Here is a 288,358-nt window from a genome sequence, read left to right as displayed (position 1 = left end):
CTCTAAAATTAGAGGTTAACATCATTTGATTGGCTTAAGCACACAGCATATTAGCAGTAGGTATTGCTAAGAAAACTCAGTTATGACCTACAGAAACCAATTACACAAGAGGGAACTAAAAGAAAATTTAAATTATGCAATCATAATGTTTTATAAGTGACATGTCTTTCTAACACAATAATATAAAAATATTGAAATACTATAGTGTGTTCTACCACAACCAGTTTACATCCATGTTATTGAGAACAAAGCACAGTCATAGTTTCTTAGGCAGGTTTAAAAAATGCCTAGTAATTTATCTGGACAGTTTGCCTGCATCTCTGAGTTAATAAGATATGCAGCATTTGAAAAACAATACAAACTTAGCATCCAGGCAAAATATACTTGCTCTAGCATTTTTTCAGATGATTTTACAAAGGGTTATTTCAGTGATATTGCTCTTGCTCTTACATTTGTGTCCAGGTAGGAGCATCAAGATCTGCAAGTGCAATGCAAAATATTTCCATTTATCTTCATAAGATATTTCCATTTCAGCTGAAAAAGACATTTAAAATGGGGTTTTGTATCTAAAGATTATAGATGTCAGTAAATGTTAAAGCACTGAATTGAGTAATTGCACAGAATTTTAAAGTGCTAATATTTGAAGTAAATGTGACCCCAAGTAAACACATTAGATGCAGACACCTGGTGAAAATGCAAGCTCAAGCTATCCTCCCTTGAAAGATAAAAAAGGGCAGGGGATCTCAGCATAGTCCCAAGCTTGTTATACATATACACACATGACTAGTTATAATCTGAACTTGAGACTTGAATTCTTTCTTATTGAACAAAAGCTTAATCCATCCAACTCCTTGGGGAAATACCCTTAAATAGGTGAAAATAAAATACAATTAACAAAGAAGTGAAAGGAGATGAGGAGCCCTTTGAGACTGTAATGAAAAAAAAAAAAGGGAAAACAAATTAAATTTTCCAACCTGAATAAATCTTTGTAGCAAACATTAAAACAAAAAAAGGATAAGAGGAAGAAATTAAATAGATCCAAAACTATGAGTGCAGTAGAAAACACAGAACAATAAACTTGAAATCAGCCTCTTGGGAAAAGATTAGAAATAATAATTGTAAACTATACAAGAAGTATTTTGTAGAAACTGCATCTTGTTCAAAAATAAAGCTATCTAACCTGTCTTTCCAGATGCAATTTTCTACAGTTTAATTTGGTAGGCTAAGTATTGGTTTTGAACTTTTAGCTGATTTCTGTCTAACTAGCTTTAATTGTTATGTTTACTTCTAATTGACATTCATCAATTCCATGAGTTATTCACTATGTGAAGAGGCTCAAAAATATCTTGAAGCCAGAGCAACCAACTCAAATGCTCTTCAAATTTTCTCAAAAATGTTAAAGAAGAAGTTCCATAATGGCTGCAAACTTTTACTATCAAAGGAGGAGTCCAGAATTACTTACAATCCACTCTTGTAGCTAATGGTTCCCAAACAAGAGAAGCAAAGCATCCCACCATGTCTCCAAAATTGTTTATGATTGAACTGTAGTTTTTAAGATAAGAGTATTTCCAAATATATGTCGTGATTAGGAATGTGCTTTTGTGCAGTGTGCAAAATTCACTTGTGTGTACAGCAATTGGTTTTAAAAAGCCAAGGGACAAAGAAGATACTGAACATTTCCAAAAAAAATATGGTGAAGGCTGACACACTAAGATTCTTTCCTATCTGATTCCCTAAGATTACAGTCTCCATAAGGGCAAATTCCTGTTTATAGGACAGAACTGGCAGAGTGTTGAAGCACTGGAATATCAAATCGTTTATCATTAATTTGGCAGCTAGAAATTAAGCCGAAGTCTCCAGTTTATACTTGAAATCAGAGAAAGAAATATCCATGGGTGTCTTTATTCTAGTTTCAGTGTGCACAGTAATGCAGCAATGGAGAGGCAGTCACAGACTGGCAGCCATGTACTTCAATCCTCAGTTTGAAATTTAGTTATTAGTGCCTGTGTTGTTGTATATGTAGATACAGAGATACAAGTATATTCATTTTATTCTTAGTGTGCTGCAATCACACCTACATTTTACTTTGTAGTTATACCTTCAGGGAATAGCTTTCAGGAATATTATGCTGGGAAACTTCCCAGGAAAATGTCATTAAATGTCTGCATCTTCTCTCCTATTCCTCTCTTCCTCCTGAAATTTTCTCCTTCACATCAAAAGTTTACTGTTACTTTGAAGTAATAGGAATCAAAGAAAAGGGAGAAAGCTGGCTCTATCAGAGCCAGTGTTGAAAAGTTCCTGAGGATGTGGGAGAGATGAAAGAAACTGGAATTGTTTCAATCAAAGATAAGAAGTTGGAGGTGGGAATGCAAGGATTTTTGGACAAGCCTGTGGAAAGATGGGGGGAGTCATACATATATTTACACACATATTTGAGGGGTGAAAGGAAGTAAGATAGCACAAAGTTTCTGAAATCTACTCTACTTCAATATGTTATTCATTAAATCCTTGTTTTGCCTCCTTTCAGTCAACTTCTTGGTACTATTTCAAAAATGAATCCAAGCTTAAATAAAAGAGTCATAGAGAATCTCTGCAAAGCCCTTCAAAATGAGTACAATAAATGACAACTTTCTGGAATGACAGAAAGACGATGTTGATATGTTTAAGCATCTCATCCATTTCAAACCTTTCTTCAAAAATATTTCAATCTTTATCAGTTCCTAGAGCTAAAAAGAGTGGACAAATAAATATAACTCTTTAGATTGCAACAGTTTTTAAGTATAAATGTAATTTAAAATATTCCTTTATTGCATATCAGATTTTAGTTAGTGGAAGTCAAAGACAGCAGACTCTGAAAGAAGTAACCAGTTTGGCTCTGAGAAGTTCAGGGCAACTGAGAGGCTCCTCTCAAAGACACAACATACAGACGTCCTGGAACTCACCTGAAAGAAATACTGTCCAATCTAATATGGATTTCTGCAGGTATAAATCCACTTTCTCTGCTTACCGTTTGCAAAACCCACTCATTAAAATTCTAAAATTATTCTATTAAATCAAAAGGAGGTGTCAGTGCTAATATCCAAGATGTCCCATTTTTGAAGAACCTCAGAAGAGAGACATTATTCCTTCTCTTCACTACAGGAAGAATTAACAAAGATGAAAAAGGACAGCAATAATAATAAAGCCTCGGTTGTGTCTCCAAACATATGCAAATGACTCCACACTCTAAATTCACTACCCCAGGCTTCATCCAGATATTAAAGCACCAAGACAGATCACATTTCATGGATAGGAACAGACAGAACTACAGATCTGCCATTCATCTCACCATCTGGGCTTGTATGAGGCAGGGAAATAAAGTCTAGAGCACAAAGTATTTTCCCTAGCCACAAAAGCAACCTCTTCTCTTGGACCCCACACACTGGTAAATACTAGGTACCTTTTAAACAAAACAAATGTATGCATCATAGCAAAGGAGAGGAAGTGGAACTTGTACCTTTATGTTAATCCTTCTCCAAATAACAGCAGCTCTGGTTTCTCTGAATCACTTAGTCCAGAAATGGATTGAAAAGAATATCAGCTGATGAATTATATCAATTGAAAGTGATTCTACCAGCTTCTCAGTAGACCAAGTATTGAATGTGCATATCTGTAAGGCAATATCAGCAACAACAGAATGAAACTCCAGTGTTTTGTTGAGGTATGACAGAAGGAATAGCTGTTGAGCAGCTATGTTGAGCAGGGGTAAGGAAAGCAGAGAGAGAGTTCAATCCATCCATATCATGTATGGATCCTACACATTTTTGCACCCTTCTTCTGATTCTATGGAATTTCATCTTTAGGGGGATTGAGGAGGGGAAGGCAAAAAAAGCACAGGACTACCCATCACAGTCACAAAGAAATCCTATGAGTCTGAATTATGTTCAAAATCATAGATGCAGGAATATCGGAGATATAAAGCTATGCTACTAATTACTGCTTCCATGAGCAACACCAACCTGAAAGTCAAGTTGCACTCTCTTTCCCTCATCACAGCCTGACACAGAATACCCAGTTAAAAACGAAACTGAGAAACCATACCATCAACAGATGAGATGTCTATTCTGCTTGGGGCCAAAAGGGGTAACAATCACTGACTCCCTTGAATTCTTCAATTCCAAACTCTCCTTCCATTGGATTCTCTTCACAAACTTCTGCTGACATCACTGCATAGATTATAGGGTCTCCTCTCATAACCTGGAAGGGAAGAAAAATCATGCCCAATGATTCAAGCCTAATCAAACTCATTCATATTACTGCCATTTGATATTTCATAAGAGAAATTATAATCATCTTCTGAACAAATATAGAGGCTGTTATATGAGGATTGCAGGGTAATTTGGCTTGGAAGGATCTCAGGATATTTCTAGTCCAACCTCCTGCTCAAAGCAGAGCCAACTCTGAGTACTGATTCCTGGAACCTGACTCCATCTCTTTCATGACCTCTCTGGCACTGGAAGCTGATATTAAGTGTCACCATAGCTACTGTGCCATCTCTTCTCCAAGTTCAACAAGCCCAGTTCCCTCAATCACTCCTCACAGGACAAGTGCTACAGCCCACCCCCCATCTTCAAGGTAATTGAATATTAAGAATAATATTCTAGAGGGAAATAGGACACATCAAAAATGCCTTCATTCATTCAGTAACAACTTATGGAAGAAATACTACAGAAAGGTTAGATAGGCAAGATGTAGCACTACACTCTATACTGGTGTAGTTAAGTCTCAACCTGCTTTATTGAAAATATTGCTATAGAATCTCTTATAATTCATAAAACTATAGGAAAAGTCGGGTTGGAAGATGATCTAGCCAACTTCTGCCCAAAAACAAGGTCAAATGTGAAGTCAAGGTTCTAATTCTTCAGTCATCTATTATCACGGGCAGCAGATGAAGAATTCAACCTTATTTTCAAAAATTCCATTTCTTGCTAACTCACATTTCATTATAGGATTCTAAAGAACAAAAATATTTCATTATGAACATGAAAATTGTAAGGCAAGAGGGAGGGGAAGCCATCTGTAGCAGAATACACTGCTCCTGTTTACATTCTCCCATCAGTTTGTTTACAGTGAACCCTCCTGAACCTCTCCTTGTTAGATAGGATGCCTTCCCTTTGTGTTAAGCAGGCTTATGCTTAAAGTCAGAATGAGCAGATGGAAAGAAAACTTTTAACAACAAGAGTGCTCCTCCATTGTACTTATGATAACAAAACAGTACAAAGTGTCAGCAGCAGGCAGAGTCTCCTGCCATCTACAATATTAGGTATATTTCTGGTTTTCTCCAATCCAGAGTAGGCTGTTTCTGAGCAACTTGAAACATGCAGAAAATTGTTTTAAAAAAAAACCTAGTCAACTGAGGACAAAATTCAAAGGATGTCTTTCATTCCATGTTCTATCCTTTTTGTGTATAATAAACACAAAAGAAGCAGTCACCCTACAGCCTTGGATCAGAGGTAGTGCACAAGTACAATTCATTTATGTCCCCACTTGCTGTTTTGCAGTCAGGGCGCCTGAGGCACAGGCAGGAAAAGAAACAAATGCCTCAAACAGGCAATTAGAACCTGCTTCTAGCCAACCCCTTCAGTGTTGAATTCAGACACAGCAGCTTGCACAGCAGTTTCTGGAGCCTGCTTCTGGATCTTCCTGAGCCCCTGGGATGGCTGGGGGACTGCTGGGTACTTTGAGGGGCACCAAGGTTCCTGCCACTGCCAGGTAAGGATAGCTACAGGGACTGAAGTCTCTAGCAAACTCTAGCAGCTTCTAGCAAGATCCCACAGCTGCTCTTGGTCAAAGGTTGTTCTAGTTCCAATCAGGATATTAGGAAGGGTCAAGCACCCTTTCAGTAGGAGCTACAGAGAGGAGTGGAGTACATTAGTTTGTGGAAAAGAGGTTAAAATTTTTTAATATATGCCTAGCCAGCTGTAATGACATGACACAGGACACGGTGAGCAAAGCAACTAATCCTGCTGTCCTCTGGTTGCTGAGGACTGCTTGGAAGAAACAGGATCCACTCAACAAGTGGAGCAAAAGCATCTTTACCAACAGGCTGGCCAGCCTGGAAAAGAAAGCTTCAAACCAGGAACAAGGGGCCAGGAAGATGGCAACAGCCATCTTGCAGAAAGGAAATGATGGGTGGGGTTGGCAAGTATGCAATGTGATGTGGACAGGAAACACCTCAATCTGACCTGAAGAGGATGCCTATACTATCTATGAAAACAAATGAAGTGCCAACAGGACAGCAGATTGCAGATGTTTTCTCTGAAATCAGTAAACTGGTGCTTATCTGAAGTGCCTGTACAGCAGTTTGCAGCATGGGGAACAGGCAGGAGTAATTAGATGTCTGTTACAGGGCTACAACCTCCTTTGGTTAGAGATGTGGGGCAGCTCACCCAAGTGCTGCAATGGGTGAACACAGACTTATTAGGAAACTTTATTAGCAATGGTGGATCCAGATGCACCCACCATTTGGATGGTCAGGATTGTGAGGAGGGAGAATTGCCCTTGATGTGAAAACAGCAGATGGGTGATGAGCCAGCTGACAGCTTGTAAGTCAGAACCATTGGGCAAACCAAAATCAGTAATATCATGAGGAAATACTGGATTTTGTGGCCTTCTTTAGACAGCTGTAGTAAGCCTCACATACACAGGCTCTCGTGCTCATGCACACTTCAACCATTTTTCAAGGATCATTTCACTCCAAACTCAAGAATGGTCCACCCCAATGCGCAGAAAGTCAAACAAAGGTAGCAGAGAGCTCCTGAAAATCTCAACTACAAAACAATAATAAGAGGTGGCAGAAGGGACATTTGGCTCAGGAGGAATACAGAGATACAGTACAGGTGTGGAATGATGGTGTTAGTTGCAACAAAACCCATCTGGAGCTGAATGTGACAGAAAATCTACAAGGTAATGGGCCTCACTTCAATCTCTGAGAAAGTAATGAAGAAAAAATTGGAAGTATTTTCCAAAAATATGAAAGAAAATGAGATAATAGGTGGTACGCATTTATAATGACATTTTTATATTGACTTTAGCAAGCATTTTGACACTTTCTCCCATAACTTTCTCATAGACATATTGATGAAATATGGAGTAGATTAGTGGATAGTAAGCAAGGTGAATTGAAAACTAGTTGAACTGGCAGGATCAAAGGGCTGTGATCTGCAGCACAGGGTCCAGGTGACACCAACCCCTAACTGTGTCCCCCTGGGGCTGATACTGGAGCCAGTGTTGGTTAACATGTTCATTAATTACCTGTAACATGGACCTGAGTGCACGTGAACAGGAGGAGTGGCTGGTACACCAGATGTTGCCATTTCAGAGCCACCACAACAGCCTGGACAAATGAGCCAACAGAAAGGCCATGAAGAGGGAAGAGCAGAAGTCCTGTATCTAGGAAGGAACAATCCCATCCATCAGCACAAGATGGAGTCTAGCTAGCTTGGAAGAAGCTCTGCAGAGACACTGCAAAGGAGGGAATGAACAACTTGACAATTAACCAGCAATGTGTCCTTGTGGCAAAGGCAGTCAGCAGTCACTGGTTTGTGTTAGGGAGAGTATTGTAGAAGGCTGAGAGAGCTGGTCCTTCTCCTTCACTCAGCGCTGGTGAAACCACTGAGTGCTGGGCGCAGTCCTGGAATCCCCAGTGCAGGAGAGACAGGGACACAGGTGGAGCAAGTCTGTTTACAGGCTGTGAGGATGATTAAGGGTCACATGAGGAAAAGCTAGGACTCTTCAACATAAAGAAACGAAGGCTCACGTCTGATCCTCTCAGTAAAGAAGATGGAAACAGACTCTCCTCAGTGGTACCAGCCATAAGTTAAAATACATTAAGTGATGAAGAAGGAGAAAGAAACCCCATATTTTCCCTGTGAGGGAGATTAAGAATTGGAACAGGTTTCCCAGAGAGGTTGTGGAGTCTTGGCCTTTGGAGATATTCAAGATCAGATTTAATATAGCCCTGAGCAACCTGCTCTAGCTATCCCTTTTGGGAGATAGGGGGCTGGACAATCTCCAGATATTCCTTTCTACTCAGACTCTTCTACCAGAGTCTGTGGTTCTGGGATCAGTTTGGTCACCTTCCCAAACACAAAACCAAAGTGCAGGGACCTTTCATTGTGTTACATGTAGACTTGTGTTCACTTGATGGGAACCCTCGTCTGTTTTAGCTACATTACAAGAATGCATTCACATCCATACCAGAAAAGGATCATGACCTACAAGCCCTGGAGTGCTGTAGGAACACGTGTCTGCCGCACTGCGCCGGAATCACTGGGAACTGCTGATGGAGGAGATTCTTCTAGTTAAAAAGCCTAAGCAGAGACATTTTAATTAGCTATGGACTCAAAGCTATACTTGCTGGCAGTGGAACTCCCAGAAAGAATTACTCTGATTTACAGTAATTTTCCACTGAGGATTTCAAACTTCACCAAAAAAAAAAATTTATAAGTTCATAATATAACAGCAGAGATGAGAAAACCCCCCAGGAAAGTTTTCTGTGCTGGGATGTTTTTGTAATATTTTCACATTTTTGCATCCTTTTATCCACTCTGATTACATACAAGACTGTATTTCCTAACAAAAGGATTAGGAAAACTGAAAAAATATTATCATACTCTCTAGAACCAGTGATGAAAAGAAATGGCTGTCCAGTTTTCCAGATATTTCTATTTATCAGATTTTTTTTATTAGCTTGCAGTTTTGAATCAGAAATGGGGAGGGCAAAAAAAAATAATAAAAAGAAAAAGAAAATACCACTAGAGTCTATCCTGTTGACTCGGGCACCTGCAAAGGAAAGTAGAGCTAGAGGTTCATTCTCCTGCTCTGAATTAAACAAAGAAGGGACTTGAATTTAAGTCTCCAGTTAATGCCCTATGCATTAATTTAGTGGACTATTTTGGTTAGGCAAAAAAACCCGAAAGTCTATAGGGCTAATATGACTTTACTATGCCTTTACAATATCAAGCACTAAAATAAATCAAAAACTGGCACAATTCAGCTTCCTAGCAGAAAATTACAATTGCATTTTTTAACATTTTACGGAAAAGAGAAAAACAAGCAAAAAAGAAGCTGAAACATGAAAGGAGGTATTTCTAGATGGGAGATTGTTTATTTCACCATGGAATCTTTTCTATCACCAAGCACATTGTACAGGATGATAACAGAGCTAGCAGAAGTCCCTTTTAGGGCAGCAAACCATTCTGTGGGATCAACTAGGATAATTTTAAGAACAAAAGAGAACAAGACAAAATAAGAAGTACCAACAACATCAAAAAGGTAGAACATATAATAGCTGTTCATATATCTTGCACCGCATGGTACAGTTATATGATATACATACACATATCTGCACATATGTACAGCCATGTCCTGCATCACTCCTATTCACACAGACACATCAAAACTAGCTTTAAGCTAACTACATAAATGTTGCTGTCAGCATAATCAACAGCATCTCAGTGCAGACTGGAATACCTACTGGGCAAATTTACTCAAGACCCATTGGTAATGTCTGCCAAGACCAACACTTCCAGAGCAATACTAATAACTATATTTGAAATAGAACATTTAGCTTCATCTATTGGCACAAGACATCCCTATTCAATACTACTGGAAGATATTCTTTAACACATAATTCATCATGGACAGACAAAGAAAAGGAGCAGATTATAAAGCTGACAAAGAGACAGCAACCTTGTAAATTTATACCACTTTTACCATCACCTATGAAACATCTATCTGCATCTTTGTTCAAAGGTTCCCAGAACAATATTTCAGAGCGGTCTCACCTGGCTAGGAAGCAGTCACAGCAGAGGTCAGGGAGCCTGTAAGAGTGAGACATTAATTTCAGACAACCAGACATCCTCCAGGATCCCTTCTTACTCAAACTGTCTGATCAGTCTCTGTCTCTCTCCCAAGCTACCCAAAGCCCCAGATGCATGAGGGGTCTCAGGACATAGCAAGAGCCATGAAATTCAAGCTCTTCAACCTAGCTTTCCCTCCAGAAAGGAGAGAGGTAAATGGATTGACATCTAATTGCTCCAAACACCGTGTTGTTTAATCACCAATTAGACCTCATTTCTCATCTGCTAAGTTCAACCTATTGATTTCCAGTCACACACTCTTCTTGTTTACTGTAAAGACAAAGGCATGCCCCTGTGTGCTCAGGGGAAGCAGGAGCTGTGGCCCCACGTGTACCCCAGCAGCCCCATCAGCGCACATCCCTGCCTGTGCCGTGCCCACATGCCCATGTCAGGAGCAGGGCAGGCAGTTTATTGCAGGCACAGCTGCACAACAACAAGTCTGAAAGCTCCAGGCTGGAGCTGGCTCGGAGCAAACATCTGACTAGGCAGATACTACAGTCGAAAGCTGCCCTGGGGTTGTGCCTGCAGAGCTCTCTGTTCGCATTAGTTTTCTGACTTTCTCAGACTTTTCTTAGAATAATTTTACATAACAGATTGGGATGACACTTGGAGTAGGTGCAGCTACATAACCCTTTATATAGAGGTCGTGTAGAGGCCTCTGTACAGCATAAGTACCAAACTAAAAGCAACACTCATCTTCAGTGCCTGGCTGTCAGCTGGTCTTGGATGAACATATTTTTAGCACTTGTCAGTATTCCTGATGCTCAGGCACCTTCCTCAGAAAGCTTTTTAATCATTGTTTCAACAAAGTATTTCAGTTTCAACAAAGTATTTCAGTTTCAACAAAATAGTAATTCCTGACAAAAAAAAAGAAAAAAAAATGTGCATTTATTAATGCAGAGCAGTTCTACCAGTTTCTTAAAATAAGCAAAAGTAACAGTATCAGAAGCAATGAACTGCAGTTATATGCATAGTAGAGGCAGGAAAAAAAGGCAAAAAGTGACAATGCTGCCAACAAACTCTAAAAAAGGTTTGCATTTATTGCCTGGCTATTTTACATGCTGACCGGTATAAACCTACTGTTTTTGCAAGACATTAATTCATTTCAGCTGCATACTGTACATTTTCTTGTTGCTGTGTTCTGAATGGGTCATTCTTATCTACCATTTCACAGTTTATACATCTTATTGATACTACAATATCAAATTCTTAGCAAAAGGATGGCCTGTCATTTTGTGGAAAGTAATCTATACAAAGCTGTGCTTCCGTTAGCTTATCTGTACCCATCAAATTAATCTGATTAGTTCTAAGCTTCCCTAAACTATTCTGAAGGAGAAAATTCTGTTAGAATTAGGAGTTATGATTTTTATGTCATTCTAATGTGCTTAACAAGATAAATCATTACAGAATTCAAACACTTTGGCAACACATATCCCTGGCAGGGGAATGGACATTAAAATGGCCGCAAAACCAGTTTCTCATGCTCAGGAGACACCCTAGAGGGCTGTCCTGGAACAGAACTACAGTTCTGCATGGGCTTAAGTCAGATAAAACCAGTTGAAGGAAATAAAATAGAATGTTGGAGAACAGACATTTCAGCAGTTCCTATGAAGAAATTAAAAAATTACAAACCTACCATCACAGATAGCTGTAGAGACACAGGCTGATTAACGAAAAAATATAGTACCTGATCCTGTGTTTGGCTAGATGCTGAAAAGCGAAGTCCATTTATTTAGAAGAACAAGACGACAAAGATACAATCTGTTTAGAACAAGAATGTAATTTTCAGTTGCATGTCCACTTTCAGCAAGTGCAGTTGCTGCGGGAAAAACAGAAATCGAATCACACTTGCTGCTAAATACATATTTAATTGCTTATGTTTTTTTTATATTTTGTTTTGCACCAGACTGTTTACTCTGCTCATGATGATGTGGAATTAGTGTTGCGAAGTTTTCTGCTTCCTTTAACCAGTCTTAAAGTGCCGCCTAGTGCACGTTTAAGGCAACAGCCTCGCCTAACACAGCAGTGCCAAGGGCTGAGCACGCACAATAATCCAGCAGATTTTATTTCATGTAAAAACATTTCATTATCTCCCTCCAGCCAATTTCATCAAATTTTGGGGGCTGAAGTGAATTCTGCATCTCTGGGAATGTGTATTAGTAGCAGTTAATCCAGTAAGACCCTGGATTGATGTAACATAAGAAGTGCTGTCTAGCCTTCCAACCTGCACAGCTGTGACAGAGGAGGGAGAGCTTGTCAGGGAGGTTGGAGCACTCTGGGACCAGCTCTCAGCACCAGCTCCCACCAGGATGCTTGCAGTAACATCAACCTAACCCAGCAGGCTGGGCCCTGCCCAGGGGCCATCAGCCCCACAGAGAGCACCCAGGCCCCAGACCCCTTCTGTCCTCTAATCAGCAAGAAATGATGAGCCCAATGGCTCTGTTTGGACTAAGAAAACAAACCTTAAGGAGTGGATTGATCTCTTCTGAGGCTTTGGAAGAGAGTGCCAGGGCATGATACCCTCCCTGGAGTTACAGCTGGCTGCATCAAACTCAGCAGTTACAGCAACAGACACTGCTGAAAACTGCAGTTATTTCACCACAGACAGACATAGCAGCGTACATCATCCCAACTGCTCGTGTTTTCCTTGGGAGTGAACAAAACACCAGTGCTCTGTGGCACAGTGAAGGAAAAGAGGAATTGTTCCTTTTATTTTTAATCACAAAGATAAAGAGCTGGGACTTACTTAGAAACTTGTCAAGCATTACATGAAAAAATCTGAAATTACCTGAGCTTTTAGCTACCTGACATTTGCTTGAACCACAGACTTCTTTCTCCCTTATAAACCATGTACACTCAAAACAAGCTCTGCTTTTCATTCACTAATTAATTTAACACTGCAGTGGTTAAAAGAGCTTGTTTCTCAAATGCTTAAATATTACTCTTGATGTATAGGGATCTACCTGTCTTTTGTGATATGTTGTGATAAGCTAATTTCTTCTGCAGAGCTTTCCTGCCAATAAATTGTAGTGCAGGAAATCATAGAATCACAGAATAAGCTGAGTTGGAAGGGACCCACAAGGATCCATAAATTCAACACCCAAGCCTTCACATCATCATCCCCAAGAGTCACACCATGTGCCCGAGAGCATCATCCAAACACTTCTTGAATTCTGTCAGGCTTGGTGCTGTGACTGCTTCCCTGGGGAGCCTGTTCCAGTGCCCAACCATTCTTTGAGTGAAGAACCTCTTCCTAATATCTGCCCTAAATCTCCCCTGACACAGCTTCAGGCCACTCCCTTGGGTCCTGTCACTGGGACCCCAGAGCAGAGATCAGAGCCTGTCCCCCCTGTTCCCCTCATGAGGAAGTTGTAACTGCAGTGAGGTCTCTCCTCAATCTCCTCTTCCCCAGGCTGAGCAAGCCAAGTGACCTCAGCCATTCTTCACACCCCTTCCCCTCAAGGCCCTTCACCATCTTTGTTTCCCTCCTTTGGACACTCTCTAAGAGTTTTCTATCTTTCTTATATTGCAGTGCCCAAAACTGCACACACAGCACTGGAGGTGAGGCTGCCCCAGTGTAGAGCAGAGCAGGACAATCCCCTCCCTTGCCCTGCTGGCCATGCTGTGCCTGGTGCCCCCCAGGACAGGGCTGGCCCTCCTGGCTGCCAGGGTGCTGCTGACTCATATTAACTTTCCATGGATCAGGACCCCCAGGTCTCTTTCTGTGGCACTGCTTTCCAGCATCTCATTCCCCAGTCTGAGCCTACATCCAGCATTGTCCCAGCCCAGGTACAGAATCCAGCACTTTTCCTTGTTGATCTTCATATTGTTGGTGATTGCACAGCTCTCTGATTTGTTGAGGTCTCTCTGCAGGCCTCCCTGCCTTTGAGGGACAACAGCTCCTCCCAGCTTTGCATCATCTGCAAATTTGCTCACTCCCGTGTCCAATGCATTTATGAAGGTGTTGAAGAGCACAGGGCCAAGGATGGAGCCCTGTGGAACCCCCCTAGTGACAGGGCACCACTCTGATGTCACCCCATTCACTGTAACCCTTTGCGCCTGACCTGTGAGCCAGCTCCTCTCACATCACCATGATGTGCTTATTCACCTATGTGGTGGAAATTTGGTAAACTGTTACGATATTTTCAGCTGGATAATTATAAAAAAATATTAAGACAGTCCTTTTGTCATCACTATCACAAATAAACCCAAAACCAATTGAGGATCAATAAATACATCCAGCTGGCAAATCTCAGTGACAAGATGTCCATATAATTAGAACAGCAGCATCTGCTTTCCCCATCCTGCCTCACAGAAATCACTTCGATCTTGCCTCTTTAGATATTTAGCATTTACACTGATGAGATGAATCTAAATTCCCAGGCAGAAGTCACTGTACATATACATCAAGAATATTTTAACTCTTCTTAGTTTTTTTCTCTTCTCTTTGGGATTAAATCAGAGTTCATAGTATGCCTCTGCCTTTTGTGGTTTTATTAATTTGTGCCTAATTACTTATAGAGCTATTTTGGTTTGACATTATTCCTACTTGGGCTCTGTTAAAAGATCTTCAACAGCTGTTCCAGATCAGTGTAAGCATTATTTCACATCCATTTTATCATCAGAATTAATGAAGAGAAAAAAAGCACCTGACTTACTGTGTAGTCCAGGGCAAGGGGTTTTTCTCTCTGCTTAGTTTTTACATCATTACCACCTTCAGAAAGACTTATCAAGAATCACTTTTTTTTCCATTCATACAGTACTAATCATGCTCAAAAAAAAAAACACCAAGAAAATAACCAGCACTCTTTTATGTGTATTTTAATGGTGTATTTAAAATTGGTGTAGAGCAGAATCCAGATATTTTGAAGTGTCATTGGACTACAGATAACAGGACCCAAAAGATCATTAGTCCATCTGGTCAAACCAAGACAATAAGACTTCATACTACAAGATTTAAAAACACCCAATAATGTCACAGCAAGAACTGCTATGCAGTAATGAATTAATTTATTTATACTTGCCACAAGCAGCTTGTTCTTTCATTCTCTTCCCTGTAACCAAATTACATATGCAAAGTAGGATCTGGTAAGATTGCTTTTCCCTGCATAAATATATACATGCTGCTGTGTGCCTATTTTAGAGAAGTCAAGGTCAAAAAAGTATACTTCCATTTGAAGCAGCAATTCCCACTGTGGCTCCTATAGAAGGTTATTTTAAAATCTTTGCTGAAATAAAACTTAATTGCCTGAAGAACCAAAGTGACAGTGTCTGAAGGCTTTCTTCTGAAACTTGTGCTTGGTGGAGTGCTGAATGGACCCAGCCTTTAAATGCCTTCAACCTCTTAGGGGGCCAAATTTGGTCAAGAAAACTGATAGCAATATCAGTGAAAGGTTGCTTGCAAGAAACCACTGAAGCTGTCCAGTCCACCCTCACCCTCCAAGCAGGATTATCAGCAGAACTGAGTCAGGTCATCAGTAGGAAACACCCCAAAGATAGTCACCTGGCTGGGTGCCTCACTGCACTCCTGGGAAGATGGGTTGGCTAACTTGACCCTCCCCATGCAGAATCATGATTGTTTCCTCCTGATACATCATCTGTACCTTCTGAGGAATTCTGGATCTCTGATTTTCATAACTCCCCATAGTGAATTAGTTATAAATACCTACTAGATCACTTCTTAGTCTCTACGTGACCGTGTACATGCCCAGCTCCCTCAAAGAGCACATATCCTGCAGTCCATCTTGGTGGCCCACTGACGGACTATCAAATAATTTATGTATTTACTTAATTGAAACATGGTTCTGTTCTGAATAACACTTCCTAAGCCACTGGGATTTATGTTTAAACCTGCTGTAATGCTGTAGACTCCAAAGCTGCATCATCTGCTGGGCAGGACAGCACAGAGAATGATAGAGGCTCTTTCAGATGCTATTATGCAAGAGCACACACAGAGAATTCATCCTCCCCACAGAGAAAACTGTACTGCAGCTGAAATTACTTCAACATACACCTCAGGTCTAAACTCTAGCATGTATCTTGTTAGCATTCCATATGGCTGTGGTTTGGCCACCATCCCCAGACCATTTTGATTGGAGTCATATCACCTTACACAATTGAACAATGCACTATTCCATGCATTAAATTGCTCATATCTTAGCTCAGCTCCTTCTAGGTACTGCCAGGTTGCATAATGTCACAGTCAACTACACCATCCCAATGGATCTTTGTAATGACTCCTGGTAAATTTTCAGTAGGTCTGGAAGAGGATTGACCTTCTTGAGAGGATGGAGGCATATGAAAGGTCAGTTAGCAGAAGCATGCTTCTCCTGATACTATTGTTTTTCTTGCACCAAATATTTAAAATTTCGGGATTTACAACTAAAATCTAAGGTGAACACATCAGCAGAATAACCACAGCCACGGTTTCATTAACAAACTGAACAGCTAGAAATTAGAATGTGGAATGTATTTTTAATATACAGTCCAGTGTTTAGCTCAGAGCAGGAGCAGCAGAGTCTAGCCTGCAAAATACCCCTCGAATACCACCTAATGCTTAGACCAACATAGGATCTACTTTTTACAGCTCTTGTGTCAGTCACTTTCTTTCCAGTCACTGGTCTAAAAATTGCCTTTTTATCCCTGAACATTTTGACTTCAGAAAACCACTTAAGTAGCTTTAGTTCAGGACTGTGTCAGCTCCACTCTAGCCTGAGCTACATCATATTTTCCTCAGTCAGACCTTTTTGATCCGATGCATCCAGTTCACTGGTTGTTTTGACATCTGCATCCTGAGAGCCATGCTATTCCAAAATGGCAACAAAACCAAACTAAAAAATCAAACAAACAAAAACACCACACAAAAACACAAACAGAAAAAACCCCACCCAACACAGACTCTGACAAATTAACATACTGCTAGATACAGAGAGAATCTGCAACAAGATTTATGATAGATGGCACATCTCAAAATTTCAACATTTAAGCATTGAGAAATGGAATTCTATTCATAGTTAGTATGGTCCAATTTCTAATTGCTGTTCGGTAATTTTGCACATGTACACAAACAAGTGAGAAAACATTATTTTACTTTTCTCTTCCAAAAGAAAAACATTTTAATCCTGGATCTAAAAGCACCAATGTACAAAGGCTGCTTAAAGGCAGTGATAAAAACCTAACACCTACCCTACCTGCCAATATCTGTGTGCAGATAACTCAGCTAGAATCACCAAGGGTTTGGCTTAGTTTTAATCTAGCAACTGTTTCAGAGGATTTCCACTACTTTTACACAACTGCAAATGTTTTCCATGCATCATTGCATACCAGCAACATTTTCCAATGCCTTTCTTCAATAAATTTTACAGAAGACCACAGCAGGAAATTCTGCATGCCCCATTGGGTTAGCAATCATTAAATATACAACATCCTAATGAAAGGCAGTTTAGAGTACCAGCAAAGAACTTTTCACACATAGACAACCAGTTTCTCAGCTTTTGAAAGCCTCATAAAAAGGCTTCCAGCTGCCATATAGTATTTGCAACCAAACAAAAACTAATCCTTGGCAAATGTCTTTGCAAAAAATAACTACAGAGAGTAATAAAGTGGTTAAAAATGGAGTCACACCAAGAGTGAAAACAAACACTAAACCAATCCTTTTTAGCCTTCACTCCTATTTTAAATTGATATTACTCACTCTTCCACATCATTCTCCCACCTGTGCAAACTTGGAGGCAATATACCAATTTTCAGTCCTACAGCACAGACAAATATGATGACAACTGTCCTGTCCTCAGCCAAATTTCACACATCTCGCATTCAATTCAGTACAGAACCCAAATTTAGTTCAGCTGAAGTCTAGTACAGACTGACACAGTAGTATTTTGACATTCAGCTATGTTTTTCATAAATTTATGATCAGTTCTTGAGTAAATCTCATTTCATAAACAAGACAAGGGAGGGCAGTTTCTCAAGGCTCTTGCCTTCCCTTTCCCCTTGGCTGCACAGGGACCTGTGACAGCCCTCAGGGCAGCAGGACCACCATTATGGTCTGGGCATCAGCACAAGAGAGCAGAAGCCTTTTACAGGGGCTTTCATTTCACTGTTTTTGGACTGCAGGAGCCAGTGAGCAAGGCACACAGCAGTGTTAACCCCTTCCAGCACAGAGAGAGGAGGGGATGAGACCTGCACCCAGAGGGGGAATGCCCAGGGGCAAGCAGGGCCAGGGAGGGTGGATGCAGAGCATTTGGGGTTGTTACGGGCTGGGCATCAGCAGGGCAGCTGGGGCCATGCCTGGCAATGCTCCAGTGTACAAATCCAGCCTGGCAGGAGTAACAAAAGAGTCAGATGATTTGGATCAGCATCAAGGGCCTTATCACCATGCCCTATCCAAATCCTACCCAAAAAGTCTCTTGGCATTTGGAAGGAAACTTCAGATGATGCTTGTGGAAAGAAGGCCTTGTGGCAGCTGGACTGCCATGCTGCACTCTCAGTAAAAATCAATCCTTCCCCCAGCCCCAGCCTGAATTCCCAGACACCAAGCTGCAACTTTCTCAGGGAAGACAGTGGATCTGCTGCTATGTGATATGACTCAATACACAGCCAGAGGCAATGGCTCATATCTGACCTATTTTGAACCACAAAATGTGGAAACAACTCTCAGCAAGAAAATATGTGCTTTACTTTCAAGAGCAGGGAGGCCCAAGTAGTTCAATTACCACCCAAGATGCTAAGGAGAAAAAAAAGTCTCTCACTTCCAGTGTTGTTACAGAATCTCAGAAATATTCATGTCTCTTATTACTTGATGATGTTCCTAATATTCTTCACTAATGTTCCCCTCTCATTTTTTTCCTGGTCACCAGCAAGCTCAAACTACAAGAATCTTGAACTACCCCTTTTACACAGGAATTTTTTTTCCTAGATTGTGTTACATTATTTTCTTATTTACTTTGGAAGTAATATATTATTTAAACATAAATTAGCTGGAATCAGAAAAATACAATATTAGAAATATTAGAAAGACAAATGTATGTTTAACTTTTAGCTGGTTTTTAATTTTGTAGTTCCACAAGAGAAAAACAGGCTTTTCCTCCTCCCTATAAAAACAAGAAAAATATCACTAATGTGGAAACAGTACATTGCAAATGTATAGAAGTTGTTTCTCTAATCCTTTTAGCCTACCCCCAAGAACTCCAAACAAACAAACAAAACAAGAGGAGAAACCCACTACTAGAGCCTTGTTTTAAGCATTTTTTACTTAAACCTTTTCCATTTTTCATTTTTAAGTATAAGGAAAATTTTAATGCGTGCATTTGTAAATTGCACTTTAAAAAAACCAATGGCTATGTATTTTTTCTTGTCTTTCTCCCTCTCTCTAAGGAACTTGTGTAAGAATCACCTTTTTAGCGTATCTGCTGAGCTTATTGGCCTGGTCATTAAAAAAAAAAGCGAAATAAAAGCACAAATGTCTGCCACTAGAACTACCTAAGTTAGCAAGAGTCAGCCAGGAGCCTGCCTCCAGTGACATCTATGAAGATGTCCTTTCAAAAAAAGGAAATGTTTGCCCCCTCTCATCACTGATTTTAATAAGATTCATTGGCTGAGACAGCTATTCATGCACAGCAGTTATGATCCCCTCAGACTTTCACTGACCTTCAGGGAATTATCTAAAAGAAGGAACCAATTTCCATCCCTGGAAAGGAGGAGGGAGAAAGGCAAGCCCCCTCTCAATGTGTAAAGGTAAATACTCCAGCAGAAAGAGCTCTGATGTTATCAAAGAATTCCTAACAGCAGGAAAGAAGGCATCAAATCAGCTGCTGTCATTTTAAATATTTCCTACAAAGGAGGAAATATGCTTTAGTGCAATGAGATATCCAGCAGTGGATTTTTATGTAGCATGCTCAAGAATTAATCTCCTTGCTCAACTCTGCACTACTACAGCTGAGTCAGCACCATTCTTTTAAATGACCTGATTCTGCAATCGCATTATTAATATCATGAAAATTACTTTCCTCTTTGCTGTTTTGTGCTATCAATGGAAAGCCACAGAAGCAAAATGCATTAGCTCTCCCAGGTCTCCTCTAGGATTATTTGCATCAATACAAACTGAATTAATCATGGAGACATTTGAATAATCACCAGTCGTGTGATAGTGCCAGAGCTGTGTCAGGAGCTGCGGTTCACTTCTGTAAAATGTTGCATTTCATTTGTGTTATTGTCATCTGAACCATGCATATTTTACCATTCTCTATCAGGATGATATCTTGCAATCTGCACTGTTATTCCTTTTTATTTCTTGGCATATTTTATATACACTGTCTGCTTTGCGTTTCCTAATGTTCAATCCTAAATTTTTAAGTGGCACAAACTTAAATTTATGAATCTGAAGAGGGGAATTCATGACAAGAAATATCAGTATAACAGAGACTCCCTTTGTTCTGAAAGACATTGACTTAACCTTTGATTTGTAATGTTTTGTATAATTCTAGGCTTTAACTGCAAAGAGGAGAACAACTGGAGAACCAGGGGATTGCTCTGATGGCCAGTAAAGTTTAGCTCTAATTTCTGAGCACTTCTATAATTCAGGCAGTCTGCAAATGTTAAGAGTAAAGTACTTTGGAAAAAACCACTCATGACAAAATTGATTGGTTCTAATCCTACTGGACTGGTAACCAGTGGGTTCAAGGCAATTTGTGGAGCCTGTTTAGCAACATAAATTCTAAAAACTTCAGCATTTCTAGCAATATATTAGTAAACATTTTAAATTTAAAAGAGGTTCAGATAGCTAAAGTCAGAATTCTGATAAAAGTGCTATGGGGTTTGTCAACATATTTAATCAGCAAAACAAATTTTAAAAGATACTTAATGAAACAAAAGCAACCAGATTTCTCATAAAACCATACTAGGAACTTATCAAACACTGTGATATACTGCTGGAAAAAATGCATCTCCCTCAAAAATAGTACATAAATACAAATGAAAGAGATCCAACAGGCGAGAGAGTGACAAGCAGTCTTACACACATACAAAAGCAGGAGTCAAACAAATTACTTGTACTGAAAATTATCACAGAAACATACATTTACATCCCTGTTAAACTTGGTTCAAGTGGGTTTTAAACTATGAAAGAAAAATATCTTTATCAAAGGGAATTCAGAATAACCAAAGTGCCACATGGATGTCACAGCTTTGGAAGAAGGACAGCCACAACCCCATCCATCTTGCCCACCACTTTTCTGAGTCCTTCCAGCTTTCAGGCCCCTGTTGCAGCGGTATGGCAACATAAACATGATTTCGCAGAGACACAAAACTTCATGATGCAAACACCCTCTAAGCAAAGCTATGGAAGTTGTATCACCATACCAACAATAATAAAGCTGGAACAGCAAAAAGCAGCAAAGTATTAAAAAGCATCCAATCAAAGCAAACATTGGAGCAAACATTCAGTGGAGTAAATATATTCATCTCTGCCCAAAAGGAGACAAGACCTGTCATTTGGGAGGGTAGAGGCATTTCATGAAAGTACCACAGCCAATTTATCCAAACATTCAACTGAGCTGTTTTTCATTAATTTTCCTCTGAAACGCTTTTTTCTTTCTTGTATGTGGAAAACAATGCTTCACAGAAGTCCACATGGGAGAAAAAATCAAGTATTTAATCCTACCCTGTTACTGTACAGCTCCAGTTACCATAACAACTTGCTGTAGCTCTTCTCATAATAGGCTTGGAGTAGCTTGTCCATAAAACCATTTTGTGACTGGAACTACTGCTAGTACACTATTCTGCATCCATGCAGTCCCTCCGTTGCCAAGAGTCAAATTTATTTCATTTTAAGTGTAAATATAGTTCACAGTATTTGAGATTTTATGGCTAGAAAAGCCAGACTATAGGAAAGATAGCAATCACATCACTTATCAGTGTGGCACTGCATTAATCATTAAATAAACCCCAAAACACAGCCTACTGCTGTTCATCAAGTGCTTCAATATTTCACTATGCTTATAACAGGAATAAAGTATTTTAAATACATGAGAATTTGTATCTGTATTTTCAGTTACATCACCAGTTCAATTACAACAAATCTGTAGTTCTTTCATTTCTAGATTTGAAAATTAAATGCTATTTAAGCCTGGACTATATATCAACTCTTTTTCAGGTATCTTTTATCTCTGTTTTTTGATAAAGTACTCCAGCTATGGAAAATGACTGTGAAACCTGCCAAAATTCTGTGGGTAAAGTTGGAAGTCTGGTACTAATGATTTTTTTCTCAATTTTATAACACAGATACCCTTTCATAACATTTATTGTTAAATATCAGCTTTCTTTTGGCATCATTTAGGTAGGAAGTGTTTGTACAAAGGCTAAGATGGAACTTGATGTCAAAGTACTAGGTTGAAAGATCCTCAAAATATCTTTTACCTGTTTTGAACACTAATAATTCTTTAATGAAATTACCCTATCTTTTAAAGATAGTTATTCACAGTGCTTTGGTGCAAAGAAAAATATGTACATCTGCTATTTGGTGCTCCCAGTTGAGTACATTGGCGTAAAGGTGCCAGGCAAGTGCACCTTTCAAATGTTAGGAGCCTTCTAGACACCCTCTACTGTCAGCAGGGTAAAAGACTAAATTTAAAGCTCCAGAATTTTTTCTCTTGAGGGAGAGAATAAACATTTTTCTCCAGATGACAAATTTAAATACAGACAGCTCCACATTTTTTGCTCTGCCTCAAAGCCTCCATTTAAGCAGGTCATAAATGGGAACTCCTAGGTTTGCCCCATAGCTGATGATCAGGATCCATCCACATCCCCAACAAAGCTTTCCTCCTCTGGCCCAGGCCCTTGGAGCAGGCTGCACTCTAATCCTGTATCTGGTTTTAGTGCAAGTCTAGCAAATTCTTACCAGTACCAGGAACCTGCCCATTAGATCCAGACCCAGAGGCAAAGCAGACAAGGAGTGGTGCCCTCTCTGATTCTACAGGATAACTTGCACAAGGACTGGGTGGAAGTCTCTGCTCTGGCTGCTGCCTACTCCCCGTGTGAGGGGACTCTCTCAAATTCATGTGCAGGTGGGAGCCAGGATGAAGGTGGGCAGTAGCCTTACTTACAGGTATGAAAAATCCTCACAGTTTCACTGGTTTTCCATGCAATTTTCTGTACTCTTCATAAGAATACATTCTTCATTTTCTGTACCTTGTCAACTGTTACAACAGCATTAGGGTCCATTTGCTGTTATTTTTAACTTCTCTGTTTCCTTTTTAAATGCATTTCCTATTTTAAATCCTCCCTAGCAAAAGTTTATTTCTATCCAAATCATTTGTATCTGCAAAGTTCTCTGAATTATTCATATTTGAGGTGTGCTATTTTAAGAAGTTTGAACTTTAAATCATTCCTAAATCAAAGCCAACAACGTGGCATATTTGGACTTAATTTGATGTGCAAAGACCATTATTATCTAGTTAGCAATCTCATCTCAATTTTAAGTATTTTAAAAAGATCACTAGGGGAAAAATTCTGCAGTGTTTCAGTCAATGCATACAAGTCATTAGCTAGCAGAATGCCTGACCTTGACTATGGATAGAATTTTGTCTGTTTAATTAACAAGTGATGAAGAATAGCCATAATTTTTGCATGTAAGCATCCTAAGTGGCTCTAGCCCAATTGATTTGTATTTCCTGAGCAGAAGTGGCAGGCTAGCAAACACCACTTTGCAGATGTCAGCTCAGTATCTGGCATCAGTAAAGTCTCTACTAAAAACTTATAAGGGACATCTAAGCACTATAAGAAGATCTTTATTTTGGACCCATTAAAATACTGGAAATTGCATTGTCAGTAAAAACAGCAAAATGGATATGAAAAGCAATTATTTCTACCCTTAAATAAAAGTGTACTTGAATCTTCCTTGGAAAAATAGCAGTATCAAATTCTTGGAAAATTACTAATCTGTTCAACATGGTCCAACTTAATACTGCAAATTCCTCAATATGTATGGCTGAACAGCCTTCTGTGGAGGGAAATTGAAAGTGAAAGACGAAGAAGAGGCCATGAAATAACATAGCACAACCTAAAGGTTACCAACTGCTTGACAATTATAGTAAACTGTGGTCAATTTAACAGGTTTTTATTGAATACAAATTAATGCCCTGTTCCTATTAAAAATGATCCATGCCAATCATTGGCCATTTCATTTAGATGAGGGAACAAATAAATATTCCTTTAGGAACACATTGTAAAATCCAAAACTGTTGTCCAAAGCACTGCTTTGTAAAACTCAGTGTGAGCACAACTTGCAGGTGGGCTGAGAATGAACTTCCAGAGAATTCTATGCAAATGCAGGATTTGGAAAAATGCATGGGAGCTGTGAGGTTCTAGCACAAGAAATGGTGGAAGCCCAAAAGAATTTGTCAGCAATAGCCTTAGAAGGCCTGGAATACACAAACACAGAAACTGCTTCCTGCCCAGTAAAGCCAGACTTTCATACAACTCCATACACCTGCCACGCACATGGACAGGACAGTGCCAGAGAAATGCTTGCCTCATCTCAACCCTCCTCTGAAGAACCTTCAGTGGGGACAATCACTAAAGAATGTCAGAGGCACTCCTATCCTGAGATGCTGTAGCAGTTGTATATCTACAAAAAACATTGAGAACGAGGTGCAAAGCCACGTCCAAGTGTACATGCAATGTCTGCTGTATTGTCATAGCATGACCAGTGAGTTTAGCCAAGTGAGCCCTTTATGCTCTTCTAAACTAAACACAGGCCTTTTGCTGTATCTCTTACCAAGCAGCTGGATGTTGCACCAATTCATAATACCCTGAGTATTACCCCTTGCAAATGACTTCCAAGGGAATGAGTACTCAGGAGTTTGTCGGAGACCTGATTAGATGGTGAAATGAATCAGTGTTAGAACCGCAGCAGACTTTGATCAGTTTAAAAATGGCTTGTTTGAACATCTGAAATCATTAGCGAGGTGTAAATGGGAGTGATTTAATATAGTGTTGAGAGCAATTAGATTGGAGTTCATTTTGTAGTGTCTATTGAGAACATTATTTTTATCTGGTTTAGAAACATTGTAATACTTGCATAATAGATGCGACACCCATTCTCCTTGAGCATTATTATAAATGTCTTTCCAGTAATATTCAGACATGTGAAAGCAGCAGTAAAAATAGTATTTGCTCTTGATCTTTTTCTGGGAGAAGGCTGAAGATTTCAGTGGATCAAATGCTTATTCTGCCTTCCAAGCTCTTTAGACATTTATCCAAAGATCTACTAAAGCAGTCAATGCAGATGGAAATGAAACTTTAAGACCTAGCTCTACAAGGTATTTATATTGAATTGCTTTAGCAAAATCCAACTACACATATTAAAAAAATGCACCTTCCTAACAAAATGCCATTAATCTGGAAGCTATGCCTCCAGTTTCTCCCAAAATTTATGGCATTACTTTTAAAATAAAGCCTAGCAAAATGAACAACCTCCAGAAAGATCCAGTTCAGAAAATATAGTGCTCAAAGTCCCAGACTTTTCCATTATTTATCAAATTGATTTCTGTGTGAAATTCTGTGGTCTCCTCTTCTCCTCTTCCCAACAGTTCTGCCTTTGTCTCCAATAACAGAAATTTAAAGCTCTTTCTTATATCATTTTGCAGTAAAAAACAGTTGGGAAATATAGCTTGTTTAATGGTAACCTGTAGAAAAAAATATATATTTTTATATAAATACATATTGACTGCAGTGTCTGAAAATCAAGAAATATAGCTCAAGAAGTGACCTACTGACAGACAACAGGGTTTTCAAAGTATCATTATTCCAGTTAGGTTTATATCTACTGGCATGAAAGTAGATCACATTAAAGGGCCTGAGCCAAACCAGTTCAAACTCAAGAAGTTATTGGAAAGCTTGGGAGTCTATACACATGGAATAAAAAGTGCCATTTAGAAACCACTAGTAGATGATCTGCCTCCTTGTGATTAATGTGCAAAAGCAGAATTGTGCAGAAATAGACTAGTAAATGGAGGGCTTTAGTTTTTCCTAGTGACTATGTTCACCATGAGTCATTTCTAACATAAAACACTTACTAATAAATGGATCACTTCAGGCTTTGAAGTTGTTTTCCTCATAGTACCTGCATGTGATGTATAGAACTAATTTTATCTTCATTTATAGACAAAAATTTAAGACCTAAAATATACTCATAAACAGAAATTCTATGACAGTAAAGGAAGCTACGATGCCAAAATATGAAATTCATATAACCAGCCTTTTCACTCCCATCTATTAAGTCTCTTGTTTACTCAGGCATTGCTGAGATATTTGTCTCTGTGCCATTCCTAAACAAAAAGCTACAGCTTCCTTCAGGGAAGCATCAGTAGTTCATATCAGTGGCATGAGCACATTCGACACTGGTTCTGGATGGGGATTCATCCCAAAGCAAAGGATAATTGTTTATTTCTCAAAGTCCTATTCCAGGTTCCACAAGTAAGTTTTGGGTTTTCTAGGACAGCATTGACATGGGAATCAGCTTTGGCACATTAATCTTCACTATTTAATGGTGTAAACACTCCTCATCTGCCAAATAATTTATGCCTTTTACTGATGCTAAATCCTTAGAACAAACATATTAACTATATACAGAATCAGTTTCAAATAAAATGATGATTTCTGCCCCAATGCCAAGTTTTCACTCGGGAGCTTAATTTTATTTTTTTGCTAGGCAAAGCAAAAACTGCTGTTCCCCTCATTAGCACTCCACAGTTATTGAATGATTACTTCTCCTTCAAACAGTCCCTAAAATCTCACCTTGCTGAAACATGTGAATATGGGGGACTAAGCTCATGATCTTTCACTAAGCTTCATTCATCCTGCATTTTCACTCAGGTATTTTACAGGAGCCATATAGCATAATCTTTGTCATCTGTTTTATAAAGCACAGAGTACACTAATATTCAATAAAAGGTTAAGAAACAGAGTAAAACTAATGAAGAAAAAAAAAAGAGGTTGTTCCAGTATCACAGGAATTTCCAATATTAATTCTTGTTGGTTTTCTCTCCTGCAGGCCATGATGACATGGAAGACAGAGCAAAGCAAGGCAATTCAGCTCATGAGTTACATCTAGTTCCCATGAGGAAGCTGGTAAGAACATGATTAAGTGGAGTCATCCAAAAGCATTTGAACTATGAGTTATTTTTCTGAAGCAAAATGTTTCACTGTGCCTGTGCAAAACACAGAAATTTATGCATTTTAAAAATTCTATAGAAAACTGACCTTCAAAAAGTAGCAAGAATCATATTCTTATTCTGCAAGTGGCCAGATGAAAATTAAACAAACAAGCTCTCAATGTAAGTTGTCCTCACTAAAGAGTTTCATTGTTTAGGGGAAGGAAAGGGTTGTGATATTATTTTCTTTTAAACAATCAATCCTTCAGAACATGAAGTCACTTAAAGAAGAACCATTAAAATAAAATTAAAAATAAACCAAACTAATTTCTGCCCTTGTTGTAAGATGGGTAATTACACAAAACCCAACAACAATGAAAGCAAGATCATTACTGAGAGAGTTAAATAGAGAGAAACTCCCAGAGGAGCACATAACGGATGTGGATGGTATATTACACCATTGTTATCAGGCAAAACTATTCTCTTTGCTTGTAAATTAAGTTAATGTGTTAGTATTAATACTTAGGGATTTGAAAAATAAGCTGGATTTCAATTATCATCACTTTTCTACACGTGGTGAGGATCATGTCCCTTGTGCCAGGATGCATCCTGCAGAGTATTAGCTACTTAGAAATGATTGCTCTGGATTTTTACCTCTGCTGTTTGCAGGACAACAGGGCAAGAGGGAGGGAGGGAGGAAGGAAGTGGCGGAAGGAAGGAAGGAAGGAAGGAAGGAAGTGGCGGAAGGAAGGAAGTGGCGGAAGGAAGTGGCGGAAGGAAGGAAGTGGCGGAAGGAAGTGGCGGAAGGAAGTGGCGGAAGGAAGTGGCGGAAGGAAGTGGCGGAAGGAAGTGGCGGAAGGAAGGAAGGAAGTGGCGGAAGGAAGTGGCGGAAGGAAGTGGCGGAAGGAAGTGGCGGAAGGAAGTGGCGGAAGGAAGTGGCGGAAGGAAGTGGCGGAAGGAAGGAAGTGGCGGAAGGAAGGAAGTGGCGGAAGGAAGGAAGTGGCGGAAGTGGCGGAAGTGGCGGAAGTGGCGGAAGTGGCGGAAGGAAGGAAGGAAGGAAGGAAGGAAGGAAGGAAGGAAGTGGCGGAAGGAAGGAAGTGGCGGAAGGAAGTGGCGGAAGGAAGGGGCGGAAGGAAGTGGCGGAAGGAAGTGGCGGAAGGAAGGAAGGAAGGAAGGAAGTGGCGGAAGGAAGGAAGGAAGTGGCGGAAGGAAGGAAGTGGCGGAAGGAAGTGGCGGAAGGAAGTGGCGGAAGGAAGGAAGGAAGTGGCGGAAGGAAGGAAGTGGCGGAAGGAAGTGGCGGAAGGAAGGAAGGAAGTGGCGGAAGGAAGGAAGGAAGTGGCGGAAGGAAGTGGCGGAAGGAAGTGGCGGAAGGAAGTGGCGGAAGGAAGTGGCGGAAGGAAGGAAGGAAGTGGCGGAAGGAAGGAAGGAAGGAAGGAAGGAAGGAAGGAAGGAAGGAAGGAAGGAAGGAAGGAAGGAAGGAAGGAAGGAAGGAAGGAAGGAAGGAAGGAAGGAAGGAAGTGGCGGAAGGAAGTGGCGGAAGGAAGGAAGTGGCGGAAGGAAGTGGCGGAAGGAAGTGGCGGAAGGAAGGAAGGAAGTGGCGGAAGGAAGGAAGGAAGTGGCGGAAGGAAGGAAGGAAGTGGCGGAAGGAAGGAAGTGGCGGAAGGAAGGAAGTGGCGGAAGGAAGTGGCGGAAGGAAGTGGCGGAAGGAAGTGGCGGAAGGAAGTGGCGGAAGGAAGTGGCGGAAGGAAGTGGCGGAAGGAAGTGGCGGAAGGAAGTGGCGGAAGGAAGTGGCGGAAGGAAGGAAGGAAGGAAGGAAGGAAGGAAGGAAGGAAGGAAGGAAGGAAGGAAGTGGCGGAAGGAAGTGGCGGAAGGAAGGAAGTGGCGGAAGGAAGGAAGTGGCGGAAGGAAGGAAGTGGCGGAAGGAAGGAAGGAAGTGGCGGAAGGAAGGAAGTGGCGGAAGGAAGGAAGTGGCGGAAGGAAGGAAGGAAGTGGCGGAAGGAAGGAAGGAAGTGGCGGAAGGAAGGAAGGAAGTGGAGGAAGGAAGGAAGGAAGTGGCGGAAGGAAGTGGCGGAAGGAAGGAAGTGGCGGAAGGAAGTGGCGGAAGGAAGTGGCGGAAGGAAGTGGCGGAAGGAAGGAAGTGGCGGAAGGAAGTGGCGGAAGGAAGTGGCGGAAGGAAGTGGCGGAAGGAAGTGGCGGAAGGAAGTGGCGGAAGGAAGTGGCGGAAGGAAGGAAGGAAGGAAGGAAGGAAGGAAGGAAGGAAGGAAGGAAGGAAGGAAGGAAGGAAGGAAGGAAGGAAGGAAGGAAGGAAGGAAGGAAGTGGCGGAAGGAAGGAAGGAAGTGGCGGAAGGAAGGAAGGAAGGAAGGAAGGAAGGAAGGAAGGAAGGAAGGAAGGAAGGAAGGAAGGAAGGAAGGAAGGAAGGAAGGAAGTGGCGGAAGGAAGGAAGGAAGTGGCGGAAGGAAGTGGCGGAAGGAAGTGGCGGAAGGAAGTGGCGGAAGGAAGTGGCGGAAGGAAGTGGCGGAAGGAAGGAAGTGGCGGAAGGAAGGAAGTGGCGGAAGGAAGGAAGTGGCGGAAGGAAGGAAGGAAGTGGCGGAAGGAAGGAAGTGGCGGAAGGAAGTGGCGGAAGGAAGTGGCGGAAGGAAGTGGCGGAAGGAAGTGGCGGAAGGAAGTGGCGGAAGGAAGTGGCGGAAGGAAGTGGCGGAAGGAAGTGGCGGAAGGAAGGAAGGAAGGAAGGAAGGAAGGAAGGAAGGAAGGAAGGAAGGAAGGAAGGAAGGAAGGAAGTGGCGGAAGGAAGTGGCGGAAGGAAGTGGCGGAAGGAAGTGGCGGAAGGAAGTGGCGGAAGGAAGTGGCGGAAGGAAGTGGCGGAAGGAAGTGGCGGAAGGAAGTGGCGGAAGGAAGTGGCGGAAGGAAGTGGCGGAAGGAAGGAAGGAAGGAAGGAAGGAAGGAAGGAAGGAAGGAAGGAAGGAAGGAAGGAAGGAAGGAAGGAAGGAAGGAAGGAAGGAAGGAAGGAAGGAAGGAAGGAAGGAAGTGGCGGAAGGAAGTGGCGGAAGGAAGTGGCGGAAGGAAGTGGCGGAAGGAAGTGGCGGAAGGAAGGAAGGAAGGAAGGAAGGAAGGAAGGAAGGAAGGAAGGAAGGAAGGAAGGAAGGAAGGAGCAAGCAACAAAAATTCTGGCTGGCCCCTCACTGAGACCCCACATAGGCTTCCAACACTGCCCATCCACCAACCCAACAGGGCTAAAGAAAAGCAGAATTAGGGCAGGCCTTAGAGCAGTCCATTCCAAATATCCCAGGGACTGATCTGAACAGACAGTGCAGAGCTAAGGGCTGTGCCGTGTGCCCGAGTAAGGAGAAGCAGCACCCAAGGGCCCCAAGTCTGACCCAGTCAAGAGAGAGGGGATAAAACATTTCCTCACCTCCCCCGCTGCAGCCTCACAGCTCATTTGCATTCTCCAGTTTGACCCTGCCATGGGCCTTGCCAGGGGAATCTCTTTGCATTTGAGCAAAGACCCTGAGCCTTTATCTCCATCTCTGCCTGCACAGCTTCAGAGAACTTCCCTGTGCCAGATCCAAGAGATACGAGCCAGTGCAGAAGGTTCCTCAGCAGTACAAGGAGCCCTCCTCCCACCTCTGGAGCAAGAAACAGGAAACTTGCATAATTAGTCAATTTAGACCCTGTAATGAGCATTGTTTTATGTTCTGACATTAAAGAATGTAGGAATCATTTAAAACCTGGAAGGCAAATTCACTGTTGGTGCAAACAGCTGACTCCAGTGACATTCAGCTTGTTTATGCAAGCAGCGAATTTGGCCTGCGTGTACTTTTTGCTCAATGCTTCTGTCAGACAATGCAGAACAAACAATATTTGGCTTCATCTCACTCTGGGCAGATCAACTATTTGCACCCAGGACTTTTTTCTTTGCCTGCCAGTTTGAATTTTCCCCCAGCCCAGGCTTTGATGTACCTTTATAACAGCTGCAAAACACATTTCATGCCAAGGAGCAATTTGCAGGCACAGCACTAGACATTTCAGAGCATTGCTAGTTATTCATACAGTATTTTTTTGGCAGCTTTTCGAAATATAATACCATAGAACTGTCGTCTCTCACAGTAACAAGTATTTTCATGCATTAGTCTTTTCTGTGAAAATAATTTATAATTTTTTACCACAACAGAGAACTCATCCTAGCAACATAGAAATTTTAAATCCAATAGTTTATTTTAGTAGTGCTAATTCTAAAGCAGTCTTAACAAAGGCTATGTTGACATATGTGTACAAAATATCTCAGGTAACAGAAAGGAGAGAAAAAAGAGGCAACCCCATAAAAAAGCACCTTGCATCCCCACTGCATGCTTTAGCTGACCTACCTTTCCCCAGGGGAAGAATGCAGTGCCTGGTAAATCACATACATGCTGTGAAAGCAAAGGCTCATTTCTCTGTTCCTGCTTTTTCTGTACAAAATGTACATAGAAATACTCTTAATTTGGATAATAGTTCCCCATAAGAAAAGATTTCTGTTAAGCAGACGTAAGTCTTATGTACCTCATTTACTTGAAACTCCTAAAACTAGGCTAGGAAGGCCTTGCACTCCATCTGAATTTATCAGTGATTACATAGCAAAGACATGGTAAATAATATTTGTTAAAAATAAAACCCAAATGTATCTTGTCCTCACAGTTTACTATCAGCACAAAATAAAGCTGCTCGTATTAGCTTTGCTCAATGAAAAGAGTTTCCATCACAGGCTAGATTCTAGAATATGAGAGGGTGACTTTTTCTTAGTTTAATTGCCTTTTAAGACGCAAATGTATCTCTTACAAAGTTTTCCAAGGACAGTTTCATCACAGAATTTAAATTCCATTGATATTCAACTGCTAGTAATCCACTCCTACAGGCCAACAGCCCCAGGGCACCATTTCTAGCCTTCTATCTTTCTCAGTTCAGCAGGCACATCACTGTTTTCTTACTTTGTGTTTCACATCACAGGCAGACTGAGCCATCACCCTGAGCTACATTTTCAATGTAGAAATCAGACATTCAAATCTCATACTCTGGAAGACATCCATCCCTGCTCACCAAACCTTCCCGTCTCATTCACCTTGTCAAGAAGTCATCCCATCAGACTTAAAGGCATCCTGATATTCTGGCTGTTAGGACAGTACTAATTCATCCCCAGGATGTGGGCTGAGGGCATTGCAGGGAGAAGCTCCAGAGAAGAGCCACCTGCAGCAAGTTCCAGCTCACCAGCACAGGTCCCCCTGTCCTGGAAGGCAGGCCAGCCCTGCTTCTGCAGAGGGAGAGTCTTTCTCCCACCTGCCCCAGGCCCAGAAGCTCTTGGTGACAGAGAGAAAAGGACAACCCGTGCCAATTCACCGCTCTGCTCCTGCCCCCTCACGCCCCCTCCCCAGCTGCCAGGCAATTTGATGTTCAGCTGGCAGAAGCATCTTGCTCTCTCACAGAAAGTAAACTAATTGCCTTCATTATTACTGCTGTTTCTCATCCCTCTTCTACTTTGTGCCACTTGCCTCTTTTGATCATTCTTCTTAAATATACACAGACTTCAATCCATTTAGATTTATCAGTGTTGTATTCTGCAGGTTATTACTCTCTCAGAAAGCAAGTTTTCTCATAATGTGGTAGCATTTGGATAAGTAAGGAGTCAGTGTCTCCCTTTGCACCTTATTTACTTTTCTCCTCCCTCCACATGTCAGTTAATAAAAAAATATGGATGGAAAGTATAAAAAAATCTTATGAGATAAGAGCTCCTGCACAAATATACAGAGAAGTTAAACATCATCACCTAGGAAATCAATAGCAAAGTCAGAAGAAGATCCAATCTCTTGATCCAAATCCAACAGTCTCAGAAAAGTACTTTATGTCTAACATCACATTGGTTTCATTTATGACATATTTCTCATTGCTGTTGTTTGAAATACTTTCAACAGGGAAAGAAAAAAATAAGTGATGAGCTCTCCTTTATTTTCCTGGTTTCATTTTAAATTAAAAAGAACCTTGCATCATCCCTAAATCCTATATTTAAAAATTTAAGTTTGCCTAAAGAAGAAAAGATTGAACGAACAGCAGAAATTGTGGAATTTTTTTTGTTTAAAAAGAGATTTTACTTTAAAAAGGAAGGAAAATATCTACAGGTATTTCTCAACTGTAACTTGTTAGACATAGATACAAAATACAAGTATTTTAGTCCAATTTAGTTGACAGAATATTAAGTACATAAGAAAATAAGTACATAAGAAAAATATTCAAACCCTAAAGACTGATTTTATAATATTTAAAACTTGACTTAAAAGCAATTTTGGCTGTTTGGTAGGTGAAGGAGATACACATATCCAAAATGATCAGAGCACATAGTGCAGCAACCAGGTTACTTTCAAGTTGTCATTTAAGGGACCCAGACAGCAAAATACACAGCCAGCAAGGCAGCTGGATGCACAATTTATTTCCAGTCCCTTTTCTCATAATAAAGAAACTACTTTTCTGTCATAGCAGCAGCATTCATTATACCCAAAGCAGTGAGACAATGAAAACATCATCACACTGTAATTGGCCTGAGGGATGCTGGCATGTCACTCCTTTCAGGCAGAGGAACATTGAGGCTCATTCCTCCAGTGATCCCCAGCCAGAGCAGCTCTGCAGCTGAGCTCCTGCCCCTTTGTCACAGCTACTGCGCTGTCCCATCAGGGCTAGATGTCCTAAAATGGAGCAAGCAAACTCAAAACTAACAATCAGTCATCCCTACAGGATTCCACTCTGGCTTGTCACAAATTGTGGGGTTTACAAGCAATTACAATTAAATCATTTTGTGATGAAACTGTTATTAAGAGACACGACAGAAACAAAAACAGCAGCATAATTCAATTTGTTTTCTCACAAAAGATACATCGTTGATCAGCATTTTTCCAATCAAGGCTTTCTGCTCCTGTGTCTTGTAAAAGACAGAGGACATTTCTCTAACCTCATTAAGTTCTCAACAAAGACCAGAAGGAATACTGGCTTCAGTTTTCAAAAGATGACATATGGTGTGTTCCACAGGATTGTCAGAACTAATCTCTGAAATCTTCACCTTAAATTGGCTGACAACTGTGCTAAGCTAAAGTTATTTTTGTATTAACCCTTAGGAATACAGATTGCCAGCAAATAGTAAAACTAGTCACCTTTGCAATTCCTTTTTGCTGTGTATCTGAAAGGCTCAAGGCATTATACATGTGCCAGCCTTCAAAACATCCAGTAGGAGGGATACTAAAGCCACTTTAAGGTAGAGGTATTGAGTAACAAATAAAATAAATAGATGGCAAGAGAAGTTTGCAACTCAAGGACAGATAATTTCTCAGTGCTAGCTCACAGCTGCAGACAGTCTTGTAATTAAGAGAAGTTATTTCCTAAATGTTTTCCAGATCCACTACAATATCAGCACTAGCCAGTTTAAAAACTTCTGAAGTCTAACATTTTTACATTCACAGAAAAACACACAGAAGGCGCTCACTCCAGTTTTGTTGACATTATGAAAGCTTTTCAGGTCAGGACTCAGAAAAATACTGATTCCAACACTTCCATTGATGGAAATCAAGAATTTGATGAAACCTGGGAGACCTCTGCCCAAACAGAGAATTAAATTGCTATTGTCCTGAGCAAGTACCTAAAGTGAGCTGCTCAAAAATAGTAACTCCCTCCACCACACACACACATCCCTCCCCTACAAATCTATAAAACATCATTCTGCTCTTCACAGATCCCATGGAGACAGCTGATTAAGCACTAACACAGTCAGCTATTACAGCCAGCAATCATGTAGGACAGGACTTTATTAAAAGAAAAGTTTTTTCCATAAAGTACAGAGTCACCGGGTACAACTTCTTCCATCATTTCAGATGGTCTCTTCTAGATTTGCTGAAGTCTGTTTCTTGCATTACTCTGTACAGCATGTGAGGCTTTCTAAAAAGATCAATAAGATCAGTGAACATTAGCAAAATCTGTTTTAACAACACATCCAGACTAATTTTTCTCAGAAACTAGACAATATAGGCATTCCTTATCTTGAAAGTAGAGAAAAGGAAAGCTCACATCTCTAGAAATCATTTTCCTTTGCTGATTTCTTGATCAGACACATGATCTTGCCTCAATTCCATCTAGAGGAGTTGCCTTAACCCTTCCTAGATTTCCTTCCACTGAGGCATATTGCAACATGCGACTGCTCCAAGGAGAGGGATTTTTCTCATAAAACATTTGACTAGAAGAAAAGCATTTTTGGAAGCAAGGAATATCTATTGTCCCCAAGACATTTTTGTGTTAGGTTCCTACATATTTTTATCTCTAAACCATGCTCCTCACAGCTTCTTCCTAGCTGTATTTCCATAAACAGCTACAAGCCATACTTATTTTTGATCTGCCTGTTCATTGTGCTTGACTGTAGTGTTAGAAATCACAGCCCATCTGGGTATGTCTTTTCTCTTTATCTGACTACTGTTTACAAGAATTTGCCTCTGCATATTCCCCAAGCTGTGAATGTGGTTATTCAATCATGATACATAAAGATCATTTCAGAGATAATCTCAGATTCAACAAAAACTATAGGCAAAAAGATAGGCCTTCCTTTCATGAGCAACAAGGAAAAAAAAATCTTCAGCTGGTTTTGTTCAGGCAGCAACATCAACTTACACACAGTCTTTGGGAGACATCACTTGGATTCTTGTGAAGAGAGAGTTATCAGAGCCAGAGACTCTCTGGCATGCACCAAACATTAAGCTTGCAAGCTCCTCTAGGCAGAGAGAAAGAAACAAAGAAAGCATTCAAGTCCCTTTTATGTCACATACACATAATACACAAGTGAAGGAGCAAAAATAACACCAGTATAAACTCTTCATCTAGCAGCTCATCACCTCCATGGGAACTGCTATAGCAGAGATTTCAGGTCAGCTTCATATTGATCAGATGAAAATCAGTTAACCATTTTCTCCTCACAAAGATCCTTTTCATGAAACTGCAAGCATCTTAGTGATATAGAGTTTCTTGCTTGATAACAGAAGAGAAGCTTTAACTTCAACAGTCCTGAAAATTAGGCCACCAACTGCATTGTGCTGCAGAGTATTTTCAAAACTCACTGCATTCAAAATAATTACAAATGCCTATCTATTGCTCAAAATTTTACCTGTTGATTTTATGAGGGGCTTTTTTTTGCAGCTGTACAGTCATGATAGCATAGGTATGCCTAGATTTTTGCAAACTTTATTTCAATTATTCCCTAAAAATTAATGATGATCTTTTGCAGTAGGCCAGTATAAGTTCAGAATCTTAGAGTCTCTTACAGAGCCCTGGGAAGCAGTCTCAAAAGAAATACAGACATTACTGCAATTCACATTATAGAACACATGAAGTATTATACCTGAGAATACCATAAGATTGTCAGATCAGTCACAGTTTTCCTATAATTAATAGCATTGCACTGACAAGCATATGCATGTGCATATATATTGAAATTTTTATATGCATAATACAGCTTTATCTTGGATAATATTCATTGCATATAAATTAATGCGTAATGTAAATAATTCCCTCCTGCAATGCTAATGATGGTCGTTTCCAGTTAGACCTCATATACAGTAAAAGCTTATGCCTTTGCCAAACCATGTATCAGAACATGCAACACTCTCTGTGAAGCATTGGCAGCCAGCAGGCTCTAGGTTTGCAAACATCTAGAAATCCAAGCCTGTTTTACACCAGTTTCATTGGCAAAAATGTTTTGCTTTTACACTGAAATCTTGGCCTTTCCAGGGCATCAACACTTTCTGCTCTGCATTGCCATCTCCAAATAGAGGCAGGAATAGTCCTTTCTGTAGTAGGTTTACAGGAAGGCATTCAGTGCATTTTTAAGTGAAATACAAACCTATTTTCCCAAGAAAAGCAGTGAAATTCCAGGGTCAGGGGAAATGGTTACTGCTGGCCTTCAGCAAGATGATGGCTGTTGTGTGAAGATACGTGGCTGGCCAGGATCTAAGTGCCCCAAGATGTGTTTGTGAGAGCCTCCAAAAACTGTGAAGAGTGTTAAGATACGGTTCCACCAGCACCTGCAGGTCCTGGCTCACACCACCTTTCCTCCTGGTTTCAGTGCTCAGATAGGTTTCTCTGTGCCAGATTTGTGGCCACACTCTGGTGGGCTCGGACTCCCCAGGTGTGCCCAGCCCTGTCTCTTCTGGTGGGGAAGCAGCTCTGGAGAACAACAGTGCACTCGTGTATGAACACACAACTGCCCTAAACGCAGAGAGCCCAGCACCAGGGCACACCCTCGCTCCCCCCTCACCACATTTCTACTCTTCAGTGTTTTATCCCAATGTTCATCTTCATGACCATAGCAGAATTAAAATTCTCCTAGCTGGCTGCAGAAGAGCAGGACCTGACACACATTTGCTGCCTTCTCTTGACTTTTGATTCAGCAAAACTTTAATAAACCCTATCATTTAAATAATCGTATTAACATGAGCAGTTGCCACCACTATGTTGCTTCCTCTCCTTGTACCTTCATCAGGTCTTTTTAACACATAGGATATCTGAGAGAAGGACTAATTATTGCTTTGTATTTGCACTCCAACATGATTGAGCCCTACTTACAAGCCTTTAAAATAATAATTGCATACTTTTATAAATTGCCACACAGACAATTCAAGCGCAACTATTTTTTCCTCAGTGCATGTAAAAAAAAAATCTCACTTTACAGTCATTTGGAAAATAAGATACTGCACTGGGGACAATACAAATTGGCTTGGCAATTTTAAAAAGATAGAGATAGATATACATTTAAATCCCTGTCTAAAAACTTCAAGACCTAGGATGAACTTTTCATGCCTAAGCCTGTTCCTACCTCAACCAACTCTCTAACAATTAAATAAAGCTCATGGAGGCATCCTTGAAATCTGACTTTAAATAATAAACATTGCATGGGATTTCTTTTCCACTATTTGGGGTTTAATTAGCTTAATGTTTGAAAGATATAACATCATTTAGTCTAAACAAGACACAACATCAGATCTGGCTTCAAGTACCATAGACACAACCAATTCCACAATGTTTTTGCAGGGAAGCAGATTTTTGCCTGTAAAACAAGTTAAAGTGTTAGTAGCTCCAGGTTCACCCAATACATCATATAAATGATGGCACACATTAATGTGACATGAGCTTTCCAATGAGTTCATGAGAGAAACATTTCCATGATCATGCATCAGAGTGTCAAATTCCTTTCTAGTTGTAGCAATAACATTCATTGTTCTCGCTGTCAGATTATGAAGAGTTGTGCCTGGTTAGTTTGAGTTTCTCATAAGCAAAGAACCTGATAGAAAGTGGATATTTTGATCTATGTAAATATTAAACTAAAGAAAATGATGATGAGACAGTTAAGGTGATACAGGTTATTACATTAACCTGCCTCAGCTACTCATGAGGAATGAAAGCTGAGCCATGAAACTCAGCTGTAATTGTGTAATGTTGGATGAAAACCAACAATTTAGAACTGATCACATAACTCACAGTTAGTGTGCAGTATTAATGCGTAATACCTATATGAGACAAAAAAGGAAAAAAAATCCATTTTTTGATCTAGCAATATTTTAGAGACATGGAATTTAAATCAGAATTTAGCATCTTAAAAATGCCAACTCAGAATGTGAATGGATTAACTTGTTATTGTGCTTAATACCCCAGCATTTTCCGGGAACAGGAGAATGTTTGCCTAATTTCCTGGGATGTTATTAAACATTAAAATTGCATGGGGAAGCATGGTCATGCCCACTTGTACACATTAATAACATCATCACGCAAAGATCTTGCACACACCACATACTCCTCTGCCAGCCTAATTTCCAGTTTATGAAACTTTTCATGGAATTTGGCTGACTCTGGGAATAAGTCCACAGTGAGTAGCACAAAGGTAGGCAAGAGGCAGCACAGGGAGCTGCACCGTGGGCCAGCCCTGCATCCCTGGCTCTGTGTGCCCGTGTGTGTTTGTGTGCCCCCAACAGCACTCACGGGCAGGGGAAGCTAAAAACCTGAATTTCAGCTGAAGGGAAGCACCAAGGTGCCTGCAGCACGTGACTCATTCAGCATCAGTGCCCCCAGGCCAGCAATGCTGGGGAGCATTGCCACAGGCAGGTTTAATGCCATCTTTAATATGCTTTGCATAAGCTGTTGGTTTTTTTAATTGGCTATACTGAGTGAATTTTTTTTTTAAATTAACAATAATGAAGCACAGTCTCCAGAACCCCAAAGGGTTTTTCCAAATAAAAAGTAGCTCTAATGACAGTCTCTGGGCTTTTTTAACACAGTGAAATAAGGCAACTCCAGTGTCATTTGAAAGTGACACTGGCTGCAGAATACTGCTCCATCTATCCCTCAGAAAGAACCTATGGAAAACCTTCAGGAAAATTTGTTCCCCATTCAGAGTCACATGACTAAACACCACCTAAATTAAGTCGAAACCAAAAGTTATTGATTCTCTCTGATTTTCAACAAGCAAATTTTGAAGTGTCACATGGCTAAAGAGACTACTCAAGATTCTGGTTGGGTACAGCACAGGAGTTGATTCCATTCCTTCCCACAAGTACTTTAAAAATATAGGATTTTCAATTTAGACAATATAGCTTAATTTCACAAAAATGTATGTCCAATAATAAGCAAAAGGAAAAAAAATCCAAAAGACCACATCAACAAATTTTAGGAAGATTTCAATGTGTAGATCAGAAAATAGATTTTTTTTGTTCCCTTCCTGTACCCACCACAGTATTAATACTCTTTACACCATGTGACAGGGCAGTACTTTAATAAGTAGGATAAAATTGCTTTAAAATATTTTTCAATACTGAATAGGTATGACTAGGATACAAACTCACCACAAGTGGTGGTATCCAAAAACTCCACAGGAGAAGGGAATCTTCACAGATGATTGCTTTTGTCAGAGGATAAAGAATATGTTAGACCCCTTTCCTACCCACATATTCTGCTCTCCCTATTATTCTTTGTTTGGTTATCATAACTGGTAAAAACAAAGAACTTCAGCCTAAGCAGCATTCCCAGTTATAGAAATAACATTGCACATATTGGGATTAAGGCAGTGAACACAAAGGCTTGTAGTCCCCAAAATTTTCAAAGATTTAACCTAGAAATCATGAGAATGGATGTGAGCAGATTCTCACATAGAGAGATATGCACACAAGAGAGTGAAGGTGATACCTATAACTCCACATCACTTTCAGAATTAAAAGGATTTGACCCTTGAAAGAAAGAAAAAAAATCTGGGGTATAAAAAAAAAAAGTGTGACAATGAAAATCTAATACCAAGCTACAACCACAGAGGCTGCTCTTGATAACTGTTATATTCTCTTCTCTGCAATATGACCTGTGGAGTCTCTCCAGAGACACTGAGGGGGTGTGAGCTGTTCCCCTGACTGAGCAGAGACCCCTGCTCTGCGTGACTGCCACGTGTGCTGCTTCAGGAGCTTCCTTTGGAACACAGAGCCAGAGAAAGCAGAGGTGGCTGTGCCAGGCGAGCTGCTCTGGGGGCTCACACCAGGCTGCTCTCCATCTCCCCTGCTTTTACCTTCCCCCTTCCAGCAATCTTCACACAGGGAAGAATGTAAAAGGAAAAAATCCCTGAAGCCTACAAAAGAAAATTAACAAAATAGCAAACCTATATCTGCAGTAAAGCAGGGAGATCCTCATTGCCAGAAAGGGAGCAGCCTGCGACAAGTTCAGCCTTTCTCAACATTGGGAAGGACAGGGGTTTTTTACTGTCTAAAATCCTTCCATTACAAGTACTATGAATAAATGTTGTAGTTTAAGAATCTGTTCAGATTAAGTGCATGGAAATTATTTTTCTAATCAGATTCTGAAATGTTTGGGCTATTTTTTCCACATTGATTCAAGAACTAATGGGGGCCTCTTCAAGTAGAACTTCAGGTATTCATATGTATTACTCAGCAGACATTAGAAAAGCAAAAAAACTACTAAAACACAAGTAAATTTTTATTGAGGTACATCAAGAGCCCTAAAAAACCTATTTCAGCATGAGATGGAGAGAGTTTTAGCATTTTGAACAAACTTTAAAATCCCATTCTTGTGCTGTTTGCAGAAAAAAACCCCGCAAACTATTCCCTGCAGCCAGAGAGTCTGCTCTGATAAGAGTTTTATGAGACTAAGCATAATTTTAAATTGAATAGGTTTTTTTCTCCATACAATTTGCCATTTCTCCCCGTTCTCTATCCCATAATTTTATTTTTTAGAAGTAGTTTTCCTTTGAATTGGATTTTAAATACACATCATTACAATTCTGGTAAGTAAGACTGCAAACACAAATGTTCCTCTCAGTCAGGAAAAATGTCTTGTGACAAGTAAAATTTTAAAGCTGCTTAGTTTTCAGGTAGCATCTTTGCTTAGGTTTAAAAAAAAATACCAAAAAAGTCCCCACCACTAAACAAAAATTCCATAACTCCTGAAAATCTAGCCCATAAATGGATGCATTTTGTTCAAGGATCTCCAATCCACTGTTGACACAATAATCTTTCATCATCCTTCACTTTCCAACATGTGCCACCTATCCAATCTCAACTTTGCCATTTCTAATCATTAATAATGTTTTAGTATTAATCGTTCCCTGGCAATAGATGAATGACACATCTGCATGGATTTTGAAGAAGAAGGTTGAATCTTTATTAGCTCCAAGATTACTTCTCCTCTTCCCTAACCCTGTCACCTTACTGTGCCTAGGCTGACTTAGATGACCTCTTTCAACAGGTAAGGAATCAGAGCTAGCACTACCAAACAAATCCCTTGGCATCTCTCCCTCTTATGAGGAAAAGAATAAATCAGCTGTCCCCTAAGACTCTTGTTCACTATTTGCCCCTGGAAGCTCATTTTCTCAGCATACCTTCCTTATAAAAGTTGTACATTGATAAGGTATAACCCAATCTGCACTTCCCTTTGAAACAAAACTGTTCCTTAAAATACATGTAATCACATAAGCTTGTCCCTTTTCTTCCAGATAGTGAAAAACACTTCAGGCCAAAAATACAGAAGGCAATCAGGCATTAGGGTCTGGGCAATCTCTTCACTGTTTAGGAGAAGGACAGGCAATGCCAGCAGAACAACTATCTCAGGAGTGCTCAAATGCAGAAAAGACTTGTCAGATTGCCAGTGGCTGCAGGAAAAAAAACCAGAACCCCACCTTCTTCAAAATGTAAGGAGAGTTATGGCTGATAAACAGCACATTTTAAGGGCAAGGATACAGGGCATGTCAGGTAGGGACACATTTTAGGTACTGCAAAAGTGATGAAATATTATGACTAATACTGAAACAATGTTCCAGCATGCATCAAACTCCATTGAAACACCTTTTAATTGCAAAACATTTATCTTTATTCTGATCAACCCCTATTAATGCAGGGAGTGGTCAGCACTTCCTTTTCAGCATTTACTGTGTTGCATTATTCCTTTTCAATAACAGGATTAGGGATGCAGTGTAGACTGTACATGTTCAGATAATATTTTGAAAACTACTCAACTTCAAATTATTTTTTCTGCCTGTGAGGGCTCTTTGTAGGTTGAAAATCATCAGACCTATAAATCATCATATTGCTTTGTTATGCAATCACAGATTTCTCACACCTCTCTTTTCTCTGCAGGACACACACATACAGTGTTACAACCATTCCCTAAAATGGCTTGCACTTCTGCTAAAATGTGTTTTCCACAAAGAAAAGCTCCAAATTGAGAATAATAAAAAAACCTTCTGAAAGCTGACTTCTGTCTTTTGATTAAAAGGCAAAATACTTGAGCAAATATTTACTACTAGGTTGTCTCCAGGTTTTCTCAGTGAAGCCACAGCAGCCCCACCAGGCAGCCAGCTTATCTGGTGGCAACACCCCTGCACAGGTTTTTCCCTGATGGGCTCTGCAGCAGCACAGCAGCTCACAGCACACTGGTTTCAAGAGGGCAGGCAAATCTTTTCCATCACTGTTTGAGTAGTAAAAGACTGAAATGATATTGCTGGGGGAAAATGAGGGGCACATTGATATAAAGGTCAAAGCGCACAAACTGACATCTCAGAGAGAAGCTAAGACACTTTTAGCTAATGCTATGTTAATAAGGGTGGAATAGACACCCTGTGTTGACACAATACTGTTTGCAGCTCACATAAATAAAATTGTGCATAGTACTTGGTAAAGTGGTGGGTTTTGAGGTTTCACTTGTATGAGAGCTTCATAAAACACAGTCAAAAATCCTTTGTACAATAGCTTCATAAAACACTGTAAAAATCCTTTTGTAAGATAGCTTCATTAACATTAAAAACATGTAAGAGTATGACATTCCTCTTGTACAGGGAACAGCTACAAAGGTAGTAACCCTCACCTCCTGAACATCAGTTTATGTTACTTGATAGCAAACCCTTGTGGAAAGCACATTAAAAAATATTAGCATAGAGCTTCCTGCTTCACAGAGAACAGAATCTCCTCACGGTGACTAGAGCAAGTAGAAGAAAAATGATGTCACAAAAGGTGACCTCTGAACAGTTTTATAGAGAGGTGATAATATAAACCTATTCTCCCAAAATAGAACAGCACAAGAATTGCAGTTACTAACTAAGGAGAATTAGTTCAATTCTCCTATAGCAAGGAGAAAGTATTTTGTTTAAATTTAAGAAACTAAAAATTAAGAAATATTATTAGATTGGAAAAATCCAGTTTTTTATGACCTTTTCCATTGACAACAAGGTATGAGTAATCTGTAGAAACACCAGTCTTGTCAAATCAAGCAGCGCAGAGCAGCATTAATGCTGAGGACCTTCAAGACTCCCTAATGACAAATGGTTGCATTGCAGCAGCACTAGTTAGCATGCTGAGTGCCAAAATCCCTCGAGAGTCAAAATATTCCCCAAAATATAGACCACAAATTTTGGGAAGTTTTGAAAAGTAAACACAACAGATTTCCTACAAACAAATTGAGCAATTGAAGACAGTCTTCAATTCTATTTGGTAATGGGGTTGATTTATTTTTTTAGAAGCAGTAAGAGAGCAAATTCATACAAGTTTTAGTCAATAAAATGCTGCTTTTATAGTCAATAGAAATGCTAAACTTATAAGCTTTGAGGATTTATACATAAATAAAGATGAAGCATGGAAATCGGCACAGCATTCTCTCATTCCTGTTTAAAAATATTTAGAAGCCTTTGAGCCAAGCTGAATGAGTTTTTTCATAAATTCAAGTATTGATATTTTCCTGAAACATCTACATTACAATTTTTAGTTATTTATACATACTTTTGCCTCTCGCAGTTAAAAAAAAAAAAAAAGGCAAGAAACCCCTCATGGGGATGGTTCTCCTAATTTCCCCTTTACCAAAAAAGCTTTGTTTAGGGGTGTTGGGAGCAAACAAAACTGATACAAACTCCAGCATCTCCAGGCCAGGACTCTGTCCTGGTCCCTGGGGCCCAGCCCAGTGCATGGGAGCTCCTGTCTGTGCTCAGCCCGAGGGATGTGGCTGCTGCTTTTCCACTTGCAGGTTCAGCCACTGGCAAAGCTGCACAGATATCCAGGAGCTGACAGGGCTGGTCACACAGGCTGCCACAGACAAGGTGCTGCCTTCAACACCTCCCCAGAACACAAACCAGACAGCCCAGTGCACACACACACACACACATTCGTGCATCCCCCAAGTGCCAGCAGAGCCCCTCTGCCCACACCCCTGCCCCTCCTGCCCCCTCAGGTCCCCTCCTGGGTGGCTGGAGCATGAGCACCCCCAGGCACAGCTGCTCTGGGCACACGCAGGCTCTGAGCCAGCCCCAGCCGTGGGCACTGAGCTCCTGTCACACCGGTGGGGACGAGGCCGCCCCGCACAGCCGAGGGTGGCACACAGATGCCACTGGCCCCAGCGAGGGACATCACAGGCCAAAGGAGCCCACACCCCCACACGGCTCCAGCTGCTCCAAATCCATTCACACAGCACCACAGCAGCTGGCCTCTGCAGCACCCCCACGCAGGGATTCTGCAGCAAATCTTTAAGGCAGGATCTGATCAGCAGATCAGACACACAGACTGTGATCAGTGTAGGGCTCAGTCAGTACTGACCAGTTTTGTTTACAAGTGAGCAACACCTTTTTAATATCCCTTTCTGTCCATATCCATGGTTTCCCTTTGACTCCCTTCCCATGCAGATTTCCCTGTCACAGACATCTGTTGTGAAAAATCCTTTCTTTAGGATTTTTCCTTCTGGGAAGCTGAGGCCCCAGAAAAAGAATGTAAACACTGGTTATCTGCTGCTGTGGCATGCAGCAGGTGCACCTGAGATTGGTCCATGTTGCATGTGTACAGTTAAGGGCCAATCAGAGACCGAGCTCTCTCTGGGACGGAATCAGAGAGAGCTCCTTTGTTTATTCATTCCTTTTCTATTCTTAGCATAGCAAGCTTCTGAAACTTTCTCTCTATTCCTATTAGTATAGTAATAATGTAATATATAGCATAAAATAATAAATCCAGCCTTCTGATCATGGAGTCAAGATTCTCGCCTCTCTGTTCACCCTGCAACCCTTGCAAGCCCGGCAACATTTCCCCGCCAGTGTGGGCAGAACCAACAACCCTTTGCAACATCCTGGACCCTCAGGATTACAACTTTAGCAGTTTTAAAGTGCCCATTTGTTAGCAAATCATTAATTCATTTTTCTTTGCTTCTTGTCTTTGTTCCGTTATGTTTGTCTGCCAGGTCTGTCGCTGTGTTTCAGTTATTGCTTCCCTTTTTCTCCTTTTTATCACATTTGACAAGGTCCTTGACCAGATAATCTTACAGAAAGAAGTGTTCCCATGTTCCCCACACAATCACTTTGACATACCTCTACATACACCCACACAGTCTCACAAACTGCTGACTAAAGTGAAATCAAGTAAAAAAATACACTTCAAAATATCCAGGGATAAATAGCCATGGGAGCCTTCCACCTTCTGTTCTTGCTGCTGGTGTGCTCAGGCAAGGACTGCATTCACACTCTTGTAAAGGACTTCTATTCCCTGCTTTTACAAAGCAGTGCCATTTCATTTCAATGAGTCCTCCAAGAAGGAAAGTTGTACTCAGCATGAGTAAAAGGTGCTTTCTACTCAAAACACACAGCAGACAATACTGCAACAAGCCAATAAGAGAAAAGAAAAAAAGTCGAGGTGGTCTACAAACCAAAGACAAGCATGTAGTCTACAATCCTATTTTCTATGAGAAGGAGGAAAGAAAATTCACTTTCTCCAGGTTCAAGGAGAGGCTTGCAAGCCAATGCTGTAATTGCTTTACTCTCTTTTTAAACCACTAAAAATATAGAAAGCTTTTGGTAAAATGCAGCATAACTTGGAAAAAAAGGATACTTTTTCTCTCCCTCATATTTCATAAATGTAAATAAATAATATTTACATTTATGTGTCCAGCTAACACTCCCCACCTTGCAAAGAAGGGGAACATCAGTCTTGGGAGCAGCACTACAAAATAGTGTTTTAACTCCCACAACACCAGCCCTGCTACAAAATCCAGAACAAATGGTAAGCACTGAGAAGATTTTTTCCTAAATAGTTTTCATTTAGGAGTAGCAATAACATACTCACCATGGGTGGAGAGGGAGCCCAACCATGTGGATGATCAAAACACGTACTAAACAGAGGAGTAGCATCACTAAAGCTGGGGAGGGAAGAACATGAACTTCCTTGGAATTCTCTACCCCCTCCACAGCTCCAGAAAGATTTCCTAGACTTGAAATGTCTGACTTTCTAATGAGTCTAATTGAAACGTCCCTCCGCCTGAAAGCTTTCACTGCCCCCTTTTTACCTTCTATAACCTAAAGTTCAGAAACAGTGCCAGAAGGACACAAGGAATTATGATTAAATATATTACACTGGCCAATAAAGAAATTATATCTAATGTTCCAAAAATCTTGGAATTAGAGGATGTAGGAGGGTGTTTACCTAGGTAACCATTAGAGGGGCTGAAGTGTTTACCTAGGTAACCATTAGAGGGGCTCAATCCTTCTGGGCTCTTACAGTGCACAGAGCAGTTTACACAAATGTATTCAGCCTGAGAGAACAGCTTCCTCACAAAGGTGTTCAAAGTGTCCCATCTCCCTCTTTAACATGCGTTTTGTGTTACAATTTAATCCCTTCATATGCACGGAATTTGACATAGCCCTGCTGGAAAGCTCAGCTCTTCCCCCAGCCTCAGCCCCTCCCAGGAATCTCCAGGCAGCTCCTGCACATCCCCTCAAAGCTGCTGCGAGTATCAGCACTTCCCAGCAATTGCACTTTACAAAAAATCCTGCAGCTTCTAATTGAGCCAGGCACTTCTTATATAGGAAAACACTATTATTTTTTCTCCTTTAAAAAAAAAAAAACACAGTTTATGAATTCTACCTGCTTACTGATACATTTGACACTATTGGAAAAATAAGGCAGCTGATTTAGGGAACAAGAATTATTCACACTAGGGAGATCTGTATCATTAACCATTTTTTGTTTCTTAATCTGTTCTTTGTGTGCTGCAGATAGAGCAATTCTGCCACCTAGAGTAAAATTTATGTCCAAGATAGAAAGATTTTGGTGAACATATACTGTCTGCTTGACTAATTTGAAATGGAAGAGATACTTTCTCTGGCAGATAATTAAATGCAAATATTATGGGTTTATTCATTTATTTTTTAAGGCATGCTACAAAATATTTAGTTGGCTGCTTGCTATCAAAATCAGCAGCATTGCCATAGAACCAGGTGAAATATATAATAAATACAGCTGAGATAATTTACATTTTTATTGGCCATTTCATTACACACTTCTCCAAATATTTCCAAGTCTTCACATAGAAGTTATATGTTTCCCCATATAAATGGAAGAGAATTCCCTTAGCAAGGTTTTTAAATCCAGAATTAGACTATTTGACCAAATCAGAAAATTAAGAAAATTATAATCCAACTGAACATAAAAATTGTTACAGTTCATTCATATATATGTACACGTGTGTGTATATATATATATGTTATATTTTTAAATATTTCTATTTTGGAGGCCAAAACCTGCTGCCAGTCGATACATTAAACACTGTCTGTTAGCTGGGAGGGGAAAAGTGAGGCAATAGCAAGACAAAGTAATTCCTTACATAGAGCTGATGATCTTTAATTTATATAAAAGCCAGGATTTTAACATCTCATTACTATGAACTAATGCCTCTACATCCAGTTGTCTTACTCACAAGAACAAAGAACTTATGTCTCCTCAGACAGGAATCTGTGGTTTTACAGATTCTGATAAATTTAAAGCAATAACATCCTTTTCTGGGGGCTGAAAGGACATATGCTGAGCTCTTCCATGAGCAGTCAAAGTACCAAATAACACATAATTTATACTCTAGTGACTCAAATACATTTGTCATCGATGTGGATGGAGATTTGCTTGCGACTGAAAAAAACTAAATATATTATTTTCTTCCTCTATTTTCTCTTTTTCAGTCAGGGAAGAACACCCTATAGAGGGTATGCAAGGTTAATCCCTTGGCTCACCGAGCATTGGCTGGAAAGGCAGGGACAAGAATTCCCTCCAGGTGCAAGTATTGGATGTAACCTTCAGATCACAAAGTCTTTAAAAATTTGTTTCCAGAAGCCAGGAGAGTTTGCCAGATAACGCCTCTGTCTTTTCTGCAGATCTGTTCCTTAAACACCTGCTACTCCTGAAGCTGAGATTGTGAGATAAGTGAACCTTGGCATGACCCTTCCTGGCCATCCTCATGGGGTTGTTCTGGTGACAAAAAAAAGCACCAAAGATCAGTTGTTGCTGGAATTAAAAATAGCCTCTGCTTATTGGCAATAATGTGTTGCACCGAATGCACATAGCACACTTCATCTGAGGATCTAAGTGTTTTGCAAACATTAATTAAGCTCTGCACTGCTATTATGATTCACAGAATGCCATTATCACACCCAAGGGATGCAGGAAAGAAAGCCATTGAAGCAAAGTATAGGGAAGCAAGCCCTTGAAAGCAAAATGATTCTGGTTCCATTTCAGATCACATCGACCTACATACATCCTAGGACAGAGAAAATAAAGTCAAGGATTACTCAGAACAGAGCAGTTGATTTTTATGTGATTTATGAAGCATAGATACTTTTTTAAAGTACTGGTTTCTTCTGACCTTTCTTTCTTTTCTTGTCATTTGCAGGATTATGTGTTATTAGCATTTCCCAGTCCTGCTATTATTTCTGTATATTCTGTTATCTTCCTAACCTTGAATACATTCACCTTTCTTTTCAAATCTGCTAGTCTCAACCTTCTTCCAATCATTTGACCTTTGAGTATCACATTTCTTCCAAACACCCTATGCCTCAAGTTCTTTCACTTGACATTTCCCTCCAGAAGTCAGAGAACATTTTTTCCTCTCTCAACCTTTAGCACATTTTTCAATACTGCACCAATCATTGCTGACTCCCTGGGGAGCAAAACATTTTCTATTCTAGGAACCAGGAGTAAACAGGCAGAGTGGATCCTGGGAGCCGAGAGCAGCAAGCATTCACTGTCCACCGCTACGTCCTTTCAGCTCATCTCCATCACAGCAGAAACACACCGAAGGACACGTTCTGAGGTTCAATAACTGGTGTGATAGGTCTTTGTGGCATCAGTCACGTTATCAACACGCAGCCAGGGTGACTGAGTGCCTCTCTGAAGCGCCAGTGCTCAATGGGCAGACACCAGGCCTTGGAGGCCTGCACACAACTGGCAGGGCTCAGATCTGCCTGGGACCATGGAACATGGTGGGGAACTCACACAGCTCCTGCAAGGGGTGGATGTGTATTGGGTTTTTGTGGCCTTCTTCAGGCAATTGTAGAAGTCCCCCATGCACTGGCCCTGCTCATGCAGGCTTTGAACACCCCAGTATTTGGGAGGGATAATAGAGCAGAGCACAAGTAACTGAAGTAAGTGAAGATGTTTCAGGAGTGCATTAATGATGACTTTCTGACACAAGTGATCCCCCAAAAGCCAGCCAAAAAGGGCAGATTCTCTGCTGGGCTTCATCCTTTCAAAGAAAGAACAACTAGCCAGGGGTGTTGTGATTTAAGCCCCACAAGCACCTCAGCCCCATACAGCTGCTCACTCACTGCCTTCTGCAGAGTGCTGAGGGAATGAATTAAAAGAGGAACAAAAGTGAGAAAAATTGCAGGTTGGGATAGGAGGGGGAAAGGAATGGTGAACAACAAAAAGTTTGCAAAAACAATTGTTTAGCACCAGCCAACTAATGCCCAACTAAAGTTCTGAGCAACAGCAACCCCTGGAAAACTGATTCCCAGTTCTATGGCTGAGAACAATGTTATGGAATCTCCTTTTGTTCAGTTGGAGTCAGCCTCATGTCCACCTCCAACCTCCTCGCTGCAGCAGAGTAAGAAACAGAGAAGGCCTTAATAGTGTGTTAGCACTGTTCAGCGGTAGTGAAAATATTGGTGTGTAATGAGCTTCACTTTGGTCATCAGTCCAAAACATGGCACTTAACAGGTATTTTCTGCACAGAAATTAACTCCATCCCAGTCAGAGTTAGTGCAGGGAGTGTGAAGGCTGGAGGCAATCATGAATTGTGGAGCTCAGGATGCAGAAAGGAGGGGAGAGGACAAATAGCAAGACCCTGCACTCCAGGAAAGTATTTTTGGTTTCCTCCCTTTGAGGAGCCATGTGGAGTACAGTCCTGGAGAAAAGAGTGGGGCAGCAGTTGGATTTTTGTTGAGTCACCTCCTCCAGTCTCAAGATTTGTCTCTCCCAATGTGCAGAAAGGACTCCTGCACAGATGAACAGGAAGTTCCTGACAAAACTCATCTATCAAAAGGAAAAATAAGAGATGACAGCAGGGACAAGTGACCCAGGAAGAACACAGAGATACTGCCCAAGTGAGTAGTAATGGAGTTAGATACATCAAAGCCCATCTGAAGCTGAACCCAGTGAGAGACACAAAAGGCAATATGAAAGGCTTCTGCAGGCATACCAGCAGCATAAGGAAGATTAGGGGCAGTGTGCTGCTGAATGGGCTCTATAGTAGCAGGCAACACTGATAAGGCTGAGGCACTCAGTGCCTCCCACACTGTGGTCCTTCCTAGCAAGATCTGCCTTTCAGAAATCTCAGGTTCTTGAAATCAGTGAAAATGTCTGGAGCAGGGAAATGCTGTCAGTAGAGAAGGGATGGATGCACACACAAGTACTGAGGGAGGCAGCCAATGTCATTGTAAGACCACCATCAATGATCTTTGAAAGGTCATAGGGGCTGAAGAAGGTTCCTGACAACTGGAAGACAGCAATTGTCATCTTCCAGGATAAGGAGGCAAATATGAGAAACTACAGGCCAGCTGGCCTCACTTCAAACCCTGGCAAGGTGGTGCACCAAATAATCCTGGAAGCTATTTCCAAGTGCCCTCAAAAGGTGATGAGTCAGCATAAACTTAGAGTTTATACTCATACCTGAACAGCCTCACAGCCTTCCACAACAAACCTATGAGCTCCGTGGGTGAGAAGAGAATCGTGGATGTGGTTTATCTTTGCTTCAGACTTTTGCCAGTCTCACATGACTTTCTTATAGATACACTGACTAAATACAGACTAGATAAGTGGACAATAAAGTAGATTGAAAACTGGTTGAACTGCCAGGCTCAGATGGTTGCTGTGATCAGCAGTACAAGGCCTGGCTGAAGGACAATCACTAATGTATCCCTGAGGTTGATACTGGGGCCAGTACTGTTTAACATCTTCATTAATGAACTGAAAGATGGAATGGAGCATGCCAACAGCAAGGTTGCAGATGATAAATTTTGGGGAGGAGTGGCTGATACACCAGATGGCTATGTTGCTTTGCTGCCATTCCAAGGGAACACAGCAGTGAAGGAGAAATAAGCAAACAGAAACCTCATGAAGTTCAGGGAAATCAAATTTAAAGTCATGCATTTGGGAAGAAATAAGGCCATGCACCAGCACAGGTGTTTGGGGCAAATGGAAGGAAAGCAGCTCTGGAGAGAAGGGCTGGGGGATCCTGGTGAACTTGAGTCACCCTGCACCCTTGAAACAATCCAGAAGCACTAGGCAGAGCCAAGCCAGCAGGCAGAGGGAAATCACAGAATCACGAGGTTGGAGGAAACCTTCAAGATCATCAAGTCCAACCCATCCCTAACACCTCAACTAAACCATGGCACTGAGTCCCACATCCAGTCTTTTTTAAACACATCCAGCGATGGTGACTCCACCACCTCCTCAGAGAGACCATTCCAGTACTTTATCACTCTTTCCATTAAAAGCTTTCTTCCTAATATCCAACCTAAACTTCCTTGGTGCAGCTTGAGACTGTGCCCTCTGGTTCTGTCAGTTGCTGCCTGGAGAAAGAGACCAACCCCACCTGACTGCAAACACCTTTCAGGGAGTTGTAGAGAGTGGTAAGGTCACCCCTGAGTCTCCTGTTCTCCAGGCTGAGCACCCCCAGCTCCCTCAGGGGTTCCTCACAGGGTTTGTGCTCCCAGCCCCTCTCCAGCCTCGCTGCCTCCTCTGGATGTGCTCAAGTGTCCCAAGGCCCTTCCCAAACTGAGGGGCCAGAGCTGGACACAGCACTCAGGGTGTGGCCTCACCAGTGCTGAGCACAGGGGCAGGATGACCTCCCTGCTCCTGCTGGCCACACTGCTCCTGGCACTGGCCAGGATGCCCTTGGCCTTCTTGGCCACCAGGGCTCCCTGCTGGCTCGTGTTCAGCCGGCTGTCACCAGCACCCCCAGGGCCCTTTCTGCCTGGGCACTGTCCAAACACACCATCCCCAGCCTGTAGTGCTGCAGGGGGTTTTGTGGCCAAAATGCAGGACTTGACACTTGGATTTATTAAACTTCATCCTGTTAGACTCTGCCCACCCATCCAACCATTCCAGGTGTCTCTGCAGAGCCCTCCTATCCTCCAACAGATCAACACACACTCCCAGCTTAGTGCCATCTGCAAATTTACAGTGAAAGACTCAGTCCCCTCATCCATGTCATCAATAAAGATAGTGAACAGATGATACTTCCAGTGGTGATACACAACATAGGTGCTGGGACCAGCCCTGCACTCCCCAGTACAGACACACAACAGAGATGAACTGGAGCAATCCCAGTACAAAAAATACTGTGGAATCTCCATTTGTGGAGATACACAATACCAAACTGAATGTAGTCCTGAACAACCTGCTGTAGGCAACCCTGCATTCAGCATGGGTGTTAGATTAGACAGTCCCCAGTGGTTCCTTCTGATTCTAAAGGTTCTGTGACACTGTGACCCGTGTTCTGGTGACTGAATAAGACCGAAATAATTATTTTTAAAAGAAAAAAAATAAACTGACTTTCCCCCAATATGTTTAAAACTCAACATACAGAAAGAAATCAGAGACTGTCAGACATTCTCATCTACTAACTGCAATCCACCAGCAGGTTAAACCTGCAAAAATTTCACCTACAGTAAGAGCTCAGAACACTTTTGAAAAACTAGGAGGGCTCACTGAGAGCATTGGATTCCAATTAAGACAAGCTGCAAGACTTTTTCCAGAATGGAAACACAAACTACAGAAACAGGGACTATGCTCTAGCAGAATACTAATGTTAATGTTGTCAGCTAATGAGTAGAAATGAAGGGATAAGCTTGAATATTCCTCTCTCCTATTTGTGTGCACTCCATTAACATATACAGGGTTTTCAAATAGCTAGAATACAGATGTGAAATACATTGAGAGCACTACTGAAAGTATTTTTGATATTTTCATACCACTTAGGTTTTACATTCTCAATACTTTTGTATCTTTTCCATTCCCCCATCATGTCACTTTATGAAAGTCCCTGTTTAAGATGAAAGAAGGTGAAACCTGCTTTTTATAATATACTCTTTCCAGGATTTTCATTTTACTTTTCATTCACTCCTCCCCACACCCCTCACCCTCTAAAACTTGAATAGGTTACAGTATCTTGAACGACAGAGGAGAGTTTAATGCAGCTTTGGAAAATCACCACTTTTCTTTGCAAGGAAAAAAATGCTTAGCTCTCAGAAGTTCTATCCCTTAATCTGGTATAGTACTTTTAATTAACAGAAGCTTAACCTTCATTCAACCCCTTGCAAGAAGCCAGTCACTATTGCCTTTATTTTACCAAACAATTGAACTGTCTAATTAAAAGTCACAAAATAAATAAGTGACAATGAGAACTAGATTTCAGCTTCTGTAGCTTAGCTAAATGCATTATGTTATCTATTTATATTCATTAGAGCAAAGATCTAAAGGCACATCTTTGCCAACACTCACCTTTGAAGGGCCAGAAGACAAAAGAAATTTCTCACTTCAAAGTGACAGTAGACAAAACAACTGAATTTTCCACTTGAAAGATTCATTGCTCTAAGGTATTAGTGGAAATTTATATAAATACTTAGCCATCTATTTATTGCTACATACATACATATGTATGTATATATGTATGTATATATATATGTGTATATATATAAATCCCACACACACACTAGCTGATGTTGAGCTTGAAGCAGACAATGTCAATTTTCTTTTAAGGAAACTTTTGGGGTTTGGGGTTTTTTCCCCCTGTCACACTAGTGTGAATATTGCCATGCTAGGCAGTAGCTATTTCATCTAGATAGAACCTGGCTGAGCTGCTCAGGGTTGAGTCTTATCAGGTACAGCCCTCAAATCACACAAAGCACAGCCAGCAGCAGCCAGGGCAGATCAAACACTAACCTGGGGTGCAGTGGGCACCCACAGCAGGGACTGCTTTATCTGTCTCCTGAAACAGAAAGAACAAAGTCCTACCAGTTCATTAAAAGCAGCTTTGAAAGTCCTGTAGTTTTCTCAGGTATTTCCAGAGCCACTTAAGATGAAGAGGGCTGTAAAAAGGTGTGTAAGGTTCATGAAGCAAACTTCTTCCCAGCTCAGAGCACGACATTACTGTTGTGTTATCAATAAAAAAACAGAAAAAAACACCACACCACTTCATTTTCACTAAACACAGGTAAACGACCTGCAATAGTGTAGAACGTAAGTTATATTAAATTATATTCTTCCACAGTGAGATTGTACCTTGTGTTTTCATACACAACAGACATTTTCTGTGTATTTCTACAACCCAGTTCTACAGTGTTGTGGAAAGAAAGTGCAACTAAAGAGTCTACAATTAAGTTTTTAGTTGCACTTCCAGCAGGACTTAGCAAGAAGCTGACCATATCATACAACCAGAGATGGGGGGCAGAACTGCAACAGAAGCATTAGTAATAACCTAATTGGAACACATTATTTGGAAGAAGCCCCCTAGCTAAGTTACATGAGCTGTAATATCAAGCTGGCAAGTTGATAGAACACTATTCAAGTGTTTCCAATTGATAGGATAATATTTTAAACCCACCTAAAATCCACAGGTGTTGATAAATCTTTCTGGTGTCCATACCAGTAAGCTATAAAATTCAAGGAGCAAGGAGGCTTCCAGCTATAGACCCACAATCCAACAGTATTTTCCTGAAAAGTAATACCAATGTGATCTTTGAATTCCTGCCATTTATATTATTCTCTGTCCCCCAAATTCTCCATTGCTTCAGTCACAACCTACAGTACAGTACTGATCAAAGCAGGTGTCCTTTACTGCTAAAATCCCCTCTTTTCTTATATATAGAAAAGCATCCCAGTAGGACACTCATATTTCCCCAAATCTTCAGTAGGAAAATTGTGAATGTGCTGTTTCATGGGCACACAGCACTAAAACAGTCATTCACCACTGCAAAACCCTCGAGAAAAAAGAGGAAACAGCCAATGTTTCAGCAGAGCTCAGGCTGCACCTAAAGTGAGAGAATTATCTGTTTAATTTCCAAGCCTTTCTGTTTAAATGAATGTTTGACTTCCCCCAGACAGGGAATACAGTAAAAAGTAAAAGGCTTTTTTCACAAAAAGCTAAGAAATGGAGTTGCCTGCCTAGTTTATGTAATTCTTTGCAGAGAAGTCATCCTCTAATGTGAATACTAATTTCCCTTGTGAAAAGGAGCAGCAGTAATAACCAACAAGTTGAATGTGAGCATATTTGCGACCTAACTGTCAAATGAAAACGTGTGAATTACAGTGCTGCTTTCTCCACTGATGTTTGAAATCTAACATATGCCAGTTTACACAGTGCTTGGAGATGGAGAGCATCTTTTAAAGACATGGATAACATCCACCCCCTTCTCTCTCTGGAACAAAAGAAAAAATTAATGTTTGGTTGTAATGCAACAAAAAAATCAATCACAGCTCTTTGATAAAGGTTTGTCGGAGATTCCCTGGAAAATAGGACACCTGAGAATTCTTAACTACAGCAGATACAAATCCAAAATAGTTACAGCAAATTAGTGCCAAGGAAGGCTGAATTATCTCCATGTAAATCTCAGAACAGCTTGGTTTGAACCAAGAGGCACCACCTTTACCTACAGATGTAAGTAAGTAGTATGGGGCAAACACTCTTCATAATTTTGGTTAAGAGCATATTTAAGATAATGTAGAGAAAGGAGTGAATATGTGTTATTGGAGACCTTACATTTGATTTCAATAGCTCTAAATGAAATGGTGAGCATGAGCAGCAGAACTGTATTTTCTGCTACACACTCAGGAACAAGGCATGGGGAAGTCTATAGCCTTTAACTGATAATGCCAGCTGGCATTTCTGCCTTTGTGGAGCTCCCTTTCACAGTACTCCTGCAGGACCTTTATCTTTAAAATACAGAATCTCAAAATAATTTTGAAATTATTACCATGCAGTTTTACTAATGAGGGTCTGAACAGCAGGAGTCTGGTCAGAAATGTGGAGGAGCCCCATTTGTGTTTTTCTTTAGATTCTTTAATGCTGAACAGTACATTACATCTCTCAATATGATGACTCAAAAAGAGCAAAGTTAGCTTTTACAAGAGAAATTATTACCACAGCAACTGATGATTACCTTGCACAACTGGCCACACTAAAAATGTCCTTATCAGTAGTACACATCCAATGTGCAAATTAGCACATTAGTTGTTGATTAGCAGCTCCATACCAGATCCTACATCAGGCTGCCAAGTCTCTTTCCTCACATCTAAACTACATCTAGAGCATTCTATAGGATAAATTAGTTGATATTAACAAAACTAATCATCTAATTGTTCTTGTACACTTTTTAGTGCACATCCTTAATGAAAACAAAGACTAAAAAATATAACAAGGTGCTTTCACTGTTCCTATCAAGTACCCAAACATATTACTCCTTTTAGTTTCTTAATTCCTGGCTGCTATGTCATGAGCACTGTCATAAAGGGTTTGAAGAACTCCGAGTAGAACTACCATGTTTCCTTTCATTCACACTACTTTGGGGTATTGAAGAATAAAATATTAACTCTTTTTTTTTTCAAGAAAATTACCTGATTCGAGACTGCAGTAACTAGAGCTCCTTGAAGGCTTTTCCTTAAATTTAGGTAGAAATTAGAGAATTTTCTCCACTGCCTGCAGAGCCTCAATTGGTATATTTGTATCTGGCTAATATTAGCAGCGGTACTGAGTAGCTACAGCAGCTCTCTCAGACACACCACTGATCACCAGCAATGCACAGTAGCTCTGGCCACACCTGCCTGCACTGCAGTATTCCAGGCAGAAAACTCCAATCAATAATAACAATAACAAAGCAAAACTCCAATAAAAAACCTTGAAAAAAAATTAAAAGCCTAAGGTTTGCCTGTAGGATGAGGAGATACATTGCTAACAAGAAAGCAGCAGAGGTGTCCCAGACCTGCTTTAGGAGGCTGCACAAGGCCATTGAAGAACACAGATTGCACTGCAGAAACTTTTCACTGCATTACAAAGACAAAAGTCAGATTCACTCCAAAACATAACTTCATATTGAAGGCAATGCTGCCACTGATGGGTTGAGCAGATGACTGAAAGAAATAAAAATCACCAAACCACAATTAATTGTTGTATTTAGTTAGCCTACACTGGAAAACTTGTCTTTAAAGGATGTATTCTTTTCTACGAGAAGTTTCTAAATTGAGGTTTTTGAAATTGATCTTTTTTAACTGTTACATATTAATTTTGGAATTTATACTGGTTACAAATCAGAAGTCATACATCAAAGCAGAAACTACAGACTTAAAGCACGCCTGTGGCCAAGCAATGTCTAGATGCAGGAATGCAAGGACTCTTCAAAGTGACAGGAACTTTATTAGGAAAAGTTCACATTCAGAAGCCCTTTGCTTGTTAGGTACTGGAGATACATTAAGTTTGCCAACTTTATCAAAACCCTGTGTGTGTTTCTTATGTCTCTTCTGAAATTAATCAAAATCTCTGACAATGTAAGCTGCAGTTATCCAGGCTGTTATATGCTCCAACTAGGCAACAGCAATCTGAAAAAAGAAAATACTTTTAACACAACATGGATGGGGTTTGGGGGAATTTGGAAGGTGGGGGCGGTTGGTTGGTTGGGAGTTTTTGTTGTAGATATTTAGGGTAGTTATCTGTCTTGCAGTCTTCCTAGTAGATGACGTGCCATCTCCAGAGGTGTATCAGATGTTATTTCTGATGTTTTATTTATCTTTCTCAAAGTATCTTATCTAAAATTGCTACAAAAAATTTACACACAGTAGAGACTGAGCAAAAAGCAGAACTTACCTTTTTTTTAACACAAAGCAGTATTTCCACTGACAATCCTCCTTAGGATCTTATATCTACACCTTAAAAAAGGGTGTATTTCTTAAGAGCAGGAGCAATTAGACAGTCTGTGTTTGAGCTTCCCTCATGCGTAACTTGTACATTCAATCATTATTCCAGACTCCTGCATTGCAGAGGACAAACAATCCATGGTATATCCCTTCTTCTCCTGTGCCCCTGCCCCCTGTCTCTTTCTTCATCCACACAATTATTCATGTGCCTGCACTCCCAGGCTGTAATTGTGACAACCCCTGGAATATTTCTCTATTGCTAAGCATCTTCTGTATAGAACTGATGAGAAAAACTGGAGAGTGGATGGTTTAGTAGTAAAGAGAACAACAGGAAATCCAGCATGAGGTTCAGAAACTGCTTCCAGGATATGATTAGCTATAGGCTGAAAGATAAGACCTCCTAGAATACAGACAAAACCTGGCATTTAGAACTTAAATAGTTAACTTCCTCTTTGAAACACAGAAGTGGAAGAGGAAGGATTGAAACAGACAAGTACTGCAGCATTAAGCACACAGGAATTCAACTAAACTTCTCTTTGAATACAAATAAATTCCTTGAATAAATAAATATTTCCCACTGTGTTGATGTATTTGTGGATACTTAGCACATCCTTACAAGGCACTCAAAGCAACAGGGAGTATATGATAGACCTTTCTGAAAATGTTCCAAAACAACCAGGAACACTCTAAGCCTAGGAACAGCTAAATGCTCAAAGACCTTACAGGAGATTACCTGTCCCATTTCAACCCTATTTCACATCCTCCACCTCACTTAGGGCAAGCAGGACACTACAGAATTTCACAAGTGATTCCACCACCAGTGAAATTGGAAAAACTGTGAGTTTAAAAGCTGAGTTTTGGCAGTGCAAGGCAATGGACTTTGATTCAATAGTAGTCAAATGCAGTTCATCAGAAAAAAAAATCAAACCCTGACTTCACTGACTGCATTCCAGCTTGCTGAAGCTGTTAATTAACCAAAACTCAGTAATGCCCTTTGGGATTAGAATGCTCTGTGTTCCACTTGCTTGGGTGCCAAGTCTTGCAGTAAAATAAGCCATTTCTTATAAGCTATGCTTAATAGCTCAATCAACATTTGCGGGAGAAATTAACAGCAGGTTCCCAATAATTTAGCTCTCTGAAGATGCTGATTTAGGCTTTGCCAGCCTATATGATTTCCCCACTGATAAACTGTTACCACTGTTTAATCAACAACACCAAGGGCAAATTGAAGTGAAACCAGTGACCAACTCACACACACACTCACTAAATTATTGCTTCTGAAGTGGGCTGTATTAGATAACTACAGTTGAACATAATTTATATACAGACTCAATTATCAATATCCATTTTTAAGGGATAAAACATGATTAATATTGAACCCATGGTTCACCTGTGTTGTCACTCACTGATTTACCCCACCACAATCTTGCCACCTCCACAGAAGTGGGATTTTTAGTTACAAGAGAAGCTGATTGGAAAAGCTCTTCTTGAGCTTCCTCCTTCTCTGAGCTACAAGTTAAAAGGAATATTAAACAACAAGGGTTGTTTTTTTGGTTTTTTTTCTGGTAGAGAGCCACAGGCTCTCAAACCAATCCTCATGCTCAAAATCACAAGGCTACGTATTATTCCAGCAGTCACTTGGAAAGGCTTTTCAGCTTGTTCAGAAGCGAAAAGAAAAGAAAGAGTGAAAAGAAAACAAAACCACACAAGCCCAAAATCCCAAATCTTCAAAATGTTAAACAACCTAAACTCAGAAAGGATTTTTCAAGCAAAAGCAGTAAGACTCTGCTTTTACAAACCTGAGTGTAGCACTCTAGTTGCAAACAAAATGGTCTCTACCTTTCCTTTCACAGTAATATTGCTGTCAAGCTTTAATAACAGCATGAAAAAAGAAATACTGGCCAGAACCCTAAGAAGAACCAAGAAAACTTATCTCAAGATAAAATTTAAAAAAAAAAAAAATAAAAGATTATATACTCAGGGAACAGGCTAAGATCAATTAAAATTACATAACATTTTCACTAACACAGTTTCACTTTTCAAAATGAAAGTCAGATTTATTCAACATTAAGTGCAACAACACATCAGAAATCAATAAAATCAATTTTCACTTATAAAGTAAAGCAAAGTAACATGAATAAACACAGGAAAATACTGTCTGAGACTCTCCAAGCAGGACATTTCTCATAAGACTCACAGAAAAGAAAGAAAAAAAAAGATTTTTATATGCAAACAGACTAAATTCCCCCAAATTCAGGGTTATTTTCCAGTTGTAAAGCAATATATAGCTAATGGGAGGTAAACTAGAAAAGGGGATGAAATGCATCATGCTGTACAACACCAAAGAAATACCCCAAATGCATTTGTGTACAGCATTAACAACATGCAATAGGTGAGGTTAAAAGCAAGTACAGTGTATATATTAGAGACAGAAACTAGTCAGTCTGAGGGCTTTCTTTCTTGTTTTAGTTCAACTAATGAAAACAAACAGAAGCCAAGAGCAGAGGAAGAGCAGAATCTGCATGGAGAACATCTCTTCCCAGAACAGTAAACATCTTAAGATTCAAATTTTGCACACATTTACTTGTCTTGGTCCTCTTCTTGCTATGTCATTAAAACATATCCAGATCCAATGGGCTTTATGCAAGTATCTACATTTTTATAAAGCAGTAATTAAACAAAACAATGCAAGTCATTCAAATTCTGCTAATCTTTTAAGTCAGGCATTAATATGCTGAACACTCACTACAACTCAACATTATTTAAATTAAAAATAAAAACAGGGCAAGACATCTCCCAAACAGCCTTGCTGAAGTCTAGGGTATTCTAATTATATTTGTTGCTTGGAGGAGAGCGATGTGAAAACAGACAATGTGCTACCCAATTCATTTCATTAAGAATTATTTAAACCATACTTTTAGACAACAGCTGGTCTCTTTGTTCATTCTATTCAGTTCACAGCCTGACAGATTTCTCTTGTCAGTCTTTTATTTTTTATAACAGCAATTTTTTAAGACAAACTCCCAAGATCTCCTATAGATTTTGTCAGCTATTGAAAAGCAAGCAAGCATAGCACACATGCAAGTTATTAGAATTAGAGAGCCAAATATAATTAACTACAAAGTTCCAAGCAGTAAGTACATCTACATTCCCCTGGGGAGACTCCATCTTACTGGGAGATGGATTTGAAAGCTGATAAAGAACACAGGTTACCTAGTTCACTTCAGAAGTTCTCTGCCTTCACCTGAAGACTTACCAGAATCCATTACCAACCAACAAGCTAACAAGCCAGTACAAATATTTAAGATTGTCATTCATTTCTGTAAGAATGGAGTGATGGCTGACAACTGAAGACCGACTTTTGTAGTGTTAGACATACTGACCTTAATTTTAAATGAATTCAAGTCTGAAAATAATTGTGCAGCATTAACTTAAGACACAAATAAACAATCAAAGGATAATTAAAGGATAATTTTACCACTCATACACAAATCACACCAGCCAATGCTCCACCTCATTCACCTGAAGTACAGTAGTGTTTTTACAATATCCAACTGTGACAAAGTTTTTAAAAGGCAACTATTTATCATTTATCTACTAGTAATTCCCAACTGAAAAAGGCCTGTAATGCTCTAAACTATAAACAACTACCAGTACCTGTTTATTTTTTAACAGGACAGGGTTCACAAATAACTGAGTTGAATTAAAATAAAAGGAATGTGAAGGACAAAGTTTTGATTCAGATGTCTTTAGCACATATTAAACCAAAACTGACATTAAGACATGCTACTTAATGTTCTCTGAAACTGCTCTGAGGTGGCAATCACCCCGGTTAGTACTGTAACTACTAAATTTAATGCTGGGTGAAAAACAGAATAGAAATCAGAAATAAGAAGGTACCCTGTCTTTACATGTACCCTAGAGAGTACATGTAAAGAAAAGAGTGGGATTTTTATGTTGGATAATAAGTTACTGATCTGAAAGTGTTGAGACTGAATGTACCTCTTATCTCCAGCAATCTAAATTGTGAGTGTTCCTTAGGAGATTAAATGCCACCAAACATTTTTCATCCTCTCCAATGAACAAGAGGCATTTCTTTTCACCCTGCTCAAATGTGTAATCCTGAACATCTAAGCAGAAATCGACCTTCCCACTTTCATTTCAGCAAAGCATTAAATACACAGAACACACACATAGAATTTGAAAAATTTGAGATTTAAAGTTGTAAAAAAAAACAAAAGATAACACAAATCTACTTTATTTCTGAATGCCTGAAGTAGATTGGTAAGTACTGACATCTGCTTCAGCAATGCCAGATGCAAGAGCACCCAGGAATAATAGTTTAACATTTGATATTGTTACCACTTTTATCAATTGGTGCATTCTGTTTATGTAACAGAAGACTAAGTGGAGAGTCAGAAAAACACCATCTGCACTGGGCTGGAAGCAAAAACTACCTGTTGAATACCTGAATGACACATTTGAACTGCTAATGAAGCCACAAAGAATGGTCACCTAAACATCTACACTGTCAGGCAGCCAAACTCTGCAGGCAATTTTTGGTTATTAGTTGTCCCAACATCTGTGCCATTAGCAGAAAATGTTAGCAGCACTTAGACTCAACCAGGCATAGGGGGCTTCACCATGAATTATGAAGATGCAGCATCCAGGTTAAAATGCCTACAAGCAATTTGGAGCAGTGATTCAAGCATGAGATATTAACACACCCCTACAGCAAGAGCAACTGGAAGAGATTAGAAAAATGTATTCATCCAACTTAACCTGTTGCACAAGGAGATAAGCAAATAGACAAGAGGTCCAAGAATTAGTAATTCCTGTATTTGGCTTTTTAAAAAAAATCATTTACATTCTTCATTGCTCAAAAATATGCTTGTAATTGAATGGGGAAAAAATATTTATGAAAATAAGGTAGCAATCCCTCTCCAGCAATGTATCATGGAAACAGAATGAAACTATCCTGAAACTCTAAAGGCTGGTGATACAAGTATTACTAATCAGCTCATCTCCCTCCTGTGCAAGCCATGTTCCCATATTTTGGGAAGCAAAAGGCAAAATCTTGAAAGCTTTAATTTCTAATTAGTGTTATCTTTTTAGGCTTTTAATCAGGTGTAAATTACTGCCTAACTCCAGCTGGCATGCATAAATATCGTAAGAAAACTGAAATCAAGTATTCTTGGCTTCATCATCTTCTAGGCTTCCAAACAAGGAACCACATTCTTACTCTAACATTACTACTTGGATGACAATTGAGAATTTTTCCTCTTTCAGCAAACTGCCCTTCAGGAAGCAGAGGGTAATCCACTACCTAGGTACCAGTGGGGGAAGAAAAGTTGACATATGCCTGGAACTGCCAATGAACAATTTTAAGTTCCATCACTGAGCTGTGGGGATGAGGGATGGAGGGGAACCAACCAAAATGAAAAACCAAAAAATGCAAATGCAATCAGCTGGTTTTATCTCTAAGCCCACCATAAGATGGTAAAAAGCATTCCCCATGGTAACCAAAATGCCTTTCCCAAAACTTTTATGCTAATCAAGTGTCACGTAGCTTTAGTAAGAATTGTGGAAAGGTTTGTATTTGTTTCATTTTGGAAGAACTGGGATTTTTTTCCTTCTTTATACAGAATCTTATATTTGACACTTCATTTTACAAGTGACTTAAACAGCAACCTTAAACAGGGAGAAGTCTTCTAGGCAATTTCCACAAAGAAGCTGCTGTCCTGGCAAAGTACTCTAACAAAACATTTAAATAGCAAAGAACCTCATCTTCTGAAATACCAGATAATTAAAAACAGAACATGGATTTTAGCTAAAAAAAGCAAAAAAGCACCCAAAACAAACAAACAAAATAAAACCCCACAAACCAATCTCTAGTGACACTAGCTGACTGTCTCAAGTGACTGATACACCCTTTGAATGCTGGGGGTTGGAATGCTGGCTGCACTCACTGACTGCCAGCAAGTTCAAGTCACACTGGCAGCAAATGGAACAGAGAACCTTCTGAGGCACATTGTCTCATTCTTAGATCTGGATGTGAGATTCAGTTTCCTGTTATTTCATAACAGATGTGTGCCAGGTACTTCAATGCTAAGACTGGATTTGATGACTGCCAGTGAAGATCTGCCTCAGAGCCAGTGCTCTCAGCACCCTTCAACAACATGACTCGAACCATTTAAAGATGGGGATTTCTGCAGGAGGAGCCATGGAGGCCACTTACATTGTGGACAAATTTAAATGGCAAGAAATGCAAGTGGCTATTAAAATAATAAAAAATAAACTCAATTAACATAGAATTCGTTTGTCCTCCAACATATAATATTCACCACTTCTGATTGTATTAATTTAAGCTTTTTGTTCTCTATTAAGAAGCAGCTATAAAGTTACAGCCAGTGATACACTGAGTTGAGAGTTGTCTGTGCTCCAAAGGTTTGCCATTTTGAAGCTAAAATCTACCACTATGATAATCTTATCTGATTTGTTTGCACAGTACAAAGAAGTATTTTTACCAGAAAATAGTTAAATTGTTTCTTTAAAAATATACTTAGCACTTTAACTCTCAGCCAATAAAGAGCTCAATACCTCCTCTATTTCACTTTTAGCTACACTTACTACAGAAAACTAAATTTGTCTGTTCTGGCTTCTCAACATTTGAGTTTGCCCAATTTTGATATCAGAATTAAGAAGTGCTGCCCTTCCACTACTCAGTACCAACTTTTTCTCCATGTGTAAATGCTTACTCTCCAGTACCAAAATGCCACTTCATCTTTTTTGGTAATGATAGAGACAGAGTTACTCAAACCTCACACCAAGATCTACTATCCAGCCCCAGATCTTATTTTAAACTCAATTATTGCTATGGCCTTCTCAAGTGCACCAAGGTTTTTCTGGTAGTAGTTTTCTCCATGTTGTTTGGGAGGCACAGGAAGTTCCCTACTTGCATAAAAGTAATTGTTCCCTTTGTAGATGTTCAAGTACTTCATCAGGGTTTAAGCTACAGCTCTGGAAGGCTCAGCACTGAGGTGGTTCTTCGGCACAAGTCTTTTTTCATCACTGCTTTTTGCTGTCTGCCATGTACAGAGTGCACAATCTTTGTTCAAAGAGACCATTGCTACCTTGCAATTGCTTTATTTTGAAGCTACAGCTGGTCAATCTGATGATTCAGAGAATATTGGAACAATACTATGTTCTCATTATTTTCTATTCCACTAATTTTTTCTTCACCAAACTTTATCAAATAATTGATTTGTCCCATGATTTTCTGCATAGATGGCCTACAATCAGTCTCTGTTAGACAACAGAACTCTGGATTATTTCTGTTCTCTTAAGGAATTAACCAAGGTACCAGGACATGTATAGTACTTGCAAATGCAAGGTCTCCACCCCATTTTATAACCCTTCTCTTTCAGCCATGTCACTAATCACAGTCAACCTGTTAAAATCACCACCACTTCTTGAGGAGAGAACAAACACATTGGGTATGTACAGTGAAACCTAAATAGAAAATGATAGAAAAGACACATATCATTTGATTTCAATTAGCTACAGGTTTTGAAGGCTCCTTACTAGAAAAAATGTAGGCAGTCTGTGAGTAATTCTGTCACACAGTACATCACATACATAGTGGCAAGAAGTGAGCCCCCAGTCACAAGTCCCTGGCGGTGGCACCTGCTACTGAGGCAATGAGAACACCCCTGTGGAAGATCTGAGACTGTTTAGTCATCACTGGCTAAATTGCTTCTGCTGACTAGAGCAGGAGGTATTTCCTTGGAATGTACCTCAAGAAATTCCTGCTCAGTATATTAATATTTTCAAACTGAATAAAAGGCACTGTTGCTTAAGCCATATATTTCTTGTCTCCAACTGTTTAAAAAAAAATAAAAATATGGTTTTGAACACCTAGCTACTGCTACCCTAAGAAGGCTTCCTTGTTATCTCACAGTAATTTCACCTCTCCCTAAAAAAGCTTCACAAAAATTTCTTTTATCTGAAGCAGTCATCTCACCTTTATATCTATCTTTATATCTAAAATTATGAGTTAGTATAACAGTATGCATTATAAAATTATACCATTTACTTCAGACATCTCTGAACAGCTAAATCTTCAAACTATACAAAAATAAAGTGTATGAAATCTTACAAAAGGAGGACATTAAGACAATAATAACTAATTCAAAAAATATAATAACTTATACACAGCAGTAAGCATAAGCAATGTAGTCTACGACAGCTTCCAATTAACAGGACCTCTGAAACATGTCTGAAACAAGCATCAGCTGGAATTGGAACATTCCCAAGCACAATAATGTTTCCAATTTATTATCTTTACCACAGTACAAACTTTCACAACCCAAATGTCCATTGTCTGTCAATCTGTAAACAAAAGCTACTATTCCCCCTCCTCATTTTGAGAGGTGAATTTTTTCAGTCTTCAGTGAAGTTTCACAACCATCTTGCATAAGGAATCAAGAGCCTGTTCTCTTGGTAATTTACTATTTTCTTTTTTTTTTCTTTTTTTCTTTTTTTTTTTTTGTTTGTTTCTCATACAGCCTGCAGTGAATTAAAATCACAGTGAAAGTCCTGGGAAAAAAATGATCTTTACAGCAGGACTTGAACCATTCTAATAATAAATGCATCTAACAAAGCTTCCCATAATAAAAGCATGACATTTCCATTTCCAGAAATCAAGTCAATTAGAAATGCTAAATTTTACTTAAAAACCCCAAAAGATCTAAAAGTGAAAAGATTCATCTTCTCAGTCAAATACAAGTCTTTCAGTTTCACTTGCAGAGACTGTTCCAGTCTGTAAAATAGTAGTGCAATTCATTTAGTTCTACTTCTTTTATTTTCCTTAAAGTCCAGGAGATAAATGTCCTATTTCTATGGAAAGATAGGAAGATGCTCCAGTAAACAAGAAACTTTGGCAAGCCCAGGAAGGCTTACTAGTCCATTAAAGCTTAGGAGTCCAGAGTGGCTTAAAAAGGGTTTATGAATAAACTTTAAAAAGCTCAACAAATCAAAGTAAAAAAAAAAAAGCTGAAAAAGACAACCTAAAAAAATAAAGAAATAAATAGGCAGAAATGAATGTAAACTGTCTGAACGTTTTAATGATTTGTCATTGACAGCTGGCACAACCGTTGACAGTACAGTCATTAAATATAGGTGACCTACAGAGTATTCCATTGGGGCATCCACTCTGGGATGCTCAAATGGAATTACATTCCTAAAGATTTAAAAAATGGAGTTCTCATAATATTACTATAGGTTCTCTTCTGCCCACCTCACTTACACTTCTTCTTAAAGAGGTTTTTTATTTTTGATGGCTTTTTATTTTTTTCACCATTCTGGTAGAGGTCCTGTGGGATGCTGCTTATCCTGGGGACAGAAGCAGCTTCATGGCTGGGTTTGCTGTCACTGCCAGTCGAGGAGCACGAGGTGTGACGAGGCTTTGGGACGGGGATCCCAGTTGAAAGTTGGTTCATGCTGCAAGACTTCTCCAGGATTCCATTATAAACTTTGCTTGCAGGACTAAAGATCATGCTCTTAGTTTCTGCCATGCCTACACAGTCAGGAGAGCCCCTAGAAACATCTGCAGTCAGAGAAGAGGAGTCTCCCGTAGATGATTCCTCCAGTGAGAATTCTTCTGGTGATACTTTCTGAGGAGAAATTGTCTGGTACATCTCAAGACTTGCTGGAGGAGACTGTTTTCTTCCAATGGATGAATTTAAGGAGTCACATTCCGAACCTGTTTCCTGTACTTCCCTGAGTCAGAGCAGAGAGAAAAGAAAACATAATGAAACTACAATTGTCTTCATAGAGTTAAAAAGGAAATTAATTCAGAATCAATAACATTAGTCTAAAAGCACCACCCACAGTTTTCCTTAGTAGTTAATTAAACAAAAAAAAAATTAAGTTAAACATTTTAAGTTACAACTTGCATTACATCATTTTATTATCTAAACTTAAGGGAATTAGTTTGTGCAATCTTGCTTTTGTGAGCAGCAGCATCCGCCCAGAAATAGTCATTTGTATTTCACTTCAAAGAACAAAGGCTATCTTTCTGGCACGTGAAGTCGGAAAAGTTATGAAATGAAAGAAGGAGATTTAAGCCTATCATATACAAAAAGTTTCTTCAGGACAAGTGTCCCTACCTTTCAACAAGCTCATTTGCTCCTTCCAAAAGGAATTTAACCTTTTCCTATGAGGCCATGTAACAAGAGTAGGTACACGCTCAACATGCTGTAAGAATTGTGTTACCATCCATCTCCTCTTCGCCCAGTAGCTGACATTGCTTTTGATCCTAGTTTCAGATGTAAGAGCCAGTAACATATTGTAATGGAGAATCAGGGTTAGTTCAGTGCACCCTGGATTGTAACATTACTTAACTGTACATGACATGCTAGCTATTTACATACACATACCAGACAAGAACTCTCTGCTCCGCGTAGACTATATTAATTTATATTATCCTACAGATTACTTTAACTTTTGGCTTGGTTTAACCTCTAATTCTAAACTGTTAGTCTCAATAATCCTATCAAGAGTTGCAAGTGCTGTTTGCTAATCTCCGTACCATTGTTTATCAGCAGAGAAGTAAATGGCTTCCTCCTCCTCTTCAGTTCGATAGAGAGCTGGGCAGCTCGACACAGAGAGGATGTCAGGGTCAGGGGAGTGCAGAGCGTGCTGCGACTGTGGAGATGATGGCACAACACTGCGTCTTGATCTACACAAGCTACTGCTTCTTGCCAGAGTGCTGGGAGCTTTTACAATGGACCCTGAGGCAGAGAAAAAGCAAACCAAAACCCTCCAAGTGACATTGATGTTAACAGTATCTACTCTGAAGACTAAGTAGCAGGTATCTGCTACGGTGACAGTGACTTTTAAACAACTTTGACATTGCTTGACAGTTTCAGAGGAACAAAGACTGACACACCTCATACGTTCTACAGTTAGATGAAGCAGCTAATCAAGATGCAACTGCAGAGATTTTGTGCCTGCCAAATACTACCCTGACCAAGTACACCAAAGCTCTGGCTCACTGTGCTCTCTTGAGAACAAAAAGAAAGATTCTACTGAAACTCCCAATCCTTCATAAACTAAAAACAGCGGTGCTGAAATTAGTATGTTACACAATGTCCTGTATTTTGTGTGGTGATTTGGAGGTTAGAAAATTGTAAAAGTTTTGCAATGTAGGTACGACTAACCAAACAGCCAACTGCTATACACTACACTACTTGAAAAATAGGCTAGATAGAGAAGACCAATTTCATTTACACAACTTGACAGAAAATACATAATTCAGCCTAACTTTAAGATCAAGAACTTTCTTTTAGATAACATTGTCTGTTGCCAGGCTAACTATGAATTTCTGGAAGTAAAAATACTAAGAATGGGTGGAGACGGCCACGCAAGACTTCATCAGCAAAGTACCCAACAGGAAGTGATAAACTCAAATGTTCCTAATCCAATTACTCCTTCAAAAGATTATTAGGCAGCAATACTTGTACAGAAAAAAAACTACAGACCTCTTTCCAGGCTAGCTGTTACAAGTCCCAGGATTTTCACACCCCTCCTCAAACTGTCCCATGGAATGCAACACTGCTTATGTAAGATACACCAGACCTTTACTGGTGTTCAAAATTGTTTAACAACCACAACACGCTAAAAATCCCTTCAATTTTTTCTGTAGACAAGGATGTCTAGCCTGACACAATACATTTTATTTTCTGCAATGCCAGTTTATCATCATATAAGCTACAGTTTCCCTTCCTAGAATCTCAGAAAAGGACAAGTAGTCCACTCTCTTTTAGTACAGGAAATCTAAACAGTACTTACTAAAAGGTGCAGTTACTTACTAAACTACTGACCATAAAAGCACGTTAGGAGCTCAAAAATCATCTTGTGTAATTACAAAAAAAAAATCCTCAAAGAGCAAATGTGAACTGAGATAAGAGAGTAAGAATCTCTTTAGGAAATCTTGCTACAGGTCCAGGTAAATCAGATACCATCCTACTTACTGGCATAAAAATAAAAAAAAAAAAAAAAAAAAAACAAACAAAAAAGCAAACCAAGACTGCACCATTGGTGAATTTTCAGAGAAGTAACAAGCATTTTGATCCTTTGTAGGTGTATATACACAGGGATATGAAGAATTCAGCTATGACAATTGAACATGTAGAATTTTCCAGAGCAAATGAAGCTCACTAAATCAACGAACCAGCTGAATCCTAATGAGTCAATGGAAAAATAGAAGTTTCACTACTACCTTCCAGCTGTAAGGACTTTTTTCCAGTGTCAGACACTATTTCTCAATCCATTTTTGTTCTTCAACTTGAGATTGACCAAACAGCTCTATTACTTGACACCATATAAGCCTATCAACGCAATTGCTCTGGCACAAAGAAGCCTGTCCAACAGACTTCAAATTTTGTCATTTCAAATTTTGTTTATGAGTCCAAAGGATGCTAGGGCCAGGCAATATCCCAGTCCTTTAGATCCAGTGATGGAAATAGCTCCTTTCTTAAGTGACCTCCTGCACAGGGCATTTTGCCTGAAGCCTCATGACCAAGACAAGCCATTATGCTTCTGTCCTTCCTCGGTGTATTTGTTATTTTTGTCTAAAGGATGGGAATAATTCAGTATTTACTGAACTAACCTACAATAATTTGACTCCTCAACACTAGTTTCAACAACAGATCATTTAGCATATTTTCCTCATACAGTAAAGTTTCAGCTAAGTATGCTCTTACAAACAGTACAGTCCTTTTCTAATCGTAATTCCTTTGAATCAACTGCACTTTCTTCTCTGGCTTCACTTCTAAGCAAGAGTTAAATGAGAAGAGTGACTAAAAAAACTCTCAAGTGTGAAGTTTTTTACACATATCCAAGTGTTGTCATTTTAGACCATCTGGAAAATCACGACAATAAATGGAGCTCTTCATTTTGAAATCAGACCACAGGCTTCTCAATACAGAACTGGATGCTTAACTCTAGGAATCCATATTTCGTTGGGTCTCCAATAAATTTGTTGCTAGGGTTTAAATCAAAGTATTTGCACTGAAGACAACTAGAGAAACAGTATTCCTTAAAAGTGATCAGAACTTGCAGTAAGTTGCAAGAGGATTAATGAACTTTTCACTGTGGTCTGCAGAAAAAAAGGTTGGTACATTAAGAAGAAAAACCAGTGTCCAAGGCATACTAAGTAAAGCCAGCAAAGTGGCGACCTTATGCTATTTTAAAATACAGTTTGAATTTCTTCTGAGAATCCCAGCCCTGGAAGAAAAATGTAGCCACATGACAGTTTTCCTTCCCACTCATTCCTCAGCTTCAAACAGCTTGTTTGAATAACTGCATGGGAGCTCATCTTTTCGATTTGCCTCTGGAATCCAGTTAATCACGAGCTCCATGAAGCAGGTTCTTGTTCTGACACAATGACTCATGATGCAAGGGTGGTCTGAATCCCCAGTGTATTTCTTCTGATCATAGTTTAACCAAAGCTGGACTTCTCTCCCTCCAGAACTCTGCCTCTCCGACAGACATTTAAACAACCAACCCACTGTATCCAAACACAAACATTCCGTCTGAAAGCCTCCCTTGAACAACAACAGGATTTTGTTCCAATCACTAAAGAATGTGCACAAGGCTATGTAGCATGCGGCCTCCCAAAGGATGTGATCTTTCTCATAGCTCAAGGAACCCTGGACTAACCTCATCCCTTCCATCTGAGCTAACAAACTCAGCATTATTCATTACAAACTTTTGTTTAAGTAGCAATCCAAGGTTGACAACCACTTTCAAAACCGTAGCTGAATTTGCCCCGCTCCCCCACTGAAACAAAAGAGAGGCTTTTTCTTCATGCTATCTTTACTGCAAAACTTTGCCATTTAAGTCTCACTGGAGCTAGTATCTGAAATCCTACAGAGAATTTTGGTCTTTTTGACTTTGATTTAATCCTGTTTGATTTCAGTACTCTTCTCCCACCTGACTTGAAAATCCCATGTCTCACAACTTTTCCCCTGTCTTTTTACTGAGCTCATCACTTACCATGAAACTGTGAAACTATTGGAGGAGTGTCTTCATCTAAGTCATCAACTCCCCCTGCAATTGGGTAGGGAGGAATGGAAACTCGAGGCATAACTACCCAGCTGTGATCAGAGTAGAGAGAGGAGGTCAAGCTTGGTAGCCCAGAATTGTGTGCGATTTGAAACCCACAAATCTTCTCAATCTGCTGCCATCGATAAAGACGCTCCCGCAAACACGTCGTCAACTCAGAGAGTGCTTTCCTGAAAAAAGGCACATATTAAAATTATATACACTGTACTTATTGATAAAGCAAAGCAACACATTCATTCCAGCATACCAGAAGAACCATTACAGCTGTTGAAATATTCACATTTTAGTATTTTTTAAATTGCTTTTGTAAAGTGCAAAACCACTAAGACACTCAATTCCGTAACTCTCCGGGAGTTCTGTTCCAGAAGCAAATAATCACAAAAGAATATGCATCCTGTCCCAGTAACCCTCTTACTTTGCTTCAAGAATTTTATGGTCCACTTCATCCAGGGAGGAGCTGTGAGCAACATGTAGTGTTCCAAATACAGTGCTTCTCTTCTTTTTTATCTTTTCTGCCTAAAAAGCAAAGTAAAGTGAAATGCATAAAACTAGTAATATACTTAACAGATGACAAAACATTAGCAATATTGACATGTAGCAAACAACAATTCAGAGAAAAAACACAAATGCTTATCTGCTTTGTGTTTACTATTTCATATCTCTAGCAACAAATCAGAAAAATTAAGTAGCTGAAGAATAATTTATTACCTCATCTTTAGCAATTGCTAATTGCATTTCTGCATGCTGTCTTTTGATATTGTAATATTGTACTTCAACTTCGTGTGTTAACTGAAGCCACTTCTGCAAAGCTTCAGGAACAGACCAATTACTTCTCAACTCAAACTCCTTCTCAGCCTTTTTTAAAGCCATACGAACCTAGCAATCAAGAAGAAATGAAAGTGTCACCAAAAGTATCATTAGAACTAACAGGTGAACTATAAGCACCTTTATAGCCCACAGCAAAATAGCAAAGCTTGACAGAGTTTTGGTGTGTGCTGGTTGTTGTCAGGTATGCAGATCTGGCAGCTCTGAAATCTAGCATATGACCTTCCATATTTTTTCCAATGTTATATAGTCCCTAATTCAAAGTTTAAATATTTTTGTAAGATGATAATTTTTTTAGTACAACAAATCCAAGTTTATTGCTGCTCAGATGAAACAAAGCTACTCTCTCTCTTCTAATAACAAGATAAAAAGAGCTTTTGTGTATTTTTTTTCTGTGAATCCCAAAATATTATGATAAGCTAATATACAAAGTTTACAGCTTCTAATATTTTCAGGATTATTTTACTAGATAATGGCATGACTGACAGACAATCATTAAGAACTCTTAGAATTTTTCCATTCAAATCCAGCATTTGGGGAATGCTGTTTTAAACACTACTGAGGATCTAATAAAACTAGGACCAATATAAAGTCAACACTACATTTATTAACAGCTGGCAGGTACCTGTACTAACTCTTCCTCTGCATATTTGAGCCTGCTGAGCTCACATTCAGCTCCCTCTCTCAATTCCCTGAGGCGATGAGCTTCACGTTTTGCATCATTGATCTCATCCATCATTTTGCGCTCCAGATTTTGCTTTTCAACAGCAACGTTTCTATTCTCTTCTTGTGCCTTCTCAAGCCTTCAGAATTGAACAAAAAATATGAGAAAATATACAGCATATTTGTTAAAAGTTGTAGTCCTCAGGATAACAAAATGCATCCAGCAACAGGGCAATGGGCACAAACCAAAGCACATGAAGTTCCATCTGAACATCAGGAAACACTTTCACCATGAGAGTGACTGAACACTGGCACAGGTTGCCCAGAGAGGTGGTAGAGTCTCCATCCTTGGACATATTCAGAAGCCACCTGCACATGGTCCTAGGCAACCTGTTCTAGATGGACCTGCTTGAGCAGGAGGGGCTGGACAAGATGAACTCCAGAAGTCTCTTCCAACCTCAACCACTCTGTGATAATAAAGACTCTGCAAGCTTCATGAATCAGCAGCAATTACATCACACAACGTGATATCCATGCCAGGCAAAATACCCAAACTTTTAAGTGAACTGTCATTAAAAGTGTAGTATCAAAATACAAATCTCTATAGACAACTGTGTTGCAGGTGCACCACAGACTATCAGCTTTCACACTGCTATATATGCAATAGAAACTAAACAGCTCAGGTCTGTTTCAATCTTGAAAGCTTAAAAAGAGAAAAGGTGTTCTCATTCCCATGTATGTAACTATTTAAAATAAACTGTAATTATATGAAAACAACAATACATACATGTAAATCTGTAGGAAAAACTCAGCCTCTATTCTCTACCTTCATCCACAAGTTTGTATTGCCTGCTAAAATATCCAGGAGCAATCTCTACCCAAGAAATCAGCACCACTGAAATCACAATTGCCATACAAAGGGAAGAACACAATCCAAAGGCAGTTAATGCAAAAAACTTAAGACTGTAAAGGATCTGCATTTATGTTTAACCTCAAAACAAAGGACAACTTTTTTTTTTTTCTTTTAGGTTTTATACCTTTCCTGCAAGTCAAGAAGACTTTGCTCTGCTGTTTGGAGACTTTCTAAGTCCTTCATCATTTTTGTGATATGTTCTCTTGAGGTTCTGTTCTGTGTATATGCAAACCAGCAGCCTCCAAAACCAATAACTATAGAAACTGTTAATATAAAATCCTTCATCCAGTTGTGAGGGGGACCTGTGCAGAGAACAACACCATCATTAACTAGTTCATTGATACAGACAACAGATTAAGGCCTTCCCCCCCCTCTCCCCAGCCTAAAAGGTGACAGAACCTAATGCTAAACAGAATTCTAGCTCATTTACGTCAAACCACTTTCAACAACTATCTTTCAAATGTATTCCACAGCATTTTCATACAACATAAGCAGGTCTGCTCTAATACAATTTACTTCATCTATACTAAAACATTCATTAGACTGAGAAAAGCTTACTAAACCCCTTCACAGTACATACTCAGTACCTTTATTTAGAGTTAAAATAGAGTTCCACAATTGCACTGCATCAGGCCAGTAGGAGGTGTAATTAGATTTGAGCAAGTTCTTTCCAGTCTGCACCCTCTTAAATACCCTATGCTGAGTTAAAAATGCACTTGGGAAAAATCAAAATGGTAACATCAGCACTTTTTAAAAGTTGGATTGTCAAATTATCAAATTCAAGATTCACATAATACATCTTTGTTAGTACAAATTTTAAAGTCACTTGCACCTCTGTAAAGACAGTTTCTGTGAGCATTAAAGGTCTAACACAAAGTGACTCCAGCTCAGATCTGGCCTGAGTAGTTCAGGAGCACCTGACATGCACAGCACCAGAGCAGAGCTGTAACTGTGTACAAGCAGGCGTGCAGAGCGCTGGTGATGAGCTATGGACATGGCTGCATATGGTAAAATGGGCCAGATGTGGAACTCCTGCATTAAATTTAACTGCACCTAAACTCAGGTATGCACAAAACACAGGTGTTGGATTTGCATCACCATCTCATTTTTTCTTTTTGGGGAAAGTCATCCCCTCTCATTTCGGCATCCCAGCTGTACTGTCCAAGCTAACTGAGAAATGCATGTAACCTTAGCCATAAATGCAATTTAAACAGTCAAAAATATTTAGAGGACACTTCTTGTGACACAAAAGCCAACACCCATCTGTCAAGTGGGCTTATACTAAAATTTCTACATGATCTTATGCACAGAAGTGAACCTTTGTTCTGCTCACAGCACCTAAATAACTTTTTTTAATTCATTGCAGAGTTCCACAACGCATGCCAAGCAATCCATCAGCACATCCACAAAACAGATAAGCTGTCCTATCTACACTATCAAGTGTCATGGAAAATATGCTCTGTTGAATTCCTACAATCAAGAGATAAGAAAAAAACTCCAAAAAGTTACTAACGAGTGAGAGGTCCAAACAAAACAACATCCAAGGCTTTAAGCTGAAGCTTCTGTCTGTGACTCCGGTCAATTATTTTCAAGTGAGAGATCATGAAAGCATGTTCATTTACTGCTATCCTGTTAATGACAAGACAAAATGTTACCTATTCCATAAACTATATTCAAAATCACTCTATGCAAAAAAGACATCAGTAGCATTTCCCACAGTTACACAGATTACAGCTATGCAATTAAGAGTGAGAAATACAATACAGCAGTAATGCTATAGAAATGCATATCAGCATATGGCAAAAAAAGAAAATAAAGTCATTTAACTATTCTTTTCTTTTTGGAAAAAAATCATTAAATAAACCCATTCTGCACAGTTAAAGGTATATTCACAGACTTGTGACACCAACTCCTAAATACATGCAATGCTCAGGTGTGGTATTTATGCTCCAGTAAAGGTATTTTAGAGTTCCATAGCACTATATACCCATACAATAAATCAGAAGATGTTCAAAAGGAAGTTTGCTACCACACAGAATTATGTGACCTTTGATAAGGCCCACAGAAAGAAATAAAACTTTTAGGGAAGTTGTATTTTGAAATATTCTGGCAGAAAAAAAACTGCAGCCACCTCTTCAACCCTGCAAGGACACTTCTCTTTTCCTGCATTTGACTGTACCTTGTTTGAGTTTAGGTTCACATAGTTGTTCCTACCATTTAAACTAATGTAGCAACTTATGGAGAATTATCTGAAACTAATCCAGAAGATATATTTACCTGGGAAGTGTTGTTCCATTGACATTGCTGTCTCTAAAATTCTTTTCATATTGGGGCAATTCAACAAAATCTGAGAGCCACTGAAGAGTGTCCTCTTGAGTCCAGTTATGAACTGAAAGAAGAATTCAATTACCTTAGGTTTTTACTAAAGAATCAACAGCTTAGAAGACAAGCAGTAGAAAAGCAGGTTACAATAACCAGAAGAGCTTAGGCAAATATAATTCCAGAAAAATTAGCATTACCAAGGTGTTTCTGGCATTTTACCTTTTTCATTACATGCTCCCCTGTGAAAGCCTAGGCAAACTAGAAATAAACAAGCATGGAACCAATAGAAGTATTTCTTTACTAAAACTTTCACAGAACAATTGAGTCTTTTGCTTTAGTTTCAATCAGGACAGCATCTTGTGACTTTCAACTCCTTACACTGATTCCACCCCCTTTGTCCTCACTACCCTTGCAGAACTAAACACACATCAGCTGGTGCTGTAACCATTTGAGGCAATGTACCAAGATCTTCCCCAGGATGATGCCTTAAGAACTTGTTTCTTAGAGGCTTATGCTTTCTAACCACAAAATGGAAGCTGACAAGAGAAGGAGAGAGGAGACTGAAAGAAAACACCAAAAGACAGAAGGAATGTAACAGGAAAACTATTAAATCTCTCTCAAACATGTCCAAGAAAAGTGGAATGATATGCAAAAATACTTTACGAAAAAATACTAAAAATGTAGAGAATAATTAACAATTTTCCTTAATAACAGCAACACTCTACATAAACAATCATAGCTACAGATGTGCTAAGAAAATACTACCCACAGATACTACCAAAAAAAAAAAAAAAAATCACATTTCTGTCCCTTACAGAGCAGCTGCTGCAGTTTGCAGCTTCACTGACAAAACTGAAGGGAAATTGTTCACTCCATTTATAGTCTGCAAAAGTCTGTCTGCATAGGAAAGAAACAGGGATGGTCTCTTTCTGGACAGACATGTATTCAAATGAAAAATTGAGGGTTTTTTGAACATTTCTCTATCTAGCACTACCTTCATGTGACCGTGCTAGGCACAGATGATAGGACACATTCTCAGTGGTGACTTTTGCCAATAATCCTTTAGGAAGCACTGCTGAAAGCTTGACAGGTAAAGCTGCATGCAATGGAAATTTTTATGAGTTCAAATTCATATTTCAGTTCACACTGTAAATGAAATAAGGACTTCTAGGTCTCTTGTCTACACTAGCACAGCTGCAAAATAAGCTTAAACATTTTAGGATTATTATCATTCCTGATAGGTGGAGACAGAACACATTTCACAGACTCACAGCTTCAAAAACAAACTCGGTACAAATCTCTTGTAATCTATCCATATGAATGGCTACACAACGTCCCCAGTCTGCTGTCCCATTTCCTTCTGTCCCTGTAAGCTACAGTCAGGTATTGATTTGACACACACTTGGTTTTGTCATATTACAATATTACAATTTACCACATTACTCTAAGATTTTATGCAAAATATCTGGGCTCCATTTATAAATAAGTAGTTTCCCAATTGCAAAAACTCTTAACACTGTTATGTGAATAATAAGCAATCCAATTTACAAATCATTCAAAGTCATTTGGCTGGTCATTACAAGTATCAAAAGAGTGGTAAAATCCTCCAGAAAGATATCACCTTAACTGCATTCTAGAAATATGTTCATGACTGATCCAAAGTAAAAGCATTGTTTTGTTGTGACATGAGAAAAAGCCACCTAAAACAGCCACTGCACACTACAGACTATCACTGACTCTACAGAACACTCCATTTCAGAAGTCACACAATTCACTGAGTTTGTAAATCATGGGCAAGGGTTAAAAATACCATTGAGACTTTTCACTTCTACTGATGAAAGAATTTTGTAGACACTCTGCCAAATTTTACATAAATTTATAGGTTTCTATAATCCAGTGGTAAGACTAAACATATTATCCTGAAAGAAATTAGCTACACATTTAAGTGGTTTACCATAGAGCAAATCACATCTGTTGCACTGCTTAGACTGGTGTGATGTTTTCTTCATAGACTATCCATGAAATTTTCCCAGACAGATCAGTTACACTCTGGAAAAAGCACTTTATTATTCATTATTGTCACTGTATCAGATACATCCATTAGTACAGAAACTGCAAAAAGAAGTAACCACAGTCTATCCTAAACTAGAACTGAAACTTGTACTCTCTGTACTCTTACACTGTTACTCATTTATTAAAAATAATATCAATTACTTCTTTATTTGTGTTGTGTCCTTTAACTGACCACTCAACCATTTAAGCTATGAATATATATTGTCATCTCTTACTCTGAGATGTCAACATCTGAATCTCTTTTCACATACATATTTTGCAAGAAATTTAGATTTATTATGTAAACTAATTCTTCATTCACAGAAGTCCAGTGTCAGTGCCCCCAGATCCCCAAATTTTGCAGGTGGACTCAGACTCTAAACTACACTGTTCTTACTTTCCTATGCTATCAATCAGTGAAAACATTCAGACTGCTTCTTTTTGTTGTTAACTTCCATACACCATGTGTTGGTCAGGAATATTACCTGACTTGTCTCCACTAAGACTTCATGACATACAGATATGTTTGTTCTGCAACAGCATAAAGTACTGAAAAGCAAACTGGCCCTTCTCCACAAGCAGCACTGAAACATGACACGAGGCAAGTGTGATATTCACCAGGACCAGGTGCACTGAAGGGCAAGCAAGGCAGCTGAAACTCATCTTGATCAGCACTGCCAATTAGAAGGTGCCAATTCACACCAATTAGCTGAGGCTGTAATTTTTACTTAATTTATCACCACAAAAGAAAGCAGTATACTTCAGACAGCAGAGTAACAATCCACAATTACTGTAAGTTAAATGCATTTAGCATTACAGAGTAATTATAACATTCTTCTCTCTCACAACTCTTTTTACAAAGAGATACCTTCAGAGAGAGGATGTCAGCAACATATTTTGGGCAGGCAGGTATAGAAGAGCAGTACTCAGTCTCTAGCCCTCCATCAGCTATTTTATTCAACCACAAGTTTGAGTTTTGGGGTTTTTTTTCTACTTCTTTTCAACTCTTCTACCATCATACCTGAAGGTGAAGACAGCAAAAGTAGCTTTAACTGGGCCTGTATGAAAGTTTCTCATTATTAACCCATAGTAATTAAAAGATCAGTCTATTTATCAGTTTCTTGTGTTACATTTATCATCATGTTAAATTTATCGTATCACACAAAAGGATTCAAAACTTAGTTTCTAGGACCTTCAGCAGTAACATCAGCAGTATGCAGCATTATGTAACTAACTCATCCTTAGCCAAGCCCTGCTTGCATTCATTTCCAACCTCCAGATATTTAAAACCTGAGACAGCAAATGATTAGAGAGCAAGGCAACCACAACATGTTTGTGGTATGCAGTTTATTCCCAGTTGCTGCAAGAACACTTGTGCAGTAGTACATCAGAATACAACAGGTGATCACACATCCAAATATAGAGCCATTTTTGTAGCTTTTTACCCTAACAAATAATGTACCAGACTTTAGTTCACCTCCTGTTTTCTACAAGAGGGAAAGAGAATTAAAAGGGAAAAAAGGTACACATAGAAGGCAAGAAGGTTTTTTTGTATTATAGGGCAGTCCATAGGAGATACTATACATTAAAGCTCAAATATGCCATAATGGTAAAAAAAAAACTTTTTTTTTTTAAGTTGTTTGTAGCAACTAGGTTTTGATAGGATTCAAATTAAGTCTGACAATAGCCAAGCATTTATGAACAGTTTTTACTTGGCTACAAAATCAAGTCCCAAGGGACAATTCTGCATCACTAAGGATGCAGCATCCAGCCCTACTCACTGAGACAGGTCAGAGAACCACCCAGCTGAAGGCTCTGGACTGATTTTACAGCCCTCTTGCTACTGAGACTAAATACCTACACCCTGCTCTTCAGAGAGCAAATTCACACAACCACAGCCCATTACAGGGGCAAAGAGAGACAGCAGGTGCCACTGAGTGAGAGAACCTCCAGAGATAATTGTACAAAGACTGCTATTCAGACATCAATAAATACTGATGAACAGATGAACAAATGTTCATCTGTCCCCTTTTCCACACTCAAAACTACTACCTCTTCAAGGCCTTTGCAGAAAAAATACTACACCTTTGATATTAACCTAACAGTAGCTATTAAGTTTGTTACTTGTGAATAGCTGAAAGACTCTGTAGTACATGTATAATACTGCTTATTTAGGAGACAAAGAATACCATCCAACAAGCACATACACAGGCATTTATATTGAAAGAAAAGTAACAGTAATAGAAGTCAGAAGACTCTCAGAGAGAAGTGTTTTCTACATTTTAAACAGCTATGATAGTTCATAGTCACTCCTCTAAACAGAGCAGTCTGTAGAATTAGATTTTAAAAAATTCAAAGGTCATAAAAAGCACATTCTAACTAAGCTAAATTAAATTATAGTCTTTTTTAGTACCAAAGGAGTCCTTTAAACTGAGTGGCAACACAGCAACAAGAGGCTAGATGCTGATTCAAGCTATGATATTACTCCTGCCATGCAGGTAAAACCTGTAACATCCTTGAACTTCCTTTAATTTGCACCAGCCTAGACTATGCCTTAAGGATTCTGCACCAGGCAGGGACATCAAAAACCTGCCCAGTGCCAGAAATACAAAAAAGCAGTATTTTGAAGCCCCTTGTTTTATTAGGCAATTTTTAGAGCTTTGAATGCAGCCAATCCTCAGTGTTACATTCAGTGTATAAAATCCTTTTCAATTATTTAAAAGCAACCTCTACTTTCCTTAGTCCTAAAAGGAGACATCAAACAGCAATGACATTTTTTTGCTTTCTTCCCTCACATCTTATCTGTCTTGCACCACCAATATGTTAAACAAAAACACCTCTGAGCTATTTGACAAATATTTAAGACAAACATCCACATAAAGCAAGCTTTATGGCAAAGAATAGGCAAATTCTACTCAGCATAAACTACGCAGCAGTAGACCCTGAAGATGTTTCTGTATATACTGTCAGGAGCAATAGAGTTAGCAATTCTCACACAGATAGCTCAGCAGATTGGTTAAAAGTCTCAAATTACTGATACTATCATTTACACTACCTTCCATCCTCTTATTTAATGTAGTCAAATTGCTGTAAACTAGTGGCACATAAAAACAAATAAATCAAAAATTCCTAAAACATATAAAGGAATGGCAACATATTCCATGTTACCTAAAATCAAATTAAAGTAGTTCATTTTCTGAGGGGCTTCATGCTTTCTAACAGTCATCAGACCACTGGTAACACTGCTCAGGAGTCTCATTCTAAAGGTCTCCCTCTGGTGCAATTTTAGTTCTCTCAGCAAGATATAAAAATAAAGCCACTATAAGCAGACACAATGGGATGAGACATTCCTCTCCAAGTCTTTTGAGTCTTACTCACTACATTCAAGAACACTGGAATAAAGATATACACAACAGATGAACTATACTTCTAGAATCACTGTAGCCTAAATTTTTAACACTTACTCGTGACTTACACCTACAGTTTTGAGGAAATAATTTTTTCGGATAATTTAGTTGCAATACTTTCAGGGAACAGGATCTTCAGTGAGTAAGTATTTAAGGAATATTTGAAGAGATAAGGCCAAAAGTTACTGGTTAAAACAGAAAATTTACAACATTCCAAACGCTCCATGCATTACCTCAGAGTGCAGTTAAGTGACTTCCTGCATTAGCAGAATGAACCAATGCCATATTCCTGGATTCATTCCCCTCCTGCTCTTACTTTCAGTTGTTTGACCCATACCAAGTTTTAGATCTCTCTATGCTCACCATTAGAGCAAGCTGTGGTTTAGGTATTCTCAAATTTAGCAGTCCTTTTACAAACGTGCAGTTTCCCCTCCCCCTCCAATTGGAGGCACAAAGGGTAAAGATCACAAATCGAGATAGGAACAATTTACTGGAAACAGCAATGAGATAAGAAAATGAACAATAAGAGCAACAATACAATAACAAAAGGTATAAGAAAACTAAACTACTCACATGGAAAGCCCCTGACAATAAACAAATACCAGATGGGTCCGTTGCCCATATTTATCCACCGGAATGAATCTCCTCTCCCCGGCACAGAGACACACTCCAGTTCCAGCTCCCAGCAGTGACGTGGGGTGCAGGTGTAGGATAACACCCTGGCCGCAGCCATGCCCCCTCCTGACTGCTGCTGAAAATTAATCCTGGCCTGGCCACAGCCAGGACAGCACACCACCTTTGGAATGAGGGCTGGGGTGGGGAAGGGGCTGAGGAAGTCAGGTATTTTTCTCCTAACAATTCTAACATTTCAGATCTCTTTTTTAATCACTATATCCTGGGACATATTTGGCAATGAACACTGTGCTGATCAAATACTGTCCTTTGATACTTGGAATAGTTGGCTCAACTTATTTCATTTAAATCAAAGTGAGGGAGGGCTGATGGTGTTGGGTTGTCAATGCATTTTACTGTATCCCATGTTAAAGAAGATTTTTCAAAAATTCTTTGGACTAAGAATTCTAGATCTTTGCAGCTCAAATAAAATCGAAATCAAAGTGCATTGAATTTTCCACTTAATACTATATTAAAAAAAATTAAATAGCTTGGGAGAAACTCTTCAGGTTTATTAAACCAAAAACATGCTAATCTGGAATTTAGCACTTGCACCATCACCTTGATAAATTACAACATCACGTAAACTATCTTAGTTTACTTAGTTTACAATACACAAAGCATATGAAGAGGAAATTACCTGTAGCTGAGTTCTTAATCAAATTTATGTGTGCCTATAAATAACAGTGTCAAAACAGACTGATGAAGATGCTTCAAGAGGTCATTCATTCACTACTCTATACTTGGTGGAAAAATTGTTGAATTATACCTATGCCATGCTCAGCTACGCTTCTTTACCTACCTTCAGATGTTTTCCAGCGTTTCCACAGATCCTCAATGGTGATATGCTTGTCTTCTCTGTGCAGGTGACTATGTTTATTTGAGGCATCCTTGTATTGCATATCTTCCCTTAGAAACTGAAGAAAAGAGAAAAACATAATCTTAAATGCCTAAACGATGATTTCTGAAGAGAAACTGCACAGAAATCAGGTAGTCTTTCCCAGTTCTTCCCCATGCAAGCAGCAGAGAATTGATCTGAGTTTTCTGCATCAAAGACTCAGAAGGTAAGATAAACCCTCTTACAAGATTTGTTTTTCACAATTGTTAAATCCTAGAAAAACTGACAATGCAGTTGCCACTGCACTGAGTTGAAAATCATTAGTATGCCTCAGATTTACGGTGATTACAGGAACACACCACACAGTCACACTGTACACTTCTTTATTCTGATGACATTTAACCAACTTCCCCTCCTTGAAAACAAGGCCATGTAAGATTTGAAAGTGTGCCAGTCATTTTTGGATGAGTAATGCCTGAATCCTGCCATACCAGTTAAATGCAACTGCCTGAGGGATGACAGTAAGCTGTTTACCAAGTAGTATTAAAGTCTTTTGATTAGACAACAAAACTTTGACTTCTATTCATCGAATTAAAAAACAGAAGTCATCTAAGGGCCAATTTTCTGCTTGCTAATCATTCCTCAGTGGTTACACTTCAAGCACAGAAGCATTACATAAAGCTGCTTCATTTTCAGTAATTAATAGGAAGCCTTTTAGCAAACATTATAAAAAGGAATATCATGCAATCATGACATACAGAGTGGGTGGTGAGGCACTGGCACATGTTGTGCAGAGAAGTTGTAAATGCCCCATCCCTGGCAGCATTCAAGGCCAGGCTGGATTGGGCTCTGAGCAATCTGAGCTAGTGCAAGATGTCCCTGCCTACAACAGGGAAGTTGGAATCAAATGATCTTTAAGGTCTCTTCCAACCCAAACCATTCCATGATTCTGTGATACAATTTTATGATGGCAGTGTCGTATCAGTATTCCACAAGTCACTACAAACAGTTCTCCAAATACATACCCAAATAAAGCCATGGAACTGCAAAATACATTCAATATTTTGATCTCACAAATGCCTAGAAAAGTTGGAACACTAGTTGGTAAATGACCTCCAACTAGTTAATAGTGGAAACCTTTCATAAGTATCAGTCCCTGAAAGCATTGCATGAACAGTCTCTGTGGGTGAAGACCTTAGGAGTAGTAATCAGAAAACAAGTATCTGGTTCTAACAGTACCAGAAAACCAAGTAACCTTCCACAGTAGACAGCTTGCTTTCCTCTGCTCATAAACTTTAATGATGCTGCTCCAACAAAACCAGCTACAGAGAGTCATGACAGCCAAGTCAAAAAACAGCCTTTTATACAGCTGATCATATGTCATCACCACTTCCAGAAGGGTGAGGAAGAAAGCCATGCTAGTGATGCACTGCAAAAGAACTCAATTCTTAAAATTCAGTCTGGGTAATAACTCTAGGGCAGAGCATCCCACAAAGGCTCCATTTCCAACAAACCTACAGAGTACACCATTCAGAAACTGCAGGAGACACTGAAAAGTAGCCAACACTAAATAACAATATTAACGCTTAATAAAAAGGAAGAGTATACAATAGCAGAAATACGCAAGAAAAGAAATATGCAATTCCCCCTAACTAAATATGCAAATTCTCCCTAACTAAAATATTTTTACTAGAATGTGAGGGAATCTCAAACTATGAATGGATTCAAGTTTCTCCCCTAACTGATGGATTTGGGACAACATACTAGTTTGCCCTCCTTAAGCAAACCACAGAGCCATAGTATCAAAACACTGATTGGATGTAAATCCTCTTACTTTTATCTATTACTTCAAAACTTTTTCTGATTGTCAGACATTAATTTTGTAAAGCCTTTTGACTCCTAGAATAGTTCCATTTAGCCCATACAAGCTGCATAAGCATTTTTAACTCCTTTTCCCCATGTGTCTAAGAATGGCATAAATCGAGATATATAAATATATATAAGCACACACATGCATATACATGAGAAATATATGAGAAACTTATGAAATATGTGAGAACTGAAAATAGCAGCCTGCTGGGGCAAAGGCAATTACAGATCTTCTGAAAAACCATGGATCAGCAACAGTAAAAAGGTTTAATAAGCACAGGACTGTATGCTGTAACTGTATGGAATTGTGAAAATATCTGTTGCACATTCCATCATCCAAGTGGGAACTCTGAATACTTCCCATATTGGCAATTCTACCATGAAGCTGCCAAATTCTACAACTGTCATGCAACGTGCAATGAAAGATGGATTGTCTTGTTCATTCCCACTCCATGTTTATTAAAGGCTAAACTGAAGAGCAGGAGCTAAAAAAAAGAAAACAAACAAAATAATTTTCTTATCCACTAATGTCCCTAAAGCTTTCCAGATTATAGTACAGTCTTACAGATGGAACAGCAGGAAAGAACTGATGCTTTCCCACCTTACCTTTTCCCTCCAGACTGCAAGTATCTGCTGTTAACTGACATCCCCAGAACATCCTTCAGGAACTTGCAAATAACATACTAAAAATACAGCAAAAACATGTCTTATATGTCCCTTTCTGTAAAGATTATCTCTTTTCACGTGAGGGTTAAGGTAAATGCTAGCGCTCACTCTTCAGCTTTCCAGTGACTGATGATGCACAGCCCTTGGGGACTCCAAATGTCAAGCAGGGACACTTTTTTTCCAAAACAAGTGTTGTAAGGCGATCAAGTTGCTGAAGAGGGACAGAATATATTGTATATCCACGCTTGGCCCAATTTTGAGTCTTCTCAGCTAAAACTCAGATCACTTTTGTTTGTACAAACTCGCTACCTTTACTGATAGTTGTCAGTAAAATTTGTAAAATATCGAAGGGTGACAACTTTTGTTCGGTTACAGGTGCTGTCAAGAAAAATCTGAATAGCTGTCAACAGTACTGCTCAATTGTTAGAAGTCAAGGGAAGGAAGATGTCAACTGAAAAATAAAGCTCCAAGGTGCGGCAGCTCTGCCCATCGCACCGGGCCAGGCCCAGGGACGAGCGCGGCTCCCTCCGCCTGCAGTTCCGCCGCGCCGCCCGCAGAGGGCGCCGCCCGCAGGCGCTCGGCAGCGGCTCCGCTGCGCGGGATCGCCAGGAGCGGGACGGGCCCAGCGGGACGGGCCCAGCGGGACGGGCCCAGCGGGACGGGCCCAGCGGGACGGGCCCAGCGGGACGGGCCCAGCGGGACGGGCCCCGCGCACCGGGACGGGCCCAGCGGGACGGGCCCAGCGGGACGGGCCCAGCGGGACGGGCCCCGCGCAGCGGGACGGGCCCCGCGCAGCGGGACGGGCCCCGCGCAGCGGGACGGGCCCCGCGCAGCGGGACGGGCCCCGCGTACCGGGACGGGCCCCGCGTACCGGGACGGGCCCCGCGCACCGGGACAGCCGCGGGAGGATTTAACTACCGCCCTCTTTAAAAGGGAGCGTCAACACAAAGTGGAAAGCAGTTTGCAGGTAGTAACCAGCACAGTTACTGCTCAGAGGCAGAGACAGTATATCTCTGAGATGTACTACTGAGTTCTGAGTGAGAACTTCTTCCAAGTGAAAAGCTCCTCTTCTCTCCTACCCATACTGCTCCCAGATCCCGAGAAAATAACCACGATGACTTCTCCTCAAAGAGATCTTCTGACACCACAAGGTCACAACGCTAAAGTGACAGTGCACGTATCTGGAAAGAGGTCACCGTGTTTCAAAGAGTAAGTGCATTCACTGAGGAAGAGGTACATAACAACATCAAACATCTTTCTTTTGTATCTTTGTTTCCAAAGTGGCCTAATATGGAAGTGTTTCTTTAAGAAAAAGAACTGGGACCTAAACTGAAGAAAGACAAAAACAGAACAACTCTAGTTAAAAAGAGGATTTTTCTATTCTTTGTCATGGCAGCTAATCTCTCTTTTGTTGCTGTGGTCATTAAGTATACAAAGAAAAGGTTAGAAAAATAACTCTAAACAGGGAGGTTAAAAGAATAAGCTCTAAGAAAAACATATCTAAGTATTATCTTAGCCAACATAATTACTCAGGAAGGAGAAGTCCTTTTAAGACTACAAAGTTGAAACCAAGAAAGCAGAAGATAAGTTGCCTAAAAACTCTGTATGAAACAAAAATAATCATTGGTTGAAGCAGTTACTCCAAAAACAAGTACAGAATTAAAAAAACACCACACCTGGACTTGAAACTACTTTTGATCCCAGAAGTACTATAACAGCACACACATATATGCTGTTAAAAAGAAAGAGGAAAAAAAAAAAGAAAATAAAAAAAAGAAAGAAAAGTAAGTTAAAATATCGATGCTGCAAGACTCAGGACAAACAAGCAATTGCATACTTTCAAGAATGCCACTGGAAAAGTAAAACTAACCACACTCACTAACAGCAGCAGGAACCACTCTCATGATGTTTATATTTTGTTCTGGGTGAAGGCTCAAGTTTATGATTTTCAGTTTCATCAGCTTAAAATAGACTCTAACTGACAAGTTTAAGAACAATTAGTAACATCTCCTGGCCAGGTATTACTCACACCCTTGAGCATCTATTCCTCAAACAGTGTTATTTCCTTCATATTTACACCTTCAAAGGAAAAATCAGCAAAAGTTCCAACTTCAGCCTTTTAGTGCATTTCCTCACATCTATTTGCTACAAGATTTGTTGCAGCTATTGCAGTGTCATACATACTGACTAAATTATGATGGCAGATGTGCTTTTAAATGGCAACATACCATGATTCAGCTATGACTGCCTCCCCTACAGAAATGGCTTCTAAAGATGCCATAAAGTAAAATAAAACATATTTAATAATATTAACAATAAAACATGACAAGAACAACGTAGGACACAGCCAGGAAAGTATTATCAAGTATATCTTAAATAACCTACACATTCTATCAAAAAAAGTTACTCCAGCTGAAAACAAAACTGCAGCTATCTACTGCAAAGTAAACTCTGCAAAGCCAAGACAGAACTTCCAAGGGATCACTTCATTGTAGCAGGACTAAATAAAGAGGTGCAGACAGCTTCGTGTTAGCTTCAGCACTTCCAAGGAGGCGAGGCGTGAGGCAGGTCTGCTCCAAGCCACGTTGGAAAGGTTTCCATGCAACCGTACCCAGGAGAACACGTGCTGCCTCTGCAAAGGGCTTCTCTGCACTGGCACAGCTGTCAACTAACACCATCCGTGTTTTCACACAAGACCTGGCTCCCTATCCTGCTCTGCAAAGACAAATTGTCGAGACACGTTCAGAGCTGCTTACAAAACTTCAGGAGACTAAAACACACTCTGCCTGGAGACAAATACATTAGCAGTTGAATGAAAAAAAAAATAAAAACCAATTCAAAAAAGACCTCTATTTATTCAAGACCTCTATTATTCCTCAAATTAAGGAATTCAAAGTAACCCAGTAGCTTTGGGGGCAAGGATTTGCTGCACTGGTTAGGAAGCTCAAAATCCTTGTTCCAAAGACCAATGTTTGTAACAGAATGTCTTGCACAGTGAGATGTAAATGCACTCAGGAGCCATCATGAAAAAAACAGTTATAATATCCTCCATTTCTAAACCACTGCAGCACATATTTTTCCACAGGCAGAATTTTGTCTAAAAAGCTGACACCAAAATATTAAGTTGTTTACAGAAATATTAACTCCAGTTTAAGGACTTTTATTACATAAATGACAATGACAAAATCAAAATACTAAGGGAATTTGAAAGGACATTTAACATCTTGCTAAGAGTATATTTCCAGAGAACAAAATGAAGCCTATGCCTGTCAAACTTACTGCAGTCCAAGTGCTATAACAGTATTATCATTCCAGGCCATGGTAGCTACTTCTCCTGCTTTAATCACTGTATAGAAGAGAATCATCTTCCCTGGTTTAGCCCACAAAAGTTGGATTCTATTTGATTCTTGCCTCCAGACAACATTTTTAAGCCAGTCACTTTGGCATATCATCTCTGAGGTCCCAACTGCTTTGACCATCCTGCTAAAAGCTATTCTCTGATGCTTTCAATGCTGCAGTCTCTTCTCCTTACTGTACTTTCTGTCTTTTTTAAAATTATTTTTGGGGAGAAGGGCATGGGTTAGGGTGTTGATGATTTTCTATGGGGTTTGTTCAGTTTGCACTTTTTTTATAAAGTGACAATTCCAGTTATCTCCTTAAAAAAACTTAAGCAAAATATGAAGTGATCTCTCCAGAGATCCCACGCACAACTGCACATTTGTGCCTTTAGCTTGGTGAGACATCAGACACACAGCAAGATACTAATACTTCAAAAACATCAACCTATTCTAACACTGCAGAGAGATTCCTTGAGGAAATTACTTTATGTAGGACCTGCTATGGGAAGTGAAGGAAACAGGAAAAACCTATGTAAATAGTGAACATATGATAAGTGTGTTTTATTGCTTGTGTCTCATCATTAAAACAAAACAAGTTCCCATGGTGCAACAGATGCTTCCTGAGGCAGATAGCCTCCCACAACACATGACTAAAACCTCAGTTAGTAACACCACGTTCTCCCTTTCACTTACCCCTTTACAGCCTACCTCCTGAAACCAGCTTCAACAATCACAATCCTTGACATATAAAGTAATAATACCAGCAAAGTCTGATAGAAAAATCCATACTAGTTTGCCCTCATAGAGGGCTTTTTTTTCTTCCTTTTTCTTTTTCTCTGCTGTACCACACCAAATAATAAGGAAAAAAGGAACTGTGGTGATAAGTAACTACTCCATGCTCAGACTAGAGCCCCTCTAACTTCCTAATAAGACTTCAACAAAATCCCTCATGTTTTGCTATTAAATCCCATGCTAAAAATTTAGATCAGGTTTCCTCACATCAACTTTATCAAAGTCAAATACAAGTTTCTTTCCAGTCCGTACAAAGTACGTCCAAAGGTCTTCTAGTATCAGATAGGTTTTGAGAAAATAGGAAATATCTTCGTTCAAATTTCTTAATATCCTAGAAAAATTCCTTCTTTACAGAATGGTTTCATTTGGTCCTTCATTTAGAGGAAAAACAAGCTACAACCTAAAACAGGGCATGAAAACATTAGGAAAAATACACTGCATGCAGATGAAATGTCTGGAATCACTGTAGGGAGTTAACTGTTGGAATTATCAAATTAAAACAGTTAAAATAAATAGTTCAACATCTTTAGCTCTTTTTACCTTCCTGTCTCAAAATAACTTATTTACAAGAACTTCCTTCCTTGGTGTAAATATATCCTTGCAACACTGTTGCAGTGCTGCTAAAACAGCAGAAAGTTATTCTACTTTGTCACATTCTTCCTGCCAAGTAAAAAGAGAACGAACACCTAATCCACATACTCAATATGCTGCTCTTCAGGAGTCTTGCAAGTAAAAACCATGCAGCATAAAACAGAAAATCCATTCCCTGCTGTTAAGTAAAATCCCTCTATTCCTTGTAAGCTTTACTTCTAATAAAGTGGGTTTTTTAATTATCAGTCCTCATTCTTAATCAGAATAAGCAGCATTACCCACTGTGACAAAACAAAAAAAAATCTTGTTCTGAAATATAAATAGGACATATTTAGTACATATTCAGACCTACTGTAATTAGGTAACTATGTAACTATGTTGTGTAAATGTAGATCTTTTAAGATAATGGTAAAGATTTAGTAAAAGCACTACAAGAAAAACAACTTACGAGCTGAACTTGCAATTAAACTGCATTTTTCATTAATTTCAGGTTTGCATTTAATGTCTTAGAAGAAAGCACTCTATGCAAATACATATTCATCACTGATTTGCATGGAAATTGTATGTAGAAAAGTGCTACTTTGCACAGAGCGGGTTATTAAATATTTCTTCAATAATTAAAAATGAACTAGCAGAAACAAGGGCTACAATTAAGTCATCTTATTTTATGCACAATGTGTAGTTTGAACATATAGTTTCACCCATCTCTAATTACCCCAGCTGAACAGCATGCCTCATCAACCATTATAATTTCAGCCATTTAAGCAGGTCTTTAGCATAGTTTCTCTTGTTTTCTCTGGAAGAGGAAGAAATTAAGGTCAGATAGAAAGATGGTCCACTGGAAACCAGGGCAAATCTTCTGAATACTAATAAAATGTTTCCAATGTATAAATGTTCCAGTATTTTCTTTCAGAAACTTCCTCAGCTTCAGTGTATAAGAAAATGCAGTACAAGAGAAACAATCAAAGTACTGGGAAGCTCCTCAGGAGGCTCACACTCCATCACTAATGTTTCAGCTTGCAGACTGAACTGTGCCTGCACCAAATATTCTGCAATAACAAAGGCAGACTATATGCCTTATTTTTGAAAACTCATGGTAGTCAGGTGAAGTCCCTGGTGATCAGGAAAAAGGAAACGTCACTCCTGCTGAAAAAGAGGAGAAACACAGACCTGAGAAAATAAAGACCATTGAGCCTCAAACCTCTGTGTTTTGGAAGACGATGGAGCAGATCCTCATGGAAGCAATGTTACAGCACAAACAATGAAGTGATCTGAGACAATCCAGCTTGGCTTCACTAAGGGCAGTGTCTGACTGATCTGGTGGCCTTCTATGGTGGGGTGACTGCACTGGTTGATGGGGGCAGACAAATGTCATGTACCTAGATCATTGAAAGGCCTTTGACACAGTGGCACAAAACATCCTCATCATCTCCAGACTGGAGAGAGACAGATTAGAAGGATGGATCATTTGATGGATAAGGAACTGCCTGAAGGGACACAGCTGTCAATCCTTCTCTGTCCAGGTGGAGGCCAGTGATCAGTAGTGCCCTTCAGGGCTGATGCCTTCATCAACAACACAGACAGAGCACCTCAGCAAGTCTGCAGATGACATGAAACTGAACAGCACAGCTGAACTAGAAGAAGAAAGAGATACCATCCAGAGGGATCTGGACAAACCTAAGGAGTGGGCCCATAAGAATCTCATGAAGTCCAAGGACAAGGCGTTGCACCGGCATTGGAGCAATGCAAGACATGAACACAGACTGGGAGAAGTCACTGAGAGCAACCCTACCAAGGACTTGGGGATGCCGGTGGATGAAAAGCTGAACATGAGCCAACAGTGTGCACTCACAGGCCAAAAAGCTGCATCCTCGGCTACATTGAAAGAGGAGTGGCCAGCAGGTCGAGGGAAATGATTCTGCCCCTCTGTTCTTCTGAGATCCCACCTGGAGTGCTGCCTCCAGCACGAGAAAGACACTGACCTGCTGAAACAAGTCTGGTCAGCAAAGATGATCAGAGCACTGGAGCACCTATCTTGAGACAGGCTGAGAGAGCTGGGCTGTTCAGCCTGGAGAAGGTTCCGGGAAGATCTTATTGCAACCTTCAGTACATATAGGAGGAGTATAAAATAGAGGGAGAACAGCTATTTACCCAGGCAGATAGCAACAGAACAAGGGTGAGTGGTTTTAAACTAAAACAGAAGAGATTTAGATGACATGTTAGGAACAAATTCTTTACTTAGAGGGTAAAGAGGCACTGGAACAGGCTGTGCAGAGATGCTGTGATGACCCCATCCCTGGAAGAGTTCAGAGTCAGGCTGGATGGGGCCTGTTGATGCTGTTTGCACATAGGCACTCAGAAAAGTAAGCAGCATCACATTAAATTTGACAATGATAATTCATAACTCATTCATGGAGTTAATAATAATCTTCCCCTAGATGTTATAAAAAAGGATGACAAAACGGGGCTAGATTCTTCTCCCATTCATCTACAGTAAGAATGGGTGTCAGAACCACATGACAATACCCTCATTTTTAGGGGACATCTTCACTCCCCTTGGTTGTCAAGCATGTGCCTAATAACGGCCAGAAAGCAAAATAAGCAAGCACAACAAACTACACAGACATTTGCATTCCTACTCAAGCAATTCTGAGAATCCCAATGGTAAAGTTGAGTAAATGCAAGGGCAAGTCCTTTGCCAGGACCACCAGGAGCACCTACCAAACTCATTCAAACACAGTCACAAAAACTTCCTTAGGTTGGAGGACTTAATTTACCATTAGTAAGGACAATGTCCTTAATACTTGTTTGTAAAATGTAAACCAAACCAGAAATCTTTCTTCTGGACTGCTCTCTGTAATAGGTATTGTTTTATAACATGAAGTGCCTGCAACAGATCTAAGGTAAATAAGATAAGCCAGTGATGCCTCAACCAAGAAAAGTGAGTGAAGAAACTGCAACACCAAGCAATGGATCACACCACTGTCTTACTGCAAGCTAAGTCACCTTTACCCACCTCTCACACCAATCACAAAAGTAGCACCTTTTATATATAGTCATGCAAAACTTTCCTTTAGGCTAGAACAATGGACAGTAATATCCCTCTTCAGACAAATACAGAAATTACTTTCCTTCCATATGTGTCTGAGGAAAGGGCTGAATTAAAGAAGAACAGCAACAACTACTCAAGTGCTGAAAGATAAAGAGCAGCTATACAAAACAAAAGGATAAAAAAAGACTTCACGTATGCACAAGTAAAATATTTTTACTCCTACCTCATCACTTTCATCTACCTCGATTCCACCATCTTTGTCATCATCCATCTGCTTATGGATCATGCGGAGCGCCTCCAGGCTGAACCGGTCCTCCTCAGTAAAGCACGGCGGGCTCAGGGAACTGCAGGGATCTAAAGTGAGGAGAACAAAAACAAACAACACAACAGAAATGTTATTTACTTTCACTTCAGAATACAAAGCTCCCAAGCAAAAGAAAGGGTTTAAAATTCTGCATTGCGTATGTGTACTTCGTTGCACATAATCACCAGGTCACAGATATCAAATTTAACCATAAAATAGTAATCGTACAAAAAAAAGTGAAAGGCTTGTGTGTGCAAATCAACTGGTTTTTTTATTCAAGAAGGAGTCCCAAAAACAGACTGGAATATTTTTGACTTCCATTTATTTCTTCCATCCCAATAACTTACTATCTCCATTTTTTCCTTTATCATCCACATTTAGTTTATGTCAGTGCAGAGGCAAATAAAGCTACTGCATTTCCCACCCTTCTTCTGAAAGTCTGAACAAAACAAAGAACGGTGGGGGAAAAGAGAAGGAATTGTCATATGGTACAATCGTAGTTTCATAAACAGATAAAGGAATAGTAATCACATTGCAGATCAAATTCTAAATAGGTGGTACTACTGAACACAAAATACTCAAGGACTGCAAGAGCAGAAAGCACACTACAAAGGGAATTCAGCTGATAGTCGTACACGATGTATTAGTCCTGTACACTCTGATCACAAACTGCAGTCACTGTAGAGCAGGATTCCAAGTCAAAAATAGAACTCTTTCGTTTGCATTCATTACTGAAGGCTCATGATTTGCACACATCTGATGGTTCAGCTTGCACCACATCAAACTGCTAAATCTGTGTTCTTTCCCTTCTACAAAGTACATGCCAAATGCTCCAAAATTCTACAACACATGATCAACCATCACCACAGCAGCTTTACACAGACCTTGGCATTCACTAATAGCAGCTATTACATTAATTCTGATGTACTGAACACCTGCAAAGAACAGAAGGTGGAGAAAGATACAGAAATAGTTTTTTTCAAAATTGAACTTAAATAAGGTAACAAATTCCCACTGTACTAGCCACTATAAAACTGCACTGACTAGTTCCATAAATTGTTACACTACACTTAAATCATATCAATGCAAGTAAAAATTGAGGGAGTATATAAGTAATTTTGCTCCTTCTAATCTATCAAAGAATTAAGCTTTCATGTTGCTACAGAATTTATTAAAAGGCTCACTTATATAAGTAAAGGAAGCACTTGTAGAAAAAGAGAGGAATCAAATGTCTTCAGAAAAAAATAAATTACTTCGTTTATGATTTCATACCAGCTGGATTAGCATGATTCTGCTTTCCTTTCTAAAACAAATTTTAAAATAATTAAAAATCAAAATAAAGGAATGTATAAGGTTACAAAAGCAGGAAGTGCAAAGATAACAAGCATGACATAGCTGGAATCTCAGACACATAATTAACAGGACTGGCTTCCACAGCTAGACATGAGTCAATGCATTCCTACTTCATACTTCAGTTTTACTACACAGGAGTTAAAGGAAACCTGTTATCTGTTCCCAGGCATCAATTAAAAAAACAAACAAACAAAACACAGCAGAAAAAACCTGAACACTTCACTGACACTGTCCAAGAACAGAGGTGTTGATTTTAGAACTACTTCATGTATTTCTAAAAGCAACACTTAATACAAAGACAGATTTCTATATTTATTAGCTACTGAATTATTAAGTATTAATAAATATTTAATTAATAAAATACTTATTATTATTATTGATTACTAAATATTAAACTGGACCAATCACAAACAATATAATTTTCAGCTTTGGAATGCAACTGATATTATATGAAGGGGAAAGGGTTAATTTTAAAATCTATTTTGAAACTAAAAAATTCTATTTTATTTGTCCATTTTTTATTTATTACAAAAGGTTTAATTTGCACAATACTCAGCATTTAGATTTTTGCCTTGCAATGAAAAAATTACGATCATTTGAGGGAGTGAAGGACCTATTCCTCCAGCTACAGGGTGCTCCATGTAGAAAGGTTTCCCTTGCAATAACAATGAACCACCTCAAAGTTCTAATTATTACGTTCCATGGCCATGAACAAAAAATATTATTTTACTAAAATATAATCATATCAGAAGAAAAATCTCTGTATTGCAAGTTATGATCTATACTGTATCTTAAGTTAGAAGAAAGTATAGTTGTCAAAACATAAACAGATCCCTCAAACAAACCCAACTTGTTTAATTTGTACTTAATTCTATTCTAACATGGAATAAAATTCCAGATATACATGTTCACAGTTTGCAAGCACTCATTCAAATGTGGTTTTTTTTCATTTTAATCAGCAGAGTTTTTCAAATCAAAAATGTTTTCTCAGAATAGATTTTCTCACAACTGAGGCTGATCAGTCCCCTTAATCAGAGTACTTATCTTAAATATGCCTTTTTAGGATATTTAAGCATGAAGGCACTTTAAAGAGCTATGGCTTTTCTTGAGAGAAGTAAACAGGCTGCTTGTGCTTCAAATGTCCCATGTGCTGGCTCCAAGAACACTTGATCTCTCTCTTAAGAGCCAATAGAGTGCCAATTGCTCTTTTTGGGACGGAGAAAAAGAGCAGGACCACATGTCAACTCTAATAAAAATTAACCCACTCTGAAGAGAATCCAGATTTATTTTCAAGCTTATTTTCATGTGGTAAAATTAAACCTTTAGACTGACAGACCGACAACACTGGTCATCCCTTTCCTCAGAGAACAATCTCAAACCAAACTACAAAGCCACAACCTAAAGAATATATGAAAAGCATTTCACAAGCATACCTATGGAGCCCTACCAAATCCAAAAAACAGCTGATGGAAATTTAATCATCTGCAGTTCAACAGAATATTTCTACAATGCAGTAGTTTGCCTCAGTTGCATGGCAAAACCAATTCAAATTAATATTAGATGGAGTACGATTAGTTACCTGGATGTCTGGGAAGTTTTTAAGACAAAAGCCAAGAGACAAAGCCTCAAGACACAGCAAACACCATAAATATAGCCCTGAAGCCCCACAACAAATCATAAGCCTAGCTGATAATTTTTCACTTTGAATTGACAATACTGAAGATGTTCTGGGATTCCAGACCTTCTCTTGGACCTCAAGGAAAAGCCTGAGTTAACGTCTAGACCGATTTCTCCATCCTAGTCTGGTGTGTTGTCATAAATACGCTTAGTCCAAAATCATCACCACAAGAAAGAACAGATGATAAATTCACTCAGGGAGTGAACCAACAGCATGGAATTTGAGTTTTCCTTTAATGAAAAGCACAGAAGAATTAGCAAAGGAAACAAAAGAGACAAGGTGGGCAAGAGGCATAAAGGCACAGCAGATATCACTCCAGGCACAAGTTATTTTATACTTCAGTTTTCCATGTTGCTCAGAAGCAAGGAAGTTTCAGAAATACTGGTCATAATACGGAAGGAATTTGTTCCTGAACTACTAAATGTCAGACTCGTGGCTCACAAAATTTGGCAGAGGATTTTTAAACAAGCCTTCCTCCCGCCTTAAGGCAGTAAGTGCCTCCCAGCTCTAAGGCAAGAGGGGAAGTCCTCACCAGTCCACAGGAGGCTCCCACAGGAGACAGTCTGATAATGAACCAAGCACAGTTATCCAACCCAAGATAAAGAAAACTTTATAAGTAAAGGGAAAATAACACTTCACACCCTTTCACCCCACCCCTCCTTCCCCCCCACTTTAATCTTCTTCAGTGAGACTAAAATAAGGTGAGACTACAAAAAGAATTTCAGTTTGAAATTCTCCTCAACTTTAGATTCACAGTTCTCTATTCCATTTCCTAAAGACAACAGAGGTTAAACTTAAAATGTGACATTGTCAATACAAGCCAGTAAGGAAAATTAAATATCCCTTTATCCTCAAGCACTCATCTCAACAAAGCCCCTGAACTTTATTTAGGACTACACCATCAGAAGGGTTTTGAAAGCAGAAAGGTATATGCACCTCATAGCCTTTCATGCACCTTGCATTTGCCTCTCCCTAAACAGCTGCAAATGTTCCAGACTTCAGAATAAAAGGGACTGACAGACCAACAGAGGGAACAAGCCTGCAGCTCTCTCACACACCTCCTTTTGCATACACACACTGGAGCACAACAGCTCTGGCTGGGCCAAGCTGACAGAATGACTCCAACCAGGTGTCCACAGCTCCAGTCTGGAACTTTTCAAAGTCTGAAAAAGCCTTCTTAAGAATACAGGGACACACAGAAGTTGCATGATTTTTCACAGATACCTGGAATCAGGTAGACACTTCCAAATCTAAAATTTAAATACCTTTAAATTTTTCCATTAGTTCACTGAGAGCAATGTAGCAGTTGGGAGTTATTTCAAGATCCTGACTACCACACATTGGTTTTGTTCTGTGAGGATGTTCAGCATTCACCAAGAAAGAAAAGCTTGTTTTTTATCATAACATATGGCAGTCCTATGGAAGCCTGCAGGGTTCCCATGCCTGTCTTTTGCTGATGAATTCAGAAGTGTACCGTGCTGTTCCCGGTTTCTGATTCCTCATTCCTAAAAAGCCATAGGGGATAAAGGGAAGCCTCACAGAAAAGGCAAGCACTATAAAGCATCAGCTTCCTAAGTACATACTGTCATCTTAAAATAACTGTGCTTCAGTATGCCATGACAGACATGGATTTCTTTGCATTTTCCAGACACAAAGGAGGTGTCCACAATATGTTCAACCCCCTGCCAAATGAATATTCACCTAACTGGGATTCCTATTCCCTGACATTTCTGTTTTACATGTACGGTAATGTGCTGCAGTTTCTTAATCAATTCAGTGACACCTTTCAAGGCAAAAAACCTTTACAAGAACAACAATTTTTGAAGACCTGAGTACAAATTGGAGTGTCAGACAGAACAGGGATTAATAAAAATACTGAAAAGCAAGTGTTTTCAAGAATTTTACCTGATGTTCAAAATAAATTTATTCACAGTAAAGGCAAACATGTTTTTATGTCAAATCCTTACATAATATATCCTGTCACTAAAATCTTCAAATGCTTGAGACAGCCTCAGAGTGAGCTTCTTTTAATCTTTCAATTAAAAGCTCCCAAAGCAAATCACTCCTACTCTTAATAATTAAACTCCTCCATATGGCAAGTAGGCTGAGCAGCATCTAGGAGTTAACTTGACAAAAGTAATTTGTGACATAATTTTTCATTCTAATTATTTAAATAAAAGTTCATCATTGCAGCACATTTTTCCAGTAAAAACATTAAAAAAAAAAAACAAACAGATAAAATTTTGACTAAAAGTATAGAATACCTTATCTTCTAACCACAACAGTGATGCTATTTAAATGAGCTTCCTGAAGAGGAAAATGCTTATTAATGACAGCAGGGCAAGGGCAAGGGGAAGAGGTGCAACAGGAAAGGAAATTTGGAACATTGTTGTCCCCAAAGATTTTAAAAATGTTTCACATTGGGCTTTTCCATTGCTCTGTATGAGAAATTCAAGTGACTTTATAAATTCATGCAACAGCAGTAATTAAATTCATATATTAAACTCCTGACTGCTAAGTCTGGTATCTGGAGCGCTTGCTTCTGAATACACATGTAATGTTTAGTGACTGGTAAAACTGCAGTTTAACAGGGAAAAAAAAATTCAACAAAAGCCCCAAACTACTTGCAGATAAGCTGGAAGAAAATTGCCATGATTTTTTCAAAATCCACTAAACACCTTCAATAAAAAAATGACATTTCAAACAGCCTTAAAAAAAATCATTACAGTTTCAATACGTAACAAACGATTTTCGCATGAGAGATTCAAATCTGATTTTGTCACTACTGAAAAGTGTCCATTTATTCTGCTACTTCAGTATCTTATCATATATACAGATCAATTAGATTCTTTCCCCCGCATAGAAACTTGATGAGGCAAGCAAGGCTTTGATTTTTTTTCTTAAATCATCACTAGCTCATCTCTGCTCTCTCCACACCCACAAAAAAGCTGTCTAATTCTGAACTTCATTCTCTAGGCACTGGGAAAAAAAAAAGAGTATCAGTGAGATCAGTTTATTTAAAGTAGAAATTCAGTCAAATAATATTATTAACAAAATTGTTAAGGCAGGTTTATTAAAGCTTTTCTAATCTTTCCAAGGTAAAATCTTCAAAAGAAGCAGCAAGCACTTAATTTTCTGGTCGCTCATTAAGACATCAAAACATCACACACTATCTCAGAAGAATGTTTAAGAACTTCATACCCAGATAAACAGTAACTCAAAGGAAAATATATGACAGGAATTCCCTAGAGAATAAGATTTGATGGCAAATTAATTTTACTTTAATGTAACTGCATTAAAAGCAACTATTCCAAATCAGTAATGCTTGTTTAAAAAGGAAGTTGCAAAAAGGGGGTTGAATATGTTAATCATGCCAAGGATCATTCTGTCAAGATGAAAGTATCAGTATAAATACTTCATTTAGACTGATAGGAAATTAATTATTAAAATTACAGTGCTGCTCTGTCTGACTACATAAAAATCAAGAAGATGAGTTCATGGCTTTTCCATCTCCTTCCCACACCCTCCCTGAGCAATTACACAGTTTGAAGGGAAGAGGAAGTTCGACAATTATTGTATACAATGGTCAAAGTAGACTGATTTAGAAGAGGAACTCCTGCCAACCCTAACAAAGCAGAACCAGAGGAAACTGGGAGATGCATCTTACGCAAGCCCCTAAAATCCTGGTTTTTCCTCCTTCTAACTTTACTTGTACTTCTATAATACCTACTATACAAACCTACAAACACATATGGATGGATATTCAGAGTAAAAAAAAGATGCCACATGCTTGATACTTGCTCTCAGCAACAGAAAAGTCTCTTTCACTTTACTTATATTTATTAGTAAAAGACCAAGAAGGGAAATACTTAAAGTAGTTTAAAGATTTAAGTTTTCATGATTTGGTAGTAAAGACTGTTTAAATGCATCTTCAGAAATGTATGATGTACTCTGCACATTACAGTGATTATCAACACTGTAAAATTACAATAGTTCCAAGAAAAAAAAACTTACAGACTTTTAAATATGACATGAATTCACCTGGAATAAACACATCCTTCACTCAAACAAAATTTAAAAGGACAATCTTATTTTCCCTATATGTTTAGAAGAAACGCATTTAGAGAAAAAGGATTTAGTGAATTTTGAGTTCATTTCTCAATACAATGTTCATCAATCTCATGAAAAAAATTACAGATTTGTATTCATATGTACTTGGTGACAAGGCATAACACACATCTAAGCACATATAACATCACGCTTCTATGTTTTCGTGTATTTCAGGTCTGATTAGTTCTTTACTGCTCTTTTCTAGCAGCAGGGAGCTGGAAAAGATGCAGTATATCCCTGGTTATATACTTTAATCTGCCCAAGAATTTGTCAGCTCTTAAGAAGGAGCAGCAGCATAGCATTTAAGCCACTTTCTTAATTTGGTCAGGAAATGAGAAAAGTGATATACACAGGTGACCTTCAAATATCTGATAACATGCCCATGTGATTCCAAAAGCAAATATGCTGGTAACCATTTTCTTACTAAAAACTCATTTTCTTGCTCAGAATTCCATCCTTATTAATACATTAACCTGGAAGTCTGATCTCCAGATACCTGGTGAAAGCCTATAATCAATATTGAGTGTATTCATTTCAATTCAAGTATGGCTCAAGACCTAGAAGGAGCATGAACCACTAAATTCCTTTTTGGAAGACAGTGTCTGCAAAATATAGCAACTGTGATAATATGGTTGATATTAAGAAGTCACACATTTTTTCATACTGAAAAGGTAGTTTACAGCTTCCAAGTGTGAAAAAGGTGAAGGGAGGAAAACACTGGAGAAAAGGATTTTGGCTCCTTATTTTTCTTTTTAAGCTTAATAAAAGGCTTAGAAAGTTTTACAGATGTGGGTTTAAAATTTAAAAAACATCTGATACTTTCAGACAAACAAATTGAAATTTTCTAAAGTTAGAGGAGTTTATTAAAGTCAAATTAATTATTTTCATATAAAATTAAATATATAGGTATACATCTTTAAACTTAAAGTTTGAATCACGTCAGTGTTTCCTCTGATATATTTGTTTTCACATGTGATTCATAATCATATCCCATATCCATGAATCAGGCATGTAAGCATGACATTGCTGGCATTACTGAATTACTTCACTCTTCTACACCATTTGATCTAGTACTCATATTATTAACTGTTCCAACCAAGGAATCAAATTTAATCCTCTGTGAGCACCATCTGTAGCATCATCAGTTCCCTCACAGTTCCTGTAACAACATGTTGTCAAGATGTATTTATACTTTAAGAGATCATATCAAAATTATAGAACTGAAACCTATATTGAAAAGATGTAACACAGTATTTACTATAAAAGAAGATTAAAATAAAGCACCTGGGCACTCTTTTTTTAATATATATAATCTGTTAGGATTTGAGTACTAAATTTGCCAGCCCATTTTTATACTTTCAGAAATACAAAGGCACTGAATGCATAGATTCACTTTATTTACTAACACCATAATGAAACACTTCCTTTTAGCTCCATTCAACAAACCAGTAATTTTAAGTATGTACAAATATAATTTTCTTTAAAGAGTCCTATTAGCCTTTGTGAAAATTCAGTAGTACAGATTGTTGGCTGGTTAAGGACTAGCCTACTTCCAGAAGCTTACGTGAACTGCTCTGCTGTTAGCACTCCAACTCCAGATTGCATAACTGGCAGTTTTGCTCCTACTAATATGCTGCTAAATATTTTTCTCATGATGAATTTCACCAAGTGATAAACCAGGCTGACAAATCTACTTATGGTGTCTCAGTTCACCTTGGCTTATTTGATGGAAATTAGACGTAAAGAGCCTTTAAAAAAACCCAATCCTATAAAGAAGAAAAAAAAATTAAAAAATTAAATAGTCATTGATCTTGGGAGATACCATATCAGCATTATGCTTTTGCTCAAACCAAACACAGCTAGTAAGATATACAATTATCAGGATGTTAGAATAAACCAGAGCTGCACATATCTTAGATACATCTTGTCTGATACCATTCTGGCAAATGTATTTCTGGGCCCAAAAAAACAGTAGGAAATGGTGTACTTTTCCAGCATGTATTTCATAGGTGTTAGAGTGGTGAATAAAACAGAAGGCAGCTCTTAGACAATGAGCACACACTGAGGATATACTCTGTGCATAAAGTCATGCAATGCAATCACTCAGAGTAGAAAAAGAAGAAATTCAGTAATTAAACAACTCCAAAATCTACAATAAGTTCTATCATGTTAAATTTAGTTCAGACTGATTGTTTAACAAAAAGTCCATGCTACAAACACATGGCTCTTGCTATCAAAATGAGTTAGATATAATTTGCACAAAAGTTTAAAGTAGTGCTATTCCACCTCTAGTCACTGCATACAGAACACCACAACAAGGGAAACTCTCCATTTGCTTGAACAGCACACTTTGTACAAACAGCACTTGTACAGCTTCTCCCCAACAGCATGAGCATATTTGGGATGCAAGGAAGAGCCAAGACAGTAATTCCACATATGCTCTACGGCAGAATAAGCCAAAGACTAATGCTAAAAGGATTTCTAATTGTTCCTGCCCCTGCTGTTCATTTCTGTCCCTGTACCATCTCCTTCCTGGTACCAACACAAGCACATTTGTACCATCCTGCTGCAGGAAGGTTCGGGAAACTGATCCCGTCTGAATCTGATCTCTGTGCACCTGCACAAACACTTCTGACAGCAAAGGTGAGGGGAGGAGGAGGAGGAGGAGACCTCGAGAGGCAGAGAGATGCCCTGCACAGCCCCAACCCCACGCTCCAGCTGAATCCGCCAGCAGCACGGCAGGGACCGAGCACTGAAAACACCGAATGGAACAACATCTACACTACTGGAGTGGAAAACTCCACCTCATTGTTTAGATCCTGGCTTTCACTACTAGGAGGTGCAGGACAAGGATGTGTCCTGGACAACTTGTTGCAATTAACAACTATCAGGTGTTTTTCGAGTGTATTTTGTAGCCTTACAAAACCTAAAACAGAACTTTGCAACACTACAGCAGGAGATGAAGTAATAGCGAACTCAAAAAGATCTCTCCACAACATCTCCCAGAACAGTTTCAAACACCAGTGCCAGCAAGCCAACAATTTGTCCTTTCTCCAAGCATGAGCCATGGGAAGCCCCATCTCCCAGCACAGCCCACTCGGGCAGCAGCCAGTCCTCGGCACAAACAGACACCACATCTCTACAAACACACACCAGCAAGCTCAAGGTGTCTGCTGAGTGCACATCTGCCCCAAACACTGCCCTAATTTATGCTGTGCCTTCATTTCAGCTCCATTTTTTTTGACCCTTTTCCAAAACCCTGGCGCCAGAACATGCATTAACAACTAAACACACAAGGCTATAAAAAAGCAGCATAACAGAATCTGTCCTAAAGCTGACAAACTCTGACATTTGGCTACACAAAACCAAATGGGTTTGTGTTTGGGACTGTTTTGCTCTTTAGGGACTTTTAAAAATTTTTATTATTGGCAGATGAGACGACAGCTTTCTGAAGAGAAGAAACAGACATACTTAAGGAAAGCTCAAAGGAAAGAAAGAAAGTAAAAAGACATTTTATAATTTAAGACTGTGAGAACTGAAATTATAACCAATTGCAAAAGAATATTGATATAAGATCCTTAAAGGTAACCAATGACATTAGGTGATATATAATCTACTCTTCAGGCCTCATTTAAACCCCTCTGTATGTTCCTGACACACACTGGGAAAAGTCAAGAAGAAATGAAGGGCAGTGTGCTTTTCCCAGACAATGACACTTTCACTTCTGAGATTCATTACACATACTTTATGGCATTTATACATATTATTTATTTAAACATGAAATTTAAGTGTATAGTTTTGTCACATAAGAATTCAAACACTAACACTGATTTGTGTCTATCATATTTGAAAATACTAATGCATGAAAAATAATATTCCAGGTTTTTCCAACTCTCCTGGACACATACTGCAAATGGAGCTGTATCCCTTGCACTGCATTACTGAAGGTGCTGTTTGCTCTCCCCACCAGACAGCAGCAGGAAAACAGGCACTGAGTCAAACTGCCACAGACAAGTGTTTCCACTACATTACCTCCTCTTAATGTATCAAGTATCAACACATACAGGCAGTCCATCATTTTCAATATCAAAAAGGAAGCAACTTCCTAGAGTTAAAAAAGCCATTTGCCCTTCATTAAACATAAACAAAAATAAACCAGAACCATGAAAGATTAATTCTACTTCAATACATTCAATTAGATTCCATTTTCAAAAACCACAGGAAGCTAATTTCACAAGAAATGTGATTCTGCTTCCCATAGAAATACATGCAAGTACAACATATAGAAAAAAAAAACAATTTTAATACATCAGAATTGTTTTCAAATATGCTGGGGTTTCTATCTTGTTTTGTTAGGTGTCCTATTGCTGGGCTATGGCTTTCACAGGCAATATGAAGCTGTTCATTCACATCTCTGAGAAACACATTTGGTAATACTATTCTGCCTTGTAATCTCACTTTGATTTAATCAAATGTAAGGAACATACATACTCCAGGCTTTATCTCTGTTCTCATGCCCTAAATGCAATACCCTAAAAGCTGACATCCAAAAAACAACTATTCCATGTCAGTCACATCTCTCAACCAGCACAAATGTTTTAATATTTTCTATACCAACACAGTGACTTGTAGGCTGTAAATCTTCGCTTTAATTTTTTTTCTGTCTGTAACAATTTTTAAGTATTTTTTATGCCGAGTCATCTGCTGGGAGCAGGCAGACAGCATTCTTCTGTTCTGTATTTCTGAAAAATACTGAGTACAACTGACATACAGCTGATACCAGAAAACAGGAGCATATTTATGCCATACTGCTCATAACAAAATGCTAAATTCTCTATTTGCTCTACTAAACAAAGAAAATATAACACATAAGGTAACACTTAGAAAAGTTTCCAGCTCCTATGAAAACAGACACACATAAAAAATCCTCTTCTGGCATTAAATATGTTTGCTGAAGTTCTCTTCATGCAAGTGAAATTTTACTACCAATATCAAACCAAGGCCATAACATTGCCTCTAAAATGTTTTTAAACTTACTCAGTTAACACTATCAAAAAAAAAATCAACACTTTTCAAACTAGGAGAATATACTCAGAAAAATTTCATTCCTATTCAAAAATTCTCTAGAGAAAACACATTGGAGACAAAAGAACAGCAGTACTTGCATACATGACAAAGATGAGGCTATCATGAAAAGAGAACTCAACTTTGAAAACCAAGGCTTTTCTAGTTTACTTCAAGTGGTATCACTGTAAATTGGGAGCTTAGTACACTCACCATATTGTAAGCAGATGCAGGTTTTCTCACTTCCTTTACCTATGATAACATTACACACAGCCTACACCAGACTATGCTACTGACCCACTTTCCTACTAGCTTAGTAATCATCAGTTAAGTTCTCAATTTGTCCTTATTTTCTTCTTTAACATTTAAATTTGGTATTCTTAAGATTTGTTTAAAGGAGAAGGTGTCAAGGCATTAAAGGAAAAGTCTTCCATCCAGGCATGTCAGAAATTCAATTTGAAATCTCTCTTTTAAGCAAGTCTATAAATTTACTTCTCCTCAGTGTTTAGGAGCTGGCCAAATTATGTGTTCTTATGCAATGGTGACATTCTACAAGTTTGTCAAAGCACAAGTTTGACATTCAGTGGTCCCTTTTCAATCAGCATCTATCATCTCTTTGCAAAGGCAAATCCCACAAAAACAACTGTGTCATCATCATTTCCTCCCCTACCCCCTGATACTGAGGCTGCAATTCACAAATGCAAATAAAAATGTCATCCTTATTTATGAAATACTGTGTCCTCACCCTATTTTCTCCTAGGAAGCACTCTGTACTAAGGAAGTTGCTGACACAGCACATTTACATCCCAAAGCATGAAGTAAATTAGAACAAGAAACAAGGTAAGGTGAAGAAACCCTTGGAAAGTCCTGATCAAATCCCAGAGAGGATTACCTGTGCACAAGTTCTGCTTCCTTTCAACATGTATCTTGTGTCAATAGTAAAGAATGTCTGTATTCATTCATGCATACAAATAAACTTCTCCTAAGCAATTCCTTGGCAAAATCCGTTTGTTTTTACCATCACACCAGTTAGGACCAATACACTGAATATAACGAAGAGAGACGAGTTTCAGTGGAACTTAAGGCATGCTAAGAGAACAGGGTGCCAAGAATTGGTATGCCTGTAGAAACCCAGAGCTTGAGAACAGGGCAATAACCATCCAGAAGAAAGAATTCATCTCAACAAGAACAGGCATGTTCATTCCAGAATGAGGATCTCTGTAAAGCTACACTGCTTTGTATACAATTGCTTTGTATCTTGCAGTTCCTAAAGAACTACTTTTTACACAAGGAGAAATTTGTATGCACAACCTTATAAAGGAAAAAAAACCCTAAAAATCTACCTGCATGGCCATGTGTAGCCCCAAATAAATGGCAACCCATACTTTTAAGTGAGATCTATTATGAAAGTCTACACATCTGTCCTATAGCTAGAGCAAAGAAACTCTCTGACACTGCCAGTCTTCTAAAGTTCCAGCAAAATTCCACATTGTTTTGGTAAGAAGCCTCACCGTTCCTTTCAGTGATTTAATAATAGAGACATCTGAGATTCTCTGGGAATTAATACATTCAAAAAAGTTTTATATGGCTTTATGGCATTTACCAAGTTTTAAAACATCTTGTGAAGAATTAGCAATTTTCATGTGCAGAAGGAGAATGGAAGAAAAGACAGGCTTTTTTGAAAATGTTTTTACAAGCCAAAAAAGTAATTAATGAAAATGTGTTACATAAGTTACTGCACTACAACTGCAGTCATGATCAAAAATAAGATGTGAGATGCTGTTAGCTAAGTCGCAGTCAAAAGCAGAGGGAAGGGAAAGAGAAGAGTATGGAAATAATAGAAAAAGAGACAAGATAGTAAACCATCAATTTCATTGATCTGTTTAAGAGCAGCGTAACAAAAGCATCTTACAAAAAACATTCAAATAATTGCAAAATTATTTGCAACCCTAGATAACCTTCAACTTTATCCATATTTTGGCTGGAAAGCTGTAGAAAATATTCCACATATGAAGTGAAATTAATATGCAGAATTAATGCAACCAATAACACCCTGAAAAACCCAAATCCATCTCAATAGAGTTCAGTTCTTAAATTCAAAGAAGTTCTACCTTAATATGAAAAATACTGAGCTCAGAGCTCATTTGTTTGTAGCTACCTACAGTAACATCTAACAGAAGGTGCAAACCCTGAAGCAAATTCAGGACTTACACAGAACACCCAAAAGAATTCCAACCTTTTCTGAACAGCATCAGCTGTTCCATGGAACTGCTCACTGAGCTGGGGCATTGCCTCAAGGTAGGACAGAATGCAATCAATCAATCAAAACCTTGTCTCTCACCCTGCCAGGAGTAGCTTACCCAGTGAGCAGAGTAAAATTATTAACATACTTAAGTAACAGTACTTAATCAGTCTCAAGTAACAAACAGAGAGAAATCAATGCAACAAACATTGCTTAAGTTTACTAAATGTACTGGTGTAAACAATTGCAAGATTCATTGGCTTTTAAATCTGCAGGTTTTGAGAATATAGAAGTCAGAAGACAATATAAATTATGACAGCAAAATTTAACAGCTTCTCTGTTCTTCTTTTTTTTCCCCAAGAACTGTAATTATTTCAACAGAAAAACAAACTTACATTTTGGGTACAACAAGTAAGTTACAACAAACAAACTTAAACACTTGCGTTCTTTAAATTCCCTTGTTTGATACAAGACCACATGGTTAATGATTTACTGATCCCTTACAAAGGTTTATGTGTTGTAGTAAAACCTGATATTTAGAATTCTTTTAGCTTGGCAATTGAAATAAATATTACACAACTATTAAAGGCAAAGACACAACTGCAAGAGCGCTAGACTGGGGTAAAAATTAAGTACATGCTAGTCCAAGTACAGATAACCAAAAATTTACAGAAACCATCAAACAAGTGAAAACACAAAACCCCACAACTTTAATTTAAAAAGTTGAGAGCTGAGTACAATTTTTCAAATTGCAACAAAATTTTGCAAATACAGGCAGAGATAATACAAAAATCTACTTTACTAAAAATGCAACCTATGATGCTACTAAAGCATTGCCTGTAAATTAATCATTCCTTTTGCCATCATTTGTGTGCGCCCTTCCAGGCCAAACAAGAAAAAGCGATTCCAAAAATGCAGACCAATGAGGTGACAAATGAAATAACTAGATCCATAACATGAATTTTCACAGCTTTTTATGCTAAAAGCTACTATTCCTTTATTCTAAAAACTAGTAACAACTAATTTCTAATTCCTGCCTACTCTCCAGCACATGCAACTTCATATACCCTTTAAAAAAATCTCCTTTAATAAACACAAGCACATGCTCTTCTTACCTGAAAGGGCTTTCTACCTGCAGACCTATTTGAAATGGCTCCAAAAAAGAGCAAGAGGGTAAGGACTTCCATAAAAGGAGATATTTTATATGCTTTAACATCCACTCGCACTTTTCAAATTAGACAGCATTTGTTAGAATTGTGTACTTCTATACATGCATAAAAAAAAGTACACACATGAGCACAAATAGGAGCTCATAAATAAAAGATATTTGAGGAAACAAAACACAAGCAGCTACAGAAAATTAAAATGAAGACAAGTAAGATTTTAGCCCCATTTTTCACACAGACATCTTGATACAAATGGGATCTGAAGATTTATATGTTCTCACAATATTTTATTTTTATTCCCATATGTATTGCTACATAATAAACCACATCAATATATGCCAAGTTCATACAACAATACCTGAGCACAGGCCCATTGACCTACATATGAAAAACACCTGCAGCAGCCTAGGAAGACCCAGAAGGGAGGAGGAGCTTTTGAGAACAGTTTTCTACCTTGTTGAAAATAAGCCAGATGGCAACTTAGAGGAAACTTGGCAACAGTTTCATGGTACATTTATCCTTCAAAAAATGTTAGAATTTGTTCAATGATCCCTATCATCTTGATCCAAACCTAAGAGTGCATCTGCATGCTGCTCTGCCTGCACACTGTACACGAGTCTGATTAATCTGTTTCTGCAGTGTAGCAAATTACCCACCCACATGAAGATGTGGCTGATAGAAGCCACACCTCAGAGAGGCTTCAAGCAGCAACAAGGAAATCAGGTCAAACATACAGCCATGTCTGCTGCCTCGTGTCTGCCTGTCACCTCTGAGCCTCCCAAGTAACTCAAGAACCTCTCTCTCCTCAGGAGCATCGTCCCAGCTCCGACCAGAGCTGCCCTGCCCAGCCACCCTGGCTCCCCTGCACAGGCACAAAGCACCAGAACAAACCGCAGCACAAGCTGAAGCTGCAGCCTTTGGTGCCCCATTAACTAATGAGGAAGATAACAGAAAGATGATTTCATAAGTCAGTTTTGAGTTCTTCTGTATGGGTGCAAATATTTAACTCAGCTTGCACATGCCTCAAGCAGGACTTACAAAGTGAACATAATCACCAGTCTGTGGTCTGGCACACTCAGTTCACCCCTTCTGTTAGGGGACAATAGAGAGACAAGAAATGTGTTGAAACTACAGGAAATAGAATCCCCACAATTCCATATTCAACTGGAGATACAGTAACTCACTAGAATCTAAGCAACGTTACCAAAGGTTTGTGCATAAATATGCATAATACATAAATAAAATGTTTCTTCTTAATAAGTGTTACCCCCCCCCCCCAAAAAATGTGGTATCATTCATCATTTGATATGTGAAATGTTTTAGCAGAAATCAGGAAAATTTTGCCTTGTTTGGATCCACAGGAATGCTTGGTCACACAGAGCCAACAGATTCCTGACACAACGTCCTCCAATTGTTTGCTATTTAACATCACGTGTTTACCAAAGATGAGAAAATTACCCCTCCCCATAAGGGGCCTTTTTAACTCAGCCTACCAGAGCACATTGGGTTTTCTCTTCCCTCATCAATACAATATTTCATAAATATGTTCTAGGAGAGAAACAGCTGCACTCAATTCTGTCTGAAAAATACTGACTTTGTTTCTTGAAGGTCTTTGTTTCTTAAAGCTAGTATTTTACTTGTAGACAAACTCAACAGCAGTAGATCATACAAAATCCTTTTCATAAGCTCTTGTGCTCAACAGAAGAGACATGTAAAACCAAACAAAAGACAATCTTCAGAGACAGGATACAAATGCATCAGAGAAATACTGAACACAATGTATGAAGCACTTCTTTTGTACTCAGAGGCTTACAACCACTTTATGCCTGAAACAAACACTAAACTTCCTTTTTTCCTGCTGGAGAGCTGCAAGTTCAGCTGCAGAAATGACACTGAGCATAACAATCTTCTTCCTTCCTACTGAATTCTGCTGTTGGCAAAGGAAAACATGTTAGCAGAAAGCACCACCTATGACAATCTGCAGAGAAATTCAGGTCTGAGCTGCAGAGGGAGACGTGGAGGGGAAGAGGCCGAGCAGCTGACCATTGCTGACTGGCACACTAAGTCACCTGAGGTAATTAAACATACTGGAATGCTTTTGAGAACTTCTTACCAGAAAGATTGCTAATTGGTGTTAACTCCATTAAATTGTTTGCTTAATAAGCAGCTATTAAAAGTTGCTAAACAGAGAAAAGCAGAGGTAATTAAACCTTCTTTGCTTGAGTTCTGCATACTGCTCTGCTCATCTCATCTCTAAACAGAATCAGCATAATTTCAAAGAAAGAAAGGGGAAGTCTTCATAAGCAAAAAAAAAAGAAAACAAGTCTTCATAAGCAAAAAAAAAAAAAAAGTTAAGAAAAACAAACCAAAAGCATACAAAGGATAACAAAGTGAAAGGAAACAAACCAAAAGCATACAACAGAAAATAAAGAAGAGTTATTCTCCAATTGACAGTATTTTGAAAAGCTACTAGATAAAAAAAGATACAAACTAGATACAAACTGTCTTTACAGAAATGCCTTGATACATAGCTACGATTATGAAATCTACTGATCATCATGTCCAAGACACCAATTTTCTTCCAAATGAGATCTACATGATGGAACATAAAGCCCTGTTTATATTGGGTAAGATAAAAATCAAGCAGTCCGGAATGTATCTTCACAGTTCAGGACACAAGGCAATTAGTAATTGTTTTTTGTAAGGAAGAATTATATTAAATTGCTGTGCACTAGACTTCTTGCAATACCCTTTCTCAAGCCCCAGGCAGATGGTTATTTCAAGATATTAGATAAGGTATTTATTTTCTGAATTTGTAAGGTAATGACTAGGCTGTTAAACAAGATTTTAATCAGTTACTCATGGACCAGTGCAGGAGGGAAATCACACAATAACATGCCTAAAATCCTATTTGTGAATAGCATCAGTTTTTGTCTGACAGAGCAGTCTCTGGAAAAAATACAACTCCCTAAAGAGCCACTGTGGATTTCTACATAACAGCAGCATGGATAATAAACATGGCTTTTTGCTTACAAAAGCACACACCAATGTTTTAGTTAAAGTTTATCCCACAGGAATTGAATTCTCTGTCATATCAGGAAGTGAAATTTTAGCAATATGCTTCTGAGTAAGAGATGACAGTGATAGATGCTCAGCAGAAATGCAAGTTAATTCTTTTATGAAAGCAGTAAAAATAGTGCCCAAGACCACTTTGTTCTGAATGCAGTATTTGGACAGTCTGTGAAGATCTACAGTTACATCCAAAATTTGATTCCATTAATTAATTTCTTTAAAATGGGTTAGGAAAAGAATATGATACATGCATTCTCCTTGTCTGTTATCCAAGTCTTTGGAAGAAAACAAATAATTGTAAGTAAGGCTAAATTATGTACAACAAAGTGAAAAACCTCTGGGATTTGTTGCAGCATATTTTCAGTGCTACTGACTTTTGGACAATCTGTTCTCATGCGTCCACTAAAACAAATTCTGCTAAACCAAGGTTTTTAAAAAAGTAAACCTACTCCAAACACAAAGGTGCTTTGTCAGTGAATTAGCTAAGAACTTCCAGGCACGTAACAAAAGTATGCAAGAATATGCCATGAGTGGAATAAAAAATACACAATGTAACCTGTCAGGCACCCTCAGAGTGGAACATTTCAAAATCACCATATTTCTCCTATAAAAATAAACAACATAATTAAAGATGTTTCTTAATTTAGCATGTCTGTTTTGCTTTGTAATTGTTTCTTCTACAGTTATAAAATTTATACAGCTAAAAAGTATCATTTACTTACATGAACAAATACACCAAAAAAATGGGAGACAAGGAATAATCAAAGCAACATTTCACAGCTTCCTGGCTTGTTTACTGCTGGGAACTGTGTATGCAAGCCCTCAACCCTACACAAAACCAATCTGTCACCTCTATGTCTTTGGGATAGTATGCCATTAATGGCCAGGGGTTTCTTTCCTAAAAAAATGCAAAAATAACTCAAATTTTTTTACAATGGAACAGCATGGACAATCTTTGCTACCCTACTGTTACAGAGTTTTCCCAACCCACCCTCACTCCACTGGCAGCTTTTACTGATTTGCTCTGCCCATGTTCAGTCAGTCCCTGTCTCCTGTGGAACATTCATTGGGCCAGACTGGCACTCCCTCCTTACTCTGTTCTTTCTACAACCTGGTCTGGCCCCAGTGACAGCAATTTGGGACATCACATACTGCAGCAAGCAGGAGCATGGAGACAATGGAAGAGTGAAAACTTTGACATAACTTTTGCTGAAAGCTGACTATGACACTTTTAATCATGGAGTATTTCATATCTATGGAACGTTCAGTTATTTACTAGCATCACTATACACAAGCAAGGTCCCAGTTCAGGGATATTACATTGTCACACTGCATAAAACAGTCTTTTTGCATATATTCAATGATACAGGCATTCAATAATTGGGCAGAAATTACAAAAAGTTAAAATAAATTCAGACAGTAATACAGCCTTAACTAATCTAAATGGCCGTGCATCATATTTATTAAGAACAGATTTCTCAAGTACTCTCCCTCACATCATTTATCTTCTATCTGAACCAAACTACTTTCTGAACAATATAAAAGGAAAATCTGCACAGAAATCTACTTCTGGAATTTTTTTAACCCATTGCTTAGCAAGTTCCACTGGACAGTCAACTGAGGAAAAGACCAAAAATGAAGGTAAAGAGGCATCAAATGCCAGAGTTTTCCCCAAACAAAAAGATATATATTTTAAAAATTACATGACAAAGTTAGTAATTCTATATTAGAAAAATCATTACTTCTAAAAATATTTAGTTATTAAAAAGATTTGCATATAAAGAGCTCCCCGGAAGATTTCTAGAAGCCCTAATTACATTAAAAACATTTGCTGTGCTCAGAATTACAGTGCAGAACTTAGGAATAAATGTTCATCTATTACAACTTGCATTAATCAGAGATAACAGACAGGAGCTCCTGCAGATTCCAACGTTAGTCCAAAAAAGTGAACAGCCACTCAGGAGAATCCTGTCAGATATTCCCAACAATTTCTGAAAGATCCTCAAACACAGGACAACTGTAGCCTCCTAACAAGCTGCAAATTATGTTACCAGAAATTCCTGAAGATTCTGGGTTTTCTGTGTCTCTGTGATATCTTTCAAAGACAAGTCTATGCCACCAGAAAAAAAGGCACTGCCCACAACTCTCATCCCTCTGACTGGAAAAAGAAATGAACGCTAATAAGCCACTCGGAGCATCTCCAGGGCTGTGGCAGCTTCACAGGCAGAGCAGGCAGCCCAGCACTGTGCCTGTGACTAAACCAACCACGGCTGCACGATGCTGAACGATTGTGGGCGAGCATATCACAATTTCTAATTCAGCACAACATTCTGCTGTGAAGCACAAAGCGTAACATTAAGCTCCCTGATGCAATTAATGCAGAGGTGGAATTGTTCTTCCTTTTTTCCATAGCTCTGCTTCAGTCTTATCTGCTAAGAGAACCATGTTGACTGATGGCAGTCTACTCCTTACTTCTGACATTCTTTATGAACACAGGCAGAAGCTTATGAAACCAGCTGTGCATCTTATATGCTCCCCCAAAAAAGATCCAGTAAAGCAGTGAAATTCTTTCTGGAATCTAGATGGCATTTCCAGTTATGTACTCTTGCATCCAGCATTTTACAAAACCTACACAACTCCTGCATCAAAAATTTAGCATTAGAGAAATGCTGTCTTTACCTTTTCAGTATTCCTGTTCCATTCTAAGCTTGGAGCAAAAAATAAGTGGGAAACCAAAGGAGTTGAGACAGTCTGTTACAGGTGCTTGAACATATAAAATATGTACAGAACATATAAAATATGCAGAACATATAAAATCTGTACAGGATTTGATGCTGGGGTGAAGAAAGCAAGGCAAGACACATGCAACAGATAAGACATTTTAAAAAAGAATTCACCAAATATTTTAGGAAACATTACATCCTAAAAATTTCTGTTACACTGCAAGTCAGATAAAGTTTGTAAAACAGTTCAAAAGCTGACGTGAATTCAAGCATTGATCTTCTCTAGTAAATAAACCATCTACTAGGAAAGCTCAAACCTCCTGAAAGTAATAAATTATTGCTAACAAGGCTATCAAAGATGAGGAGGAGGAGTTAATACCACTTCCCTTTCCTTGAGTAACATTAACTGTAGCTTCTGAAGTACTATTACTGATTGGCTGAAACCTTATCCTGCAACATTTTCAAACTAAATAACAGAGGAAACAAAACTTAAGTGCACTTAGTAAGCATTGCAAACATAAATATCAAATTAATTATTCGTTCTGTAGCATTCAAAAAACTTAAAGACATTAAAGAAATGTGGCAAAAATCCCTGACTCAAAAAACATTTCTGTTTACATATAAACATATATCCTTAAACAGAATAAAGCTTTTAGAACAGTTCTCACATAAAGCCAGATGAGCAATATTTTTTCACCCGTTTCTGACCTAAGAGTCATCTTCACACTCAACAGAAATCTGACACAGTGAGCAGACTTAGTGACAAGGTCCGTATGCCCAAACAGCATTTCCTATCTCACAACAAAACAATTTTAGTCTATTACAGAAGGAGCCCAAATGCTGACACCTCAAAAGACCTGAAATGAATCCTATGCCTAAAAATTCTGGTCAGTAACATTGTGGGTATGCACTTGAACATCTCTGGGCCCTACAAACTCAACGATGTTAAACAACAAATTAAAATAATATGACTAGGTGAAGCAGGAAACTGCATAGTAAATGCAAATATGCTTTTCCAACCACATCTTGAAGTTTGCATGGTATGAAACACCAGCTCCCAAATGATGTGGCATTCTCAAAGCCCAGGACAACAACAACAATAGCCTTGGCATGAGCAACAGCCACTCAGAAAAGCCAAGAAGGAAGCAGGCTCACTGCTGGATATCTCCAGTGTGAGAAGCAGCAGCTGCTACTGGTCTGGCTGCTTTCCTCTGCCCTGCACCCTGCACCCCACCAGTAACCACCACAAGGCTTCACCCAGCATTGCAAAAACAAAGCTTTCTGCCTGCCATGCCAAATGCAAATCATTATTTCCCTATTTCCTCTGAAAGGAACAACAACCAAGAGAGAACTGGAGGATGCCTGAAAGCCTCCCTTTGCATGATAACACAAGTATAAAAATAACAAAAATAAAGTATCATTTCTGATGGAAGTATTTAACCCATATTCAGATATTTAGGTATACCTATTGTCTTTAAAATCTTCTAGGTTAGGAATGAAATATTGAAGTTACTTTCATTACAATTAAACCTCATAACCATTTCAGTTGCTAACAGAAAAATACAATCTGTAAAATCAAGGGATTTTGCCTATTTAACAAACTAGCTTCAGCTTGTACTTTGAAGTATTCTCTGTTTAACAGCAGTTTGAGATAGGCCAAAGAAGTAGCAAGTTTCAAAATATCCAAGACTATCAGCTGAGGCTACTTCATAAAGTAGGTGAACACATCAAAGACAATGGCTCATTAGTCATGCAAATATTACAGGCTACTTAAAACTCTCTATAAGAACAGCATTTACCTTGCCCCAGCACTGCAATACACTGAGAACTTCATTATTGATGTTGGCATCTGTACCCGACAGCAGCATCAATGTCATAACTCACCCTTTACTATGTCTCTAACTTACACCCAGCTCACACACCAACACTAAGAAAAGACTCAGAACTATCCTCTCCATGAGGTATCAAACAACCTGGGGTTAAGCAGAATACTTTAGGCAAATTCCTTATATGCTTTAGCTCCACACAATACAAACTGTTCTGTGGTCAGGTGCTGAGGTCAAATTCACTACCTAGCCAAACAAAAGGAGCTTTGAAACACCCAATCAGGAGTATAAATGGCAGCCTCTGAGCTGATCCTAGGACATAACATGTTGCTTTCCATAATGGTTTACCACTGATTTTTCCAATTCTCATTTGTGTGCAAAAGGCAACAAAGAATTTCATATTTAAGTCAGTCTTCCTCAACATTCTGAATGCAAAACTCGCCAAGGTCTGTCTTGATAGTTAAATACTCGCTCCTTTCCAGCTTCTAACCAGTCTCTTACTACATTTTCAATTAACTTAAAAGAATTAAGCTTATCCTTTATGATTATTCTAACTACAGCACAGACCTGGAAAAGCAAACACAATTTTCCCTCTTTTAAACATCATATTTCCCTTAATTTTTACGTGCAACAAGTCTTCGTTACCAGCAGAGTGTTCCACTTTTCATTTTAGTTGCGTACATCAACAAAATTTTGAAGAAGGCAAACTGAACTAGACATAATTCATGAAACATTTCTACAGTCAGCTTCCAGAGCACACACAAGACCAGACAGTTTCACTTCAAGTATCCACAATCATATAAGAAGCAGTGAAACAATTCTTCTCTTTCCAATAACCTTCATAAACCTTTGGGGGCAGGGCACATGGTGGACTGAATAAAAAAAATACAAGAGGCCACAAAGTCTGAGAAGTTAGTTATGTTCCCTCAGTATCCTACAAATAAGAATGCCCTGGTAGTAACTACAGAGCAAATGCTCATTTTCTGAACTAATTTGGATGAATAATCTTCAAAAATTAGTTGACTAACCTGCAAAATCGTCACTATCACCTAAAACCTTACAGCTGCCTAAAATCGCCACTCACAGTCAGACCTGAAGGCCAAAGACCAAAGACAGCAAGCCACAATATGTGGTCTTTAAGCAGTGACACTATTACTGAACTCTGAAAACTCTGTATATTCAGTTGGTATGCTTATTCTCTGCCTGAAGTCTTCTCAAACACTTCACAGAACCTAAAAACACAGTAGCAAACAACAAATTATCAGAAGAAGCACTTCTTAAGACATTTCTACTAAAGCATAAAGAACATCTATTCAAATGAACAATCAACTATTACATTCCTATTAAAAGAATAAAAACAATAATTTGGACAACAAGGCAATGCTGTCTTGTTCTTTGGCTTCTATACAAATGTTAATGTGCTGCTGACAGCCTTTTGAGTACAGAAAACTAAGTATGAACTAAGTAAGAAAATCAAAACCAAAAAAGTCATTGTGATTTTGCTAACTTCTGCCAGGAAAGAAATTTCAGTGTTAGGAGACTGCGAACCAATACAAATCAACAGCAGAAACACAGTTCAGTAAAATCAATTTTAAAAGTCAATGCCAGCAAAAATTTTGCTGGTCCTCAAACTGAAAAGACCAAATTAGTTACACCTCCCAAAACCTAAGCAACTAAATTATGATGCAGCTTACTGCAACATTATGACATTCTCCTCTAAGTACTCTACCCTTATTCTTTCTACTTTAGCAATCACTTTAAACATTTGCACAAAAAGAAAAATCATGGAAATGGCAACTATACTGTCAAATTGTTTTGTCTCAAACAACACAATCATACCTGTAATTTCACAGAAGATTAGCAAAAACATATGAAATAGCCACTCTTACTCCAAGGTGTCCACCCAACTCAATCTTGTCAAGAACTATCTAGCAGCAAATGATGCAGTACAGAGGGTGATAGCAACAACAATTTTTCCCCCCAAATAACACATTTTTCTTTAACAAAACAGTCCACTGTAATGAGCTAGCTCAACTGTACCTGTTCATACAGACATGTTCTCCCATTTCACCCTGGAAACTGGGAAGCAGGGCAGGGATATTTCTATTTTCAAACATTCTGCTGATTTTACAATTAATGCCTCCGGGTCTCACAGCATGAAAATATGTACCTGTTTTCTTACAGCTGCCTGCTTTATAGTGCTCATTATTTCAAAAAAGGCCCACCACACCCTTGCTACCTCCCTCCTAAGACTTGAAACCCATTTGACCATCACAGTGCTTTTCCATCCATCCCTCCCTCCACCTTCTTGGCCTTCCTTGCTTCCAGCCCAGTGTTCATCCAACCTTTGCTTAGCTAATTGCAGTGTATTATTCCAGCAACAATTGAACTGCTCAGCATGAGGAAGAAGACATGCTGAAGGCCTCAATTGCAGCTGCCTTTAGCTTCTGAGGAACAATGGCCACAGGGCAGGTCTTTTAACACCAAGGAGTCTACTAGATTATCTTACACAAAAATATGTATATAAAAGCACTGGCAAGCTTGATTCAAGTATCTTAGCTCAGCTGGTTAGAGCATGGCTCTAGTCACACCAAGGACGTGGGTTTAGTCACAGTATGGGTCATTTACTTAGGGGCAGGGACTCTATGATCCCTCCAGATCCCTTCTAACTCAGAATATTCTCTGCGTTTCTGTGTATTTTCTAGTTTAACATATCCTTTCAAGAGACAATTATTAGTATTCCATTTCTCAGTATTCATAATTTGTAGTATTTCTTCCTGACCAACACCCAGGCTTTTTCCAAAGAACAATCCACAATTACTCCCAAAAATCTCAAGTAAAACAGCTAATCAGAGATCCATTTAATCAGTTAAATCAACTCTAAGAATACACTGAATGGTACAAAAGCACTCATTAAAGTCAGCTCCCTCCTCTTTTCCCTCCCTGCACCCCTCCGTTGCATGTCAGCACTACCATGTCACACAGCATCATGAAATACTTTCAGAGACCTGTGCAAGCAACAGCAGCTTAGATTGAGTCCCAGTTCATCACCCCACTACACTCCAAACTCCCAGCCATTTCTGATGCTCCGTTTGTAACCGTCTAGTACTGTGAAGATGCATCCTTTTCTTTTCCAGTAGGACAACACAGCACCTGGGATTGTTCACAGCTGTTTTGTGATTTCTGAAACCTGATCACAGAGCAGGCTGCACACAGAGCTCCCACTCTGCTGGAATAAGGAACTCTTACCACTTGTCAACATCAAGAGAAGTTAAAGCCTTGACTACTGTTCATGGGATACTATAAACAGACATGAGGCAATATAAAACAAACTTCCGAGTGCTTCAGAGACAAAAGAATAACACATCACAGATGCACAGTTTCTTAGGATGTTTACTTAATAAACAAAACAAACTAGTTTTACTTGGATTCTTTTATAAAAGTAAAGTAGTCAACTGGATGCATTTAGAGTTCTGATAGGTGGGGATTTTAGCTTACAAACATCTACAGCCAAATCAGAATGGGACATGTTCTTATTATCCTGTATTAGTAAAATCTCATTTCATCAGTTTCACTTAATAGAAGTAAATAATTATCCCTGCCAAGCCATTTTAATTTTGAGATACAAACTCTCTTACAATAACTCAACAGGCACAAAACAAATTAACTCCCAAAACAAAAGTTTCATTCCAAACCATCCATTTTTCTGCAAGCAAAGTTACTATCATCTACAATAACTGATCTCTTTAAGGAGCCCTACTAAAATCACAGCTCTACTGCTAATCTAAAAGCCTCCCCACATACTATGGAAAGCCAAAGTACTTCCTTATCAATTTTGAATGACACTTTCCAGATCCACAGTTGGTAACATCTGGGTAAAATGTTGTTTTTTTATAAGTTCAGTTTCCCTTACCCACCTTTCTCAATTGCTATTTACTTGGCATGTGCAGGCTTCCACTAAAATGGCTAATAATAACTTCCCCCAACACTTTCATCTCCTCACAAGATGCTGTTGTGCAGCTGTGCACTGAACTGAAGCAAGGACCTGATCCTGATGAGAAACCCCAGCTTTGAGCTCAATCGATTCCCCCAAGCAGACACCTGCAGACAGGACAAGTGAGCAGTGAGAACACCCAGAACAGGCAGGGAGGGAGAGAAAGCAGCGAGCACACAGGAGGAGCAGCCCCTCCTGCAGAAAGAGCCCATTTCTAGGGCAAGGTAAAGCAGTCACACGGCCAACCAACATCCCCTACAGCAGCACAGCTCCAGGCCCCCAGCACGGCCACTCTGAAACCAGTCGGCAGCAGTGGAGCTTCACAGGACCAAAACCAAAACATCTCTTTTACTTTAAATGCAGTCTTGGAGTGCAATCCCAATGAATACACTCATACACTCAAGTCAATGGAATCCTTTTCAGCGGCTCTTATCTGTGTTTTAGACTGACATTTTGGTGTGCTGCTTCCAAAGTAACTAGAATACCTTCTACAGCACAGATAGTTTCAGTAAATATATTCAGGGAACATGAACCAGGTATCAATAAGAGACTGAGGCAGCCAGGTTCCACAAAAATACTGGCAAAGTTAAGCTTTTCAAATAAAAACTAAAAATACACTCTGGGAAAAACAGAACTGTCTCTATACATTTCATTTGCAACTAAGATCTACCAGTAGGAAAGGATATATTTTTCCTTCCTGACACTTAACAATATAAATTTTGGAACTATATGATATTATATAATCTAAATTTCATATTTAGCAAAACAGTGAAAAGTACTTGGCAGTAAAAAAAAGGCAATTTCATTTTCACTTCAAAACAATTTTTAATACTTCAAGCAATGAAAACAACTGAAGCCAGCAGTATTTTCATATAGACATACAATGTTACAGCAAGAAGTTACCTTGCAACCTTCTATATATAGCAATCTAGAATTAAAACTATGCTAGAAGGGAGACTCCTACTCAGAATAACTACCTTTCATATCTGCTTAAAAATCATCACAGAACACCTGATTTGCATAGGATTTTTATTTGTTAACAGTATAGTACTTCTTATTTGTTGTCCTTCAAATGAAAATACTGTGTAACACTTCAAAATGAGGAAAAACTAATCAAGCTTGTCATTTCCAGACAACTACAGAGAAAATATTCTTTTTGTATGCTTTAGATCTAAGCACAAAAATAGAAGACTCATCTACTTAATGCATCTAGTGAGGGCAGGAGGGAGGAATGCATTTCAAGTAAAGCCTGTGGCTCGGACAAAAGAAAATTCAGACTGACAAAAGTTATTAGTCAAAGCTTGTATTTCCCCACCAAAGCTCACTGAACATACTTCTGTATGAAAACTGAGTATATCTTAAAAATAATCACTTATTGAGCCATTCACTCATTTGTCAAGGCTACATATAATCAAAAAAAAACCAATCAAACAAAACAAATCAAAACAAAAACAAATTTTAAAAACAAAAAACACACCATTCAGGAGATATTCTTGACAAATATCCAGGGGAGCCACAAGAAGTTATTTACTATTAAAAATAAAATAACATTTGTGTGAAAATTTATTTTCTAAATAACATATTTAACTGGCAGGAAACTGAATTTAAGTAATTCAGTTCACAGAGCCACTAGATGGAACTGAGAAAAACTGTTTCTTTATCTCTGTAACACTTGTTTAATAACTGCATACAATTAACCCCTTCCTTTACTCTAAACTACAAAGTGAGAAGGAGCATTCAGACCACACTTTCACAAAGTTTCCCCTTTTAAGGAGAAAGTACACAGAGCCTAGAAAACCAAAACATTTTAAGCAAATTTTTATTCAAGACAACCTTGCTTAAATGAATACTCTATCAGAAGGTTTGTTTGGGTTTGTTTGCTTTTAAACACAGCTTTAAATAGGTTAAGGTAACCTACTGTTTTTAGTAAACTACTCAGTTCTAGAGGCTGAGGACGTGACAATTTCTTAGAAATGAACATTAACTACAGAAACACAGCACACACAAAAAATAAATCAGGTATTAAAATTTTAGCTGGAGACAGTACCAGAAGGCTGGGCTGCTGACAGTTTTTAAATTATTTATGATGCATAAGAAAAGGTAGGAAACAGAAACTGTTGCCTAGAGGAAAAGGATCTAAGCTATCTTTGCATTCCTATAAATTCTGAGTTACTGCAGAAGTTAATCTTAACACAATCCAGCAACAATTCCAGTTGTTGCCTCAACAACAATTCCAATTTACAAGTTTCTGTGGTGCTGCTTGTGGTTTGCAGTACCAGCTGCAGTAACTCAGTGATGGTTCCCTTCCCATCTCAACATCTAGGAATCACTGAAGATTCACCTGCAGGAACAGAACACTGCCTGCATGGAGAGAAAATCTCCTGATATAAAAACCTTGGCCAGACACCGCAGGAATGAGATCAAAAAGGTCAGTGGCTCTTGCCTCTTAATTTGAATTCTGTTGAAATGAATGAGTCAACAGTTCTGAGTGCTGTGAGCTCTTCATTCTGAATTGTACTGACAAGCACATTATCTTTGATTTCCAAGATGAATTTTAGTTAAAATTCTACATCTCATTATACAGATTTAAAGATGCCTGCCTCTACCAGGTCTCTGAAAAATGCCAGGGATTTTTTGGATTTGAAGGAAAATGAGCAAGATCCAGAATAAAGGGGCAGGGGGAGGAAAGGTATAAATAAACTCTCTTCAGTTAAGTTTGAATTGCTCAGAGAAATCAAGTGAACAAGGGAAAATTTTCTGACAATCATCACATTCTGTTTGTGCTGATTCTAAATTCTAACAACACATGATAATTTTATTCACCCCTCCTCTTTCAGATATGCAGTTTCCATAGGAACTGGCACTACTTAGTAGTAACCAAAGGCAGAATAACACTAACTTATGTAATAACTTGAAACTTACCTTGGTTTCTAAAAAAGGGTATATGCTTCTTTTAGAACAACAAACTGTGTGTTTATTAATTTTTTACACATTCCCTATGTGGTCAAGATAAATATCTCAAGTTTCTGTATTTCAAAAAGCCAGTTTCACAGACAGGTTGTAACAGACTAATCCCAAAGAAGTCTTCTCATATATCAGGATTTCTGCAGTAAATTAGTCAGCACTTATGTAAAATAATAAACTTTTAACTTTTGAAGAGTCTTTGACCATGCACTAATATTTAAAAAAAAAAAAATAAAAAAAACACTAGTAATTTTCTTAGCTTCCTCACATCACAGCTCTTTACTATGCATTCTTCTTCCTATTGATTGAGAATGAACACTAAACACAAAAAAGATGTAAAGATGTCCAAGCTAGAGAACACTACCTAAAAATCAATTAGAAGACTATCAAACTGCTTTCTTCATACAAATGCTAAAAAACCCCAGTATTTTTAGGTGATTTTCACAGTTGTAGCATCATCATAGGAAATCTTATCAAGATAACTGCTCCTGTCACTGGGCACAGTCCCCTTTTGACAAATACACGGCAGCTCTGACAGATCAGCATCCCTGGAGTCAGGCAGAAGAAAATGAGTCATGCCCAGGCTGCGTGGGCCCAGCTTTGCAGAATCGGGTAGGAGCTCCTCAGAAAAGCAGAGCTGTCTTCAGAAAGCTCACAGCTGAAAGGGCAGCACAAAATCCTGCTGCTGGAGAGATGACAGAGCTCCAGCATTCCAGGGAGCAACACTGGGGGTATTAAGAAAGGGTCTGCTACATGCTACTACTCTAACACAGGAAAAAAATACCAGCTAAATAACCTGTCTAAATGAAAACACTCAGAATGAATCCTCAGAAGAGGTGAAGGAAAATCCTCACAGGACACCAGAAGGTGCAGAACACACTGGCAGAAGCACTGAAGAGTTACAATCAAAACACTGGAAGGCTGTAAGGCAAAAAAACTCAGCTAAGGGCAAAGGAAGTTACAAGTGCTTGCTGTCTAATCTCTGAGTGCGAATCCAATGTCACTAAGCTACATAAAGACCAGGATTTTTCCTGGTTAATTGTTTATTAATTATTAATATTTGTTTCAAAACTGTCTACAAATCCAGTCACTCACAGCTTTTTTAACTGTATCTCACAGTTATGACAATGCAACTGCTGAGTGAGCTATCAAAACACAGCTCTCTCCTGAGTTTCTTCTATTCTTCATCACTAAAAATAAAAAAACATGCTAAGAAATTAAAAACTTAATTTAACTGAGAAACTCATTCTATTTCAAAGACAAATGACAGCATTGAGATGCTATCAAAAAGTAAATAGTAGCTTGAAGTCAACACCCTTTAGAGACAGGACGTGAAATTAGTCCTCCCACCAGAAATAGTAAAAACAGATTACAAGGAGCTTTTCTAGAGGCAAACTGAAGAAATGGAAAAAAAAAAAACACAACAAAAAAAACCCCAAACCTGTAGTGCTGAGTCTCCATAGCTAGAGAAATCTACTAGCAATTTACTAAGAAAGCAATGGAAATCTCATAGCTCTCAAACTTGTAGGACAAGTGCATGCCAAACTAGTCATGCAAAAGCATTTCACCGTGTGCCTGAATTCACCGTCCTCTTGGTATTAGCTCACCATACAATGAAGTCTCACACACAACCACCAAATTCCAAAAGCATTATTCAAGCCCCAAAAAGGTCACTGATGGAGTTTCACAGCCACCTTAGTGATAAAACTCTATGAACAGCTCTGTTCAGACTAGGTGCCATCACAGGAAGCAGACCATCCTTGTTCCCCTCTCCTGACACCATGGTCTCCCTCTCCTTTGCACTGGTGCTAGGCTTAAAGTAAGTTAGGAAACAGTCTGATAACAACTCATGGTTTTACCTCTTGCCTGTGGTTCTTGTCACATTCCTGCAGGCCAAAGCCACAGACAGTGCTCATCACAACATCAGGGCGAGTCAGGTGGTAACAGAGCAGAGAGGGACTGTACAAGTCCTTCCCTCCCGCTGGGTTTCCAGCAGTGGGATGAGCATGACTACTCCTACCAGCTCTCTTCTGGGAACTCTTGCCTGCATGACCAGCTGGGGTCAATCCAGAGAAAAAAGCCCCACTTAAACAGCCACCCACACTAGAACAGCTTAAGCCAACTCTAGAGTTGCAGCTAAAACCACATTTTCCAGAAACCTTCACTTCTCAAATGCCAAAGCCTGATTAATTTGAAGAGCTCAGAGTGTTAATATGATGGCTAAGTTCCAGAATAGAAATGTAATTAAAGAAAAATCTTTGAATTACTAAAAAAAAAAAACAGGTTACATTACGTTGCCTATTATTGCTTCAATGCAGTGCTGTAGTTAAAACTGGTCTCAAATATTGTGAGACATAATTAGAGAGAAATTTATTAGCCAAATACAGGTATAGGATCTCTGTCGCACCCAAAGGCAGTCAAGCTAATCCATGATCATGGAATTAAATTTAAACATGAAAATAATCCAGAATTACAAAGCAACTTAAAATTGGGTGAATATAAAAATGTGGAAAGCCAGTGCTATCTTCAAGCTTAGAACAGAAAGTTCCTGAAAACCTTCTACCAAATTAAGCAATGAACAAGCAGAGCTGGAGTGAATAGCAAACAGCCTCATGGTGTTCCCTCCAAGGGAGACAGTTCTGTTGGTCCAATTTTCATAATCATGACTAAATACCTTCAGGCACAGTCAAGTCACACTACATATTCAGCTGTCATTTAAAAATACTGTTAAAAAGGCACACACACACAGGAAAGACAACAGTAATGATAATCTATATACTCACTTAAGTAAATACCTGAATATCTGATAAAATATGGCAAAAATAGAATCATAAGCTCTCCCTCAGTCCTAAAACTCATCACTACACATCCCTTTTCTGTCAAACATCTAGATTATCTTTGCCAGCTTCCTCTCTAAGCTAATAAAAACCTCTGATACTGGGAACCTGTTTAACAATCTACACAATTTGACTGTTATAGGTAAAAACTTTCCAGCCTATATTTAATCTAAATCACACCCACAAAAATTTACTTCCTCTTAACCTACACCCCAATTACAAGAAAGTTAAAAAAAAAAACACAGAAAAAAAAGCTTTAAAAAACTCGCAGTGCTTCCGTGAACCATTTCTTACATATCCATACCACAGCTTTTTCCACCACATCAAAATAATCCAATACTCTAATGAAAAAAAATACATTCATAGGTTCTCAACCTCTCAAGCCACATGATTTAATACTCAAACCTAGACACAAAAGTGCAATCAAAAAGGAAAAAGAAAAAAAAAAAAAGAAAAAAACCTTCTGTACTTTAAATTCAATCAACATATCCAAGGATGTCATCTACTTTTGCCAGCTGCATGTTTCTCATTCGGACCAATTTGTGACTAGAAGTCCTGAATTATTTCCTACAGCTCTGCTTCCCAAGCATCTCTATCTAAGCATCCCATAGCCTCTTCCTAGCACAGCATTTTATGTGCATCAGCTTTTTATCTTCTGTATTGTACTTCTCCAACCAGTCAAGATTAGTGAATTAAGAGTTTGTTCTGTTGTTCTCCAGACAAGTGTTAATATTCTCTCCTAACTCAGCAGCATATTTGGAACTTTCGCCTTTTAGGAAAATGATAGATAATATAACTAAAATCACCCCCTGAAAAAGCCATCTGTTTTTTTCCAAATGCTCAAGAGGTCTTCCAGCTTTGCAAAAAATAACTTAAAACTATTTGAGAGTTAGTTAGATAGGCAAACGACCTCCATCACAAATTGAAATATGTATTTATTACATGTGGATGAACACAGAACTATGTTGAAACCTCCTAAAATTTAAAACAGTTTGTAAGATGGCTTTTAAGCATATGTATTTTCCAGACGATATTGTCATGTAACACAATAAATCCCCTTAGAGCATGTTAGATTTCTCAAATAATTGTATTTCTTCTTCACCAGTCACTACAAAGTGGAAGAGAACACCACTGATAGGCATCTCAGTACCTTTACAGTCCATAAAACATTAAAAACATTTGTTTTTTTCCATACAGACTGACACATCAAAATTGATTAAGCACAAAATGTAGACAGCATCAGCCGTATTCATAGTAAGAACCACTTAACACCACCTACAACCAGATCAATGACAATCAAAAAGCAGAAAGAGCTGTTCTGATACAGCACTTCCACAACACCCCTGGGAGGTACAACTGCTGCTCCACAGACTGCGGATGTTCCAGCTTCCTTTGGTTCATCCTGCAAGCCAACAGTCTGGACAATTCACACTGCAGGAATGTCGCGTCCCCTGCTAGATCACGTAGCCTTGCATCTCTACCTTGGAGTTATGTCATGACTGCTGCTGAAGTTTCATTAATTCTAACTAAAATTCATGTCTTCAAGGTGTTGGGCAGAGAAGAAAACTAGGTGTGTGTCATCAGCTGAAGTTCAACACTTTCCGTTCAGGGTGTCAATAATATTCCAAACAACATCAGAAGTTTTTCTCTGAGAAACGCACACTACTTTGATTCTGAAGGGATATGGGTTCTTCTTGTTTCGTCCACCTTCCAAGTTCTTCCTTTCAATTACAGAGCTTTTGGAAAAGCACATTATGAGACTGGACAAACTTCTAAATGTTTCCGAGAATTTCCTAACGTACAAATGCCATTTTTCTAAGTGAACTGTGTAGAGGCAGTAAAGCTTCCTCCTGGTCGTTACAAGATAGATTCAGAATACGTATAAGCAATTCAGAGCCATCAAAGCCTGCCGAAATTAGATTTCAAATGTTTCAGCAGAACCGCTGGTTTAATTGCAGGCATTCCCAACTGCCCTAAGTACGGTAATGTGACTTTTCTTTAAAGAATTAAGCGAAGGCTGGAATGCTTCCCCTTTCTCTGAGAACTAAACCGCCCTGGGGGCAGGGATGGCCACTGTGCCTTGCAGGAGCCGAGCAGCGACACAGCGGGACCGGCGCGCTGCCCGTGCCGGCTCCGGGCCGTGCGGGGTGCGGCGCCGGGGCGGGCGCGCTCGGCCGCGGCTGGCGGCGCCCCGGACACCGGCACGGGCGGCACCGCGGGAGCCGACACGGAAGCGGCGGCTCCGGATCTCAACAATATCGCTGTTCAACAGGATCCTGCACACATCCTGCGGCGGGCTGCTTCCCGGGAAGGGCCGCGCCGGGCAGTACCGCAGTGCCGCCGCCGCCGGACCCCCTGCAGACCGGCCCGGCGCCCTCTGCAGAGCCGCACCGCGCCCGGCCCCGCGGCGGCGGGAGGCTGCTCGGAGGCGCCCGGGAGAGCGGCGTCCCACCCCTGTGCCGAGAGCCGCCCGCCGGCGGGACGCGCGGGGGCCGTTACCTGTCACCGGCTCCGCCGCAGAGCCGGCCGCGCCGCACCGTCCTCCCCGCCGGCCGCCGCCGCCGTCCGCAGCCTCCAGCTCGCACCCCGCGCCCGCGGCGGCGGCGGGCAGGAGCAGCCCCAGCAGGAGCAGGCAGGTCGGCACCGGCCGCACGCCGGGCGCTCGGAGCCCGCTCATCGGTACCGGCGTTGCCGCGGAGCGAAGGCAGGAACACAAGGACGGAAGGAGGGAACGCAGGGCTGGAGCTCCGCGCTGCGCCGCTGCCGCTCCGGCGGCACCAACCCGCTCCGCTCCGCGCCGCGCCGCCTCCCGCCGCTTCCGGCGGTCCCCGCGCCGCCGGGCGACACGTCACCGCGCGGTGACGTCACCGGGGAGGGGGCGGCTGCGGCGCGCGGCCACGGTCCCGCTGCCCGGACGGCGCGGCCCGGACGGGACCGGACCGGAGAGGACGGGACGGGACAGGGCCGGACCGGCGGCAGCCGCAGGTGCCTGCATGGCCGGGCTCCGGGGCACTCCTGTCGGGGTGCGGGGTCCCGCCTGGCTCCCCGGCAGCCCGCGCCGGGACCCGCGGAGCGCCGGCACCCCCGCGCCGCCTGGCGTGTCCCGGAACCCCTCCGATCCAGACCGGCTGGGCCGGACCCGGGAAAGGCACAAGGTGAAAATAAGATGTTTTAGCTACAGGGCAAAACCTTGGACTTTGTTAAACTTGCCCTTATCGCACGGCCAGGGCACGCACCTGAGGAGAACTGCCTGAAGTTCAGGTTCGGGTGTACCACAGCACTCTCAAAACATCGACAAAACGAGAAAAGGAGGAGTCTCAAATCTGATCTCACACAACTGAAGCCAGGAGAACTAACTCTTCACAAAGATTCAACCGTGATTTCATTGTGCTTAAAATCTTTACCAAAAAAAACCACTTTTGCTGCTGATGTTTCCATCAAGCCACTGAATGGCAGTAAAGCCTGTGCTTTGTCCTGTCCAAACCTGCAGGACTTTACAGCATTCCGTTTAGAGCCATTTAACGAGAATAACACAGCCTTTAAAGACCAAATTCAATCTACTATCTTAGATACACAGTACGTGAGAAAAAAATGCAACACAGGTGCTAAAAGCTATATAAACATTACATTTTCTATTAACTATTGCAATTACCTAAGAAATAACAGAAGAGGGGTTGAAAGAGCCTTGAGAAAAGCCCTTGCCTGCTATGTAGACCTTGCAGGAGACAGGAGCACGAAATGGAGTTGTACAGGCTGCTTCTGTGGGTCAGCAAAATCTGGAAAGCTAAGTCTGAAATCATTACAGTACTATGAAATGCAGCAGGAAACAATTTCTCTACTAATATAGTTGGCATGCAAACTCCATCCCAGTTGAAACATGTTTTTATGGGGAAAAAAATACCAAAACTTAAAAGTATTCATATAGCATATAAAGATTTGGAAAATGTGTCTAAAGCTAATGAACTCTGATTGAATTTTGAAGTCTGTGCATGGCGTTACCATTTCTGCTGGTGAATACAACAGCTTTTAAAGACCAACAGTATCTGACCAGATCTTGTGCAAAGAGAACAATGAAAAGCCTGTATCTTAAGAAAGCTTGTTCAGTGTTGTTTAACTTTTGGGAGGGGAGCTGGAGCAGAGTAAATTTCCCAGATGGAAACAAAGAAACCAGCTGTTAATTTAATTAATTAGTTAATATTATATTACAAAGAGAGAGGAATGCATAAAGGGCACATGAAAGAGGCAAGTTTCCTGAGCAAGTGTGAACTGTTTTAACTGAGAGTTAGTGAAGTCAAAAGACCCAGACTGCACAAGCACTGTAAAGAAAAGCCTATTCTGCATCAGAATAGCTGTGAGATGGGGACGCTCCAATAAAAACGATGTGGGCCTAAAATAATAAATGATCCTTAATAAAAGTCCTCTTTCAGTATTGGTTCATTCTCACCTCCTGCTTTTAACTTCAAGTCCCCAAATCATCAAGCATGGAATGGATTGTTTTCAAGCAATGTCTCTGTTCTGGAGTTGAGGGGATGTCACTGCTGGTCAGGACACCATAGCAGATCTCGCAGTGAGAAGCTTCTTGGCTGGAAATGCTTCACGATGCAGTGCCAGTTCATATCATGCTGAATCAGCTGCATGAGCTCAGAATCAAGGAAAGGCTGCAGCCTAACCCATTAATCCACAGAAACCTAAATAATTTGTGGTTTCAATATTCAAAGGAGTGCCCTGCAAGGCTTCATCACAGAACCAGAGAAAAATGTGTGACCCCTAGAGTTCCTCTAGTCTAACTCCCTTACTCAGCCCTGAGGAACATCACTCATAACAAGATGCCAGTTTCATTTCAGACTGGTCACCAATACTTTTTAATAGAGTGGTTCAGACTGCTATCCACCTCATCTACTTACCCAGTCCCTACTGGACTACAAAGATGCTGTGGATGTCACATCAAAAGACCCTTGCTGAAATCAGTATGTGCTGCTCTTATCACTTCAGTCATAGAGCCAACTCTCTCATGACCAAAGGCAGCTTTGTTGGTGGAACTGTGCTGGTTTTCAGAAGTGATTCATCTCCTTTGTCATCCCAGAAATGGCTGCCAGAAACTTTTCCTTCATTATCTCCTCTGAGAGAGATACTTGGTAAGGATGACTGCTCTGCAGTTTCCTGCACCTTGCTTTGATGATGGATGTCACATTTGCTTTTTCCCAAAAACTGGAAATCCCATCTGATTGCCACAGCCTTTAGAAGGTGATAGGAAGCAGCACAATGAAGTTACTCACCTTCCTCAGCACCTTTGCAAGCAGCTCCTGTTCGGCTCTAAGGACTTGCAAACATGTAATTTGCTAAATTTGCTGAAGTCTCCTCCAAACCTTGCCAAACTAGGTAGGCATAGGGCTCTGTGAACCCTAAGAGCTGACCTTGCTAGTAAAGAACAAGGGAAAGAGGGCTTTGAGCATCTCAGCCTTTTCACAGTTCTTTATCACTAGTGACCCGCCCCATCCATCAGCAGAGCTGTGTGGGTTTGGGGTATGCTTGCTATTTAGAATGCTTTCTCTACCTCTGGATGTAGACAGTTGTAATAGAAGGGCTGGAATTTGTTGTGAATGGAGAATGGATGGTAATTTCTGGGCATGGGGTTGCTGAATGAAGCACACAGCAGCAAAAGAGTTCTCACCTCGGACTATGCTATTGGCATCCAAATTATCCAACCCAGCACATCTGTGTGCAGTTTTGCAAGACACTTCTCTTGTTCTGGAGAAGAGCAATGAAGAAATCCTGATGACTTAGAGAGGTGAGACAGGATAGAGACACTGATCCCTATCAGCTGCTAAAGGCTACAAAGAGGCATATCCAAAATCTCTGCCTGTTGCCAGCCAAGAGGAACCCAGACATGAGGAGAACCTCAGAGCTGGTGTCACTTCTGTCCTGTGTAACTGCCATGGATGCTGGACATGGGGCTCCGCTGCGTGGGACACCCTGAGAGTGGGAGCAAAAGTTAAAGTTGCTTTGTTTCCAAGTCTGCTCCAAGTACAACCACCTACCCCCAAGAAGGTCTGGCACTGACACATGCACATTGTTGACAAAATGTTGCAACAGCATTTCCCAAAAGTGCCTACGTTTATCTTTCTGCAGGGAGCAAACTGGTCTCGAAGCCTTAAGAGTTCAGCCATTTATGTTACTTTCTGTCACGAATCCTGATGAGTATTAATGGACTCCTACAGTCTTGGTCAAATTTTCTAAGTGTTCTTTGCTGTATGGATAACCTGAGAGGCTTTTATGTGAGTTCTGTCCTGCATTCTTCCATTGATCTTCAGAGCAGAAAGCTTTTTTTCCCTTTTATTAATGTGTATTAACTGCTTTGAGTTGCCTTTCCTGTTAGCAATTTTATCATTCACCTAGCCTTAATCACCACATTGATTTATCTGAACAGAAAAAGGGAGGAGAAATATTCTTCAGAGTTGTTTGATGCCAATAGTTCTTTCCAATATATACATTCAGCTAGCCCTACAGTAAACCTGAAGCAGGTCTGAACAATAGAATAAAGGAAAAATAATATTTTTTTCTGCCCTTTAGTGCCATTTGCAGTCTCTCCAAACTAAAAGCTGTGAATGCTCTGGGTAGATGAGAAGACTGATGAGGAAAAATGAGCCAGACTAATAATAACAGATGAGAAAGAAACCTGGTGGGGAAACAGAAACAAAGCACGAACTTGGAAAAAATGCTATAAGGTCATCTTAAAGGAAAGAAGGCTCAGAAATTAATACAATTTTTTTTTTTTGTTAAAAAAACAATGCAAATACAAACTGGCAATAAGTTCAAATTCAGATAAGCAATTCAGATTATTTGTAAGTTGTCCAAGAAACATTTGATTCTATTAGTGCTGTGAAAAGAAACATTCATTTTTGAATAGACTTGAGATTAAAATTCAAATGTCTTCTCTTGATTAGAGAAGTTATTTATATTTATTTATAAATAAATATTTATATTTTGAAATATTTATGTAAAACTTTCTAGTTCTCAGATTTCATGTGCTGATAAAATATCAAATGAAGGTGGAATTTTGTAAGATATATATTTGCCAGGATGAGAGGGTCCGTTTAGGAACCCCTTCTTGGTTGTTTCTGGATTACTGAAGCTTATGTTGTGAGGAGGGAAACCTGTTAGTTCAAGAGGAACCTATACAAAGTATTTGAAGTGGTCCTGTCGTTCCAGCTGTTAATGGACTAAGAAAGTATGGGTCATAGTTGTTGTCTCAGTTCAATAAGAAAATTGAACTCAGAGAATGGAGGTCAGTGAAACATCTTCCTTATCTGATGGGAGTATTAGCCCTTAGGATCTTATCAGTGACCATGAGTCTAGATATCCCTCAAACAAGCAAATTCCCTGGTAATAGGCTAAAATGCTGCAAAAAATACAAAATCTCTTTCAATAAGAAAGAATGAGCAGTCATTAAGGGCAAAACAAGAGCTGCAGATCTGCAAAGAACTTTTTAATTAAGTTTCCTAGTTTGAGAATTTTTTTTTTCAATCAGCATTCTCACAGGCATTGCAGAAGATTTTTTTCTTTAACACTTATGGAGTAAAGACAAATAGAAAAGAAATCTTGGAACACACACACAATGTTCAGCAAGTGTTCATTGCAGCTGATTCTTGTATTTGCATAGAAGCTTTGCTTATCCTTTTTTCAAATTGTTGAGTTCTTTATGGGAACAGAAATGCCATTCCAGTTAGAAGATGTTGGCTAGGCAGACTGTGGTTGGATTCTGTTTATTTCAAAAATAAACAAAGACTCAATATGTTTACACAAGATCTGGAGGCACATCCGGAGATACCGAGTCTGAAGGAAAACAATGGCAGAATGAGGGAATAAAATATTTCAGGCAGCACTTGGATTTCTGGAATCTATAGTAGGAGCCAAACAGTTGCCAGGACACAATCTTACTGGTGGTGCAGGAGCAGGGAGGGACCTTGCTATCTTGAGTATTTTGGCTTGTCAAATTACAACAAAGTGATGGGTTGTTACATATTTTGACAGCTAAAGACCATTTGGAGCAACACAAAAATGGTTGTGGAAATGAATTACCTTACAGATTTAAGTGATCAGAAATATGTTAAAAACTACCAAGGGACAATCCTGGACATCATGATATGACAAAGTTCATAATCCGATCTACTCAGAACATACAGCTGGTTTTGCCAAAATTGATTGCCAGACTGTAAAAGTCCAAGCATCATATTAAATTTTAACAAGACTTTGATTGCATTCACAGTAAAATCATAATGGGTTCATTTGTAGTTCAAACTGTCTTTAAATGATCAGTGCAACCATTCCTGATGTTTAATGAACAGCAATATTAACACAACAAATCTATACATTAAAAATAAATTGCTGACTTTTTCACTCTTCAAGCAACGTGAGAATTGAACAAATTTCAACACAGAAGTGAGAGCTATAGACATGACTGGCCAAAAAAGGCTATCTTAGAGGGAATGGAGAACAGAGCATTTTACCACCAAAAAAAAAAAAAACCAAAAAAAAAAGATCCCAGTATGTACATAATATTTCTTTCACTTTCCCTGAATCTCAGCAAATCTCTAAATCTGCCATTACCTAAGCAGAGACAGTCAGTGCTTTGTGTCTTCTTATTCCCTCCCTTCCTGCTAGACAGGAAACAAGGAAAAGCACAATCAGGAGGTGATGAGAGTCACTACTGCACATGGCTACTTTTTATTTAATAACAAGCATATTGACCAACTGTGTGAAAAAAAAAAAAAGAATAAAAATCACAATTTAAAAAAATCACGATTAAAATATCATTTGGACAGAGTCATTTAGCACATTCTTGTGAGTGCAGCAAGTATTGAAGAATGCCTCCTGGGACACATTTGGGTATGGTTTTGCTCAGAGAAAATAGTTCCTACTCACGTGTAACAGGAACAATCAGAATGGAGTCTGAGGTAGAGGCATTCTGGGGATCAGTTTTCATTTTCTCAGTGCCTATAAAGTAACTGTTGCATTAAAAATAATGTGAGTAGTAACTTTCAAAATTTTTTTTGTCTAAATAAAGGCTTAATTCATAATATATAGAGCTGTTCTTTACCTGAATGAGCATGGTCAGAAAATGCTGTCAGATTAATTATTTACAATGGAAATCATTTGTCCCTTTAAGATAATATTTGGGATAAGAACAAAGACTATTTATGACCTTCTGAAGAAGCAAGAAGAAATTGGCAAAAACTTTTACTTCAAGTGTGGTTTTGATACTTTTAGAAGCTGTTGATTGAAAAGTGGAATGAGAAATCACTCAATCAGAAGTCAGAACTTCAGTGAGTAGGAGATTAGAGCAATAAAAAGCCTAGTGAACATGTGTATCATGTAAATAGAATTCCATTGTCAGTTGGCTTGTGGTGAATTGAAATGGCTGCTCTGAGGTCACAGCAAGCAGCCTGTTTCCTGGAATTTCTGCAGGCAAGTTGCACATCCTGTAAACAGGAGCTCTCTATATCTGTGGCATTGCACTGCCAGGTACCGTGAGTGACACAGACTGTAGTAAGTAAGATCATTCTCCAGAGGCAGAGAAAGCTGGTCTCAAATTACCCAGAAAGTTGAAGGACACATAAAAACCACTGCTAAGAAAATCAAACAATAGATATTTTTTCTTTGCCTCAGTTTTTATATGTTTTGAGTTGGGTAATAGAGGGGAAAGCATTGGAGACTGCATCCTCAGTTACAAGGTCATTGGATACAAACCATCTTCCTACTGTCAGAACACAACCCTGGCATTTGGTGTTATCACTTGCTACAAACAGCTGTATTTCTCACAAAAAAATTAAAATGAATTCTTAAAAAGAGTAAAATTTTATCCATTGCTTATGTTTTCAGAAAGAGTAAACACAGTTCATTTTTGTTACTGCTTGCTTTGCAGGTTGTGGTACTTGCAAGATTGTGTGCAATGTGCTAAGCTTCCTTGAGCATTGGAGTCTAACAAGTTTTCATGATCTTCCTTGGATCTGGACTTTTTTTTATTCCTTAATCTGCCCATTATGAAATTGTGACAGTTTTGGTTAGGATGAGACAAAAAGGTTCTGTATTCAGTAAAGTTTTTCAGCTTTCTGATATGACTTGTATAGGACAGGTCATATTTTTTATCTTCTACTTAATGAGTTCGAGCAGTTCTTTCTGAACTGTTTATAGTAGTTAATAGGAAATGCAGGGAAGGGCTCAACTAAAAGTCTAAATCTGAGACAGTCAACTCTTAATCCCTTTAGAATCAACAGAGAGTAATGGGAACTTCAGGTTGTTAATTTCTTACTAAAATAAGCATCTAAGATCTGAAGCTTTTCAAACATGGAGAGGAGAGGCAAATCAGCTTTCAGGAAAAACAATGTATGTTCTGTCTCTTATCCATTAGGAAATGACCAACTAACACTGCCCCTGATGCCTTTCTCTGTTTCCTGTTCTTGGGACACAGGAATCAAAATACCTTCTAAGCCTTACTGATATAACCAGAAAGCAGCCATAAAAGAAACTGCTCACTGCATGAAGGAGTTGGAATGCACATCCCATAGCAATGGGTAAACTTTTCCTAATGTTTTAGCATCTGCTTTCATGTTTATGCTGTAGTAATTTCAGAGAATGTCTTCAGAAAAAAAATGACTAAAGGGAGACTCAGAAGAGTATTTGGTTCCTAAGATGTGCTCCCACTGGGATTACCTGTGCTAGCACCAGCAGTGTTCCCCTTCCCCTGGAATTAGTGTCTGTCATCACTCAATACTGAAAGTTTTGGTATCACTTCAGAGGAGGTCTCTTCTACACAATCTCTCTGTAATCTGTAAGAAGAGACAAGCTCAAGAAACAGTTACCTACATGACCCAAAAAATTAGGTTCACAGAATCACAGAATGGGTTGGGTTAGCAGGGACCTTACAGGTCACCTTGTATGTTGCTAATGGCTCTGAACTGTAAAGGCTTGAGGCAGGTGTGACACCTATAGGGAGTTACTGGAGAGGGACTGCAGTAAAACATAAACTATGGCAGTGGGTGTTTTTCCTTAAGACAGGGTGGTTGCCTTGTCCTGAGAGTTTTAAGCTGAAAAGAACAAGTGGTGTACTTCTTAAACGCTACAAACTTCCCTTTTTAGATCTAACATATCTCACGGCCTGAAAACTCACAGTGAGTAAGTGGGCTAGTGAAAATTCAAAATATATTACATTATGGAGGAAATAGAAAGCTTAAATGCCTAGCATTAATCCTCACTGAAATCTTAATAAAGCACTGAGTCTTGAAAGAACATTTCTGTTCTATAATAGCCCTGCCTTTGAATGGCATGGTCCCACCAAAAGCAGAGTGCACAGCACTGACCTGTTTGCATTGGAACAATTTCCTGGGCAGTATCAGTAACCATCTCTGTTTAAATGTCTGGACTGAAGTCAGGAGAGAGTCATTTATCCTGCACTTGTCATTTAAAAATCTCACCATGGTGTTTTCTAAGAAGGAACAATGTCGCAGACATTTTTTCATAGAAATCCTTTCTTTCAGATTTATCCATCTTCTGGGAAGCTGAGGGCCCTGGAAGAAGAATGTAAACCATTGTTATCAGCTGCTGTGGATGCAAAGAGGATGCACCTGTGATTGGTTCATGTTCCACGTGTGCAGTTGAGGGCCAATCACAGGAGCAGCTCGGGGAAAGATTCCCTGGATACAGAACTTTGTTATTCATTCTTAGCTATTCTATTCTTAGCTTAGCAATCCTCTGCAACTTCTCTCCTTATTCTTTTTAGTATAGTAATAATATATTATATATCATATATCAATAAATCCAGCCTTCTGATCATCAACAAGGTTCTCATCCTTCTCTCACCCCAGTGACCTCCTCAGGTCGCTGTAATAGAACAAAACTTCCATCTATAGAAAACTGAAAAGATGGCTTACATTTGCATCAAGAACATACTAATTTCATTGGGTTGTGCCCAGTTTTCTGGAAGATCTACAGTAAATTCTATAAAAACTAAACTAAAAAAAAAGCCAGTTCAACTCAGAATATTTTTTTTATTAAACTGTCTGGAACTTGTGAACAAAAAATCTCCATCTATGAAGGGCTATTTCTTCTAAAACATTTTACATTGCATGTATTTTTACTGAAAAAGAAGGTGATATTTTCCTTTATAAAATAAAACAGACTGAACTGAGATTTTATAATAATGTTCAGAACTGCCTAGCAAGAAGAGTAGTAGCCTTGAGTTGAAAACACAGAACTAAAAATTACAGATCAAGCTTTTAAACTAGGAAAATACAAATACATATAATAATATACAAACACAAAATTAATAATTCAATGAAAACAAAAAAATCTCATCTGAATGGGCAAAGATGGACCTTACATGTCAGAGAGACTCATGCTCTTTATATTCAAAAAACTCTCTAGTTTCTTAAAAGAAAAAAATAAAAGAAAAAAAAGAAAAAACCCCTACAAATCTCAGGGGCAGAATTTCATCATTTTGCAAAGACCAGGAAAATCTGACAAACTAGATAAAACTGTCCAGCTGCTAACATTATGTATGACTATTGTAGATACCATGTAAGCTTTGCCCAGCTTGCCAGGTTAACTTAAGCCTAACTCTAGCCCTAACATTTTCTGTCTTTTCTCTGGAAACAGTATTTCACTTTGTCCTAGTCTCATGTTCTAGAATCCTGTGTAAAGATCTAGTGTATACAAAACAAAGAAGTTTATTTGTACAATCTCCCACCTTGGCCCTTCCCTCATCCAAAGCCTAGTAGTAGGGATGAGATTTCTGGCAATGTTTTCCATTATTTGCTTGCAAGTCAGTGCCTAACACTGCTGTGTCTGTGATTTCTTCCAAAGCCAAGGTGGCCAAGGTCTTAGACAGGTTTTTTCCAACTTTGAGTAAACACTTAGGTTATCACCCAGCCTGAGGAAATCTGCACTTCCTATGGTGCTTGCAGTTTCCCTGCTTCTCTTTCACTACTCCCTTCTACCTGAAATCCTGGCAGGCAATGCAGCACTCCCTTTGTCCACAGAGCTCTCCAGTGTCTGCATTTAGAATGGTCACCTAGGATGTTCAAGAAAACACCCTGGGCATCACTTCCTGCTGTTTCTGGAAGACTGCACTGACAGGAAGATCTTTGATATATTTGGCTTTCTAAGATTGCAAACCTCTCTTTAGGTCTTTATTAACCTAGATTGTTGCAAAGTCAAACATCTACCACTTCCACCTTTTAATTGTGTGTTTTCAAGACTGAATATTGATTAGCTGCCTAAATAAATAATACTTGCCCTAAACCAACTCTGCACTATAATCCTCATCCCTTATCCCCATTACCACCTAATGCAGGAATGGACTGATACTGAATTTAAAGTTTTTCCAGAATTTCTTTGTAACAGAATAGAAACATATTTCTCAGGGGAACCCTAATCAGAAAGTTTCCTATTTTTCTCTAAGCTGTAAACCGTAATTCCCATACAGGAAGTCCAGATTAGACAAGAACTATGTAAGGATATTTGTTGAACATAGCAAAAAGAGAAGAGAGAAGATAAAGCTCTGGAATAGAAAAATCTAGTGGTACAAGTCTGAATTTCAAAATTTATACAAACATTTCAAAAAGACATTTTCTCTTTTGTATGATTAACAAACTTATTCAAGCTTTTAAAATAAGAAAAAAAATAATTGTTCAATAAAGATGCAATATTAAGTCAGTAGAAGAAAGTTTACTTTGTTAAAAATACAAGTAGCAAATGATTGCTTTTTGTATTGAAGAGGTCAGTTTACAGCATTTGAACACCTTTTCCCTTTCTTTCAAGGATGGCTTTCCCCACAGTGGAAGTGCACTGGGTGAGGCAGAGGTGGCAGATGGGCTCTGCTGCCTCTGTGTTAATGGAAATGAGGGGCATTAATGCTCCTAACACCCCTTTCCCACGTCTAGCTGAAATGCTTTCAGAAACTGAGTCCAGTGAGAATATATCACAAACTAAAATGAGACATCTAATTATGTCTTAAGGTCAGAAATGATGGAGAGAACTTCACCAGTAATGTGAGTGCTGCTAGCAACTGGAACTTCCTTCACAAGCTGTAACTATGCCAGTTTTCCACAGTTAGAACTTGGTGTTAACATTAACGACCCACAATTGGGCTTCAAAGAAATCCTTGTTTTTGTAACCCAGATGCACTTGGAAAAAAGGGAGAAAAGGGAAAATGTTGTGACACTAGACTTATTATAAAAAAAAATAGATAAGAATTAGTACTGAACACATAGAAAATTAAATATTATTGCTTTTAATATTTTCTGCTGATTTACTATTTATAATTAGACTTATTAGGGTATAACTATCCTAAATAGAGATTTTCAGAAAAAAAACCCAAACCCATAGAATGTAACACTCAGAGATGTTGCTTGAATAAAATGAACAATCAGATACCCACTAAAACATATTATGTGAATAAAACATAATATTTTGCCGTTGACTATCAGATTCCAGCTTGTCTCTTAGCAACATGATACAGACTTTTTTGTTTAAAGCAAAGCACAGCAATTGGTCACATGCTTTGTCTTGCACAAAGTGTGTCTTTAACTCTTTTGTTAAATATTCCATTTATTTTGGTTATAATTCCAAAAGAAACAATTTGTTCAAACTGTTCAGCCAAACACAATGTCATTTGGCAAAGCACCATTGTCCTCCATAAAGCCAATTCTCTAGAGATAACTGTTTGCACATATCAGTAGTCCAACATCTACAACATGCTGATTTTGAAATCTGGGCACACTCAGGCCCCTCTGCAACTTTCTTCAGAGAACCTCAAGTTCACTTCCTGTAACCACCAATGTCTGACAAGACACAAAATCAGGTGAACTTCCCTGGGCTTAAACAGAGACTCAAAAAAATTGCCAAAAAAGCAATATTTCTCCCTTTGTATTAATTTTAAGGCTGATCCCTGGTTAGTATTTAGCTCAGTCAGATGGCAGTACCACTGTTTATTTGTTGCAGTCTTATAAAGCACGGTGATTAACCCAAGCCAAACATCTTGTCCTAACCACAGACTCATTCTTAATAACTGGAGACTTGTGCTGCACTGTGTCCTCCACAGAAAAGACAAGTATCCTGAGATGCTTCTCCAAAGCAAAATTGGCCAGTAATGCTGTAATTTGGTAGGTATACTATTAATTGCCTAATTTAAAAAATACTAAGCTGAGACATTTTCACAGTTTTAAAGCAGAGCACAACCGTCAAACTGCTGGATCAAAACGATCTTCCCTGCATTAACAATTTTGTTAAGGTACTGAAAAAGCTGAGCATAAAGTGTACAGGAAGAAATAAACCCAGCCTTTCAGTGATTTCAAATAGCAGCACATAATCTCTAGGTTCTAGAAATTTTGGTTTATTCTGTGGTTATTTGCTGCAATAAGTGATTCAGATCACAGATGTGCAGCCCCTCACTACACATGTGACTTTGTGCTAAAAGCCTGAAACCTCCAGAAGGGTACCTTCTGCCTTCTGTACTGATTGCTAAAGCTGTGAATAAACCCAAGTGCTGGAGTTGTCCTTCAGCACTTCTGAAAGCCCCCACAACAATGATACCTACTACCATTCCTATGGCTGCTGTTGGGGGAATTATTCCCAGGGGCTGTTTCTCCTGCAGTGCTGCCCAGTTGCACAGGAAGGCTGGCAAATACCCCCGTGCCCTCACCTCACCCTGGCCCTGCTGCACTCCCTGCCCAGCAGCTGAGCTTCCTGGGGCTGCAGGAAACCTGCAGGAGCTGCCTGGGCAGCACAAACACTGCTGCAGCTCACTGCCCTTTCTCTGTGGGCTGAGGGATGGAAGCTGCTGCTCCAGCCCATGCAAGCTGCCAGGCAGGGACAGAAAGGGCCGGAGGAAAAGAGGAAAAGGAAGCGCCCAGCAGCTCCCACTGCCCCAGCTGCATCCGTCCCCTCCCTCCCCCATTTCCTCACATAAAATACTGGACAGAATATTTTACTGATTTGTTAAAATATGTTGAAAGGCTCTTCCCCTTCCTCACTAAAGATACAGCCCTTCAGTTTTGCAATTTCAATATCTTTTATAAAATGCTTATTTTATTGTAAATTAACAGGTCATTGTATTGCTATGCCCAAAATGTTCTTTATATAGCAATTCTGTTTCAAGGAATCCCTTCAGACTTGTTGGAAGCATTTTATAAAATTCATGAGAAGATAGTAAAATAGGTGCAAGCTTCAGCATATTTTTTTTGCTGTGGCAACAAGTAGAAATGTGTCTTAAGCTGGAGACTCCTTGCAGCCTCTTCCCTTTACTGGGATATCTAACTGTTTCACAGTCTTTATAGTCTCATCATTTCTCATAATAAAATTTGTTACTATGACAAAAAAATCCACTAAAAATTATAAACCGTTCTAGTTATTCAGTTGTTCCATGACCCAGCCATCAAGATTTGAGCTTCAACATATTTTGGAAGTACTGAAGGAAGATAACTTGGGTACATTTTTAGACAAGCCTATTTACTTTTGGATTTTTTACAACAGTCTATTTGACATTATAAGAAACCCTTGACAGACCATAGCCAGAATCCTAAGGTAAGCAGCAAAATATTTGATCATTATCTATAAAAATGAAGACAACTGGTTCTTGTACTGAAATGTCAGTTTATATTGATTTCAGATAGGGAGGAATGGACCAAAACAATTTGACTGAATCGAGCCATAGGAACATTAAGCTGAGCCTGTTTAAAACAGTGTAATTATCAAGTTAGATATGATTCTACAATCACATCTGGCCATTACCTAAAACGGCAAAAATGAACAAAGAGTTTTAGGAATTTGGAAGTCAAATGGCAGACTTCAGATGTCAAGATGTTTGAACTGATCTCTACAGTTAAAGAATTAAAACTTCAATAATTTATACTACCTGTGTCTAAAACAGAAATATTTAGCTGCAGGATAGAAACCAATCATTTTAATATTAAATTAAATTAGTATTATTTAATTAAAGGAGATTAAAAATACAAGTATCAGCCAGAATCTGAAACAGAGTATTATGCTGGAACTAAATGAGTAACTGAGGGGAACATGAAAACAACACCACTTCAGTAAAAACATTTGAAAATAGATTTTAAAAATATATAAAAATCTAACAGTATAGTTGAAGCTTAAGGTGAAGATCTAGTTCAGTTTTTAATCTCATCCTAATCTCATTTTAAGGCACTTACACTCACTATTCCTGTATACAAGAAGGTGTGTGGGCACCCTCAGGAGCTCCAGGGCATCAGGAGAGGCACTGGTGCAGGACAGGCACAAGAGCCCCAGTGGGGAAGATGGAGGGGATGCAAGGCAGATGGGAGATAAAGAGAGACCATATTCTGTTAGTCACAGAACTGCTTGTTCAAACAAGAATCCAACAGTCTCTATCTCTGCCAAATTTATTGAAAATGAAAGAGAAGATAGTGCTCAAAAATCCTAATCTGGCAAAAGTTAAGGTACTGTTCAGATTCTGCACGGTGTATGAGCACAAAGCAAAGGGAATTAGAGGGTCAGCAGGCCTGTAGGGAATCTCCCTTGCTATTTACTAAATACTTTTAATTCTTTATAATGCCATGGTAACCTTGTAATGACCTTAATGAGCCACAATCCTTGTGACTGCTTTGTAACATTATAATTTCTAAATTTCTACCCAATTTACGGATTTTAGAAACTGCAAAATGCTGCATTTTTAGATGTAGATCTGAAGATGAAATAAGACCTTGTGGTTTATACACAAACTGAGTATCCAGAAATGCCAAGAGAAATTCAAGAGAGGAGAGAGTGCTCACCTCCTTTAGGAATCTACTCTGTAATCTTTAGCAAATCACTTAATCTTTCTACGCCTTCACTTCCCATATATAAAACAGGGTAATACTTACTGTAAAGGATAAAAGCTATCACATCTTTTTAAAAACCAAGTGTCAAAGAAAAACCTCTGGTTAAACAGTTTCAACAACTTCCTGCAAATATTAAGGAAAACGTCAGTTTTCTGTTATCCACAGCAAAATTTCCCCAAATATTCTCACACATTATATCTGCTAAGCAGTTTGATTCTTTATATAGGAAGTGATACCACCAAATCCACAACTTAACCTCTTTTTAAATTAGCCTTATAAATTTAGTAGTTCAGTAAGGTTCTACTAAATTATCATGACAGAGACAAGAAGATTCACAGACAAAGAGCTCATACCCCTACCTGGGACAACAGCTTAGATCACTTGTCAAATTTTGAGCAAAGTATGAAGGATTCATGTTTCACTGACTTACATTCAGTATGGCAAATAATGGCAACTACATGTACATAAGCATGTACATGTTCATAAACCAGACAAAGACAAAAGTCCTATTGCAAATGCAGCAACTACATAATCCATTATCATGTTTTGGCTTAGAGCCTTTTTCAGGTGTTGAGATACACTCAATCAAATCAGATTATTGATTCCAACTTTGGTATTAAACAAATCAAATTTTGTGAGGAAGACCTCACAAAAAGGTATGAGAGCTAGCAGATGATGCCAGCCTGACTGTAGTGACAATCCATCACACATCATTATGGGCAGGGCTCTTGCACTGAAGCCTGAGCTGTTGAATCACAGAGGCTGGAAAACTGTCAAAGGCCCTCCCAGAGAGGGTGTGGGGCACAGCAAAAGGACTCTTGGCATCATTCTCAGGACAATATTTTGTCTCATGCAAAGACTGGCTCCAACAAGTTCTGAAGGAAGCTGTGCTCAGGCCTTCTCTGCAGGGGAACACATTTTGTGCCTTTGATCTGGGGAGGAGTTCAGCAGATGCCTGAGATAGCTCTATACCTAATCAAAGATGAATGAGCAACGTGTCACTACATCTCTGTGTATGAAAAGAATAAACAGGAGCAGTTAACATGAGAAAGAACATGGAGAAAATTTCTGTGAAAAGAATAAATAGGATAGGGATAGCAAAATTGATGTATGATCCCATCTTTTCCTCAGAAAACAAGAAAAAATAATCTTGCAAGTAGAAGTATCTTTATTTTCTCACTTGACAGTATTGGAGATGATACCCTCTAAGCTGTGAGCCTGAAAAAGTAATTTCATATTAAAAGAATAAGAGCTTTTACAACTCTGACAATAACATCACAAAACTCAGATCACTAATTCCATTTACTTTATTTAATTTAGTATTACATGCATTTTAGACAGTGATTCATATTATTTACTTGCACAAGTAGTCATCCTCAATGTACAAGTAATAACCATTGCTTTTACAGTGGGATTCATTAGCATGCACTTCACACAATTGTGTGCAAAGTTATTTTTAGAAAATACGAAGGTAATTATTTCTAAACTGATTTTATACATGGGAGTTTCATTTTGGTTTTATGCAGACATTGCATAGTTGATGCTTAGCTTCTCCAGAAAGACTGGGATGTGGTACCACTATTGTTGAAACAGATCAAGTGACAGTAGCAAACAAGAAGATTTGAAGAAGAGGCATAACTTTCAGGGTTGAAAGGTCAGCAAGTACAGCCTAGGATGAAAATCAAAAAAGCTTGTTAAATTTGACATTTGAATCAGATTTCCTTAAAGCAAGTTAAGAAGTCAGGAAAATATTCAAATACTGACTACAATACTGCCAATAATCAGATGTGGACATGGGTAGAAACAAATTATACTGGTTTATGTTAGTACCATATGGCATAATTTTTCATTCTAACATTTCAAAGAAAAAACAGGTTTACCCAATGTATAGTACCCAAGTAACTTTATTTTAGCCTTTAGCCTTACTTCAAATATACACTGCATCATGGGTGAATAAGGAGTCTAACATTTCAACTTGTTTCTAAAAATAATTGGGAATTAAGAATCCTTATCCTGTGGCTTGGCTAGTACTTGTGAACTAAGTCCAATGTAATGCCTCAAATAATCAATGTCTTCTCATGAAAGTATGTTTTTAAAAAAGCCAAATAAAGTGATCACAAACTCTCAAAATCTGGAAAAAATCCATCACTGTATTTTTGAAAAAAAAAGAAAAAAATTACCAGGTGCCTATATATAGTAATAATATTCATGCCAATAACTTCATTTTCTTCATTTCCTATGGCAGTACACACAGTGAAACTGCAGATCCACACTGACAAAGGAATCTTGTAAAATTTTTGTAATTTGTAGAACAGAAGCAACTAAAATGTACTGAGGAAAAGGGTAGTACAAACCTCTGCAATATTTCAAAAACAATATATCCCACTAACACAGATTATATATTAAAAAAACGTAACTGTAAAAAATAATTTTATAACACTGCATTTTTATAGCAAATATGCTTTATTTCCTTTTACTCCAGAAAATCAGCATTATGTACTGCATGCTCACAATTTCCTTATTTTTTATCTAAGGTAAGAATTTAGGCAGAAAGATTTGCACTATGCATCATGTGCCATGTGAAGCTTAAGTTACTCTTACTGGCAAAGCATCAGAAACTATTTCAATCTCCTCTAAGTGAAACTTATCCTTACTTCAGCTGCAGCCAGTGATGTCACCTCCATCAGGTTGACTGCTCGGAAAGCAAACACAGCAGCTGCCAGGACTGAAAGAAAATGTCCAGTATTTAGGTTTCTGACCTGATAAGTAGTGATTAGAATTAATCTTGATATAAAATACCAGTTTTCACTTAGTTTAATTATTTTGATTCTGAAGAATTATATCAAACAGATGGCCGTGTTTGAGTTTCTTCAACCACTCTTTTAAACAGACAGGAAAAACACAACATTCTTTCAGGAAAGTGTGAGTTAAAATGCCTGAAAATGCCATCTGAGTTTAAGATGAATAGTTTTTAATTAAAAGGGACAAGCTGTCTTACATGTACAAATGAAACCAAAACATTTTCTCTTCTCATCAACTTTGTATTAAAAACTGACTCAACTGAAGATACATGTTTTCTTTAAAACATCCATCTTAAACCTTCCTAAACATGAGGGCATTATTTAGCTACAGAACTTTCAAAGTGTCTTAAAAGATGCCACTTCGAAGGAAGAAATCCAGCAAAATTGGGGGAATCTCAATTGCTTTAAGTACTGTAGAGGTAGTTGCCATAAATAACATGAATCTTGTACTTTGTGAAAGGTGATGAATTCATTTACCATTACCACTGAAGCTGGGAGAACATCCTGTGTTCTGTTCAGAGAGCACTTAGCATTTTTTGAGTATTGCCATTAAAAAAATTACCAGAAATATTTTTTATTAAAGATGCAGTACTCATTCAATTCTATTTTTCTAGATAACATATGCTTTGACATGTATGTAACCTGCTGTCTGCAGGTTGTCAAAGAGCAACTATTTTCTTGTCATCACAAAATACATTGAAGCTAATGAGTATTTGCCGTACATTCACACATACTTCACATATTTTGTAAAAATAATTCTATTACCAGCAAGAATTTCTAGAGAATTGTATCCCAGGATTCTGTCCCACAGAAGCAAGAGCTGGTCTGTAGCTAAATAACCAGAAAATGCTCGTACCATCCATTTAAATGAAATTCGTAGCCTGCAAACAAGTGACAAACAATGGTTATTATATTTCTGCCTCCCATAATGACCAGATTGTCTATAAATTGAAAATATTTCATTATCTTTCTGCATTTCTCTTCCAGGAAGAATAAGCATTTTCTCTTGCTGCAGTAATAATCAATATTTTAATTTGCAACAGCCATCATAAAATTATTTAGCATCTCATTTGATAAAGTACTAATATCATTCTCATAATCATTCTGATCAAACAATCACATCAGAGTGATCTTCAGCCATTATCACCCTTGATGTTTCATCCTTTCTGCTATTATGCTATTAAGATGGATACCAATTAAGACAAAACGGTTTTCAGGTTCTGCTGTGCCTGGTGCCATGAATTCATTACTGAATGACTCTTGCTCTCTTGCCTCTTCCAGTACCTTCTGCTGCAACTAACACATCTCTGTGTCTTCTGTCCCCTAGGAAATACATCACTTAGTTCCATCAGATACAACATGAATTACTGAAATTTAGCTGAATAATGCAGCATTGAGCATTTCTCACAGAGCAATTCTCTCTCTTTCACAGAGTATACAGAAGAAATGCACAAAGCACAGATATGCAAGTTAGACAAAGCACTCCATCTGACTCTTAAGGAAAAAAGGAGCATTGATGGTTATACTTTTGTGTAATTTCCTATAGATCTTCAATTAAAACACTACAGAACAGCATTTTCAGAATATTTGTAACAAGTCAGAAAGAAGTTCTTACGGCTGAGCTCCAATTTCTCGGAGGTGATAGAAGAGCTGGGGCAGATGAGTTTGTAGAAGAGTCTCAAAAAGCAAACACAATGATACAATGCCCTAAAGAAACAAGATCATATAATGAATACTAACACTCATCCTATTAAATCTGGGAAAACAGTAGCAGCATGTAAGTGTGCATGAACTTTTAATTCGAGCAATAAAATACTATTAATGATACAGTATTCAACTCAGGTGAGAAAGGCACAAGCAATTATAATACCTTGTCACTAAAGCCTTGCTCCTGAAATTCCATGTATGTATTAGCAACATAATAAGTTCTGATAGTCCTTTGCAAGTCTGAGTTACTTATAGTGTTTGTATGTCAGGTTTCAAGTATTTAATGGGTTATTATAATGTAACCTACTTGAAATATTTCCACTTTGGTGAAACAGACCTCAGTTACATTAAAAAATAAAGGATGTGAGAAAAAGTATCTCTCTGATAAGTAAAATGAAACAGCAATAGGGAAAATTACAGAATTAGTTAAACATAAACATATTTTTAAAGTTGTTTCAAAAACTACCATGGAAATTAATAGATTCTTGTTTGACCCCTTCCTCTGCTATTAAAGATGGAAAGCACAATACATAGCCTTGAAATGGTATACCAAGGACAGGATTTTCTTTTAACCAGGAAATATTTTCAAAAAGCAATGTAAATCTTTTTGAAGGAAAAAAGAAATATCTACTCTGTTTTATTCTTCACAAATAGAAGACAAGCCAATATTTACAACTCTTGTACATTCAAGACAGCTGATTCTGGTCACAAACAGACAAATTATTTAAACTCATCTGATAGTACTAAAAAGCACGTGCTGTCATACCAAGATTCTTCAGTTAAAGAAACAGACACTAAATTGGTATAACAGAAACAATATCTCTCTACATATATTTTAGTCCCTTTACCCCAGACAATATTTCAGAGTCCATTTACAAATCTTTAATGAAGGTGAATTTGTGTGACTCTTTGAACTGAGAAATCTATTGGATTAAAAATCTTGACTCTTATAAAAGACCCATACCATCATCAAATGAGAACTTACTATTTCAATAAGGTACATAATAGTAAAGACTAACATTGACATAGAAAACAACAATATCCAGACCTGAATTACCTAATAATTTTTCCAAGCTTGCCTGAAATATTTTAGTATATTTAAAAGGATACTTTCAATCACACAGAAAACCATGCTATTTATTATTGCTCTGCAGCAAACAGGATATCAAGTGAGTGATTTTAATTCCTAATGAACTTACAGAGGGATGAGAAGAGATGGAATGGAGTCTGAAGAAAAAACGCACATACATCTCACGGAATATCTGATACAATTTGGAAGGTTCATGGTACAGAAAACAAAGTGGAGCAACTGAAAGGATAAAAGAATTATAATTGACTCAACACTGTAAACTGCAAAAAGAGTTCAATGATTAAGCGCATGAAGTATGAGGAAAAGCCAGGTAATTTATAGTACCACAATTTACAAAACCAGTACTAAACCAATTACTGAGAAAGAAGTATTCCATCACAGTCTATCATTTAATGTAAAAAGTCAAAAAAGGGAGTGTGATACATTCTACATATTATTCCTACATATTTCAAGAAGCTAAACCAATTAGAACCTGCTTACTACAGTGCTGGCTTCTGAACCATAAGAAATATGCTGTAAGGAGAGCACCCCTGAGGTGTAGGGCAATGTGAACAGTGCAAGTTTTTGATTAAACTGTCTCTAACTTTCAGTGTGCCATGGGGCCAGTGACCAGCTCCAAATTGATGCCCTATTTGTAAGACTGCTTGAAGACAGATATTGTGAAAATTAAAATATTACAAGAACAGCTTTTGGTTGCCACAATAACATCACTGAGTATGACAAACTCATGGAGCCATATTTATTTCTTACAAGATCTGTAAACCATGGACATCTGGTAGTTTACTGTTTAGAAGTCTTCCAGCAGACCTGATTCAAAATAATTGATTACATTTGTAAAACAGCAGCTGTGAAACTTTGCTTGTTTTGTAAAAGTCTAGCATATAGATAAATCTGTTATATGTATGTGCTGCTCAAACATAACCATCATTTCTTGAGACTGACAGTCCATACACTCAGTGCATTCCCACAGACAGCTGTCATACCTTTTTGTGAACAGCCTTTTGATCTGTCCAGTCATCATGCTGACTGCTTCACTTTACGGACTTAATCATTTTAGCTGACAGTTTACATTATAACACACTCATAGTTTCTATCTCTACATTCACCTTCCCCTCCATTTTATAATAAGCTAGGGATATGGATATATTTATCTGTGTATGTATGTACACATACACACAGAGATATATGTACATTTCTTAATATATGTACGGATATATGCGTGTGTGAATTTATTTTCTCATCTAAGTATTAGACAACGTGGCTTAATAACAAAAATGGTGTCTGTGTATGAGAAGTGGGGTGCTAAGGTAGGGTGAGATGTTCACAGAAACATGTATTTCCACAGGGGCCAGAAAAGCAAAGGGTGTTACCCGTGCTCATGTTTTTAATGCTTGAAGATGGAGGTGGAAAACTTGTCAGTGTGCACATGTACATAAAGGCCTGAAGGGTCACAGAACAGCCTCTGACAGCTGGCACCCTGACAGTGAATGCATGCAAACAGGAAAAAGGGTATAGGATTTTCCTAAGGACCCCAACACTTCCTCACAGCACAGCATAGGATACAGCAGATGCTCTGCTTGGTCCCAGCCCCTGTAGCCACAGTCTTGAGCTACATTACCATCCTTCTGCTGCCTTGCTGTCCACCCTTCCCCCTTCTCACAGCCAGCATATTCTGAGCCTGTGCAAAGAGCAAGGACAGGAGGGAGGGAGGAAAACTCACACCTCTATTTGGGAGACTCTGTTCTCAAGGGCAAAGTCAAATCCAAACATTTTGAAAAGCAGTTCACACAGAATAAGTGAACGTCTCTAAGCGAGTCCCCAAGGAAGAGCTTGTGTCTTAAGTGCTCATTACTCCAAAGACTCTGGATTCCCTACTCAGGTTCAAATTTGCATTTCATATTTCAATTCCATTATTTTAATGACTGCATGTGATGATTAAATTTCATTATTAGCAAAATATAGCATTTTAAGTATAATCTTAAAATCTGCTTGCTCTGTGATGCTACGAACATCTTTGATAAACCAAAAGATAAAACTGAAAAGCTGAAACATCTAATCTCACATCTGCAATAGCTGCAATATGTCTGTAACCCCAGATTTTTCTACTTTTTTTCCTAGAAATCTTGTTGATATTTGTGCTTTCCTCTATGAAGTAAATTAGCAAGCATTATGTTATGTAATGCTCTTTTAACATCTCTTGTAGGTAAATGTAGAGAGCAACAGGCCCTTCAGATTATTTATGTTTTTAAGACCTTTTTCCATGGGTAACTTGGTCTATCCAGAAGTGAAACACAAGGAAAGAGCACTTTCTTGGTAAACTTTATGCCTCTATTCATATAGATTAAGATGTGTAGCTTAGCTCAGCTATTAGCTCTCAAAGAAGGAATTCCCACATGGCAACAAGCTGTAATATGAGTAAATAAAATAGCCAGAAAGTTTAAAAATGATATTCAATAATCTTCATACACAAAAAACCATAAAAGCACATACACAAGTTTAAAAGTTGCAGAAAAGTATATACAGCTTTAAACTTCAATATGAGGAAAAGTAATCTGAGCTTTTAGCTTATGAGAATCACACTTACCATACATAGAAAAGCCATGGAAAGGAATTACACCTGCAAAACAAAAATATTTCTTTTCTTGTTCTTTAATAATCCTCTTTATGCATGCAATAAATATTATTCCCCCTCACATTATCAAATTGTATTCTGCCTACATCAGGAATAAAGTATTTCCTTGTCTCCATCTTGTACATACCTAAGTACAGTATCAACTATGTCAGTACAACCAATGACATGCTTAAACACAAGCTACAGTTCCTAGACAGTCAAGTAAAGCTCAGTTTCCATGAAGCTGATACACAGAGGCTTTGCTGATAACAGAACCTAATTTCAGATAAATGACAACCCATAAATGTCACGCACTGACAAGAATGGAGTAGGAAAAAAAGGAGGCCAAGACCTCTAGTAATTCATGTAGTACTCAGAACATTCACAGTACTTGGCAGTGGTAGCATGACAGCTTGCTCCTCCTTCCCAGCTGATCTTAGCTCCCATTCAGTGGATTTTATATAACATTGCTAACAGGTGGCTGCTTTGGCAAAAGATTGTAGTAACAATGCTTCATGGCTACAAAGCTGCAGGATTTGCAGAGGCAAACACAGAGAAAAGCGAAACAAAAGTGTGTACTGCAACTGACTACACTGAAATACATAAGACAAAAGACAAGGCCAGAGACACAGATTTAGGATTGGTGACATAAGGCCTTGAAAGCAAGAGGAAAGAGCTTGAAATACAAATGGAGGGAAAGGATTCAATAAGGGATTAAAAAGGTCAAGATAAGAGCTGAAAAAACCAATTTTAATAACTGAAGTTATAACAACAGCAATGATATTAAAATTACATAGATCTGTTGTGTCAACACACATTTTAAAAGGAGAAGACTTTAGGGTGTGGTTTGTTAAGTACTGAAAAGCTGGGAGGTCAGCCAGTTTCATGATTTATCATTCAAACCCTCTAAGTGCTGATACAAGACTCAATACAAGCTGCTGCATCACAAGTTGTTTTCCTTCTCCTTACCACACACAAAGACAAAATCTGTTTGTGATCACTGACACGAGGCTGAATGTGGGTTTGGAGTAGCTTCCATCCAGCTTACTCCTTTAAATTAATGAATTTCACAGAGTAATAGCCAAACATAACTTGCAATAGAAAAAGAAAATATCATGCATTTGAGAAAAAAAATCTTTCCAAACTACCACTAGAGGAGGCAAGAGTATCATTCATACCATTTGGAGGATAGAAAACAGCATATTCTTCCATTCCAAGTTTTCCTGTGAATCATCAAACCACAAATAAAATGTCATTAAGCTGTAAAAAGGTATAAAGATTTAAACAATTTAAATTAAAAAGTAGATTTTCAGCTACAATTACAAAAATCGTGAATAATTACATTACTGAGCATCTGACATTGCTCAAAGTGTGGCAAGCAATGCAATGAGACAGGTACAATGTCAGATATAAAACTGAAATGCAGCACCAATAAAGAAGGATGACAAACAACAAAAAAGAAAAGCAAAATTTCAGCAAAATTTAAAAATTTTCAGTTCTATTGAGATTCTATCTGGGTGAGTCTTAGGAACTCTAAAGGTGTTTGCTGCAGACCTGGATGACAGGGAAGCTCTAGGAGGGAATAAGGGCAGACTGACCTAGGGACAGGAAAAGCCTTCAAACAGATAAAAAAATATTCAAGGCACTGTTAGGTCTGCAACAGAGGAAGATGGATGTTCTGATGTAACAAACAAATATTTAAGTAATCTGCTGGATACAAAAGAATTAAGTGAAGAAAATCACTGATCATATAACTTTTCTAACTTCCCTGCAAAATGAACACATTATTAAACCATATTTTAACTATAGAAATTATTAATCCAAAATCCATTAATAAAATTTAACAATTTATTTAGAAATATAAGTGTGATTAAACATAATTACAACTAATTAATACTTGCAATTATTTTAGTTCTAAAATGAGAACATTTAACTAAAAATTTAATTAATTACATGAAAATTTATAGAATATTCTGTGTACTCTATTTAGTATTTACAATAGACTTCAGCACATGGAACTTTTGTCACGTTCAATGGAATCTGCACCTTGATATTTTCCTATAGCATAAACTGACTAAAATAAGATAAAAATTAACCTACAAAATTCCTGCCTACTACCCCATGAAAACAAAATCCACTATTTTCCAATTATACAAATGAATTGCTTCATTAAACTAAAAATTATTTTCTCCTTTTCCTTTCAACAGTTTGCTTGTTGTGCAAACAGGAATTATAATCTGGGAGGATGAGTATTTTTAGCATAAAGTACATCTCTTGGAAAATCAGCTAAAAATAGGACGTACAAGCCTTTAGGATTTGCACTGCACAGATTTAGGTATCAGCAACATCATTCCCAGGATTTGTCTAGGAATATGCAGGATGGTCTCCACTGTGTTTCTGGGCTGCCACAGCTCTGTGTCTGAAGTGAGGCCTGGGATCCCACTGCTGTTTTGCCCTTTGCTGATTTCAGGGAGTAGATAAAGAAAACTCCACCATTCAGTGAAAGACAGTAAAAAAAACAATAAAAAAGAAATTTAAAAATTGAAAAAAACATTACTTATAGTGACATAAGAGGCAGCAAGATGAAAACTCTCAGCAGAGGTCCTGTGCAAAAAAAAGTACTTAGGGACCATACTTGGCTAAATACACAGGCACCAGGACCAAGGAAATCAATGGGAATGTAGAAGATGAAGGTGCATGGGAAAAAAAAGTGATTGGATTATTGAATGACTCAAGAAGGAAGGCAAAATTAGGAACCTCTAGGTAAAATCAAGGCAGGTGAGGTTCTAAGACACACGGAAACATCCAGAAGAATGGTATGAGAAGCTGGCAGAGAAGGCAAGTGGAGTGAAACAAGAAGTCTAAAGATTGTTAAGAAAAATAATGAGACCTCAAGTCAAAGAACATCCAAAAATAAGCTAACACTCTGGAAGACGCCATGCTTTTTTTAAAAAATCAGTGCTTGGTAAAGCTCTACTCTCCCACACTATTGAACAGTTCTTCAGCAACATGTTCTGCTCCTGTCTACAAATATTTGCAAAACTCACTGCTTTGCAAAGACAACATTCTATAACAACTTCCAGTTGCTAAATTTATTGGAGTTGCAGAGGACAATATTGTCTATTTAAACATCTAGCACTGATGAAGACAGGCATTGTCATGATTTTACCATATTGTCATTGTTGTGTTTCATTTCTCCTGGTAAAACACTGCAGAACTATATACAGCAAAGTGGAGTAAAAGAACAACATTGCAATCTGTGATCAGCTTCTAAACTGTCAGAATCTATGCAGAAGTCAGCTGGATACATTTTTATTAACATTCTTTAAAGGGTAATCTACTCGGGTGCAATGAACATAAAGCAAATTCACATACAGCATTAGTGTATCAGTCAACAAAAATCTACATCATCTTTTTAGAAACAACTCTTTCTACCTTGTATGTAAGATTTAGGTGGGGTGGCACTACTGTAAGTAAAGTGCTCCAGTACAGATGTATCTCGAGAAAAACACAGCAACACCTGCAGAAAAGAAAGTCAGCTGATTAACTGGATCAAAGCAATGTCAAACAAATTTAATTTTATTAGCACCTATTAGATGCTATTTAAGAGAGCCAATAAGGTTGAAAGTTCTTCACCACCTTAGTTTGTTTTCCTGCTCAAATTTCCAGGCTCACTTTGAACTTGCTATAATTTTACATTCATGTTCATTTGTTATCAGATTTATATCCACATTCTTCCACCCTCCTCCTTCCTCCTTGGCAGGTGTTGATCCCCTTTTGCCACAACATTAGTGACTTTATGTGTACCTGGCTGCTTTTACAGCTTTTGGACTGTTTTTCAACTGAGTTACTATGACCTGGGGATGTCCTAGTAAGTGAATAAGCATACTAATCATTTACACTCTCAAATGTGTGCAGCTTTGGAAGAAATTACATTTGCTTTCATTACCAGGATCTTTACAAAATGTTTGCAAGCAATTCAGCTCTTTCAAAAAACAGATTATAATGCCTGCCTTGTATCCTAAAGATCAAAAATGCACGTAGTATACTCTAAAGTATATTTGGGTTTTATTGTTTAAATAATGAAAACAACTGTATTCACAGCAACTGAGTATAAAATTAAGCCGTAAAAGCATTCACAGAAAAAAAAAAACACAATAAAGAATCTCATCCTATCTGGAGTTGTAAAAATGGTAATAATTAGTACTGCATTTAAAAATCTTCGTGTTTTCGTGCACTGAAAGGCTGCACTATGGAGAACATACACGAGAGGGCAGACGTAAGGCAGACTTTGACTCCCGGCTGACTTTTGCACACCTGAATCCCTCTCTGTCGGGGTTTAAGCCCAGCTGGAAACCAAGCATCACTCTCAGCTCGCTCAACCCCCTCCCTCTCCCTCTCCACCCCGGTGGAATGGGGAGGACAATCAAAGCAGAACTTGTAGGCTAAGAACAGTTTAGAAAGAGAATAATGGCAAATGATAATAATAATGATAATAAAAGACTAATGCCAGACCCTTCCCAAACCCAGACCAGGCATGATGACATTCTTTGGTGTGGAATACCCTTTCATCAGTCCTGGCTATGCTCCCTCCCAGTTTCTTTTGTATACCTCCTGACTGGCAGAGCATGAGACAAGGAAAAAGTCCTTAGGATAAACACAACTTAGCAATACCCCAAAATATCAGCGTGTTATCAACACCATTCTCATTCCCAATCCAAAACAGAGCACTGCAACAGCTACTGAGAAGAAATAAACTCTACCCTAGCTGAACCCAGGACACTCTGCTCTTGAAAATTTTAAGAGTTTATTATAACTGTAATCAAGGTGTAAAAGGAGGAAATGTTTCACTATATAATTTATTGTGAATAAAAATGAATGCATTTTTCCTTCCACTAATTGGTGCAAACAACTTCCACATATCAGCATTTGCCAAAAGGAAACAAGCAAAATGACACACCTGACTATTATTGCTTTAAATTTTTTTTCATGGAAAGCAGGTCATATTTTGAGACTTTTTTTCTTTTTTGAACCTCAAAACTATTTCTCAAATACAAACATCTTTTAAAAATGAATAATACTTTCTTTATCTCAAACAGTTTAAACTAAATATTATTTTTCTGCAATACACAATCATGTTAATAGCTGCCAAAATATCACTGACAATAACAATGCACAGGCAAATGTAATTCTATGTGTATGTTAACTGAGGTGAACAAAAGAGAAACTAATCTGAACAGGACATAAACTATGTTTTCTCATGGGGGAAAGAATGTAACCTTCATTTGAGGCCCTCTTTTTCAGAATACACTGTCCAGTCCCATTATCTGGAAGTCTTTAAATGAAGACTGCATCTTTATAAGTGATAGACTCTAGCTCAAATCTAAGTTATGACTATGCCCAAAAACTCTGGGCAAGGTTCTTTGCACGTATTCATTCTGCAGGATATAAGACTAAATCGTTCAAATTGAACTTCTGGTCTGAAACAAAGAATTTACAAATCTATTAATCCATGTTATTTTCCTCATTAACAAAATGATAGTGCTAAAGAAAACAATGGCCCTTTTCAAATACAGAAATATTAACCAAAATATTGGATATTTATAATCCAACTGAAAAGAGAACCACTGAATTAAAATTATTGAGGGAAAGAAAAAAAAAACCAAAGTCAAAGCTTTTATCAACAAGAAACTGCTTTATTAAAAGTACCTGTATAGTTATGAAGAAGTAATAAAAATAAGTAAACTTTGGTAAAAAGAAAGTAAAGATATTAAAGGAAATAAATTCTGCCATTTCACAGTGTTTTTCCTGAAAACAGTAGTATGCTACTGAAGAGGTACCAATAACGCAACAAAATATCCTCATCATAATTTTAAACCCAGATTTTCTCATCTTGATGGACATTTCATCTGTTTCACAACACACAAAGGACACACTCTGCTCAATGGCTTGGAAAACTTAAGAGGCAGTAACTAGTCATGAAAAAAACCGATAAAACCAGTGCAAACCCGGAATTAATGTATCTCGTTTAAACTAACATTTTCATTATCTATCTTATTTAGCCAATATTTAATTCCATTCATCATATTAAATCAATAAATAATATCCCATATCACAGTGACTCATACAACAAAATTTTTCCAGTGGCTATAGAACAAAATAATTTGGCAGTAAAGCATTTGCAAATTAGGTTGGAAGAGGAAATTATCAAGGAAAATGGATAACTTTTTTCTAGAACAATGTCTGAGGAATACTACAAAATGGCAATCAAAACTAGAGCAACAAATAATTAGAAGTTTGAGATATTTGCTGCTTCAAAGCCCTGCAGTAAAACTCGCCACATAATTTTTCAGAGATTTTTGGTGAGTCTTCTTCAAACTACTAAAGACAGTTTAGTCTTTTTAATGATTTTCATTCTGCAGCTATTCTTTTAGTCAGTAGAGATATAAAAAAGGAAAACATTCAACTGGGTTATATATTGAGAATGATGAGCAAAATCTATTTCTGATGGCCTTAAAACAAAATATTATATCATATACTACTTTCAAGTTCTTCATAGTTTGTAATCCCCTGCCTACTGCAAGTGTCAGTTAATGACTAATTAATGTCATGGTAGTCTACATAATGAATGAAAAAGAAATAGGAACCAGATTTTCACATCCCAAGATGAAGACACAGTATTAACAATAATGAAGATCATCTTTGACCATTAAATCAAGAAAAACTCCTACATGTAAACATTTATTGAACAAATATCAATGTTTGCATTGACATTATTCAGACAGTTTGCGAATTTCACAAAATCACAGACTAACTCGGTTGGAAGACATCTTCAAGATCATTAAGTCCAACCCATCCCTAACACCTCAACTAAACCATGGCACTGAGTCCCACATCCAGTCTTTTTTAAACACATCCAGCGATGGTGACTCCACCACCTCCTCAGAGAGACCATTCCAGTACTTTATCACTCTTTCCATTAAAAGCTTTCTTCCTAATATCCAACCTAAACTTCCTTGGTGCAGCTTGAGACTGTGCCCTCTGGTTCTGTCAGTTGCTGCCTGGAGAAAGAGACCAACCCCACCTGACTGCAAACACCTTTCAGGGAGTTGTAGAGAGTGGTAAGGTCACCCCTGAGTCTCCTGTTCTCCAGGCTGAGCACCCCCAGCTCCCTCAGGGGTTCCTCACAGGGTTTGTGCTCCCAGCCCCTCTCCAGCCTCGCTGCCTCCTCTGGATGTGTCCCAAGGCCCTTCCCAAACTGAGGGGCCAGAGCTGGACACAGCACTCAGGGTGTGGCCTCACCAGTGCTGAGCACAGGGGCAGGATGACCTCCCTGCTCCTGCTGGCTGTTCCTGGCACTGGCCAGGATGCCCTTGGCCTTCTTGGCCACCAGGGCTCCCTGCTGGCTCGTGTTCAGCCGGCTGTCACCAGCACCCCCATGGCCCTTTCTGCCTGGGGACTGTCCAAACACACCATCCCCAACCTGTAGTGCTGCAGGGGGTTTTGTGGCCAAAATGAAGGACTCAGCACTTGGACTTACTCAACTTCATCTTATTGGACTCTGCTTATCCATCCCATTGTTCCAGGTCTCTCCACAGAACTCTCCTACCCTCCAACACATCAACACACACTCCCAGTTATCTGCAGATTTACTGATCAAAGACTCCATCCCCTCATCCATGTCGTCAATAAAAATATTGAACAGAACTGGTCCCAGCACAGACCCCTGAGGACACCACTGCTGGATGCAGCACCATTCACCACCACCCTCTGGGCCCGGCCATGCAGCCAGTTTCAGTAACCCAGTAGAGTGCTCCTGGCCAAGCCATGGGCTGCAGCTTTTCCAGGAGTGTGCTGTGGGACACAGTGTCAAAGGCCTTGCTGAAGTCCAGGTACACAACACCCACAGCCTTTCCTGCATCCACCAGCCAGGTCACCTGGTCATAAAAGGATATCAGGCTGGTCAAACACAACTTACCCCTCCTAAACCCGTGCTGCTGGCTGGGTCTGATACCCTGGCCCTCCTGTGAGTGCTGTGTGATAACACTCAATATAAACTGTTCCATAACCATACCAGGTACTGAGGTCAGGCTGACTATAATTACCAGGATCCTCCTTCCCAGCCTTTTTGTGAATGGGCGTCACATCAGCCAGCTTCCAGCCATCTGACCCTCACCAATCAGCCAGTTTTGTGATGGGAGCAATCCTACAAGTAACCATACCTGTCACTACCTTATTTAGAATCAATGTCTTTAATTTAAAAATATGTCAATATGCTTATTGCAATAGGTCACTGTAAAGCAAGGGGGTATTTTAAATGGAACCCTGAATATACTTCTCATTACTTAGTTTTTCTGTACACAACAACTTTTAATTGTTGGGGGTTACTCACTGCAAAGCTGGAGAGAGGACAAATATGGCTGACTTTGTATTTTCCAGCTTAGTGCACTGGAAAGACATTGTGTATGGTCCTTCATAGCAGGAGTTGTAGAAGCTTGCCCTGCTTAATCTGTTGAAGTGCCCAAGATTGCTACGCAGAAGAGAAAGTATATGCAGTGAAGAGATGTATCTGTCCCATTGTACTCTGCCTTACAAAGGCAGTTCTCTCCAAGGATGATACAATCCTACAGAAATATACCTCCTAGGTTTTCTAACCAAAAAATAGTTACATACCTGATATAAATAATCCTCAAATACAAAATAGTAATCATCGTTGCTTGCTGTCAGCTTCACATCCTGTAATAAAAAAATACAAGACTTTGAAGCCAAAAGACCTTTCTTCAGACTCCCATGGAGGCTAAACTTAACATGGTGACAGAAGACACTGTTTCACTTTCCTTCCAAGAACTACAGCTAAGCTTAGACTCCACATTTTAAAATTTAAAAAATGCTGTATTAACTTGATGATTAAGTATTTTATATTAAGAGTTGAAACTTGAAATGGAAGCAGTCATACCCTGTTGGCTCTTTCTCACAAACCCAGTTACTCATTCAAATGAAGATATCATTCCTTTATGACTTAATAGTTCAACCCAAATGTCTTACACAAGAGACAACACAGGCACAAGGAATAAGTTCACAATAATAAGTTCACACTAATGATTTTTGCACTCCTCAAAACCAAACCATCTAGTATTTTCTTTGTTACAAAAACCAACAAGAAGATACAAAGTGTGATAAGCACATGAACTCACTGTTTAGTGAATTACTTACTTTGTAAATCAGGCTGTCCACTAAAAGGTTGTGCTGAATCACATTTGACTTAAGCTGTTCATAATACAAGATGTCCTAAAATTAAGAATATTACCATCATTTGAGACATGACATGAATATTTAAAGTAAAAAAATTAATTTTGAGCAATTAAAAAAAAAGAAGCATGTGTTCAACTGAAAAAGCACTGCATATTTATGAAGCATCTATCATGGTTTGTGTCCAAAAATGCATTACATTTCTTACATTATTTAAAATTTTTTCAGTTATAAAACAAAAATCTTACTATTTTCACCTGATTCAACATTTCTTTTTCGTCTGCTGAATTTTCATGTAACATTGATTTGTAAACTTTTTCTCCCTCAAAAATATGTTGCATTTTCATATAGACTGCAGCTTTTCTGAAAATTATAGGTGGTATAAAAATACCATACCTCCAAATATACTTATCTTTCCAAACTGAAATTAAGTACATTTCAGGATTGCAGTGAGCAGCCTTCTTGACCTTACAGAGCCACATCCCAAAACATTCATATTGTATCCACTTGAGAGCATAAGAGAGCTCTGAAAGGACTGGCCCAGAGAGAACAGTATCTTTCAGCAGAACCCAGCAAAGCTACTTTGAACAGAATCTGGATATTCACCTTCTCTGAAATAAAGGTTTGGATTACTCAGCAACCTCCGTGCCAGCACAGTCCACATGTGTCCTGTCATGAAATCCCTGGCACTAGAGCTACACTCACTGATGAACTGCTGGCAGGTCATGACCCATTTTTAGTCACCCTTACCATGTGATTGCACTTGCCTCTCAATCTAACAAGGACAAAACAAATACCTAATCAGATTACATAAAGAGAAAACAGAAGAGTTAAAGGAAGACCCTCCCAGTGAATTCTTGAAGAAGGCCCAAAGCTCATTCTCCTTTTGCCAGAGATCTGTGAAATCTACTTGTAAAGTACATCCTTGTGCAGCCAAAGATGATAACAGTCTGTTACTGTAACTGGGTTTTCTGCTGTTTGAATGGTACAGTGGGGACCTTTGGCTACTGATCCTAATCTCAAAAACCTTCTGATAAGGCAGATTTACATAATGTCCCATTATGAACTTGCCACCTCATGTATTTATTAAGTTTTTAAACTTTGGAAACTACATTTAATAATACCTATAGCAAAGTAAAGCACCACTGATTTTTCCATGCTGGAATTTTCAGCATTAAGATTTTCCACCTATTAACTCAAAAAATGGGGAAGAAAAAGCCTATCAGATAATGAACAAACTTCTTTCCTAAACACTGTTTCAGTAGCATGCAGAGACTAAACAATTCTGCAACACTATGAACAGAAGGGGAAAAAAAATTAAACAGATTCTCAGTAAGTGTGTGCCATCCATTTCATGCAATGAGACAGACATCCCACAGGAAATAACTGTGATTCTCTGATTCAAGATCATATGATTAAAATATATATACAGCAAATTGGACTGTTTACACAGACAATATTAACTGTGACACCGTTCACCTTCAAATGTTTATCTTTGTAACCCTAAAAAGGCTCTTTTAACACAGTTCCTCTAAAGTGTACCATTACAAATGAAAACTGAGAAACAATTCATTGTCAGGCAATGTGTTTATACATTTCTAAATAATCCTGCATACAGAGCTCACAGTTTATCATTTTTATTATTCAATGCTTGACTGTTAGTATCATTCCTTGCTTGGCTGTGTATTAGCTTTATACAGAGGCTGAGCTTTACTGAATAAAATTGTCCAAACAACAATATCAGATGCTATCACACACAATGCTGCCCATACCATACCCTCATAATGTTTCACATCAAAGAAAGGAAATTCACATTTCATGTGATTTAGAGATTCATACAGCTAGAAATGTAATAGAACCTAAATTGCAAATCAGAAATATTACGGCAAGGAATGTCCACAGACAACTCAACTCCAGCAGAGGAACTATTCACAAGAGGTAGAGAAAAGAAATATTAGATAAATCCATAAAGTCTACATGAAATTCAACAGATCATAAAACAGCTACATGTATATGGAAACTGCTTTGCTATACTTCACAAAAAAGAAAGCCATGTATTCATGCTATGCAAGAAGAACATCTCAGGGTGTTAGCATTTTGGCAGTAGTCACAGCTTACTTCTGTGTAAGAAACATTAGTTAATGCAGTGCTTAAACTGAACCATGGCTATTCAGCTTACAATATAGCTGTGGTAATCCACATGCTGTTCTACCTGATCCATGGGCAGCCTGCTAGAACTCATTCAGAAAATCAATCTTTTAAATGCATGTACTCAAAGTTCACAGAACAACTTTAACTTAGAACCCAGGACAAAAAATGCTATGCAAAAATAGTCTTGGAAGAGAAGACAGAAGATTGTGACAGCTGTTACATTAGAACAGTTTCAGTTTTGCATGAAGAAAACGGAAAGTTTAAGGTGTTACCTCACAGCTTAAATTACTTTCTTCAACATAGTGTATCTTGTCCCAACTTGATAACCTCTGTTTTCTATGGGGACTGAGAGTGCATTTTGTATTTCACTGTTTTTCAATCCTTTATTTTGATAATCTCAAAGTAGCAGACTATTTTCCCACTCTGCATCACTTTATCTGCCCTTACCACTTTTTCTCATTGTTATCATTACCATTTTCTAGCCACTTGCCCTCATCTTTCTGGAGTTCCTTCAGCATCATCACAAAGCACTGTCTCACCACTAATTCCTTGCACACAATCTACTCAGTTCAGTCTCAAGGCTCTGGATCTGGCAGAATGTCTCTTAAATGAAAACTTCTACTGCATTCAGCCTCAGAATAATGCACATGCTTAAAATAGTTTATTTTTCTTTTTCATCTATAGCTGACAAGTATAATTTGCTAAGTGTGTAAAAAAATATCACAAGGTAAATTATTATGTACATATAAAAGCCTCACATCAACGTTTCCCCAATTTTGCAAAGATCTTAAAGAGGGATTTAACTTTTTAAGGTACATTAAATACAATAACTATGGCATGGCTTAAGATACTGAAAAATTTCATTGTTGAGGACTTATATCAAATATAAGGTACAATGAAAAACTGTTGCAGTACAAGTGAACATAGAAACAACCCACATCTTACCAGCTCCTCTCTAAGTCTTTCTGATTGTACCTATGCAGAGTATATGCCATAACATATAAAGCAACTTATAAGATATGTAAGTGCATATGATGATAGGGTTAAACAACCGTGAAAAAGCTTTTTATAAAACTTAGCAAAGATATGAGGAGTTCAGTCTCCTTCCCAGGTATTTTTTCTTGTCCCTTCTAAAAAAAATCAGGATCATATAGGAAAATCTCAGGAGTCAGTCAGATCAACTGAATAATTTGTTCTACGGTATTTTGCTCACATATCTATTAAAAATTAGGAAGAGTGGCAAAAACTTCACCACAGCCCAGAGCTTTTTAAATCATAAAATGTTTATCAGTTTCTGTGACAACTCGGTAGAGCATTTCTATTTTGGAAAAAAACATCACTAGAAAATATGTGCTTGCACTTTTGTGCTCTCACCTAGTCTTCACATTTTACTCTCCCTTCACTGCTTACCTCTGGCTGATTGGAAATGTTAAGAATGAGAGCCCACAGATCAGCTCGGAGGGCTGTTGGACATCCCTGACGAACATACTGCTGAGCTGCAGCACTATCTTGCTCTGCTAACACTGTAAGAAACAAACAGGTAAAGAGTTGATGTAGTGTAAGACTTCTATCAAATACTTTAAAGTTTAACTTTAAAAACTGGCTTACCATGCTGTAAGCATCAGCTAATAGGCAAATATTGAAAAGATATCGTTTCCACACTGCAATTTTTAAGTAATCCCTTGGGAAATAATGCAATTTGTATTAATCAGCAAGGCTATACTACATTTTGTCATAAAATAAGACTGAGTATGTACACATGACTGTATCAAGGCTAGTTGCAGCTACTAAGCTGGCATCATGCAGAACAAGCAGCCATTTATAGCCACAAAATATTCCTGGCTTAACTATGAGTGGTATCTCAGTTGAAACAGGAGATTGCCACTCATTCTTTTTTTGTGTCTTCCTTCTTTCCATATTAACTATATGAGTATCTTCACAGATAACTGTGGGGCAGAATTTTCCATTTCAGAGTGTACTGTCATGTTCTCTCATTATTGGTATATTTACTCTAGAGGATAAAGACATAAAAAGATATTGGTTTGCCTTCATATTGACATAAAACAAATACTCTACTGCTGACAGGTCTGCTTATTTGGGTCACAGTTGTGAAGCTTCAGGCTACTCTGTCACAAGGGCCTCATGCTGAATACAGTACTGTATATACCACAGAAGAGATTACCTCATTCCCTACTTCAATCTATAAACTTGAAAGACAAACATCTTCAGCTATTGTAATCTGGTAAAAATGTTCCTCACCAAGGGTGTGTGATTAACTGTACCCTGGTACTCAAAATGTCCTTCACAAAAGAGAGAGTTGGTGAGAAATTTCTTTGTTATTATCTAGACATTACATAGGTGTTTGACTGCTACTCAGAAGTTTCCAAATCCATTTCCTCTAATTCTTCTGAAGTGTCTAACAGCTTGCTTTTCTGTATCTCATTGAACTTGATATTCACAATATCCTCAGACTTGGAAATACATCTAATATAAAAGCAAAATCAATACCTCAGTGGCAAACAAAGTCATAACTAACACCTGTTAGAGCATGCAGCAGGACTCCCGCTGAATGAAAAGATATTTCAGTTTTTGGTCAAGGCACTCACATATTTACAAAATTTTTGATCTTTGAATATAGGAAAAGCTAAGGCATTCTCTAGAATAGAGCCTCTCAGTATAGACAATATGACAAATATATATACATATATGTGTGTGTGTATACATATATGTATATATATGTGTATATATATATATATATATATATATATATATATATATATATATGTATATATATGTATTATATACACAACAAATACGAATGACAATGTGGAGTTGAATGAATGGCTCAAGAAGTCCAGAAAAAATCATTTATTGGAAGAATGAGAAAAGAACAGAGAGGTGGACAGTACCTAATTAGTTGCTCTTGGATTAGAAAATTGACAGTGTAAGGACAGAAAGATTCCAACAAAAGAAGTAAGAAAGAAAGAAAGAGAGAAAGATCCTTGTTTTGTTACTGCAACAAAAAAATTAGGATGAAGAACTTTTTGGACAGTATCCTGTCATTTTTTTCCTTTAATGTTAATGTTCAGGAATCAGAAGAGTAATGAGTAAACATTGGTGTATTTCAACCATTCCTTGTATGCTTCTTCTATAAGCAAACTTAAACTATTAAATTATTATTTCTTTTAACTTCCCCTTCCTTTTGTAGGTTATTTCTCAACCTACAAAAATAATCCCGGAACTTTTCAGAAAAGGCAGTATAAAGAGACAAGTAAGTGAATATTCCATAGTGGCTAATATGGAATACTAATTGCTAACACTGCAATATTCTGCAATTGCAACTGATTTCACTAAAAGGACTATTCTGACACAAAGGCATAGATCCCATTACAATGATGAGATCTTTGTGTGCAGACAAGGGACTCCACAGAATTTTGATTTTAAACTGCAATTCAGTAGTGCAGTAAGTTAAGTTGCCACCAAAAAGATGTCAATGTGCTTCCTATTTTGTTTTTATTGAAATACCTGTGGAGCTCTTTATCTGACAGCTGCTGGTAGACTGCAAATGTTTGCTTTTCTGTCCCTGTCTAAATGATAACAGTATTAGTGATTGTCTATCTAAATTACAAGTCTAAGTTCTCAAAATTCTAAGAGGTACATGCAAATACCAATTTACTAAATGCATTCTTAACTACTCCGTTTATTACAGATAAAAACAGATCCATACCTTTCTGCCCAACACGTACATGTTCATTTTCAAAGAACTCTAGAAAATAAAAACACAGAAAAGCATGACAAAAAATAAATGAAAAAGACACCCCAGCTGATAATGTATTTAATAATTTTAACACACATCATTACATTCAGCTGCTATTTATTGCTAATATCACTAAAAGCTAACCTGCACCAGAGTCAAAATTTTTTCAAAAACTAATTTTGTGTTTCAAAAACACAAATATCAAAGCAGCACTATACTACATGATTTTCAACTAGGCAAGTTTCCATTTAAAAAGAAAAATCTTGTGATATTACAGTGATTTCCATTTTTATGTGGAAATACCATTTTAAAACCTCTTCCTACAGCAACAGATTCATACATGGAAAACCAACAGAGGTTATATGCTATTTAAGTTACTGAATATTAATATATGGATATGTCCTGTAGTATTTTGACAACAGCTATTTTAAGTGTTTGTATATATATATATATGTATAAAAAATACACCTATCTGTTAGCTGGATTAATATTTACTGATAATTTCTGTATTTCTGGAAACAGGCAATGTGGTTCTCTAGATCTTGCAGTGTTCAAACATATTGAAATTAATGTATTCTCTACTTGAAGTGATGTCTTAAAAACTTCTCCAAATCTGACTCTTCATATATGCAGTGTTTTCTATTATTAGCTATATTTTACTATAAAAATCCCTACAATCATAGTTACAGAACAAATATTTATTGTTTACTGTGGGAAAAAGACACAATTTTTAAAATCATTTCAAAGGATTCTACTCATTAGTGTTCTGTTTGAATGACTGGAGCATGGCATTAGCTTACCAGGAGGCACTTGTGCTGAATCATCAATACCTAGCTGTCCTATATTTAAGCCTAGTTCACTAAAGTCTTCTTTCTGGAAAGGAACAGAACCATAACATATAAACAAGTTTAATTCTCTAAATCATTTGAGATTTCTTTTGGAAGGCTTACTGGGAATATTTTCTGAACCAAATTCAGTTCTTCTAAATGCACACATTTGAAATAGAATCTCACATCAATTCTTACTTTAGTTTTACACATAAGTCCCAGTTTGCACGTCAGGTGTGGATGTCACTACACCTGGATGTAGTGAAGGGGTAATGAAAGACTGGGCTAAGGATCTCTAATTCCCATCTCTTTTCCTACCCAGATGAAGGTTTTTCTACTAGCATATAATCTGCAAGAGCCTCATCAGTGAAGCATTGAGAAAAACTCTCCCATATAATACACTAGTACTCAAACATTTCTTTTCATTTACAACCTGACAATAAAGGGATTTAAAATTATATTGAGAACAAAGTCAGAAGCTAACTCATTGTCAGGCTACTGATCCTGTACAGAATCTGCAGAATTGAGATGTGCTACAAATTTGAAGTTTCTTGTACAGAAGAAAAATGATTAAGTGAATAACATGTACAGAAGTGTATTTTTGGCACAAATTAAACCTGTGTAGCATAAAATGAAAACTTCTCTCCTTGCAGAAATTTTACTGGTTATGTTTTATTTCTCATTAAAAATATTTTTTTCATAGAACTTCTTTATGCTCTGTATTTTAACTACATATTTAGATTGATTTTCATTTCAAAAAGGAAAAATTTATGATACTAATATTCATTTTTATTAGTTAGAATCATTTTCATTAGAAAGGAAAAAAAACTCCTACAGAAACCTCTTATAAGAAAAAAATATACTTACCAATTCTGGAATATCTTTAACTTTTAAGGGAACCTGAATTAGTCCCAGATGATTTCTGAAACTAGGCTGCTCTCCATTTTCATAATTTGGGTTTCGAAGATTCATCAGTACCTTAAAAATTGTAGCTCTGTCATTTCTTGCTTACATTCAGAACTCCTCTCAGCATCATCAGCATTACAAACAGTACATTCAACACAAAATAATTTCCCACAACTTATATATATATACACAAATGATCAAATTATATCTCTACATTTTCAAAATCAAAAAGTATTGAATTTTTTAAGGAAGCTAACACAGTCTACTTTGAAAAGTCAGCTCAATAAAAAAGCAGAAATAATTTTTAATATACACAATTAAGTGCTGGCTACATAGCAATGTCTTGACTAAAATTTACTTCCTCATTTAAGCTATACCAACAACATATTTGAGATGGCTATCCAGGATAGTATCCAGGATATTTTTCAGCATTACTTTTCTCTGAAAGAATTTTTATCCATCTTTTTACACCGGCAATCTTACAGGGTTTCCAATAAAAACGCTACATAACTTGCTACTAAAATAATTCTTTACCAAATAATAATATATCAAAATATCTTCTTTCATTTAAGAAAAAGAAATTACAGAATTGAAAACTTAAAGCAAATATAATTTAAAGGACGAGGAATCATCTGAAGGTAAGTACCTGCAATCTATAAAGGAATTTACAGTCTCTTACATACTGTTATTCCATAGTATAGGTTTTTATTTCATGTTGAACTGTAAAGATTCTTTCTACCATGAATTTCCAGCTCCTATGAAATTCTCTCATAACTGTGTACCTCTACAGTTCTCACTCTTGTAAGTATTCTAATATCATATAATCTCACTGTCGGACTTATTAATTTAAAGAAACTGCAAACTCTGGAAAGAAAATCGCATAAAAGAAAAAGAGAGTGATCATGAAGGTCACTGAATAAAGCTAAAAAAAAGATGGATTTATTTACAGATCCCAGATTAAAAACACACCATGGCTATTAGTACAGTGATGGAAAACAAAATAAATAAAATATTTTCAACATTAATTTCATAACTGAACAAAAGGAGTGACATGTAATAAGTACTGTTTTACTATCAGGTTCTGTGCTTGAGTCATAGAAAATTATTAATAATACTGACATTTAAGGCTTTAAAGATTCCAGTCACCAATTTTTTAATGATTCAGTTTGATTACATACAAAAGCCTTGAAATTCCACACAGTCCTGTTTCATGTTTGATTTTTTAAAACCTTTCTAGATGACCTACAATTACAACTGCATACAAGTCTGCACCCAACTATCAAATAGTCCATTAGCTTTACATATTGTGATTTATGAGCTTAATATATTGGAATTGAAAATGTAAAATGCTTTACAAAATCACTTGAGAATTGCTCTCCAAGGAAAAAAAGTTGGGCCCAGACTATGCTATAGAGAAGTTTATCACAGGTTCAATTTAAAACTGCAGTTAAAAAGTAAAAAAGGGACAACAGCGTTTTGTTTTGTAAACCAAACATGGATTCATAAAAACCATGCCAAATTTCACTTGCTACACACAACAACTAGTATGGAATACACTTAGCAATTATTTTCCCCACTTCATATAAAAGACTATAATGGATACAAGCCAATGGCTGAGTACTGTTTTTTAGAGGCTTACCTCAAGAAAATCTTTAGGTGCGTAAACAGGCCGGAAAAGACTTAGATCTGAAGTAAGATTTCAATGACACTATGTTAAAACCCAAAGATCAAAAACACATGTGCCATATTTATAACACAATCTAGCAATTTAAACAACAGATTAGAGCAAAGATCAAAATAACATCTTCACAAATATGTGTCAACAACTACCACATATTCTGTCATGATTATGCTACTGATAATTGCCTTATTTTTTTAAACCTCAGCTAAATGAAGAGGAGGGGGTTCTTCAAGGTCTCTTCCAGACCAAACCATTCTATGATTCTGTGAAGAGCACAGTAGTCACAAGAAGCTTTTACTTAATCCTCCTAAGTGTTTACACTGAATCACTCTTAGACTTAGGAAAGATATGATTTTCAAAAGCAAGGTGGTTTTTTTACAGCTTAGATTATTGAATTCCACACACTGCTGTCAAATGAAAACTGGGGAGCAGTACTAAAAAATCCATGCAAAGTGTTTGCCATCAGAGAGGTGATAGTGTGATACAAACCAGCACCTCTGCAAAATCCTTTTCAAGGAACATGGCTATGAACTAGCATAAGAGTTAGCCTTATTTTCCCCAAGTATAATATCACTGATTATTCTGTGAAAGAGTTATTTTTATCTTTTGTCAAGAAACATCTGAGCTTAATTATCCACAGCTCTGAATATTTTCTGTTAGCCTGAGTTTATAATAAGAGGGGCTGTCTCCTAGTTGAGTAAATCTCTAAAGCACTGGAATATGGAATAAGACACAATTGCCTCTCAGTAATGATTCAATGTTAGTACAGTAACTTGAAACAAAATAATAAGGAAATAAGTATTTATTTAGGCATAATGGCACATTACCAATGAAAGAAAGATCAAAATCAATTTGCCTTGAAGAGATTAGATTAACCTTTGACTGGTAAGTAAGATGCATCCTTCCTTTCTATGTACAAAAATTTAATGCATGTAAATTTAGTTGACCTTACCTGGCTCATCAGTTCCCATTTCATTCCATTTATTAAGCAATTCTTTTTGTTCATTCGCAGGCCTCTGAAATAAACAAAAAGTGTATCTTCTTTTTTTTAACAGAATGAATAAAAACATGCTTATTTCAAATACGTATTAATTTCAACTATACATTAATGCAGTGTGTTACAAAATAGCAATACAAACTTATTTGCTAACAAATGATAACTAGCCTGAAGGTACATTACACTGGGAAAGGCTAAGTTCAGTTCCTGGAAGGAAAGAAGCCTATTAAATAGTTTCGGGTATTTAGAAATGAATTTAGGATATTTAGGACTCAGTTTTTGTGTTACTGAAGATTTACTGCCCATTCCATAGAGCTGTTGGACTCAATAAAACTCCTGTCCCTGGCAGCCATGAAAACCAAATACAGCAGCATCCTTTAGCTCATGATGAACCACAGAGGTTCTGCCACCTATCACAGAGGTCAAGCAGGGGAATGAACAAAACATGCAAAAGTTACTCCCTAGTTCCATGACCTTTAAAATTAAAGCCTCTATATTAATTAAAAAGAAATAAAATTAAAAAAAAACAGATCAGAATGAATGACAAACAAATCAGCAAGGTACCAGTATGTCTCTCTCCTCATGTACCAGTTCAGCTACAGCCTTGTGCACACAAAGCACACTGGTGTCACACACAGGCTGCACAAGTTATACAGTTGAGTCTGCACACAAAATACTCTGTTATGAGACACAAACACAGTAATGAGCTTTCCCACATGCTGCTCCCTCAAGAGGATAACCACTGCAACAGCAAAGAGGAAAATCTACCTAGAGCATTCATCTTCTCCCAAGCTGAGCTGACACATTCATTGCCACCATCTCTGAAAATTATTCGGCATTACATTATTTAGATATTGAACCTGCACCTCTTGATAACCATGTCTAAAATGAAAATTACATTACAAGTGTGCAAGATGAGGCTTAATTTCAGAGAAGATGTCAGTTTGAAAATAGAAAATTAACAATACATTACCTTCTGTGCTAGTGGGATATTGAGTTCTGTGCACATGCTATTCAGACTTTTCAGAATTCGCTTCTCCCAGCTTCCCTAAAATAAACACAAAAGATAAATTATAAGGAATTTATTTTTCTTGAAAATTGAGTTTACTATGCAATAACAAGCAGTTTTTCTGAAGTTAGATATTTATAAAAGGATAGCAAGAGTCACTGACTGACATCTGCAAACATATGAAGGGAATATTTATATGCTTCTTTACATGGAAACAATAGATCAAACAGATCTCATTCTTTACAACACAAAAAAGAACCAGAAAATTTAGTTGTTCATATTTCATATCTTTGAAAAATCATGTATTTCACAATTACTGCTTTTTATATATGTTTAATGATCAAGGTTCTTTATAGATCAACATTTAACAAATTTTTCAAACAATTATAAGAGGTCAATCAACTGTGCATAGCAAATACCTTCTCCACTTTGGGGCCTGAAGAGACTGGAAGTCTTTCTCCACAAAAAGTATCTTAGATGTTGTCAGAAATTAAGGGAAGTTAGAAACCTGGGATTCTGTAATGCTTAAAAAATAGTTCCTCTAACACAGTGCTTAGGAAATAGTTGTCTAATCAGAGAAAACAGAGGTAGACAATACCTCAGTGGCCGGTGGACAGCTTAAAAAGCAACCAGATTCTTCTGACAATTGCATTAGGCTTCAGTAGTGCCTACTCCATGGCTAACTCCTCTGAAGCTAATGCCAATTAGTAATGACTTCCTTGTCAATGGACTTGGTACTGTGCTTCCGTGATTACAGCACCACTGGTGCGTTTTATACTTTAGTTTTCTGTGGACAGCAAGCCAGACCTCAATCACATGAATGCAAAGACTCCTCTTAATTTCATTTAGTTCTATTTATTGCTTGTAATTTGCTCTAGACACAAATTCTACAACATTTAGTTACTGTTTAACCATGCTCCTCAAAGTTCTGTCCAAAAGAGGCTGCAGTTTATTAGACAGGAAGCAAATGAAGGGCACCTAAAAAAATAAATCAAAATCTTGTCTATAATTGTTTCATTTCAGCTTTCACTTATAAGATCATTTACAAGACCCTCTCATACCTTTTTCCATCAAAAACTTACTCTTTTTCACCAAAACTTTTTCCTCACAATCAAGTCATCCCTTCACTTTCTTTTGTATAAACAAAACAGATCTGAGTTTTGAATGTAAGGTATGTTTTCCAAATTGCATACTGTTTATCATACTCTGTAAAATATTTTTCTTTAACTGCATTATCATATTTAAATTCTTTTCAAATGCTGCAGTTACACAACACCATGTCACAAACTGATTCATCTCTCACAAAGTGGTAGTATCAAGCCTTTACTATTTTGCTAAGAACTGAGGTTTTGTTTCTAGAGAAATACGAAGTGAGAGAACATGAAGATTACTAGGCCATATAGGATAAGAAAGTGGAAATGGAGAAAACACAGGTAGTAGCAGCAAAAACTAAGTTAAAGGTACAGTCTTTTTTGGTAAAACTATGGTCTAGATCAGATGGCCCAGCCTCCTGTCCAGCCAAATCCTAAGTGTTCAATGTTGTCTCCCTAAGGAGATTATTCCAATGGCTAATTGTTCCTATGCAAAAAATTTTCTTCTTCTGTCCAATCAGAATCCCCCCAAAAGTAACTTGTACCCATTACTTCTCATCTTTTCCATGTGACTCTTGTAAAAAAGTCTCCATTTTCTCTGTAGCCACCCTTTAAACACTGGAACAAGGTCTCCCCTAAGCCTCCAGTTCTCAAGGCTGAACAAACCCAGCTCTCTCAGCCTTTCCTCACATTTCAGGCTGCCCAGTTCTTTGAACATCTCTGTGGCCCTTCTCTGGACCCTCTCCAGTCTGTCCACATCCTTTACTGTACAGTGGGGACCAAACCTGAACACAGCACTCCAGATGTGACCTGACCAGTGTTAAGTAGAGTGGGACAATGAGTTCTTTATTTCTGCTAGTGATGCCCACATTGATGCAGCTCAGCATCCTGCTGCCTTTCCTTGATGCAGCACCACACTGTCCACTCATATGCAGCTTGCTGTCCACCAGGTCCTCCAGGTTCATTTCCTTCAGACTGCTCCCCAGACAGGTAGATCCAAGCCTGTGCTGCACTCCTGGATGTTTTCCCACGTGCCAGACTTTACGTTTGTGTTTTTACATTATAAGTCTCTTGTTAGCCCACTCTTCCAGCATATCCAAGTTTTTCTGCACAGTGACTCTCCCTTCTAACATGGCCACTTCTCCACTTGGTTTGGTACCACTGGCACTATTACTTCATGATACCATCAAAATTAAGGGAGGATAGGTGGAAGGGGCATAGGGAGGGGAATAGCAGAGATATGCTTAAAGATATGACAGCTACAAAAGAAGAAGAGACAGATGGAAGCTTTGCAAGACCAAGAACTATCTAATTCCAAAGAGCAATGGAGGTCAACACATTTGGTGTGACTTACAACGGCCATACCAGACATTAATCCTCTCACTGCACTGGGGATGCGACATGTTTGTAATAAACCACTTATACTCAGTCATAAACTGTGACGTAATTCATCTTTCAAGACCCAGTAAGGATATTAAAATAAATGCAAAAAAGACAAAACCAATGTGAGGGTTATGCAGCCTTTCCAAGCAAGATACCATGCCCTCTCTCCAGAACAGCAGGTACCTGAAGTGAGCAGAAACAGAATGCACTGTTCCTGACTGAAATAAAAGGCAGAGGGAGAGGTCATAAAGTCCTTTTATTGATGGGAACAATACATTTAACAAGATGATTTCTCTAGTCTTACAAAGAAATTCAACACTAAGAAAACACACTATTAGGATTGCTATGGTTACAATTATTCAGTAAAATAGCTGAAACTGAGGAAGGTAGCACTGCAATTTGGAGACAATTTCATAGCATCACATGGTTTCCAACACCTAAAGACCACACCTGAAGGGAGAGAGGATTATTAACAAGGGCATGCAGCAATAGGACAAGGGGGAATGGATTTAAACTGAAAGGGTAGGTTTACATGAGATAGGAGGAAGAAATTCTTTATTGTGAGGGTGGTGAGACATTGAACAGGTTGCCCAGAGATATTGTGGATACCCCATGCCTGAAAGTGTTCAAGGACAGGTTGGATGGGGCTCTGAGCAACCTCATCTAGTGGGAGGTATCCTTGCAAGGGAAGGCTGAAACCAGATCTTTAAGGTCTCTTCCAACCCCAACTATTCTATCATCCTATGACTTACAGCATTACTACTCATTGCCATTAATGTTCTATCCTTCTCTAGAAACCTGGTTTTCTTTTGAGGCAGGAAAAGAAAGCAATATAAAAACTTCAGTAACAATGTAAAAACTTCAGTGTGCTATGAGAAAACAGAACCAATGTGAGGAGAAAAATGGTTAATCATGAACATTTTAATACCTCTCTAAAAACATATTAATATTGCTTTAATCACTGACTCAAAGTCATTCTAGTAACTACCAGAGATGGTTTGCTGGGAGTACTACCCTTATTTCCAGAATTCTGAAGTAGAGCAAAATTTGTTAAGATAGAAAAAGATAAAGAAATTATCAACAAACGTATAACAATGGAAACAGCATCTCAAATGGTGACTGTATCTAATAAAAACAGAATATGACAAATATGGACATTTTTATATGGGGACAAATTTTGATGGTAGCACCAAAGTATTTTTTTCCAACTGCTGTGATGCTAAATGAAAAAAAAGTAAAAATAAAAAAAAAAATCTACCTACAAATAAAAAACCCGAAGTCTTTACTGTCAAAACATTAACTAGATTTTCAACACCTATGAAAGTAAATTGTTTTCACTTTTATCTCTCTCCCAAAAGGTATTAGCAACCTGTACACTTGTATTTTAGCTATTTCCAAATATTTTAAACAAACTAAATCATTGAAACACTGGCTTTGTAAGCTTTTCACATTGTTTATTCAATCAAAAAGAGTAACAAAACCAAACCTAGTTGTGATTCAATTGCTCTGATGATGCTTGTTTTCTTACAGGCCCATTATCTACAGTGATAAATGTGTGTCATCTTGAAAATCAAACAATTGCACGTTTTAGAAAATATCATGTTAGTTCTCTAACTGTGCATTTATTATTTTTTCACAACTACCCTAATTTACCAGTATTTCTCTATGGAAAGGGTTCACAAGTCTTTATCAAAGAGCTGTATTTCAATAAAGGGTTTGAAAGGGCATCATACAGGTTTGGCTGGGATAGAGTTAACTTTCTTCACAGTAGTTGGTCTGGTGCTTTCTTTTGGATTTGTGACCAAAAGGGTGTTGATAAAACACAAATGCTTTAGCTATTGCTGAGAAGTTCAAGGTCTTCTCTAATGCTTCCCCAATGGCACGGAGGCTGGGAGTGCACAAGAATTTGGGAGGAGACAGAGCTAGGACAGCTGACCCCCAGTGAGCAATGGGATATTCCAGACCATACAACATCATGTTCCAAATAAAGAAGCTGGGACTTTTTTAAAGTTCTCAGAAGTTGCCTGATGATGAAAAGTAATGAATGCACTCCTATTTTGCTTTGTTGACATGTGTAGCTTTTGCTTTGCCAATTAAACTGTCTTTGTAACCCCCATTTCTCACTTTTGCCCTTTTGATTCTCTCATGCTTCTCTGGGGAAAAGTGAGTGAGTGGCTGAGCTGCCTACCAGGGTTAACCCACCTGGAGGACATGGATGACTAATACTCTTTGAAATAGGGAATCAAATTTTGAAACCAGCAGAGACAGGACTTCTCCTGCTCAGTTTTAAACTACTGGAATAACAGGCCTTTCTACATACAGCTAAAAACACTGCAAGTATTACATACATTTTTGTAAAGTAATAACCCATGAAACTGCTTCAGACAAACATGCACGTAGATATATCTCTCTGGTTTTTGCATTAATAAACTAGTAAGAGTGATTTTTTCAGGCTGCAAATTGTGGCATTACATTTCACACCACACAAGAAAAATTGATTAAAGCAATCCTTAGCCCCAAATCCTAAAGACTGAAACCCAGGACAGAGAGATAAGACTTAGGGGAATAAACAACAATATGCTTATCAAGGTAACACAATTTGTTGAATATTTTGTAAAAGAATACTGCAATGTATTTCTAGGCACAGCAGAGTTAAACACACCTTTATCCCTACCTCAGATGTTTTTGTTAGACCATATTCTTGAAACTTGGTTGGTTTTTTTTACATTTTTATGTGGGTTTTTTTTTGTTTATTTCAAATGGCATATAGTGGCAAAAAGATAAACAAGCTAGAGTATTTTTTGCTGACACCAAAAATCCTTGTTTAATCTTTACAGTCCAGTCTTTCTTATTCTCCTTCAATATACCTTAAGCTCCTTAGCTCTATATTTTTCATCTTCCTTTCACATTTTTAAGTACTAAATATACCTCTTCTTTCTGAAGATCTCACTATCTCTGCAGCCTGTTATCTTTCATCACGAAACTGCCCGTGTCCCTTCAAAAAAATGTTTTTGTAACCCTAAGGAAATGACCTATAGCTACCCCTTTTTTCCTTCTCAATGAAACCAAATTCTCTTCTTTGACATATTCACATCAACTCTATTCTACATTTTTCACCTACCTGCCACTATATCCTACTTCCTTTGTGGCTGGAGAATTACTTGAGCATTTTCTGTATTTATGTAAAATGTCACATACACAATATTACTATTCACTTTGATGCAATTACAAATCTCTGTTTTTCCTAAGGTATAAAACCTAGAAACACAGTAACATTCTACAGAGTAAATCTCAAATAGTCTAATTAAAGCTCTGATATGAATGGTAAAATTGATAACCACCAACCTGTGCCTTCCTCATATAGGCTAAAGGTTCTTTAATATGTTCAGGCGGTGCTGCAGGATGACAGGGCCAAGGAAACCTTAAGAAGAAAATATGGCAAACTTTAAATATTCTGATGTTTTATTTTGCTTAATTAATCCCATATTTGTAAACTTAAATATAACTTCTATATATAGAGAGCACTAGCAAAAACACAAGTGTGTGTTGATCAAAACTGAGTATTTTTTTAAGTATTTTTTCCTCATCCATTCTATGGATACAAATAAGATAACAATATGCAAGAATTAGTAACATTTCAGCATGAGTTCTTCTTGTATTAAAAACAATGCTCCCTTATAATTTCACATACTTATAAAATAAAGTAAAATAATGACATTAACAAATTAGGTATTTTAAAAGTGAATTCTCTTCACATAGTGTCATCTTTATGATTGCCTGTAACTGTCCCTCTCCAAGTCATCACAATTTTTAAGAGACAATATTTTTTTGAGGTTCTCCTTTTAAAAATCAGTAGTGAACATGTACATGTCCAAAGTAATTAGAAGTTTAAGTGAGGTATTGACTTAGGCAAAGCTGAATATCCACTCATAAAAATTAAAAACTAAACCAAACCACCAATTTATCTTTCAGTAGTGTAGGTTATTTCCAATGAGTTTTTGCCAAACATTACATTCAGCTTAATTTTAAGTGTCTCAAAAGTCTTTCAGGAAACAAAATTTTCACATAGCTTCCCTAACTATTGTTAGCCTGAATTTTCATTTGTTTGAATGATTCAATCAGTTCCTATCATATGTTTTTGGGAAACCCTCCCCAAATTTCTTCCCATTTTTATCAGGTAAGATCATTCCTGTACTGGCTGCAAATTTGTTATGGACTATTCTGCTCCAATGTGTAAAACAGAATTAATATCAACAGATTTCAGAAATGCTGTTTCTTGGCTTTTCCACAATACTCATGAAACCATGGTGTTCACAGTTAATTTCAATTTTCAAGGGCAAATTCCATTATCTTGCTGCTTATTTCCGTGCATTAGCCCTAGAGACAGGTAAATATTTTTTCCCTGGAAAGATACAATGAAGATGAATCCTTGCTAACAGACAGAACCATTTTGCAGAATTAAGTCCCTCATACTACTAAATATACATTGTGCTAAACTGGTAACTCTAACAAGCTTATTAGCACAAATAGATTTGCATACACAATTCTTATTTTATAGTTGCATTCATGGCTGTATCTGTTATGAAATTCACCTTTCCACAGTGCCAGAATATAAAGAAAAATTATGTTTCCCAGAAGTCTAACCCAAAGTTTGCTGAACAATAATAAAAAGGAAACTTGGCTGATTTGACTGCGTTTATCACCATATCCCAAGCATGATGAGCACTGACCAGAGAAACCTAGAGATCCAGTATCTTTAAGATTTTAAAAAATAATTAATACAAAAATACATGCAATGCTGTGACCAATACCTCAATTAAAACTCATTTGCAGCAACTACCTCATTTACATAGTTATATTATGACCCTTGGTACCTTTGGAAGTAAAGCCAAAAGGAAAATACTAAAGTACCTACAAAATGTGGTGATATTTATTTCATGTATTCTTTAAAATGCACTTGAGTCCCATATTTTCACTAGGATGAAAAAGAAATAATGGCACTTTAAAAACTGAAGCTAAGCAGGTACCATTGCTATGACAGATATTGCAGATTACAGTAACATACCATACACCTCTATAAACAAATGGATCAAAAGTAAATCATGTGAGCAGAACTCATTAAGTGAAAATACTTAATAAACTCACACATTGAGTTCACTATAAACAGCATTCTGAAGCTTCTTTTCCCAACCTGTTAAAATAAAAAAACAACCAGAAGACAACTTTAGGAATTAATACTAATGGAACATCAATCAGAGGTTGCCTTGCAGTCACTGGAGTTTTATGTCTGGTCTCAGTTCATGTCTACCTACCAGATAGACAAGGGGAGACAAAGAAACCTTAATCTAATTAAGATAGGAAATCTCCAAGTTTAAATCTCTATACAAACAGAATATCCTTTATTTCCACCTGCTGTTCAAATGATTACAATATAGTTTTGGTTTAAAAACTTGGATTCTATTTCTTAAAGCCATCATTTTATAAAACCAACAATTAATATTAATAGAGACAGTGTTCCCGATGATTAGAAATCTGACATCATTTATCATAAAATCCTCACATTATAGTAACATAGCCTACAACTTTCAATGCAAATTGGAAATTCAACTAGAGGTAAAATTTTCATTTCAAGAGTATCCCCATGGAATTTAATTTACATTTTCAGAAGTGACTGAACTCTCTATTCACCCAGAACTTTCAAAAAAATCACGAGTATCTTATAAAATGATAAAAGCACTTTGCATAGTATGTTTTTCAAAATGCAGATGGAATCCAACAACACTTTCCCTTTTAAATTTTCTTTATCTGATTCAATAATCTGGAATCCCTGAATGTCTGCTTCTGGCTACTGTCAGTGACAAGACACCAAGCTCCACAAAGCACTGTCTTCATCACTTATATCACATATATTCTTACATACATCTATCCTATTCACAAATATATAAATGAAATATCACAAACCTGATGTCTTCAGAAAATCCTTAATATCCTCTTTTAGAGATTCCAGCTTAATTTCTGGTTTGTGTAGACTAACCTAATATGAAAAATAAATAAATAAGCATCAAGAACTAAAGAGAAATTACATTATTCAAGTTATAAGGTAAGTAATGAACATGCTTAAAGTTACACCCAAAGCAAACTCCTTCCTTGAGCAACAGCAGTCAAAAACATCAGTTAACTTTTTTCTCATTCAATGTCTTCATCTTTGTCATCAATGCTAAAAGGTGTTATGTGGGGAAGAAGAGAGAAAAAAGGACTAGAATATGCAATGAACACATATGAACATACATGTTTAATAATCTGAGCAAACACCCCACATACTCAGCACAAATGCTAGACTGTACACATTAAGGAATTGGTCATAAGGCACACATGGAATAAACTAAAAGCCAATCCCTGTATTTCACTTGAAAGAATTAAAACTGAAAACATTCCATCATTTTTCACTTAGCCTTCCACAGTTCACCTCTTTCAGGTAAGAAATGCCATTTTCAACCCAAAAAACTGACTGTGCACCAAACACTCCCCACTGCAGCTGTGACTAGTGGGTATATACGGCCTCTTGCAATGAAATGCACTCAACACACTAACCAGCCCTAACCAGCCCTAACCAGCCCTAACCAGCCCTAACCAGCTTTACAATCATACCATGACACAACCACACACATCTGCACATCTTTCAGCAATAGCAGGACCAGCTGCTAGAGCATCTCCTTCTGCAGCTAGACCAAGAGGAGAAAACCAACACATCACAAAGGTCCCAAAGGACAACAAGCAGAAACTCTGGAGTTTCCTGTGAAGGGCCTTCTAAGACATATTTTCCTATGCATGGTACATGGCAATATCTGATTAACATCAGATATTAAAGCTAAAGTTATAGAGAAAAAAAACAATGCTGCATGCTAACTTGAAAATAACACCAGAAGATCTGTGTGTCCACAGCCATGAGAGCTCCAGGCATATGTTAGAAGCATATGGCCATGTCATCTACATAGAAATGTGAGACACCTCTCACCAAAAACTACTCAACAATGTGCTGTAGGCATATCAACTGCTAATTCTATTGCAGCAAGCTTTCCTGCTGCAATAGAATTTTCATTTTTATTTAATTAAAAATAATCTTTCACCAACTTGTGCAGTCTTCCAGCCCTAACAGCACTGCTGACAGCATGGCATGCTTTAAGTCCACAGCACACAACTAAAACTCCAAAATCTTGTACTTTGCCTTACAGTTTATACATGGAAAAAGGTGTTTCTGCACTGGAAAAGCTCATCTAGGTGAATTCACAATGCAGAATTTTAAGAAAACTTTCCATTTTCCCCACATGAAAAGAGGAATGGACAATAATGGAGAGAATAATAGCATCTGCATTTCAAGATCCCTTGCCATTACAGGTAAGGGAGGCATTTATACTTAGTTTATTAAGTGCAATAGCAAAGAGACTATTTCTCAGCATGCTTCTGAGAAAGAAAGGTCATCATAAGCACAGACTAGAAGGTGTGGAGAGTTGCATAACTCATGTCAAATGACAAACAAATATTCCATCCATCACAACGGTAAAAGCTGGCAAAGGATGGTTCCTAATATCTGGGAAACAAAGATTTTTATGTGTGTTCTTGGGCAGCTCACAAAATACCCTTTTAAACAAAAATCCCAAGGAAGATTTTATGAAGAATTCCTTTTGAAGCTACTTTGATGGGATGTCCTTTGTCCTTTTTGTACATTTGCCAGGCTGAGGGTTTTCTCTGCCGCAAGGCAGAGGTTTTGTGTGTTTACTGTAGAAACTTTAAATAAAGTAACACACATCCAGCAGGGCAGATTTTGCCATACTGTTCCTCAGAAGTTTTTGTGCACCCTTTTGTGAATGTTCAGCTTTGTCTTTGAGTTAAATATGGCTGATTCTAATCTCAAGGTCCACGGAGTGTCAGGTCTGGCATACTTTTTAGATATGAAAAAAAAATCCGCTTCACAAATAGAACTTATTACAGATGATAAATCACACAAAGAAAAGAAAGCTCCTGTACAATCTGCTATAAAATGGATTAATTATCTTGACACTGGAAACAGTACAAGAAATTATGTAAGTGCAATCCAAACAGTGTTTTAATTCTCTGCTGTTCACACACCTGTGAGCTCTTGGCTTACTAAGGAGTATCTGATACTCCTATTGACAACAACAGGGGTTTTTGTGGAGATTCCTGGAAATTCTGGAAATTGATACAGCATATCACATTAGAAGGCATTAAGGAGTTCAGTCCACACACTACTTCCCATTTTCCCTGTCAGGCCAAAAGAACAAGAGAGGTCTTTCTTGTAAACTGCTGTTGCCAAGAGAACCTGTCCCCCAGCTGCAGAACACCAAATCCAGAGACTCCTGTATGCAGCAGAAAGGCAGTCAAAAAGGAAACAGGGCAGCACGCTGGGGAAAAATCCTCCCCAAGGATCACATCATTGCATCAGCCTGCACTGGTTAACTTCACCTCTTCATGCCCATGTATTCAGCCAGATATTATTTCATTATTCCTAGCCCTGATGCAGCCAATATTCTTAGGCTAATCTTTAACTTATCAAAATATCTATTTTTAGATGTTTCACACCCTTCCTGTGTCCTTTTTCTTCTCTTCACTGAAAAAAGCTGTACTGAGACAAATTTTCACATAAAAAATGTGAACACTTCCCACCCCCCCAAAATTTGGGGGCACTTTTGTCTCCACTTTTACCAATTCAGTGCTTAGTTGCAAAAGCCTCCTCCCATTTACACTTTCCCTCTTGTTTACTTGTGTACTACAATCAACACATTCCTAAGTGATAAGCAGAACAAGAAAGCCACAGAAACTGTTAGGTTTGCTGATCAGTTTTCAAATCAGAAATTAGATACTTGAGAATGTGGCAAACAGTTCAGCTGGCAGCTGCAGCCAGCTCTAACACAGACCATATTCCAGCTCTGTATAACACAACAAGGGAAAATACTCATTTTGTAAGTGAAAGGAACTCTCTTCAGAACTGTTTTGCTGCAACTTAACAGTATGGTACCTCTTTAGAATTCATAAGGGTGTTTATAGGAAGTAAATTGAGGAATCAAGGGGACTTAGCAGAGCTGATATTCCAAAATTACTAGTCCAGGTGTCCATATAATCTTGTTTTTCCTTTGGATTAACTGATCTAACTTATTTCTTTGTTGTACCATGTTGGAAAACACATTTAGGTATTTATATTTTGGTAGGGTTGGTTTGTTTCAAACTGCTTGGTACAGTTTAACACACTGACTAAGTCTCATTTGCATTTTTTTCCTGTGATTTTATTCCCTGTAGAATAAAAAAAAATGTTGACAAAATTTAATTTATATAAAAAAACATTACTACAACTTTACATAGCTAAAAATGCCTGCCTAAGATTTACTGGGAGAAAAGCCCACATTGATGAGATTTGTACTCATGAACTGAATTAATTCCCTGCATGATCAATAAACAGCAAACACCCAGACAGAACTACCAATTTCAACGCACACATCTTGATGAAAGGATGTCTTACTTCTATGAGAAAAATACTATCTGTTGCTATAAGGAGACCATAACATGCAGGGTAATAGAGAGTGAGCAATATAGGGGAACAATCCATGAAAGCAAAGGGTGACAGTTAAAACAGGGAAAAAGCCAAATATTCAGAGGCTGAGTCAGGGCAATATAGAATCAGAGTCCTTAAAGTCAAACATTTCAGCAAGAAATAACAAATCATTTTTAATAAATGTTAATGCCTATCAGCTTTTCCCTGTAAAACTAGCATTGTGCATAATCTTATGGGTAGGGCACTGAGGTCCAGGTGTGGGATGTCTATGGTCCTCTCCAGTCATGGTCAGCTTCCTGTGGATCAAGGCACATCTGTCCCTTCCACATTCCTTCATAAAACAAGCTGTCATTACAGCATTGGCACCCCCAATTCTTCAGCTGTACACACCCAGACTTGGGGGACTTCTAAAATTTTGCCAAATTTGCCAGTGCCTAAGGTACCACTAACAATCTTGTGTGTGCATCTTTGATTTTGGCAAGGTATCCTGCTGGGGTCTGGGCAGTCACCATGGGAAGCGATACCCTACATGTACTCTCTCTGTACCTGGATGCCAAGATGGAAAAAGATCCAGACACTCAACACTGCTGTGGCTGAAAGGAAGCAAAAGGATAGCACAACAGTAAAATAATAAAATTGGTGGAAATAGGAAATTGATTCACAGAGGAACTGAACACAGAGCTCAACCTATTTACAAATTAGCATCTAAATTTGAAAGTGGCATTCAGTGATCATGACTGGAGCAGCACTGATCATGCAAGCGATGATCCATCAATGACAGCACTCAAAGAACTACAGGAAAATAACTAGAGGGCCAGCAACAGACTACTAAGAGGAGGCTTGACAGAACAAAGTGTTCCAGCATAACTCCTGTGTTATACTATTTCTTTTCTCAACAAGAATAAACACTGCAGAGAAGTGATCCAACTACACTGAAATGTGGAATCGCATCAGGTGAACACATATTTTTATCCTGTTGCAAACAGTTCTGCAAATGACTTTACACAATCCTAATATTTTTACAGGCTATCAACCATAATTTCTCTTCAAAGCCTTTTTTGTTTAGATAAACCTGTACCCTCTCAAAGCATTTATTACTGTTCAGTATGTTTCTGCACAAGTGCACAATGTTTTTCGGTTTTATTGCTATTATTTCCCAAATTACAATAAAACAGAATCCCCAAATATAACCCATCTTTAGAAGAAGTAAATTCAATGAAAGCTAATAAATATCCACCATTCCTTGTGAACTCCATTCTACCATAACTGGACTTCATAAGGACCAAGCTGACTTGGTAAAATCCACTTCAAGCACAACCACCACAATTTCAACATAAACACTCACTAAAAACTTAAACCCCTGCAACTTTAAGAGAAAGATTAGTTTTGGTTATACATTTCTGAAACAGAAAGAAGAATCATTCTGAGACTAACTAAACAAATTTTAGTAAGTGTGAAACCCTGATTACAATGACAATTTTCCAACCCTTCTACATTTCTACATGAACTATAATAAGGGAAAAAATATTGTGAACTTTCTTATACAAGTAAAAATAACCTTGCAGATACAGAGAGCTTCAATCAGCCTCATATGGAAGTAAACAGCTTCAAATGTTATGCTGTGGTACAAGAAATAAGGATATATTTTAATAATGTAATTTTAATGTTTAATAAATTTTCTAGGTTTTGAATATAAAATTAGTGCTGAAAATAAAATTAGTGCTGAAAACACAGGGCAAAAACCAGAATCCACATTACTAAAAAAGTTCTACTCAGCCAGTCAAGCTTGCTTTGCTTCTGAACTCCATCATCTGATCAACACATACTCAACTGCATTCAATTAAAAATTCACTATAATGCAAATATTACTGCTGAGCCACTTAAACCAAAGGCACAAGCTCTATCAGCAAGCATAGTAAATCCTTTGCCAAATACAATGCATGAAAACGAACCATTACTTTTCCATGATGACTCATGAACCTACGTTTGTTTGCTAATTTTTATTAAATAAATGTTACATTGCATAGAAACATTCTCCTTCTGAATTTGATCTTTTATACAAGTTGAGATTGGTATCAATTTACTTTTTTTTTTAACTGGCAAAAAATATCATGAAAACAATATGCTGGGACATTTTGCAAACCATAAATTCTAATAAATGATTCTAAGCTTATTTACCTCCACTTTCTTTAGAAGCAGCGTCAGGCACTACTCCAGCTGCAATGCTCCTAGCACTCCCAAAGGAAGCCCCCTCCTCCTTTGCCCCACCTGAAGTCTTGTTAAGACCCTTACCTCTGTTTGATCAAACTGCCTTTAGAGCCTTCTGGCTCTACCACGCTGCTCCAAGAAGGGTGGCAGAGCCCGCTCCTCTGGAGAGTGTTTCTGACCAGCACATCTCCTCTCCACCTCTTTGTACTTCAGGCACCTCCACCAATGTGTTCTCACTCCCAAACTGAATGGCTACAGTGGGGGGGGATGGGTATCAGGCCTGATTTTTGCATTGACGTTACCCCTTTTAGCCTACTGCAACAGCCCTTATCACGCTCTGTTATCAGTTCCCCTCAGGTTGTCCCACTCCAGCCACACCTACAAGAAACATCTGAGAACATTCATGCAGGAAATACCTACAAGAAACATCTGAGAACATTCATGCAGGAAATGGCAGGAGGGGACTCCTTGCACTGTGAGTCTTTCTTGTTCCATTTAAATCGTAATTTAGAACCTTTATCTTTCATTTAGAACCTTTCATTTTATTGTCACGTCTTGTTTTAGAAAAGTTCTTTAGGAATAAACTACGGAAGCTTTTGTCTGTTGGTTGGGTTTTTTGGGTATTTTTTAAACTTTGTCATTTGCTCTGGTCACTAGAGGTTCTGGGCAACTCTGAGTTGGACTGATCTCGATTAGAGGTTTGCATGGGACAAAAATTAAGACTGATTAATCTCAACTGATTAATAAAGCCTAACTCAAAGGTTTTCAAAGATCATGAAAAACGAAGTTTCTGAATTGGCTGCAAATGAAAATGTGCTAAAAAGGTAGCACCTTTTCATGTCTCTGAACAGTTTCATTTTTATTGTCTGTTCACTGACACAGACCTTCCCTAGAGCAGAATTTTAGCAAGATTTCACAAAATAATTTGTTTTAAAACTGCATTTTGTCCTTGAGATATCCACGTTTTAGTTTTTCTAAACACCTCTAACCTCTACCTTAAAAACATTTACAATTCAGAAAGGGAAGAGAAAAATTAAGAAAAAAACAAGCAAATTTGATTATAAGCTTGCACAGTGAAGTTGTGCCCAGAAAATGAGGTCTCTCTGCTACCCCACTAACACCAGCAGCAATTCTACCTGTTGAAAAGTTACTACCCAATATTTTGGCTCTTTGTCACTGTTACTCTTTCCTTTCAAACATACTACAAAGTATGCTCAGAAGAAATTCCAAAGTGATAGGCACATTAGAACTCTGACCCACATTAATCTCTCTTCTTAACTGCAGTAACATATCAATGTATCAAAAATCAACTTACAAAAATCAACCCAACATTTATTTATTTATTCATTCATCACTTACACGACACTACCTCTACTTGAGTCCTAGGGATAAAAATGTGATTATCTTGGTATCCCCAGAAGTCAAGCTCTGACAGCAAATCATTTGATGCCCATGCCAAAGTTATTTCAAAGAGATTGTGTATCACAGCCCTTGACACCAGCTCAGGCTCCCAGTGACAGCCAAGCAAAGCACTGGTTTGATCAGTTCATAACCACAGGGCTACTCTCTCCCCACTCACAAATAATGTCAGGATACTGTGTTTTCCCCAAAATTCTATTAACTCATCAATGAAACTGTTCATTCTGTGCTCTCCTTCCTAGAAAATAAGAGACAAATGTACAAAATACAGCTTTTCTAATAACTAAAATACTGTATGTGGGACCACATGTTCTCTCAAATTTTCAGGGATTATTATAATGGACCTTAAGATCCTTTTTGACTGTAGTGTTTTCAGACAGTAAATATTTTTGAGGCACAAACATCCACATCATTTTCTACTAAGAGATGAAGAATATTTGTGAAGTATAGCTGCAGTACAAATATCCAAAACAAAAGTTTCACTTTGATGCACTGATTCCAAAGACTTCCTAAAACACAGTGTGCATCTCCCAAAATAGTTTAAAATCCCCTAAAAAAGGGACCACCCTTCAAAATCACAACTTGTGCAGACCAAGCTTTGTTAACCAGCAGGCAAAGAACTCCATCACATCCTACCAATAACCTGGATTTCAGGAGTGATGCACAGCAACAGCTGAGATTTCCTATTTGACAGTGCAGCTCCAGCAATACCCCATGTAATGTAATGTCAAGCATCAGCTTAATACAGAGTGAAGGAAAATGCAGAAACTTTGAGAATTCTGTGCAGCTGCCCAGGGCAGAACAGGAGAGCAGCCTCTGACTGAGGGGCCCTTGCACGGTGCAGCACTAACATGACTGCCCAAGCTTTATAAACACAGCAAGTCTTCTGCTCATGGAAGAGCATAAATGCATGCAGGGTCAATAAAAAAGGCTCCTCTACCAAGAACACCCAGATTCTTGGCAAACACAGGGTACATTTGGCCCTACTAATTTAAACTACAATCTCCTAGAGATAATTCATTCGATTGAGAAATCCCATTGTTGATGTATCTATAAACTTTCAGATCACTACACTAAACTACAGCTCTGATTTAACCTGCTGTTACAAACCCTTCACACACAACTCTAAGAATCAGCTTGAATATTTGTGGCTGTGTTTCTTTCCTTTCCCCTTAGCATTTCATATGACTAGAATGATCATGACCTATACAAACACTTTTTCTTTATTCTCCAAGAAACCTGTGCCACAGCACTCTGCAAAGCCATCACAGCAGAGACATCCTCGTGTCCAGCAGGGATTTGGGCACCTCACTGCCCTTCCAGACTCCAAACCCCCCTGGGAGGGCACTGCTCACATTCTCACCTGCACAAAATCCCTCCACCAAACCAAAGCCACCCGCCCAGTTTGGCACCTCCTGAACACCCAGCCAAGTCCTGAGGACACCAAGCTGCCTCCTGTCTCAAGAAACCCAGCAAAGAATGAAGTGACTGTGAAATGTGGCCCTGCCAGAGACAGGCATGAAGGATCCTGTGCAAGGGAGTGCATTCAGGTTTGCTAGAAACAGGAACAGAGTGGTTAGAGCAGAGACCTCTTTTGAGGACAAGATGTGACTCTGCACTCCTCATGTCAGTTTTTTTAGGATACTCAATTTCCCAACATTTAGCAGAACCCAGCCTCTACAATCCTTCATAATTCCAACCCCCTTCAAGTCATGTACATTGGCTTATTCAAATATTTAGAAAGCCCTGTCAACAGAAGCAAGGCAGACACACATTAATAAAAGCATTTAGAGACCTAATCAGCACATTTAAATACAAAACAAACAAAAGACAGGCAGTGTGACAGTGATGTCACTTGCTACAGGGACATTCAAAGAGGAAAACCATGTTTCATTTAAAAATGCAACAAAACTATTGTACAAATAATGGACATGGTATCCTAAAACAACCCAAAAAACCCAACTCAACCCAAACCAAACCAAACAAAAAAAAAACCACCAACAAACAAAAAACCACAAAAAAACCCCCAACCCCCCCCAACCTGTATAATTTTAAGCAGTGTTTGAAAAAAAAGCCCAAATACAAAAGCACAAGATTTTAAAAAACCCAATCCAAAAAATTTCAATAATGCACAATATGTTACAGCACCATGACAAGGTTATTATGATCATGAAATTGATGCAACTTTAATCTGAAACATCCTAAATTAAATTCAGCTGAAATATGAAAATCTGTCTCCAAGTGCAGATAAGTTATTAAATATAAAAAAAAAGGGGGGCGACTGTTATCCCAGCTACTAAAATTTACTTCCATGCGTATTTGTTTTCATTTATTTTCACTTCCTTTCAGCAAATCCTCATTTTCTCAGGGACACTAGGGGAGCGGGGGGGGGGGGGGGGGGGTGGACTTTAAAGCTCTCCAAATTAAAGATTAAAAAACCAATTCGCTCCAGGACCTATATTTGAAGCAGCGAGATTTCAGACGGATAGTCTTCATATTCCCTGCGAAATCCTTGTGTCCCAAGGGGAAACACAACAAACACGGCTCTAGAAGCCAAACACGCCGCTCCCCGGCCCCGCCGAGGAGGGAGAGGAGGGGACAAGGAGGAAAACAGGGAGGGGACGAGGGGAGCCGGGGCCCGGAGCCCCTGCCCGTGAGGAGAACACCGGGCCGGGGGCGGCGGCCGGGAACAAAGCGCCGGGAGGGGCGGCGCGGAAGGGAGGCGTGCATGAGGGCACAGCGGCAGGTCAGGGCTCACCCGGGCCTGTCGCTCCAGCTGGGAGTGCAGGCTGGAGCCCTGCAGGCGCTGCACGACCCTGGCGATGGTGAGGGACAGCCCGCGCTCCGGGTCCTGCATGGCGGGCCCTGCGCGGCCGGGCCGCCTTCGCCGCCGCACCGCCGCGTTACCCGGCAACGGCAGCAGCGGCGCCCGCCTACCGCTGCGCCCGGCCGGGAACCGGCGCCGCACGGAAATGTTCCGCCCTGAGGGAGAAGGAAGAGCCCGGGGCCGTAGGTGAGAAAGGAACGACAAAAGTCAGAGGGTCCGCGAACAATCAGAAAATTTTATTGGAAATTAGTGGAAATTTTATTGTCCTGGCCTCCTGTATAAGGGAGGGAAGGGAAGGGAAGGGAAGGGAAGGGAAGGGAAGGGAAGGGAAGGGAAGGGAAGGGAAGGGAAGGGAAGGGAAGGGAAGGGAAGGGAAGTGGCGGAAGGAAGGAAGTGGCGGAAGGAAGTGGCGGAAGTGGCGGAAGGAAGTGGCGGAAGGAAGTGGCGGAAGGAAGTGGCGGAAGGAAGGAAGGAAGTGGCGGAAGGAAGGAAGTGGCGGAAGGAAGGAAGGAAGTGGCGGAAGGAAGGAAGGAAGTGGCGGAAGGAAGGAAGGAAGTGGCGGAAGGAAGGAAGGAAGGAAGGAAGGAAGGAAGGAAGGAAGGAAGGAAGGAAGGAAGGAAGGAAGGAAGGAAGGAAGGAAGGAAGGAAGGAAGGAAGGAAGGAAGGAAGGAAGGAAGGAAGGAAGGAAGGAAGGAAGGAAGGAAGTGGCGGAAGGAAGTGGCGGAAGGAAGGAAGGAAGTGGCGGAAGGAAGTGGCGGAAGGAAGTGGCGGAAGGAAGTGGCGGAAGGAAGTGGCGGAAGGAAGTGGCGGAAGGAAGTGGCGGAAGGAAGGAAGGAAGTGGCGGAAGGAAGGAAGGAAGGAAGGAAGGAAGGAAGGAAGGAAGGAAGGAAGGAAGGAAGGAAGGAAGGAAGGAAGGAAGGAAGGAAGGAAGGAAGGAAGGAGTAAAAAATGCATATTTTATGATTGGCTTTTTGCAAATATTAAAATGAATATTATATGTGTTAGAAAGTCGTGCTGTATTAATTAAGTAGTGTGTTACATATAGTTTTAGGTTATAACAAAATGTTAAAATAGAAACTATGCTAAGTTAGGTAGTTTTTTAAAGAAAGGACTCGCAGCGAGATAGCAGCCACAGAACGCCTAAATCTTTCAGAGGCAGAGAATTTATTGCTCCGTTATCAGGAGCACCTTGCTCAGCCATGACAATGCCAGTTCGGATTCAGAGGAAGAAGTTGAAGATGACCAGACGGAATCCTGTATTTGAATGGAATTTATGCATCATGTATGAGGTGTATGAATATGCAACAGGTTCTTGTTTTTAAGGGTTACTCCTCTGTTAACAGGTGGGGAAATCATACATCAGGTGAGTTTCATGTGCAATGCACAAGACAGCAGGTCTGCAAAAACCACCCTGATCCCTGTAGGTCAAAAAAACAGGATAAAAAACGAAGGTCAGCTGCAGAGGAGTAATTTCCTGCCACTGACTACCTCTGCTCCAAGGCTCCCCTTTATAACCCTTTGTCTATGCACATCTGTCAGTCTTCATTCCCTGTTTTTTTAGGCTGTTTCCAGCCTGGTTTCCCTCCACTGCATTTCCCTTTGGTCAGTTACGTCTCCAGTATGGGTTGGAAAAGTTACTTCTTGTAAATGCCAACTCAAGCTTAAAAGAAGGGTGATATGAAAAGATAATCTAGAGAATCTTACCAAACAGCTTCTTGTGTATCCCTACCATATCTAGTTAAGAAATCTCATGCTTAAGTGTGTGCTTCTTTTTTGTTTCCTTACAAGGAGTGGGCTGCATAGCAGCTTGAGAAATACAGGGTCTATATTAGAAAATATCACTTAAATAACAGGCATTGGCAGAAATCCCAATTTATGCTTTAGCCTATCCCCTGGTACCATCCAACTGGTTTAACTTGGTTCCTGTGATAAGTTTTTGACAATTACAGCTTTTTCATCATGATTTGCTTTCAAATTGCACATAAGCAACTGCAGTACAGTCAGCATAGAGTGGTTTTATGATGTCCAGTACCACATACCAGAGGTAGCTTGTTGGTTTTATTAGGAGGTCTGGTGTAGATGTCATTTTTCTATTTTGGGTTGTTGGTCTTTACTTCTCAGTGTCTCAGTCGTACACACTTGAACACCAATTGTCTCCCCTTTGTATTCCTCCTCCATTCCACTGCAGTGCTCTACAGTGTTATACCTTGATTTACTGTGTTCTGTGTCAAGTTACTTCACTTTACTTTATTGATACTGGTATCCCAAGTGTGTTCTATTAATCTGCCACAACTGGTCTGGAAAGCACTGAGAATCTGGAAACAGAAAGTAAAAATCACAGCCAGTCAGCTTGGCTTTTTCCATGTAATATGGTACTTGACCTAATATCAAACTAGCCTGTCTGCAGGTATCACCAAAGAAGACAGGGGTGTTGAATGACAGATAATGGGTGAGGGAAGACAAAAAAATCCCAGCAAGGTCAATAAAATCCCAACAGTCCCAATCACAAAATCCCAGCAGTAAACAAAATCCCAGCACTTCCAGTCAGCTGCTCCTAAGACACTGCCTAACCATTCACAACACCCACACTGCCCTGATCCCACCTTCACCTTTCATTCTGTTGCTGTGAGAAATGACAATTGGATTTTTGGTGTAGTTGGTTAGTGTTTTATTTTCATCTAAAGAGCTCCTCCTGTCCAAAATTTCATTTTTTCTTTCTCCACTTGGAACCATTTTAATTCATGAGGGCTTAAAATCCATTACCCTAGTTCTCTATTTCAAGGCATTATCAGAACTTCATCTATAAACTGAAGTGTCAAGTTCCAAAAGATTTCTAATCCAAGCAGGTACTTTCAGAGAACATCATATTCAGTCTTTTGTTCAGTGTGCTCACTCTTTATATTAGACAAATGTATATTAAACTTTAATATATATTATGGGCCAATCCTGCAAGCTCCTCTTCATAATATCCACTGGTTTCCCTGTGCAGTCTGAATCATGATATATTGTTTGGAGCTGATAACAGATGTATGACAAAAGAAGATCTTTCAGTGACTCACCCTTCTGACTTTCAAACTTTATCCAAATGACCAAAAAGTGACAGTGTGTATTTTGACAAGTTTCAATATTTTCTTCAAAATAATCAGTTCCTGTGGAGTAATGAGATTTTTTTTCTTGCCCCAGTACCACTGATGCAATCTAAAGAATGTAGGAAGTTTAGATGATGTATCTGCACTTATCAGAGCAGAAAACATCTCTTATTGCAGAATGTTGTCCATGAGAAGTAATATCTTTTCTCTAATATGTGGCTGAACTTGAGAGCTAGACTTTGACTACCAGTGATGTCAAGGATTTTCAGTCTTAGGAGTTTCATGTTGCTCCAGTTCTTGATTTTAGGTAATTTCCTACCAAACCTTGGCTTTAGATAGTGTAAGCCTCCCTAGAGGGGACCATGTATTTCAGGTGATAATATCTATTAGTGGTACTTTTTTGTAGCATTTCTGAGTAATAGCTGGAGCTGTGAGTTACTGGCTATGTTTCAAAACTAACATGCATACAGTCCCTAGTTTTTCTAGTGTTATTAGATTAACTCCATTTTTCATATGTTGTATTATTAGTCAAGTGACATGGGGTTTAGCAGTAATATTCTGTATCTTCTGGTTGGTAAAATCCCATGTGTGCACTTGCCATGCCTGAAGATGTAATTATGCCAATGTAGGATTTCTTGGACTTAAGGCAGAAATGGAGTCCATCCTGGTGCACACTGAAGGGAAACACATGCTGAATCACAAATACAGTTGATACACTGAGTATTTATGCACTTCACACATGGCATGTATATTTTGTTTCTTTAAATTGTATATTCACTTGAGAGCAAGTCTGTTGGAAAATGTATACAACTATTGTACTTAGCCAAACTTTTAAAAATACATGATTCAGCATTCATGAACAAGCCTTTTCTCAGGTCACACATAGCAGCTTACTTTAGCTATTTCTTTTAAGGTTTTTGTAAAATTTAACCAATTAGTCTATCAGGAAGAAAAGCAGTGAAAAGAACTGTCTCAGTGGATTCTTAGTTAACATCTCCATGTCAGAGTTTACTGGTGTGTGGGTGTGCTAGGGTGAGATTCTATGTTCTTTTCAAACCCAGTGACACCAGCCAGTCTATGTGATGTAAATACAAGCAGGACTTGGGTCCTGTCTGTCACAAGAAGTATGCTCTTTTTGAAAATAGGAACAATCTGATCTAGTGGGTGGCATCCCTGCCCTTGGGGGCGGGATTGGAACTAGATGATCTTTAAGGTTCCTTCCAACCCAAACCTTCCTATGATGCTATGAACATATCTAAAAACATAGGCGTGGTGATGTTTTAATGTCTACTTTTGAAAAATATCAAATCCTCTCATTCTCTGTTTATTTGTTACACAATATTGAGCATTACTCCACTGAAATAGCTTGTTGATGCTATATCCTACTTATTGCAGTAGGGGAATTTTGTCTTCTGTGGAAAATGTAATAAATGTTTTAAGGTAGTCTGTTATATGTCTGTTCACTGCCTGGAATATATACAATTTACTGCACAGTCATATCAGTGCCTGGTGCAAGTCTTCAACAGCCAGCAGACCACCTTGGATACATTATGTAGTGTCTAGATCATAGCTGCCTTCTCCTTAATCATTAAGAGGTAATCATAAACTTCAGCTGGCAGAACAAGGATCTCTTCTTGAGTGCATTTTATTCCTCCGATTAAGATTTGATGACAAAGTTGATTAATCCTTTATCTTTTCTCTCTTTTTGTTTTTTTATTGTGAAGGATTATTCCATTGTTTTATTTCCTTGTTTGATAATTTTTCAAACAGAAGAATCAAAAGTGAAGAATAAACCAAAAGGAGCTAGAAACTCTTGAAGGGTTTTTGTAATTGTTATGGTTCACCAGCTACTGTAACTGTTCAAAAAAACAATCTAGTTTCAGTCAGGGAGATTTTTACTTCCATTACAAGGATTTTTCACACATTATTTACCTTGATTTCCACTTCTTTAACTTGATGTCTGCTCTGTTGGAAAGACAGCTGGAAGTGCAGCAAAAAGGAAATGCTGAATGAGCAGAAGATAGCAGGCAAACCTTCCTAAGTTTCTCATAGTTTTTTCTCCAGTGATGATGCTTTCCTTTCCCGCATGGACAAATAAATGCTGTGTATCACCGAAAGGGAGCACCAGGCACTGATTAAATATCATCACCAACTATGGAAAAGAATCTTCTCCGACACATCCCGGGCCATCGTGGGGGCCTAAAGAATCCTATGGTGAAACAGTTGCAGTTGTCCTGTATTCGTTCAAAAGAGATTAAATCAAAATGTAAAACTGAGCCCTAATTTCTAAGTTTCTACTGTTTCTCTGTTTATATACAGGAATACATTATTGCAGAAAATTGTCTGAAACATCGATTACTAATACTGCCTGTTACAGGAATTGTTGTGCATATATGAAGCACAACTAGATGATCAAACTTTTACTGTGGAAATAAGTTCATTATAACAACATGCTCAAAAATTTACCGAAAAAAGAGTGGAACAGTGGGATGGAATAGCACACATATGTGAAGCACAGCTCGAAGCTGGATTCAGAGCCATTGAGTGGCAGACTGCCCTGCTTTCATTAACCCAAACCATACAAATTAATATAGGGATCTGCTTAAAGGAAAAATGACACCAAAATATTATACACAGCTCTAGGGAGTGCAAACAAACCCAAATGATTTGATTTCAGATGAAGCTCTGCACATTGAAACAAAAAATTTTAAATATAAAACTGCAGTTATGTTTCCTGTTTTGCATCTCTGTTTAGAGGTCTGTAAAGAAATCTTTCAAATGCACAACAAATTTGCTAAATCAAAAAAAGAACAGAGGTAGTACCTAAAAAATTGTATTATTTTGTTAATTACAGGATACAGGCTTGAATCTTATAATCTATATTGCAGCACGTTTCCAGAAAGACCAGGAAGGAATATTAGAAAACATTCACAAAAGCCAATGTGTAAAAGGGCTCAGGAAAGGTTGAAATAAAATTCATTTATTGCAAAAAAAAAGTAAAGAGACAAGGTATGAAACTGATAAACCAAAAACTGTACAGCCTATCTGAGACTATCAGTCATTAATATGAGTAAGCAGTCATATAGCAATACAATTTATCATTGATCACTTTTGCTCTTCATAGGAAGAACCCCTGTACCCAACATTCCTACCCACTGTTAAGCAAAGGACACATTTTCCAGAGTAGATGGGATAAAATGTGCTCTGAGCTTAAATAAATACATGTATTTCCTGGTCTTTGAAGCTGAATTGAGGCTTGCACTTATAGAGAGTAGAGCTGGGTAGATTCCTGCTGCATAATGTACAGCCTCAACCTAAAATATGGAATTAAAATTCCTTATTGGAGTTGTTCAACAGCAGAAGGGCTTCTCATTTTGGCAAAATTAGGCTAGTAACAAAAGCAGCATAATAAAATTTTAGATCAAAGGTGTGATAGGTGAGCTCGGCCCCCACACATGTATTGGCATACAGGAGATAACAGCATGAGATCATCACAGAATCATAGAATATCCTGACTGGAAGGGACCTCAAGATCATCAGCTCCAGCTCCAGACCCTGCACAGATCCCCAGCAGTCACACCTTGTGCCTGGGGCTGTTGTCCAAATGCTTCTTGAGCTCTGCCAGGCTGGATGCTGTGCCACTTCCCTGGGGAGCCTGTTCCAGTGCCCAACCTCCCTCTGGGTGAGGAACCTCTTCCTGACATCCAACTTAAAGCTCCCTCTGACACAACTTCATGACACTGACTCTTTTAAGGAAGGTACTTTTAAAATGTAGGGTTGTTTTTCTTTTTTCCAGATATATATGTGGGGTTTGCAGCAAGAATATGGATGAGACAAATATATAAAACAGATTCTACTAGCTTTCATAATCTTATCCAAGAGGCACAAGTCTTTGAGACTCAACCATTTATTTCCTCCTTCGAGCTGGAAATAACACCAGTTGGGGGTACTGAACCCAGATCAGTTGAGTTGTCTAAGGCATGAACACTCCAGATGTAAGGTGCCATGTTCAAACTCAGTTTTGGCTAAGTTGGCCTAAAGCAGAAGAAAACTATGCACAAATAGGATGAACAATAAGTAAAAAAAACACTCATGAGGATGCACTGAAGAAGGAGCAGAAGAAGTTGTTATCATGTCACTAACTAAAAGAGCCACCATGTCAGGGTGATGGGAAAAGTGTAAGCAAGGAAGAATCCTGTGGTTTTTTTCTCATTCCCCTGTACTATTAAGGGAAAATAAATGTGTTGCCTTCTTGATAATTAAGCTGGATTTCATCAAAAACTATCAATTTGTACTGCCAGTTTCTTCTCAAACAGTGTTAAATTTGCAAGGCCTTGGCTATTTAGTAACACTTCAGACTACAGGAATAAAAGTTTCCTATTATTTTAGGTTAGATAATATTGTATGTGACCTACCATCTACTCCTCCTGAAACAGAAGATGAAAACTTCTTTACCAATTTATATAATGATCTGATTTTTTAGAATTTATTTTACTATTTCTCACAGAATCCAATTTTAAATTTTTAGCTTTCTCTTTATAAGGTCTTGTGAAAAAGATATTCTGGTATGAAATGGCTCAGTTTAACAGCTAATGAAATAATGATTTTTTTTTTTTTTTTGCCAGAGCATTCCTATTTGACTCCTAGTAACTTTCATGAGCAGTCACTGAGGATTAAGTGAAGACTTTGGGGAGGTCTGTCTTTACAAAGTATAAAATCACAGCTGATAATTCTAACTTTCTAACAGAAATTTAAATTGAAATTAAAGAGATAAATCACTGTTAGATTATGGTTTGAGCAGGATTATGCTTTAAGTACCACGGGGTTTAAAACCAGAGTGGGTAGCAGTGTAAACTGGGGTATTTAACTAGCATATTGCTTAGAATATTTTAAAAACCTTTTACTTGCTCCAGGAACTCAAGTCAGCAAAGCTTGTAAAAACAAAAGACAAAATATTACTGATCTTTTGTCATTATCTCATCAGAAATACCTTTCTTACTTCAATTTATTCATTTTTCCCACATTGTAGGATTGCAGAATGAATGCATTAGAATGAAAGGAGAGCATTGTGAAGAGGTGAGGTATCCAAGAAGAGACACAGCAGCCAGAATATGAGTATGGTCTGTGACTCCTTTGCTTTTTCTGAACAGAGCACCAGTGCAGTTGGTTCCGGAAAGGGCCAAGCCAGAATGGCATGAAATTGCAAATATGAGATAATGACTTCAGGCACACACACAAAAATATTAGGAAAAAATCACCCAGTTAATTGCAGTTAATATACTTCAAATTTTCAAACGTTCATTAAAAAAAAATCAAGAGTGTGGCGCATAACTTTTCTATATACAAGGATTACATCCAAGAGATCCAACTTCTGATATGCTTAATTTATAAACCCTGGATATTTGGACACACCACAGCAGCCTGACTGCATCTGACTCTGTCAAAAATAAGTGTGGAGAATTCAGAGCTGAATTTGTCCTTGGAGTTTTGTTTCTCCCTTCTTTTGAGAGTTGAGTCTTCTTGGCAGATTTAAAACAGTTTTGTAATGTAAGCAAAGACTAAACAATGAAAATTAATTTAAAACTTACATACTTTCAGTCACATTAACTCCCTGCACTATGTAATACCATATAAACATGAGCAAATAGTCCAAACTAACTGCAGCAATTGTTCCTCAGAGTATATTTTCTTAAGGATTATATAGACAAAAGTCTGGCGAGTAAGGCAAACAATACCATAATTTAACAGCTCATCTGTGCTGAAAAACTGGAAAGTATTATTTTCAGTATTTTAATAGTGTTTTGAAATTGCTATCAAATACTTCCAGGACTGGTTAGCACAATAATTGAAATAAATTAGAGTATTTTTTGTCAGTATGGACTTGACCTGCCTCCCCCAGTTTCTCAGAAAATTATAACTGACAACTTTCTGCACACAGTTATTGGATGGCATTAGACCAATCAAAGTCCAAAATGCAAAGAGCATTTAGGTAATTTACAAATAAAGCTAGACATCACAGAAGTTAAGACCTGGAAGAAAACTTCAGCTGGGGTAAATTGTCTTTGCTCCTGAAGGTCTTCCTGTACCTCCTCTTATTGTGTTCAATAATTAGTCCAAAGTGCCAGCTAGCAGAGTTCCATTGAACTGAAAAAACTGGCCTGGAGATTATCACAGTAAGAGAACAAGAGTCAAACAATAAAATACTTAATTGTGTACAGCAGAACACAGGCCATGAGCCTAATTTAAAATCTTACTTTCATTATATGAGTCCATAATTTGAAGGGGACAACCTGTCATCTTGCTGTCCATCTACCCTTCCATGCAAAATCATGACAATGGGAAACCAGCAAAATTCCAGACATCCCACAGTCTTTTGCTTTTCTGTTTATTAGATCAAAATCCTACTTTTGTTAGATACTTTCAAGGAGTGTTGTTTCCCTGTGGGCTCTGCTGACAGGGTTTAATAGAGTACAGTTTCTGTCTATGTTGTACCAGTAGTAATGATAGATAGGTCTTCTAGTGGAGAGACATTTTGCAATATCTTCCAAAATTTTTGCTCTTTACCCTCATTTCATGGTTTGAATTTTTTCAAATGACTAAAATTTATACTCAGATATCAGTTGTTAAGAAGAGGTTTAGCCAGTTAGTTCCTCTTTAAAATCTGAGGCTATGTGCCCCTCTTTGGTACTAAATAACAGAGAATTCATCGAAATATAATAAATTGTATGTTCTATTTCTTGTGCAGACTTGTACAAATTTATGTCAAATCAGATGACTGCTCATAGGAAGTTTATGTTTCCTGTAAAAAACTGAAACTTTAAAGAATGACTATTGCTGATTAAATTTCTTCATTTTATGTAAGTGTAATTTTCAGTATTTGTCTAATAAAGACAATACTTCTCTTGATTCCCATATCTTGGGTTCCCTTAAAACAAGGATTAGATGACTCTTGGGAACTCACATGTCAGTGAACAAAGCTCAGTAGTATTACCTTCAGGGAATTTATTATCAACAGACACTGATACTCCTCTAAAAATGTTGATGTTGGATGAAATGCTATGGAACACAAAGTAATTTCTCTCTGTACATAGTAAGACACACAAACTGAAGCCCTGGCTTCAGACATGCTGGTACCAATTCACCCAATAATACATCAGCTGACCTTCTCCATTTCCTCCCTGCTAATTGCCCAGCCACTCTCTAAATTACTTACTTGGTGTTGTGAAACTAACATCTCTTTATCTAATTCTGTGGAAATGTGGAAATCCATTTGATCTTAACGTCATGAGGATAGAGTGGCTTCTTTTGAGGGCAAACTATCAGACAGCAGCAGTCTGAAAAGACTTCCTTGCTTTTTCCTTGCTTTTCCCAACTGTTCCACTCTCCCATTGAGTGGCCTGTGCCAAATCCTTGCTTTGTTTTTTCATCTTTAAATTGAAACTCACAGCAGCTGCAGTTAATATAACCAATTTCATTAATATACCTCTGTGAGATATGCTAATGAAAATCTCTTGTGGTAAAATAGTTGTGACTCTTTGTTATGTTCCTAACTGAAATATTAAAATTAAACACTACAGTTCTTAGTTGTGACAGGTGGGGTTTTATTTAGCAGCCTGTTGCTGTTTTGAGCTTTATTAGGGAGTTGAGTACTGTCAAGAGCAGTTGTACCATTTTGTTGCTGATGCTATAACCTATTGGGGTTGTTTCTGGTGGCAATCCCTGATCTTTTGTCTGTTTTTTACAAACCATGTCATGACTGTACCTCAGAGAAGTCTCAGATGACCAGTACCTTAGAACATGTGATGGATTTTGACTTTGACTGAGGTTGGTCTAATATGCAAAGGTTTGCTCAAGGGAGAACATTAATGGCACCAACATTTGATGGTGTTAATATAACCCAGAAAAAGTGGTCTCCTGGGCCATGGGTTGATGCAGTTTACTTGGTGTGGAGTTCTAGCACATAATATACCCACAGCATAAGGGTATGCAGGGCTATTCGCTTGAATGCCTAGTTTAAATCCTGAACTGTGTTTTACTAGCAAATTAACATTCACAGGGTGAAGGGACAAAAAGGGTTGTACAATATCATGTATAGCCTGCAAAAGAAACAAACACCTTTTAAAATATCTGTGTTCCTCTTTCATGGGTGTGCATTCATTCCTCAAAGCACTTCTGAATCCGTTAAGATAAGACACAAAAAGGAAAAGGATCAGCTTCAGTTGTTCAGAGAGCATTGATGTAAGTTCTTTTTTAATAGTTAGAGGGCCAGATGTGAGGAGAGAGGAGATGCAGCTGAGCTGTGACAGTCTGAGAAGTGTCAACATGAGTAGCAGCATGCAAGGTGAACCATTTGGGCAGAATGAGTGCACCATGACTCATCCCAGACATCAGTGACATCACAGGGACTCAGAAGGATTGTTATGAGAACTTATACTGGACAAATTATTTACACATATTTCTTTGAAGCAGTTTCCCTAAATTGTATACAGAAATTGCATAGAAATTTCTGGAGCAGAAATCCGTTTTGCACCCTGGAAGCCCATAGAAACTTTACCATGATTATGAAACTGGACCTGAGGATTTACAGAGATTTACAGTGTGCTTTATTCATCCCGTTCCTCAGAGAGCTTCGGACACTGTACAGAACTCACAGCCATCACCTGGGAGGTCTCATTTCCTCTCTTCTGAGCAAGGTGGTAGCAGCTGGATGCCATGAATGCATCAGGACCAGCTGCAGTGCATCTCACAGGCAGGTCAGGTAGATGGTACTGCAAATATTCAGTAAGTTCAAACAGTATGACTTTGCACTTTCAAAACAATGAAAAGTGGTCACCCCCAAACAATTTAAAAGATACCTTGAGATGTGTCTTGATAATAACATGACCTAAATACAAGAATTTCGTCATTGAAGACCTGTGGAGTCTTCCAGGATTAATTAAGCACCATGCCATGTAATATGTGACCTTTGCAGAAGCACTGCAGGGGCAGCAGGAGCACCTTGTTTGCCTTTGATCCCATCTATGGCTGGTGAATGGGATTTCAGAAATCACTGATAGTACAGCAAGGTGCTCAGAAGTAAATTTCATCCTTATATTATTTAGTTCAGATCAGTATGACCTGAACAGAACTAGACCATGACTTTCCATATATGTTTTTTCTTATTGTTTTATTTAATTTCACTTGTTGTTCAAAAAAGACCTGGTAAGGTCTACCCTAAGATAAACCTAAACCTATTTGTAAATTTGACTCCAGATACAGATATGCTTTTCCAAAGCCATCATTTTACAAGTGGATTTTCTATTTAAGTAAAAATCTTTGTCAAGTTAATGAAAGAATAGAACAGAATATTCTTCAGGAAAAAGAATGAGGTAACTGTAAATTGATGTGGTTTAGTTTTGGATGTGAAAAGGTTCATATAGATAGCAGGAAATGGCAGAGCACACCAACTGTTTTGGCTGCAAGGGCAGTGTGTTCAGCATATGACATTACAGGAGAGAAAAGAATTAAGACTAGAATTAGAAGAGGCAGATTCTTTTATTATCACAGATTAGCAAGCCTCCTTCAAATACAGGGAAAAATATTTTGGTATACTTTTGTCCAAACTATCAACACAGTCACATTAAGATATCTAAATTATTTCTTAATTGAAAAACAATTTTATTAATAAATCAGTGTTGCTAATAAAACAACCAGCTCCAGAGAAGTTCTTGCCTAAAACTTTCAACATCCCAAATAATGCATGATTGAGTACAAGAGGACAAGCATTCGGGTTTTTGTTTCTCCTAAATGATGAAATTACATCTGCAATGAGCAAGCATTTTGTTAAAGCCTCCTTTTTTGTGTCTCCTGAAACGTGCAGGGAGACAATGAGATGATACTGATCTGCATGGAGAGTGATCTGTCAAGCAGTTAGCTAAATGTGGTGGAGAAAAATGATATAAAGGCAACTCAGAACTGTTCAAACATGAGGACTATTGGCTGTACATTTGAGTAAATCTATGCAAAATGAAAGCTTAGAAAAACAAAACTCTTCGATCTTGGTATGTTTCATACAGAAACCCACTCCAAAATGGGAGTCAAGAGTTCATAGCAAATTCTTCCTCATTTACTCTGGCAATTTAACTAGCAGATGCTGAATCGAGCTCAGCCCAGGACCAGATGGTATTCATCCAGAACTTCTAAAGGAAATAGTAAAATTATTAACTAGGATGTGCAATCTATTGTTTAGAACTAAGTTGTTGCCAGGGAAAAAAAAATGTTTAAATGTGATGCCAATGTTTAAAAAGGACTCCAGGGGAACAAACCCTTGGAATTGTGAGCCAGTCTGTAAGCCTGGTGTTCAAAGGAAAACTGATGAGGACTCTAATAACAGATAAAAATCTCTGGACAAATTTGTAGAGGAAAGCTGCACTTTATACATTCAAAGTCCTGAGCAAGTGAACAAGGGGGTCCAGTTAGTTTTAAACACTAACTCCACAGCTGCTGGGATTTGCAGAGAATAGCATTCCCTCACACATTCTGCTCTTGCTTTTGTTGAAATTCTACCTTCTGAAGCTGGTCATGGCTCGGTGCTTATCCCTCAGCCCTTCAAGCCTGTGCTGCACCTGCTGTGTGCCAGCGCTGGGATCCAGCCCTTGGCTGCCCGCGCTGCACACGGGCGCGCTCCGTTTGCCTTTCTGCCGGCTCTGTGCAGCCTCCTGGCCTCATTGGCTTCACCGGCGCTTAGCCAGCGTGTCTTGACCCTGAAGTGGGCTTGGGGCTCAGTGAGGGGCTCCTGCTGTCCTGGGGCAGCTGCTCCTTCACCCTGTCCCACCCATCTTTGAGACTGATAGGAGAGACCTGCAGTGGCTTCGCAGCGTTAATCCCAGCCCTGGCCGGGCTCTCCCAGCCGGACAGCAAGGGGGGCAGTGGGACCATGCTGTGCTGTGGGCCACTGGTGGCCAGCTGCATCCAGGACTCCCAGAGGCACAAAGGATAATTGAGAAATCAGAACTTTCAATCTAACTTTTCAATCTAGTTTCCTACATACCTATTCCCATTGCTTGTACTATAAAGCAAAGTTTTATGGCAAGACTGGAAGAGAAAGCCAGGCTTTCCAGTCTGTGTATATCAGCTTTGAGGGGTCAGGATTTATTGCAAAGAACCTATTATTGCTCTGCTTTTAAGTAAAAGGGATTTAAAATGTGAAATTAGTTTTTCATTCAGTTATAGTAGAGATTAATTTCTAATATTAATTTGCATTTCTATATAAACAAGCTATATACTGGAAAGTAAAAGCCCATGACTTTGTGAAAAAACCAGTGAGGATGATATTTATTAAAAAAGCAGAATTTCTAAGCCATAAAGATCTTTGTTTTCCACTGGTGTGTAACTAATGTGGCACAATTTATCAGGTTTATCAAGTTTGTCAAGTCATATACAAGTTCTTGCACAGAGGAAATGTATAGACTTCTGCTTATATTAACTAACAATTCTAATATACTTTCATAAGGTTTGATCCACTAAGTGAAATTGGTGAGTTTTTCTATTGACTTGCTGGGGTTTGGATCAGGCACGTACAGCACTTTCACATGAAACTAGCACTTTGCCAATTGAGATAAATGCAGCTGCTTTTATTTCTCTGAGTCTACCCTATCTTCAGTTTACTCTGAAAAATATGAAGACAAGAATCATTTCCATGTAAGGAATGCAAAATCTTCACTGTGTTTTTATCTTCTCTGCCCTTTTATTTAGCAACTCTTACCATTTTAAATGTTAGTTGAGAGACAGATTTATCACTCTTCTCACTCACTGGGTCTCATTTACAGGCTGTGACCTAAGAGGCTGCCTCTGAGAAATAATGCAGAGACATGAGTAGAAGCAATCTTGCAAGGGGTTAATGCTGTAATCTTTTTCTAGCCTGTTTATAATCCCAACAATAGTGCAGTAACAGAAGAGGGTGGATCTAAGAAGTACCCAGGGGGATGTGTGTGAGTGTGTGTGTGTGTGTGTGTGTGTGTGTGAGTGTGTGTGTGCACACGCTTTGCTCTCCCGAGCGGCCGTGGTGCCTCTGGAATAAATCGTGTTCAGCCAGAGCAGGACTCTGTGTGCTGGGTGCTGCTGCTGGAGAGTCAGAACAGCTTCCTTGCACAGCTGCCTCCCTTGCATTTCTTCTGAAGACTTCATTCAGAAACCATTTGTTTACTGAAGGCATGGGCAGATAGTTACAAGCCCACCTTCTTCTTCATCAGAGCTGACCTGTGGATACTGAAGAATGGAAATAGTTGATGCCAGTAGCTTCCTTGGGAATGGCACCAACATTACTGATTTCTTCTGCGATATCATCTTGGAAAATGACACTTTTTTCTGTGTGGATGATGCACCTTATCCTTCTAAAGGTATGTATGGAAAATTGATTTTTTCCAGGCAGTTTTAGTTCTAGCTGGATGCAGAGATACTGTAGAAAGAAAGAGCTATGCAAGGCATTTTCTTTGAGAGAGTGCAAAATCAACTGCTTGCTTTTAAGTTAGTATGAGAAATGGGCAGCAAAAAATTTAGTATGTGCTGGTTTTCCGAGTTCAAAATTGAACTAGGAAAAAATTCGGATATAACTGAACACTAAAACAGTAACACTTTGGAGCACAAAATGCAAACATCTCTGCTAAGAACTTGGAGTAGTATGATTTTTATTCAATTCAATAACAATGGAGTGATCAGATCTGATACCATGTATGAAAGTGATTTAATATGAAATCATAGTACTCTGAAGCTGAAAAAAATCCATATATTAAAATGTCTTTTGATTGCTTGATCTTTTCTTACTTCTGCATAAAATAGAATCTCCCATGGTGAGTGGTGCGCACTCAGCAGCATGAGAAGCACATGCTTTAAGAAGTTGTATTTGACTCTCCAAATGTACATTGTATTGCTTATATTGTAGATTAATGCTATGCAATTTAGGTAGATCAGAATGCATTTAAGAATTTCAGCAGTTTCACTGATTTTGTGTTGGTGTAATGACATAAACCTTCATAAAGCTGAATACAGAAAGGCTTTTACCTTGTGATTAAAGGTTGAAATATATAATATTAATCTGAGTTGAATACTGTGTAACTGATGTTTTCTTGTGACAATTTTCAGATTTGCATCAGATAATAAGGATTCTGCTGTATTGCTTGATATTTCTGCTCAGCATTTTGGGGAACATTCTGGTGATTACGGTGCTGATAAGAAACAAGCGTATGCGAACAGTCACCAACACCTTCCTGCTGTCACTAGCAGTCAGTGACCTGATGCTCTGCCTTTTCTGCATGCCTTTCACCCTCATTCCCAACCTGCTAAAAGATTTTATTTTTGGAAGTGCTGTTTGTAAAACTGCCACTTATTTCATGGGTAAGTCTGGGAAGTTTATACTTATTTTGAAGACTGACTAATGAGACAGGTGAGAAGGTATTAAGATCTATAAGGGGCTGATTGCTTCCATCCACCATTGAAGTTACCAGTATTATGAAGAAACAACTTTGTAGTGCAGATCTTCATGGTTCTGGTGTCCTTGGTCTGATCCAGCAAAACACAGAGGCACACACACACACTTAACTTTAATGACATACAGAAGTGTTTTGCTGGATGTGAAGATGTTGCATGATCAAACTTTAATGAGGAGCCCAGCACTTGTTCAGCCATCACTGGCAAGATTCTTACCAGTGTCCAGATCACCCACCAGAAATGATGGGCTTGTACACCCTCAGTAAGGGCAGATCCTACCCACAGATTTTTGGCAGCAGTGATACATAAACAAGAAAAGAGAAATAGGCCAAAGCAGGTGTAATTTGCAGAGCTGGAATTTGGAGCAAGTACTCTTTGCACACAGACCAGGTGTGATCAGAGCTCCCCAGAAGACCATAAAACACAGATATAGATTTTAGAGGCTGACTTTAATAAACATCACTTTTGTGTGCCTTGCCATACTCTTCTTGGTTGTGGAGCCAGGATCTAGGAGTTTCAAAATGTCTGGGTTATGTATGTGTAAGTGATTTTTTGTCTCACTTTAATATTTCCTCTGCATTTGCTTGTTTCTTAACCAAAAAAAAAAAAAACCCCAAATAAACAAAACAAAAGAAGAAAAAGAAGAAGAAAAAGAAAAGGAAAAAAGGAGAACATTATGTAAAGTTTTTGCTGCTTTGGGAGACTCTTAGTTGATTACTGAAACCTCAGGTCCCCTTTCAACCCATGCCCTTGAGAACTTTGATGTAATGTGAAAGTAAAGTGTACGAATGGGAAATCAACATCTTTTTGTAGATAAAACCAATAAAACTAAAGGCCATGTTTAAACAATTACAATGAATTGCTGGCAAAAATACCCTGAAACATTACTGAAGCATTGTCATCTTCCTCTTATTGCACACAGTGTAAATTACTTTATTTAAAAAATCCAGTGAAATAAACCAGCATAAAATTTCTCATTATGAAGCTGTTTTAAGAGTCAGAAAGAGAAGATTTCCCACTAAATGTCCAGGTAACAGAGGCATCACCTGACAAACCATCACATTGCATCAAATATGCTCAATTTTTCATTTTAAGATGCAGAAAGACAAATTTTCAATTACAGATGATTTCTTTAAAATAAACTGTAACGATACTGGCATTTTATAGTCTGACACATATTCATAAAGACAAATAAAAAATCATTCACTGAAAGAAAAATTTGTGGTCAAGTTAAGAAGAAATATTGATAATTTTACCATGGTGAACTTGGGCACCTCAATGACAGAAACACAGACAACAACAATATATTTTATAAAATATGAATAGAAGAAATTAAGGATACTCGAAGGACAAAGACTCTGCTTCATCACTTCATTTCTCCTTGTTTGTAAGTCCATTAGCATCTAATTAAAAAGTTGTAAAAGATTTAACTCTCTTGAATGAAAAAATCAGATCACAAGTCAAGCAGGACACTCATAAAAATTAAAACAATAAAAAAGGGACTGTGAACATCTGTGTTAAGAGAGTAATTAACTGATCTCAAATGCTTTGTTTGAATTTCAGTGCAATTAGTGAACAAACTGCAGTAGTAAAGAGAATAATTAAGAGTAAAATTGTCTTCATTCCCTGTTACCAGAATTTTATCATTTGACAGAGTGTGTATTTTTTATTGCACTTTTGGAGTAAGAGAAGCACAGAGCAGGAATATCAGTCTGGAGCAGTCCTGAGACTCAGACCCACTGCCCACACATTCCTCACTGACTTCATCAGACTGCTGTTTAGAAATCCTTTTGCTTATAAATAGTTTGCTATATTTTTAATTTTTTGTATGCATACAGCAAGCTAGCAGGACCATTTGAACATAACATAACCTTTAAAATAAGAAGATAACCTTTTTCTTTATGTTACATGCATAGGTGTCTCTGTAAGTGTCTCTACCTTCAACCTGGTTGCCATATCTTTGGAGAGATACAGTGCCATTTGCAAACCACTGCAGTCCAGGGTCTGGCAGACAAAGTCTCACGCCCTGAGAGTGATTGCTGCGACCTGGTGTGTGTCCTTTGTTATCATGTCACCATACCCAATCTACAGCAAGCTGGTACCTTTCACCAAGTACAACAACACCACAGCCAATATGTGCCGGCTCCTCTGGCCAAGCGATGTCATTCAGCAGTCCTGGTAAGAACAGCTGGCTCTTAGCAAATGTGCAATTATCTGCTGGTAGCAATCAGCCTATGGAAAATCAAGTATTAACCTTCAGCAAATGTTTACGCTCTATCATTCTTATTTAAGATATAAGAAAACCCCAACATTTTTAAGCTGCTTACATTTTGACATTTGAATGACTCTTCCCTTGCCATGGGAAAGACTGCCCAACGTGGCAATGATTCTCACACCATGGTCTGCTAAGCCCCAGCTGTCACTGTCAGGAAATAATCTGTCACTTGTAGCAAAAATACTGCTTTCACTCATTTACACATAAACTTCAACATTCTCAGAGAAACCCTTGATTAATTGTTGAGAAATGCAGACACACCCCTCTGTGTGCTGCCTGGCCTGTTAATTTGTTTGAAGGTGCTCCGTAGCAGAGAAGTAGAATATGAAGCTGCAAATGTCTTATTTGAGAATCCTTTTGGTTGCTTATGGAGAACAGGGGCAGAGAGAAGTGGGGAGAGACAAGCTCCCAGTCCTACACATCCAGGCAGGGTAAACAGCAGCACTATCAAACAGCAGTAGTACTTAGACATGATGTCCTTGCACGTTGACTAAACACTGACTGGCACTGACAAAGTGTAAGATTTTTTTTTACACTGAAGGTCAGCTGGAACTGGGGAAAAGATTAAAGTCTTCCCCATTTTGGTGTGGTATATCCACAAAGAGTAACTTTGTGTTAATACTTTCAGTAGTAATCTCAGGTATTCGGCAGCATGAGGAGGAAGGGTACAGAAAAAATTCTCTTCTCTGTGGTCTCCTTAGAGATTCCCAGCTGTGTTACTGAGTTTGCACCAAGGCCACAGGGATCAGGAGGGGCATGGGCTCATGGATGCATTTAAACATCATTATTTCCCCAGCTTGTCACCACATCAGAGAGGCTGACTAGGAGAGCAGCCTATGTGAAACCACATAAAAGCTGCTTCCTTTATCAGAGAGATTGCCAGTCCTGGAATCCCTCCTCAGGAGCTCTTCATGGCTCCAGGGATGAGGACCCAGGTTGTGGCTGCTCTGGTTTTGCCCACATGTGCCAAGGCCCTCTGGAAGTCAGATCTCTCTGAAACACAGTAATAGAATAATTTGCATTGGAAAATACCTCCAAGATCACTGAGTCCAACCATTAAAATATTTTTAATGTACCAAGAACCCCTTTAAGAATCAGCAGGTGCTCATTTAGCTTCTCCAAGGCAATTTTCGCATTGACCAAAACTACAGGGCATCCGATGCTCATCTGGTTACAGCAGGGAGTCCCACTCATGGGCAGAGAGAACTTCTGCCCCCTTTCACTACTGTGGGACTGCCCATCTCCTCTGGGCTGCATAGGTGGGATGAAAGATGATTTTTGGCCATTATAGTCTTTTTCCTTTCTGAGGGAAGGAGGAGAAGAAGTAGGAAGCTTCAAAAATCTGAGGTGTCAAAATGATACTTTGCATTGGCATGAAAAAAATTCAAAAAATCTTGAAATCCTGTGTTCCCCAATTCTCAGTTGTATAAAAAGGACTTTTTCTGGTTTTTTGCCATTCCCTATTCTGTCTCCCTATTATCTTTTGATTCCTTAGGTACACTTTCCTGCTCCTCACACTCTTTCTTATTCCTGGGATTATAATGATGATTGCGTATGGTTTGATTTCTTTGGAACTCTACAGAGGAATAAAATTTGATGCCAGCCAGAGAAAATCTTCACGAGGTAACAAAACAATGTGATTTGGGAGTGGGGTTTTTAAAGTTACAGTTGAAGATACGAGCAGTCATTTTGAGGCTAGTAAAAGGAAAGCTTTCTACTTCCAAAAATGATCGTTATGGTCAGTTATGTCGTGAACTTGCCAGACACATTTCTTACAGTTAATCTGCAAATAAACCTTACCTATGGCTTGTTTGCAAAGATTCTGGGCAGAATACATTAAATTTCTAATTTGTTTATTATAGAAATACCAAGCTTTTTTTCTGGCGATGGATGAGGACCATTTTTGCCAATAAATGTCACAATGAAAATTGTCAAATAAAGTAGAAACATACAACCTTGAAAACTATTTTCTGTCCATATAACAGACTAAGTAACATTCTTACAACTTTTGCATCAGTTTATATAGAGCTAAGATGTGAGAATGTCGGGAGACAGTGGGTTCAGAGCAGCTGGTAGCATGACTGACTCAGAAGCAGGCCAGTGCTTTCTTTGCAACAGTTGCTCAGCTATGAATTATGTTGTTTATTTAGATTTAGACTGCGTTCTTCATTTTTTATTTGGCTGACTGTTCAGAGGTATTTAGCCAACTATTTAAACAGCATTTTATATGTATAGAAAGAAGAATAAGTACCTGCAGCGCCAAATACGAGGATGGAGATGGATGTTACCTCAACAAAACCAAAAGGAAAAGGAAAATGCCATTGCAACAGCTCTCTGCTATGAGCCACAACAAAATAGAGAGAGTGAGAAGCAACAGCTCTTCTGCCAACTTAATGGCCAAGAAACTTGTCATCCGTATGCTGATGGTGATAGTGGTTTTGTTTTTCATTTGCTGGACTCCCATCTTCAGTGTCAACGCCTGGCGCGCCTTCGACACGGCCTCCGCCGACCGGCGCCTCTCGGGGGCTCCCATCTCCTTCATCCACCTGCTGTCCTACACCTCTGCCTGCGTGAACCCCATCATCTACTGCTTCATGAACAAGCGCTTCCGCATGGCCTTCCTGGCCACCTTCGCCTGCTGCGCCCCGCAAGCGCCGCCCGCCGCGCGCGGAGAGGCTGCTGATGAGGAGGAGGGCAAGACGACGAGGGCTTCCCTCTCCAAATGTTCCTACACACACATGGCTGCCTCTGCACCCCCCTGAGCTGCACCGGGGGGGCAGCGAGTGGTGAAACGTCTGCTCTTGGAACGCGGCTGCGGCATCAGCTGAACGCCGTTCAGTCCTGAGTTAATGAAACGCTTCAGCTGGCAGTAAACACAGCAAGAATTTTATGGGAAATTGATGCTATCACTGTATGAGTGTTAAATCACTTTCCCTTCAAAAGTACAAAGGAGGAAGAGAGCTCTGAAGATAAAGGACTTTATGAAAAGCCTTAGAAGTTGCTCTATTTGTAATAAATTCCACTGCAAAAATTGGTGTCCTCTACATCAACGGCTTTGCTCAGTTTTCAGATGCAGTCCTGAGTATCTCAAGATATTTCCGAGATGCAAATAGATTCTCCTCAAACGTAAATATATGTAATGCAGTCTTCACTTCACCAGCTATGTCTCATAAGCAAAAATCTTTCTGTTATATTTGTGGTACTTTTTCACATTATTTTAGCTGAGCTAATACATGTTGAGATAATTTTGGTGCCACTCTCATGGGAATTCTGGGGTGGTGAGAATGGGCTTGTCCATGTGAAATTAATGCTTTTAAATAAAGTAATTTCTTTTTAAAAAATAAAATGAAAGCAAATATCATCGGCTTTGTGAGTGGAGTGCTTTCTTCACTCAGACAACAGCATAAATTAGCATAATTTAATGTATTTTTCACTTATATAATCTCCATAGAACAAGGACAAAGAAATGGCTTTCTTTGGTGCTGAAAGCACACACATATGCAAGTGGTGGGGTCTAAGATGAGCCACAAAGGCCCGTGTGGAAATTTCCACAGTGGGAAGCACAGGGATAAATGCTTGGAATAAAGTAAAGAGGTGTTTTACAGAAGAGGCAGGACTGGAGGCACAGGCTGGTGCCCACAGCAGTCCCATTTCACAAATTCATTCACAGCCACTTCAGAGACGGCACTGGTGAAATAAAGGCATTGGTGCAGAATGGCAGAAAGGGCAGATACAACGAGCAAAGGCTGAAAGGCTTGGTCAGAAAACAGTTTTTCTAGACTTTGGAGCAGCTCTTTTCTCCAGCTACACACACTTATGTGTTTATTACATGTAAACAGATTCACCATGGAGTAGAGCAGCTTTGAAAGAAGAAATTATTGGTGCTTTGTGGAGCAGGAATCCAGTCTCTTTCCTGTGCAGCACACAGGTGAGTGTGGGTGTTCAGGTCCTGTCCTTTGCTCTGTGGAACTCAGATGGAGAAGTTACATCCCTTATTTTGGTTAGTGAAAATATCCTGTTGGAGATGTTTCTATCTTCTAGCTGAATCAATATCATTATAAACGCTTGTTATTAAACAGAGATTAAATTTGAGCACAGTGTGGAATGTAGATGTGGATATTAAATATAAGCCCTCTCAAGGTTTTTAATCAGGAAAATCTGATCTCTTTACAGAATGATTTTAAATTAGAAATATACTGTGAGTTCCAGGACGCAGATCCATGTCCTGCACTCAGTTATTGCCTGAAATGGTTTACCCTAAAAACTTAGGACACAACTTCGGCTATTTTTTTTTTTTTCCATCCAGCTTGTCCACAGACAGGAAATTAAAAAAAAATCTAAACACTATTTATGCACAATCCATAGAAACAACGTTTTGCCTGCCTACTTAATAAAGCAGCGCTGCTCCTGGAACAGTGCTGAGACCACTGACATCAATCTGAACTTTTCAAGTACCCAACAAATTAAATTATGGGATTTAATTCATAGCAATAAAATGAAAATTCTACCTCGCTTACAGATACATGTTGAGACCCTCTACAAACCTGTCCTGTGTGCTGAAAGTGAAGGAACAAACTTAGCTGCTTTGGAATTTATGTGGAGCAGTGACAGCAGCAAACATACTTGTGAAGTATTTTATACCATCTGAAAGCCTGGATCGATTATAGGCAATAGTTTAAAAGTTGTTGTCTGAGCAAGAAAACCTTCCACATGTTAATAATATACTGGATGTGACTGTTGCTGCCTGTGTGATGCGTTGCAGGACAGCCCATAGCACAGCTCTGCTAATTTACAAATTCCTTTTTGTAAATGCAGCTTCTGCAGTAGCTGTGATGTCACCTGAGTGACATAAGAGGACATGCACAGTTCACCTGCTCTCACTGATTGAGTCTGAGCATGGTGGTTTCAGATGAAAGCCACAAGCTATTTTCAACAATGCCTTAATCAGATCTCAGCCCCCCACGGCCTCCAGTAGCTGCAGCTGAGAGGAGCAGAGGTTCTGATTGATTCCCTTCTCGAAGCTGTCAGGGAGCACAATTAGGAGGAGATGAAACGAGGAAGGCAGGGGAAGATCCTGATGGAGCGGTGGCTGGGAGACAATCAGGGGAGGGCTGAAATGTGCCATTTCTCCAAGGCCCATCTGTGTGTGCGTCACTCGTCCCCTCCATTGCCCCCTCTGCACCTATTTTCTTGTTATATCAACACAATATTTCTTTTGATCAAGCTCCCTAAGCCACAAGCCTTGTGCCAAATTCCAGCAAGAATTAGGAATTAAGCTTTTAAAATGCAATATAGCAACCCAGTCATTTTGTATTTTTCTGCCCTGGTCTCCTAGCACAGGAAATTTCAGCCCTTCTGCATCTTAATGCCATTTTTCCTGATCTGTGCATTGCAGAAGTCATTCCTGGGTCCAAATGTTTCCCTTTCATTGTTAACAGATCATTACATTCTCCCAGTACCTTTAATTCAGATGCTGATGTCACTGAAAAGGTGTCTTCAGTAATGAATATGGCATACCAAAATAAAAACAGCCTATGAACTCTTCTCATTTTAGCAGTAGTTTACAGGGGTTGTGGAGAAAAATCCTATCCTACTGCAAGCAGTATCCTGCTAAAAGCAAACTGTTTTCCAGATGTAGCAGACAAATGGCAAAACCAATGAATTTCCAGGTGCATAACGTTCATAATTCTCGGAAGTCTTTATCTTTTCCCTTTCTCCCAACTCCCAGAGCTTTTCCCCCCTCTGTCTCTCTTTCTCTTATCTCTTTCAGCTGCATGACACCATCTGATTTTTCTCCTGCATGCTTCTCAGTCTCTAGGTTACTTTCCCAGCACCACCAATTGCTAGATGATTTTTTTCTCTTTGACAGGTTTATTTTCTTTCCCAGATTTACTTTCCCAGAAAGCACTCTCATCTTCATTTCCCCTATCATCTCTGGCTGACAGACTCCTGGAGCACATTTCTCCAGGCAATACATCCTGCCCACAACAAAACAGCTCTGCAATCCCCCCTACACTCCTAAGGCTGAGCTCACACAGCAGCTCTTGAACACTGGCTCTCTGACCAGCAGGATGTGCTGGTTCAGAAAACAAAAGCGGAGCATCAATTACACCCAGACCCTCCTTTGATACTTTTGTCACTGTCATTTGAACCTCTGTTATTAGGGCATGCTTTAATACTGATGCCTCACAATACTGCTAAATACAGGACTTGGTGAGGGGCCAAAGGAAAGGTATTTCACTATTGCCAAGACAAAATACTTTAATGCTCTTAATGGAAAGCTGTGTGTGCATTTGGAACTCCAGCCACCAAAGGTTTACACCCCTTATACAAGTCATGACCTCTTTTCCAATACCACCAAGCCCTTCTTGGCAAATCTGTGATCCCACCTGCTCCTGCATCCCCTCCTGTTCCTCCTGCCTCTGAGCTCAAGGATGGAGCAACCCCAGCACAGCCACCATGGCTCATCAAAATACAACCCCAGCACAGCCACCGTGGCTCATCACAACTCAACCCCAGCACAGCCACTATGGCTCATGACAGTGACCCCAGCACAGCCACCATGGCTCATCACAATGCTTTTCTGGCCTGGAATAGAGAACATCAGGATCAGTCAATACTGAAATGGATGTTGAGCTAAACTGAGGGTTTCTGGTGGTAAAAGATGCCTATTCTCAAAAGGAAAGTATAGAGAGATAAAACCTACTGGTTTTGAATTTGGGAAAGGATTATGTGAGAGCAGAGGCTGTAGCCTTTTTATTACAGCATCAGAGACAGAGTGGTAGAGAGTATAAAATGAAGGTTTGGACTTTTGGTTGGGTTGTATTTGTCTGTAAAGTGTTTTGCTCTTCACTTCAAATATAACATAGACCAACTAAATACCACTTCACTCAGATGTGCATGTAGGTCAGCAGTTTGCTCACCCTCTGGCCACTGTTTTCCAGTCATTTTTTCTATATGCATTATTAACTTCAGTTAAACAGCATGAGCTTTTATGCACAATCCATCCAGCATGCACCCAGCTCATCTCCCAGTACAGCACAGCCATGTGTGCCTTTAACATGCCAGAATTTCTCTCTCAGTGTGTATAAAAACCTCAACTTCTAGAATCAGCCATTTTTATTTTTTCCTTCTGAAGTTGTTGTTAGGCTGCCTTGGGTACCTCCTAAAGAAAAAAATATAAAGGAAATATTCATGAATTGTAAAACTCCTGTTTTGCTGCCTAATAGCAATTCATCCCTGCTAGGAGCTATTTGTCTGCATCTTCACAGATAACTATTTCATGAAGAGTTTTCTTGGCTTCCACTCCAGTTGTGTCCAAAAAGCTGATTTTGAGGTAGCAAGATGTCAGTTGTTCCACTGTAAAGTGAGACAAGAACAAAGCATATTCATTAGCATCAGCTGGTAGTAAACATCAAGTAGGAATCATCCCCTATGGGGTAAACACGAGTTAATTGATGTCCTGCTATTTTGACAGTTATTAAAAATTTAAAAAATATTTCCTGATACAATGAAGAAACGCAACTTCTACACAAAGTCTGATTTAAAACAGTAGACAAAAATCACTGCATAGGTCCTGTGAAAGTCATACAAACACCAGAGTTACAAAACAGGCATGAGGAAAAGTCACGTGTACAGAACCTAAATTCACAGGAAGGGAGATACTCATGCACTTTGCTTGCTGTCAGAGGCAATTCTTCAATTATTATTGAATGGACATTGGCTCAGGGCCTTGTTCTGAGAATATTTAGCAACTGCTAAGAGGCCTCATCCCTGACCAAGTGAAGAATGACACACAGAGGTGAAACCAGAGGGGAAACTTTGCTAAACAGATAACAGTGCCCAAGAGAGAACTTTCCAGCCAGCTGGGAACTTTGCATTGACTCCTACAAACCTGCTATGGTCCTTCTAACACCTGAGATCCTCAGAATCCTCAGGAAGGTAGGTGTGGAACAACCAGATTTGGCAGTGTTGCTGAGGCTGGCTTGCTGCTATTGGAAAGGAATATGGCAACGTCATCCAAGACACTCTGTCTTGGGAGCTGCTTTTCCTGTTGGCATCCCAAAAGATGATCCTGCCTCATGCAAAAAGGAAAAAGAACACTACAGGTATGGCACTGAAATTAATTCAGGAGTTGTTCCTCCACTCCTTGTCCAGCAGCCAACACAGAGCTCACCTCTGCTGCCACTGCCATGGTGGGAGGCAGCTCCAGGAACATGACACTCCATCAGACAGAGCAGGAGGGACAAAGCCTTCACAAACCATAAAAACCAGTTTCAGTAAGTAGAGAAACAACTATCTAATGAAGCAAAGGATTATTAAAAAAAAAAACAAAACACAACCAAACCCTTCCCCAAATGGTGGTGCTTGCATTTAACAGTTACCAGTAACTAACCAGCATTTCACTGGAAAGAAGCAGGTATTGCCTCTCCTGCCTCACCTGCAGCTCACTTTTCTAAAGTTCTTTTTCACCACAGAGCTCCAGTGTCCTCATTTTGAGGACCGATAGCAGCAGTCTGTGGTGCATCTCGGTGCTACCACCTGGCTTTGCTAGATAATAATTGTCAAACCATGTGTCTGCTTAGGCTACAGTGCCTCGAGGGTTCAATTATTCTCCTAACTGTACCAAAAGTAACATTTCTAAATTAATATTAACTTACCAAAATGCAACTTTATAACTGATTCGTGTTGTGTCTGTTCTTCCTCCAAATGTAGTTTGAATAATGTTTTCTAATCTACTAACACATAAAACAAACTGAAGACTTTGATATTATTTCCATGTGCTTGTGGGCTCAAACGTAGCCATCTGTGCAACTTCAGGCTCTCCTTATGTGCCAGGAATAGTTATTTACTTACATTTGTCCTTGGTCCTCTCAGAGGAACGTTATTTGTGCAAGTGCTTTTGAGCACTTTGCTGTGTGTGTGAGAGTCTCCCCACCTGTGTGAGCGGCTATCATGGGTATCAGGCGGGAGGCCTTTGAAGGAGGGACACTTGGGAACACCTGCTTTTCGCTTACAACATCGAGTACATTTACACCCACTTTTTTTAAATTTCCATTTTTAATACTGCAAATTTTCACATCTGGCTTGACGTCCTTCTACTTTGTTTCACAGCTTTAAATGAATCTTCCTCTTTCACCTTCTACAACTGAGCTCTAATTCCAGCAATTCCCCTTTTCCTTGGGGAGTATCTCACACACAGGTCACCAACAAAACTACTGTTTATCGTATCCAGGAAATGAAAGCAATTTTTGATTGCTACTCCTGATGCATTGTGTTCAGCTTCATCAAATTTAAAAGGTTAATTTTATTAATATTTCAGGACTTCCATGTCTGCCCTGACAAATTACCATTCACAATTGTTGGACCATCTTGCACTTTTTGGTTTCTTGCATTTGGACCCTTCAGCTCTTTCTGTGGGTGAAGTGAGATGTGATGACCAATAACCTGGTAGGAGCAGTCCACGGGAGACACTGAGAATAAGGGGAGACAGATACATTTTCCAGATTTCACTCTCTGCAATAAATTGCAAGGAAGGAGTGACAGCACATACTTACGCATCATTAAGGAGGGTGAAGGTTTGGGCAGCAAGACAAGAGGACATTAAAATTTTTAGCACATGATGAAGCAGGAGGCCACTGAGTACATAGATTGCATCTGTGTCGGAGAGGAAATTAGCCTAAAATGCTGACATTTGAAGTCTTTGGTGTGGGTGAGGGGATGAGGTAGTTTATACCTGCAGCAGAAATGTTCAGAAAGGAACAGCTCTATCTTGCAAGAAATGGTGTAAATAAAGGTGCACATTACCTGAGGTGCCGATGATGATCTAGAAACCTTTTACACATTTATTAGCTACTTCTACTTCAAACTCAGACTAGGTCAGTGCCATGTAACCCTGCTTGTTCCCAAACAGCAGCTCTGCAAACAACCTTGGGCTTACATTTGCAGATTCTATTGCAAGTGTAAACTACTACATCCATAAAGCACAACTCCCGTTCCTCTGGGTGTCCAAGACATTGTGTATTTGTTTGCAAGTGTTTGTCCACACTAGTCACAATACATCTGCCCAGAATCCTACTCTGGCTGTGTCCATCAGGATTTAATTCTGACCCCAAACACCCATCTGTGGTGAGGGTGGGGCTGGAAGGCCACAGAGGCAGAGAGTCCATTGGATCAGTCAAAGTTTAGGCTTTTTCATTATTATTTTTCACATCATTTTGAGGAGGCAGAATAGGTTTAGTGCTGTAGCAAGGCAGTGGAGCATTTATATCATTTACAAGGAAAAAATTCTTTCACTTTTCTAATGAACTTTTAGCTCTGCCTCCAAGCTGAGATTCCTGCATGTCTCCATCCAAAAGCTCAGCTGATGACCAGACCTGATCTAGGTGCCTCACCACGCAGAAGCCCAGCACAGCACTGGCATATTCCTCATCCAACAGTTCCCAGAGCAGGGCTTTTCCAGGCAGCAGCTACAGCTTGAAGCTCATCAGTCCCCATTTCCCCTTTCACACAAATACACTCTCGCATTTTTGCTTAAGGTCTGCCACGTCCAGATCCTTATTGAGGACTTGCAAGTGCTAAAGGTAATGGTTCTTCAGCATCCTCAGTCAACATGACTTTTCATTTGTGCACACTAAATAATTCCTATTTCTCCATCTCAGGAATGTAATTCATTCCTTGAATAACTTCACAATTCAACTCCAGCTGGGAAATTGGGTGAAGTGAGAGTTCTTCAGGAGCTTTCCTATTAAACTACCCAATTGAAAGTTTTTTTATAGAGGTAAGCCAGTCAGAGTTAATTTTTTTTTTTTTTTGGCAGGAAGAAAGCTCTTATTGTCCAAGACAGAAATTCTGCTTTAAGGTGAGAGAGAATCAGATTTTAACCTCAGTGCACCCACCATGGTTCATCATGATTTTAGTCCTTTCTGCCTCAGAAAATGGATTTAAACCTCAGTTGGCTCCATTCCAGGCAAGTTGGACTCACTAAATGGTTAAGATGGAAGACAGACTTTACAGCCTCTCTGGTCTGATGCTTTATCAACATCTATGAACTATTCTTTATTGAAAAAACAAGAGAAACATAAATCTCTAGAGAAATTATTTCAGTAAGGTGCATCCCAGCTTTGCATCTGAAATAACTATCTTGACCAGACTTTTTTTTTTTTTACCATTTCCCCCCTTTTTAAAAATTTTATTTTTAGACTTGTTCTCTCTGACCCTGGCAAAACACACCAAATTAGTTAAGATTAGGTAAATTCAAGATGATTTCAACTTGGATGGGGTACATGCCTGAGTTTTTTTAGTAGCTATCCTGAATATGATTTGATATTTTATATCTGAGCCCTTGACAGTTTACCATGGACAATGAATTGCTAGAGAATAATAATTTTGAACTTGGTTCTGGTACAGTCTAGCAGTACATTGAATTGTAATTTAATTTTTCCTATTTTACATCATCAGGTTTTAGAACAAACTGATTCCTAAGTTCTGGTCATCAAGGCTACATCTGGTACTCAACAGAGGGATTTCATGTGTGTTTTTGTAACAGCCCATCCTCTTGACCTTATGACTCACTCTCTCCCTATACATGTCTATACAATTGGAAAGTTTTCAGTCACATATACAGAATAAATTAAAAAACAAGGTAAACATTTTTTAGTGTCCACTCTAATATGACCAGCTGCAAAGAATTTGTTTAAACAAGTAAATGCAAGTACAGGTGAGAGAAAGAAGTTAGATTGCAATATTTGGTAGATTGTAATGTGTATAATGTGCAACTAACTAATAAAGATTTTTCAGATGCCAGCAGATGAATGGTAAAGTTCTATCATATTTCATAGCTGTATCCCTCAAGGTGGCTGAAAAAACATGCTGCAGAGATCTTTGTATCATTTTAAAAAGCTACGGCTGCATGACATATTTCAATTTTCCCCTTGACTTGAAGACAACCCCATGCAGGTAATAAGCCTAGTTTATTGTTTCACCAACCTAAAATCCAGTGAGAGGAGATGAAATGCTTTGTTTTCTAATTTAACACATTTATCTTGGTAGCCAGTATCTATTTTCTACAAGTTTACCTGTAAGCTGACAGTAAAAAGTTGTGCAAAAATAGAATTGTATAAAAATTTATTATTTCAAGCTCTAGATCTGGAAGACATCCAGGGGATAAAGACACCCAGATCATAAGTTTAGGATGAAACTCACTTGGTTCATGACAGCCCAGGTATCTGAAGGCAGAAATATAGAACAACAATAAAAATCAGATTAGGCTTTTTTTTCTTTGAATAAATAGCACAAAATTATTATTAACCTGAAAAATGAACCACTTGGTCAAAAGTGGAGCTGTATTTGAAAGTCTAAACACTCACCAATTGCATTTATTCTCCCAAAGTAAAGAATTTTTCTTATCAACATTATTTCTAAATTAAATGAAGACTAAACGACTTTTTCAGACCTCAGTTTGAATTCCATATCTATTAAATCTCCAAGGTAAAGCTGTTAAACAAAAAATTGATTTAGAAGTCCAAAGCTTTCTGAATGTGTGAAACTGGGAAGATGACACAACATCAGTCTCATGCCTGAGGTTACCACATCAAGCACAGTCCAAAAGGCAGATGGATTCCTTAAGCCCAGGAATGCTATAAAAGGCAGCATGGAGCAGCAGCAGGACTCAAAAGGAAGATACAAAAGCCCAAAAATAGATTAATACATGTCAGGTCCTTCAAGAAGTTTAATTTTCTCTGATCTCTCTTCTGAAATTTGTAGTAACTGGTGAGGAATCTCCACAGCAGAGCCACAAGACATTTTCACGTGGAACAAAATTAAACCGAACCCCTCCTTTGCTGAGAATGTTGTGCTGTCTATTTGGTCAATACAAGATTTAACACCTTTTCTGTTGATGGTTTCATAAGGGATCCTGCTGTGCATTCCTGCAGACTGCCAGCCTGTGCCACCTCAGCAACCACAGCTCACCACAATGCTGGAAATGACCAGGCTGCAGCTCCTATGGAAGCAGGGTAAAGGAACAACAGGACCAACCCTCCCTCTCCTAAAAGCAGCAGGTGCTGTTAGAAACTGCACTGACACCAAGATGCAGCTCTGCAGTTGCTCTGTCTGTACACTGAAGTGCTTGTTTTCTCATTCTGGCAAACAAGGAATTGCCCAGAACTACGCTAAATAATGCAAGAAATTTAAAATTCTTTCTTTCAAAGGCAAAGCATAGAAACACTGCCTTAGGACTAAGATGAGGACACTAAAAATCAGACATGCTACTTCCCAACCTAATGATTTCTTTTGTGTTAAAATCTAAGTTGCTCACCTTTTTGGAAAAGTTCCAATTACATTTTTTAAGGCAGTAAATTCAATTACTATGAATCCTCCACTGCCCTTCCCAATTTCCACAATGAAAAACTTTGAAAGAACTAAAATGGAATTTGAAGCTCACCTAAGAGAGAACAAACAGCAACAAATAGGGCTAACAAGATACAAACCAACTATTTGTGTCTGGTTTTTTTTGTATGTGTGTGTATCTACATGGTGTTGCACAAGGCATGCTTATGCAGATAAAGAAATATTTATAATTACCCCTGAACTAAACTCTGCAATTACACTGCACATACAGAAGTATCACACAGATACTTGGACAGAGACCAATGAAGTTGGAAGGCACTGCGGTCACATTTTATAGGCATGACACCACCAACATGGATCTCAGGATGACATCCCATTTCACAGCAGATACCTTGGCTGGATTTTAACAGATCATGTACAATTCTATTAGAATTATCAAAATCAAGAAGAAACGCTAGAACAAACTGTCTCATTTAAAAAAAGTCTCCTAAACTCACTTGGAGATTTTAAGAACTAAGCTTTTGTTTGTCACTAGCTAGCTATTAAAACAGGTAATTTCATGACAGAAAACAGTATGTATAAATCTGTGCTTCTATTTTTTATCTAAGTGGTGAGATTATTCTCCAAACAGAACTATGAAGCTCTTGGAAGGATTCTGTTCATATGGTCTGCAGCTTCTGTATCAAAATCCTTATTTTGATCGCCAACAGATGGCAATTTACTAAATGCCAAAGGCTTCCAGGTCAAGTCACTCAGGAGAAGCTAAAGCAGAAAGATGAGATGGAGGTTGGGCACAGAAGTAGCTGCCATAGCACAGGGCCCCAGCTTGCCTGTGAATACACCCACTGGGATTCACAGGAGTGGAAATAAACTTTTACCAGTGAACAGATCTGCAAATAGAACAACAGAGAAGATTGAAGGTTTAAATGAACATAGCTGAGGGGGCAACATGACAGAAAATACAATTAAAAGATAAATAAAAAGTAAAGGGTTTCTAAATTAAAAGAATTTACAACTTTATATGGTTCTAAACTGTGCCCCCCTCAACTAAAAACCTGTAGATCTTTAGGGCCAGGTCTGTAGATCCTTCCTCTCCATCTACAAGCAGCTTAAAAAACAAACACTTCTTTCTCCCCACCCCACAGTCCAGCAGTAGAAACAGCACCAAGAGATGGCAGCATGCAGTCTCAAAAGTTGGGAGTTCATCTTACTTAAAACCAACTCCTCTCCTAAATTATGCAGCAAAATTTACACATTCTGAGAAAAATTGAAACATAATTAAGAACATGGAAAAGTACACATGAAAAATAAGGGAGCTGAGGCTAGTATACATAGGCACTAGCACACAGAACAGACAATATCCAACTTTTAACCATCCCTCTCCAATACAGGAAATGCAGAACCTGAAAGATGTCAAATTCAAAAGATTTAATCAGATCTTTGTCAATTTCCCTCACTTTAGCATAGCCATTAAAGTCTATATTCAAAACAGAAGTATTTTTAAGTAATATGGGCTATAACTCCTCATGCTTCTATCTAACACTGAGCTTGTACTACTGGATATCAGAAATAAATATCCTTTACAGAGACACTCAGTTTTTTCCACCCTGCTCAGGAGCATGCAACTCCAATCTTAACTGTGCACCATGAAAAGCCAACTACTCGACCAAGGTCAGTAGTTCTGAATGTTCTGAAATATTACATGCAAACACTAAATGAATCATTTCCTCTAGCCCTCACACCACTCTCCTTTTAATCTTCTCTGAATCCTACTACAATCTATTACTAATTGCCAAGGCTTGGCTGAAAAGGTTTTTTTTCTATCCATAGCTGTTCATCTAAGACCAGCACCATCCCATGCAGTTTCTCCCAATGACACCAACATTAAAGTCTAGCAAGTGACCATTGTCTTTGCAAAAACCTCAGATCTAATTTCTACTCTGTTCCAGAAGAATCAATTTACCATTTCAAAAAAAGACTGAACGGTCTTGGAAATAATTTTGAGACCATAATTTTGAGAATAATGTCCATTATGTCTCTGTTTCAAAAAACAGAAGTTCTGCAACTGTTGAGTCTCTGACTATTTTATGCATCTTAATGGCAAACACGTTGCAGGTGTCTCAATAAAAGTATCTGTAATCCTTCTTTAAAGCCAGTGATATTTTCTTTGTTGTTTTTGTTGTTGTTCTTGGCTCTCCTATTTAAGAACCACTTTTAACCCCTTCTCACTCTTACAGGTAAACTTGTAGTTCTTCAATCAGTTTAATACAACACTAGTTAGTACTGGCAGGCTGCTCCTATTCTATATTCTCTCTCTGCCATGTCCACTTCCCATCTAAAAAACTTTCTTGAAGTGACTGTGTCACTTGTGCTTGCAAACTGAGTGCATCATTTCTAGCTGTGCCTGACAGCCCTACTATTCTGTCAAAACAAGAAATAAGTTAATTTGCTGAATTTTTGGCTCTAGCTATCAACCAGCTGAATGAAATGTCACACATTCTGCAACTAAGAATAAGATCAAAAGGAGTCAAGTGCACTAGTTGCAAAAATGAAGTTGCTAAAGTTAAACAATTAAACACAGTTCATTTTTTCTTATTTAATAAATTATATAAAAAAGTGAAACTTTTTTTTACACATTATTAAAAAACAGTTTCTTATCTAACTTCAGCAATAATACAAGCAAAAATGAAACCGATTTAGATTTTTGGGTGGACATTCCATATCCCATTTAAGTGGAGTCCAGTGCGCACAGCCTCACAAGTACTGATGACTTCTCACTCCCAGGGTTGGTCTTCTTTTGTGATGTTCTGGTTCCACAGATGGCCTCACTGTTCATTTGGGGGGAAAAAAAAACCCAAAACAAACAAAAAACAAACCCATATTGCTTGGTCAACATAGAAAAAAACCCAACAAAATGTGGCAAGTTTCAACACCTGTTCAAACCATAAGTACTTTTGTATCATCATACAGATGTTCAGTTATGTTTGTCACAGCAACAGTAACATGGCATTTTACCATTAGCCTTGTAGAAAAAATGAAACCCGACAGTTTATGCACATACACACACAGAGTACACTTGACAAGAACACTTTTATGTGGTTTACATTTCACTTTTATTTAATCCTCAAAACTGCCCATATTGCAGGGATTTTCTTGATGAAATATGGAACTGAGCAATTAATTCTACAAAATTATGGTAAAAACTTGCTCGTTTTTCTACCTTTATTGCTAAGAAACTTTACAGGTGCACAGTTTGTAAAAATAACCCTTTTAAGACTGAATGCATACACATGCTACAGGATTCTAAAAAATGACATTAGCATAGCACCTCCAGATGGGGCAAATGCAGTGCTGAACACAGACAGAATGTTTACAAAGTTAGAACTGCTCATTTATTTTACAGCTTCTAAAGGGAAGAAATTGTTCAGTCCTAAAAGGGTTAAGTAGAAACCCTAATATACTTCTTTTTCTAACAAAGCTGCCACTCAATCCCACAGTACAGTGCTTGAAAACAAAGTCAAAAGTCTGGCACAGGAAAGTATACACATTTGTTCAGTACTCATAAACACAGCTGCTTTTGAAAGAAAGTAAATAATATGGTTAATAATTGAAGAGCATCTTAGTTTCAAGATGGACATCTCTATGGAGTCATTTAATCCACAAGTGGGTAGCTTACTTCCAATAGATAATTTAACTCACTAGGCATTAATATTTTCTATATGGGGAATTCATCAATTTATGTCTTAACGTCTTTTCAGGTAACCATTCTGATTTTTTAAGTCTGTGCAATGAAAACAAGTACAGAATACCATTATTAACATAGTTGTGGGATACCCTTGGGGCAAATAATTAGGGAAAACATCAGCAGCAGATTATTAAGGACTACGCTAGTGTTGAATTCTGAAACGCAGTTCCAAGCAACAGAAAACAAGAAAAGGCATAGCTAAATTAGAGCACTCACTTTGCTTCTTCTTCCTATAGTTGGAACTATAACAACATTCTGAACACAGACTCAATTTCTATGTATACAGAATTAACAGCAGACTTAACAGCTAGACTTGAACAGTTATAAGAGTTTCATAGTGAAACATTTTATAAGTAGTTTTATCAAAATCTTGAGATATTGTTAATATCATGAAAATTGTTAACAGCTCACAAGGCCAATATATGTAACAATATCACCCCACAGAAAAAAAGTTCAAGAAGATAATATATCTGAACAACTGGATGTATTAACAACAGTAAGGACCTGGAAGACCATTTCTGTACTACAGAATAACTACTGGCAACGAGAGAGCCACAAGCCAAATGAAAAAATGTGGTTTAAAATGGTATTGTAAGCAGAATAGGCTCTTTTTTCACCCACTTGGCTGTAGTGTGTAGAACAGCAGATATTAGGATAAATCTTTACAAGTCAAGGGATATTATACCTATTGGGCAAAATCACCGCATGTAAAGAAACGGAATATAAAAAGTATTGCATTTATATGTAAAAAAATTTAAAATAATGAGTATAAAAGCACGTGTCAAGTTCTGAAAAGCTATTTTAAATAGTCTTTGAAGGTTAAAAGGCTTGTTATGGTTTGCCTGCTGTGTGTCTATCATGGTTTCTTGAATACCCTCTAAATCTGATATATGTGTCTTGCTTATTTTAATTCTCAGTCTAATTAGTGATGAAATTCTGTGGCTCTTGAACTAAGCTGTACTGTAAGATATTTATGTGCTTCTAACAAAAACACTGTGAAACGATTCCCGCCACAACACAATAACCCAAAATTTTGCACACACAAAGGTAAACAGATTTGCAAGTAAATGCCAGTAAACAGTTTAAAACAGAGATAAGGCCACAATGAATCCTGCCCTTGGTCACTGAAATGGAGATGAGGTGAGGCAGCATTCACTAGTGCTAGGAACCAGCACTGCGACTACGTCACGGGAACACGTTCTGCAATACAGAGTCACGAGTATGAAGGCCTGTGTTAGAATACAAGCACATTTCAGGAGGACAGTGGCACTGATTTTACTAGTTGCTAAATATGCTTTATAACCAATTTCTTCCTTTAAACACATTGTTTTCACACACACAACAGAGCACTAAAGCAAACAGGTAGAATGGAGCGTCAGAGTACACAAACATGGTGCAGAGACAATGCCTTAAAATGGTGGTGGGTGTTGAAACTGGAATCAGTGGTCAGAAATAAAAACCCTATGAAAATGGTCAACAGGTAAGATTGTAAGCAATGCACTGTAGGAAACCACAGGTTCACATTTACACAGCAGTTGTGACTTTTGCTTCAGGGTACAGAAAAGGCTGAACACATAATGAAATTTTGGCTTTTAAAGAGGAAGATCACACTGTCAGAACTTGTCCTACAAGTCTATGCCTAGCTCTGTGACTACAAATGAACTACTGGGGTACGTTCAAATACAAATGAAGCAAGCAGGTCTACGAGGAGGGACAAAACATGGTGAAGTCAAAATGAAAAACAAATGCAATAACCAACAAAGTCAAAGTGCAAATGAGCCTTGAATTTATGTTGGAGAGAAGACTTGAATGTTGCACAAGCTGTTGGCAGGGAAAGGGAAACCCACAGGAAACACAGATGGGAGGAGTTGACATCTTCATAGTGCTTTTATGATTTTCTATTTGCCCATTTCTAAGTAATAAAATTTACTTCTAGTTATTACTGTATGATCACTTCACAATGAAAGCACGTTCTCTATACAAGTGTTACACAAAAGTCTGGCCTAATTTACTGAAGAGTATGAAGAAAAACATGCTTGTTGTGATTCTCAAGTGATGAAGGGCATCACCTACCAATCCCATTTGTAGCACATACTTCTCATGGTACTTTAGTTTCATGCCAACAAGACAGAAGACATGCTGCCAAATGAAGTTATTGGGAACATTCCACTTTTGAAATAAAACATTTAACTTACACTTAATACAAATTATGTACAAGATTAGAAAAACCTGAACAGATCCTGAAACATTTTCAGATGTAATATGACTGAGCAAGGAAGAGGAGGAGTAACCCAGTAACAACCCTTCAAAAACACCAACATTTGCCTGTGACAAGAACAATCATTAATATGACTGCTTGAGATGCCACTTTTAGGAAAAAAAACTCATGTAATGTTAGAACCTCATGAATTATCACTATAAATACATATTTAAAAAAGAAAAACAGAAATAACTATTAACAATGACTGAAAACAGAGCACTAAAGTTAACATACATTGCATGTATTGCAGGCAAGGCAGAGGCATTTTTTAAAGCTTTTGCACAGACTTCATATAATCTTAAAAAAAATATGCTGGCCTTTACAAGGTTCTACTTGCTGAAATAAAAACAATTTCAGTTCATAAAAAGTCACAAGACTTCAGTTTAAAAAAAGGAACAGTTCCAGCCACAGACCAAAAATATATATTTTTTTTTTTAAAACTGGAAGAGTATGGTAATTAGATTATACAAGTATGGTCAGGCTTGGAACCTGAATATACTTCAGAGCAAAAGCTCAGAGGAAAAAAAAATATAAACTATTTGGTAACAAAAGTGTACTATATGTTGTGATACAAAAAAGGTATGGTGAAAATGTACCTTTTATACTAAAGCTTATACAAGTTCCTTGGTCCATAAAAACTACGTTGTGTTCATGTTTTCTAGTTTGCTCAACATGTATCCCAGCCACATTTTTGTTTCTTGCCCACTAAAAAAAAACCACAGCTGAAAAATAGATTTTCAATAAAGTTCTTATGTTTCGGATGTTGGTTTTTTCTTTTTTTATTGTGGCTTCTGTTTTTAAGATCAGCACTTGCAGGTAACAAGGTTGAAATCATATCACCTAAAATGGAAAAGTGTTTTCCCATGAAACCACAAAAATTGTTCAGTTCTCTTGAATGTAGCACGAAAAGTCAATGAAAGTCCAGACAAACAACAGTAGTTAGGAAACTACGGTTGCCGTAGATGACGTGACATTGGTGGGGTTTGTGCTGACGCTTGTGTAACTTCCCTCACTGTTTGTGTTTGTTTCACTGGAGGCCATGAGGCTTGAGTTGGCTCTGAGGATTGCTCCAGCAGCACTGCAGTGTGGCCGTGGCCCTGGCTCCGGTGTGTATGTGAAGGTAAGGCTGGTGGAGTAAATGATGCCATCGTTACGGACCAAAGTTACTGGAACCTGCACTGGCTGTCGGACCCACCTCCAGCCCTCTCGAAACGCAGAAATGTCTGGAACAACACAAAGCATGCTCTCTGCACATCTGAAAAACAGGAGAGTCAACTGAGTACAAGGTCCTTAACTTGAAAGCATTCAATAGAACAGCTCTGTTGGAAGGGGACCTACAATATTCAACTAGTGCACACACCGACCACTTCAGGGCTGACAAAAAGTTACAAAAATCATATTATTAAAGCCCAATTTCCTTTATTTGGTTAAACACAGAGAGGCTTGGGGCATCAACTGTCTTTCTAGGAAGCCTATTCTAGTGTCTGACTACCTTCTCAGTAAAGAAATGCTGCCCAATGTCCAGTCTAAATCTTCCCTGGGGCAGCTTTAAACCGTTCCTAGGCATCCTGGCACATGACAGCAGGAAGCAGAGCTCAGCAGCTCCCTACTTCCCCTCCTCAGGGAGCTGCAGAAAGCAATGAGGTCACCTCTCAGCCTCTTTTCTCTAAACCAGACGAGCCCAAAGTCCTCAGCTGCAACTCCTTGGGCTTTCCAGCCCTTCACCATCTTTGCCACCCTTCTCTGGACATGTTCTGGTACCTGAACATCCTTCTTATTGGGGAGCCCTGAACTGCAGGCAGTGCTGGTGGTGAGGCTGCACCAGTGCTGACTGCAGTGGCACAGACACATCTTCTGACCAGCTGGATGCAGTTTGGTCTCCATGCTGCCAGGGCACATTGCTAACTCATGCTGAGCCTCTGCCAACCAGCCCTCCCAGACCCCTTTCTGCCGTGCAGAAAAGTGTACACTTGACTGTGTACACAAGTATACACTCTTCAAAGTGTACATATCAACACCCAGTAACACATAAACGCCACAGAAGCAATAGAAAATACTGTACCTGTACATGGTTTCAGCTTCCACATCCCCAAACCAGACACGTAAATTTGGAGTGAAGTTCTGTCCTGTAAGTTCCAACATTGCTACATCCCCACCACCATTCAACTGGAAACAGAGCAAACACAAAAAGAACAAGAAAATCCCCCCAAATATGTATTATTAAAAATATACACTCTTCCCTCAGAAAAAACCCAACAAACAAAAAACTCCACCAACCAAAAAAAACCTCACAAACAAAACCTTCACATGCAGATAAGCACTTTAAACAGTGCTGTTTTTATCAGCTGGACAAAACCAAAACACAAACACAAGCTACACAACTGAAGTATAAAGTAGTAAAACCTCTAAAGGATACTGCCAATTAATTTGATACTATGAAGGAATTTCCAAGTTTTGATAATAGCTGCTTAGAACAGATGTCAACAAGGCTTTAAAAACAGAACAAAATCTTTCAGAGAAGCTGTCAGGGGAGCTTTACGTTTTTCCTCTGACAAATGCTGTGGCTTTTTTTTAGTAAGGTTCTCTTTGATCTATAATTGGCAAGAGTCAAAACCAATTTCTAAATAATCAAACAGAAGTTCTAAGGATATCATTACCATGGTAGTTTCAGAAATTAAATTCTACAATACAATATTAAATTACAACAATACAATTATTGTAATTAATTGTATTAATACAATATAAAAATTCTAAAATACAATATTAGTATTATTCCTATGATGGATAGGCTCATGTATTCTGAAATGTAAGAAAGAAAAATTATAACAACAAAGTAATTTTATTATTTATAAAGCTATTAAAACTGTTTTCCTACACTATTTCACGTGGGTACCATGAAGGTTACATGAGTAAGACAAAAATAATCTCACAGAAGATCAGTTTATTAAAACAAACTACTAACTTACTTGAAGACTTTCCACAACAGGCACAGGTGTCACTGGAGCATGGACTGGACCCATCCCCTCATAAAATGTGTATTCTGCTTTGTCTGTGCTAATGATTGTCCAAGAAGCTCCATCATTAATCATTTCTTTATTTGGTTCTTTTGGGCATGGAGTGGCCTTAGAGAAAAAGAAAAGTTTAAAATCTGATCTGCAGAGATATTTGTCAAGTCACAGACCTAAAAACCAACTCAGCCAGTAACAATGCCTGTTATTTCAAAAACACGTTTCCTTATGTTTTCCTCTAAAAATGACCTAGAGAAACACTCTCCACATTTCAGAAAAACTATAGCAAAGTAGTAATTGTGAGGACACCATAACTCTCACCTACAACACTGTCACCTCTCCAACCTTATGTTTGAGTTTTATTTTAGTTCAACTTTCAAAGTTTTAACATTATTCAATAGGCATTAACAAAAAAAACCTACAGCAACTGGAAGCAGCTGCTTTAAAACAGATATCTTATAAAGGCAAAATGTCTAAAACAGCCACAGAGTGAAGTGAAATACTTTTCATTAGTTATGATTTTCATCTGCTCAAGATTTTTTTTTCTTTTTAGAGTTCTTCACCCTCCACAAAATGACAGAAAACACAAACCTGTATTGCAGCATTTGTGCAAAGACACAAGAGAAAAGCTGAAGTGACAGCCTTACAAATTAGAATAATGGAATCACAGAATGGCTTGAACTGGAAGGGACCTCAAAGGTCATCTAGCATCTCCCTCTAAATACTACTAAATTAGTATACTTAAACAGGTAGATACACAGAAAATACACAAACAATTTTTTTATGGCAACAGAAGCCTCTCTGAACAATTTCACCACCTAGCAACCCATAAGAAAATTGTGTATAGGTTAAACACAGAAAAAAATGGGACAAAAAATTCTAATAACTAGATTATATTTCCCTCCATTAAGCTTTAAGTGTATATTGGTAGGTAGGTAACCATAACCTTCACTCTTCAAACTGGCAGATAAACTTCAATTAGCATGAGTTGTCCATATTAGATGTTAAAAAACAAAGCTGCATTTTCATGTGGACTCTTCATTCTGGTATGATCATGTAAAAAGCACTGAAAACAGCTGGCAAGGGAAGTGTGTGACACGGGTAGTAACTACAGATCTCTCCGAACTCGAGATGCCCAAATTAAACTTCCATCAGAAACATTCACAGCTTCTAAATTATTACTAGCCCAACTTCAAAAGAGGAGCCATTCTATAGGAACTGTTGTATTCTAATTTGAAGCTTGACACCATTCCTATGGGCTGACTGCAATTCTTGTTGGCATGGAATGATATACTTTGAATCATGACAAATAAAACCATGGATGTGAAAAAATTAACAACCCTGTAAATAGATCCCTGACTGACTTCTTTCACATTTCCTAAGTCCATGATGTGGAAGGCAAATGCCACAGAATTTGCTCTCAAAATCCTGTTACATCAAGAATCATTTCAGTAACACATTACTCTGTCTGTTACAGAAATCTTTAACAGGTTTCAATTCCTCTTAGAGAAGCACTTGTCACTTCCAAATAGGGCTCCAAGGACATTTCTCACCCTTTTTTCCCTTTTTAACTAAATTTTTTCAACAGGTGGCACTGGAAGATTAAAATACCTTAACATCATGGTCAGTACTCATGTACTGTCTGGCTTCAACTGGAGACAGAAGTTACAACCTGGGATCCTAGGGCTGCCACTGACAGTCGTCTGAAAGCACCACCTTGATGTGCAGTGGCAGCTGTGAGTGATGACATCATCAGAAAACAGGGCTGGGAACAACTATCTGGTATTATTTTGCCAGTGTGAATCCTTTGCTAATTCTGTAATACTGGGTGCAGTTCTGGTCTCCCTATCTAAAAAAAGTCGTGGAGAAAAAACAAGAGAAGTGACAGAAAGGGCAACTAAAATCACCAAGGAGTGCTGAACTTATGAGAAGAAATGGAGAAGACTGTGCTTTTCCAATTAGGAGAGAAGAAATTAAGATGTCAATGGCTAAGTGAATGCAGAACTGTTGCTCACTAAATACTGCAAAACTGGACTAGGAATCACTCACAGAAATTGTTACATCATTCAAAACAAATCCAGCAAACATTTACTACACAGGGAACAGGACCTCTTAAACTTTCTGCCACAGGTTACTGAAGAAAAAGAACATTTGCACATTCTGAGGTTATCAAACCAATGAACACATCTACAAAATGTCACTAAAAGACAAGAATGCAGCCTTCAACAACACTTGGTACAAGTGCTGGCAGAGTACAATCACACTGGACTGTGAAACACAACCAGATCCACCTGCTTCCTGCAAGCACCAACCCCTGCTGCTGCTGCCAGACTGGGCACAGACAGGGATGTGCTCTGATCCAGTAAGGCACCATTCATATCCTCTCTCCATGCCCCAGAGCACATGCATGTCTTGAAAGAGAGATCTGGCTGGTGCTTCAGCACCTGAATTTCAAGTTTCATACTCACCTGCAGACTTTTTACAGCCTCTTTGCTTTAAGCTTCTATGGTCTCTCTATGGGGCTATTTCCATTTACCCAAAAGAGACTTGTCATCCATAAGTTTCAGGATTTTGGGGGGTTGCTGTTATTGTTGTTTTGGTTATTTTGGGGGTTTTTTGGTTTTTGTTTTTCTTAGTTTTTTTTTCAAAGAATGATCACAGTTTGTCTAGATTCCTACTACAAGAACAGTATACACATGCTGTTTCCCTTGTCTTTGTCTTCTGATCCAAAATAAAAAGCTCAGATAAAACAGGATTTCTCTCCTGGCATTGGAAGAAAGAGTTTATCTTTCACTGTGATTCACCTACCAAAGCATGGTAGCAGTCTGACATGCAAGTAACCAGACTTTATACAAGTATAAGCAGCAGGTTCCTACTCCACTAAGAGAATTCAGGATAGGGAGTGTCCTTTTATCTAACTCCTACCCATGCAGAAAGTTCAGAGCTCTTATCAGACTGGGCTCCACGAGTGCTGCTGAATTTGAAGGTGGTAGGACATCCTGACAGTCCCACAGGCAATTCCAGGATGCTGAACTAAGGCAGCTGTCAGAGAAGCAGGAGCTGTTTCTTCATTCAGCACTTCCCATACAGTACTCTAAGAATGATTAAATAGCAGGCTGATCCTGAGTTATTGTAGTTCACATTTCACAGCTTTCTCTTCTTAATGACAGTCCATCTCCTTTACAAGAATATATATTGACAGATACATATTTCTGCTGTGTGCTGTGGGTAGAAACAATAGATCTAGTCCCTTCTGAACCACAGGTCGTGAATGTTTACTGAAATAGGAACAAAGCTTCTCATATTCTCTTTCCATTGTCCCAATTCAGGACAGAATTGAAATTACTGTTTACCAAGCCTTCCTGTCTCTTCCCTTAAATTAAGGGACATTCTCAATGTTAGCTTCTTATTTCCTACCTCTATTTTTCTTACCCAAAAAGGTACAGCTGTTCTAAGGAAGTCCTGAATCTCTGCCACGCATGGCCATCTTCCTGGAGCACAGCATTATCCCTCAACACCCTTTGTTATTTGAGCTGACCCCAAAATATTTAAAGAAAATTACAATATTTAGCTAGTCCTCAACTCAGCCAAAGTCTTCAGAGTCACAGAATATTCTGAGTAAGAAGTGACCCACAAGGGTCACCCATAAATCCAACTCAAGTAAAGACTAAGCATGTTCAGGGACTGAACCCACCACCTTGTTGTTTTCAGCACCATGCTCTGACCAGCTGAGCCAATCTCAGGGTCCTTGGTCTAGTAGGAATTACCATGTGAAAGTGCTACAAGCATACTAACCTACAAGAGACTAAAACTCTAAGCTTTTCTCCACCTGCTGGGGAAAAAAATATTTCAGAGATAGTTCTATTCTTTACAGACAAATCAAATTTCTGTGGCTTTTCAAGTTACTGTGGGCAACTGCCACAGCTGTCCATGTTTACTCTCTTAGCCAAGAGCAACACATGGCAGCTCTGCTGAGTTCATCATGAAACAAGACTATTATCAACGAGTATCATTTCCTATTTGCTGTAACCTAGAAAGGGACACACAAATAAGTGGTGCAGCTCCACTGGCACATGTAAGCCACAGTATCATGACCACATGCACAAGTTTCTACTGTGTTTCCTATTTCTCCACTGGAGAAACCAGAATTCATTTTCCAGACAGACATGGAAGAAGATTATGAGGAAAGCAAAACAGATTTGGAAAAGTACAGATAACAATTTGTTGCTTTCCATCCTCCCTTTTCAAAACAAAATATTAGCCTTGCATTCAAAACCTACTGCAAAAATGGCGTTCATACATATTTTGGGGATACCTGAGAAAACTTTGCAACTACACATATCTATTGAAATAGTTTTGAACAACTTACTTGAAATTGGATTATTCTCTCCTGGGAAAGGCACAAATACATTCTCTCCGTGTCTTTAAGGTAAAATGCACATTTATGGAGCTGTGATACTGGATCATCTGCATCCAATAATGCCGTTTGTTTATCTACTTTTCGAATTATCTGTGAATGAAAATTGTACATATATACTTAGAACAATTTCTACACTTTATTACATATATACAGTCAGTAAAGGAAGTGAAAAGTAATTTTTGTAAGATTCCCATGCCTCTCATTTTGGTATCACCACTAGATTCACAATTCTTAATGCTTTTGAAACAAGAACACAACATGGAAGTGATACTCAGTACTACTTCAATGTGCTGCAGGCATATATATTTTACCTATTTTTGCTGAAGGAGTGGGGAAAAAATTGAAGCTTCAGCAAAATCTACTTTTGTTTCATTTGCTGGTGTAAAAAAGCAATTTTTAATTATATTGTCATCTTCATTTATTATTAATTACTATTTTTAGTAATTAATATGTTTCTACAGGATCTTTCACCATTGACAGGATTGCCAACACTCTGTGGCAAACTGGCTGCTGAAGGAGAAGAATTAAAACAAGAATTTACTAAAGGTGTTGAGATGTCCTTAAATACAGTTTTGGAAACAACAATCATAACATATCTTAGCAGTAGTTGGTCATTAAATATTACTTAAAGACAACTGCAAAGAACAACTGTTCCTTACATTTGGCAGTGCAGTGAAAAAATATCTGCTGACTCAATTCAGATCTCTTTTGCCAATTAATTTCTAAAATCAAGAGCTATTCCCTTAGTGAAAATCTGTAGCTCGTAATTTTAACTCAACTCCTAGAAAGAAGTTTAACGCTTTATGCAACACTCCCAGATGCAACAGCCAAAGTGCTTGAATATTTCTAAGCTGACAATCAGAAACCCAATTGTCCTCTGCAATATCTAATTATAACAGAGAGTATTATTAGCAAAATAAATTTAAAGGTATTTTTTTTCTTCTAAATTCTTTGCATTTGCTTATAAAATACCTGCAAGTTACCTTTTAATTGCATCACCTTCCATCAGTCCTGGAAGCAGTATGACAAATGTTCCCCATGGCAAACAAAACAGGAACTTTTAGCCTAATTTGTTTTAATCTGTTTCTACTTACAAATAAGGTTTCTGGAATAATAAAGGATGGCATCTCATTTCATCAATAAAAAAGTATTAACATGAAGCCCACAAAAAGGTGACATCCTCTTACTGAATTTCCTGTGCTTAAACCGTATCTGTAGTGTAACCAGTGTAACTGCTTTTATTGTCAAACAAAATTTTCATTTTGTACCATTTACAGTGAGCAGGCTATTATCTTTTTTGTTTAGCTAAGTTTGGTATTGGGAGAGAAATTCACATTACATTCCCAACAAAATTAGTCTGGAAAGGGGAACAAAAGCCTGACAGCAGGAAGTCTGTTTTTACATTGGTGCTTTCTAAAGATTACTTCTACCTAAATTGGATTTGGCAGAGCTTAGTACAAAACTCACAATGAGCTCACAAACCACAATTTCACAGAAGATCCCGTATGAAGCACTATTGATTATTAATCACATAAAATTCCACTCAGGCTGGCATTAAGTGCATAAAACAGGGAAAAAACCTGTAATTCTACTTAACTTTGTTTACAAAACCCAGTATTGTGTATCCAGAAGTAATATTTTATTTTGTTCACAAACCTTAACTGGTTATTCCAAAGGCCATTCCCATGTTTCAGATTTAAAACAGACAGTATTAATAAATATGAAAAAATGGTTTTTGCAAGCTGTTACTGGTATAATATATCCTCAGGAGTACACAGAAGTGCTTTTATATTCAGATCAGTCAAGTATTTTTAAAGCTATGCTGGAACTCAACACATGGGAGTCCTACTGGTTGAAAATATTTTATTCATCTATTCAAGATCAATATTTGAAGCATTTTGGAACAGAGAAATCTACAATACTGTTTTTAAAACAGACAGATTAACCTGTTTTGGCAGGCTTAAATTCTGAAAAAATCCCTATCTTATTTTACAAGTTGTTCTTTGTTTAGAGAAATAATCTGCAGACACAAAAATATGCTTTAATTAAAATAAATGTCATTTGCCATAAAAAACATGTATTACCCAAAGGCAACACACAAGACCAAAACCTGTGAACACTGCAAACCCAACTATGGAATTGCACTAAATTGCCATCTATAAATGAATTACAGCATTGGAGAAATGAAACTGTACCAGTCTCGGGAGTGCCATGCCAGTAACTGAGCATACAAGTTTGACAGTCTGCCCATAATGAATGTAGCCATCTCTCACTGTGAATTCTTCTCCTTCTGATTCATCATCATCCACTGCATGAAACAGGAATTTTCAGAATTACTTGTTTTAATCACCGTTTTTCTTGATACGAGAAACATTTAACATCACACTGTTACATCAAAGATACACTCAGTAACAAACAAGTGTGCACATGGGCAATTAATATGGAGGAAAAAATGCAGGATGCTTTTTTATGAGGATGAAGGAAGGAAAGTGAAGAAAAATATACAGATTTGCTTTTACTTACACAGGTGAATGTAAAATGCTCCCCACTGTTGTGAACTGGCATGGAAATTACCACCTTCTACGTGCAAATATCTGGTGCTAACTGTTTGGGATCGAAGTCTATTAAATAGTGCCACTTTTGTCCCTGATGCAATACATACTGCAAGGAACACATACAGACTTGAGATTATAAAATTACTTCATTATTAAAAAGAAAAGTATCAAAAAGTCACAAATAACATAAAATAAACTGAAGAATACTTGAAGTCAAGACATAATTATAAAATATTGGCGAATTTAGAAAATATTTATATTTGTGACAGACCAAAAATAGACATAAAATTATGAGTGCAATAACATATAGAGTGGCTGTTCTCCAAAGGCATGCTAGCTCACAGAATTCTGCCACTTAGCCAAATGGGCTAGAGCTTGCCAGCTGAACACTCCTTTTGTTCACAGTTCTCCAGCAGCTGATTTAAGCAGAAGCTTTAGCTTGCCCTTGTGAAGTACTTAAGACAACTTTCAGCAATCATTTGAAGAATATTTGAATTATAAAGACACAGTATTCTTACAAATCACAAGCAATTGAAAGGAAGACAGATGTAACTATGTCAAATTATAACCATGCAACTTGTAAGGTTCTCAGATTTGAACTTATTTATCATTCAAAAGACAGAAATGTAAAGTTTGCTCCCCTAAAAAAAAAAAACAGCAACTAAAATTTTGCCATCAGAACGGGCATGTTGCTCCACTTGGTTCATATTTACTATTGAAGAATGCTTGGTTCATATTCACTGTCCATCAAAACTATCTGTCTGAACACAAATTCAACAGTGCATACTCTGAGCCCCCGGGCGTGAACTGCACAGCAACAGATTGCCTTTAGTCATGTGCCAAGCTAGCGGCCCCGAGATCCACATTCCATAGGTGAATGGGTTCCAGCCCAACACAGATGGAAGAGCCTTTTAAAGCACTAGTGAAGAGAGAGAGAAAAACAAACAAAAAAAAGGGTATCTCTTGAGGTGCTCCAGTGGTACGCAGGCAAAAAAAGGTGGAGGAAAAGCAAAAACGTTCCCAATTCTACATTAGCACCAGAGATACCGTTAGTTGAAAAACATGGTAACCAAATAAATCTGGGTGAAATATCACCATACAGATTTCTTAAATGACTACTTAAAAGGAACCATGCAAAACAAAAATAAGAACAACATGAAAATGGTATGAGACAGCAAGAAGGTGGCTGTGATGTGACAAAGTGCAGTCTGGATAACATGCTGCTACTCATTTATCACAATCTGAAAGCAATCCCTTTGATACTGATCAAAACATTCTAAGCACCAGATCACGGCAATTAAAGAGATCCAAAAGCTTAGAAAGTTGAGGTAGAACATTCTTTATACACTTGTCTACATGAATTCATTCCTTGGAACACATGGGGGTTTGGGTGGGCCTATTATATTTACTAATTAATTAACCATGACTGCATAGAACTAAGCAGGGTAACCTATCTACATTGGAATATTTTAAGATACACTGAAGTGTACAGTTCTAAAATACAGCAAAAAAACTGGAGTTGAAAACTTCAATGTATTTCTCTTGTAGTCAGACCTTAAAAAACATAACAAAAAAGTAGTATGAAACAAAATTAATTGCTAAGTAAAGAAAAAACAGAGAAATACTTACAGTCTGCATTTTTCAGTGACTGTTTCTTTTTAGAGGGTTTGGAGATGACTTTGATCCGTTTACTGAGGAACACACCGATGTCATCACTATTGCCATAGAACATTTTTACTGATAACATGAAGTGCTTTCTCTTGTCTGAGTCTGATATGTATAATGTTTTGGCAGTGCAATAATTCTGTAGATGAAAATATACTGTGGTTTACTCTTTGAAGCCAACCCAGTTCAAGAAACTAGGCATATTTAACTATGAATAAAATAGGAAAATTGATGCAATAGTTTCTAAAACAGATGAGGACCTGTTTTTTCCACTTCTTCCCTATGCATTTCTTTTATGACTGTTTAGCTTTGTGAAGTGCTGCACCCAACCTCATTATTCTATCATCATTCCAAAGACCCTTACCAGGACCAGAAGAGACGACTGGAGACCATAACTGTGTCAAAGCCACCTGTGAAGGGTCAAGAGCACTACTAAAAATTACATTTGATTAGGGCTGTGCAGACCCTGCACTGGGCATCCACAAGGGCCCACCTGTGCAGAAGATGTGTTGAGCTGAACTTTTCTTGAAAGGATGGGAAATGATTGGGTTTTGAAACACAAGGAAGTTATCTTTGGCTAAGTGTTTATGCTAGTTAAAAAATCTCATCAAGAACTTCAATTATTCTTTATTCTTTTCCTATTTTGAATATATGAAGCATTTCTGGTAGACTGTGCTGGAAATACCAGATAGCTATAAAATACTGCTTAATAAAACAACCAGGTAAAATGAACACTTTTGCTGCCACCTCTATTCCAACTGCTTAAGTCATCACAAACACCTTAAAAAAACTTGTAAGCAATTTATACCCCTGTAAAAATAACCTACTAGATTTTTAAGATGCTACTTCAATTGCATTTTTAGGCAAAGGGACTTGAAGACTACTTCTAGAAGCAGATGTTTAGATATTTCCTTGATAAGATTATCCATCCACTCATGCAAGCCAAGGAGCAGGACAGAGAATTTGGGCCACAAACCATATTTTAGTTAGCCATTGATGCCTACCAAATAACCTAACAGTTTACTGAGTCTGCATCAACAACCTACAAATTAGATGTTAGTACCTTGCTATGACCCTAGGAGCCAAAACCAACTATTCAATTGTCCTAAATATTTTGAGGGATTTTTTTTCAAACCACTATGCAATACCTAGAAAGAAAATGATCCAAAAATAAGAAAGGGCATTCTTTGAAATATACACCGTGCAGCTATAATATCCTTTGCAGTCAGTTATCTTAGTGGTTTATTACAGTTTTTCTACCTTTCCTTCCAAGTTCAGCTGCTGCATTTCTTGGTCACTGTTTCCTATCCCAATAAAGGCGCAAGGTTGTGACTCCTGCTCGGTGCAACCATCCCGCTCCATTTGCTCTTTTTTTTTCTTCCATCCACTGCCCATGAGATACACACATGGAGGAGGACAAAAGAACCTGAAAACAAAGAACATTATGGAATCACACACAGTTTTCCAGATAAACAAACTGATGTGTACCCAATGCTTCCACATTCACACTTGAGTTTATACAGGCACACCCTTCATCTGTCTTGAAGGTTGTCTAAAAGGCAAATTAGAAAAAAAAAGCAAGGAAAATCAGCAGTAGATGTACTGTCACTGAGAATCTTTCCAGTTCAATATATTCCAGGTAGCAGTCTGCATCTCTATAAAATACCTTACAAAGAAATTCTGAAAGAAAGGAAAAAAGGCCTCAATAGTCTTTTGCAGGTGCTTAACATGATGGAGCAATTAATACACACAGAACAGTTTCACAAACTAATTTAATGGACAACTGCTGACTACAATTCCTAAATGTTGAGAGTTTTGTCATAAGCAAGAAGGGAGTTTATTCTGTCCACACATAAATCACATAAATCTCTCCCCAGTTTTTAAATGGAATCGATAATTTTATATCTTCATCAGTATGTGTAAAAATAAGGCCTAGTTTTCAGCAGCACTGACTCTTATCAGTCTAGATGCTATTTATAGCAATATGTTCAAAATTAAATTCAGCATTATAATACAATGCATTGGTCTTGAAGTTTCTGCAAATTGTTAAAGCCGAAATCATGAAAAAGTTTGGTTGTAGTTAGCAAACAAGCTTTGTGTTTTTACCATCATTACACTATGGTCAAAGATAAAGTGGAATGAATATAACCAGTTGTGAGGTAGCAAAGGAGGCATGTAAGGGAGGGGAACATGAAAAAGTTTCTCATTATTTTATTTACTTCAGTATGGAGAGTAGTGTTAAAACTCTGCACTTCTGCAACTTCTGCAACCCAACCATGACTCCTACCTTACAGGTGAGGGGTTTCTGGCCTTTTCTTTCTTTTTTTTTTTTCTTCTTCTGTTTTTTAAATTGGGCTTGGGACATCTGAATTCCAGGCAGGGGGAGCAGGCTCCACGCTGGGGCAGCAGCCAGTTGTGCTGGTGGGCAGATGTCAGGGCAGGGGAGTAAACTGAACTGTGGGCTCCAAGTCATGGAAAATGACCAGAGGACACAATTATTCAGTTTCTGAAGTGTCTGTGGGAGTCCTGGGCAAGAGAGGTCAGTGCCAGGTAACTGGTTGGACTTGATGATATGAAAGGTCTTTTTCATCCTAAATGATTCTTATTTCTATTAAACACCATTTAATGCTAGTTTTAGTATGAAAATCTAGTGTAAAACTCCTATTTATCTCAGCTATTCAGCATTATTTTTTCCAGCATGATCACATGTATTTAACAGATATAAATTGGTTTTGTAAGTTACAGAATTCTTAATAGATTAACCAAAGTGTTATTAACAGTACCATAAAATTAAATACACATATTAAGAATACATATAAATAAATCCAAGTATTTGTAGTATTTTTGGTTAATGGACACAAATAATGTGTATTTTCTGTCAGAGAAGCAAATCACCAAATTTTAAGTCTTACTGCTGTTTAAAAAGCCTTAGTGGTTATGAAAATGAATAAAAATTTACCTGTCTGCAGGCAAAAAACTCCTCAAACTTTCTTTCTTGACTATAAATCTGTAGTCAAAATTTTTCCCTTGCATTTGTTCTATTTACAACACAGCAAAGCAGGTGTTATACTAATAGGTATACAGCTAAAAGATCTATGAACTTCTTTCAAAAGTATTGTGGTCATCATCTGTAAGCTATTCTTGATGAAGAAGTTATGCATGGATTAAAAATTAGTGTCAACCTTTATTAACAGAGCAATGGTCTGGTAAAATAAAACCAAAACAAAAATCCAACAAATCCCTTCTATTCCAAATATTACACCATAAAGAACAAGACATATTTACCCTTTTTCTTTATGTACTCTTTTGTATTTATCTTACTGGTTAGAACACAAGAAAAGAAAATCTCTACTTTTTTTCATACCCTTTCTCATTTCAGCTTTATTCTAAACCAAGTCCTTTGAATAACTACAGCCACTAGATGGCAATAAAGACCTGTAAGAAACAAGGTGTAACCCACTGATGAAAACAAACCACAACAAAAAGCACTCTTAAAATTAGAACGCAGAGAAACATCTTTGAAAACTTACTGAACTAAGAAACTTTTACAGCTGATAAAATTTTAAGTTTGGTTGAAACTACAAACATGTAGAAAGAGTCTGGACACTCACAATTTGAGTGGGTTTTCCTTCTCATATATCTACCTCTTTCTCAGCTTTCAGGCAGACACAGCTACAGTCTTGGGTCTTTTTAACTTCGTATTTACCATTCCACGAACTCACATACAGAAGAAATTAGCTATGAATATTCTGTCCAATACAGAAATGTGAACCAGGTTTGAACTTTGAAAACACTGTATTAAATCAGGTAAATGTAAGGAGAGAACAGTATTCCTTCAGTCAATTCAAGCCAATCAATACAGAGAAAATGTGGTACTTCAAGCAGAGCAGCTACTCCAACTGACCTTGCTAGGAAGCAAGGGCTTAAAGGGAAATAAGAGCCGCTCGTGTAATTTCCACCTAATTCTGATGGACTCAATGCTCTCCTGAAACCACAGGCTTCTGTCACAAAGGTTTGCTGTTTCAAATCATCCAAATCATCTCTGTGTTCATCTTATAGAAAACTGAGTCTTCAGGAGAATTCAGATGCTTCTACTAGCTAGTTATTTTATACCAAGAGTGACTTTGGAAGGGAAGTTTCTCCTTTGTATCTGTTGGTGAATTCTAAGTGTTTGTCAATTACTCACACTGTTCTGAGTATGAAACTGCTCAGCAAACTTTCTTCATAGGAGGTTAAAGAACTAACAACATCCACTAAAGAACTCAATGTGACAACAAACAAATGAAAAATCCTTAGGTACTACAGTGCTAAGGACAAAGCAGCGGAGCCATGGGGTAAGCCCTGCAAAAAACTATGCTCTCAATAACAAAATTTTATCCAGAGGACAGGCACACTCGGTTCAGAGAAAGGAAGTACTTGATTAGAAATTACAGGAGCTCCTTCACTAACAGCTGTAAAACAAGATGCAGCTACAGCATTCTCATGCTAATCAGCAATGATCATGTTTAAATGCAAACAGCACAATCAAAATCCCTATCTGGCTCGCAGTCTTTAGATAAACTATGCCTTGGAATCCAAAACACTTCAGTCCTTTAAACTGCTGAATGTTCACACTGCTCAGACTTTGAAGAGACAACACTCAGTCAACGGTAAATATGGAAAACACTACAAGAAGGGCAAACCAAATACCCACAACTCATCAAGACTAAACAGCACCTGAGTCTCTATCAGCTGAATGCCTCTGAAAGGTGACAATCATGCAACAGCAAATATCAGGCACAAAGTCTTAAATTCAACTAAAGCCCAACCTGAGCTTCTTACCTCCTGGCTTCTTTGCTAAGCTAAAAACCATTGACTTTGTGAAGTGCAAGGCTCATAGGAAGGGTGGACTCAAAAAAGTCAACTCCCTTCATTCCTGTTCCTTAGAAGTACCAAAACCTCTCAAATGAACCTAGGAAGTCTGCATCCATGCACCTGGAATCGTGTTATTGTGATGCATATTTAAAACAGGCCAAGCTACATGACATCTGCACCATCTACAGTAAGCACTTAACAGAGTATTTCACCACCTAGTAACCCTCATCAAAACACTGAAAAGTAGTTGTTGTGCTAACCTTTTAATTATGATGTCCTAAGTTTGCTAATGGCAAGCATTTTCCATGACTTCGCAACAAGTAAGACTTAAATAAAGACAGGAACAAGAGGTGGAAATTTGTCCAGGTTTAAGTTCTATATTTACTTGAAAGAGATAGCAAATTTAAGAAATAATTCCTTTTGTAACTTGAATTCCTCATTACAAAAGTAATGCAAAGTAAGTTACTCTTTAAGGTCCAAAAATTAACCAGATGATATCAATGCCACAATGAAATCCCATGGAAAACAGGAAATTTGTCTACAAAAATGAGTATAAAATAAGTTTCTTTCTAAGATGTACGCAAACCAACTCACTTCAGAAATGGTGAATGTAAAAATGATAAAAACTTGGCTGTTGAGTTGCATAAAGCACCATTAAAACTTTACTAATTTTGCTTACTCCAGAAATATGAAGAAACAAAGGCCACAGTTTGCAATAAATAAAGCAGAAACAATTTAAAAACTCAAGAGAAAAACAAAAGAAGAAACAGGAATATAATACTTCATCATTCAGTTTTACTATGTACCTTAGGGCACACATGGATCCAAGGATTTAATAACTGGCAGTTTCCTTTATGCTGATAACAAGAGGACATCATTACTGATGCTGACAGTCTGGGAACTCACAGAAGAGTATTAGAGACAGTCTACATGGTATGTTACAGCTTAAGAACAACTAAAATATTTAAACTGAAAAAATGAAACCTTAGTATGTATAGGACAAGAGGGAACAGGCAGAAACTGAAGCACTGAAGTTCCACTTGAACACAAGGATGAACTTTTTTACTGTGCAGGTGACTGCACATGAACAGGTTGCTCAGAGAGGTTCTGGAGTCTCCCTCACTGAACGCATTCAAGAACCATCTGGAAACAATCCTGTGCCACGTGCTCTAGGTTGGAGCAGATGTCCCCACATGGTCCCTTCCAACCTGATTGATTTGGTGACTGATTCCACACCTTCATTTCGTACCCATAGCACAAGAGCAATCATTTCAGCACCATATTATATGATAATCATCAACCAACTATTTTCATTCCTGATCTCCTTTTATAAAGCTCTCAAGTTTTCTACACTAATTTGACATGCTTCCATTCTTAAACAGATGAATCAGAGATAACCTGCATGAATAAATGCAACTGTTAGGTCAATAAACCCACATATAAAGGAGCATCCTATTTGCTTCTACTAGTCATGCAAGAAAATCATCACACAGTCAAGACAGCAAGAGAAGACTGCAGGAAAAGCACCTTTGCCTAAAAGGCATTCATTCTCACGTATTCCTGCAGATTCTGTCCCTTAGAAAAGTACCTATAATTGTAACATGTACTGTATTGATTTTTGCAAGGAAATGTTTATCATAAATACAGTCATGATTGGCCTATCATTCTTGTTAAACTTAGTGCAGATGTGATTCAGAAACTTATCTTACTAAGACTACCAATTTCCATTTCATATTAATGTGAAATTATTCAGAAAAAAACTCCTCTACAAGTATTCACTGTTGACCACCTCATTTACTCCAACATTACAATGGAAGGTTTAAAATGAGAACAATTTTAAGTAATGGAAGAAAAGTTTAGCCCATAGATAGGGAACCTCTTGGTAGAAACTGGCATCACTCCATTGAATGCTATAGGTTTGCAGTACCTGTTACACAATTAAATGATTTAGGAGGAAGCATTTTATGTTTCTGCAGACTACAGTGCAAACGGAGCAATTCTGCAAAGCACTGTGCACCCAAATACTCAGTGTAGTTTCCTTGGCTGCCAGCTGCCGACAGACTCAGCACAGCATAAAAAGTTACCTTTTTTCATTTCCATATGATTTCTGCGCAACTTTCGCATGGAGTATTAGCACTGTTTGGTCACCTCGCTCCTTCAGGTAATTTCGCATTGCTTCCCTAAAAATCAAAACACAATATAAGCTTTCAAAGTTCTTTTGGTTTTGTTTACAACAAAATGAAGACAACTTTGGGGAAAAAACTCCAGGACCTGCAATTCCAAAAAGGCCATCGTTACCAGGGTCAAGATGTGTTTGCTCACTGTTTAAGACAATTACACAGGAAAAAGAAGTGACTATCCCCCACAAAACTAGCAATATGGGGTCTGTGATCATTTACAATTACTGTATTTCCAGGAAAAAAATTCTTCTGATGTAAAATCATACCAATGCCAGTAATTACACCATGTTTAAAGTCCTATTTCATTAAGCAACATGCCAGAAATTAGAACACATTTTATTAGTTAAATATTTTCTTCATGACCTATTTAGTATCTCATGATAAGGACAAATTGTCTAAGCTTTTAACCAACTCAGTGCAATATTTCTATACAAGTTTTCTTTTGGTTTTGAAGATACTAAGAAAAACTTAAAATTCTTCAGCGTATTGTTTCACCTAGTTTTCTAGAGAAAAGATCTACTTTCTGCATACAATCAGGTAAAAAAAATTAAAAAATGCTTTATTGTTCATCATCACTGTAATTACAGATGTTACATAAATGCTGTAATTACCTCAAACACACCAACAACAATTCCTTGAGAGAAGCAAGAGAACAATAACAGCCAGTCACTCTTCTGTATAATAATCTAACTGTTCATTAAGCAGCATGCCAAATTCAACGCCCTAGGGATCAGCTGTGCCGGAGTGCTGGCAGGAACACCAGTTCCTGAAGGAGCTTTTGTGGGTTGAATGCCCACCAATGCACTCATCTTCAAAGTCATCTACCAGAGAAATAAATTATGGATTTATCAGGAATTTATATGAAAAGACAAAACTCTACACAAGAAGGTTTTTCGTTTGGTTGTTTGGATTTTTGTCTTTTTATCTGTGAACTGCGCCAACTATTGAATTCCCTTAGGACAGATCTGGAAAACCAAACATTTCTAGTGAAAAAATCGTGGAAGATAGAAAGCAGTATTTTATTGACCAGACCTTTTCCAGAAGAAATCCCCAGAAAGGCAAGTAGATTGAGCCAGGGCTGGGTTGGACAATGACAACTCAGCTTTGCTAATGATGTTTTGCAAATTCTTGTGTTTGTCACGCCTGCATAGGACATGATTAATGTCTAGTGATCAGTGAGCCGATTTTCTGTGTAAATACCAGGATATAAGAACAGAGAATAGACTTGAACTGCTGTTTTAAATTTGGACTAACTTCATCTATTTACATTTGACATTGGTAAAACTGATGTTTATCCATGAAATACAGCTGGATGAACTGTTTCAAAGCTCACAGACTTACTAATTTACAGACATTTTTAAAGAGTATATTTTAAACTCCAAAACATAATTCACTGTGAAATTATTATTATACACTTCATTATGATATATATTAGCTGCATTTAAGTTGTTTAAAAACTTTTAATCTAACAATTTGAAATATTCTGTTAAGAGTACTATCATACTAAATTAAGAACATCTGTTGTATTAAAAACTTTGACATGACTATTATTACACTTGACTATCAAACCCAGCAACTCACACAGAAAACTGCTCAATGCTATCTAATCTTTATTTAGCATTGTATGAGGAAGAAAATTTGTGTTTTCTATTGGTCTGTTCATACAGTGGATTGGTACAATCCAAGCTCCTGTGAGAATAAGTGATGTTCCCCCTCTGACCTCTCCCACTGATATCTTATGTGACATTTTTCATTATTCAATGCTAAAACTCTTCATGAAGGTAGTATTAGTACAGTTTACATCTAAAACTAACTGGCATTGTATGAACAGAGTAGTGTTGTTCTGCTGGAGATTATTAGTCAAACCAGACAACCTTTAAACAAAAAACCCACAGCAATTTTCCAATAATTGAACTAAATGCTTTTAAGGGTTTACAGACACATTTTCAGCATTGCATAAACAAGTCAATCTTAAAAATATGGGTGACAGTTGTTCTGTTTCAGCAGTTTACTCTTCAGAGGAAAGTTAGGTTGTTTGTTTCCAACCTCTATCATCACAGGAAAGGTTTTCAAACTGCAGTTTTGAAGGATGGCTGCCGCTTCTCAAATACTCACCCTGTATTCAGGAAAAAGCAATGAGCATACCTAGTAGCTAAAATCCTGCACATGAAATTCAGAGTGACTACAGTAAATAGAAAACTTATTTAAAAGCTCTCATTGCATAGTAATTTCTTTTTTTGTTGCTCTTTTTGAAACATAGAAGATACATTCTATTTTTGTTCACTATTTTAATGAAGGAAGATAAATTCTATTAATAACTTCAGGGTTATAGTATAGATGCTACTACCCAAGATGGAAAGCAGCTCATTATTAAAACATAGTATCTTCAAATATCCCTGAAGAGTCCCAGGCCAACAAGAAACTGCCACGTTTGTTCAAATGCTTGTAAGTCAGTATGGGTCAATTTTGCACTGAAATGAAGTTTAATGATGACAAGCTAACCTAAAATGTATCCAGAAATGCAGTGAGACAGATATTCACAACACAAAAAGTAAATATTCCCCCCCATCATGTGCTAACATAAGGTATCATTTCATTCAAAACACAGGCTGTCAGGGTGACAAGAGGCTTCCTCTATCACCACACAAAACTATAACAACAAATGGCACATCCTTTTTTGCTTTCAAGCAAATAGTGGATTTTATAAGCCAGAAGCTAATTATAATTGGCCCAGTTGGTGGCACAGAATAATAAATATTTGCATAGACTGTGTTAAAGCAGTTCAAAAAAAGAAGGTGACTTCTTAACAGTTTGTGGTGTAAATACATCCCAGGCAGGCCAGGAGCAAATCAAGCACTCTACTCCAGTCACCCTAAACACCTTCCAGAATGGATTGACTTGACAGTTCTGTTTGATACTCTCTGATTACTCAGGGTTCATCAAAAATTGGTTCAGATCACTCATTGACAACACCGTGTTCAATTCCGGCAGCAAAAAGTGTTGCATGATCTCACTTTGACTCAAGAAACAAATCAGCTCATTCCTGAGGATTTAAAAACAAGCAGATCCATATCCTACAATATAACCTACAATAACTGATACATGAAGTCAACACCATTTCTCAAAATGCCTTTTGAGTTTCACATTAAAAATAAGCCAGTGTGTTAAAAATTGTACTTCTGGCTGCTGACTGCATATACAACTGAAAAGCTTTGATATTTAAAATTCTAGTGTCAGCAACCCACACATTTTTAACCTAATTTTTCTGAGAATGCAAGGGGTAACTTCAGAAAATTGTTAAATACTGAGTTTCTTGAATGCTTACCTTGTGAGCCGTTTCGGTTGAGGTCGCTCTCCAAATTTCCTGAAAAAAAGAAGTAGTTGCTAATTTAAAACAAAACGGTTTAGACATAATCTTACACTAAGATACTATCCCAATTTCAGAATTCTTGAAATTGTATTAGAATTTTATGTCTTTTCTTTGTAATTTCCTAGATAAGATCACTATTAAAGTATTAACCACCTCCTTGCAGCAGCTTTTCCCACAACAGCAGAGGCTTTTTTAAATTTGAACACTGAGTAACTTTCTTTGTTGAGGTCACATTTGCTCTCAGAATCACTTCTGGAAAGTTCAGACATCACAAGAATGTAAAGAAGCAGAAGATCTTTGCCATAGAATTGACCAGCAGTGCCATCAACAAGCAGTTACTGTAAACATACAGAAATTAACAGACATATCTGTGTTGACAAATAAGTGAATGCTTTCCACCAGGACAATTTCTCAAAAATCTGTTTTTCCTTCTTGACTTCTTACAAAAAGGATGACAACATTTTCATACATGCCAGTACAGAATTACAGGAAAAATCTCTCCTATGGAATGCAGCCAAGCTTGATCCATAAATAGCCTGCAATACACTCAAGGTTTTTTCACCATAAAGTGTTTTGAGACAGCTGTACTTCTTTCAGTGCTTCAACACCATCCTTGAGAGGAAGAACACTCTTTACACTAGGCTAAAACTTTCCACGAAAGTCTTTATTTACATAAGACACCAAATTAACACATGGCAGATACATTTTCATTACCAAAACCACCCTCAGATTACAACTAAATGGTCAGGTAAAAGATCTGAAAAAAGGAAGGCTGCACCCAGCAATGTACATCTGCTAATCCTGGTGAGGAAGTGCAACCACAAGCTAAAATGATAACAAAGATGGGGGGAAAAAAACCCCCAAGAAACCCACAATGCAAAACCAAACCAGCAAAAAGACAGGCTTAGTTTAACACCTTTTTGCCTAAAAATAAACAGAGACATAAAAGACTTTTGTCTCTGCTTTTACTGCCAGTGTTCATAAATATCTCTATGACATGCCAAGTTCATTCTATAGGTGGGCATAGCTTTCCCCTTTATGTTTCCTGGATAGGGAAAAGAACCCTTTCCTACTATTGTCCTACAAGAGTGTTAGAGGCTCCCTAGGACAAGAATTAAGTGATGTGACAAGAAATTCCCCTGTTCATGCAATGGATCTGTCCTGGACTGTAGAGCTACTGATGGTGGAATGATTTCATACATTCCAATTTAATTTCTGTAATCCCAGAAATGTACAAATATGTAACTATTATCATTGATATAGCTGAGCTAAATAGCACTCTCCTGATAGGGCAGTGACAACATTCAGCCAATTTAAAAGTTATTTTTCAAGACTTGAGAAATATGTCTTCTAAAATACTGGCAGTCTACACAGAGGAACTGAATAAATGACATGAAGCCAGATTTTCTTTCCAGCTTAAAACAATGAAATAAAAATTTATTTTTCCAACCAAACATAAATTCCCTTCATGTTTTACTTTGTTGTTGTTAGTATACAGTTCACTTCTCTGGCTTGCTTTTAATTTTAAATGAAACTATGAAACCAGAATTCTTGCTGTGAGATTTGTTTTTATTCATTTTAAATTCTGAGGTCTACTGGACACAAACTTAATTTATATTTTTCTCTGTGGTATGCATCACTGCATAGACATATCTGTAATGCAGAAAAGGTAACTAGAAAACCCAAACAGCTTTGCAGTTTGGCAGAGGGAAAGTTTCATCCAAAGCCTTTCCGCTTCTAACACCTATGTTTTCAGGATCTGCCTAGCTACCTCCTGAGCACCCCCTGTGCCTCTGATTTTCCCTGGCTAACAGGAAAATCAGAGAAAAGCAGGTGTATATCCCAGCTCCCCTGTGTCTGTGTAGCTGCTCTTCTCCCCTGAAGACTCAGGATCATCCCATTTGGCAGAGGGTCTGTGACTCTCTGAGCAGAGAACAGATTGCCTTAAAGCAATATTCTACAAACAACATCCCTATACATTAGCTCCCTGCTTTTGAGCAGAACTACTGTCTTTGTTTCAATTCCTCTGCACATTTCAATTCACCACAAAATTGAAGAGGTGCTTATCTTGGAGCAAAGAAGGCATTATGCACACCACACTTACCACTTGTCCTGTGGCCAATAGATCCAAAACAAGATGAGGACCTCAGTACACCAGAAACTGCATTAACACAAAAACCCCTTACAGACAAAACCTCACACTGCCCTAAGGTATCACACACCCTTGCAGATCTGGAGTGCAGCACATACATTCCACTTGCACATACACTTAATTACTAAAAAGAGTCTTATTAACAAGAGAGCTACACAACACAGTTGCAATTACTAAAAGAAATAAATTCCATCTTTTCCCTTAGTCAAATCCTGAACATACAACACAGGAGAAAAGTACCAAAATCCCCACTCTTCAAAAACAGAATCAGTCACTCTGGAGATACACAGGGCAAACTGATCTGATGCTCAGTGCAGTACCTCCCTAACACATACACCAGCTTTCCCCAGCCTCCTCCACACAAAATGAAGTTATTTATGTCACTGTAACACTTGTGAACCCATATAAGTGCTACCCTTAGCAATATGAGCCTTTCAAAGAGATGATGTAAACTGGGCAAACCTTTTATTATTCTTTCAATATACACTATAGAGAGGTAGAATTGGAGGAAATTGCACCTTGATATTTACTTTAAGTCTCATGTTAACTCTTTCTAAATTAAATTCAGTGACTTTTCCTCAATAATGTTGTCTTGACAGATGACTGATGGCTATGTACCATAGCCACAGTGTCAAAGAACAGCCTTGTCCTGCATCAGTACAAAATCATTTCAAATATCCCATAAATATTCACCTCCCTAGCTCAACAGCAACAGTTAAAGAAGTTAGAATTCATAAATGATTAAGAATGAAATAGGAAACGGAAACATCATCATGCCACGGCATTATTCTGCCACACCCCCACAACTCTGAAAACTTGCAGCAGTGGAAAAAAGTTATCTCAGAGTAATAAAAGTTAGCATGAAAGTCAGTATGAATAATCAATAGTTTTTGTATCCAACTGGATAAACTCCAGCCTTCAGTGAGAGCATGAGAGAAAAGTGACAAACAGATGCAAAGATCTGATAAAAGGTCTAGGAGACTGATAAAAGATATGCAAAATGTGGAAAGGATATACTTATTCTCTGCTGTCTCACAAATACAGGAATTGGGAAATATATCCAACACCAAAAATTTAATTTAAATCTTTTTTTTCCTTGCTCTACAAACAAAAAACTAAGCTGTAAAACATAGTGCTAGAGAATATTGTGGAGGCTGAAAGCAGAAGTAAGCTCAAAAGACTAAACAGAAGCCTGATACAGAATTCAATTAAATTCTATTCAGTATAATGACCTGTTTTTTACAACCTTGTCCTCAGGAAAAGCTTAAGTATGTTCTACCAGCAGCAAAGAAAATAGTGTAAGTTTAAAAAAACCCAAACCAATCTACATTTACCCTGTCTTTTACATGCTCTCCTTACTCATCCATTACTGATGACTAGCAGGCATGGATCAGTATATATACTCCTATGAACCAGATAATTCCAAAGCAGCAAATGCATTCAGGATGTCAGAATTGTAGTCACACTACAAAACTCAAATACACAAACAAGACACAATTGTTTTTTTAAAAAGTATCACAAATATTTTGTTTAATGGTTCATCTGGTTTACTTTTTCCATATGTTTGCAAACTGAAGTAGAGATGTGTAGTGACAATATAACCTGAAGGACAGAAACCATCAGCAACTTCTACACAGAAGACAAAGAATCTTTTTAAGTTTTCTGATGTTAAGACAGATGAAAATGAAGCACATTCTATCTATGGTTTTATACTAAATGACATCCACTGCACAAGCTATGATTGTTGATGTTTCAAACTTTCATATTTGACTGGCATGCCAAAAAATGAGCCAGTTCAATCATTCCAAGGTTACCTGTCAGACATGACAGAGACTGCAACACTTTTCTTGTGTACATTTTCACTGGATTTCACTGTTCTGGAATTTCTTTATCTATTCAGTATTTCTATTTCTCTTTTTTTCATCTTGAAAATATGCAGATTGATGAATAACAAAAAGGTACAGGAGAGGAAACTAAAAATGTATCATAATTATATTCTTGCAGAGGTTATTAGACAAGAAAAATATATGTAATTTGAAGTCCTAATTACAGGCTATGTATCATTATATTTGAATGCTCACCAAGTTCCTTTAATTTGCTGGGTTTTTAAATTTTACTATCAAGGCTAAGTGCTCTTTCAGGTGTTCTGTATTGGATTCTAGACACACAGACATACAGTGAAGTTGCTGTTTCATTCACATCAGGTCAAGCTGTATTTATTAGTAAAGCCCAACACACTGTACTGGAAACATGAGTGACAGCATTAGTCACACCATAACCACTTGCTACTGGAGCAAGTTATACTTGCCCTAATAATTCTTTTCCCAGTCCTGTTTTTTTTCCAACCACCCATTAGCATTCTACTATTTCCTGTATTTTGTTTTCTGAGGCTTTGCATAAATTTTATCACTTCCATACTTTGCACTGTAGGCATAACTCTTCAATATCATGTCCCAAATAATTCTTTTCATTAAGAAAGTCCCAGTTTGCCATTTAAAATGCTTTTCCTTATTCAGAGAAATGTAAGGAAACATAGTCTTTCTCCTTTTATATTTTACTGCCCTTCAACTAAGTATGCAAGTTAAGAAGTAAAGTAACACTAATCTTGTCAGTACAGTGGATAGCTTTATTCAAACTTTTAAAATTCTCAGGTTAGGTAAACACATGGCACAATATACAGGATAAGTTTCAAATGTCTTCAGGCAATACAGAATGTGAAATTCTATTTGGAATTCCTAGCTCAGATACAATATGCACTGCAATTTTCTACAGCTGCAGGAATATGAATTTTCACTGTTTTCAGCATCTATCAGTAGTTGTATGCCTTTACTAAACTTGCCAAAATTCTTTTGTTATAAAGTCTTATTTTCTGGACATAAATGATCTGGCTCTTTTTTTTTTAAATTCAATGGTGCTATGTGTCAAGTGAACTTTGGAGGGAAAAAGAAATGAAAATTACCAAAACAGTTCTGCCATTCGCAGGAAAAAGAATTATGAAAAAAATCTCTACAAAAATCACATGCTATCCTATCTTCAACTCTGACTGAAGATCTATGGTCACTGAACAGCTCTAGCATCCTCCTGCCTGGAATATGAACTGCAAATTTTTCCAGTACTGGTCTTCAGCCAAGACCATTCACCTTCATGTGCTGAGCACAGAAGCCTTAAAGAAATATTTCCACAACATACAAATACAGACAAGCTTCAGCAATTAGGTATTGTATCTTCACTTGGCCTATGGATTGACACAATTTTTGGCATCTAGTCAGAATAGCATGGATCTTTCTGAAAATGGTCTCCAGAGAAGCAAAATGCAAAAGGGAGTTGTCAAATTCAACTACAGCAGAAACAACAGCTGAGCAGAAAGCAAGTGTGTTGGAGAGGCCAACATGGGGGAGCAGCAGAAACAGTGTGGACTAGGAATGGGAAGACAAGAGCTGCAAACTAAGACTTGCTAAATGAAAAAGATGGACCTGAGACCACTATGGGAAATGGGGCACCAGAAAAATCTGTGGCAAGGCAAAACATTTGAATTTAACAGAATATACAAAGTGTAGTAAAAATACACTACAGTTACTGTTTTCTGTGTCAATTTTTTTTTTGTGACAGAAGTTTCCCTGGTGTCTTAAAAATTTCAACACTGAAAATAAAAGTAAATACTTTCCTTACCCTGAAGAATCCAAAAGCATTGTATCCAAAACCAGAAAACCGCCCAGAAAGCTGCCAGATGCCCCATCCTTGGAAACATTCACTGGACAGGGTTTCTGAGCAACCTGATCTGACTGAAGACATCCCTGCTTGTTGCAGGGTATTTGGACTCCATGACCTTTAGAGGTTCCTTTCAAAACAAATATCCATGTGCTGAGATCTCTCTCCTTTCTGCCTTACGCAAGTATAAAGAGATCATGAGGTGCTTTGTTGCTCATAGGTCACTAAACGATCCAGGTGTGTATTTCCCCCTCACCATCAGACGGGTGAAGAGAAAAACATGAATAAAGAGCAAGAAAACTTAGGTATTGACATCATATAATTGTTTAACATAGAAAACAGAAGTGGAAGTAGAGAAAAACAAAGTGAAACAGGCCACTCACCACCACCCACGATCGATACCAAGTCACTTCCTAAGCAAAAGCTGGGTAACCTCTCTAAATCCCACAGCCCTCCAATTTATTGCTGGGCATGACATTATACGGCAGGGAATATCTCTTCAGCTTCTCTGGGACACCTGCCTGGCTGTATGCCTCCCCGTACCTTGTACCCCCCTCAGTCACTGTGGGGGATCACACAGCAGGCAGAGGGAAAAAGAGAGAAGGCCTTGATGCTGTGCCAACACTGTTCAGAAAGAGCTGAAATATCAGGGTGTTATCAACACTGTTCTGGTCACCAAGAACATGGCACCATAACAGCTGCGAGGAAGAAAATTAACTCTGTGCCAGCCAGACCAAGTACAATGAGAAAATAAAAGTCCACATTTTCTGCATGGGAAACAAATGCCAGATTTTAAAAAGGCACAGAGTGCCCGTTCATTGGAAAAGTTTCACCCCCAAATACCTGACTGCAAGATCATTTCCAGCTGGACCTACTCACTTGCTGGTGCTGTTGACTGATGTAGCAAAGGCCTAACATCATTCCTGAACACTAAACTCAATTTTTTCTTTCTTAGTCCTATTATATCACAGTACATGACACAGTATTTGGTGTAGAACATGTTAGAAGAACTCTTTAATAGGCTGCAAGAGATGACTATAATACCTCAGTATGGACTTTGGAAAAAATCCCCAGACAAATGTCACAAAGAAACTGGCGTGGATGGAACTTACCTCACACTTTTCAGTTCAGTGGTTTCAGTTCCATCTCCCAGAGCACAAATGTCTCAACATTGTGATAAGTAAGATATGGCAATCACTAATTTAAGACAGTAAAAGACCCAGAGTATTAAACATAGAAATTAAATACAGAACAGAGTGATCAAGGAAAGGTTTTACTTCCTTAGAGGAGATCCAAGGGAAACAATGCTTGAAACAGGAGGAGTCTAATAAAAGAACTCCAGATTTTTATATAGTCTTTGGCAATGTCTCAGACTACACTATGAATTCAAAAATAAAGAAAGAAAATCCACCCTCTGCTCTCCAATGATATGAAGTGACAAAGAAGTCTGGTGAGAGGCTCAAGTTAAGTCCCAACACTTCTAATACCTATCAAACAGCTGGTATCCCACAAACCATTATGTGTGAGAGGATTGGGGAAGAAAAAAATGCTGCAATTTCAACTACTCTCAAGTGCATTTCAGCCAGGAGTGCAGCAAAAGAAATTCCTGTGCTTCACTTAACTCCAGTTCTAAAAACAGTGTCAATGTCAGCAACCTTTTCCTAGACCTCTTACAATGTACCTTGTGAACAAACAACAGGAGTTTGTGACTTAAAAGTCAGACAAAAGCCTTTTAAGGAAATAAATTAAAATAAGAGAAGTAATTTACAGGTATTTTTTTATCATTCCCCCTCAGCTTTAAAATAACTGCTATCTATCTGGAAAGCCAGAAAGTTTGTCAAGTGTTTGTTCAGCTCTTAGCACCAGATATGCAGACCCTCGTGGTAACAGACTCTATTACTTTCTACCATGAGAAATGAAAATACTTTTCAAAGAATTAATTTCAAGTTACTTTGCAATCTGTTACCACAAACTCACTACACTACAAGCTCACCAGTATGGGATCTCAAGGGTTTTCTTGGCCTGCTGATGTTATCTAAGATCCAGGAAAGTGAAATACTCAGGTTTCCATTCAAAGTTTGAGGATCAATATAAAAGTATTCCTTTCCAGCCACTAACACAGACATCATCTGAGAAAAGCTGAAAGATGGATTTAAGTAGCATGCTGGGACTTTATTTTCTCTTTCTTTTAATTGTCTATCCTCTGCCTATTTCCAGCTTCAATATGCTTGCCATGGACAAATCAGTGAATAACTGAAGAAGCACTGAGGGAAGTTCATATTTATGGACTTTAAAAATGCATGAAATTATCAAAGCTAACATATGCCACAGTGCCCATGCACAGGGCACACTGTGATCCCTTAATCTGGGATTTGCTACAAACACTACCTTTGGACTGAACAGCATAGTACAACTTATATGGGAAGACTCAGCCACTCTACATCGGATTTGTTTTGGTTTTTCAGATTTCTACATTTAGGATAACATGTTACATCAACTGCAAAAGCAGGTGTACATTTTAAAACACAGGATATTCTGTCAATATAGGTATACTTTTCTGTGCACAGATTTTGGTGAAGACAAAATGTAAATGCTGAAAATATTTCTGTGCACTCACCTACACAGCCATAGTCTGTTAGAAACATTTTAGAACACAACTCAAGAGGGAAATGATCACGTGTAACTAGAAAACATTTTCCCATCTGGTGGTTTCAAAGACCCAAAGAGGAATTCCTATGTACTGGAAAAAAGGGCCATTTACGATCCAGCATGAGCTGGCATATAAAGACTACCACATTTCTCACAGTGGTTGGATCCACAGCACTTAAACATGTTTCCTCTAAGAGATAACTGCTGGATTTGATTTCTGTAAGTGCATCTTATTCCACACTGATATCCTTTATTTTTACATGAATCTGAAAATAGCACACTGTTATGATATATCAATGCTAAAAATGCAGAGCTCAAAAAAGTGATGATCTACAGGTTTTACACAGGATTAAAAGGCCAAAACAACTCAAGGACACAATTTCTAAGAGATTAATGCAAAACACATATAATTTTATGTAAGAATTCAGTTAACATGGAAGCAAACACAAACAATCACCTATACTCAAACTGAAGATTTCACACTGATCTTCTCCATGGATAAAGATATGAAATAAATGAACCATACCAGTGGCTAATAAAAGCCATCAGAAGCAAAATTTTATCTTCTCCAAAGCAAAATGGGTTCAATATACACAAGTCTGATTATGTGAAACAAACAGTTGTATTACCAGTAACATCCAGCACAAAACAACCTCCACACTGGAAACAAACTAAAGAACTAAAATAAACTAGCTAATATTGTCAAAAGAAAGGACAGATGATGAGGAAGTAATTCTTACCCACTCTTTACTCCACAGTCCACAGTTCTACACAACCTTCATTCTTCACAACACTTCTCAGGCAACTCCCCCTCCATGTCCCACAAGCTTTTTGGGGTTTTGCCCTCCACTGATTTTTGTAGGTTGCTGTAGCTTAATGCCATACAGTCTGATGAGCCCCAGCATACCCCATATTCCTAAGTATCTGCGTAGCATCATAGGGTAAGGAGTCTTTAAATCCTTAGACTACTCACACCCTAAATACCCCATTGTCTTGTTCTAAAATATCACACAGCTGAGGTACAGAAACTGCTGAAGCAATGCCACCTATTTCCCTCCCCCTGCTGCTCCCTCTAGACACAACTATGTCCATAAGTGTGATCCTCCCAAGGCTGATGAAGCCAACAGACTGACAGAGAGCTTCCAGCTCACCCATCCCAGGCTGGTTCACCTTCAGGATGAGCACACACACTCTAACAGAGTCACACACAGTCATCAACTCACTCTCACTTTTGCCTGCCAGCAGCACTTTGGCCCTGATTCTTATTAGGGTGTCTACTGTAATAAATATTGCTATAAAGACTTTGTCCTGAAGGTTAAGAGTTGAATTCAAAGCTAACCCATTTTTAAAAATAAATACAGTTTTCATATTCACATACAAGGAACCAATCTCCGCCAACTTGCTTTGAAACACTATTGACACAAGTTACCCTCTTTCTTATCCATCCTACAAAAGGAGATAAAATTAATTAAAACCACACCAATCAAGAACGTCCAACAGACAAGAACAATAGATTTCTACTACTCCTGAAGTCCCTTTCTCCTCTGTAAAGAGTCAATAATGGGTGGTCCAACTGCACCGTGACTCTTTGGAAGCAGGGGGCACAGCAGCCCCTGAAATCACAAAAACAGAAGGTTTTTTTTATCAATACACAAAACATTCCCCCTCTTCAACAACAACAAAAAAAAGACCCACCTGCTCCAGGGTGAATGCCACCAACCAAGCACTATCACATCTTTGTACTGCATGATTCTGTCCTGCCCCTGACTATACCTAAAGAATTTAAGTCCCCCAAGACAGGAAGCATGTTATGTGTTTGAAACAAGTCTTCTACTCTACAGCACTGTACACACTTTTGGCACTGTATCAAATAATACTGACAAAAATACAACAGCAAAAGCTCGGCTTCACTTAGTCACGCCCTCTCACTGCAAGTCACTGGTTCAATTAGAAACTCCCTCTCCCTTTTCTGACCTGCTTTCATCCTCCCACACTGCTCTCATTATTGTCTTCTCTTTTCCAATCCTCATAAAATCACAGAACCACAGCTGCAATTTAAATAAAAGCTTGCACTGTATCAGTAAGCAGGCTCACTTTTTAACAACTTAGAGAAAGTAAACAAATTCACTTCTTTATAGCAGTCTACCTAGATATGGAAAAAAGCTCTATGCAGTAATCATTACACTTGTATATGACTCTAAAAGTCAAAGGTCTTGTCCAAACAGGACATTATTTTAATCAAGACAGCATTTACACAACTTTGCCACACTAAGTGAGGTAAGGAAGTCAGTAATGATAGCTTGTTTAATGAGGAAGTGCCAAAACATACCCCTGGAGATGTGATTTCCCCGATTTTGCTTTGAGCTGTAGGTACCTACAGCAAGGAGTTAGCAATCCAAAGGTCTCAGGTATACTAAAGAATTTGGATACTATCAACTTAAAGGATAAAGCCACTAAAATGCTGGAGCGGTGTAGAATAAGAAACATAGTAAAACATTAGTCAAGTTATTATGATTCCTTTATATTCACATGCTATTATTTCTTTTTTATTAATTGCTTAATAACATTGGCTCAAATATTTAGTGGAAACTGTAGACCTGGACACACATACCTTAGCAACTGACTGAGTTATTAGCTTGAAAAATGAGCATGCCAACAGAATCCCAGTCTCTAAAACACAGTATAATCTGGCTCAGCTACTGTAACTGCATAGCAAATGTGCTCATTAGTTTTATCTTCATCCATTCAAACCAAAAGAGAGTGGATACTTGGAAAAGGGAAAACACCTGCACATTCAGTTCACAAAACAGACTATTAAAGTAATGCATAAAATCAGCCTGGAGCATGATTCTACACAAAACATCCCACAGTCACAGCTTTCAATGACAATGACTTTGCCCAGCTTATGATTACTAGAACTCTTCCTGTCCATCAGACACAGCAAATTTTCCTTGGGATCTCACTTTGCACATCACCTTTGAATACACACTTCACAAGCAATCTTGACTCTTATTTCCGAAGAAAGTGATTTTATATCCCTTACCAGACCATCATTTAAGTATCAGCAAGTCCTTAAAAACAAGCAGTTACCTATTAAAAAATTAAATTTCTAAATATGGCAAGAACAGAGCTCTTGAGTACCAAATCAGTGCTTTTTAGAGTTACTACTGGCCCATAGCTGCACATAAGATTTAGTCTGAAGAAATTTTTTTAGAAGCATGAGGGAAAAACTACTAAGTGTACTGATTATTATCTCTGTTGCCTGATTATTTGAAAAGGCCACAAATTAGAAATAAGAGGAGAGTTTTTCAACCACTTTACTGCCAATACAGGAACCCAGCACTATAGTATAGTACCTAAGGATTTGTTCAACCTTCATTTCAGTGACTGAATGTCTGCAGTGTTCAAAGAACAGTTTCTCCTCTGTAAATATAATTTCCATCCTTAACTAGAAGATAAGCAGATATTCTGTGCAGAAGATAACTTTAAAGAAAGTGAATAAAAAGAAGGAAAAAAGTTAAGGTTCATTGTTTTCTCTGAACCACCACCATTCACTGCAACACCAAAAATATGTAAGAGGAGAAGTTGGGAATGATTTTATAAGGAAGTGGTAAGGAACCATATTAAATTTGCAAAGGCAGAAGATTCTCAAAAACCCAGACTAACCTCGCTAACCATGAAGGCAAATAGGAATTCTCTGGAACACCTCTTTAGGAGATAACAGGTTCTTGATTGGTGCAGTCATTGGTCAGCTTCAAAGTCTCTAACCACCACTCTAATAGAGTAATAGGATAATCACTCTTCCATGTCTTTTTCCTTACCCTATACCCTCATAAACAAAGGAGCTTTATTGCTACAGCAACTATGAGCAGAAAAACAAGGAGAATGGCCTAAGCTGTCTCTAAGGGGCTTACTGTCCCTGCTCCAAGCTCCTCAACTCACTTGCCCTGCACCACCTGCGGTGCTCAGACCTTCAAAAGGAGCTAACTCAGTCCATCAGTCTGGCTACACTAACACACTGAACACCACTAACACATGGGCAAGCAGGAGAGAAGCAGGAGACAGGGAAACCAGTCACGTATTACCGCGCCTGAGTGGGTCGCAGCTGGTGAGAGAGAGACGGTGAATCTTGTATCTTGAATCAGAAGGCTGAATTTATTAAGTTATGATATATAATACATTATTATAATACTAATAGAATATAGAGAGAGGTTTGCAGAGCAGCTAGGCTAGGCTAAGAATAGATAGAAAGAAACTATAACAAAGTTGTGTTCAAGGACTCAGTCCCCTGGCTTGCACTGGTGATTGGCCCTTAATTATAAACATAGAACATGAACCAATCACCAATCAAAATAGGTGCCCCTGTTGCATTCCCCAGCAGCTGATAATAATTGTTTATGTTCTCTTCTGAGGCCTCAGCCTTCCAGAAGACACAGAAATCTGAAAGAAAGGATTTCTGTGAAAAAATGTCTGCGACAGTCATGTTGGTTGCAGAAAGCTGTTTGGTCACCTCAGCAAACTCAACTTCAACAGAAGCAAAAAAAGATTACAGGAGCAGCTAAGCAAGCCTGTAACTCTCATGGGAAAGAACTATAACACAAGAGAACACACAGAGGAATCCATTATGGAAAATGACTTGCAAAATGCAGAACTTAAGCAAAAAAAGATCTCACCAAGAGACTAACATTCTTAGTCAAAGTTTAGCTTGGGATACGTGTAAGACTCTCAGCCCAAGCACAGTCAGAACTTAATGCAAAATGACAGCTAAGCAAACTGGCATCTCTAAGGTTTAAGGAGAGGAACTGTGACAAGTCTTGCTGACAGTTTAAGTCACCACTGTCTCAAATGCCTTTCCCACCTCCCTGCTAGGTCAGGGCAAGCAAACGTGCCTGTATCCCAGCTGCTCCAGTTCACAGCTGGACTGTGCCTTCAGAGGCAGCTGAGATGATCTGTCACTGCCAAACAGGTCTTGCCTGCCAGCTTCCCCCAGCTGCACTGACCTACCCTCAAACACCAAATTCCAGCACTTGTCAGACCTTTCCAAAGATAATTCAAATCAGTAATCCAGAAAATAACCTATATTTCTGGGGAGGCCAGAGATGGAAAGGGGAAAGGCTTCACTGATTCAGTCACAAAGCCAGTGAATGCCAGCACCACCCACAGGCACACTCAGGAGAACATGAGCACCTTCTTTGGTAGCAGGGCACCGTTAGAAACCTGGTACACCCCACCTCCAATTTAGATCCATTTAATATTATTGTAAATACTGTAAATAATGTTAATAATAATAACAATAATAGCAAAAGGCCAACAAAAACCAGTTCATATATTCCCTCTACTGGTCTTGTTTTAGGAACTGTAAGCTCCGACAGCAGTGCCTAGCCCTCCAAAGCAATTTCAAGAGCCATTTTTAAGTATCTTTACTGTATTCTCACACTTCTAAAACACACCTCTAAGAAATGGGGACAATTCCCTATCATCTCCCTCCTCTGGCAACTCAGTCATTTTCAGTCAACTTTTTTATGCAATATAATTTCTTTTTTTAAACACAGTGTCATTACAGTATGTACCCTCTCCTTTCATTCCCTTTCTTCCTCCAACTTCTATACTGTGAGCCTTCAAAATGCAATATGGAAGCAGCTCCTTATAGTCAATAAAAGCACACTGCTAGAGTTCTATAAGCTTATTTCTCTGAACTATGTCTCACCCATTGATTCTAGACTTGTAAAACAATTCAAAAATTGTATCAGTATGCAAGCAGAGAATAGATTATCAGCACCTAAGCAGGCTGCCATGCCAACAGTAATTTCCAAACTGGTAAATAAAATTTATCTCCTCAGTAGATTAAAATGACACAAAACCGGTGCATACATAAACCTTTTAACAAAGCTGTGTTTGGCACCAACCTGTGTTACAAAATTATAGGGTTTCCTAGATATCAGATGTTTTCTTGCATCACCCAGGAATTACATGGTCACACTAACATTAACTGGGTGCAGCTGTAAAATGAGCTGTCAGTATCCTAGAATTAATCAATCTCAAGTGTATTGTTTTGTAATTAAGCTTATGAATACATCATCCCATGAATATAAAAACAGCAGCAATAAACACATCTCAGAAAAGAATGAGAATTAGAAGGCTCTTTTCTAACTTTCTAAGACAACTAAATCAGTTGGAGGCCTTCTCCACTGTTGGCCTTTTCCCTGGGACTGTGCTGAAGGTCTCTAACTGGGAAGCATTTAATATAAGCAAATTATTCTTAAACCTTTAAACTGACATAACTTGCACAGACAGCAAAATTTGGTAATATTCCATCACAGTTTACAAACTTGTGTTTTAAGAAGAGCAGTTGTTTTAAAAGATTCAAAAGCTTTGGACTTTTTGTCACTGTTGTTGAATTAATTTACAGTTAAATTCCAAGTTTCTAAGATAGTAAGTTATACTACAGCTACAGCCCCAGCAATAATTAATAGCATTCCAATACAGGAAAGACAGAAATTCATCCTGCCATTTAAAAAATGCTTGAAGGAGAGGGGCAAAAATAGGTAAGTACAACAAAAACTATATTTCTGTTTAAATTTTATAAGCTAGAAGCTCCTTCTACTTATTGCTAGTTCTAACTGTAAAACTAAAATATTTGGAAACAAATTGCAAAGAGAAATATAATCTCCACAATGCCTACCATCAAACATGATAATACTTTTAACAACTGTTATGGTAACTGGGTCAATGATCCCTGTACAAGATAATTAAACAGACACTGCAATAATAAACTTTTACTCCTCCTTATCACAGTACATTTACAATAACCATATGAAAAGATTAGATTACATGGCTGGAATGTCAGCAAGCTAACACCTTATCATCCTTTTTTTCTGGTATTACAGTATTACAGGTCTCTTACATAGTCACACATGCTCCTATTGTGCCCTAACAGCTTTTATGCAGCATTTTTCATAAGAAAAAAAATCTCAAGAACACAAATGCAAAGCAGTTATTATTGTCCATTTTTAAAAATGGAAATTGTGTGAATCATACCTAATTCAAGGAGGCTTGCTTTTCGGGTTTGTCAAGTTTAAACTCCACACAGATGCAAATTACTGGTAAAACTTCTCCCTGCATCCTAATGAGGTACACTATAAAACATGAAGCCAATCTGAAAACAAGAATGCTGTCCTGAGACAAACTTTACTTAATGTAGGTATTCTAAATATTTAAGAAACCAGTAGTTTTTTACAAAAATCTAGCCCCCAGCACTTAACTTCTGCATGATGTTGAACCTGTGACTGCTACAACTCGAGTTTCCCAGAATAACGCCTGTGGTGGCACAATTTTTTTGCAAGGATTTTACAGCATGAAAAGTGTGCCTAAGCACTCTTGTGAAGGCTCCCAACTGCTGAGCTCTGAACCCAACCTCTTTTCAAAACATTGTCTCATCCTTCCAAGAACATTCAGGCCAGAAGGGAATGTAAATTGTCAGAAATGTCTTGAAGCACTAAACAACCAAATCTGTCATTTCAGTTAGCAGCTACCAACCCTGCCAAGTGTAAACCAACACAGGACTACCAAGTATGTAGTGTGTGAAACATGCCAGTCCATAGAGAGATCTCTTTCCTGAAATTCTGCCCACTGCTGCTTCAACACGGCAGTCTGAACTCTCCAAAGCAGAAGAAAAAATTGACAAATGCAATCATTAAAGTTCAACAACCAGAGAGATAACCTGAACTATAGAATGAAAATATGAAGATAGCCACACAGCCCAGATAAATGAAAAAAAAGAAAAAAATCCCATCAGAAAAAAATCAAGGGATAACCTATATTAGAAGTTACCACTTAGACTTCACCATTTTAGAGAAATGGTATCTTTTCTTCAATGCATGAACTCTGAAAAATATGGCACACTTTGTCCACAGAGCAGGCTTAGTACTGTATTATTACAATTAATAAATTGATTAGCCACCCTTGCAATACCTTAGGAGCCCATAAATCTGTTTTAACTAAGTTTCAAAAGAAGAAACGAGCTTTAAAAGAAAATTAAGTTGCTATGAGTTTTATGAAAACTGGAAGCTGGACAGACATTGCCAATGTCACCAAAAAAGACAAAGCAGAATTTGGAAATTACAGTTTCACAGCTGATCCCTTTGCATATGCCATTTGGCTAGACAGTAAGCTTATGCCTTAGATAGATCAGCACTACACTTTGTCCATTAGGGATGAAGGAGTTTGTGGTACTGTTCCATAAACCTCCCTCACCATACAAGGCACAAGTGTACAGGATACAGAAGTTCTTTAGTCCTACCATTCATAGAACAACTTAAGAGGCTAAAAACCCACAAACCAGTCACATGACAAGAGAACATACACAAAATGCAGTCTAAACAAATGAAGGAAATTCAGAATACAAGTTTGAAAGTGCTTAAATTATCTTACATAGTTGTGGGAAAGATCAAATACTGTGAAGACAGCATTCATATTTAATACAATATGTTATCTACATACTGCTCACCTAGGCATAAGAAATAGAGAAACCATTTGCTCTGTAGTCAGATTGTAAACAGGGCATCTCCAGAACTTCTAGTGACAGTAACACATTGATGAAATGCAACTTAACTGTCGAGTTACAAACAATTTTAGGGCCCCTGCCCTTAGTGGACTTTTGAACAAAAAAATCCCATGAGTTGCATACCAAATTTATTTATAACTGTAAACCTCTTGGAACAGGTATCAAAGTTATGTTATATTTACTAGCCTGAAAAAGCCTAATAAAACGTTCTGGCAAGTTAAACACCAGAGAAGTGAAGCACCGTGTAAATTTTTTTATTTCCCTGGTGGTTCACAGGTTGTTGTAATAATTTGGTGTGCCACGTTAGCTATCACATTTGCTATACCAGTGTGTAGCTCTCCAGATAGAGGCATTGCTGTGGGTAGGGGAAGGACTGCTGGACTGCCTGTGTGACAAGAAAGGTGGTGGGAGAAGTGAAACGTGAGCCTCAGGTATGGAAGGCTGAGGTATTTTTCGCTTCTGTTTTTTATTTTTCCATACACACAGGAAACTCCCTTGGGGGGAGGAGAAAGAACAACTTCCCTACAGCTAAATAAAAGAACACATGTAAAACAGAGAAGCCACTCAATGTTTCTGTACCCCAATAAATAAAAACATAAATAATCAGATAAAAATTTTAACACTGAGATAGCAAAACCTACTTTTCCTAACTCCAAAATTTCTTCAATGTCTTTGCAGCAGTAGAAAATTCAAGAGATGATTGTCTCCACACACAGATACATACATCATTATCTACCCTCATTCTGTTCCCCAGCCCCAGATCAGCATCCATCCATTTCTCCCCATTCCCTTTTGCTGTTACAAAGTGAGGCAAAGATGAGGAAGAAGGACAGAGTGAAGACAACCCACTGAGGTGTGCAAGGCCTTCTGCTCCCACTGCTAGGGGATGCACAGGTTATTCTCATTCAGGCCAAGGCTCCAGCAATCCACTTCTCCCTTTCCAGCAGCAGGATTAAGGGACAGCTGAAGAAGAGTAAGAACCATACAAGCCTAAATGTTACCTCACCTCAAGCTTCTCCTGTCTGTGACTCTCTTCAGTTCAGTGCAAGGAAATCCCAAGGCAACTTCACATCATCAATATGATCAGCCTCAAAGAGTCATCCCACCCCAGAATCAAAATTCAGTTTTAACAGAGCAGTAAATCCAGGTTCATACAGGAGTGACACTGGAAGAGCCTGCAAATCACCCAGCTCAGCAGCCACAGCTGCTCACCACTGACCAAAGTGCTGGGACAGAATGCCACTGCTATCTGAAGGTACACACAGAAACCAGCTGGCAAGTGTGGCATGATAACACAAATGCTTATTAATAAAATTAGCCACAAACTTTAGAGGAAAACATAACAAATCTCTACTGGTAATTTTTTCTGGGAGGAGGGGAGGGCAGCAAAGGAATGGTACTGCTGAGTTGTCTGGATCAAGTTAGTTTCTTGGGTTTTTTTAAAAATGAAAGGATTTTCCAGTTTTCCCCAAGAGACTGGCAACTGCAAAGCACAACGCCCTTTAGGAAATAAATCTTCATTAACTACATGATCAGTGCCACGACAGGCACTGTTTTTCAACCCAACAGCTTTTCAGCTATCATCCTTTTACTAGTTGTAAGATCTGGCAGGCTATGCCAGCACACCTTGGGACAAACCTGAAGTATACCCAACATTCAGCACACCATTCCCAAAACACAAGGAGTACAGAAAGCTGGTTTTATGAAGAAAACCAGAGTTCACCCTTTAAGGCATACTAGAGCCCTGTTTAAAGGCCCCCCTGGACCTGCATGCCACCCAACAGCTTGCAAGAAGCTTTTGTGACAGGTGAATACAGGTTTACTTCCAGGACACTGTAAGTGCCAAGTGCCAAGACCTAGGGCACTTTGAGAGTCCTCAAGGTGTTTCTAACAGCCACAATTAACTACAACACTGCAGAAAACAGAGAGAATAAGCAATCAAAAGGACTGAGACAAGTCAAAAGCAAGTGGACAATGTAATAAACAGCCTCAGGCAGAAAAAAATGTAGTGGATTCCATTACAGATTATTTGGCAAAGGAGAAGCTGATAAATGACTCAACTCTTAGGAAAACTGCATGAAGCTACTTTTGGCTTCCAAGAAAGAAATTAAGAAAGCAGCTGAAAAGAAGGAAGACGCCACAGACTGAAAGAGCAATGGTGATCTGGGACAATGCTTAAAGTGTTTGCTTCCTGTTTCTCCAACTATGGACCAGTGCTGCAAGTCTGAGTTTGAAGATTTCTTTTACCAAATGAAAAAACCTTTAACCAAAGGAGCAAGGCTGCACACATTAGCCTTGAATAACAATAATTGAATAACAATTATTCAATTCTGATATCCAAAGGATATGCCTGTTTGACTTTCTAAATTTTGTTCCAAAATGAAGTGGTGAAAATGCTTTAGACAAAGGCCTACATGAGCTGTTTAATCAGCAAAAGTAAACTGAGGCTCACTGTTGGAAGAAAAAGTGCACCATTGTTACACATCTACTTCCAGAATATCTGTATAGTAATCTTTCAAATACTTTTTTTTTTAAAGCAAGATCAGACAACAACAGGATGTGTATCACTAATAAAAATGCCTTCTATAATGAGAACCACAAGTGTAAGAAAACTATCCTGATCAAACTGGTAATTTTTAACCTATATTAAGACACCCTGGTATAATAACATTTCTGTAGGGTTCTGAAAAGGTACTAAGAAAAGCAAATCAAATGCTTGCATTCAACCACTGAACCAGACAAAAAGAAAAGTTACTATTTTATGCAGAGTGTCACACATGCTCTTTTGACCCATCTTATGCTCAAAGAAATTGTATAGTAAATATAAATCCAAGTTGTGTACTAAAGTTACCTAACAAACACTTTCAAGTGTATCTATATACACAGACACACACCCACCACTTTTTGGGCAGTGCTTACTTACAGAATTTAACCTGGTCTCAGCTTCACTTTGTTTGCTTTCACCACTTCCAAAACAATCCTTTCTCCCTGTTCTGTTGCTTTAGAAATATACCATGTGAGTAAGAACAAAGTGTCCTGCTTCTTCACAGCTTTCAATATACACCCTCCAAAGCCACCAGCAACACACTACAGTCTGTATTCACTCCAAGTTCTATTTTATCCATTCTCTTTGGAGTGGCAAAAGGATAAAAAAATAGCAGTAGCTTCCAATACATGAAGAGGATTGAAACATTTCAAAAGAAAGAAGCAAAACCCAAAACTCCTCCAAAATAAAATAATCCTTCACTATGCCTTCTTCCCCCTCCCAAAATATATTTCCTGCCTTCACAACAGTAACACTGAATCCTTCTCTGGCTTTACCAGTATAACTTAAATTTTAAGCTTCTCCCTCTGTATCAATGTTTTGTCTTTTGTTATATGAGATATCTCAGGTTCTTGAATTCTTTAGATTTTATTTTCTCTCCACTCCTCATCAGTTGTTAAGGGGGGAGACAAGGTGCATACAAGTACTTATCTTATTAGACATCCCCTCTCATGATCCAAGACAGTGACAAAGTGAAGTTTCAAGTTCCCAAAAGTAAGGAATAGGGTTTGGATTTGATTTAAAACACACAGCTGTTAGATTATCACACTAGCTGAGTAGCAACAGTGACTGCTCTGTAGATAATGGTTGTGGTGATGCTCTAAGTACACCACAAGCCTTAGGGCTAGTAACAGCCAAATATAGGGGAAAAAAGCAACAACACTGTTGGGCAGCAGTCTGAAAGTACTGCTCTGGACAAACCTAAGTGAGCATGGATTGCCCAGGAACAAAGACAATGGGGCTTACACAGAAACTTCACAGAAAAAAAAAAACAACCCAGGGAAAGTATTCTGGTGTGCTACTCCATTAAAAATAATTAAAGAGAGGAAAAAAAAAAGGAAATCCAGAAGCAAAAACTAATTGAGGGCTGCCCACAAAATTCAGGAGAGGGCACAACTGAAAATGACTAAGCAAAACACAATACTCTCTGTTATTTCAATACGTTTTATATATGTAACAAGAGGAAGCAGATATAAACAGATATAAAACTGAATCAGAGAAAAGGAATGTAAAGCTGTAGCTATACATCTTTTTCAACTAATGTCAAACCAAAAAAATACAATATTAGCTAGGAATGCAATTTGTGTAATGGCAGAATAGTATTTTTCTTCTTAAAAATCTAATTTCATTACTGAAAAAACTGTTCTACAATCAGGGCCATTAAGCAGGAGAATACTGAACACAACAAAGAAAATATCTCAAGTGTCACCAGCAAAATCTGCTGAGTACTTCCAACAACAATATCCACAATTTGAATCCTAATGACAGAGGAAAACTTTCAGTAAGTGAAGAAGTCTCTTATCTCTACAGATATAATATTCATCATGCCTAATACCTTCTGGCAAACATAGGTCTGTCGCTTATGGTTCAGGGTTTTTTAGAGAACTGGTCAAACTGAGAAAGATAAACTTTTAAATTTAACCTGATGCAATACTACTTTCATGACTATGCAAACTGACAAGTCTAACCAGTCTACTGCTAACTCTAAGTGCCATCCAGCAATATGGTGAGACATTAAGGCAGGAAGGTCAGTTCAGTTTTTTGATTATTTACTAAGTATTTAACAAACAAAACAAGTCAAGATTTTTTCCAGAAAAAACCACGGAACCCAGAAACATTAGAAAAAGAAGGGATATGCCTAGAGCTTTTCTTCTTCTATATTTTATTTCCATGTGGAAATTCAGGCTACATTCAAGGACTGGCTTCATACTCCATCCTGAGAGGTACCCTGAGCACATCTTCTGAGGTCACCCTCTGTTTGCTGCAGCCTCAAAAGCCACAGGCAGATGCAGCAAGCCAAAAAGAATGACAGCTGCCCTTACAGCACAAGGGGGCCAGTAACAAAAGCTGCCCTACACTTTCTAGGAGTCTTCAGCAATCACAGCTGACTGTAAAGGCCTGCTCTGCTTTTCCTTTGCTACATCTCAAGTACGATTTATCACTTCAACAAGCTGACTGGGAGTAAAACTCAGTAAAACCTTTTTAAACGTTGTTTCATAACGACTGTTTTGTTTTGCCGGCTAACTGTTGTGAAATACAGGTGTTTTGCCCATTGCAAAAAAAAGGGCAAAAAAAGCAGTAAGTTCTGATATTTGTTTTGGCATAGTTCTCACGTTTGTTTTAACACAGTTCTTGGTATTTTGAGAGTGCTGCTATCTAAACGTAAGCACTGGGAACACTAATCTTATTTACTGTATTATCAAAACTGAACATGAGCCTGGCCAACATCTATATTATTAATTAAAACAGATTATCGGAATAGGTTTTCATGCCTTTCCTCCTTTAGGTGACTCTTGGAGCAAGAAATTTGCTTTAGCTCTAGAGAACTGCCTGGTTTTTTCTCCCTGTTTAACACATTCTTCTATCATTCTTACAAACTAAGAGACACCTTACCTCCATAATCAACAGCAAAACAATTAACAGAGGAAGGCACTCTTGTAACTTTAGTACTTACACAAAGATCCCTTGAGCTTCTATTTTGTGATCAGAATTCCATCTCAGTATCATCTGTGCTGACTAAAACAATTTGTCACAATACATCAGGAGTGCTACAAGCCTCTCTCAAAGAGGAGGCCTTATCCCAAATACTTATTTTGGTTAACTGCTCTCTGTGACTTAGTGAGAAAATTGTAACGCGCACATAAACGAACGAAAAGCAACACCAACCACACAATAGCAAATAAAAAAAACTGGAATGCAAAAGTAAATTTTAAAAAATAAACAAAACCCCCCCACACAAACAAAAACAACACAAACAAAACCCCAACCAACCAACCACAAAACCAAACAAACCCCCAACAAACTACACCAAACCAACAACACCCCAGGACTCAATGCTGACAAAGAAGTACTGAACAGCAGAATAAAAGAATTTGGCCAAAAAAAATACTTGGACAAAAAGACATGTCCAAAATAGTTTTGATATATCTCCACAACTTCTGGAAGATATTACATTATTGAGGATTTTACTAGTCGTCATGTTTATCTACTACAAAACTAAGCATGAAAAGAAGCACACACATGCAGAATAACTGCAGTCTCTCACCAAAGCCTTTTCTTTCCTGAATTCTGACACTCACCACTGAAACCAGAGCTGGGTGGCAGATTTGGAAAGTAGTGAAATATTTTCAATTTTGAAAATAAGTACCTATGCAGAGTAATTTCTCGTGCAGTAAAAAGACATGGCAACAGCACAGCGCAGCACCAGCTCATTTTATTACATGGCACATTTATCTAGTGGTCGAGCCCTAACCACAGCATTTGTCTCAACTGTGTAAGAGCAGCACCTCTCCAGTGCCCACTCTATTATCACCCACTCTAGCCAGAACACATTAATGATGAATACAGTCACTCAAGTCTTATTTACCATACCTTTCTGTTATGCAGATGAAAAACCTAAGGAAGTCTGATTTCTCCTGACCAGCTTTCACGGCCGCAGTTGGGAGAGACAACATGATGTCACCTGTCAAAACCCAGCAGACAGCCCATAACTACACCAAGTACAAGAACAGAGGCAGGAGATAGTAATTCTATTTCCACCTCTCCACAGAATCTGTCTGACCTTGGCAAGTCACTGGGGTTTTGTGCTTGTTTTTTCACGTTCAGGACATGAGGAGCTTTTACGCAGACGGCTGGAACAACAATAACTGAGTAAGGCTAATTATTATTTATTCTGCCCGGCCTTGGAACTCTTCCACAATGGCATAATCTCAGAGTGTGCACAAGCACCTCCAAGACTCTAGACCTTCATTTTGAAGCTCCCTTTATATAAGATCACACTGAAAGCAGTAACATCCCTTACCAAGACAACCTCCCCTGTAATCCATAACTGAGAAAAGCTTAGTTTCACAAATTCTTCTGCTAAACAAACAACTTTAACCTTATTTTCTACACTGGTAGCTCCCAATCCACAATTTGCAACTTGCAAACATTGTCTGCAAGACCCTCTGCCACTGCTCCCAGACAAAATTACATTACAGAGTAAAAATAAGAGCTGCCAGGAAAAGGAAGCAGGATATTTTCTGAAGAGTATCTTTTATTCCGTGCAGTTTCTATGGTTCAGCAAAAATCAGGAACCAGTATTTTGCACAATTCAATTCCCTCTTTAGGCTTGGAAAATTCTGAATTTCACAGCAGCGTGATCAAGTTTCATTTCGATACCAACTTTTCCTGGTAATCTCCCAAAACACCACACACTAAAATATGCCACAAGTATGGCTTTGAAAAAAACAAAGTGCAGATGAAACTTCCTACAGACCAAGCAATGTTACCAAGAATAAAAGCAGAAGGACATTTTTTATGGCACATTCAGAAAAATGTCTATATTTGTCTGTACTCATAAAGGAAAAAATTTAGGTATCCATTCCTCCACTCAAATAACTATAAGAAATTACATTAATAACCAAAATGCCAACTAGGATCCATTGCAGTATATATCTTTAATCTAACCTAGGAGAACCAGGTATGATCTCACACAGAGCCACTAAAAATTATTAGTTGCCAACAGAGCTTGTTGCCTATTTGAGAAAGTGTTGTGGATTTTCAATGCACTGATGAAATACCACTGCATACAAACTAGTCATGCAGGACAACAAAATGGAGATAAACTCTTGCTCCTGAATAAGAAACAAATGAAGAAAAGTTATAACCACAACCACTGTAAGGTCTTCATGTTTTCCAAGTGAAGCATGTAAACAACTTTAGAGTCATAGAACACCCTAAGCTGGAAGGGATCCACCAGGGTCATCAAGCTCAGTTCCCGGCCCTGTGCAGGACACCCCCAGATACACACCGTGTGCCTTGAAAGCATTGTCCAGATGCTTCTTGAACTCTGTCAGGCTTGGTGCTGTGACCACTTCCCTGGGGAGCCTTTTCCTAATGTCCAACCCAAACCTCTCCTGACATAAATACAGGCCATTTCCTTTTGTCCTGTCAGTGGTCACCAGAGAAGAGATCAGTGCCTGCCCCTCTGCTTCCCCCTGTGAGAAAGCTCTAGGCTGTGATGAGGTCTCCTCCTGGTCTCCTCCAGACTAAGACAGCTGATCTCAGTCTTTCCTCATATGACTTCTCCTCCAGACCCTTCACCACCTTCACAGTGCTCCTCTGGATGCTCTCTAAAGCTCTACATCTCTCTTACACTGTGGTGCCCAGAACTGCCCCCAGCACTGGAGGTGAGGCTGTCCCAGCGCAGAGCAGAGCAGGACAATCCCCTCCCTTGCCCAGCTGGCCACGCTGTGCCTGGTGCCCCCAGGACAGGGCTGGCCCTCCTGGCTGCCAGGGCACCGCTGGCGACCCCCAGGTCCCTTTCCAGCCCCCATCCCCAGGCTATGCACATCCACAGCTGCCCCATCCCTGGCACTCACCCTTGTTAAATTTCACACCTGGTGATTGCCCAGCCCTCTAACCAGCCGAGATCACTCTGCAGGTGATCACTCTCAGTTTAAATAACAATGGAAATACATACTTCAATTCAGCACAAATGTTTCAAGACTTTTCAACATAAAGACATCCTCAGAACAGCCTCACAAGCTTCCTGAAGACACGTGCTGTCGACTGAAGTGTACAGGCTGCTTTAGAGAGAACAAATCACGTCCCAGCAGCATGCCATTCACTAAAAAGTCTTATTAATTAAACAGTAAAACATGATAGCAATTTTATATTAAAATAATATTTTACAGATCAGTCAAGCTTTTAAAAAAAATTTAAAAATCAGTGTTTATCTTAATCTCTATTTTATATTTTATATAGAATTGTAATAAATACATAATATTAGAATCTATTATATATATAAAATAATGGTCTGTCTATTGTAAGGATTGAAATCTGCGAGCACAATCAAGAGACTTCTCACATGGTACATACTGAAACTCTTGCATTCTTTTCTTTCTTGGTAAAAAATTTGCCACCACAAATATGTAGTTTATACATTTACAAGCATAAGAGCAAGAAGATACACGGCCATATGCCACCATCTGGATAACTAAAGTGCAGTTGAAGAGCATGAAGCATTTTTTGGAAAATGAAATTATTTTAACAGTGTAAACAGGCTCTGAAAAATGGCTGTGATGTGACACAGCAAAGGTGACAAAAGTGTTTCCTCAGTTTGGAAAGGTTACTTCATTCTTTTTGTAAAAGGTAGCAACCACAAAATACACACACAAAATATAAGTAAAGAACACCACATAAGTAGAACCCCAGGAAATGAGAAACTCTAAGTTTAGCCCTTACTTTTCCAAGACTCAGTAAGAATACAGGGATATGGAAACTGCTTATATTAACAATTTCTTCTTCAATGAAATGTATTGGCTGGTTCCTTTTCTGAATTTTTACATTATAAAAGATAACCATAATTCTATATTATTTCCTTACCATATATAATCTTAATTGTTAATTAATACAATTATTTCAAGGTAAGGATAAAGTGTATGACATTATAATGCTTTAAGCATTTCCACATAAAAATAATGGAAGTTAACTGAGATCAAGAATATAATATATACTTATAAAACTGCCTTGAAATACCATACACTTAAAAGGCATACCCACTTTTGTCAACAGAATTAAGATTTCACCTGACAATACAGGTAGTGACATTTATTTTTTTCTCTTTTTCACCTATACATAAAGAAGAAAATAAGTAATTCTATAAAAGCCAGCATATACAATTGTTCAATTTTTAGAAACATTGAAATAATAAATTTAAAAAACCCCAACACTTAAAATACACCTTCCCTGTGAAATGCTCTTTCAAGCAATATTTCAGCACATTAGTGCCATATAGTTCAGTTAATAATTTGCTTGCAATTACCATCCAAAGAATTTAGGAAGAATTTGCAAGTATTATGAACACAGAAAATTGATGTCCTGAAACTTCAGAATTCTGCCAGCATTATTTGGTCTCCAAATGTCTACATTCTTCATCCCAGAGATTCTAACAAACTGCATAAGAGAATACTTGTTTGTATTAAATATGTGTTTTAAAAATTCAAATGACAACCTATCTTTTCAAGTTTATCTAAAACCAAACACAGCACAGAACAGGCATGCACTGCACCATAACTGTAATCTTCACCAACAATGAATTAGCAACTATAAAACCTTTCCTCAAAATCTTTGCCTCTGAAGGCACCACAAGTCTTCTAGAAAGACTTTATGCACACCTACAGGCTACTTGCTCTTCTTTTCACAGTTTTTTTAAACACAGAAATTGGAGTTCAAAATAATGAAAAATAGTCCTAAAATAAGTTACTACTGCAAAATAGAAATTAGCAAATCAGAGGGAAAAAACTCACTCTCATTCACAAACCCATGATCATTATGCAATTCATAGTACAGAACAATACTTTAAAGAGAACTATTTTTGCAAAGACAAATCAGCAAAGGATATTGCTTTTTAATTGGCTGTAGCAAGCACACACATACTATGCCAAATACAACAGTCTACAGATTATTTCTGGAGAAATCAAGCTATAGAAAGATTATTTTCAAACTTTCTTTGTGCTCTGTATCAACCAGAATAAGTCAAACAACAAAGAGCTACTTAACACAGTGAATACACAACAAAAGCAAATAAAATCCAAATTAAGACTTTAACTCCATAAAATTGCTTCTACTGAAAGCAGAAGGTTAAAAGGTTAAAAAGAGTATTTGCCAGCATTTCAGAAGACTCCTCCAAGAATATATTGCTCACAAGGATTTCCCAATAGTCTGACTTGACTGCTCTTGCTCCTTGATAACAATTTAAATGTTAGTCACACAAAGTCATCTACTCATTTGATTGTGAACAAGTTTTTCCCAATCTTTAACACTCATCAGGTGCATATGCACAACACAATAGCTGTAGTTATACTACTACTCAAATCTTAATGAGCACTGTTAAAACCTTCAGCGACAGTAAAAACTGTAGCCTGAAGAACTCATCCATGAACTCTAGTCCTATAGTCTACTTCATCCTGTTTCCACTCCTTAAACATCACTGAAAGCATTCTAACACCTCCTGCAGCCTAACTCTGTGATGATCAGAATCAATACATATTTGTTCTCTTCCTTGGCCTGTCAATCACCCAAGACTACCAGCAATGTTTCTTTTCCAGAAATAACTCTCCCTCATTCCCTTGGCATTGCTGCTCTCATGACTCATCCCTTACCACTCTGTTCTTTCAGTGCATCCTCCTGAAGGAGCCTCCTCATTCACCTGTATTATTTTATTAATCACTTCCTAGGCTCTGCTCTTGCATCCCTTTCCAATTGTCTTCACTCAGTCCAGGGCCAGGATTCAGATTCAACCATGAATCAGAAATATTCTTCCTACTCCCTCTCTCCTGTGCTTGTCCAAGTCAACACCCCAGCCTGAGTCTCCTTCCCCACACTGCTGCCTCACAATCAGCTCAGTCTCAGCACAAACACACAGGTCACATTCATTCACCACTGCCTCAGTCTCCTTCCCACTACTGCAAGTCCTGAACTTAACTAAGCATTAGCTCTCCAACCTAGCCTGTCCTCTAGAGGTCCTAGAAATAACCTGCTGTTGGGATCCTCGCAATGGCAACACATCACTAAGATTTCCCTTTAGTAGCTGAAATTCTATCATGTGACCACAGAAGTTCGCAGGTGAAATAGTGAGGAAATCTTCCTCATCTTTCAAGATCCAGGATTGATCCTTATGAACATTCCTCTCTCGATACTTTTAGCCTACAGCCAGACCACACAAGTCTTTCCCCATCTCACTTCCTGAGCAGCATCCACTTCACTCTCTATTTCAAGACCCTCACTGGTCAAGGTCCTCATTCTAAAATTACTAATCAGGATGTAGATGAGGTTAAAATTCTGGTGAATTGTTCTATTTTCACCTCTGAACTTCTTTTCTCTTGCCCTTGGGGTTGGGAGAGCTCCATGAAGCAGCACCCTCTTTCAAAAACCTCCTCCAATTTTTTTTCATATTTCTCATTAAAAACAAAGAAACAAAATGACCAGATGGCTGTCACATCTACACTACTGCCCTAAAATTCACAGCACTCATGCCAAACATTCTCCTGCGCCACCACAGATCTCATGAGTCTTCCCTCACCCTTAAATCTTTGAGCATTCTGGGTCAGGACACCCCTCATAACCACTGAACTCCAGGATGACTAATTCAGACATGGAACTTGAATAGCTTGTTACTTAGAAATGTGACTAAAACAATTTTCTACTGTGCAGTGCCTATGGAAAACCAGCATCATACCAGCAAGAAGCCTACTCAAAGTATTTTTGTCTTTTCCAAGGCTTCTCAACATGTTAGAAAAATAATCCAAATGCTATATTGCATACTGCTATTACAGAGGTTTTAACTGGTAATCAAGTACTTAAGACAATGCCTGCTATTTATGATTTCCATCTGTTATTTCTGAGTTGGATTCTAGTATTTTAAAGATCAGGTTGTCCCAGGCTCCTAAGAAGACACCACTGCATGTCACTGTAAAATTACAAAATTAAGTTCATGGCACCAGAGATTTTCTCTGTCATATAGCTTTATTAGACCTAGCAGGGCAATTTTCAAGCTAATGGATGCCTACAGGTATTTTTGCAGTATAACAATTATTTAGAAACAAGTGGTTTGCACTCAAAATATAATTAAAGAAGCATTTTCATTACTTTTGTAATCTTAAAAATATATTTCCCTACATTGTTCCCAATCAAAACCAAAAATACTCCACAAAACCCCAAAAATACTATCCTATAATCCCAGCCATAAATTATCCACTTTGAAACAGTAGTTGTGAATAGTAACTCCTCCCAAGTTACTTGTCTGATGTTGCTGCTCACTTTCTCCCAGTATCTGGCTCTGACACTGCCCAGCCCAGCCTCTCACACTGCCCAGCCCAGCCTGTGACACTGCCCAGTTCAGCCTGTCACACTGCCCAGTTCAGCCTGTCACATGCCCAGTTCAGCCTGTCACACTGCACAGCCCAGCCTGTCACACTGCCCAGTTCAGCCTGTCACACTGCCCAGTTCAGCCTGTCACACTGCACAGCCCAGCCTGTCACACTGCCCAGTTCAGCCTGTCACACTGCCCAGCCCAGCCTGTGACACTGCCCAGCCCAGCCTGTGACACTGCCCAGTTCAGCCTGTGACCCTGCACAGCCCAGCCTGTCACACTGCACAGCTCACCCTGTCACCCTGCACAGTCCAGCCTGTCACACTGCACAGCCCAGCCTGTCACACTGCCCAGTTCAGCCTGTCACACTGCCCAGTTCAGCCTGTCACACTGCCCAGTTCAGCCTGTCACACTGCCCAGCCCAGCCTGTCACACTGCACAGCCCAGCCTGTGACACTGCACAGCCCAGCCTGTCACACTGCACAGCCCAGCCTGTGACACTGCACAGCCCAGCCTGTGACACTGCCCAGCCCAGCCTGTGACACTGCCCAGCCCAGCCTGTCACCCTGCACAGCCCAGCCTGTCACACTGCCCAGCCCAGCCTGTCACCCTGCACAGCCCAGCCTGTCACACTGCACAGCCCAGCCTGTCACCCTGCACAGCTCACCCTGTCACCCTGCACAGCTCAGCCTGTCACCCTGCACAGCTCAGCCTGTCACCCTGCACAGCTCACCCTGTCACCCTGCACAGTTCACCCTGTCACCCTGCACAGCTCACCCTGTCACCCTGCACAGCTCACCCTGTCACACTGCACAGCTCACCCTGTCACCCTGCACAGGTCACCCTGTCACCCTGTCACCCTGCACAGGTCACCCTGTCACCCTGCACAGGTCACCCTGTCACACTGCACAGCTCACCCTGTCACACTGCACAGCTCACCCTGTCACCCTGCACAGGTCACCCTGTCACCCTGCACAGTTCACCCTGTCACCCTGCACAGCCCAGCCTGTCACACTGCACACATGCACGAGTTCAATGCAAACGCTCCTTGTGAGGCAGTAGCACGAGGGTGCCACATGCTGCCAATAACAAAGCACAACAAACTCTGCCTGCCCCCCAAAACTGCTGCAGGAAATTCCTACTATTCCATTCCAACACTGCATAAACTTGTGTACCAAAACTTAAGCTCAGGCATACAGTTTTCACAGGAAAAAAAAAATAACCACCCTTCTCATTCAGGTAACGCTGACTGCAAAAGAGCCTTAAGCTTCACCTCAAAGTTTGAGTGCCCGTGTGATGCCCATTCAAACACAATGCAGGATTTGCATATTACATTCTTCAGCTATTTTTAATTTCAAACACTTTTTTTCCCCCTGTCCAAGTAAGTTTTTCCCAAAAGAAAACTCCTTATTCTAACCATCTGGAAAAAAAAATCAATCAGCTACTGGAGAATCATCAATTTTTGATCCTAATACACAAAGACAACTCAGCATCAGAGTCATACTCCAAAAACAGGTCATTTAATAAAAAAAAAAAAAAATTAGGCTCCTTAATGCAATATATCTACAACATTAACAAAAGTTAGCATATTTCATTTCACCTACACTGGAAGTATTTAACAATAACAATTTTTTTTTCCAGAGAATTATTTGACTTATAGGTTTAAACAATAAATGTAGCATAAAATTCTAAACTACAAACAACCATTTCACTCTCATTAAAATGGTATTTTTTCTACTGCTCTGATTATTTGATCACTGTTTTAAAAATAATCCACAGCTGTTTTGTCAACATTTTAACAGACATCTGAAAAGGATAAAACTAATGTCACAAACATGACAACACTTCTGACAATCCTGTAATAATCAATAAACAAAAGGAAATGGAACCCAAATATTCAGATGAGTAAACTAATTGAAATGTGGAAAAACTTAATTGCCAACTGGAGCACAGGCTAACTTTGTAACAAACTTTAAAAGCATTTCTTCCCTTCTTTCAAGCCCAACCTCTAAACTAGTACACTCCAGGAATCATAACTAACAAGATTAGCTTCCCTAAAGAACATTTAATTGGGAAATTGTATATCAGCCACAAGATACCTTCATCAGGACTGAAATCAAGCAAAAGCTTCAATTTAGTTTTTAACAAACAAGAGTGAGGAGTTGGAAACACTATTGCAGCTAATCAAAACAACAAAATACCATAATGCTACCTTCTCCACGAGAACAAAAGCATCAACCACCAACCCCACCCCACCCCCAAGCAGGCTGTTGCTCTCTAACCACAGAGCCAATGCTGTAGACAATGTAATCCCACAGGGAAGACAGAAGGTCACAGACACACTGTGAAATCTTAACATAAGGTCCACGTTTTAGAAAGACCCAGAAGTACTTTAACAAGACAAAATTTCATTTGGAACAAACAGGTGGAGTACAGAAACAGCCTGTTCTTCTCCTGACTGTCTCTTCCCTCAACACATAGAGGGAGGTCACACTTGCTCCACGTAGTCCAAAATTAAGGATCCGGCACCCGAAATAAGCAGCAGCAATCGAGATGTGGCAAGGATGGCAACGTGCAATGTGACACTGCAGGTGTGATTGCGTATTGTACACCAGCAGTAGGTCTGCTATTATTCATCAGCTGTAGGTGGCTAAGAGGGTGTCACTTATTACAGTGACACATGCTGCAGCTGGCTAGCCATGATTAAGTATTACCCAGTGTGGTTGAAAGGGATGGAGACTACCATTCATTATGATCCAGCGTGGCTTAGTGGCGCAGGGAGGCTGCTACCCTTCCCTGCACCGCAGCATTTGAAGGAAGGCAGCTAAAACTCAACAAAGCGCCGGGAATGGTGCGCAGAGAAAGGGAAGCCCGGCGGCGCAGGCTGCCGGAGCGGGTGTCCTGCTCGCAGGGGCGGAGAGCCGCCCGCGCCCGGGAGCGCCCCGCCGCCAGTGACAGCGCCGGGCCGGGCCCGCCGTGCGAGGGGCGCTGGGGGCCCGCGCTCAACTTCCAACCACGGCAGCAAAAGCCTTTGTCCGAGCGCTCCCCGTCCGCAGCCGGGGGAGCCTGGAGGACCCCCGCCTACTGCGGGACGAGCCGGGGCGACCGAGAAGGGAGAGCAGCCCGTGGCAGCCCCAGGTCCCCTCCCAGCTGGGCTCCGCCGCTCCCCTGGGAGCCCTCCGAGCGGGACCCGCTCCGAAGCAGCCGGGATGAGCACTGACCCTGCACGGAGTCCCGACCGGCGCGTCCGTGCCGGAGAGAGGGAAAGCAAAGTGAGCGCCCGGACGCGCCGGGGCTCCCGCGCCGCGGGGCGGCCGGAGAGCGCGGCCGCTGCCGGGCCGGCACCCGGGGCGCCTCCTCCGTGCGCCCACCCGGCGGGACCCCAGCCCCACGAGGTTTGCGCCGCAGGGCCCGCCCGCGGGCCGTCCGGAGGGCAGTCCCCCGTGCCCTCGAGCGGCGGCCGAGGAGCGAGCGGGCGGGCGCGGCGCGGCCTCGCCCAGGCAGCCCCGGGCGGCGGCGGCTCCGGCGGGCGCCGCGAACGCCCCGCACTCACCCTGTCACAACAGGCGCCATCTTCCACAAACTCTCGCCAAAACTCCTACTCTCGCGAGAGCGCCCCCCTCCCCGCGGCCCGGAGCGCGCGTGCGCGGGCCCGCGAGACACGCGCGGGGCGGGGGGGGGCGGTGCGCCCCGCCCACTCAGCGCCCGGGCTTCTCCTCTCAGACACAACAGCCCGGGCGTGGGAACCGCGCCGCTCTCGCGAGAGGCCGGCGCCTGCCGGCATGCGGAGAGCGGCGCAAGTCTCGCGAGAGTGAAGCGCGCTCAGGGGAAGCCGAGGGATTCCCTCTGCCCGCTCGCGCGTCCCGCCCCCGCCGACGCGAGGAGGGGCGGAGGGGGAGGAGCCATTCGGGGCTCGAAGGGAGGGGCGGGGCCGCCGCTGGCGCGCGGGGATCGCCCACGGCCGGCACCGCCTCCGCCCCGCACCCCCGCGGGGAGCGCGCGTGGGGCCGCCCGCCTCGTGCTGCCCGCGGGTCCGGCACGTGCGCGGCCCGAGACCCCGCGGCGGCGCCATCGGGGCTGGGGCGCCATCGGGGCTGGGGCGCCATCGGGGCTGGGGCGCCATCGGGGCTGGGGCGCCATCGGGGCTGGGGCGCCATCGGGGCTGGGGCGCCATCGGGGCTGGGGCGCCATCGGGGCTGGGGCGCCATCGGGGCTGGGGCGCCATCGGGGCTGGGAACCAGGACAGGGCGGAGGGAGCTGTGTCAAACGTGAATGAAAAGAGCCGGAGGCTGGGATATGGAGGGACAGCGTTTAGGGAGACCTCTTACGTGGAATTGTTAACAGAAGTTTTTTTTAGAAGTGGGTTTTACATTAAAAGCCCTGTTTCATAATTTTGTTTTTATGTGCAGCTGAAGTGCGTAAGATGCGTTTGTTTAGCAAACAGAAGCCGGGGAGTCTGGCAGGGTCCCAGCAGCCGAGCGGGCCCTGTGGCCGCAGGCGGCCGCGTGTGGGCACGGCCACAGGCGGTGTCTCCACACCGAGCTGCCGCCGTGCGCTCCGGTGTTTTGGCGCGGCACAAAAAGAAGACCCCAATTTTGGATTCATTTGACAACATTACCCCTTCAGGGTGCGGGTCTCTTTGTCCATTAGGAGACCCAAATTTGAAAACTAATCCTTTTACATCAAGACTTCTGTTTCAGCTTCCTCTGTGTTTAGTATAGCACGTCAGGCTAACTTCGGGACAAATGCTACATTTATTTAAAGATTGC

The 288,358-nt window shown here is 38.7% G+C and overlaps 4 protein-coding genes across 8 annotated transcripts; 1 reads left to right on the top strand and 3 right to left on the bottom strand.

The window, feature by feature from the left end:
* Positions 1-60,813: 60,813 nt before the first annotated feature.
* On the bottom strand, positions 60,814-130,949 carry STIM2 (stromal interaction molecule 2). 2 transcript variants are annotated; one of them, XM_058803017.1, is made up of 13 exons: positions 130,746-130,949; positions 95,137-95,267; positions 84,570-84,684; positions 77,592-77,703; positions 76,828-76,943; positions 75,439-75,616; positions 74,364-74,541; positions 73,622-73,789; positions 73,329-73,429; positions 72,845-73,083; positions 69,375-69,576; positions 68,953-69,101; positions 68,283-68,563 (listed from the first exon to the last, which is right to left on the bottom strand). In XM_058803017.1, the coding sequence occupies exons 1-13, from the start codon at positions 130,921-130,923 to the stop codon at positions 68,526-68,528; spliced, it is 1,905 nt and encodes a 634-aa protein (XP_058659000.1). In that variant the 5' UTR covers positions 130,924-130,949; the 3' UTR covers positions 68,283-68,525. The 2 variants fall into 2 exon arrangements, with proteins under 2 accessions (XP_058658999.1, XP_058659000.1); XM_058803016.1 differs by lacking the exon at positions 68,953-69,101 and having other exon boundaries at positions 60,814-68,563.
* Positions 130,950-147,407: 16,458 nt separating this feature from the next.
* Positions 147,408-193,441, bottom strand: TBC1D19 (TBC1 domain family member 19). Of its 2 annotated transcripts, none has more exons than XM_058803597.1 (21): positions 193,315-193,441; positions 183,326-183,398; positions 182,510-182,555; positions 180,710-180,785; positions 174,855-174,929; positions 173,837-173,900; positions 172,843-172,889; positions 171,165-171,275; positions 170,271-170,343; positions 169,441-169,479; positions 167,124-167,236; positions 163,527-163,601; positions 162,987-163,049; positions 157,749-157,833; positions 155,492-155,536; positions 154,287-154,319; positions 151,812-151,921; positions 150,521-150,612; positions 149,671-149,786; positions 148,759-148,829; positions 147,408-147,773 (listed from the first exon to the last, which is right to left on the bottom strand). In XM_058803597.1, exons 1-21 carry the CDS (start codon positions 193,411-193,413, stop codon positions 147,699-147,701), a joined length of 1,581 nt encoding a protein of 526 aa, XP_058659580.1. In that variant the 5' UTR covers positions 193,414-193,441; the 3' UTR covers positions 147,408-147,698. The 2 variants fall into 2 exon arrangements, with proteins under 2 accessions (XP_058659580.1, XP_058659581.1); XM_058803598.1 differs by lacking the exon at positions 193,315-193,441 and adding an exon at positions 189,222-189,435.
* A 15,284-nt stretch (positions 193,442-208,725) lies between these two features.
* CCKAR (cholecystokinin A receptor) lies at positions 208,726-214,973 on the top strand. The gene is made up of 5 exons (XM_058804175.1): positions 208,726-208,849; positions 209,592-209,843; positions 211,853-212,114; positions 213,707-213,834; positions 214,447-214,973. The coding sequence occupies exons 1-5, from the start codon at positions 208,726-208,728 to the stop codon at positions 214,971-214,973; spliced, it is 1,293 nt and encodes a 430-aa protein (XP_058660158.1).
* A 12,995-nt stretch (positions 214,974-227,968) lies between these two features.
* RBPJ (recombination signal binding protein for immunoglobulin kappa J region) lies at positions 227,969-287,182 on the bottom strand. Of its 3 annotated transcripts, none has more exons than XM_058803337.1 (12): positions 287,143-287,160; positions 277,106-277,196; positions 253,574-253,612; positions 250,153-250,248; positions 244,475-244,640; positions 243,179-243,353; positions 241,518-241,655; positions 241,190-241,302; positions 238,944-239,084; positions 234,533-234,688; positions 233,629-233,732; positions 227,969-232,821 (listed from the first exon to the last, which is right to left on the bottom strand). In XM_058803337.1, exons 2-12 carry the CDS (start codon positions 277,186-277,188, stop codon positions 232,506-232,508), a joined length of 1,527 nt encoding a protein of 508 aa, XP_058659320.1. In that variant the 5' UTR covers positions 277,189-277,196; positions 287,143-287,160; the 3' UTR covers positions 227,969-232,505. The 3 variants fall into 3 exon arrangements, with proteins under 3 accessions (XP_058659320.1, XP_058659322.1, XP_058659321.1); XM_058803339.1 differs by lacking the exon at positions 287,143-287,160 and adding an exon at positions 245,502-245,740 and having other exon boundaries at positions 277,106-277,173; XM_058803338.1 differs by lacking the exon at positions 277,106-277,196 and having other exon boundaries at positions 287,143-287,182.
* Positions 287,183-288,358: the final 1,176 nt, after the last annotated feature.

Source organism: Ammospiza caudacuta, chromosome 4, assembly GCF_027887145.1.
Source record: "Ammospiza caudacuta isolate bAmmCau1 chromosome 4, bAmmCau1.pri, whole genome shotgun sequence".
NCBI classification, from domain to species: Eukaryota; Metazoa; Chordata; class Aves; order Passeriformes; family Passerellidae; genus Ammospiza; species Ammospiza caudacuta.
This window is presented reverse-complemented; position numbering and strand designations above follow the sequence as displayed.

Coding starts and splice junctions, on each gene's coding strand:
- STIM2 (XM_058803016.1), bottom strand. CDS start 130,923: ATGAGCGGGCTCCGAGCGCCCGGCGTGCGGCCGGTGCCGACCTGCCTG. Junction 84,685..95,136: donor AGGTAGATGAAAGTGATGAG/GTAGGAGTAAAA, acceptor TCTTTTCTTCAG/TTTCTAAGGGAAGATATGCA. Junction 68,564..69,374: donor TTCTCTGCTGATAAACAATG/GTACGGAGATTA, acceptor GCTCTGACTCAG/GGAAGTACAGGAAACAGGTT.
- TBC1D19 (XM_058803597.1), bottom strand. CDS start 193,413: ATGCAGGACCCGGAGCGCGGGCTGTCCCTCACCATCGCCAGGGTCGTG. Junction 172,890..173,836: donor AATGGGAACTGATGAGCCAG/GTAAGGTCAACT, acceptor ATCTTACTTCAG/ATCTAAGTCTTTTCCGGCCT. Junction 150,613..151,811: donor CCATCTCTTCTCATCCCTCT/GTAAGTTCATTA, acceptor TTGTTTCTTTAG/GGCATTGTATCATTGTGTTT.
- CCKAR (XM_058804175.1), top strand. CDS start 208,726: ATGGAAATAGTTGATGCCAGTAGCTTCCTTGGGAATGGCACCAACATT. Junction 209,844..211,852: donor AACTGCCACTTATTTCATGG/GTAAGTCTGGGA, acceptor TTACATGCATAG/GTGTCTCTGTAAGTGTCTCT. Junction 213,835..214,446: donor CCAGAGAAAATCTTCACGAG/GTAACAAAACAA, acceptor TTATATGTATAG/AAAGAAGAATAAGTACCTGC.
- RBPJ (XM_058803337.1), bottom strand. CDS start 277,188: ATGTTGTCTCTCCCAACTGCGGCCGTGAAAGCTGGTCAGGAGAAATCA. Junction 253,613..277,105: donor TTCATCTGCATAACAGAAAG/GTATGGTAAATA, acceptor TCTTTTTTTCAG/GAAATTTGGAGAGCGACCTC. Junction 239,085..241,189: donor GCATGGCACTCCCGAGACTG/GTACAGTTTCAT, acceptor TTTCATTCACAG/ATAATTCGAAAAGTAGATAA.